The sequence below is a fragment of the Microtus pennsylvanicus genome, chromosome 4 (genome assembly GCF_037038515.1).
Source record: "Microtus pennsylvanicus isolate mMicPen1 chromosome 4, mMicPen1.hap1, whole genome shotgun sequence".
NCBI classification, from domain to species: domain Eukaryota; kingdom Metazoa; phylum Chordata; class Mammalia; order Rodentia; family Cricetidae; genus Microtus; species Microtus pennsylvanicus.
The window spans coordinates 26171502-26459859 of NC_134582.1; the positions used below are offsets into that span (position 1 = coordinate 26171502).

The 288358-nt window shown below is 38.9% G+C and overlaps 2 protein-coding genes across 2 annotated transcripts; both read right to left on the minus strand.

The window, feature by feature from the left end:
- Positions 1–21107: 21107 nt before the first annotated feature.
- Minar2 (membrane integral NOTCH2 associated receptor 2) lies at positions 21108–35609 on the minus strand. The gene is made up of 4 exons (XM_075968614.1): positions 35331–35609; positions 31751–31801; positions 24372–24596; positions 21108–21926 (listed from the first exon to the last, which is right to left on the minus strand). The coding sequence occupies exons 1-4, from the start codon at positions 35493–35495 to the stop codon at positions 21747–21749; spliced, it is 621 nt and encodes a 206-aa protein (XP_075824729.1). The 5' UTR covers positions 35496–35609; the 3' UTR covers positions 21108–21746.
- Positions 35610–40323: 4714 nt separating this feature from the next.
- On the minus strand, positions 40324–212721 carry Adamts19 (ADAM metallopeptidase with thrombospondin type 1 motif 19). Its single transcript, XM_075970835.1, has 23 exons — positions 212634–212721; positions 211481–212130; positions 171788–171953; positions 163395–163567; positions 162180–162263; positions 161319–161476; positions 150359–150402; positions 137677–137782; positions 128982–129122; positions 126699–126849; positions 119938–120039; positions 114422–114552; positions 113359–113531; positions 108265–108392; positions 97538–97658; positions 89981–90061; positions 83084–83241; positions 74114–74267; positions 66590–66725; positions 61738–61942; positions 60673–60825; positions 44413–44590; positions 40324–40475 (listed from the first exon to the last, which is right to left on the minus strand). Exons 1-23 carry the CDS (start codon positions 212719–212721, stop codon positions 40324–40326), a joined length of 3633 nt encoding a protein of 1210 aa, XP_075826950.1.
- Positions 212722–288358: the final 75637 nt, after the last annotated feature.

Consider the following 288358-nt stretch of genomic DNA (forward strand, 5'->3'; position numbering starts at 1 on the left):
CTCTTTACTAGACAGGCCCAAGGAAGTGTCTTTGCTAGCACATTCTGTAGATTGTTTCCAGAATTTTCTGCATTTGATTTCCTCAGCTTAAACATTCAGAATGTGCTTTAAATCTCTCAAATAAATCGCTTTCTGCTTGAAGTTGCTGGAGTGGATTATATTTCTTGTAAGTGAAAATTCTTCAAATCATGTGGCACCAACAATAGCTCAGCATAAAGCTATTTGTCAGACAATTTGAAGTACAAAGCTTCACACTGATCTTGCATAAATGGCTTCTTTTTAAATCCTTATAACCATTGAGCAGCATTATCGTCCATCAGAGGTGATAAGCTAAGTATCAAAAGGGTTATGGTTCTTCTCCATAGCCGGTCATGGGGATGTCGAGATGCAAACCCAAAGCTTTTCAGGCCAGGCCCTCCCTGTAGTCTATGGCTTAGTTTCATTAACTTTTCAGAATTAAATGTCCCATACATTGAACTCTCGTGAATTTTCTTCCAGTAAGTATTTCAATAGCTCAAAGAAGCCTTCAGAGCTTAATTTATTTCATTTTTTCATTTACTGAATTATCAGCCAGCTCCCTGGATTGCAAACAATGGAATCTACTCTGGCTAGTTTGTTCAGAGTATTGATGTGCCTAAATGTATCAGACGGCTAACAGCTTCACTTAGAATGCCAGGAAAGGGAATAGGAAAAAAAAATCCCCCAAACCAAGTCTTTAATAGCAGAACTCCAATGCTAATGTAGAATGGGGCTGTTGAGAAGCTTGGTGACATTCTGATTTGGATGCTAAATACCAGGAAGTCACAAACTGTCATTGCTGAGAGCACCGACCATACTGTATGAGAAACACACATGACTGGATTCTGGGACTCATTTCTACACAGAAGACCCAGCAGGAACTTCCTTATTGCCTGCGTTCAGTTTCCTTTCTGCTGTATCCTCTAGTGAAGATAGGGCTTCTGAGTGCCACTCTAGAGGTCATGGAGCACAATGACAACCCCTCCTCAACTAAATAGCCACATGAAGATAATGGGCAATAACAAATGCTGAGATGTTCACCATAAACAAGTTAAAGTGATTTCTGTGCTGTGTCCATCTCTACTTTGGAAGAATTAATACTTTACTTATCCTGAGTAGCTGTCATTAGTAAGCAGCTAGATACCATCACTAACAAGTTTATAGACCCATGCTTGGCTCTTCTCCATTTAAAATAAGTTGTTGGTTTGGAAGAAAAGATAGTTCTTAAAAGAAAGATTATGGTAATGAATATTCGCTTTGCTAACCATCCATCTCATAAATGTATAAACCAAATGATTATTAGAATGCTACTAATTTCTCAATTGCATATAATTGGCTTCATTTCGAGCCTACACAGGATCTTGTGTGTTTTGTGTTTGTAATGTGATTTTTCTTATTCACAGATGTTTGAGTAACCTCATGAGAATAACTGAAGAGTTAGGAATTGAATGCTTAAATTTTAATCAGCATACTTAGAAGTTAGACTCATCTCTTTTTCTTTCAGAACATAGGATTTTCTCCAATAATTTTACTTCATGAATGCTTCATAGATATTTAACAGCTCACGTACTTTAGTGTGCTCCTTATCTGTCAAAACCCAATTATTTCCTTGGAATTCTCACAGGTGGTGATTCCCCTCTGCTTTATGGGCATCCAGTACCTTGAAAATAAAATGGTTAGCTCATCAACCTCCCTTCCAGTGGGAAATGTAGAAAGCCTTCTTGTCGGACTATCTTTGGATCTCCAGCCCCCAAATAATGCCACAGAAAATTATTGTTAACTTTAAAAGCTTGGCCTTTAGCTTAAGCTTGTTTCTAATTAGCGCTTATAACTTAATTAACCTGTGTGTGTACATTGTGTGTGTGTGTTATATAGGTTAAGTAAGTTTATAAATATATATTTATATATACTTAATCTATATTCTGCCACATGGCTGTGTTACTTCTCCTCAGTACAACACATCTGAGTCTCTCCAAGTCTGCTGACAAAATTTACACGCCTAGATCCCTCCTCCTCTTCATGTCTCTCCCCAGAAATTCTGCCTATCCTCTCCTGCTTAACTATTGGCCGTTCAGTTCTTTATTAATCAATGAGAATATGCCTTGGCAAAGACATAGCCTCACAGTGTACGAAAAGAGTATTCCATACCTGGTAAACATCGAACATACACTCTTTTGTAGATTAAAAGTGACCAGCATTTTTGTAAAATTCCTGGGATGTTTTCTTGCCATGTGATTTAAATGTATCTTGACCTTATTTATTTATTTACCTATTTAGTTAGGTTTTCTGAGACAGGGTTTCTCTGTAACTTAGAGCCTGTCCTGAAACTAGCTCTTGTAGACGAGGCTGGCCTCGAACTCACAGAGATCTGCCTGCCTCTGCCTTCCGAGTGCTTAAAGGCATGTACCACCACCACCTAGCATGTCTTGATCTTATTTACATAAGCATCTAGCCGCTTACACCCATTTTGAGACTATAAACACTGTTTCAGATTAATAAACACTAAAACAAGTCATTGGTGAATTAATTATACACCAATATGTAAAGTGTTCCTGTGAGTTTTTATGTAACAACTGCTAAAAATATACATAGAAATCAACAATTCAACTGTGCATATTTGTAAGTTTACAAGAAAAACAAATCTGTGAGGACAATTCTTTGTGAGATCAATAGTAATAGTCTGCATTTGACAAGACCCTCTTATGCCCTGTGCCCACCTCCATCCCAGTTATCACATTGTCTCCTTTTCTATTTCTAAATAATATTTTAGAACTACATGAGAAAGCAGCTATCTCAGCCCTTTCATTTTCTACTGTATGCTGAACCAGTCTGTCTCTAGAGAGACCCTGGGGTCTCTTTAGATTAAACTGAGCCCTTTGTTGCAACATGAGATTTCCTAAACATTTGATGCCCTGTAGCAATGGCCTTGGAAAGCATTGCTTTCTTGGTTTCTGTGATACTTTGCTCTGCTCAAGCTCTCTGCCTTTGAATTTCTCATTTTTGCACTTTTTACATTTTCTTTTTTTAATACGAATCATTTCAAGCTGCAGCTCTTTGAGAGACAGCTTCTCCTACTCCTCTGAACCTACCTTGACCTTACTCCTGCTGCACACAAAAATTTCACTAAGCCCCACCTGAAGCATCCTTGAGCATCTGTACCCTAAGCTCCACAGTTCAATGACCCATACACGTGAAAACTTACGTCCAGGTTTAGACTCACCAGACCCACCATCCTCTCGAAACAGTCACAATTTGACTCCTATTACAGAATAGTAATCTGCATGGTTTTGGATCTCTGGACAGCTTTAGAGTCATTAATAATAATCAAGTTCATATAGGATTTTCTTACATATTAGTGTTTTTATTCCCCCACAAAGACTTTGAGAATTTTAAACCATTTATCCTTTCATTTAAAAATGATAAACATATTAAAATGCTTATTATAAATAATTATATGTGGAAAATAAAGACATCTGGTAAGAAGAATACCATCTTTCAATTTTTTAGCAATTTATGAATATATGGATGAGCATAAGTTAAGTTGTTTCTCATATTTGTTTCTCTATTCAATATTAGAAACTCTACTGTATGTTATCATAAATAAATGATATTCAGAAGCTAACTAACACTCAAGTATTTTTTTTTGGTCTCATTGACTCCCTGAATGGCATCCAAGATTTCCTTATCACATCTGAGAACAGCTGGTGTTGGTACAAGAAGCAAGAGGTACAATAGCTAGCAAGATACATATTAATTAGTTCAGTTGGGTAGTATGGAGGTGAAGGTCAAAATAAATTCAGAGAGCTGATAAAAAGGAAGGGTGCTGCAGATGACCTGCGTTTGGTCCCCAGCCCTGTCATGATGTCTTACAACTCTTGGAACTCTAGTCCCAGAGGATTCCGTGCCCCTCTTTGACCTCCACAGTCACTGCCCTTGTGCAATGCACATGAATGCAGAATACCTATATCCATGAAATTAATTAAAAGGTTAATTTGTTTAATGAAGTGGGGATGAATGAGGATGGGTCCCAAGTGGATGAATAAGGCAGTCAGCCAGTAGAAACTGTTGACGTGGTGATGCCTGGTGAACTACGGAGTTGAGGCGGGATGTGGAAAAAGGTGAAGCAGAAAGACTATCAAGTACTGTCTCTGCAGTGTTGAGAGGCGATAATGTCAAAGTCGGAAGAGGTGCTAAGGCACAAAAGTTGGAATTCGTTTGTGCCGAGGAGCCCAGGCACATGACGGGCAACAGCAGAAAGAAACGCAAACAAGGGATGAAGACACACAAAGGAAGAATGAAAGGATCTTTACTGTATCAGTGAGGGAGGATCATATTAAATATGATATCCTAGTTATTTTCCTATTGCTGTGAAGAGACACCATGACCAAGGCTACTTATCAAATAATTCATTTAATTGGGGGCTGGTTTATAATTTCAGAGGGTGAGTCCGTGACCATCATGGCAGAGAGCATAACAGTAGACAGGCAGGCTGGGCACTGGAGCAGTAGCTGAGAGTTTCCCTCTGATCCACAAGCATGAGGCAGACTCAGAGCTAGCAGAACAGTGTGGACTTTGAAACCTCAAAGTCCTTCCACATTAAATGCCTCCTTCAAAAAGAAAAGAAAAACTCACAGGTCCTAATTCTTCCAAAAACAGTTCACAAAGTAGGAATACCAATATGGTGTGCCTAATGTTGAAAATTAAAAGCCAGCTCAAGGTGTAGAACATAAGGATTAAAAAGTCTCTGTGGTAATGCAGTGTGTTTCATTTTACCATCGAGTGGTGAGGAAATGCTGGATAACTCTAGTCCAGATCTTTCCCCTTAAAGCTTCCAACCAGGTGACTCAAAGAAAGGGTTCACTTTGCTCAGGCTAGTCTAAATGACCTAAAGAGAAGAACCCTCGAGAAGGCCCATCAGACATCCCATAAACGCCTTGGCTGTGAAGCAAGGGGCAGCTAAAGCCCTGTCTCTACTCTTCTTTCTAGGTGGTATACTTGTAGGGCAGCTCCTTTAGACACTTCCCAGAGGGGTCCATTTGTCAACAGCGGGTGACTATAGCAAGTTGTGGCGCTACACAAGAGAAATGGTTTCAAGGTCGAAAATGTGTTGCTTCAGTGGGCAGTGATCTCCTGTGTAGGAAAAAAAAATCCTGTGCACAAAATGCCCATGACAGAAAAATCTAATGATTATACTGAAACAAACAACTAAAACACGCAGCCCAAGAGAAGGTGGTGGAAGATTAAAACACCTTCGGCAGCTGCTTGTGTTACAGCCCGCCATCTCTTCCTGGTGCACATACTTAAGAAATCACCAACCTAGAAATCCAACAGGGCTTGTAGTTTTTGATGAAATGATCAGTAATGTATTGAGCTGTAAAATAGCTATAGCACCTGGCCGACTAGCCTCCTTAAGACTGGCCTAACATTTCTGTTTACAAATTAGCTAGGTTGACTGAGCTCCGGTTTAAGAGGCGGAATGCATACACCCTGTACATTAAGGCACCTTAAGAGTTTCAGCTATAACTATTCTTGTTTGTCAACTTGATCACAATGGCAATGAACTAAAACCAAGGGAGCTAGGTACACCTGTGGGGTTTTATTTTAATTAATTCATTTGAAGTGTGAAGACCCACTTTTAATCCAGACCATTTAAAGCTGGATGATCCATCTTTAATCTGGGCTACACCTTCTGGTGGTAGCCTGTAAAAGGACATAGAAGATGGAAGCTCTCTTTTTTTGCTTGCTTGCCTTCACTCTTACTGGTACGTCCATTCCTTCACTGGCATTAGAGCCTCCTTCTTCAGGATTCCAGTGTATACTGAAAACCAGCTGAGATATCCAGGCTTGAGAACAACTACTGGACTTTTGGACTTTCCATGGTAGACAGCCATTGTAGGACTAGCTGGAATACAGCCTGTAATCCACTCTCTCTAATCCCTTTCTCATATCTATATACCAGTCCTTTCTGTCAGATTTATTCTTGTAGAGAACCCTAAGTAGCACATTTACTACTTAATTTAATTCTACTCCAATTTCATTTGCATAGCTGCTATGTAGATGAATAAGATTTCTTGCTCGTATCTATTTGTAGTGGGCAGTCATATGTAGGTTCATGTGGTAATGTATGTGATCTTCTCACCAACCCCTCATGGTGGGTGGAGTAGGCCTTGTTCTTTTCCTATTTTGTTTAATTTGGGGGGGGGAATTATGGGTGTGAGACTATACCTCACCAACACAGTGTTGGATTCATGACCCCCTTACCTAAGATCTGCTACTAAAGTTCCTGAAACTGTTCTGGCTTTTCTGTTCTTTAAGGCTTGATATTTCAATTTTTTTTTATCCTACTGGCTACATACTTTTCTACCAATAATTTATCTTCCCATTATGTTAAGCAACTTGGTTACTGTTTTTAACAGCGGAGTTATCTAAAAAAAAAAAAAATTAGTAACAAAAGTTGGGTTGTAGACTGAAGGCGTAAGTCACAAACAATGCCACACCAGTTTGGAATTATGATTAATAGGGTGGTATTTATTTAAAGGGGAAAAAACTTACAGATCACCATCCCAGACAACAGCCCTCTGTGCAACCAGGAAGGGAGTCTAGTTGCCTGCAGAGCAGGAAGTGAAGAGAGAGAGGAGAGGGAAGTGGCCGCTTTTTTAAAGGGAGAGAGACCATGCCCCAATGGGCTGGTATCTCAGCAGCTATAGGCTGGAGGAGCGGGAGGACCTCCCGCAACAGTAGACAAAAGGGTCTCGAGAAAATATTTGCTATCTGAATGTGGTTTGAAATGGGGCAGAGTAAACAGAGTGAGACTTCCATTATAAAGAAATGAAGGAGAAGCTCCTAGCAGTCAAGTCTGTCACCTAGAAGAATGGTCCTGGGGGATGAAGGATGTCAGACAGTAGGGTAAAATAGTTCATCTTGGTGTGTGTTGGTGCGTTTTTCATAGTATCACAAAGCACCCTAGGCGAACTATCTTTATAATGTAAAGAGGGCCATCTAACACACAGTTACAAAGATGTAGTGCAAGGCTCTAGCATTGGCTTGGCACTGGTAAGTATCGCATCAGATGGGGAGTATCATCAGAGCAGGGACCCAAGGGTTGAAGATTAGTTATGCCCTGGATCATCTGCACAGCTAATCTAATGACCTGTGACTAGGCCACGCCTGTTATGATCCTACTACTTCCCAATTCCACCATCCTTGGGACCGAGTCTGCAGCAGCAACCTTTCAGCGAGGCCCATTTAAACGACGCCCAAGCCACCACATGGTGGTAAATTAAAGTTTAAGAGACAAGTTCACTTTGAAAAAGGCTTAATCAGGACATGTAGCAAAGTTATCAGCTTTCCTCGGACAGTAATTAAAGAGAGAGTTACTGTTGGTAACAGTTGGCCAGAGAGCACTAAAGGTCAAGGTGGAATGAACACTGGTTTGCTTTTAGATGGTTAGTTTCTTTCTTTTTTCTCTAATTTTTGAGTCACTCAATTACATAAATCTTCAGCTGGATAAACCTTCCAAGCCCCTTTCATGAAAAAAAGCTCTGATGTAGTAACCGTAAGGTTTTGCTCCATGAACAAGGGACCATCACATGTCTGGGGACACTGTCGACCTGAACTGATTGATGGATTTGTATGATGTACTTTTTCCTGTCCCTGCCTTGGTGCAATAGCATGTGCTTCCTTGAGAAATAAAACTCCCATTGTTGCTCATTGCTTAAGTGAAGCCTTTAAAAACTCAGCTCCACTTAGGTAGTAAAATAAAAACCAAGGGAAAGTGTTTCACATAACTCCATGCATTTAAGGTGCCTAAGAATGTATATAGAAATGGATTTTTTTTTGTTTTGTTTTTTTTTTTTTTTTTGTTTTGTTTTTTGAGACAGGGTTTCTCTGTAGCTTTGGTGCCGGTCAAAATGGATTTTGTGAGGTCTTTAAAAAGGGATGGTAAACGTCATTTTGGATTAGCAGATTTTTTTTCCCATATGAGTAAGTGAGCTCAGTAGAGTCACTGTGCCCAACGTGACAACTCCATTTAGATCTAGATGTCTAGGTTCTTTAATACACACTCAATTAAACATAGACATTGGATAGGCAAAAAAATGCAAGAAAATTTTAATTACATCTAAAAAATTAAAGGGAAAGTAAAAGATTTTGTAAATCTAGGATGAGATAGTCCTTTCTTACTACCATCTCCAAGCTGTCACCATACTTACCATACTCATAGTGATAAGGATTACTGGTGTATATTTTTAATTGTCCAATGGGGTCTAAGTTCTAAGAAGAGATCAACCGATTTTTCTCTTCTGAGCTTAAGAAGAATATATCTCATTCACTTCAAAGCAAACCTTTTAGTTACCCATTTTGATATGTTCCACTTAAACAGCAAGCCTGACAGATTGGAGAGGTGGCTCAGAGGTTAAGAGCACTGACTGCTCTTCCAGAGGTCCTGAGTTCAATTCCCAGCAACCACATGATGGCTCACAACCATCTTTAATGTGATCTGATGCCCTCTACTGGCCTATAGGATATATGTAAGCAGAATATTGCATACATAATAAATAAATAAATCTTAAAAAAAAACAGCAAGCCTGAATTCACATTACAAACAAGGAAATTGTGAGGCCAGTTATACTTATTGCTGTGGCTTGAAACAATAAGAGGCTCTGAGTTGCTTTTCTACAATAATATGGAAGTGGACAGAGTCTAAAAGGCGGGAATTCATTAGTCCGGTAGAGAAGAAGTGAGCAGCAAGTTGACACTAAAACTTTAAGACAAAATTCCTAATGTAGTTCATTTATTTTAAAACATAGAGTTCCTTGTTCCTTACAGTGTGGGTGATAGGAATTTTGTCCTAGGCAGACTGATATTAAGTCTGTATAAAGAATACACAGTGCTTCAAAAAATTAAAAATAAAGCTTAAAATTCTGACTCAGCTGGTTTTGTCATCCATGGGGGAAAGAGATAATTCCCTTTTTTATTCCCAGTCATACATTTTTTATATTCTAATCTTGTTCCCAGAAGACAACTGGACATGAAGCCTAGAAATAATAGCAACCCATTCCTCTGCTAGCTGTGACAGAGTGTCTGACATAGGGGGAAGGGCTCATGACTGAGGGTCTGTAGTTCTTTATGATCAATGCAGGGCAGCTAGTGGCTGCATCTGTAGTGAGAGCTTGCAATAAATTTGCCATATCTTGGTAGATCAGGAGGGAGAGAGATCACCAGACTCAGGCTGGACTATAACCCTTAAACCCAAACACTCTGACCCTATGTCCCCAGCTAGGGCCAGAGTTCAAAAGGCTCCCCACCCTTTCTAAACAGTGCAACTATTTGGGGACCAAGTATGTAAATACATAAGCCTACTGGGGATTCTGTGTTAAAGAGTTTATGAGTTTTTCAACTACATTTAGGACTCTGCGCTGTTGAATAGGTTTCTCAGGTCACAGTGAAAGACTCCCTCATCTGTTTGAATGAGAGGCAAGAAGGGTAGCTTTGCTGGTCTACAACACACAAGGCAGCAAGAATATATTGGTCATACTTTATCCACCACTTTATGCATGCTTGGCAGTCTCATCATGGTAGTCCCTGAGAGGCCACATCTGCTATTTTCTCAGAGGACTTAGCAGCTTTTGGTACTGTTTCTCAGAACTCAGTCCTCTCTTAACTGACATCTAAGAATGCAAAATATTCTTTAAATGCTGGATGAAATTGTAACATTCTGCTCATTCTACTCAGAAGCTCTTATTCTTTTTGCCATATGCAACATGGGAGGGTAATAAAGATGAAAAGAAATCACATTCTAGAAGTAGTCCTTATTTACGTGGAGCCTACAGTGATGTTGTGGGACATGCTACACACTTTGTGTTCCACAAATTTAAATTATACGTTTAACATGAACAAAAAATGATGTATCTATCACAGTTTCCTGAATACTCTGAGTATGTATACATTGTAGTCATCATCAAAGAAGATCAATGCTGTATTTGATATGGTAATTAGAAGCTTGCATTTATAGACACCACAAGGGTAATAGAGTGTCATGAATAACAGTAGAGCCAAGCCTGAAAATGCTCGTATAAAATTATATAGGGAAGAAATCAACTTAGTTTCTATATCAGTAAGTTCTGAAGAGCTTGACATTATATGCAGCAATAGTCTTGCGACTTCCTTTCTCATGTAGACAGATAAGAAATTAGACAAGCATAGTCCATTTGACAGTAAAGGGCATATGAGGTGGCTCTTGGGAAACATCTGGACAGAATGATGCAATAGAATTTTCATGGGCGCTGTTAAGAAAATAATACTAGATAAATACATCTCTTCTCTCTTTATTCTTTTTTTTGCAGACCGGTGATTATTTTTATTGAACACATTACATATTGAATGTAGTTCTATACATTTAAAATTTTAGTTTATAACGTGTGAATGCAAGTTGCATGGCATCAGTTACCCATCATAAGCTGTTTGCAAAACATTAGTCTATCATAGCATCCTTCAAAAGCTGCTCAGGTTTATTCTTATATGTTCATTTTGTTACTTAATAAATTCTGACTTTTATTGATTACAATTTTATTTAATACAAAAACATTTCAGTAAATATCTTCATAACTGTTAGAAGGAATTTCACATTATTGGCTTTGGATAAATTCCTAGAAGGGAAAGCATTTGGTAATAAACATCAGCCAATGTATTTAAGACTTTTGATAGGTCTGAAAAAATATCTATGCAAACAGCTGTGTACCTTATTTATTCATATTATTTAGACATTTCATCTCAACTATAATTATTGTTTTTTAATTTATCTTAAGTCTGGGCCACAGCCTTCCCACATCCTCTCCTCCAAGTCCCTCTCTCTCATCCTCCCCAATTCCCTCCTTTTCTGTCTCTCTCTAGGAAAGGGCAGGTCTCCAATGACTATCAATAAAACATAGCGTATTAAGTTGCAGTAAGACTAAGCACCTCCCCATATAGTAAGGCTGGGGAAGATGACCCAGTGTGAGAAATATGGTCCCAAAAGCCAGTAAAAGAGTTGGAGACAGACTCTATTCTCACTGTTAGGAGTGCCCCCCATAGGAGAACCAAACTACACAACTGTCACATAAATGCAGAGAACGCTCTTCCTGGATCATCTGAATAACACTAGAGTAAAATTCTTCAAAGTACTCATTTGGCAAGTCATATGTGTAAATGATGCAGGAGCTGGCTCTCTGTAGGGAGTGAGACAAAGGGGCCCATGGTAAGAATTGCAAGTTGATCACATATGCTGTAGTGAAAATAGATGCTGGTGTTAAAAGGAAGCATGGGGTTAAAACAGGAAAACTAGAGATGCTGAAGATGAGAAACCAAAAGCTTGCACGTAGGCACCGGATAGCCAAGTAGGCCTGATCAGAGATGGAGAGGCTCTGAGAAGCAAGGCCAACAGTTAGCTTCCATGAGATCTGCTCACTGGGGAATGTATGTTAGATACTCTTTCTCTTTTACATATTCTTGTTTCTATTGCAGCTAACTGTAGCAGACAGAATTGTAAGCAATAATGGCAACTAATGCCACCTGTATCAGGAAAGACACCTTGTAGACCATCTTATAGATAATGGGTTACCTAAGAATGATTGTGGCTGTATCAGTAGTTGTGATGGGAGTTACAAGCTTACCACAGAGAGTGAGAATAAAGCCAGCATGGCCAAAGTAACTTCAAGTGAGACATCTGCAGGGTGTAGCAACAGCAACCAATCACTAAGGACTAAGAGTTGAGGTCAGTAACTAAGGAAGTTGGAAGTAGAGAGTAGTAGAGGGGACCTCACACCCTAACTGCCTGAGCTGCCTATGAATGGAGCATCATCATTTCCCTGGTTGGGTCAAGGGGACATTCAAGGAGTATGTGGCTCAACACACACACACACACACGCACGCACGCACGCATACACGCACGCACCCCCCCCCCCAATTTGACAAATTTCAGAGACATTACCTCAGCTTTAGTCCATTTTCTGCCCTAGTCCCATAAAATCCCCTAGACAATGAAGTTTAATGGCTTCTCCTCTCTTGAACCCCTCTACTCTGGGTTTCTCGAACTTTTCCTTTATTTATTGCCTTCTTATTTCTCACTTTCCCTTTCTTTCCCACTTCTCTGTTGAACTCCTCGGAAAAGCTCATCCCTCCCTTTGCTTACTCCCACAGATGTTCATACTGTTAATCTTCATTGGCAGGAGACAATGAACTCTGTGGCCACTCTGATGATCTTTCATGATGTTCAGTTTCTGGAACCCTAGATCCTTGTGAGTTCAAGCACAAGGGTGTGGAGAAAGGAACTGCTGCACTTAAAAAAAAAAAAACAGAAACACTAGCATGTTTACATTTACATATTATGTGTGCATGGAGTTATGCTGTTGAGTCCCAAAATAATACAAAACATCCTACATCTTTTGAAATCACCTTATTGTATGTTAATTGAACATTTTACATTTTATGCTTTCACCACATTTTCTGTGTTGATTTATCACTTTTAGGTCCTTTTCCTTTGCATCTCATTTCTTTTTGGTCCCTTCCCCCCCCTTTTTTTACAAATTGTCATATGTTTTACGGTATGTGTATATAACATTTATATGTACACATATATGTTTTATGGTGTGTATACATATGTGTGTGCGTAAAATTTTTCTGTACTTTAGATGTAGAAAGGAAATTTGTTAATAGTATATTCCTAAATTTTTCTCATTTATCTCAATGAAAGGCAATGAATTTTCTCTGTATAATTTAAGTAAGAGATCTTCTATTTCATTTTACTTTCTAAGACATTTACTGTGTTCATAATGCTGGCTTGATACTTTTTCCCTTCTGTTTGCACTGCTCTGAAGATGTCAGCATCTTGTATTCTAACACCTGAAATTCTTACCTGTGTGCAGTCTGTCTCTGTTCTCTAGCGGAATTTAGTTAGTGAAGGCCTATATCAAAGAAGTAGATGGCTCTGCTGGTCTGGGGTTCAGAGGGAAGGATAGGCATTGGAATGGTCATTGGAAATTGTCAGCAAATGGAACCACATTGCGTAAGATTACTATAAGAATTAGGGTAAATGATAATTTGTAAATACAGAGGAAGGAAACTTGCTCACATTTGGAGGCTAAGAAACTAAATGCCCAGCAAAAAAATGAATGAGGACCAGATAGTCGGATTCAAAAAGGAGATTAAAAAGTGTTTCTAGAAGAAGCATGCTAACAAATGAGCTTAACCAATTTAGTGATTGGACATCTCCCCACTGAGCAATATGGAGACCATGTAATTTTAAAAGATGAGCGTTGGTGTGCCTAAAAATTCACACTTGTTTTAAAGAACGCAAAGATATGTGCCCTATCTGGTATAGGGTTTAGAGCAACACGAAGTTGCTTTTGCTTTTTGCTATCATTCATGGTTGATTTGTTTCTGCTTTTATTTTGTTTTTAGGATAAAAGATGTTTTAATATGATTACTTGCTATGAAGAAGGATCCAGGCAGAAAAGAGATTTTTACCAAGGCAGGAATGAGGAAAGAGAGGGGTCTGGGTCAATTGCAAGTCCTTCTGTTTACAAATGGAGAGATTGAGGCTGGGTTATACTAGAGAGGGCGCAAATTAAAAATGGTGGGGAACAAAACACATAGGTGTCTAGGAGGGAGAAATTGAAGTAAACCCTCGAGAATTTTTAATGCATGCTTTTGTAGTCTTAGTGAAATAAAAATCGTGTCTTGCTTACAAACCATTTCCAGAATGTGAGACTTAATTATCTCTGTGCCATTAATTATTTTATTCCTAGATCGAAAATCCATTCTCCTAATCTTCTTGTTAAACACATCATTGGGCTTCAGTGTTCACCTGAGAACACACCCTCAGGAAGTATTCTGACCCCCAATCTAAAGGGTCCCTCAACTGGCTTACAGGCTGCCTGCCGAGATACCTGCCATGTGTATCTCATACACTGTACTTTGTCATGCTGTTCCTTGGTTTTATGTATTGGCGGGACACTCGCTATCTTCTTTGAAAGGCAAAAGTGTTCCTTTTCCAGTAATAATTAGCAGTTGAGTGGTGGCAGTGATAACTGCATCTGAATAGTTGTCATGGTGATCATTAGCAGATAAATAGTGATAAGGGATGTTGGCAAGAGGTAGCTGCTCTTGGAAGTAGTTACCCAGGAACAGCGAATAGTATTTTAAAAATGTCTTTGCCCTTGTATTTTGTTCTCAAATGAGCAATAAATAAAAAGCAGTCACATTGACCAATGTCCTATGGCTTTTGTACTAGTGTCTCTTTCAGGAAAACATTTTCCTATCATTTCTAGGAGCGCCTTTGTGCTCTAACTGTATCAGAGTTGGTTTAATCCCAAGATTCCTCTGTGCTTTATTTCCCAAGTTCCCTCTCTTTATTTCGTGCTTCACATAATTCACAGAAAAACCCTCAGTTCCCATTCCGCTCCCCTCCATCAGAAACCTTAACTTAGGTTAAGACTGTCTTTCCTATTTCTACTGCTATGTCTGTTCTCCTTATTTACATGGATTCTTTCCTTGTGGCTAGGCTCCAAGAGGAGATGATTTAGAAATAAAAGAGATTATAAAATAAAATTTTACAAGCACAAGACAGCAGGGAGGAGTAGGAAGGGATATTTCTTAATAATCTCTCCTCTAAAACATGTGTTGCTTTGTTCGATCTGACTCCATCAGTCTGCGTGGTAAGATACAGATATTTCTTTGGAGAACAGAAGACAGCAATCTAGAAGGCTTCATTCAGAGAAGCAGTTCTCAGAACAAAACAAGGCAGGTTCAAGGCAGCTTACAAGAGCTCTGCCAGGTTCTCCCTGCGTTTACAATTGAAGCTCCAGACAGAACACAGCAAGGTTAGGACACTGCCAGGATGTTTGAGAAGGAAGGAGCAATAGAGATTACTTTCTCCTCCCATAGGGAAATGAAGAATGTAAAAGCAGAAAGATATAATTGGGTCAACCCAAAAGGAGGCATTTTTAAAAAGAGTTTGAGACCAGACACTTCAGAAATGCCAACCCCATACCACAAGTTCCAGGGAGAAGAATAAAGATGATGAAACTGGATTAAAAGGGTTCTAGGATATCTTGAGATTTTCTGTGCCTGGGGAGAGGAGCCTTGGAGGGGTCTCTACAATTCTGCGGCCTCTAAAACAGACGTCAACATTAGCTTGGACACTAGGCTAGTGGCTGTACCAGAGGTTACCAGGCCAAACACAGATCAGACTAAAGTCTCTATGTTTCTATAATGCATACAGAGCTTTAGACATGAGGTGTTGACAGGAAGCTTGATATAATCAACAGGGCCGATGTCGCCCAGCACAGTGCCACAAAGTGGGCAGGCAGAGTCGCCTCCTTCACCATGGATGCCTGGTTCATTATGTTAATGGATTCCGTTCCTAGACTTAAATCCTCTTCAGGGGACATGGTAAAAGCAGAAGAGAGCAACTTGAGTTAGTGGATCTTTAGACACAGCATTTGAACTGAATTTACACAGAATGCTATATTTCTAGGGACAGGAAAATTGTTTTTCTTCCCATTGAAATTAGCAATTAGAATTTCAGCCTTTTGCACAAATTTGAAATCAAATAAATTGATTTGGTTTCAAAAAAAAAGCTTTAGAGGCAGACCCACATTAAGGACCTGCTGATGTACAAGGTGACTGTGGTCTCCATCATGGTGGCGGTGGCTCAGGAGTCCATCAACGGGAAACGTCTGAGATTCCGTTTTAAAATCAGCGCTAATTCCGGCTCAACTTTTTAGACACACAGCACCCAGAAAATAAAGGCCAGCTTGAAACATTGTCACAGTTTACGTGCTCATTAATTTTATATTGCCCCCGAGAGTGAAATGGGAAGGGAAAGAGCTTTAATGAGGAGGCGACTGATACCTCAATGTCCTCACGAACCATCATGGGCCTTCGGCTCTGGTTTTCAGCCAGGAAAGACAGGAGTGAAACGTTCCGTACCTTTTCTCGAGTTTGACAGAAAACAATCAGCGAAGGAGTTGGCTAAACATGAAAGTTCACTTCAGCTGTCTCGGAGTTGGCTTTTTTTAAGAAGCCATCACTTTAAGCCTGAGTGAAAAGTACTGTGGAGGACTGGGTTAATGAGAGAGCTGGTGCTCTCCTTGAACTTCCTGTCTCTGAAAGCTTCTCGGTATGGGACCCCAATTACTGTCACTTTCCGCGCTGATGCACACTGGACAACCCAGGACGGCCCCTGCCCCCACTCCAGAACTTAATCAGCGCGATTAATCGTTCGTCTTTTAGAATTTCTCCAGCCATTTGCCATGCTTTCAAACACGGTGGAAGTACGGTCCTTGAGAATGTGCAGGCAGTGGTGTGGCTTTTTGGCGTGCGGCTGCCCTCTGGCGGCAAGAAAAGAACTCCAAGATACTGCTTTCTTTTTCTTTGTGGTTAAGATAAAAACTTGAGTGTTTGACTAGTACAAACTAAGAAATGTGGGTTTTTTTAAGGCGGTGTACAAAGATGCGAATGTCCACGAGCAAATTCCGCAGAGATGTAACGCTTTGGAGCCTTACCTGACAGGAAGAACTCTCATCTTAACCAGGAAGCCTTCAATGTAGATGTGGACATGCAGAATATGGGAGCTCGGACTTTCTTTAGAGCTGATTTTCATGCCTGTTCACCTCTATCCAGGCTCCTGACAGAGTGCTAGAGGAGCAGGCATCTAGTTATCAAGTTATGACAAAGGAAAGTCAGAGAAATTAGATTGTGTGCTCTCCCACACTGGGAAAGTTACAGAAATTCTGTCAACGCCGCATGCTGAGAAACGGTAATCAGCCTTCTTAATGGTGGGGTCTGGCACTTGTTTTCTCTCTTTGCAAAGAGTCTGTATAAACAGAAGTAGCATAACTTGCTGGAATTTGGGGTTACTGTCATTCTGAGTGTGATTGTGTTCTTGCTTATATAACTCATTTATTTTCTCTATGAATTCCTCCAAGTTGGGGCAAAAGAAGAATTGGAAATTACATATAAGTAACTAAGGGGATGAGAGGATATAAATATCTCTTTTGTCACCAGCAGTTAATATATCTAAAGTCCTCATTACATCCACTAGAAAAGTCGAATTTAAATCGGAGAACTCGGGATACAGAAGGGACTGAGTGTCCCCAGTTTGTATTCTAGCAGGGCTTCCACCAGCTCCATAATTGAACTTCTTCCCTCGATAGCATGTTCTGTACGTGTCTCACAGCATTGCAACCGAGAAGAAATGAAGTTGGAGAGTGGAGGAGCTTTTGAGACAACCAAACGTAGAAGGTAGGAGCATGTCTGACTGTTGTAGCTCCTACAATTGCAGGGAACTTTATGTAAAGGTGGGTGCCGCGGTTCAGGTAAATGGACCTCAGACGTGGTCCCTGCTGTCCAGAGTAAATGTCTTCTAGGAGGGTTGGAGAAAGGTTTATCCGTGATCTTTGTTTCAAAACTGAACATTGTCGGGGTGGAGGAGATGACTCAATAGCAAGCATGAGAGAATCAGGTTTGGAAAATCAGGCATGGCTGTGCATGCCTGTAACTCCAACATTGGTGAACTACATTTAGGGGAGGAGAGAGTCAAGTTCTGGAAGTTCCCTAGATCATTCATATTCAATGAGAGACCCTGTGGAGAACTGTAAAAAGAAAAAAGACACCCAACATTTTAGAGTGGGCATCGGGGACAGGCTACACCCCAATGAGATACTCTCAGTGACCTTCCTCTTGCAGAGTGTAGGCCAGATGCCTTGAAAACAGTGCCACCTGCTGGAGAATTGTACTTAGTGCATGGTTCATTACAGGAATATTTTATATTCAAATAATACTATTGTCTTTACTTTTAAAATACACTTTTATTATCCTTTCTTTAAAAGTATACTTTGTTTTCTTTCACTTTTAAACAACAAATTCCTTTCATTCTTTCTTTTTCCTTCCTTCCTTCTTTTCTTTCTTTCTTTCTTCTTACTTTCTTTTCTTATTCTGGGGATTAAACCCAGAAGTTAAAGCACACTAGGAAAAATATTATGCCATGGAACTACATCTCCAGCCCTGTGTTTGGTTTCTACATGTGAATATATGCATTTTTATCAACTCAGGCATGTAATTATCTATGCACCCCTATATGTCTGTAGATTCTGTATCTTGTCAGTAAGATGAAGTAGAGAGAAAGGAGCAGGCACCGCGATGCCCACCTTTAATCTCAGTACTCAGGAAGGAGAGGCAGGAAGATCTCTGAGAGTTCGAATCCCACCTGGCCTGGTCTAAATAGTGAGTTCCAGAACAGCTAGGAATACATGAAGTATCACCCCCACCCCTACACACACACACACACACACACACACACACACAAATGAAAAGGTAAATCAAGCAGGTAGGGGACAGCATATTTAAGTCAGGAGTAAGAGCATAGTGAAGTCCGGAGCCAGGATGGTGCTGAGCACCTAATGCCCGCTAGAAAGTCTCACACAGGCACTGGAGAAGAGGGGGCAGCATTTCCACCCTGACTTTTTCCAGTCGTTTGCACAGAGAGAAATTTGATCAGGTACATGAGTCACCATGTCCATAAAATGGAAAAGAGATGCCACTCTGGCAGAAAATTGCTTCAGTCCCCAAAACCCTTCCCTCTTGCTTAACATTCCCACCTGAAGCCGGGCCAGAGTCTAGACTAAGTGTCTGTTTGGAAGGAAACAAAACCCCCGTCTTTAAAAATCCATGGCTGTAGATGTAAGAATTTAGAGGGTTTGAAATTTAATGGCCCTGTCTAAAGTTCTCAAAGAAATACCTCTTACCTATGACAAAACTATATTCATTGGTAATATGAGGGGAAAAGTTAAAAAACTCGTACTAAACTGTGGTTCAAGAAAATAAAAAGGAACTACAAAAATTATATTTAGACTGAGGAGATGGCTCAAAGGGTGAAGACGTTTTTTTCTGTGTAAGTGTGAGCAGCTCAAAGGGTGAAGACGTTTTCTGTGTAAGTGTGAGCAGCTGAGTCCAAACTACTGGAACCTCCACTCATCTTGCTGCAAACCCAGGGCTGTGGAGGCTGGAGACAGGCCAATCACTGGAGCTCGCTGCTGCCACTATAGCTCCGGGTCCACGGAAAGACGATGGCTTGTGGGATTGAGGTAGATGGCGATAGAGGTGGACGCCTGGCATATCGCTGTGAGCTATGCATGCATGCGCATGCGTGTGAGTACCCACAGCATGAATACCTGTGTACACCACGTACATGTACACCCCCACACACACACACATTTGCAGTGTAAATACCTATGTGGAGCAGGTATGTGCTAACTGAATATGTACACACACTATATAGTCACACACATATACACCATACAGTTCACACACACACACACACACACACACACACACACACATGCTAAAATGTAGACTCCCCAATATGGAGATCTACCAATATACAAATTCAGAAGACCACAGGAAATCCGAAACCAAGCAGCAAAGGTTTAACCCTTTTGAGGACAAGAGGAAAGAGTTGTCTGGTGTTCACAGACGATGTGCAGCGGAATCTAGAGTTTATTCTGAACGTCTAGCTCTGTTTTTGTCAACGTGACTCAGTCAGCCATATGTCTTTTCTAGAAAGATGGGACAGTGTCCAAATCAGCACAACAAACGCCAGACAGGTGCTCTCAGCCCTTTATCCCACCAGCACAGAGCTGCTTTCTTCCTGGGGTGCTTCTTCATGCTGTAAGTTCAGATGTAATAAATGTGACCTCCAGGAGGCAGGAGAGCACTCTAGTTAAAAGGAGGAGCCTGGGGCCTCACTTCCCCATAGGCCAATAATTAATTTCTCCACTAGGTGGCAGCAACTGGAATACAACGGGAAGAAACGTTACTTTCAAATCTTTCTGTTTATATTTGAGAACAACAGTTTACAACAGTGTAAACATTCTAATTTTATCCTGGAAAATGTGACCTTATTAGCTTATAGGATTTCAACACACTAACTTAATATAAAACACAAAACAACAAACGAATAAGAAAGCAAACTTTCATGGAGATGCCTTCTAAATAATAAGGGAACTTTTTTTATTTAAAAAAAATATTAAGAATTTAGGTGTTTGGGTTTTTTAATCCAATGTAGGGGCTAAGAAAGAGACTAAAATGGTGTTGGTGACAATGAGAAGACTTATTATTTGTTGACCAGTGCTGCCATGTACCAAAAGCTGTATTTAAAAAGCTTAAAAAAACAAAACAAAGCAACAGTGGACCCGGATCAGAAACAACCAAGCAAGGCCAGATTTGCGCAGGAGTCTGGACAGAGCCGTTACTGTTGTCCTTCCCATGACCTTACGCTTTTTTTTTCCCATGCCGGAGTTATTTTCACAAGGGAATGAGAAGTGCATGCAGGTTATAAATTTGCATGCAAACAAGGACACATTCCCATCATGACTTTCCCTTACCTAGAGACACATACCATTAAATCAGTCAGGGGCGATGTTGTAGCTTGAGTCCAGTTACACTGAAAGCTAGCCGTGGATATTCGTTCAAAAGCAAAGTAATAAATTCACTCATGCAGAAGAAGTAAGTGTCCAAAGGTATCGTAAATAAAAGGAGAAGAAGGCTAGGGAGTAGAGAAGTCCGAGGTGCTCCACTGGAAGGAGAAAGGGAAGCGGGAGCGGGGGCGGGGCAGGCTAGGCGCTCACATACACTGCCTTCCCATTTCTGTGGTTACCCATCCCATCTTTAGAAAGCCTCCTCTGGGCGCTGTCTTGAATGGACACAAATAACCCAGTTCAGCATAGACGAGTCGAGTACCATGCATGGTGACCCCTGAGCAGGACTCAAACCCCACAGAGGCACTTTGCAGGACTCAATCCCCACAGAGGCACTTTGCAGGACTCAAACCCCACAGAGGCACTTTGCAGGACTCGAACCCCACAGAGGCACTTTGCAGGCAGTGAAAACAGGCAGAGTACAAGGACATCCTAAGGCTGTGAGCCTGGCATCAGGAGGACCCCCCCCCCACCTTCATTTATTTCCCTACCATCCTTTCTACACTGGACCGGAACCCACAACAAAAAGAGGAATTATAAGTCAGACAGTACAAAGATCAGCAAGACCAATTTTGCTTTGTACACAATAATTTATTATCCAGTAAACCTTCATTTTTATATACTTTACTTCAAGTCTCTTTCAGAGCGATAAAGCGAGATAATAAGGCGTTATCCAAGGGCACTCTTGGGAAGAAGAAAAGCCTTGATTTACACACTAAATAGCGTTAGGAGTGGCAGTGGGGGCTTTAGGGAAGATGTTCTGGGAGTAGGAGGTGGTGCACTTGTTCCCAGGTATCCACACCCAAAAGACAACTGGAAATGACTTTGAGGGAAAAGCTACTTCCCTGTCCTGTGGAGTCCTTAAGCCAACTCCCTCCTCTGATAATCTATTCTGTTCTCACTGTCATTCAAATGAATCCTCAGAGTGGCAGCATTCCTGGAGTGTCACCAGTGCCTTGCCCACTGGTGACTTGTACCCAACTCTGGAATATCGGCTTCACAAAGGAGAAAACCCAGACTGGACTCACACACAGGCTTCACAGAACGAAGCAGGGAGGCCAGCAAAACACAAGCAATGCTCACCTTCTAAAGGACAACGGGGTGTTTAGTCACACAGCTAGCGACACAGACGCACACATTCACAATGCACAGACAGATTTTCCTGTAAAGGTCGAAAAGGCGTTTTAGAGCTTTAAAGAAGGATTTACAATTTCCTTAGATCAACAAAGTGCTGAGGGTCACTACGGTAACCAAGATGGAGACCACAAGGAGCACAATCATGCCCACGTGACATAATTTCGATCGCTTGTTGCGCTTCTTCTTCTTCTTCAGCAGAGTGTCAAAGCCTGGAGTGTACGTATCCCCCAACCAAAAGCGCAGGTCATTGGGGTTTTCCTAAAAGAAAACAGCACAGAGAAATTATCACTAACCAGTGACCAGTCAGCATTACAGTGGATACTTGGGAACAAGATGCTGCCAGGGGCCCTGAGTGTCTGTATTCATGTTCTTTGGGGTAAGGTGTTAGGTGTCAATGCTCAAACAGTAAACTCGACAACTCTAAGCATCTCAGAAACACTGCCACAACGGACTGACTGTGGGCACCTGTAGGAAAATTGTCTGTCTGTATAAGAATTTATTAGGTGGCCTGCACAACACCTGTGTTAAATTGCTGACCCTTCTAAGTCAGAAACACCATTTTCATCTCTTCGCCAATTGTGTTTTTCTAACATCTTACGAATAATGTCTATAAATCAGTTAAGTGAGTTGAAATACAATTAACATTCCTAGCTTTAGATGGACCTTGGAGGTTTTATCTCATTTTTGTGGCAGAGATAAGAATCTGGTTAAGTTTTGGGAAATCCCAGCTGACTTCCCTGAAGGAAGAATAAGCCTAGGTCTGAAGAGCTACTTCCATAGCAGAGCTACAGAACATCTTCTACAGAGAAACTCAGGAGACACAATGCATCTTTGCTCGTGTTAGCTCCAATCCATAGGGTGTCTCTGTCTCATTGGCTCCATCTTCTGTGGAGGGCCAGAGAATTCTCTTTAAGAATTCTACTCTCAAGTACCTGATAAGTTGCCTGTACACTTGACTAGTCCATATACTTTTTGAAAACAAACAACAACAGCAACAAAAGACCATTTTCTTGTAATCTCTAACTAGTTTAGTGCAATCAATCCTGTGTCTCATATATTAAGTTTACAAAGATAGCTGGGTTACCACTTGCACATAGCAACTGCAGGCCTTGGCTTTTCTTGCCTGGATATTTTGAAGGATTTGAAACAGGCTATCACCCTCAATAGTTTGAGTGGACATAAGTCAGCTACTGGTGTCACAAAACCAATGTCTGGTAGCTGGCAGCATGTAGGGTTTCTGAACTAGTTTCAGACGTGGGGCTGTAACGCTAGGAGGGACATGCACACATAAGGAGTTGGGATGGATTTGGCAATTGCAGTTCTCCTATAGAAACTTGTAGGTGGGTTTAAGTCACCCACTCAGAAAAAATTCTTCCTACTTGCCAATGATCTTCGATTTCCTTAGTGTGATATTAAAACTTAAAAATAAATAAAACATTTGAGAAAAAAATTAATTTTTTAATTGGCAGTCTTTGAATCAGGTAAACTATTTCTATTTACTCAGTTCGATGGATTTGCATGTGAGCAGGGATGTTCATCCACCACCCCCTTGTCACAACTGCACAAAGCAAAGGCAAGTGAACAGGCCTGAGCTTGTGCCCAACAACAAGCGTCTGTGTGTGACATAAATCAATGCGCTTTCCCCAGATTAGACTTAATGATACGAAGTCTTTGGTAAAAAATACGAAATTAAACCAAAACAAAAAAGAGGAAAAGAAATGCATTGTTGTTGTCATGGGAATGTGTGTTTTGGGAACTTCTTGGAAAGAAGCTAAAGGAGGTTACCCTCGAGCTAGGAGATGATTCTGGTGATTCTGGACCATTATGTATTTCAAGGAATGCACAGTCGAGGTTTTAAAACAAGTGTGCAGAACATAAAAGTCTACAGTACTGCCCCCTTTAAAAAGAAATGTGGTTCACGGCAGGTGGTGAAGGTGTGAGCTCACATCAGACACACATTTTTAAATGAAGGCTACTTGGCAATGTCAGGCCTTTCTTGCGTAAGGCAGGTTGAAGCAAGAAGAGGCTGATCAGGAATCCAATCCCTTCAGACAACAGAGGGTCCATGCTGGCTTTCAGGCATTTGGGCATTGTCTGTGTAGGTGATATCAGAAGAAGAAGGTAAAGGTAGGGAAAGAAAATCCTAAGCTGGGTGCGTGAGTTCGTTGTGTATTTTTCCTTGTGGAAATGTTTGTTTTGAGACACAAGAAAAACGACCAAAACATAAGCCTTCACTCTTAAATCATTTCATGGACTTGGAATATTAACCAAACGACTGTTGGGAAGGGCTTCCTTGTGCAGCACCTAAGTCTGATCACTTCATAGGTAGTTTTGAAAAATGCAGAGAAAGAAATGCGTTCCTAGGTGGCCATAAGCATAAACAGCTACAAGATTACAAGTGAGGGAAAACACGTATGACCTTACAAATTAATTTGAAAAACAACTTGCGTCTTCCCAGGAGACCTTTTTTCATTGCTACTTGCCTTTTCTCCTCTCTACACTACACAGGCGCCATTGGCTGTGCAAAATACAAAACAAACAGATAACCCCACATATGGGCTGGGAAAGAGAAATAATTCCAAGGACCAAAAGGACCGGTGGTCTTTGTGTTTAGTGGGGAACTTCTGCTACTGCTGCAGCATCTTCTGAGGTCCACTCGGCTGATGTGGTTGAGCAGCTGAGGATAATTCTTAGTAAACGCACCTTCAGATGTCCGGAGAGATTCGTGTGCGCAGAATGCTTGTCATATTCCTCGATGGTCCACGAAGGACTCTTCTTTCTTTCTTCCGTAGCTTCCTCTATGCTCATGTCACCATATAATGGGTTATTCTTCATGACTGAAGACATGGACGGTGGGGGACTGTCAGGCACGACGGCGTTCTCCCCACCAAATCCCTTAGCCCGTTGAGAAGAGATGCTCTTTTCTCTCTGTTAGGAGATAAGAAAATAGGATGGCCTTGCTGGTGGCAGAGAAGCCAAAATGGCAGAAATCTGGATCTGAAGATTTATTGATTCTGTTTCAAATTCAACAGATTGAGCAATTGACCTATAAAGTGACTCTGAGGTCTGCTTTAATTAGAATCCTACCATTAACTGAGTTCTCTCTTTATATGTTGTCCTGATCAGTTTAATATCCATTTCAAGGCATTCTCCGGCTACAAAGAAAGAATAGTGTTCTCCAATTCATCTAGTGGGATTCTGAAGAAACGCAGTTTTGCAGCTCATGTGCACTAGAGTTTAGTGGCATTTTATGTTTTTTAGTGTGTCCCAAGGTTCCTACACATAGGACTTAATATTGTTGTATGAATCCAGCAAAATTAGGATTAAAAGTGTTTTCTGGGACCACAAGATGGCTCAGCAGGTATTGGTGTTTGCTATTTACCTGCCAGCCTAGATTTGACCCCCAAAGCCTAACAGTCCAAGGAGAGAACAGAATCCTGAAACTGGTACTGCCTCTTCTCTGACCTCCACACTCACATGTCCCGGCAGGCACATGCAAGTGTATGAACACACACGTATGAACATATATGCATACAAGCACACACACACAAATAAATAAACAAATAAAGTTAAAAACCCTGTTAAATAATTTCTAAATGTCTTGGCTTTTTATAAACATGCCTTTGGATCCTATTTCAGAGACATTTGAGGAGGAGGTCTACATAGTTTCTTCTCCCAAGCTGAAATACTCCATGCTAGACAAAGAGGGGAGGTTCATTAAACCTGGAGAGCTGATCACACATTTTTCCAAACTCAGGAAACTAAAGACCCTTAAATTCTCAGGGAGGTCTAAGGAGCACAAGATTCACAAGGTGCCTTCCCAAGGCTATAAAAGCAACAAACACCTGCTAGGGCCTAGGAGACTTTTCAGTGGAGCTCCTGTATGCTGGCACAAGTAGGCTACTCCAGGCATGCAGGTTTTGAGTCCTCACCCACGCTGGATTGGCTGTTTCAGAGCTACAGTTGCCTTTGGGTCACCCATGAGCCTGTAAGTTACCATAACAGACTAATTGTTCCACTAAGGTAGACTTAGGTGGGATCATTTCTTCTGTCTGTTATTAGTACCCTCTCTGAGGTGGAAAGATTTGCTCCCATCTCCCTGGCTCCAGGAAAACTCATAGAGCAACTGAGTCAATTTAACATCATTCACCCCCAAAGTGCCTATTGTCCACTAGAGTAATTAATTCTTCACTTTCAGAAATTTAAAAAACTTGATTGATATTGAAACATAGAAAAGGACACACATGATGGATGCATGTGATTTTCCCACAAACATTCAAGTGTGTGTGTGTGTGTGTAAGATATTGGTGACTGGACATAAGAACTTTGGAGATACACCAATAGGAATCACATCCCTTTTGAGTCACCTGTATGAGAACCACTGGCCATATATCAATGGCCTAAGGGTCTTTTAGGACATAGATTGAATATGTATTTATATAAACTAAAATTATAGACTGGCATTGCATGAGGCATCCTTCTGAAATAACTTGTAAGTAAAGAGAAAAATAATCCAGATAAAACTATTTGTATTCTCTTGGACATTGGCTTTCCATTACTTTTAATCAAAAAGATTTATTTATTTTGTTTTTATTTTATGTATATTAGTGAGCGTCTGCATGTATGTAGGTGTATCAAATGTGAGCCTGACATGGTGGATGCTGGGAATCCAGCCTGGGTCCACTGGAAGAGCAGAAAGCAGGTTTAACCAGAGTCACCTCTCCAGCCCCTTCCTTGACGTTCTTAATAAAGGCATCTTTCATATTCTTAGAGATCAACTTGGAGACCCTTTTTTACTTAAATTTGGTTTTGGCCTGCCAAAAGTCAATTTATAGTCCATAATGGTAAGCTGTATAATAAAGCAATAAGCCTTCTTATCTTAGCATTTATCTCAAAGGTGAGTAGATGTGTTAGTGTGGTTCTAAACTAAATAAGAGCAATCTGACAGGAAATTAAGGTTATTTGAGCTTAACACAATTATAACTCTATTGTTTTCTTCAAGCCTGGACGGCTTTGATCATATCTGAAGCAGGATAACTCTTCTGACATACACGAACTTTCTTTGTTAGGTTCTTTTCCTGCTAGACTGCTCATTGCATGCAGTTAGGAAGGTTTGATAGATGAGGGAAATAAAATGTGTGGTTCAAGAAAGTCTATATACACTATAAAAATGGATGTGTTTAGAGGAACGAATATGTGAAGGTATCAAAAACAGTCAGAGCTTTATTCTAAAGCAGTCTTGTTTCTAGGCCATATCCTTGAAAATTTTTAAATATTTTCCTGAAATATGCTTTTTGTCTCTGATCTGCACAGCATTCTTATCTCTGATGGGAAGGGAAGCTTATTTATCATGCTTTGTTACTAATGTGAAGAAATCAGTTATATTTTATAATTTAAGAAATTGATAGGATTACTGGGAACATGATTCAGGCACTGAGCACATGCTTAGATTACTGGAGATCTTGGGTCTGGATCTATAGTTCAATGGCAGAATGCTTACCTAGCAAGAGTGAATCTCGAGGTTCAAACAGCAGTTTATATATTAAAAAAAAAGTTGTGATTTATTTGTATTTTACTATTTTTTTCCAAATAGATTTAATAAAGTAAAGAACATATACAAAGTCTAACTTTGCATGTTGCACCTTAGGCGAAATACTGAGAAGAAAATTCAGTAGCATTTCTGTGATTTTAACAAAGTGAGCTGGGACTGGAGAGATGGCTCAGTGGTTAAGAGCATTGCCTGCTCTTCCAAAGGTTCTTGAGTTCAATTCCCAGCAACCACATGGTGGCTCATAACCATCTGTAATGAGGCCTGGTGCCCTCTTCTGGCCTACAGGCAGACACACAGACAGACTATTTTATACATAATAAATAAATAAATATTAAAAAAATAAAAAACAAAGTGAACTATAAAATAATTCCATTTGAACTACTCATTTGAAGTAACAGTTCAAAGTTTAACTAGACTCTAGCTATTAAGCCAAACTTTGTCCACTTATTTTAATTCTAATACTTTAATGAGCAAGTAAAATACCACTTAATGAAAAAGGAACTAGAAGACATATTCAGGCAAACAAACGCTAAAGGTTAGCAGCAGACAGGCCGTTAGAACAAGAACCTCTAAAATCATACAGCAAGAGGGAGTGAAACTGGAGGTAGGCAGGGAGACTGAGACAAAGAGATTTTGCTAAATAAACAGAAATTGATGAGATGGAAATAAGATAATCTGAGTTTAAAGTAAACTAAAGAATTAGAAGGTAAAAAGTTTGGCACAGGTGTTTTTAATCAAGCAACAAAGAACCAATTGCAGGGAAAAGATGGAGATGTTGTTGAAATTAGAGAAATTTATCTATCTCCAAATTACCAGGGCAGTAAAAAACAATAAAGGCAAGTTGATCAAGCTCTAAGGGGATGAGGGTATAAAATGGAGGTTATCTCAAGGACACACAGAGTAAGTCAGAAGTAAGCATACTAAACAGAAGGAGGCTTAATTTTCTAGTTCAGAGACTGAGACAGGCAGATCAGACGTCAAAATGCAAATTAAACTATTCAGTATTTAATGCCTCAACTTTAAGAACTCGGGAAGTAGGAAAGATGAAAGAGCATAAGTTCCAGGAGGTGGATATGCACACAGAGACCCAGGCATGGGGACTGACTGGGTAAACCAGGCGGCTTTCCTTGGTTGAGCACACACAGGGTCCAGCTTCTTTCATCTGCTCTGAAATTAATTAGTTTGGAGGCAAGCTTTTTAAAACCAAGAAAGTGTAGCAGAAGTGATTTGAGATCGGATCCAAGCTGTTCCCAAACTCTTCCATATGATTTCTGTCATTGTTTTGTTTGTTGGTTTGACACTCTAGATCAGGATCTGAGATGTCTGAGATGGCAGAACCTACAACAAACAATTGGAAACCCTGGCCACTACTTGGAAAAGAGAAGCACCCCTCACCCCAGTCCATCCGCTGTTCCTAGGACTTCTTATGATTGGCAAACACTGTCATTTTGCCACTGGTCACAGTGGTGAGCAGTTACCTCCCTCTCCAATGCTGAAGAGTATCTGGAAAGCAGCTGTTGTAGCCCTCTGCTGCAGCACACCAGATCCGGGAAGAAATACTAAAAGCCTTATTCTTGTTTTGTATATGTGTAGTGTATGTACATGTTTCTTGGTGTACATGTACTTGTGAGTATACATGCAAGTTCACATATGTGAATGAGTGGACACCAGAGGTTGACATTGGGTATCTTCCTGAACCACCCTGCTCTGTATTTTTTTGAGATATTTATAATTTATTAGGTATATAGTGTTCTGCCTGCATGTATGCTTGCCCACCAGAAGAGGGCACCAGATCTCACTGCAGATGAGCTACCATGTGGTTGCTGGGAATTGAACTCAGGACCTCTGGAAGAGCAGCCAGTGCTCTAAACCTCTGAGTCATCTCTCCAGCCCTGAGACAAGAAAACAAGGTCCTTTAGTGAGCTTGAACTCACTGATCCAACTGAACTGGCTGCTTGTAAGATCGAGGGATCCATCAGTGCCAACACCACCTGATCCAAGCACTGGAATTGTGGGAACATGCCCCCTAAGCTCAGCTTTTCATGTGGATGCTAGTGATCTGAATCCAGAGCATCAAGTTTGCATAGTGGGCACTTCCCCATCCGGGCCATTTCCCCAGCCCCCCAATACTGGAAGCCTAAAGACAGTTCTCGGCAGCAGAAATCATTTGGTAGAAATGTTAGTCTGGTAACTTGAGAAATAATCATCACTAACTTGGGGCAAGTCTGAAACTGTACGGTCATACATCCTTGTCAGAACATTTGTTTTATAAGTGGAGTCAGGGAATTCAAGAAGATGGTTCAAAGTGTGCAAGGAGGGTCCTAAGGTGTGGCACTTCCCAGAAGAATAACGGCACACCCCAATTACTGAGATGTAAAACTACTTACCAAAAAAGAACAAAAGCAGAAAGGTGAGGAAAATGTCTCAGCTGTATGAAGTAACTGAAGACAAAGATTCTGTTGAAGGCCTAGTTTTATACGCCTCAGGGTTGGTGGTCAGTAAGCCAGAAATTGGAGAAGTAGAAACAGGAAAGCAAGATCCAAGGGCGAGTTTGAGCCCCATGCTTTAAAGGACCTATAGGGGCATTTTATGTCAGAAAGAACTGTCTGAGGCTAAACAAAGAGAATTATATTAACAAATTGCTCAATAAATTGCATAGGAAATAAACTGAAGACATTACAAGATGAAAACTAGAGTCTTTAAAATAAAATAAAATCACGTGGGTATTCTGGGCCAACTCTACCATCTGCATTTCCAGTCATTTAGACATAAAAACTGAGAATAACTACCAAAACAACAGATCCAAGCTTGGGAAAATAATAGTAAGTATATGTCTCTAAATTCCTATGAATAAGAGTGGAAGTAAGCCCTGGGACCATCCCAAGAGCCTGGAGCATAGGCCGTGCAGAGCAAGGGTAGAGGGTCCTCACAGAGAGATGGAGTGTTCCTGCCTCCCCTCCAGGGAAGGAGTCTGCACAAGCACTCCTGGAGAGATTACAGGAGTTTGGAATATGACTTCTCCACTGCTCAGAAAGGAAAAAATTAGCGTAGGATAATAATCCTATCTCTTTAAAGGGGAATTTGTAGGATTAGGATGGCTTGCAGGACCTGCTCCTAAGTGTGGAGATGAGACAGACTCTTCTATCTGATAGACGATCTCGGCTGTCAGTCGTGTGGGGTGTGCAAGTATATCTGTATGTATATATACACATATATATTAGATTATATATTTGATGTATGTAACTTAAACACAGTATCTATTTTAAAAGATGAAAATGAATTAGCACCTGGCTAAACACACGACAAATCCATTTCCTCTTTAACGACACACAACAATGGGGTTGAAACTCAAGCTTGGCTACTAACCTCCCCAACAGTACATGTGTCTTCCTTTCTGTCTTCTTGGTCTGCAGGCATAATGCAGATTCTGATATTGTAGAAAGAACCTCCAGAAAAAGAATGTGAATTCTCCTTTAAGGTAGGCTTCTCAGCATGTGCATAGCATCAACATCTCAAGGGTGCAGATGTGTTAATTCCTTATTGCATTACTAGATTTGAATATGTTTGTTTCTATGATACAACATAGCTAACCACTACAAAAAATAGTATATATATATATATATATATATATATATATATATATGTATATAATTACAATATATCAAACAAAATAGACTTAAGGCAAGAAGCTTTGATAGCTACAAAGATTTTGAATAAAAGTAACACCATCAGCAAAGTATAATAACTATAAAATTTATATATGCTACAAAATGATTGTAATAAAATTTAAAGTAATCATTAAAATTACATATATTCATACAAAATTTTCCCAAAGATAAGACAATTTGTACAATAAAATTAACAAATCCAATCAATTGGCATCCACAGTTAGAAACACTCTATTTTCTGAACATTTTCAAAACACTGATAGTGTAAATGATTCTAAAGGAAAGTACACATACAACTGAGTTAATAATCAAAAACACATCCCAAATACAAATTCTGTAATCATTTAGACTACGTTTTCAATAAAAACCATGGAAATATGTTAAATGGTGACACAGCAAGTGTTAAAATGTAGTGTTACAAAATGATAGGCTGAAGCACAAATGCATGCACACACACTTTACACACATACACAGAATACATGCACAAACATACACACATACACATTTATATACAGGCACAGATATACATACATAAACTCATAAACGCATGGACATACACCTACATACATGCAAGCATACACATATGTACAAATGCGCACACACACCTATATACATGCAAGCATACACATATGTACAAATGCACAGACACACACATACACACACACATACACAGAATAAAACCCACATACATACAAGCAGATATACCCATGCATGAACATAAATGAAGACAAAGAAAGGCACACATGGAATATTGATATTTAGCAAAAAACAGTGGTGTGGGACAGAAAAGCAGTGAAGAATGCAGATTAAGACATGAGACCAGTGAATGAGCTTGTCTAGGAATAAGGAGGCTCAGTCCTCACCACTGGCTTTTCACTCCAGCTCACAGATCTCCTCTGAGAAGCCCCAGGGTTCTGAAACCAACGTGAAAGGAGTCAGGAAGAAGTAAAGCTCACGTGAACAGACCAAGAACGTCAGCTGCTCACCAGAAAAAACAACTCCCAATACAATGCCTTTAAACATTTTATCCCTTAATTTAAAAAGGTGTGTGTGTGTGTGTGTGTGTGTGTGTGTGTGTGTGTGCAAGCGCGCTTGCTTGTGCATTGGTAGAATGTTTGTCTCATGTGCACAAACCTTGAATTTGATACACAGAACATCAATAACCAAGTGTTGTAGTACACACCTGCAATTTCAACCCTCAGGGCTTGAAGAAGGAGGATTCATCCCAGGTTTACCACATCGCCTTTGACCACAGACTGAACTTGAGGCCAGCCTAGGCTACATAAAAGCCTGCCTTAACACCAAACTGAACAACATTGGAAGGAACAATATCTTCTGTTATTTTTCAAAATTCAATACCATTTTTCCCTTTTTTAAATTAAAAAAAAACAAAAACAAACAGGCAAACATCACAACAACAAAAAACCAAAATGGAGACAAAAGTGCAGGTAGCCCGGGTTGGCCTCCAACTCTTTATATAACCGAACCCTAAATTCCTGATGCTCTTGATCCTGCCGACTGAGTTCTGGGATTCTAGGTGCACACCGTACATGTTTTCTGCTGTGCTCAGGATAAGAACCAGGGCTCCCATCATGTCAGGCAGGTACATTGTCTATCAACTGAATTACAGCCAGGTGTTTCTGTTTCCACCCTTTTTTTTTTTTTTGGTTTTTCGTAAACTGTTATAGGAACCAGATCCCACTGACTTTTCCTTATACATTATGTGTTCTCATTCTTTTTTTGTTGTTTGTTTATTTCGTTTTTGTTTTGTCTTTTGAGACAGGATTTCTCCATGTAAAACAGTCCTAAGCTGTCCTGGAACTAGCTCTTGTAGACCAGGCTGGCCTCAAACTCACAAAGATCTGCCTGTCTCTGCCTCCTGAGTGCTGGGATTAAAGGCATGCACTACTACCACCCAGCTTCTGTTCTCACTTCTTAAGAAATGAAAATGAGGGTTGTATTAATTTTTCAGGAGATCATCCTGGATACCTGTGGATCAAACCTAAATTTTTAATTACAAAAAAGTTTGAGAATTTCATACATGGCAACCACGTTTGCATAATCCATTTGCTTAAACCACCACCCAGTGAGGAACTTAATTAGGACATATTTGATAACTCCCTCTTCAGACATGCGTAACACCACATTCAACAGTCTTGGGATATTTCTGAAGATTCTTAAGTACCATTCTAAGAATTTCAAATTTTCATGCTCCCATTTCTTCATATTTATCTACTTTTTACTCCATAAGTACGTCAGTCTTGATTTTTAGGCCCGCTCGCACACTTTACAGACGACTGTGAAGACCAGGTGTCACTGCTCATTGTCCGAAGCACACCTACCTCATTTCCAGAACGCACTTGTCTAACGTTCCTTCCCATTGTCCATTACTTCGGTAGTAAATTACCCGTCCCTAAGTTACTTGTCATTTTATTTCAGGGACCTATAACCACACTGATGAATATCTTGCATATCACCATAGAACCTTCATCGGGCGATGGATGGAGATAGAGACCCATATTGGAGCACTGGAATAAGCTCCCAAGGTCCCAATGAGGAGAAGGAGGGAGAACATGAGCAAGGAAGTCAGGACCGTGAGGGGTGCACCCACCCACTGAGGCAGAGGGGCTGATCTATTGGGAGCTCACCAAGGCCAGCTGGACTGGAACTGAAAAAGCATGGGATAAAACCGGACTCTCTGAACAATCAGGGCTGATGAGAAGCCAAAGAAAATGGTACTGGGGTTTGATCCTACTTCATGTTCTGGCTTTGTGGGAGCCTAGCCAGTTTGGATGCTCACCTTCCTAGACCTAGATGGAGGGGGAGAACCTTGGACTTTCCACCTGACTGCTCTTCGGTCTGGAAAGGGAGGGGGAAAGGAGTGGGGGGAGGGGGAGTGGAGTGGGAGGAAGGGGAGGGAAATGGGAGGATGGAAGGAGGTGGGAAATTTTTTTCCCAAGAAAAAATAAAAAAATAAAAAAAAACTAATTTATATGAAATTTATCAAAGATACATCTGCAGGAAGCATACCTCTTTGTTCTTGGAATAATGATTTAGGCCAAAAGGGCCTGTATAAAAAGTGCTTGTTAGGAATTTGCATTTCCTCGGTTTTTGAGCTTTCCTTGTGAAATTCCAAATGGAGGCAGCAGAGCAACCAGAGCACCGAAAAAGATGCTGCAAAATTGCTGTGTCACAACCCAGGGGAAAAAAAAAACGATTGGCTATGTGTTCTTACAATGTACTACGCAGAGACAGAGGTGGAGGAGGAGGGGCAAGATTTTCTGAAATAATTTTAATCCTTTTGTTCTGTGACTTGTAAAAAATGAAATAAAGGCGGAAATTTATTTCATCAAGCAAAACACAAAACAGTGATAAGTGGGTGTGTATGGAAAGCCACAAGGCTTTGGGGGATTACAATTGGTAAGCAAAAATTAAAAGTAAACAACAACAATATTCAGTCGTTATATAACAGATTGACTTATAATGGAAATAAGATTTATAATGGAAATAAACGGAATCGTTTATAAAGTAGAGGCAATTGACGTAATCATCCGACTCTGAATGAACTCATGGCATATGCTCCTGCCCACACACACACACACACACACACACACACACACATCACCAAGTAGTCCTGGTACACCAGGACTCACGAGAAGCGACTGTTTTTTTTTTAAAAGCAAACACCTTTCCGTACAGGGAATTTGAACTCTCCAAAGGATTTAAGGACTTGTAGGTCAGACACATCGTTTCTGAAACAAAATACTTTTTCCTCTTTCTACCTGTAGTAACCTCCCCCCCCCCCAGTTTCTCCATCTTAAAACAAGATTATCCCTGTTTGATTAGCCTCAGCAGGGGCCTTTGTGTTGATCTCAGCAGATGGAACCCACCAGCTGCATTCTTTTGTGAAAGAACAAGAACCACGAGATCTGCATTAGCGTGCTTATTCCTCTGGCTGCTCCATGCGGACACCTGTGGAAGAAGCGCCTCTAAGCTGAGAGCCACTTCCTATCCAAGATGGAGTGTGGCTTTCCCTGAGGCAAGACTCAGGCTATCTCAGAGGCAGGTACACCCTTGTGCGGCAAGCATTTGATATTTTAGGCATAGATCACAGCGACAGACAGAGTTTAGCATTTCTTCCCCCGAATCTTATTTGAAAACAGTTAGTCTGAACTGTTCTGGAGGGAAGGAGTAAATGAGACCTACGCAAATCTGAAACGAAGACAAGCTGAGAAGCGGGGACTGGAGGGGAATGAACCGGTGGGAGAATTTGCACATCTTTAACGCAGAGCTTACAGGAAGGGGTGGGGAGGAAAAGCAGCTTCTATGTATCCCCCACCCCCCACCCCAAGCCCCCAAGCCTCCTTCACACGAATGAGAAAATTTCATATAGTGAGAAAAAAACAAGCTCCAAACCTGTATTCCTATGTCCTTAGATCTTACCTGGGAGTAGACAAGGTTTTGCCAGTGCTGTGGAGCAGGAAAATTTCCACCGGGAAATCTCGCGAGGCTAGCCTGCAGAAGGGTCGAGCTCCTCATTAAAGACTTCACGTCAAGCTGCAGGAATTTGTCAGGATGGTTGTTATTGGGCAAAACAGAAAGGTCCATGTCCCCTTTCGTCTGCGGTGGAAACAAAGCGAGCGAAGCTGGCCCTGTCAGAGGCCTCCATTATTAATGAGCCCGAAGATGCTCCGGCTGGCATTTGAAACCAGGTCTCTTGTCTGCACACAAAAGCCATCCTCTAAAGGCCACGTCAGTCCACAGGAACAAAACAAGAAAGCAGCAAAGGGCCCTCCTTCCAACCTTACAACACACACATGCACACACGCATATGATGCTTAAATTGCATTAAAAGGGTTCATCAATACAAATTAATAAATTGAGAAAATTAGATATGGGTTGCATTTATTATCGCCCCCCATTCAGGGTCCTCCGAGGCTATTTTGTATATTAAAGCTGCCACAGTCATAATCTTTGTATATTAAAGCCCATCATTTGCAGCCTAGCACAATCACCGGGAAGAGCTCCACTGAGTTTGTTTTCTGTATTGCTGCATTAAGGCAGCTGCTCTGGCCCTGGCCCTACTTCATCAGCCTCTCGGGTGATAAGCCCCATCTCATTCCTTCTCAGGTTTTGAATCCCAATCTCAAGCTCATGTAGACTTAACTGGTTTGAGTTTGGCAGCTTGTTCTAAGTGTGAAAATAGCAGGCATGTATCTTGTGGATTGTGGCAGTAAGTAAGGTCCTAACACACTGCCGTGACCCCTCCATATCCAGGGCCCTTTGATTCTACCCCTAGCTATATCAATACTTGTGAAATTCAGCCATCCCAGGGCACATTTGGAACCTGAGGGTAACCAGGCTTCTGACTTCATAGGATGGGCTGTGTTGTAAGTGAACCCATCTGTTGTTAAGATAGCCAAGGTCAGGCTGACTTTATGGCCTGCCTGGTTAGCCAACAACTGATGAATTTAATATAAGCATGCTCTCTATGCACAGGACACTCTAAATGACCTACTCCCCCACCTAGAAAGGATGGAGTTTTCATCTGGAGAGAGCAGCATTCCCTCTTGCAAGACTGGTTAAGGGTAGATGTATCAACAGCTTCTAACAAACTACAATTATTTGTTTTTTCACCAACTCTATGAACCCTTCTGATGTAGTAGGAAGGCTTCTCTTCCAGAGGCAGTGTAGTTACATGTGGAATGTTTCAGGAATAGACCAGAAGGGTCCCATATAGCTTACAAGAATAAGGATGTTCTTAAATCAAGCCAGACACTGGAGAGCACTTACCTTCTTTATGCAAAAGAAAAAAAATACGAGAGTATGTGATTTGACAAAAACCTGACCCACTTAGAGTCATAAACTCAATTAACAAGTTGACATTTTCTACATGAATACTTTGTACATGAAGTTTATAATGATTGATATAACTTACGCATAGTTATAGCATCTATCTTCTAGAGAAAGCAGTAGGCACTAACAACAAGAGTTAATAACAAAACAATCAAACCACTAATGTTTCAAGAACCAAGTTTATTATGTGCTTATCGTGTGCTTGATACAGCCTGGCTGCTGCCAAAACATATCTAATGAGCAAGTGTTTCTCAGACCGCTCTTCCCAGAGTATTCCTTGGGGGAAAATACACATCTTTGAGAAGAGCCTAACTTGCCTTTGGCTCTCTGTGTTGGCAAGCGGAGACACAGAACTTACATCCAAATAGATTTGATTAGACCCTTCCCTTAGCCAAAGTATGACATAGGTGAAGTGAGGATTTGGTTCTCCTTAGGCTTCTTCCGGGTTTCTCTGTCTTGCTCTATGCACGGGAGGTTTGTGTGCTGTCTCTTCGTTTGCTAATTTAGTCTTTCCACATATTCTGTCTTTACCCTGAAACCCACCACTTAGCATTTCTTACCACTATTCTCGAAGCCCATATGGTGTAAACAGGAAAACTATCCCCTCCCCACCTACTGATTCTTCACACCGTCACCCCAACCTGACACTCTGCTCGCATCCAAGAGTTCTCTTCTCTTTCCTACCTCTTGCGTGCCTATGGATCATCTGAGTCACAGGTGACACTGAACCTTCCAGAAAATCCTTACAGTCTCCTTAGCAAATATGACTTTCCCTCCTTTGAAACTTGATTTTCACCTTTGTCTGCTCGATAATGTGTTTCATAATTTTATTCTAAAAGTCTCTTGTGGTGGTTAATATTGATTGCTAATTTGACAGTCTTCAGAATCCCATAGGAGACAATCCCTTGGGGACGCCTATGAGATATGATCTAGATTCAATTACTAAAGGAAGATCCACTCTTGACTGTGGGTGAGGCATTCCAGGGTGACTGCAAAGAAGAAAATGAATTGAGCACCGTCATTTATCTCTCTCTGCTCCCTGACAATCAATTCAGTCTGACCAAATGCCTCGAACTCCCATCCACCATGAGAGTCTCTTCATAATGATCTGTACCCTCCAACTGTGATCCAAAATAAACCCTTTCTTCCTTGTTGTGGAGTCTGATATTTTATGACAGCAACAGAACAAGTAATTAACAGAAAATTGGTGGCAAATGTGAGGTTGTTGTTGCGATCAACCTGATCTCAGGCCTTCCGAATTGGTTTGCCTCGGAAGATGAAAGGCTTTGGAACTGTAAGCAGGGGAGAGCTTGGAACACAAGGTGGAGGCCCAGCTCATGAGGGTATAGAGGGGAATGGGAATTCTAAGAAACACTTGGACTAGATGATAGTCAGACAGTATCTGGCAAAGAATCTGGCTTCCCCAGTCCTGAGAACTCATGTAAGAGTTCCATTCTTATACCTGCAGGCACCCAGTTTTTCCAGTATCGTGTCTTGAAGATGCTATTTTCTAGTGTGTATTTGTGGCGTATTTTGTCAAATATGTGGTGGATGTAGTTACGTGTATTCATGTGTAGGTCTTCTACTTTGTTCTAGTCTACAAGCTTGTTTCTGTTCCAGTATCGTGCTGTTTTTTTTTATTAGTTTAGCTATGCCATACAGGTTGAAATCTGGGACAGCATTGCTTTTTTTGCTCAATGTTACTTTGGCTGTCTGGAGACTTTTGGTTCGTTCTATATGAATTTTATGGTTAATGTAAAGAATGCCTTAGGGATTTTGATTGAGATGTGAATGAATCTGTAGATTTCTATTGGTGGAATGGACATTTTCACAGTATTAATCCTGACACTCCAGAAGGGTGAGAGGTCTTTCTGTTTCTAGTGTCTCCTCCAATCTCTTTATTTAGACACTTTAAGTTTTCATTGTAGAGGATTTTTACCCACTCAGTTGGGTTTATTCCTACATACTTTTTGAGGCTATTATGAATGGAAGTGTTTGCATGATTTGCTACTCAGGCTACAGGCTTCTATAAGTTGATTTTGAATCTTGTCACTTTCTTTGTGAAACTAAAGACTTCATGAAACTGCTTCTGCATTGGATCATGGAATTTAAGGTAACTGAAATCTGTATTCCCAGGCCTTGACCATTCCTATGTGTATCTGGAATAAACTATCTTTTATCCCCTTTAAGATGAGAACTGTGTTGTTGGTTTTTGTTTGTTTTTGTTTGTATCAACAGTAATAGAGAGAGGGTCAACTGATTTCTGAACATGCAGTGGGCTGCACTGTAAAAGGGACCTCGGTTTTAGGGAACATGAACAATTAATGTCTCAAATACACACACGTTCCTCTTGCTCCAGAAAGAGACCCTCTGTCTCCCTGTGGCCCACTCTGCCTGCTTCCTGCAGTAGATTCTTCAGAACAGAGGCAAATAGCACCTCTTCCTGCCAAGTGTGGAGATGTGGACAGCCCTGTGAAGAACTTTCTCCCCAAAGGAAGTTTCACGTATTTTGCTAGAAAAACAAAAAACAAAAGAACCGTGCGAATCATGTACAATATTTTATTACAAGAAAAAATTAAGATGTCTTTTGAATGTTTCAGAGAGTTATAATTTTTATTTTTAAGGGAAAAATACAACGGAACTATCAAAATATTATTTGAATCTCATTGCCTTTTCCTTATTCCTAGGGAAAAGAAGAACAAATATTCACTACCTTCGTTCACATGATTGGTGAGCCTAAGTAGTCTGCTCATCAATACATCTTCTACGGGGTGTAAGGATGTAGGTGGACCAACGTTTTCTTTATTGGAAATGTTTTTAAAAAGCTACACTCTAATGGCATGTTAAAAGAAGACAGGCTTTTGTAGGATGCTGCCATTTCTGTCACAGTTTCTCTGCACCCACACCAACAGTGCAACGGTGATTCAGTGTACATCTTTACAGTGCTTCATGGTCACAATGCTTGTGTTCAAGTGCATGTTCGCGAGCATGATCCAAGTCTCTGTCTTGACTTCTCCACTATTAGCATAAAAGTATCATTACAGTAGACGGTCTCCTATACTTGCCTCTAAATCTGAATCAAGTTCAGAATACATTCTCTTAACATTGTTCAAGACTGTGAGGTTTGTTCTGTTTACACATCTCCTGCGGATTACAGAAAATGGGCAGGTTCTGCAGCAGGACACAAGAAAATAGGTCATTTTCTGCACATATAGCTAAGCTATCATGCCAAGGTAGTGTACACACTGGATAACTTAATGGCATTGGTGGAGAGAAAATAGCACCTTTCAGACAGCCCTAAATGAAAAAAAAAAACGATCATTTCTTTTTATTAGTGTACTAGACCCAACTTATTCAATTCAAATAAAATTATTTATGAAACCTTATAGTAAAAAAAAATCAAAATGTTTGAATAACCAAAAACAAACACCACATTAGATGTTTGGCAGGCAAATAAATTAATTTGATTAAATTATATGTAATCTGATAATATTTGGTCTGAAAAACATGCTAGTGTGTGTGTATTTATAAATAATGTAATAGCAAAAAGCTACGAGCCAGTTGGCCAGCTCGCCAGAGGTCAACTCTTCTGTTGCAGCTTCTGGGCATAGAAGTCCCTGCAGGTCTCACAGCAGCGCTGGTACCACCGCATGTCCTGGCACAGGTTCTTCTCCCGGATCACTCTGCAGTACACTGGCCACTGGTCTCCCAGGCACTTGAAGGTCAGGGCAGCTGGGAAACAGAACAAGGTGAATTCACCCTGGGAAGGCTCCTAGGTGCCGTCAGTAGGAACACTTTTTACTATTTTTTGTGGATTAATTTGTCTCATTTTTTTTAACGTGTGTATCTTGCCTGACAGAACATACAAGACAAAAAGTGCCCACCCTGCCAGCAGAATGAGTATATAATGCTCTCAGCTGGGAAAAGTTGAAGTTTACTGCAGACAGATTGCTCACCGCTGTGCAGCAGAGCTTTTGAGTTTCAGTTGCGTTTGTTGATCATCTGTGGTAGTTGCCTTTCCTGTTGCTGTGATAAAAAATATTCCAGTGGAAACAGTGTGGGTTCAAGGCCAAAAAGCAGATAGGGACAGACGCTTGTGCTCACCTGTCTGTCTCCTTTTCATATAGTCCAAGATTCCATCCTAGGGATTGGTGCTACTCACAGTGGGTGAATCTTTCTGCTTCAAATAACGTAGTCAAAATAATTTCCATCATGGATGCCATGAGGCTTGCTTCCCATGTGATTCTAGATCTCAAGCTGATGACTGAGATTAACCAGCATATCTATTGTAGATCTATGTATTATTTACATTTTAAAAACTTATTTATTTTGTGTTATATATATACAAGAATTTTGTCTGCAAATACCATGAGATAGTGCCTGACCTGATCAAAAGAGGGCATCAGATCCCCTGGGACTGTAGTTACAGATGGTTGTGAGCCACAGTGTGGATGCTGGGAATCAAACCTGGGGCCCCTGCAAGATCTGTAAGAACTCCTAACCACAGATCCATCTCTCCAGCCCCTGTATGTATTATTTAAATGAGGTCTTGGTATGTAAACTCTCTGGTTTCAGTCTGAGTGTTGAAATTATAATTGTCTACAACCATGTCATTTAAACTTTTATTCAAAGATTTTAGAAGTTAGGATTAAATTAAAAAAAAAGCATTTTCTCTTCCCTTCTGTATCTACATGTATATAAGTAATCTTTTGTTTCTTTGACGCAGTATCACTCTGTAGCTCATATTGTTCTATAGTTCGTATGTAACCAAAGATGGCCTTGAGTTGTCAAATATAAAATTATAAAACTTAAAGTTCCCAATCATGGTACTTGTGTTTTAAGGTATATCTTTCTTACAGTTTGAATGAGAAATATCCCCCATCAATTCATTGATTTCAACACTTTGATCTCTAATTGTTGGTGCTGCATGGGAAGGATCTAGAACATTTAAGCCATGGAGCCTTGGCGAAGGAAGTAAGACACCGGGAACAGGCTTTGAGATTCTACGGTTTGGCCTCACTTTCTCTCTCTGCTCCCTATGTGTCCATAAAGTGTGATTGACCGAACTTATGGTCAGCTGCCATACTTTCCTTCAGCCATGATGGATAGAGATATAAATGACCCCTTTCTTCCCCAACTTACTTTTGGTTAGATTATTTACTGCAGTAATAAAGAAAAACCAACATACCCTTCAAAGACTAACAAGTAAAAGATATGTAATTTTAATAAAACCCCTCCCTTTATTTTATGGTTTTCTCCTAAATTATACCTCACAGATTCCATGTGGTTGATAGAAAAGGTTGCATTTTATTGAAAGCATGCATTTGAGGTACCTGTCTTAGAACTGTTTAACTTTTGTCTTGATTAATGTTATTTTATTTTAACTAATTATTTCAAAGAAACATTAATTATTAGACTCAAAAAGAATTGTTGTGTTTCCATAAAAAAAACAAGTTTACCCATTTCTTTGAATTTTGTAGTCGTATGATAAATTGCCCCCTTTTATTTGTCTATTATTTAAATAGTGACATCATTTAAATGGTTTTCTCAGAAGTTATACACACAGGTGAAAAAACAATCCACTGGTTGCCAGGTTGAAGTGATTTTAAAGGTACTAATTGCCACAGATATAAAAGAAAATGCAGTCATTAAGATTTTCCATGCAAATATAGGTTACCTGCATATATTATAAATTGATTATAAATTAGATTATATTAAAGAACTCAGACTAGCTACAAAAATATTTCATGACATTAAAATATAAGTAACAAAAGATTGTCAGTAACAAATACTGTATGTTCTCTCTCCTATGTGGTTCCTAGGTTTTAATTGCTCTGTGTGTGTGTGTGTGTGTGTGTCTATTTCTGTGTTAGCGAAGTGTGCGGAGAGGCCAACAGGAACAAGAGAGGCTGTAAGGGAGCAGGATGGAAAGGGTAACAGAGCACATATGATATGAAAATGGAAAGAGCAATACTGGGGATGAATGGTACAGTGGGTACCAGAGGCTGTGAGGATGAAGGGTACAGTGGAACTGGTGGTCATGGGGATAAAGGGTATGGTGGGTGCCAGTGACCGTGGGAATGGAGGGTACAGTGGGTACCAGTGGCCATGGGGATGAAGAATGCAGTGGGTGCTGGCAGCAGAGAAATGTATAAGGAGGAGGTAGGTCAACCAGAACTAAGTATGAATGAAAATGTCAAGAAACCTGTCACTTTTTATGTTAATTTAAAAATAAATTTTAAAAAACACAAAAAGTATTATGTTAAATATGTTAAAATATTGCCAAGGCTTGTAAATTTATACTTCTATCCTCAAAGACAAGAAAAGCACCTCACATTTTGTTGTGTAGACTTAGATGCTTGTTTTGTTTTTTTTTTTTAACAGGAAACTGCTTTTATTCTGCCTCTCTTAAAGAAAAATTGCATCCAAGATAAAAAGGACGGCATTGGGCATGGAGAAATTTAAGGTTTATTCCAAACTTTCCCTTCCCACAGACATCATCATAGTTGATAGTGGGAGACTAGACTGAAGCTTAAATTCTGCTGCAACATAAAAAATTTGACCTTAGTAATACCACTTTTGGGCATATATCCAAAGGATGCTCAACCGTGCCACAAGGACATGTGCTCAACTATGTTCACAGCAGCTTTGTCTGTCATAGCCAGAACCTGGAAACAAGCTAAATGCCCTTCAACCAAAGAATGGATAAGGAAAATGTGGTACATTTATACAATGGAGTACTACACAGCAGAAAAAAAAATAACAACATCTTGAATTTTGCAGGAAAATGGATGGAGCTAGAAAACCTCATTCATTTTGAGTGAGGTAACCCAGATCCAGAAAGACAATTATCACATGTACTCACTCATAAGTGGTTTTTAAACATAAAGCAAAGAAAACCAGCATACAACTCACAACCCAGAGAACCTAGACAACAATGAGGACCCTAATAGAGACTCACATAGATCTAATCTACATGGGAAGTAGAAAAAGACAAGATCTCCTGAGTAAATTGGGAGCATAAGGACCTTGGAAAGGGTTGAAGGGGAGGGAAGAAGCAGAGAGGGGAACAGAGAAAAATGTAGAGCTCAATAAAAATCAATAAAAAAAATTGTAAAAAAAAAGTTGATGTCAGGTAGTGTGCCGTCAGTATTTCCTAGACTTAGCTTTGAGTTAAATACTTCATGGAAGGAAAGGAGTTTTTATGAAATGTTTAAAAACCCATCTCTGGATATCTAACTCAGATATGAGGCTCAGCAGCAGGTACCTTTACCTGCCGAGTCATATAGAGCCATATGCTCAGCCTTAATGCAGGGGCAAGGGATAGGTCCTGCCTCAACTTAATGTGCCAGCCTTTGGTAACTTCCCAAGGGAGGAGTGGATGAGGGGTGGGCTAAAGTGGGAGGTGAGGAGGGTGGGAGGAAGGGTGTGAGGGAGAACTGTGATTCGAATGTAAAATGAAATAAAAAAATAAGTGAATAAATAAACAAAGTGAAAACAGAAAACAAAACAAAAACCCATCTGTGATCATTTGGACTAAGTATATTAAAATAGACCCAACTTAGAACCAAGTTAAATAGCACAGTTTAATAACTGCTGAACTTTAAAGAAATAAAAGGCCTAAAGGATTTCCATGTTTCTGGCACCACCCACTCTGTGACGGGCTTACCCAGTCTTGGTGATGTTATTGTGTTTACATTTATCTTCTCATTGCAGGGCTGAAGGTGACACGGCCGGTACGCAGCAGGTTTCTCTGAGGAAAAGCATTCATTTCCATGTCTCCCTGTGATCTTATGCATGCACTGGATGACACGGGACTGCATCCCTTTGCCGCAGGTGATGGAGCACTGGGGAAGAAAGGGTGTAGGAGTTATCTTGATGTTTTCCCTGTCTGAATTTCAAGTCACTATCCATTGAGATGACTGAGAAAATATAGTTACCTTAAAATACGGAAAATTACGTGTAAGAGGAATATGATTGTGTTTATCCGAGGATTATCTCTTTAATATATTATTTTTCTATGTAAAGAGTTACTCATAACCCATGTATGTAGAGGTCATACATACATGCTCACTAGGCAGCACTAAGTGAATTCAGTGGGTTTAAAAAAGTAAACCATGAATTTAGGAGGTAACAGTGAGGTAGGATAGGGGAAGAATTGAAAGGGAGGGAATGGGGAGGTGGGCCTCAAATATATTAAAGAAAATGGAAGAAGTCAGATATAAGTAAAGAAATGAGTTTAAATAAAATTTAGGTTTTCATATTGTCCCAATTATCTGTGTTCAGTTTGTGTAATAATAATGATTTAAAGCATAGAGGCACATATGTAGAGTCACTAAAAATGGTGTACAGAGGTTTTTATAAAATATATGCATGTTTTTGATTATCTGTTCTTTATTTTCTTATGTGCATGTGTGTTTAAGCCAGAGGAAGACCTCAGATATCATCCTCCAAAACACCATCTACCTCCTTTGAGGGGAGATCTCTCATTGGCTGGAGTTTGTTGAGTAGGCTAGACTGGCTGGCTGGGGAGCCCCAGTGAGCCTTCTGTCTGTACTACCCAGCACTGGGATTATGGGTGGTGGGCACTAGAGCTCAAACCAAGTCCTCCTGCTTGTGACACAGGCCTGCCACAAACTCTGCTTCCTCTGCGACTTCCAGGAAAGATGCTGTTTAAAGAGGCAAAAAATAACTAAAGCATCTATAGGGTAAGAATACATGGAAAGGTATTCTGATCTATATTCCTAATATTTCTGTAGAGTTTCAGGGCAATTGGGATCTTTTAGAAAGTGAAAGGGTTAGAACACCTCTAGAGAGGAAAGGTTCCATTTGATGAGACAGAGGAGGACCTCAGCCGTCCTCAATCATTTCCCCAGAAAAGCCTGGAAATTTCACTGACCCGTCCTAATCCTTCCACCTCATAAGACTGCAAAAGATGTGAGTGAACGGAAGCAACACATCTTTTCTCCCCCAGAATTACTAACAAAACCAAAATAACTAAAGATGACAACAGAGAATTAGCTGATAATGGCTAATTTAAGTTTCAGGAATACTGGAATAAGAAAAAGAAAACTTTAGTTGCAGTTCATACAAAAATCAATTTTGTAATGATTGAGCATAACTTGAAAACCAATACAGTACCCAAGGAATAATGTAAATTCTGTAATTTGTTTAAGTAAGCAATATTAAGTCTGCTATTGAAACTAATAAAATAAACTTTATTAAATTAAGTATTTAATGCTTTTAGAATTTTATTCCCACTAGAAAATTTCAATAATGAAACAAAGTCTAGCAGTAATAATTATTTTCTTTCTAAAGTACAGTTTGGTAAAAATTTTATCGCTCATATAAGAAAAGAGTGAGCAAATATTTGAAGAGAGACAGCTGGGATCCCAGGGAGTCTTCTACACCTTTTCACTCCTTACAGAAGACAAAACTAAACAATTGGTATTTTCTCAAATGACATCACTGTGATTAAAAACAGACAGGCATTAAAAGAGAAAGCCAAAATAATTTTGGCACTGGAATTAAGAGACTTTGATTTCAGTATTGCCCCTGACAACTAATGTATCTGGGACTTATTATTTTCCCGTTGTGTTAAGCAAGGTATTGCCGTTGATCTCAGCAATAGTTTAAGTTCTAACCTATGATGGAAGTAAAACATCTACATAATCTATTATCATTGCTACTGCTATTCAGTAGTTTTCCGGAGTTGAAGCTGGATAAGAAAAGACTTGTATTATTAACTAATGATTCTCCAGGAACACTGAAACAGTCTGGCAAAAATTATGTTAAACCATCTTCAAAATTATTCTCTGCTTGAGTGTCTCTGAATGCCCCCATCAACTGAGGTTTTAAAAAACATTTATTGATTAACCATTATGTTCTGGATCCTATACTGAAAATAAAGCAAATGAGATATTTATACTGCTGACCTGGTATTGTATTTAATACCCTTTATTAACAAAACACAGTGACTAATGCATGGAATTAAAAATGGATTACTAAATGCAGGGGGAATCCGGTGGTTTCATCCACTTTATGCCAGTTGTTTAATATTTAAAATAATATTGTATGTTACAAAAACACGGTTTCCTTTGAAACAAAAAGAAAGTGGTATTACCCTTTCTGAAAGCCTTGTACCATGCAGTCCCAACACTAGCCAACACAGCACCAGGCTGTCTCCTGTGTCAAAGCACTGTCGTTTAAAGGTTGTATGTGGCGTTTCCCAACCAAGGAATGCATAAAGAAAAGGTTTACATTTACACAATGGAGTATTACTTAGCTGTTAAAAACAAGAGCAACAGGAAATTAGAAAGCAAATGGATGGAACTAAAAAAAAAATCATCTCAAGTGAGGCAATCCAGACCCAGACAAACATGGTGTATACTCACTCATTAGTGGATATTAGCTATAAAATAAATGATAATTATGCTACAATTCACAACACCCAAAGAGACTAGATAACAAAGAGGACTCGTGGGGGCACATGCAGATCTCCCTGGTAAGAGGAAATAGAAAAGATTTCATGAGTGGACTGAGAGTGGGTGGGGAATAGAAACATGAACGATCAGATTGAGGGGTGTGGGGCGGAGGGAGAGAGTACTGAATGAGAGTACTGGAAAAATTGGGGAACATTTCCAAGTCAGGTAGAAGCCTGGTGCAAGGAAATTTTCCAGGAATCTATGAGGATGAGCCCAGCTAAGACTCCTAGCAATATTGGATACGTATCCTGAAGAGAACATCTCCTGTGACCAGTTAAGACTTCAAGTGGAAGGAACGGGAAACTAACCCAGTCACATAACATTTGACCCACAGTCTGTCCTGCCTATGTTGCTCCATGGTCTCTGCTTCAGTTCCTGCCTCTGGATTTACCTTGAGTTCTTGCCGTGGCTTCCCCACAATAATGGACCATGATCAGGACTTCTAAACTAGATAAAACCTTTCCTTCCAGTTGCTTTTGTTCATAGTGTTTTATCACAAAAACAGAAAGCAAACTAGAACATCTTTCTATCTTACTATAAAACACAGAAATGATATTCTTGTTAAAATTCTTGTTATATAGCATGAGTCACATCTCTTTGCCTTAACGATCAATCATTGGCACAGTTTGCCTTTGGATACAGTGACCATACAATTTGTTGCCCATCAGGACTCCGTGGAAGAAGGCAATGCTTATAATTATTTTAAGACTATAAAAATACAGTTGGACAGTCTAGAGTAAATGAGAACATACAGTTACCCTATGTATAGGAAAGTTATGAACAAAATTACGTATTAAACAATAACACAAATGGGTTCATTAGTACCTGGTTGTCTAATACTGTTTAAATAGATGCATAATTGTTTCCTCAAAGCTCCAATAAATTTATAATCATAAAGCCTATTTCATTAATTCACTCAATAAATATAAACTCAAAGGTGACAATGTACCAAGTCCTCTTTTGGATACTCAGATGTAGGAGTACACAGGAGAGAAAAGGCTATTTCACGCTTAGGGGCTTGCATTTTTATGGCCAGTTAAGGTAAGTAAGAAACTAGTCAAATATATTATGTTTGCAGATGTAACCAGGCTCTGTGGAGAAAACAAAGACCCTGAAGGAGAATGGAGGAGTTTGGGGTAGTGGGTTTTGTTGCTCAACTGAGAAAATGGAGAAAGATTCCTGAAGAAAGCCTTCCTCTCCAGGCACAGGCCAGCCATGAACACAAGCCCGTGGATTCCAAATATTTGCTTCTTTCCACTGAATTCCTCCACTTATACCTGTCTGATTATTTTTGCCATATATTATGTATTTTCATACATTTATGAGTTACAATATGCCAAATTGTTCAGTAGAAGTATGGCAGCATAAGGTGGGGTGTTTCTTCATACTGTGAATCAATTTAAAAATTTATCTCTCTTATCTCCATTTTTCTTTCTAATTAACCTTAATCTTCACATATATCATGAAAAAAAATTAAATATACTTGAAACATGGCAACTCCTTTGACTTCTAACAAAGCAAAATTGTTAAAATAACAAATCCAATTCACTAAAAAAAAAAATAACAGAAAAATCCAAGCCATACCAGACCCCTTGCCACTGAGATTACATTGGCAAGGAAATAGTGCTAGATTATTGCTAACATAGAGTCTTGAATTGTGTATTGTGAAAATCCATTTCCCAAACTTTAATATTGCCCCGAAGGACCCTTGCAGCAAAACAGCTCATGATTCAATCCTTCATTCTCATCTGTACAGGAAACACAATCATGTTATCCTAGCTTTGCGGTGGTGATCTTTCAAGCAAATGTAAGAAGGTAAGTGTAAAGAGGAAAAAATTTCTAAAAATGCCTTTGGACATTTCCTTGTTGACAGAGCAAACAAGGCACATAGAAAGTCAATGTTAGGAATCCCTTCTCTCCATACAGAAGGAACTCCAATATCGTGATGCAAACTTTATTTTAACTAATATTCGTCATGACAGGTTACACAAGAAAAGAGTCTCCATGCTTTGACATAATTGAGCAATGTTTAGAAAATGTCACTTTAGATTTTTCTAAGAGAATCAGTATTTTCTTCTGTTGAGACACAGTGAAAATTTCTAATACTCAAGTCAATTACATTTACACCTCAGCTCCATATTAAAAATTAAACATAAGAGAAATTTGCTCAATACTTTAATTCCTATGAAGTATAAAAATGATTAGTTTGTTAAATAAGGGCCACGGAAAGAAATATCGGTCAATCAACCTGTTATCAACAATAATTGATAATCCTTTAAAATAAGATGTTTATCATGCCAGGCAGGTCTGTATGGTATTTTGCAAAGTCCACAGCTGAGTGTGACTGGTACCGTGTGTAGCACCTTCCAGCATTCTGAGAACTAGAAAGCAGGAATGAGGCTTTCAGGTCAGTACCAGCTTGATATCTTTATATTCTAGTAGATACATGTGTGGTGTCTCCAGCAATGGGGTCCTACCATAAAGTTCTTGAGGCTAGCAAGAACATCAGGAAGAGCTCATAATATCTGAGGGTCAATGGGAACTCATAGCCACCAACGATTCTGAGTAAACTCGTTCCTGACATCAATTTTTTTTATTTGTTATGCCTATTGGGACATTATTGTCTCATTATAGGGTAACTATTTAAAGTCTTTTCATGTATCTCTGTGCTTATATTTTGGGAAATTTCTGCAGTAGTAGTTTGTCATACCTACAGAAGGTCTATAGAGTTACTTACCACTCCCTGTATTCTCTTCTCTACCCTGCCCTATGCCAAACCCCATTTAACCCATTATTCCCATTCCCCTTTGTATTACTGTGTTCTAAGTTCTAATCTTTGGAAGTTCCCACTCTCTCTGGCTCCTTAATAATTTCCATGCCTACTGGTACAGTAGTAGCATACCTATCATGAGAATAGCCAACCATTTTCTGATTGATGTTTAGCTTCTCCCCACAGACAGAATCCATATCTAGTGCAGTTTTTTTTTCACTATTGTATGGTTGATGAGACAAAGTAATAAACAGATTCCAAATGACTTTCATTACATTCACAATCAGTGCATCTCTCAAAAGTCATCAGAGAAGTTTCTAGCAGCAGATGGGGAAGGGAAGGATGTAATCAAAATATAATACATGAAATTTCAAAAACTTATTAAAAAATTTAAAAGTGTACATTGTCAAACCTTATCACTTTTATCTTAAACCTTGGTGTGTTCAAAACGTGGGCCACCGGTGGCGGGGAAGAGACAGAAATCTTTAATAAATAAATAAATAAATTAAAAAAAATGTGGGCCACATGGTTCCTAGGATAGACATAAATGTGGCCTACGCTTTTGTAGATTGCTTCAGGATACTTACAATACAGCTGGATATTCCCATGGCTTACATCCTTTCTGACATTCTTATGACAGGTAATAAGAACTGACTGGGTCCTAGAAAGCTTACACTGTAAAAATTTCTAATGCTTCTAGGAGGGACAATAAAAGGAAGAAGGGGGGAAAGTGCTTGAATTAAAGAGTATCAGAGCAGCTGTTTGATTCTTGGCACAAAAGAGCTCAATATATATAATACACATATATACTGGTGTCAGAATGAAATATTTCTAGAACTGAAAATGTTATTTTACCTTAATTATGGCACTTTCAAAATATACACTGAAATAGTGACGAAATATACTATATCAGCCAACTATTGTTACAGAAACATTTCGCATTTGTTAATGCAGCTGCAACTTGAAGCAACATGTTATTTTTGACATGTTTTGGGGATAAAATAAGACTTTTATATCCTTCTGCATTGAGTATAGCTATAAAGGTGATATTTGGGGTCTAAGCTAGTTATCTCTCATTCAATCCTTAGATTACTTAGCTATTTGGAACAGATGGGGAATTTGAGTATATAGCAATGTATGGATTTAGATTATATGATCAATAATTTGTCATTGAACTTAAGAAGCATTAATCTGTATAAGTTACAAGCAGTTCTCAGGGGATAAGAAATTCTTCTAGCTGTGAACACTGTAGAACGTCACCGAAAGGTTTTATCAGAAAGGCACAAGACCAGATAATAAAATTATCTCTAATGAGTTTTTATTTAAAATTTGCTAGATTAAAAAACCTAACATAAGTTTAGTTTATTTTTAAATTTCTTGAAAATAAGAAAAACAATCATTCCATGCATTTAAGTGTTAAAAATAATATTTCTCAGAGTTGGCCCGCATAGAGATTACCCAAGATTCCTTACTTCTAGAGAGTGCCAAAGATATATATTTTGGACAGAATGTGTTTTCTCGAGGCCAAACACTAAGGAGAGCGCTGTAATATTTTACTCATTTCCAGCTGGCTGTTAGAAGAAATAGGAATTCCTAAATTAAGGGAAAATTGTCCCTGGCAGGGCTTGAAATTTTTTTTAACTACCAATATAATGGGGCAGTCTTTGAAAACATGATCTAATCTGTACTGGTAAGTGCCAATCTGTAACGAGGTTGGCAGCCCTGACTCGGGGAATTTGTCTCTGGGAGCAGATGAGATATTCAAAAGTGGATTAACAAGAGTGGAGGAGCAGGCCCAGGGGAGAGTGGACCTCAGGGGGACACTGAGCAGTGACTTCCCCTGGAAATGATTAGGGCAGCATTCCTCGTGGGCTATGCACATGCTTGGCCGTTCTCACTCAGCTCTCTAATGAAGTGAGTGTGAACCATGCACACGAAAGGACACAGGTTGGCCTTGTTCCCTAGGAAGAACTGATTTTGGTCGGGGATGTTGGTGTCTGTTTTAGAATAGTTTGCTTTATTTGACACACAGGTGTTTGGAATCAATTCATTCCCGGATGTCAGATACAGGATGGTGTTGTTTTCTTCTCTTTCTTCTTTCCCTCCCTTCCTTCTTTCTTCTGTCTAAGGGTGTAAGTATCCTGCCATGGCTAATGAAATGTTAACACATAGCCAGAGTAAGTCCAGAAAAGGTGTGTGGCTAGATCACACACGTGAAAGGGCTGTGAGCCCACAACTGGCATCAAGTGGGCACTGATCAACACAGCAATGGGAGGAATGAGAAAGTCGGGTTCCATAAAGAACCAGCCAACCAACAAACAAAAAGAAAAGTTTCAGCTACATTCATCAGTTTATTAGCTCTCAGACTGAGAGGGTCTGACAGATGCTAAAAGACACAGCCCTTGTATCCAGATGGTTCTCTCGTATCATCATCCCCCACACAGCACTTTTGCAGTCTCAGTGATCAAACTTTATTTTAAATGGAAATTCTTTCCAGGTCTCATTCAACAGGTCTGACAAATGCAGACCAGATTTATTTATATATTTTTTTCGTTTTGGCTGTGCAAGAGAGAGAAATGAATAATTTGAATTTTAAAATTAACTTTACATTGCCGGGCGTTGGTGGCGCATGCCTTTAATCCCAGCACTCGGGAGGCAGAGGCAGGTGGATCTCTGTGAGTTCGAGGCCAGCCTGGTCTACAAGAGCTAGTTCCAGGACAGGCACCAAAAAATAAAAACAAAACAAAACAAAAACAACAACAACAACAAAAAACTACAGAGAAATCCTGTCTTGAAAATCAAATAAATAAATAAATAAATAAAAAATAAAAAAATAACTTTACACTGTTTTAATAAGGAAATATTTGATTGCAAGCAGCACATAGCATATATGGTATTGGCATATAGCAGCTATCTTTAAATGACTCCACCTTGACAGAAACCACGTATTTTCTAGGTCTCAAAGGAAACTCTTAGGCAAGAATCACTTGGTTCACTGTTTCTCTTCTAGGTTAGATAGCTGCTGTTTAACCGAGTGGTGGGTATTCCAACCACATTGTGTCACAGGAATGCCGAAGAAGTCCATTGTCCCCTAAAACTTTAAGGGGGTTGGTGAGATTGTTCAGTAGATAAGAGCGCTTGCACTGAACACATAAAGACCTGAGTTGGGATGCCCAGCCCCCACATAAAAAGGCTGCTTGTTTATGACCCCAGTGTCAGAGAGAAGCAACAGGTGGATCCTAAAAGCATATACACATGCATTTATTACACACACACATGCTCAACATTAGAAATATTTATTGTCCCAAATACTAAGACAGTTAAATAAGGATGGATTTACTTTAAAACTACATTTTAAAGAAGTATGAACTAATATATAGGAAAAAATGAGGGAGCTGTTCAGCTACATAAATGAGATTATATTGGTTTAATTTTCTTAAAACGACTTTTAATAATTTTTTGTCCTTTCACTAATAAATAAGGAATATCTCCAAACGCAGGAGACTGAGGCAGAAATATCTCAAGTTCAAGGTGACTGAAGGCTGCATAGTGATTTCTAGTCTAGTCCAGGCAGTGTTGTGGGATCTTACAAAAAAAAACAAATGAATAAAACAAATCACATGCACAATGTGTGTGTATGTATGTATTATGTATATATGTATACATATCTATAAACATACACATAAAAATAAATATAGTTGTAGCAGTAAGGCCAGAAAGATGATATTCCGAAGAAATATAATTATCAAGTGTATTTGTTTACTTAAGGAGAAATGGGTTGATGTATATTCAGTCAATATTTCTTAACTACAAGTGCCTATTTGCTAAGATAGTTCTAAGAAGAGGCAAGGAGTTCAGATATTCTAAAGAAAGCAACAATAACTAATTAGCAGAACAAAATTGCAGTCAAGTGAGGAGGATTTTCGCAGCTTATTTTATTGCTGACACCCTTAAACTGGTCCTTGAAGACTTCAATAGTCAGGAGAATTATAAAGACTGTACACAGAAACTGAGGTTGCAAAAGAAAAAAAAACTGCTCAAGCCCAGAGTTGTAGAAATACTTTGGTTGATGAAAATGAGGATGAGCAGACAGTTCTGAATAGGTCAGAATATGGGAAGTGTTAAATGGCAGAGGATTTGGCAGTGGACAGTGGTCTGGGGACTGAGTTAGCAGATATGTTCTGTCTTTCTTCTCAGCACTATCTTCTGCTGCTATGGGAAAGCGCCAGGGGCAGCCAGTGATCCGCACATTTTGTCCATCCAGAAGGGGTCTTTGTCTGATTTTTTCAAACCCATAGCTCACCCCAACTTCCTGTTTATTAAATAGTGTCATCATCATCTATTGCCTGGCTGGAGCAGGCGTGGCCATGTCAGAGGAAGTGTGTCACTAGGGGAAAGCTTTGGCAATATGAAAAATAGTATAATAAAGTCCCGTATACATCAAGTGCTAGCCAACTGGATCAACACAGACCAGCATGATAGGGGATAAATATCCTATCTGTCTGTCTAGCTATAGCCACCTCTTCTCAGCACTGGGGAGTTAAAGTCCAACTCTTGTATGCGCTAATAAAGATCAACTACAAATTAACTATTTCATCCTCTAGTTGTTTTCCTAAGTATTTTATCACAGCAACAGAGAAACAAACTAATACAGAAATTGGTACCAAGAACATAGTGTATTTCTGTGATGAATCTGTCCATATTATTTTTTTTTGTGGGGGAGGTGGAGGTGAGGAAGGACCATGGAAAGAGTTTGGGCTAGAGATGGTGGCCACTTTAGTGCTCAGAGTTGAATGAGATGATTTAGAAGTTGGGAAAATAAAAACTTAGAGAGAGGTGCAGAAATGGAGGTTTACACTGTTAAGTTTTGGAGAGAAACAGAGATACTACCAAGGCCTTTTGTGTGATATTTTGGATTAAGAGTCTGTGTACATGGAAACTTTGCTTTTCTGAGGCAATCAATGCTGACTGGTTAGGGCTAAAGAGCAGCTGTGATGCAGAAGAGACCAGCATCATTGAGACCAAGTCTTCTGGATAGCATTTCCTTAGGGGCAGCACACAGAAACTGTGGTCCAGAAACGGCCAAAGCTGCACCTCAAGCTGTTAACCAAATTGTAGTATTAATGGGGTCACAGAGAGCTGCTGAGGGTTGGCACTGTGGGAGTGCAGGAGTTACCACCGGAGAAAGCAGAGCCTCAGTTCTAGCAGAAACTCTAGGAATGAATGGGTTTCGGGGAGTAGCTGAGGCTTTGCACCATGTGACAGGGTTGGAATTCCTGAAAAGAGGCCAATTTAGGCCACAGGTGAAGGGGCAGCCACAGACGTAGTAGAGACCTGACACAGCTGGAGGTGCCAAAACTGTGGTGACAACCAAGAATAGCAGCAGGTGAGGTCCAGAGCTGGCCTGGGCCTAGGAGACAAGCCGTGTGCACTCCGTCTGGCGGAGCAGAGCGGGTAGAGCTGCCAGTGCACTTTGGAGGTCAGAAGAGCGTGAACGAGTCTGGATGTTAGGCGCTGAACTACAAGACTTGGAGCTAATTGCTTCACTTTGGTTTTGCTTAACTGTGATTGAATTTATGTCCTGGTTCTTCCTTCTTGCAGTAAGAAACGATGTAACTTAGTTTGGATTTTATAGGAGATGACAGTTAAGAGTAGATATTTTAAAGACATTGAACTTTTAGTGTTGGAATTTTAGAAATAGTGGACTTTTAACGTCATGATATGCTTTTTATTGTGAAATTGACACATAATTGTGGCAATAAACAAGAAAGGAATGGTTATAATTCAATAGTCACGTACTTGCGTTAATTATGTTTTGTCAGCTTGACAGAAACGAGGGTCATCTGGGGGTGGACACCCACTTGAGTAGTTGCCTCCATAAAATTGGCCTGGGGGCATCTATGGGACATTTTCTTGATTAATGATTTATATAAGAGGGCCCGTTCCACTGTGAGCAGTGTCACCTTGGACAGGTGGTCATAAGTTATAGACGAGAAGAAGCGAAAGGAACAAGCCATGGAGGGGTCCTAAGTTGTGTTCCTCCATGGTCTGATTCAGTTCTCTCTTCCAGATTCCTGCCTGAAATTTCTTCCCTGGCTTTTCTCCCTAAAGTATTATGTACGGTAAAGTGAAATAAAGCCTTTCTTCCTCAAGTTGCATTTTTCTCAGTGTCTTACCACCGTGATAGAGAAGTAAACTAACGCATGACTGTTTCTTTGTTCTTATAATTAAGTCTGAGTTACCTTGATTTAGTATTTGCTTAACCCAATGACTCTTTACAGTTTTGCTGGGTGATTACGCAAAACACAATTACAGAAAGAGCTGCTCTATTTTACCTGATCAAATTGTATATTCTAATTTTGAGCTTTTTAAATTTGATCAATTACCCAACAAGTGTGAGATGAGCAAGGACTGTCAGAATACTGTTTCCAGAGAATGAACAAAAACTTCAAATAAAATTTTGAGATTTATAACTACTTAAAACTAGAAAATCATCGCAAGTAAAGATGACATCAAAATACGTACAAGAATCACTCTCCCCTCCCCTTGATGTTATTTTATAACCAGAAAGTGTTTCTCTACTTTTTACAGAGAATTACTTTGGTTTTTAGATTCTTTGCCTCTGCAATTTCCCTACTGTTTATTTGAAGATGATTCCTTGAGGGCAGTTTTTTTTTTCAGGGATAGGTTGAAAGGGCTCATTGTCCTTTGTGTTTTGTATTTACACAGATATTTTTAACGAGACATACAGTTAACCCATTCAAAATGATTGGCTGTATATCGGTTAGGATTATATGACCTCAAAAGACTCATAATAATATGTAGTTCCAATACTGATTTAAAATGTCATAATTTGATAAGCAGCCCAAACTATTGTTTTTTGGAGTTTGGTAATTTTTCATTACTAAATAATCTTGGATTTTAAAGCATGAAATAAATCTAACAATAGAACAAAAATAATTAATTTGGTTCAATGACATAAATCACTTGTTAATATTTCATGGAAGACCAAAATCCATTAAATCTTCAGAAAAGGACAAAATTCTCTGTAACAGGTAAATAAAATGCTTTCATTTGTTCTTCTGTTGGCCTCCAATAATGCAAACCAGAAGTTGTAGAAGTCCAAATGAAGGAAGAGAAGCCAAATTTCAGAAGAAATATGTCATCTTATTAAACTCAAAGAATGATGTAATTTTTCAATTCATCTTAAGTGAGTAAATGCAGATTCATGTTGCCACAAAAAATGTGGGTCTTGTTCCCCTCCCTTAAGTAAGATTTTCAGGCCACATCCTTATCAGCCCTAGTCAGAATGTGACACACAGTTGTGTCAACAGTTAACCTAAGCCACACCAGGGGGACAACACCGTGTGTCCTAGGTTAATAACACTGTGAAAGAAACATGGGCCACGTCCATGGCAGTGCATCTACCTAGAAATGAGATTTTCTGTCTTTCCACATGAAGGTCTATTTGTTTGTTTATTTCAATGGCATTAGGGTTTAAACCCGGGACCTTGAAGATGCTAGGCAAGCACTCTACTACTGAGGTACATCACTCTCCTTGGACCTGGTCGCCCTGTCCCTTACACTGCCCCTAATCCCATTGTCTGCACAAACCCATCCCAAATCTAAATGTTAGAAATCACAGAAACTAATACAAATGCAATGGAGTAGTTTAAGGCATTAGCCATATTCTGCATCTGCCTTTGATCGGTATCAGCTTCCTTAAGGATGCAGAGGCAGTGGGGGAGCCTGAGGACTCTCTCTTCTCACTGGTTCAGTGTATACTGTGTCTCAGCAGGAGAGGAGCCTTTGTCTCTTGGTAGACGTTATGGACAGCAAATTCAATATTCCTGATCAAAGCCACACCAAGTTTAATATTAAGTCCACTTAGGTGTATTGATAGTATAAAACCCTGGGTGGAAACTGAGTGAAGATGACAGATTAATTGCTCTCGGAGGAGCACAGACATCCAGCCACAACCACATACATCTTGTTGCTATTTATGCTGTAAAGACACAGCTGATAAGAATCAGAGGTCTGTGTTCTCTCCGTCCCTGAACACTTTCATCCCAGGAACACAATAACTGCAGTGCTGGCCCTCTCCTCGGTCATTGTTTGGGATGTTTTTCATTTTAACATGAAAGCCGTATCTTAGGAGAAAGGGGGTGAAGTCAGGAACACTCACAAGGAGCCGCTGGTTTTCATTTGTGTACATTGCTGTCTGAGTTTGTGATGCTGAGACCTCAAGAAGGAAAAAAAAATGTCTCTAAGGAAAAGGAGAAACATATTTTCATGTAAAGAGAGAGTGAGGGGGAGAGCAAGAGGGAGGAAGCACAGACAATGAGGTTGGGAATGAGAACAACTGAGTAAAGAGAGAGCAGGCAAACCAAGGCCTAGTCTGTGAATGAAGAACACTCACTAAACCACACTCTTCCTTGAGCACCACAAGCGCTGTGTGGTAGTTGTATAGCACCATAACGCAATGAGAAGTTATTCAATCAAACTATACCTGTGAATTTTATGCATAATGGTGGTAAAATTAAAAAACCACAGGTTTTCCTAATTTTCTGAGAAATCACCACATTGACATCCAAAGGGGCTGTACCAGCATGCACTCCCACCAGCAATGCAGGAGTGTTCCCTTTACCCCACAACCTCTCCAGCATAAGTTGTCATCAGTGTTTTTGATCTTATTCCATCTTACACTTGTAAATCTCAGAGTTGTTTTGATTTGTATTTCTCTAATAACTAAGGATGCTGAGCATTTATTTCCTTAAGTATCTTTCAGCCATTTTAGATTCCTCTGTTGAGAGTCCTCTGTTTAGGTCTGTACTCCATTTTTTTTAATTGGATTATTTGTTCTTTTGATGACCAATTTCTTGAGCTCTTTGTATATTTTAGAAATCAGACCTCTATCTGATGTAGGGTTGGTAAAGATCTTTTCCATTCTGTAGGCTGCTATTTTGTCTTGTTGACTGTGTCCCCAAGATCCAGCAATACCACTTTTGGGTATATAACTAAAGGATGCTCAATCGTACCACAAGCGCATGTGTTCAACTATGTTTATAGCAGCATTGTTTGTCATAGCCAGAAATTGGAAACAACCTAAATGCCCCTTGACCAAAGAATGGATAAGAAAATGTGGTACATTTACACAACGGAATACTACATAGCAGAAAAAAATAATGACATCTTGAAATTTGCAGGCAAATGGATGAAGCTAGAAAACATCATATTGAGTAAGGTAACACAGACCCAGAAAAATGATTATTATATGTACCCACTCATAAGTGGTTTTTAAACATAAAGCAAAGAAAAAAAAAACACTCTACAAATGACAATCCCAGAGAACCTAGACAACAATGTGGACTCTACAGCCAGGCCAACCATACCCACATATATACACACACAAAAATACACCTATGTTTCCCACCCCTGCAAACTACCCACACACACATACAAACACACATACCTATGTTTCCCACCCCTACAAACTAACCCACACACATACAAACACACACCTATGTTTCCCACCCCTATATCCACACCCAAACTACCCATACACACACACAGACACACAGACACACACACACAAACATACACCTATGTTCCCCACCCCTACATTTACACCCAAGCCACTACACACACAAGAAAAGAGATTGGTCTTTAAATGCCCATGATCTCGTGTGGGGAAACATTGGAAAGCTGGAATTCACATACTTCATATACTAAAAGTATGTCTTCCAGAATGATCTGTCTTATTTTTTGGAAAGCTACCATGCTTCCTAATGTTCCATAGCAGATCTTTCTTTCAATTTATGAAACCCAAGAGAGGAGGCTTGTATTTCTTCTATGCCACAGCATTGGCTGTTCCGTGTTGAACACAATGCCGCCTCTGAATGTGGAATTATTACATTTGGGGAAATAGCACATTAGGGCTGTGTTCACCCAGATTCGATGAGAATTTATCTTAAAATGTGGAGCTCAGTAATGTTCTATGAAGAGAACTTATTAGGTGAATTCCACGGCCTCATCATATATGAACCTCCGCATGGGCCACATATGTTCCGCATATGAAAAATTTATAGCAAATTTTACTGTTACCATGTAATAAGACTGCCCACTGGCCAAATGAATTCTATCCATTTGAGGTGATTTTAGCAGTGTTATTCTGGTCCCACTCTTGACGAGCCGGTATGCCCCCTCGTCCCACCTCTTCCTGGCATGTTTCTCTATCCCTCTGTTGTCGCCTGTGTTCCAAGTTTGTTCTACCAAAAACAGGAAATGAGTGATTTCCGTTTCTACTGTACACAACCCAAAACACTGACCGCAAAGAACTATATCTGTCCCTTTGCTTTTCTGCTGGAAACCCCTTTATTTGTAGTTTGAATTAACTCATTTATAGTACTGTATCTATCAGATATTATTAAACATATTCTGAGGGAGGACTATAACCAAAAATATAGCACAAAATAATGTTCATTATTTCTAGAGATTTATTTATGCCAACTATGATGTTACACACTTTCTGTGCTTTATCTCAATCATTAAACCATTCCCTCAAATCATCATCTCGGGGAAATAGACAGGAGTCAAAGCTGGGCATCGAACCCTCTACCCCTGATGTCCGCCTCTTCTCCCTATGCCTCCTGTGCCCAGCACAACTTATCCTCACCTTAGACCAGTCACCAACACGCCACACATAGCACTTGGAGTAGTCCTCACAGTCCTCCGCCTCCCTGGGTCGGGTGGAGAGGACACACTTCTTTCTCGGGTTCGTGCACCTCACGGTCCTGTGCCGCACGCCTTTGCCACACTTGACTGAGCACTGGGAGATAATATTACAGGTTTGGATAGAGTTGGTTCAGGCTATGGGTTAAGGCATGTCTATAACAGTTTCTATCATTTCTCTTACTTTTAAAAGGATAGCTAGTAATTTTAAACAAAGCTTGTCTATCGTTTTATACCATACAGCAAACTATGAAATTACGTACCTAGATAATTTTTCTGTGTGTCTACATGGGGGTGGACTTTGCACATGTGTCACGTGTGTGTGTTCGTAGGGCTCCATGCACTTACACACCTAAATTGCCGAAGAGAGGTCACTGAATGCATACATTAAGTGGTGCGTACAATTATGTTAATATATATGTAATGATAATGTGAGTTTGTCACTGTGGATTGGCATGGAACACACTTGGATGTGGCACACTGCAAGCTTACAAGACTGTGTGGTGCAGTGAGCTCACCCTGGTCTACACTGCAGCTTTATTACTTACATAGAGTTCTTGAGTGAATGAATTCCCCTAGGTTATACTGCCCATATATATAAAAAATTAGCAAATATTAAGTTTCTTACAGGTGTGCTTATATGTAAACAGTTGACCAAATAAGAAGTAAAATTTCATTGCTTGCACAAATAAAATGATTGCTAAATGTTGGTTCCCTTTTAATATTCAGAGACATGCAAGGAGTCAAATAGACATGTTAATGTGTGCCTCTTCAGCAGTGCTCATACGTGAGAAAAATCAAAAGTCTAAAATTCACATGAAATGGTCTATGGGTTATGTCAATATCTTTTTATATTCTCAAAAGTAGCTGTTTTTCTTTTTATCTGCAAAATTAGCAGTTTTACCTATCAGTTGTCATGCACAGTGATTTGGGACACGACACAAAAAGATTTTGTAGGAGCGAAGAGTCCGAGGAGGAAAAAGGGAAAGAAACGGGGTACTTCCGGTACCTCAGACCACACTCCTGCCTCCCACACCGTCATGCAGTCCTGGCCCTCACAGCGCTGGGCAGTCGCGGGCTTTGGCCCCAGGCAGTCCCTCTCCCAGGCTCTAATTAGCGTCCCATTGTTCAGTTGCTGGGTGCAGGCCACTTGTCTGCTCTGCACGCCTTTCCCGCACGTTCGTGAACACGTGGTCCATTCTGTCATCATCCATCTAAAAGCAAAGCCAAGGTCATTGGAGACAAATCAAAAGCTGTCAACTTACCATGTGCTCGACGCCTTTGGGGTTAGCAGCAAGTTACAGTAATTTACATTAACTTTCCTTAAATTTGAACATACTATACTTTGTGCACGTCCTTCAATGTTCCATAATGCTTATCTCTGCAATGTTCTTAACTCTCAAGATAGATATGCATTGCCATTCCTAGTGTTCTATGTGTTAACCTCTCTGCTCAACAAGTACTTACAGAACCATGGATATAAAATGTTTTTTTGGAATTATTCCTTTTCTTTGCATTACAAATAGTCACAAAACCCATATGCATCAGGAACCACAGCCATTCTGGCGGTTTACAGAAAGGCGAATTGAATAACACAGAGATTCAGTAAGTTAGGAGATATATGGTATATGATTTAGCTTTGCTACTGAAGAGCTCTCATGCAAATACAGATATATGAGTTTATTAACATGATCTCATTTTAGTGATCCTTGGGACTCTAATAATTTTTTTCAGTCCTGCTTATTCAATCACTCAGTAAGTACACACACACACCCCAATACCCCCCCCCACACACACATTTTAATAGATGAAGAGGTTTTAGTTACAATGATCAGGGTAGTAATATGTATCTGTTACTGTTACTTCTAATGACTTGAGGTGTATCACAGGGATTAACCATCTATTCTAATTTAACTTCAGGAAGAAACCAGGTCCTACGTTATGAATAGTCTCCTTTCACACTGTTCTGTATTTACTCATATTCTTGCAATGTGGAGGAGTCACAAGCCTATATGCTGAAGTGGAGTGAGGAGAATCCCAAGGCACTGAGACACAGCATAAAGCTACCTTGTAAAAGGTCACAAAAATATAAACACGGTGACATAGAGTCCATCTGATAACTGAAATAGCTTCATAGTGAGTATAAGGATACTGTGAATGGCATGACTATGTGGGCCCAAAGGATGGTTCACACTCCAGGAAATACGGAGAGGATAGAGTTGGACTTGACTACACTAATCAGAAGGCATGGAATTTAGAGTCACGTAGATTGTTTTGTATGGCTAGTTCAGTGTCAAAATGATCCAGCAAGTTAAAGTTCCTGAACCAAACCTAACAACCTGAGTTCAGTGGGGTCCCATGTGACAGAAGGAAATAATAATCCACCCTGCTCGTTTTCTTCTGAGCTCTGCACTAGTCCCTTGGCTCCTCTCTCCAAACAAACAAACAAGAAAGAATATCCCAGTCTGGAGAGAAGGTTCCGTGGTTAAGAGCACTGACTATATATATATATATATATATATATATATATATATATATATATCTCCCAAAGTAAGGTACAAATCCTAGAGGCAAAACGTAATTAAAGAGAAACAAGATAATTTAAGTTAGAAAAGATGGCTGGAAACAAGCCAAGCTAAGGACACATAAATAAGTAAATTTATTTGAGAGTTGAATGAAGGGCCCCCTAAGAGAGAAAGAAAGAAAGGAAGGAAGGAAGGAAGGAAGGAAGGAAGGAAGGAAGGAAGGAAGAAAGAAAGAAAGAAAGAAAGAAAGAAAGAAAGAAAAAAAGAAGTTACATGCATCTGCATGTGTATATACATACGTATGTCTAAATATACCAAGACAACTGGCTCACTATGTATAATGTTACTTGTATGTATTATATTTACTGTCTATTTTGTATTCTGTGGATATTTTTTGGAGATGTATGTGATGGGTTTTACTGATTGCCAGTGTAATAGGATCTAGAATCAGCCTGTAGAAAAATCTCTGGGGAAGCCTGTAAGGTATTGTTGAGAATAGGTTAACTGAGCTGGGAAAAACCACATTAAATGGGGGCAGCACCACTCCCTGAACAGAGATCTTGGGCTTTAGAAGAAGGAGAAAGTGAGCTGATACTACTTCTACAGATAAAATGTGATGAGTTCCTGTAGTCCCAACTTCCCCACCATGATGGACTGAACAACTTCAAACTGTGAGCCAGAAAGGCCTTTTGTTCTCTACCTAGCTTTCTGTTCTCTTCACATTTACTTATCTCTTTTGTATATGCAAGCTCATGTGTGTGAATAATTGTATAGATATGTGTTTCCTATGTCACACATGTGGAGGTTAGAGGACAAGTCATGGGAGTCAATTTTCTCTTTCCACTTTGTGGGACCCAGGAGTTGAACTCAGGTAGTCAGACTTGGTGGCAAGCATCTTCATTCCCCAAGAGCCATCTTGTGCTCCCTTAGGATGCTTTTGTGATGATATTTCATAATAGCAGCAAGAAAAGGGGCATAGAGTGTGGATGGCCCTAGAAATTATTCCCTGAAGAGACAAAAGAGAAGCAGGGGGAAAAAAGAAGGATGGGCTCTGTCGGCAGATCTTGGAAAGATTTCCTTTCATTATCCAATTATGTCATGTTCACTGCCTTCCTCACTGACATTGCTTCCTGTTAAAGACATTGTCTCCCTGTCCCCTGGAAGGAAGATAATAACGTATAACTTCTAGTCTGCTGCAAAATGTCTCACTTTTCTAAATTTTTGTCAAGGCATCTTCTCCGAGGTGACTTATGGCATCAGCTGGTAAGCAAATGCTGAGAACCACATGCTTTATTCTGCCACAGAGAGTTGGGAAGCAACCAGGACATTCTAGTCTTAAAATTATAAGCTCATTCGAGATCCCTGATGCAGCAGAAAAGGCTGGTGCTTTCAACCAACAGTATACATAAACTGTGGTTTTAAGTTAAGAGCATCACATAAAATAATTGAGACTTTAACACCTTTAATCCTTGCTCTCTGGAGGCAGAGGCAGGCAGATCTGTGAGTTTGAGGCCACCTTTGTCTACAAAGTGAGTTACAGGACAGCCAGGGCCACGTAGAAAAACCCTGTCTCACAAAAAGAATAAATAATAATAATAATCTATCATTAATACTATACATAATTATAGATTGATATTAATGTTATACATAGTAATAGTTTTTTAACATTTCAATATCAATATTGAAAAGGTAAAGAAGTCTTAGTACTCATGGAAATACAAAGAGTCCAGATTCTTTCCTGGCAGGACAGAGCACTAGTTCTACTGGTTTCTCTGTCCAGTGCTGACTGGAAAGGACTCAGGACCTGCCTCCTGCCAGAAAAGACTTCAATATCAGCCACCCAATTACACTACTTCATAAAAAGAGCATGGATAGTCCAGGTGCACAGTGGTGATAGAATGCACAGCAACGTACTTTCTTCTGCGAATTCTTGTCAAACCCTTCCTGTGTTCTGTTAGAAGTATACAACCTATGTTGGGGTTAGGACTGTCAGTGGAGAAGGAAAAATTAGGAACAACACCGAATCCACAGCAAAATAAGTCTTGAAACCTCAACACTATAAAGAAGAAAAAGATTCTCCAAACATTTTAAGCTTTCACAACATGGAATGAACTCACTCAGGAGGGCTGAATAATTTTGTTTGGTAATACAGAGGGAACAGGGAGACTTCAGCATATAAAAGGGATGGAAATGAAATCCAGAAGTGAACATTTACCTAGGCACTACTAATTTCCAAAGAGATAGGAACAAAAGCGAAATTAGCTTAACTGGCAGTTTTGTTCCTCCAACCACATAGCCCCTCCCATGTTTTCTTTTTGGAGTAGGACATTATAGGGAAGATTAGCTGTACAGGACTACAGCGCTGTACATTTTTTTTTTGCATGTCTAAGTTTAGGGTATGCAAATTCTCTACAATTCAATTGCAAAAGCAGTTAAGAAGGTGGATGAATTCTCTGATTTTCTGAGAACTTTCAACTCAGTCTAAAGCGCCAAGTCTCAACAATCCTGAGTGTCACATAAAGTAAGTATTCTTTCACTAAGCCAGAGTTATCGATGTCCCTCGTTCTCTTTTTATTGGACCATCCTAAGCGTGATAAGGCTTGTGTCACTGGGCTGTCTTAAACACACCTTTCATTTTTATGAGAAAGTATGTGAAATATTAGGCCCCACTATGGAAGCCATGACAAGTACCCATAGAGCAAAGTATACCCCAGTTCGTACATTCTTATCTGTTCCCACTTCCGCTACCACAGTCAAGGTCCTACTTCCTTTCACACTCACAACAGTCAGCATTGCTACTTGCTTCTTATACATGAGCCTTGACGGTCTTATTGCTCTGTCTTCACTGAGGAAACCATAGTCAAACCTTGAAATCTGGAGACTAGATATCGGGAATTGGGCAGTTCGTCTTGAGACCTTTTGAAGGAATGAGGATCTTAATAACAGAGCCAGAAGGATTCCATGCCCCCTGCTGTCTTCCTGGGGCTAGATCTGCCCAGACTTGCCCTCATCAATTTTTTCCCATCAAATTCTAGCATCTTGTCTCAGAGAATTCTGAGGCAAACAGCTAGATTCAACTAAACTCCAATAAGCTTGAAGAGATGACTCATAGTTTCTTCTTAAACTTAAGATGTAACCCCTCTTCCTTATTTATGGGATTATTTTACATTCTGTAGAAGTTACCCGTAAATCTTAACCCTGCTCTCTACTGTTGCCTAATTCAGTGCTCACGCTTGGGTACGGATTTCTTTGTAATACGCTGAAGAACAGTTACTTTAGTAATCACTGAGTTAGTTCTAAAGCGAAACCTTGCAGTGACCACGAGAACACAGTTACCTTGTTTGACAAGGTTGCTCATTGCACTTTCGAATTTGTGGCTCTGGCTTGGTTAAGTACTTGCATTTCTTGTTGTCCACAATGCTGATATTCTTGCTCATGATTTTTGTGCAGGACACTGTTGTCTTCCTCTCTCCTGCAAAGAGCAGATTGGATACATAATGCGATGTCATTACAGGCTTTTGTGAAGTGGAGATATTCATATAGTTTAAATAATGTATATTATCCCAATGAAAATGATATTATTTAAAAGTCACATAACAAAGTGTACCTCTGTAGGCTTAAGGGCTTTTTCTTCAAAGATAAATGGTACTTCCTATGCTACAGAATGATTGAGGTAGGACAAGTTAAGAAGATGCTGATTCAAGAGTTATTTTAGGGATCTGGCCATCTTCTAGCAATAAGTAGTCAAATGCCTTGTGTCTAGAACATTCTGAGACTATTCTCCATTATGAGAAGTCTCAAAAGCACACCCACAGGTACATGTATAGATTTCATTGCTAGTGTGTACATTACCAGCTCTGTAGTGAGCTTCACAGAGTATCACACACTTTGGAGTGCACCTTATAGCTTCATCCTTAGCGCTTCTGACAAAAGCCCTAGTAATTCTAGAAGTGACTGTCACTTTTCTTTGATAAAACTGTGAATTTATTATGTAAAAACTCTTATATAGTAAAAACTACTTGTATTTATTTTTCTTAAAGACACATACATATACCACTCTGTTGATATTAGCATCAACTTTAAAGTCTAGTAAATGTGTTCTAATTTCTTTTTTCACAACCTAAGTCTTATATATAGTATCCAATTAAGAGATTTAATAATGTATTTAATTTGTTGTTTAATGTTATCAGCAAAAAAATGTTAATGACAGAGGGTCATCTTGATTTTTGGGTTCACTGAATGATGAAAATGTCAATTGCAAACAAAAGTAACAAATTACTGGAACAGAAATTTGTGACAAATCTGGTTCATGAATAATCGTTGGTACTAAAAACCAAAGTTGCAAGCTTAAGATAATATAAAGATACCTCTGTTATACTAAGTAAAATAGAAAAAAATACATCTTACTACTAAAACAATACTGAAAATGGCAATTATATTTTAGTAAATTTTCTTTGGCTAATAAAATATATCTTGGAACCCATACACAATAGTAACTTCAAAACTGAAAATCAAGATAATATCCCTAAAACATAACTTTCTGTAAAACACATTCTTAAATATTGAAAAATCAAAGCATCTGAATTTCGAGAGCTCACCTCCAGTTTGGAGCTGAAGGCTGGTTCCCTCCTTACAACCTGGAGTCAGCTACAAAGAGCCACAGCTGTGCGCTGTGGGTGCTAAGATGGCAGGGGGCTGATGGGAGAACACTGGGTATTCTGCCTCTTACCCTCTTTCACCCCCTCCTCCTTGACTTATTATTTTCCTCATTTTAAATATTTTCAGGATACAAAAGCATATTGATAACACTTTTTTTATTTTTCAAAAAGTACCTCCTTATGTCTATTCAAAACTTTCTTCCTTCAACCTGCCCACTGTAGTACAGTGTGAGGGACCGTGGATACTGCTACCTATCAAATTCTAGCATCTCGTCTCAGAGAATTCTGAAGCAAACAGCTAGATTCAACTAAACGCCAATAAGCTTGAAGAGATGACTCATAGTTTCTTCTTAAACTTAAGATGTAACCCCTCTTCCTTATTTATGGGATCATTTTACACTCTGTAGAAGTTACCAGTAAATCTTAACCCTGCTCTCTCAACTGTTGCCTAATTCAGTGTTCACACCATTGGATGCTGCTGACTGCAGGGGGTGACTGAATCCCCAAGTGATACTAAAGACAATTTCCAAATGCACATTCTCATTTGGGGATATTTACTTCTATTGGTGCTCATAAATATTAAATAAATATATTAATATATATTCTGCTTGCATCCAAGAGATATATAAACATACATATGTTTATATAGATATAGATACAGATAGATAAATATATAATGCTTATATATCTATGTTTATCTATCTGTATATCTGTCTGTCTGTCTTGTCTGTCTATGTCTATTGGATGGAAACAGACTATCTTAATGGAGATGGCCCTGTGAATAAGAGATAAGCAGAGGAATGTAGACTTGCAAATTTTGGTGTGGTTGAGACTAGGAGAATGCAGGAGCTGAAGGCGTGGAGATGGTGGGGCCCAGCAAGAAAGAAAATATCCTTGTGGCAATGGTGACTGGTGAGAAGTTCCAATTCAAGTAGTGAGTTGAAATATGTGTGTTGGAGTTCATCTTGAGAGACAATTGTATTATGTAAAATCCCCCTTGGTGTCCTGTGTTGCTTTTGTTATGAAGGCCCCAGGGGGCAAGAGCATGGAGGGCCCATGTGGCCCTTGCTCTCTGTGCCTTCAGATGCTCCCTGAGCCTCTATGCCCCCTTAACACACTGTTTCATGCCCTGAACATTTTCTTGTTTATAAACAATACTTTTGTGTCTAGATGATATGGGCTTTGGCTTTGCAGTCCTCAACAAGACGCTCTTCACGTTTTACTTCTCGAATCCCTGCCTGTGATCAATATAGCCTTACTCTTTATATAGTCACATGACAGTATCTGGGTCACTCTCCTTCATTGCTTATCCCAGATTACTGTGTTGTATAGTCACATGACAGTATCTGGGTCACTCTCCTTCATTGCTTCTCCCAGATTACTGTGTTGTTTTTGACAGTGCTTCTAAAAAAAAAAAATCTAAAATCATAGTACCTTAGTGGTTTTCCCAGTACCATCTTCTCAGTTTTTAGTCCTATTTTCTTTCCAACAATCTTGATTTTTGTCCCATTTATGAAATAATAATTCCTTATATGAAATAAAAATTCCTATTATAATAATAATAACAACTTACTCCTGTCTGGATGTTCCATAACCTTTTCTCTATTTTTTTTATCATCTTTTATGTTCCCATCCTGTTAGTGCATAGAATCTGACAATTTCTAAAATCCAAACAGGTCCTATAACCCCTCAACCCTACCAGCTCTTCAAAGTCCTTCAATTCCATGCACCTTCAGTTCCCACTTCATACAACCGTTTGAACTCAACACATACAGTCTCAGGCCATCACTTATTCCTTTCTTGCTTTTGAAAATCCCCATTTTTGCTCTATAAGAATATTTGCAAACCATACACAGCCAGAAGGTACCACCCACTCACAGGGATTGAAGTCACGATAAATTCATGACCTGGAATTCAACTGGACCATTAGTGCTACTTCAGACCAAAATGCATGTTCCCATTAAGATGCAGATGAAAGGGCCAGCCTCTCCCTGGGGCACTGGCCAGATGTTAAGCATCACGAAAGCACTAATAAACTCGGTTAAAATCACTCAGTGTCAATGATAATTTAAATTCCTATTGTAAGTGGCCCCTTTGATGCTCATGTTTCTTATTCATGTAAATAAGCAAAGACACGGGTGGATAGGGCAATTTGAGTCCCTAAATGAAAGCTGATCACACTCCTTCCCATCTTTGAGCAAAAGTTCTAGCACTCAGTCATCCAGACTACCCTTATGCCAGCACTGATACTTTGAACATACCATAAAAACCTTAAAGAAACACAACGACCTTAACGGTTCCACTTTCCAATCAGGGCTGTTTTAAACACTTTATACTGACTTTTTGATATCTCCACGCTTAGTGAGCTCTAGGCCACCCTTAGCTATGTCTCTATGTTAGAAGGGCACACTTTCTCTACTGGCTTAGTGGAGGGACTCTTGTTACTGACAGAAGGACAGTTTCGTGATTGGAGCCAAAAGAAATCTGCCGTTGCAGCAGGGTCTGCTGTGACGGAGGAAAACAGCAACTATCTGCATAAAGAACTCAGTACCCCTTGTGAGCTGGCTGAGAAACGCCCTCGAAGGAGGTTCCCTGTGGCATTGCAAGATTAGTCCTAGTAGAAAGATTCTCTTGAATAGTCAGTTCTTGTTCACTTTTAATGGAAAAGGTCAAACAAGACCAAGCAATGACAGATAAGCGGCTAACAGTTCAAGCTGCAAAAGCAACAGACTGTCCAGATGTGGTGACAGCTGCAAGTGTCAGCCAATAGCAGCAGCAACAGCAGCAATAGGGGAGGACCTGGAGTCGGTGTCTCTTACATGGCAGCTAATGGCAGCAGCTCTAACGAGAAGCAGGTGAACGGTTTGAGAGAACAGCCACAGCAGGAACAAGAGAGACAACAGCAATCAAGGGGATGCAGAAAGGTGGCTGGATGGTAGAAGGCTGTAGGAGCCAGAGAAGAGAAACTGCAAGTCCTGGTCACTAGAAAAATTCCGGGGAACTGCTAACTCTTTAGGGCAAAATGTCTAACAGTCCTGACTAATATGCTCTATCACTGACCTCTGGCCATGATAGAGGGGAACTTACTAGTTGTATTGATTACTTTTCCATTTTGTAATAAGACATCATGACTAAGGTAACTTAAAGATGAGGTTCTTTTGGGCTTACGGTGTCAGAGGGCTAGAGTCCCTGATGGTGGGGTAGAGGTAGCAGGCTGTGGGTGGCTGGAGCAGCAACCGAGAGCTCACATCCTAGGGCAACCAGGATGCAGAAGGAACTAACTGGAAATGCATGTAGATTTAAGACCTCAAAGTTGTCCCCAGAGATATTTCCTCAGCATGAACAGGGGACCCTGTATTCAAACGCCTGGGCCTTATGGGTGACATCTCCTTCAAGCCACCACAGGAGAGGAGTAAAAAGTGCCACCATAGAGGCCTGCACGAGAGTACATATTGTTGCTGTCCCTACCTCCTGCAGCCACCAGCTGCTGATAGATGCTGAGAGCTATGAAAATGCCCAAGAGTAGCCCTTAAAGAACTCCTTGCTGGCATGTGGTTTGCAATTTGGCCTAAAGACTCCCACTCAGTCGATATGTAACAATTCCATTCTTCCTGTCTTTTAGTGGTCACTTCATATTTCTCCTTTCAAAGCTCCGCTATGTCCCTTGTCACCCTCACTCCCAGCTAAGTGGCCTTTGTGGACAGAATAGACACAACTGAAAATGGATTATTGTATGTTTCTCAAGCTGCTTGTTAGCCTGTGTCTAGGGATAGGCTGTCCATGGTTTTGTAAAGCCAACAAAATTACTCATTTCTTTCTTTCCCGTGCCATCCGGATATTGTTCCAGCAATTTCTCGCTCTCTCCTAGTCTGATGCTCTCCTGTTGAAGATGCACATAGACAAAGGATGATGTACACTGTGTCTTATTGGAATCAACAACAAAAGGGGAACCCTTTGACTTTCACTCCCTCCCTACAGTTACTGCCACGTTTGCTTCTCTCTTCTTCCAGCAACACGGACTGGGTTAGAGTTCCTGTCCTTAGTTTTCTTTTCCCCTTTGCATATGGTGGCTTTTGCATTTTTATACATGACTGTAATATATTTTGGTCATATTCACTATATTGTTTGCCCTCTCGCTCTCATCAATCCCCTCCCATCTCCTAACTTAGTCTCCCTTCTACTTTTATGACTTTTGTGTGTGCGACCCAGTGAGATTTATTAGGGTTACCCAGATGAGCATGGATAAGGCTTCCTTTACCATAGTGCACTTACCTTCCCCGTGGCTGTACCACTAAAGCCATGCTTCTCCTTCCCAAGTAACCATCAAGTGCCTATGGGTTCTAAGGTAAGGGTGGGGACCTCGGGGGCCCCTTCCCTTTCCATGACAGAACACTGATGGGGCCCTTTTGCTATTCTGCTATGAAATCATTCTGCTTGATCTTTTGAGATAAATATCGTATTAGAATTAATTTTACAGCACTAGCACTGACCTCTTTGTTTTACTTCTAATAAAAATGCATCTTTTTATTAGACGCTAATCAGTTCTGCATGTACTTGGCTACTTAGTAGATTTTGGCCTTTGGTTGTTCTGTCCTCCTTGTAGCATTTCTCTCGCTTGCCAGACAGACAGCACTGTGGCTCCCATATTCATTCCCTGCATTGCTTTTAATCAGCTTTGCCTTTTCTTCTCCTCTCCCCAAAAGCTCAATGGTAGAACACCCCAAATGTCAATCTTCCAACAGCTTTCTCTTTGTCTCCAGTCACTCTTTCAGTGACTCCATCTAGTCTCATCATATTTACTATGTTATTCACATGTTACATATGAATAACTTAATATTCCCTCTCCAACATCAGGCTTACATCCCCAACTGCACACTTGACATCACATTAGACCAGCATGTATCTCTTACTTCTGTTGAAGCCCTTGATCCTGACTAATCCTGACATTTCAGGCTTTCCTTTGTAAGTAATGATGACAGCATCCAGTCATTTGGAAGAACCATTCCGGTCACCGCGACTCTTCAGCTTCACATCTAGCTCAACAGCATGATTCATGAGTTCTCCTCCTCCCCTGCTGCCAACTGGCCTAATTTGCCTGTTTCCACAATTGCTGGAGTGCCGCATCTGCCTTTTTGCTCTGTTCCATTGGAGTAGCAGTGAAGAACACCTTCTTTGTACCTCCTATCACCCACAGAAGGGGGGTAGCAAGAAGCACCTAGCAATCGTCCGCACATCTGGTCTACCCTTGCTTCCCTTTACCCAGCGCTCTGCTCCATATTACAGCTTCAGCCTGTGCTCCCCCTAGAGTTTGACTCAGCATGGCTTCTGTGGAGGACTTTTCTGAAAATCTACTTTATGGTGCACTGCCTCCCTCTCACTTTCCCCTCCCCTGATTATTGTCCTCATTTCCTATTTTAGTATTCAGGATATATTCATGCAGTATTTTTTTTATTATTCAGGATACTTTTATCTATCCTGTTTTCTGTTTGCTTCATTAGGATTTGATGTGTGTGTGTGTGTGTGTTTATATAAAGATAAAAATTGTCTCTCAAGAGCTGTGATAAATTGTGTTGTAATTTTTATGGGGATTATATTGGCTTTGTATGTGGCTTTTGGTAATATGACTATATTTACTGTAATAATCTTATCAATCCATGAGCATAGGAAATTGTTCCATATTCTGATATCTTCTTCAATTTCTCCACAGTATTTTAAAGTTTTTTTTTTTATCATGCAAGTATTTTACTTGCTTGGTTAGAGTTACCCCATGATATTTTATATTTATTGAGTCTTCTGTGAAAGGTGTTGTTTCTCTGATTTCTTCAAGGCAGCTGGCTACTTTAGTTGAAAGTGTTTATCAGATGCTAATAGTAATAGAATGTATATCATGGCCTGAATGGTGTGTCTGGAACCTGGTATGCTGTAAACAAACACATTACTCTCTATGTCATAAATATAACAACCATCTCGGTGAGTGAAATGGAACAAGGGTGAGGAGCCTTTTCAGTTTAAGTAAGATTCTTTTTCCATGAAAGAGTTCAGATGTTCAGCTGGTACACACATTGTGATGAACGTAGTTTACAAACCTTTACGTATTCTTGAATTGTAAATTAGAGATTGTAGATCTATTGTAACTATCAATGGTTAATCAGAAAACAACTGTTGGATGTTTTGAAAAGAAAGAAGTTTTAAAATTCTTCACCTCCTCCACATGTGGCATTGCAATCCTCCCAGCCTGCATGCGTCCACATGAAGAGAGGTTCTGGCTCCTTGGAGCTCTGGTTGTCTGGAAGTGGGTCTGATGGAACTGTATATTCATAGTGAAGACCGTAATTCTGATCCTGAAACAGGAGTACCTGTGACACACAGAGTGATTAAGGAATATAATTTAAACCAGGGCAAATTCAACGACAGAACCTACAAATATATTGATACTTAAAAATATGAGTTACACAATGAACACAACAGACATTACTTTTAAAATGTCATATTTTTTTCAAAGATGGAGAGTCACCTGTGAGCTAAACATGTCACAATGAATGAGGCCGGAAATAACTGATCTTTTTTTTTTCTTTTAGATTTGGCAGACCATTTTCCAAAGCGTGATATATGTATATGATGATATTTTGGTGTGTATGTGTTCTAGGGGCAGAGACGTATGCTGCATCTGATGTCAAGATATAAAATAAACTGTGGATTTTCCATCCTTTGAAGAGATGGAAAGGAAGTCAATACGAGGTGTGTTGTCCGTTTTATGCCAACTTGACAAAGCTAGAGTTATTTGAAGAGAGAGCCCCTCAAATGAGAAAATATCTGCACCAAAATGGTCAGTAGGCAAGCCTATGCAGCTGAGGCACTTCTTAATTATAGATGTAGCAGCAACTTCCGGAGACACGGACTGCAACTGTGCAAAGCAGACCAAGCTGTGAGTGACCAGCCTCCCAGCTGGATAGGCCCTAGGCATTGGGGCAAAACCCCAGGCCCCTCCCCCACCCACTTCTGCTGGAAAGATTAGCTATCCTAATATCAAACAAAATAGACTTTAAACTAAAGTAATCAAAAGAAATGAAGAAGGTTATTTCATATTCATCACAGGAAAAGAATCCATCAAGATGAAGTTTCAATCCTGAAAATTTATGCCCCAAATATAAGGGCATCCGCATTTGTAAAAGAAACATTACTAAAGCTTAAATTACATATTAAACCCCACACACTAATAGTGGGAGATTTCTACACCCCACTCTTGCCAATGAACAGGTCTACCAGACAGAAAACTAACAGGGAAACAAGAGTACTATCAGATGTTATGACTCAAATGGGCTTAATAGATATCTATAGAACATTCCCCCCAAACACAAAGGATATAATTTCTTCTCAACACCTCATGGAACCTTCTCTAAAATTAATCATATACTTGGTCACAAAGCAAATCTAACAGATACAAAAAAAAATTGGAATAAACCCCTGTATCTTGTGAGATCACCATGGTTTAAGTTAGAATTCAACAACAATGCAAATTCCAGAAAGTTTACTAGCTCATGGAAACTGAATAATGCTCAACTGAATCACCCCTGGGTCAAGGAAGAAATAAAGAAGGAAATTAAAGACTTCCTAGAATTCAATGAAAATGAATGCATAACATACCCAAACCTATGGGACACAATGAAAGCAGTACTTAGAGGAAAGTTAATAGCACTAAATGCCTACATAAAGAAGTCAGAGAAATCCCACACTAGCAAATTAAGAGAACACCTGAAAACTCTAGAACAAAAATAAGCAAACTCGCCCAGGAGGAGTAGATGCCAGGAAATAATCAAATTGAGGGCTGAAATCAATAAAATAGAAACAAAGAGAAGAATGCACAGAATCAGTGAAACAAAGTGTTGGTTCTTCAACAAGATAGACAAATCCTTGTTCAAACTAACCAAAAGGCTGAGAGAGTATATCCAAATTAACAAAATCAAAAATGAAAAGGGTAGCCGGGTGGTGGTGGCGCACGCCTTTAATCCCAGCACTCAGGACGCAGAGGCAGGCGGATCTCTGGGAGTTCAAGGCTAGCCTGGTCTACAAGAGCTAGTTCCGGGTCCGGCACCAAAGCTACAGAGAAACCCTGTCTCGAAAACTCGAAAAACCAAAAAAAAAAAAAGAAAAAAAAAAGAAAAGGGTAGTATAACAACAGACACTGACAAAATCAAGCTAAACATCAGATCATACTCCAAAAACTATACTCCACAAAATTAGAAAATGTGAAAGAAATGGACAACTTTCTTGATAGGCTCCATATATTGAAATTAAACCAAGACCACATAAACATATTAAACAAACTTCTAACCCCTAAGGAAATAGAAGCAGTCATTAAAATTCACCAAAAAAAAAAAAAAAAGGCCAAGACCAGATGTCTTCAGCATAGAATTCTACCAGAATTTCAAAGAAGAGCTAATCCTAATACTCCTCAAATTGTTTCACACAATAGAAACAGAAGGAACATTGCCAAACTCCTTTTTATAAGGCTACAGTTACCTTGATACCCAAACCACACAAAGATGAAAGAAAGAAAGAAAGAAAGAAAGAACGAAAGAAAGAAAGAAAGAAAGAAAGAGAACTACAGATCATTTTCCCTCATGAACATTGATGCAAAAGTACTCAATAAAATACTGGCAAACTGAATCCAAGAACACATAAAAAAAAAAGAAAGAAAGGAAAGAAAGAAAGAAAGAAAGAAAGAAAGAAAGAAAGTCCACCGTGACCAAGTAAGCTTCATCCCAGAGAGGCAGGGTTGGTTTTATATACAGAAATCTGTCATTATAATCCCCCAAATAAATAAACTGAAAAAAAATATGATCATCTCATTAGATGTTGAACAAACCTTCATCAAAATCCAACAATCCTTCATGATAAAGGTTTTGGAGAGATCAAGGATACAAGGAACATATCTAAACATAATAAAAGCAATTTATAGCAACCTGACAGGTAACATCAAATAAAATGAAAAGAAACTCAAAGCGATTCCACGAACATCAGGTACAAGACAAGGCTGCTTGCTCTCTCTGTATCTATTCAATATTGTATGCAAAGTTATAGGTAGAGCAAGAAGACAACAAAAGTAGATCAAAGGATACAAATTGGAAAGTATTGCTATCGCAGATGATATGATTGCCTACATAAGTGATATAACTATCACTATTTGCAGACTATATGATTGTATACAATCCCCAAAACTCTACTTCATAAGCCTATACTGATAAATACCTTCAATCACGTGGTGGGATACAAGATTAACTCAAAAAAAATCAGATGCCCTCCTAAATACAAATGATAAATGAGATATATCTTGGGGTAACTCTATTCAAACAAGTGAAAGACCTGTATGACAAGAACTTTAAGTTTCTAAAGAAGTAAATTGAAGAAGATATCAGAAAAGGGAAAGATCTCCCATGCTCTTGGATAGGTAGGAACAACATAACAAAAATGGCAATCTTACCAAAAGCAACCTGCAGATTCACTGCAATCCCTATCAAAATACCAAAACAATCCTTCACAGACCCTGAAAGAACAATACTAAACTTCATATAGAGAAACAAACAAACAAACAAAAAAACAGAATACCTAAATTAATCCTGTACAAAAAAAAGGACCTTCAAGAGGCATCACCATTCCTGACTTCAACTCTTCTATAGAGCTATAGTAGGAAAACAGCTTGATATTGGCATTAAAAGCAGATAGGAGGACAAATAGAACCAGATTGAAGATCTTGACATTAATTCACACACTATGAACATGTGATTTTTGACAAAGAAGCCAAAATGGTACAATACAAAAAGAAAGAAAGAAAGAAAGAAAGAAAGAAAGAAAGAAAGAAAGAAAGAAAGCATCTTTAACAAATGGTGCTGGCATAACTGGACGTGGACATGTACAAGATTGCAAATAGATCCATATCTATCACCATGCGTAAAACTTAAGTCCAAATGGACCAAAGATCTCAACATGAATCCAGTTACACTGAACCTGATGGAAGAGTAAGTGGAAAGTACCCTTGAATGCATTGGCACAAGAGACCACTTCCCAAACAGAATGCCAATAACACAGACACTGTGAGCAACAATCAGTAAATGGGACTTCCTGAAACTGAAAAGTTATTGTAAGTCAATGGACAAGGCAAAAAAGAAAAAAAAAACTACAGCTTACTGAAGAGGAAAAGATCTTCACTAACCCTACATCTGAGAGGGTTGATCTCCAAAATAAATACAGAACTCAAGAAAGTATCCAATTGAAAAATGGGGTACAGAGCTAAACAGACTCTCATGGGAAGAATCTCAAATGCCCAAAAGATATTTAAGAAATTGCTCAACATACTTAATTATCAGAGAAATGCAAATAAAAATGTCTCTGAGATGCCATCCTATGCCTGTCAGAATGCCTAAGATAAAAAAATACTGAAGACAGCTTATGTTGGAGAGGATGTGGAGCCAGGGGAACACTCCTCCATTGTAGGTGATAGTGCAAACTTGTGTAGCCTCTTCGGAAATCAGTATGGTGGTTTCTTAAAAAAATCAGGAATCAATGTACCTCAAGACCCAGAGATACCACAACTCCTGGGCATATACCCAAAGGATGCATAATCATTCCACAAGGACACTTGCTTAACAATGTCCATAGCAGCATTATTCATAATGGCCAGAACCTGAAAACAACCTAGATGCCATTCAGCTGAAGAATATATAAAGAAAATGTGGTACATTTGCACAATGGAGTATTATTCAGCTGTAAAAAATACAGTGACATCATGAAATTTGCAAGCAAATGGATGGAACTAGAAGAAACCATCCTAAGTAGGTAACCCAGACTCAGAAAGTCAAACGTAGTATGTACTCACTCATGAGTGGATGTTAGATGTAAAGCAAAGGATAACTAGATTACAATCCACAGTTCTAGAGAAGCTAGGCGACAAGGAAGACCCTCTTCCATGGAAAGGGGAATTATATGAGATCTCCTGGGTAAACTGGGAGATAAAGGGAAGGGGATGGGAGATGGGACCATGAGGGAACATGATGGTCAAGGGTGAAGAGAGACCGAGTGGGAAAGCAATGAATAAGAGACCTTGATAGAGAGAGCCATTATGGGGTTAGAGAGAAACCTGGTGCTAGGGAAATTCTCAAGAATCTGATGTAAGGATGACCCCTGTTATGACTCTTAGCAATAGTGGAGAGGGGACCCGAACTGGCCTTTCCCTGTAATCAGGTTAGTGAATACGCCAACTGTCATCATAGAGCCTTCATCCAACAACTGATAGGTTCAGATTTAGAGATCCACAACCAAGCACCAGGCCGAGCTCAGAAAATCCAATCAAAGAGAGGAAGGAGGGAATATACGAGCAAGGGAGGTCAAGATCATGAAGGAGAAATCTACAGAGACAGCTGAACCAAGCTTGTGGAAACTCATGAACTCTAGACTGACAGTTAGGGAGCTTCCATGGGAGTAAACTAGGCCCCCCATATGTGGGCGACAGTGGTTATCTGAAAGGCTACCTGAGAGAGAGACCTGGCAATTAGACCAGGATTTATCCCTGGTGAATGAGCTAGCTTGTTGGAGCCCATTCCCTTTGGTGGGATGCCATACTCAACCTTAATGCAGGGAGGGGATGGGGTTGGTCCTGCCCCAACTTAATGTGCCAGACTTTGTTGACTCCCCATGGGAGCTTTTATCCATCTGGAGGAATGGATGGAAGGTGGGCTTGGGGGAGGGGGAGACAAGAGGAGACAGGAGGAAGGGTTGGGGGGGGAAGAACTGTGGTTGGAATGTAAAATAAAATTTAAAAAATAAAAAAATTTTAAAAATATTCTAAATTGTAAAAAAAATTATGGATGTGGGAGGGTCCAGCCTATAGGGAGTGGTAGCACCCTGGCAGGTGCTCCTTGGTTATATCCTTGGAAAGCAGGTTGAGAAAGGCAACATTCCTCCAGGGCCTCTACTTCATTTCCCATCTCCACGTTCCTCCCCCTTCAGTTCCTGGCCTGGCTCCCCTCAGGGACGGAGTGTGTCCTGAGCGTTGTAAGCTGAATTAAATGTTTCCCCATACATGTTAGTTTGGGTCATGATGTTTTATGGCAGCAGTGAAGCCCTACGGCAGCAGCAGAGCTCTTTCTAAGATACAGGGTAAAGATGGAAACTAGAGATCACTATTAACAGTGGCAATGAATCACTGGAAGGGTGATATTTTTGTTCTGTGGATATTTACAACTTTAGCAACATGTATATTTAAATGGATTTCAAATAAATATTAGAATAGTAACAACACAGATACACAAAGGAGTTTAGCAAACTGTAATGGGTCAATGGGAATAACTTTGAGTCTAGACTGTGCTGAGCCACACTTAGGGGTTATGCTATTTTGGTTTTCACTGGTATCCAATGTCAAGGTCAGAATGGGATCATCTTGAATTTTATACAGAAATAGTATATAAAATATATATATAATATACATATATTGTATAACACATATGTGTCTATGCATATATTTTAAACAAAGGAAAATAAATGGACCTCTATATTTTTCACAAAATTTAATAAAGTATGTTAAATGTTAACCATATAAAACGTGTCATGTCTGTGAACCTGACAATCTGTGCAAACAGTCGGTACATTAATTTCCACATATATTTTTAAGGTATGTGCTTGGGGAGGCATATTGGATATTTATCCATTTTCTAGAGTAGTTATAGTTATAGATAATTCAGAGTTAATACAACTTGCAAAGATACATAAGTGAGCCCATTTCAACTGAAGTTTTCTTACTTTCTCTCAGATTTTGTATAACATTTTGAAAGAAGTGTTACAACATATTTGATGTGTGGATTGTGCAGTTAGTATTTTGGCTTTATGAACATTATCTCAATGATACAATTAATAGCTTTTCTTAAGTTTTCAAATCTGAAACCAACTGGGTACCAAGTTTAGAGTATATCACAGTACTGATTATGGCTTAAATATTTCATCAGCTATTGCCAATTATAAATTACTTTCAACCTACTAAGGAGTGAACTTTGCATTTTTTATTGTCATGAGAATACTATTGTGTAATTTTAAATTTGGTGAAATGACCATACTAACAGCTACTTGCCATCCTACTTAATTACATGAAAACATTCCTGTTTCCCACATGAGCTACCTTTTCAGTGCTATCAAATATCTAATGTCATTTAAAACCAATAAATTGGCGACAGAACCACAGCTCTTTAGCAGAATCCTTTGCAAAAGGAAAGTGTCAGCATGTTATAATCATGGGTACTCATTGAGGCAATGGCCACACGAGACATTGCCTTTCAAGTCAAGGACCAGTTTTCAATCTGCAATAGTCATTAAGAGAACTATCTCAGAGATACAGTTCCCTTTAAATCACCAAATACATCCAGGTCCCACACATACCTTATTTTGGACCTGACTCACTGAGCTCACTATGTTCTGTGATTCCAGGAAAAGCTTTGGCAATTATTAGTCAGATTAAGGGCTCTGCTGCAAGAAAAGTCTCTGATTCTGGGGTCTGACATATGTTGTTTTCAGACTTTAAGCAAAGGCTCGTTACATGTCTCAGTCTTGTATTGTTCTTAAGTATGTCCAAACTCATCTATATGATTATAGAATGTAGATAAACATGGTATCAAATCATTAAAAATGTTTGCTATTGATGTCATTTCACACCAATCAGTTGGAGGAGATGCTAAGCATTTTCTCTGGACAGCAGAGGACAGACAGGATCTTCAAATTGAAATTGTGAAGTGGGATATAAAGGAACTGTGAGGAGATGCATAAAGGGACTGTTCAAAGACCATTTACAATTATGAGCCAAAACTTCCACAGAAGAACAGAACTGAACGCTAATTTTTTAGTGAAAATGAAATCATGTTGACAACATTTCACATGTTCTTTAACCTTCTTACATAGGGCAACTGTGTGCATTAAATGTTCTGAACAAATGCAAAGCCCCTGGTCAGCTTCCTATCCATAGTGTCCAAGGGATAGTATTATTTATACTGGTCAGAAAGCACACACTTCTCACTTTGCCCTTTTGTTACTGTTAAAGCAAAAGGACTGCATTTTATATAAAGCCTGGAAATTTGAACCCTAGTTTCTGGACCAGCAAAGATGATGTCAGGGAGGAGCTGTGAGAAATATGTGGACCTCACATTCTGACCTAAACCAAGTGCATCAGAATGTACACTTAAAAAGAGCCCCAGACAAGAGGTCCATCCAAATAAGATAATCAGTGAGTTACGGTGTGACTTGAATCTTTGGATCCTAGAAGGAGCAATAGAGATGTCTATAGCCAAGGAAAGACCAGTTCAACTGGAGTGAAGATGTTAAATAAGGTGACACATCCCACTACAAGCAAGCGAATCCATGTGTCAGATTGGTTTTCTGTGCTTGGGTGTACGGGAGGTGTTGAGTCTTTGGATTTTAGATTTCTTTCTGCCGATAGAATGAAAACTCTATCTGTACAGTCACTATTCTGAATAGTTAACCATCAGCCCGAAGTGCCTTGAAAAAAAGCCCATGAACATCCTAGCAACCCGGACACAACCCCACTGCTCAAGTCCTTTCCCTTCCAATTCTCTTAATGCACATTTAATCTTTTGCTACATGGTGAAGAACATTGCGGTTCCAATGCATGAAAATGTGCAGTGTTCGTAATTTAGAGTAATCCATTAACCTGGTGAGAAATACAGAATGGAGACTGAGTTTGCCAAATCCCTCCTCTCAAAACAATATGTTATCAAACATGCCTTCTACAGACACAGATAGACCCACTAAGTGGATATTACTTGCTTTGTCTTGATAAGTAACTGAATGCTTTTAGGGAGAAAAGAGTTCTGTATTCTTTGGTGGCAATAGATTTCAACTGTGAGTTTTTCAATTCCCTAGAACATCTTGCTCCTCTTTAAGTAATCACAAATTTTAGATACCATAATTTTAATGTTTCTGCAAATAGCTCTTAAACAATTTAAAATGCTGATCTGACAATTCTGATTTTAAGAACAAATAGGAGGGAAAGGGAGAGAGAAAGAGGGAGAAAGGACAGAGGGAAGGAGGGAGGGAAAAGGGGGAGAAAAGGGAGATCACCAATTTCTTTGCCATGAGAAGCTGATTTTGCAACACTACCCCAATTTCTTCCTCTTACCAGGAGATGTAAAGGTGTGGTTGTAGGGCCTTTGGCAGAGATCTTCTCCCACAGGCCTCGTCTTATGTAATGAACTGTAGTTCCAGCTAAGTTGAAGGCTCCAGAATGTTCTATCTTCCAGTCACTGTTTATCGACTGTTTGCCAGCATCTCGAAGAGCTTTAAGAAGATAAAACACACTATGAGCGTGGACAACGCTACTGATGAGCACCCTCTTACAAGCATTCCCTGTTGCTACTGAAGTCAAAAGAGTTTTCAGTCATCTGTTGTGTCTCCCCCAAAAGTTGTTCTGCTGCTTCTACCCTTATCAATCCCAGCAACAAGCTCATGAAAGTATTGAAATTTACTGCATCAATATTCTCTATAAAATAGTCTGGGTTTTTTCTTTTCTTCAAGACAGGGTTTCTCTGCAGCTTTGGAATCTGTCCTGGAACTAGCTCTTATAGACAAAGCTGGCCTCGAACTCACAGAGATCCGCCTGCCTCTGCCTCCCGAGTGCTGGGATTAAAGGCATGCGCCACCACCACCTGGCATATAATATAATATATAATATAATCCTTATTATAAAATACCTTAAGGGAAAGTTTAAAAAACATACATAATTTTATTTTATGAGATCAATGTTAAATTATTAATCCTTGAAAGTGAAATATATTGATAGGAACATCTCAGAACATTGCCAACATCCATTAAAACCAACAAATGGACATGCCTCAGAAAATGTTAAAGTTTTGGGGGGGAAATGGAAAATTACTAATGGATTTGTTTATAAGATTTAGCATTTGTTAATATTTTTGTAAATTATATTAAATATTTTGAGAAATATTTTTGTCTAATGTTGTACATGGATCGATATTTTCCCACTTCCATGCTTTTATTTCAGGTTACAGTGATCAGTTTATGGTTCCTGAAAATCTCTAATAAAAAAGTTTTAAATTGTCCATTGGGGTTTATGGACTATGATATTCAGACTCTATTCATGTCTTGGCTTTCAGCATTTCCTAGAAAATGGCATACACATGTACATGCGAATCCAGCCAACTTATTGGCTTAAGAGTCTCTTCATCCAGAACCAGGAGTTCATACAAATCATGTTTCTTGACTTTTTCTTTTTACTTCATTAACTTAAATATATTTTTGAAAATCTTGCTTCTGACAATCAGTGGAACTGCTCTGCTTCTCACTAGACAATGTATGGAGAAACAGTCTTCAAACTTCCAATGTCTGAGGGTGGAGAAGAAAGCTGGGATAATCTCTACAATTGCTTAGCAGTCTTGTTGAAGATATTTAACAGATCCCTCACTGGGAGGTTGACCTTCTGCAGGGCACAGACTGGGAAGGTTTCATGGAGGAGGGAGGCACAAAGAGTGGAGTTCACACTGGATAGGATAGCCAGCATCTGTTTTATGGAGCACTGGAGAAGAGTGAATTACAAGAGAAAAAAAAGCTCCTAAAGCATTCACAGGGGACCTTTGACCTTAGCGCTAAATATTCAGCTTCAAACAATAGGGTGTAACTATCCAAAGCTGGGGAAAGAACAACTGCCAAGAACCTAAGGACTTTTAAACTTTTCAGTTCAAATAGGTATGGAGAAACATGCAAATTCCAGGTAATTTCAAGGCGTGTTGCTTTTGAACATAGAGAACCTAAGAAAGCAGGTGGTCAAATAAATAAATAATTAAAAATAAAGATTTAACAGACTTCTTATTAAAGCAACCTGAGACAATTATAACAAAGCTTTACAACAGTCTCATTATATGCAGCTGGTCCAGAAGTAAATTAACTCTTTAGGAAAATGAAGTTTAGACTCGGTAATAAAGAAAACGTAACATAGCCACTCATCCATGCTATGTTAATTATGTTCACCACCCAGTTAAAAACTTGCTGGGGATGTGGACACCACAAAACTGACTTTGAATAATTAGGGAGGCATCAGAAATAAAACGAGATGAAAGAACCTTAGAGATAGTGGTACTAGTGAGTTAAGCCTTTAAATATGCACACACATGTATAAGAAGTTATGTAATAGTGGAGAGGAATGGGAGCTGGAAAATATTCAAATCAAATGTATTAGAATATGAAGACATGCCAAATACTGAGCTTAATAAACAGGCTTAAAAACATATTAGACCATGACACTTTCATAGGAGAGAACTAAAGCTCAGGAAACAGAGACCTGAGGAACACAAACAGCACGGTGCACATGTGGGGACCACTCCGTGGGTGATACCCCAGTGACTGGAATTTTTAAAAAGGGAACAAGGACATATAAAGTATTTGAAAGCACAGTGCTTAGAAGTATTTTAATTTTCTTAAAATAAAATCTCCAAATACATAGGTCTTAAAAAGTACAAGGAACTCATGGGAGAAAATACAGACACAGAGACACACATACACATGCACATACACATACACACACACACACACACACATACACATACACACAAAGCCACACAGGTAACATGGTAATTGGGAGAACATAGTTTAGAGTGGACTGGAAGGAAGGAAACTTGTGGCTTGTGAGCATTTTCAAAATTGCCAAAACGTGGCTCTCACTCCTCAACAATGAAGCTTCATTTTGCAGCAGATGGAAACAATCACGGGAATCCCAAGTGGTCAAAATACAGAGCCCTGACTGCTGGATACCCAACACCAGCTGATGCATCTACAATCTAACACCTAAACACCAAGTTCAGGGAACATCACAGAGGAAGGGGAGGGAAGATAGTAAAACCCAGAGGAACGGGATGTCTGTCTCTGTGAGACTGTTCTCTACATAGGACAAGACAGCTTGAACTCTCATCCGCATGGTAGTGTAAATAAAACCTGCACAGTGACTGCACTGGTTGAAATCTTGCAGGAGTTCACCTCTAGATGGAGAGCTACATGCAAGTAATGTCTGCTCAGAGTCTCCAGGGACAAACCCCTATTGCTTATCCAGCCTTACATACAAATACATACACGACTCAGCAGACTGTACACACACACACACACACACACACACACACACACACACACACACAGACATCTTCTGGCCTCTACATGCATGTGCCCAATTGAATGCAACTGCACATACATGTGCATGTACTACAAATTCACATACACACACATGCACACACACTAAACTCTTAAATGATAAATAAAATTTATTAAGGTTATATGACAATCTGAAATATATAATAAAACATCAAAATGCATAAGCTAACCACTGATTTGAGAGAAAAATTTCAAACATTTTGATATCCCTTTATTCCTCTGTCTCTAGTTGATTAGGATATCTGTAAGCTTGCAGAGAAGTTGAATTATACTGATCATAAAGACTATAGCTGGAAATTCCAGAATAACTCCTTGAGGTCAAAGGTGATAAACCGAGTCTCAATTTACACCTGACTGGATATATTTTTTTATCCTAAGACTTAACACTGGAAATGCTTAACAGAAAACTTACATAAATAGCTCAAAGTAGCTGTACATTAAGTCTATTCAAACATAACTCCTAGATCTCAGCAGAAACCACAAAGATGCTATGGTAACAACTTAACCTGAGGGTGCACTGTAGATCACAGGTAAAGCTTTTGTAGCTCTCCAGTGTTACAGGAGGAAAGAAGGGAGCTAAAGCTGCTCTTCCCTTTGTATCTGTGGTAGGAAAGCAATTAAAATTCAAAACCAATGGAAGAAAACCACAGAGGAGTGAATGGAGCAGAAACAAATTAACAGTGGAAGCAATCAGTGACACAAAGTGTTGGTTATTTGGAAACTAAATAACTGAAAACAAACTGCTCAAGAAAACCAGACACAAGGTGACAGTGGTAGAAATACGAGCCCGAACACTGTCCTGGGAGAGGGTGCAATAAGAAAATATCAAAAACAGCTCTAAGCTTTAAAGAAAACCAGACCACTAATCACAATCCCAGAGAACCTAGACAACAATGAGGACCCTAAGAGAGACATACATAGGAATCTACATGGGAAGTAGAAAAGACAAGATCTCTTGGGTAAATTGGGAGCATGGGGACCTTGAGAGAGGGTTGAAGGGGACGGGGGGAGGCAAAGAGGGGAGCAGAGAAAAATGTAGAGCTCAATAACAGTCAATAAAAAGAAAGAAAGAAAAGAAACAGCTCTAAGCCAACTATTTTGAGAAAGCAAATGAAACAGATTATTCCCTGCAGAAAACAATTACCAAACCAGTTCCAAGAATCAAAGAATATATGAAATTATGAATTCTCATTTGTAATATCTATGTGGGGAGTTCAAAATAAAACATGGCATATATGAAAGAATAATAGAGATTAAAGGCCTTTCAAAAATAAGACATCAATTTGTTTAATCATCAAAATAAAATTGTTACTAATTTTAGACAAAATAGCTTAGGCAAAAGAGGGAATACAGGGTTCTTCAAATACACTAAAATGTGTTACTGTTTTATACTAATCAATAATACTTATTTGACTTTATAAATACTCAAAAATTACGTTTTTATATATTCTGAGAATAAGGGCCTTTTGAAGCCAAGTGAAATTATTTTCTCTCAGATCATTGCTTTTCTCTTTACTTTTTAAATTGTTCCCTAAAATGATAAATAAAGCTACTATTTATGAAATTCTGTTTATACATTCTGTGTGTGACACACTTGTATACTGACTCTGTACACTCTTACTCAAGGTGGTGTTTGGTTCACGGTGTCTGTTTTCTTTTTGGTTCCTAGGTTATTTTTAATATTCTATTTGTGAGCCACTCAAGTCTTCTGAGGGCTGGTTGGAAGGGGGATTGTTTCTAGAAAGTGCTTCCTGTAGCACATGTCAGTGATATTGATACTACATTAAGAAAACTAGTCCTGAGTCTTGTGGCTTCACAGTTGGATGAAGTGGGTGCAACATACTTGCGGCTTTGCTTTGCAAATTCTCAGGAAAGTTGATTTTCCATGTCTACCTTAGACTAATATTAATATAGACACTTCCTCCTTCCTTTCTCTGCTTATGTATAGCTACATTCCTGCCCCTCCATCACAGAAAACGTGGAATCCTTTGAAGTCCCACTTTGAGTGGAAGCCTCCTGTGCGGGTTATTCTGCAGCATCCTTTGCTTTGTTTTCTGTCAACAGCAGCGCCCTGGCTCTGAGTCTGACTTCAGTTACTGGATGAAGGTTTCAGGTGACACTTCAGGGGACTCAGCATTCGGCTTTCTGTCTTCACTGTAGTTTTGTCCTTTTAGGACCTCTTATTGCTGTTTTGGCCTTTAGGACCTCTTCATTTCCCTCCTGCTCAGACATGGTGCAGGCAAATGAATGTCCCTTCCAAGTTCCCATGTTGAAACCTGACTCCACAGTGTGATGGGATTAGGAAGTGGGGTCACTGGGAGGTAATTAGAATTGGCTGAGGTCATTAGGGCACAGTCCTTATAAATGAGATTAGTGTCCTTGTAAGAGCCATAAGAGACCTTGCTTCCTCTTTCTCAGCCACGTAAGGACACAGAACCCCGTAATTTCCAACTCATAAAAGGGCCTCATCAGAACCCAACTATACTGGTCTCCTGAGCTCATATTTCCAACCTTAAGAGCAATGAGAGGAAAGTTGTATTGTTTAAAACTCACTCAGGCTGTGGCTCTTTGTTATAGCACCTTAAAGTAATCAAACTAAGAGGTAAATAATAAAAGGGAGGGTTTCTTTGTCTTTTACTCATTTCAAATTATTTTAAAACTATGTTTGCCATAGTGCCCTGTGTGTGGAATTGTACAGAGTAAGTTGAATTCGGTGTCTTTTGTTGAGATTTTTTCTGGAAGTCATAAGCTACAATGATTTTATAAATAAAAGCATAAGGTTTATTCATTTTAGGCTAACTGGTCAATCATTAACAAAAGAACATTATTAGCTGCAGAGACGCCATTAGTAGGTGAGCATAATTTAAAGAAAGAAAAAAATATATTGGGAATTTATTGTTCAGTTGAGAATAATAAGGACATCACGTGTCTCAAACAAAAAGTTCCAAAGTATTTTTAAAGATAATTTAAATCTGTTTGGCCCCCTGTCTGACATTACTTTATTCTATTTGACTCCACTATCTCTGATGCTTTCTCTGTTCTATTAAAAAGTTATCAGTTGACATAATTAAAACATGGATAATGCAAACTGGACTTATTTTTTTGTTCTCTTTTGTAGTGTGTGTGAAAATTAGACTTGTTTTTTTTATCCTCTTTGTGTGTATGTGTGGGTGGGAGGTTACAAGGGAGAGGGGGTGGCCCTGGGAGAATGGGCGTGACTGGGGTGCATGCTCCAAAATTTTCAAGTAATCAATAAAAATATGTAATAAGAATATATAAAAATAGCCAACCTAGCCTTTCCTATAAGCAACGCTCAGATTTTTAAAGGCAGTTTTTCTACAGGAGAGCTTTCCTGGTGTGAAGCAAGACAGAAAAAAACTCAGTAAACTGTACATGGCTTATTTTGAGTGACAAGATTTTCCATTTCTAAAATAATCATTACACAAAAACACCTGTGCAGTCATATATAAAATAATATGCATTTGCACAGACACACATGTATACACATGAAATAAATGTGTTAATTGGTTGTATCATATATACACATATTTGGAATAAAACAAGGCAAAGTCATTTAATGCGTCTTTGTTTTAGGTTTTTGCTTTGTTTTTATTTTGTTGTTTGTTTGTTTGTTTGTTTGTTTGTTTAATCATGAGTTACATTTGGAAGTACTTTACACTCTCAACAGAAAGCCAAATTGCTTTTGCTCCTGAACTGCCTTGGAGAAAGGGAAACACTTGCTTAATATGAGAAAAGACACTTTCTGGGAAGCTCAAGTGTGAACTAAAACAGACCAACAGTGTCGCGAACTGAGGAGCGGGGGTCCTACTAAGCTCCTGTGTGAGACTGTAGCACCTGTTACCTAAGTAGCTATGTGCCGGCTTTTCCTCCACAACTTTGATTCTTCTTGCTCCAGCAGGGATCACCAGCACTTCCACATAACCTGTAAGAGTCAGTAAAACATGCAGTGAATCTAGGCTCTTACAAAAACCCTTCAGATTGACTCGCCCCCGCCCACCTCTGCGTTACTGCTACCATGGTCCAAAGGCTGTGGAGGGAAAATGCTTCATTATAAAGTTGCCGTGATTTCCGGAGAAGATTCTTGGAAAGACTGAGCATAGCGCTCGACTGAGAAGGCAAGAAGGTGATTGTTCTACATGAAGCCCCATGAGGAAAGGAAGAAACCAGTGGCATCACCTCTCTAGAGATACAGCAGGACAAATCAAATCACCCCAGTGAATTTTGCCCTAGGAATTCTTCAAGCTAGAAAAAGCAGAGAAAGTAAAACACTGGAGATGATACAGTTGGCCTGGACCATTCCCTGCAGCGACTGAGCACAGCAAGAGAGAACAAGAGTTCCTGGAAGATGAACAAAAGATTAGACAGTGGAGCTGGGGAGAAGTAAGTGAGGTGTAGGGCCACAGCAAATGGGCTGCTGTCACCTCTGCAGGTGTCACAAAGATCAACAAAAGGCACAATTGAGTGCTCTCAGAAAATATTTCAGCCATGGTCATGGATGTGGTCGTTGAAAGAAAGTAAGCCAAGATTGGGTAAACTGAGAGACTGTGCAGGAAAAGAAGGAATTGAGCTCCACTTTGTGAAGAAGAGGGATAAAGAAGCCTCGTTTTGGCTTAATAGTTTTTCTAAAACTAACATTCTTTTTAAACATCCTGTGCAAATTCATGTATCTAACTAAAATCTGGCTTGAACCTTTAAAAGAAAAAAATAATTTCGAAGTTTTCTCCTGTATAAAAATTATTATAATTCTTAAAAAAATAATTAATCAGCATTAATATAAAGTAATATGTAGTTCATTTGGTGGCAAGGATAAAATAAAGGCATGTGTGGTGTGTGTGTGTGTGTGTGTGTGTGTGTACATGCTCCTACATGCATAGGTCAGAGGTTGACCTCATGTATCTTCCTCAGTCACTCTTTACCTTATTGTTTTGAGATGAGTTCATTCATTTAATCTGGAGCTCACTGGTCCAGGAAGACTGAATGGTTTGCTTTCAAGCCCCAGGGATGCCCTGTCTCTATTTCTCCTGCACTTGTGATTACAAATACTCAATGTCCTGCTTGGATTTTTTTCTTTCTCGTTTTCTTTTTCTTACAGATTAAGGGTTTGAACTCCGGTGCTCATGCTGAACAGTTTACCAACTAAGACATCTCCCCAGTTCCTGGGCATGTGATGGAGGAAGGTCATTGGCTAATAAAGGAACTGCCTTGGCCCATTTTATTGGTTAGGACATAGGTAGGTGGAATAAACAGAACAGAATGCCGGGAGGAAGAGGAAGTGAGGTCAGATTCCACAGCTCTCCTCTCCAAAGCAGACGCCTCAGAGAGACGCCATGCCCCAGCTCCGACCCAGGATGGACTTAGGCTAGAATCTTCCCGGTAAGACCGGTGCTCACAGATTATTAGAGATGGGTTGATCTGGACGTGAGAATTAGCCTGTAAGGGCTAGAGCTAAAGGGCCAGGCAGTGTTTAAATGAATACAGTTTGTGTGTTGTTATTTCGGGCATAAGCTAGCCGAGCAGGCGGCTGGGGTGTTGGGGACGCAGCCCCGTCGCTGCCCATATTACTACAGGCATGTGACTTTTTACAATCAAGACTTTGATCTAAGACACTACAAGACACTGTTTATCTAATTACTCATTGAATTGCCCATTTTCAGTAGCATCCAATTACTTACTGCAGTTCCAACTGGAAAGCACTGACATTACATCACACAGACAAAATAGCAATGACAACAGACTCAAGGTTGGTGGGTATTTTGCCATATAAATAAGGTATGATGTACAGTTAAGGTAGGAGTTAAATAAATTATAAAAATAGGTTAAAATATAAATAGAACATTCTGGCTAACTCTCTGTTCATTAATATAAACTATAGTTTTAAAGTCACTCCCCGTTTCTGAACACAAATTGCTTAGCAATTCACTGCTATTCTTTAGAAGTATGTGTATGTGACTCACATTTGAAAACTCTGGCATCATCCACACAAGTCAAGGGAACGTTCTACAAAAAGATAAGTGTTCAAAGTTGTCTTAGGGGAATGTGTATAGGAAGGAAAGGGATTTGTTTTCTGTTTATACAGAAGAGTGTGAGGTAAGTGATAGTATTAGTAGCTCTTGGATAACTTAAATCTGATGGAAAGAGAAGATGGAGATGGCTCAATCTATTATGGAAAGTTTCAATAAGTATTTAAGGGAATAAACAATCACTTTGGATCTGCTAAACTCAGTGAGAGACTTCATAGAATATAATTGGAAACATTTCAGCAGAAGCAACATGCATGATTAACTGAGATGCATTCATGAAGATAGAGATGATGTATAAACATCAGGAATGATCAAGGCTGAGAAAGAAAATGCAGAAGATGTTATAATGGAAAAAAATTCTGAAGTTGAAGATTGACTGAAAGTAATCTTTTTTTTCTCAATCAATTGAAAATAATTGATCGGAAACAATGGACACATGGGATAATGCAATCACCTTTTCTGCAAAGAAATCAAGAGAGAAGGATCTAGTTTGGTGAGAATTTTCTCAGTTCAGCAATTTATATTTCACAAATGTTATACTACTGCAGTATAAACACCCACTATGAGGTCTAAAGCAGCCAGAACTTCAGTAAAGGTCAGGTTATTATTGATGCGCCTTTGGAGATGCATCTGCACATAAAGCAATAAGTCAAATTGCTCCTAGAGAAAATCAAAGAGGAAAAGGAGTCAAGTTCATTTGAACTTGGTGATGGAGGCTTTAAGAACACAGGCCTGAAAAGAACTGTTCTCAAGAAGGGAATGACTCGGTCGACAGTGGTGTCTCTCCATGTGGCCAAAGTTAGAGCTCTAATATAAAAGGAGACCTCAGACAGCCCACCAGCCACCCCATTCAGATCATTGTAAATCCCACAGCAAATAAATTTAGTGAAGTATGAAGAAGATATTAAATTTTAGAATTTAGAATTTTTAAAAAATTAGCACATAATGGAAGTAGTATATCTCAATTCCTGCTTGAATTTTACAATGATCTGGGATTCCTCTGTTTATGCTATGAATATGTTTTATTGCCATTGGTTAATAAAGAAACTATTTTCGGCCAATGGCTTAACAGAATATATCCAGGCTGGAAAAGATATATAGAGAGAGTAGGCAGAGTCAGAGAGTAACCATGTAGCCACCGCAGGAGACAGACACTGGACACCGGATGGAACTTTACTGGTAGGCCACAACCATGTGCTGATACACAGATTAATAGAAATGGGTTTATTTAAGATGTAAGAGCTAGCTAGAAATATGCATAAGCTAATAGGCCAAGCAGTCTTTTAATTAATAGAGTTTCTGTGTGGTTATTTCAGGAACAGGCAGTTTCTGCCTACATAGCCAAGAATATAATTACACGGCAAATCAGAGAAAAAGTAGTCTCTAAAATCAGGGCTGTGCATGGAAAAATCTTCAACTGGATTGGTTAATTATACTGATTTCCATGGATGGGGGAGAAATGTATTGAAAAATAATGACATATGAAGGTAGAAAGCCATGGGCGGGGTATTTTCAGTACATAAAGCATTTGGGCACAATTGAGAATATATGTGTTTTAAAGGGAATGCAATAATGGCTAAGACATAGCTTAGAATTTGTACATGAAGTCACTAAATCTAAAGCTAGAAACTTGATTCTTTAAACAGGGGGTTCACACATAGAAGCCCTTATATTGTACCACCAGGACTGCAATCTTATCAACATCCTAAGATGCCAGTAGTAATCAGAATTCTTCATGGCAATGGTAGCAGAGTCACAGGTAATATATTTTTAAGAGGTTCTATATGCTAGTCACCATTATTATTGCTTTAGATAGACTGTAGTATTTAACCATGATATTTCGATAAGGTTAACTATTCTTATTTTGAATTTCAGATTTTTGAGTTTAAGATTTAAATTTCGAAGTTTAGAGTTTAAGCCAACTGGTAATTTATATACAAACATTCACTACAATAAACAACCCTGAAATTTAGAACTCTTTAAGTCTGCAAAACTTTAGATAAGAACTACTCAGCCTCCACTGTACTCTCACGATGTCTTAGCTCATTCCACATTTCCTGCTAGGATGCACAGTTCCTAACTATAAAATAAAGTAGATAAGACCATGACTCCCCAACCCTTGTAGGAATCAACCAAACAATTAAAAACTCTAAGAACACACTTTCATAATTCAAACCAGTATGTTCATTTTTGTCGAGGAATATTACTTTAAGATGTGTTACATTTGTTTATGTTGTGGAACATTTGTTTAATGATGCAAAGATGGGTAGCTTTCTTTTATGTTGCATTTGTTTAACTCCGTGAAACCTGGTGACTTTGCCTGTGTAACACTTCTGATCGGTCTAATAAAGAACTGAATAGCTTATAGTGAGGCAGAAGAAAGGATAGGTGGGGCTGGTATGCAGACAGAATAAATAGAAGGAGAAATCTGGGAAGGAGAATCAAGGATCATGAGAAAGAGGAGTACTCCAGAGGCCAGTTATCCAGCAACAAATCCAACCACAGACTAAGAAGGAAAGAAAAGATATATGGAAATAAAGAAAGGTCAAAGCGCAGAGGCTAAAGGTAGAAGGGATAATTTAAGAAAAACTGACTAGAAATAAGTCAAGTTAAGGCTAAGCATTATTTATTTGGGAGCTGGGGGGGGGGTTCCCAAAGAGCCAAAACAGTGGGGAAAAAAGCAGCAAGAACACATTTTCTCATACAAAGAAGAATCACACATTTGACATCCATCTTCTTCCTATTGTTTACCAGGACATCACGTCTCAACAGGACAAATACACAAGCTACCATACATTCCTTTAAGAAGCTATTCTAGGCTAGGCTTACCACGAAAAGTATAGTCACCACGAAAGATACAATAAACACACTAAAGGGAAAATAATAGCTCTCAAGTTTACTTTCTATCTCCAAAGGAAATGATTTATCAAACACTATAGAGAGCAAGGGGACTAGACACACCCATGTGCATCAGCACGCTTGCTACTGACACAGTATCTACAGCGTGCATGGCCAACTGGGTGAAAAGCCTGAAAATCCCTTAAGAAATTCTAGAAAGTCCATTAACTGTAGGGATAAAGGAGTTGTAGTAATATGGAGCGGCGGGGCTGCGTCCCCAAACACCCCAGCCGCCTGCCCTGCCCGGCTAGCTTATGCCCCAAATAATTACATGGACACTGTATTCTTTTAAACACTGCTCTGGCCCATTTCTAATAATCTATGTAGCGCCCCTAGGTGCGCTTACCGGGAAGATTCTAGCCTAAGTCCATCCTGGGTCGGAGCTGGGGCATGGTGTGCGTCTTCCCTGGAGCAGGTAGCATGGCGTCTCTCCTGCGTCTGCTCCGGAGAGCGGAGCTGTGGAGTCTGACCTCACTTCCTCTTCCTCCCGGCATTCTGTTCTGTCTACTCCACCCACCTAAGGGTGGGCCTATCCAATGGGCCTAGCAGTTTCTTTATTGCTTACAATGAAATCAACAGATTGATATATGACACTCCCCCATCAAGGAGTCTCTAGAGAAATAAAGAAAGCATTCAGAATGAAAAGTGACACAGAACTTTCAGTGGTATTTCGGTATTTCTGGGGGAAACTGAAGCATTATTGCCACCAAATAAAGAGCTCCAAACCCCGTGTGCATTTGTATTTCCCAGAGCACAGATCACGTGTGTACCAACTGTGTCAATGTTCTTTAAGAACAGCCTGTGTGATATGTCCTTGGCGTTTCAGATCATGGCTGTACTTCTGTATTATAAAGACTTCTCTTGTCACAACTGTGGGAAGGGTTGGCAGGTTATTACATTAACATTTTTTAACTGAAGGATAGAGACTCTGTTTCAGCTAAGTGGATCTTGTCTCTCCTAAATCCGCACTAGAAGATTCCATTGCTTATCTTATCCTGTTAGGGCAAAGCAAAACAAACAACCACATTTAACCTCACCAAGGTTCATCTGATTTGCCTTCCAAAATGACTCACTCACTTGGGAAGACTCCAGTTTTCCTTGATTGTCCAACATAAGATGATTGTTCTTCACAATATAACTAATTTACATTTTGTCATCAGAATTTATTTTTAACTAGAGAACTTAAGCTAAAGGTTAAGGCAAGCACGTAAATGATGGTGGTGAAAATAATCACGAATAGAGGCTGGAGGTATGATTCAGAACTTAAAAGCACTTGCTTGCTGTTTCAAAGGATCCAAGCCTGGATCCCAGCACCCTTTCCAGACCTCCCAACTGCCTATAACTCTCCAGCTCCAGGCAGTCAAACACCCTCTTCTAGCCTCTATTGACATCCTCGCACACATGACATATGTAGAAAGTTACACTGAGATTCATACATACACCTAAATAAATAATAAAATGCATCTTTTAAAATGAAAATTGTCATTAATGATGGCCCAATTGATAACATGTCCAGGAGAGGAGTTGATGAAGCCCAGAAAATATATGCTTTACCCAGAAAGCTTGAGAAGTTGATATGTAGTGATGTATGTGTGTTTATTCATACGTGTATGGATATAAGTGTGTATCTATGTGTTTATACATATAGATGTGTGTTTATATACATATATATGAATCGTGTGTGTGTGTGTGTGTGTGTACAATATTTGGGGGCTATTACAATTCAGTGGAGATACTGTCACTTTCTGTGGTGAGGAACTTTAACTCACTCTCCCACTCTCCATAGAACCTTTATATCTATTCCACCCTCCCATCTCCCATTTACAGATGAGAAAAGAAGACAGTCCAGAGGGTTGGGAGTGGGTAGAGAGATAGGAGGAGAGGGAGTGGAAACTGAGATTGGTATGTAAAATAAAAAAGAAAGTTTGTTTCCTTTTTTTAAAAAAATAAAATAAATTATAAAAAAGAAGACAGTAGGGGCTCTTACTATAATGTATTTGTTATTTCCCCATGTCTGTATACCCTATTCTGAATTCCACCACTACTGTTTCAAATTTCAGCTTTAAAACTATTCCCCTTAAAATTTAGTAACAACATTATCAACAAGGGAAAGGAAAGCTGAAAGCCTGCATACTAATATTCTCAATGTTTGCTTCAAGCTGTTGCAGATCTCAATTTTTGTTAGGCATGCTTTTCATTGTTTAATAAGCATTCTAGAAGCCTGGTAACATAAGCTGATGCAAATTAGATTACTCTCTTCCTGCTCTGACTTCCAGAATTCACAACACATGACTTCATGTTTTCATTATTGAGAAAAAAGCGCATTCAAGTTTCTGGCTCATACCATAGATAATTGTATGTCATCACCAAAATCACTGAAAATGTCTTCAGTAGAATGAAAACTGCGATCTCTAAATCAAATTTAATCTATTTTTTTCCACAAAACACTACAGTTTATTAATATTAAAAAAAACAGTTACCTGCCCCTCTGGTGTGATTAAAGTCACCTTTAATGACTTTGCATGATTTTCCATTGCCGTTGCATACGCCACAATGATCTTCCCTGGCAAGAGACCCCAGTAAACCATCACAACCAGCTTTCTGCAAGAAAAGAAGGGCATATATCAAGAGTTGAAGTATTCTCCTGGGCCTGCAGCCCTGTCTATAAAGGACCACACGCAGTTCTGTGCACTGCCCCCAGGTAGCAGCCTCCACAACACTGCCTGAGGCCCTGGGGTCCTATGGACCTCCCTCAGATAATGACCCTCCACCCTGCCACTTTTCCAGCACCGGGGGACCAGTCATGAGTTCCATACTGCTTCTGCAGGTAACTCCCCACCCCCTGACACAGACACACACACATACACACACACACACACACACACACACACACACACACACACACACACACACATCTAGCCCCTGCTACCTGTGGACCACCAGTTGAAACCTGTGACTGTGAGCCTTCTGCACATTTCTGGGAATCCTCAGTGAGCTCCTGATGATTCCATGTAAGGTTGGCTCCTGCACTCATAAGTTACACCAACTATAGCTAGCTTAGAACCACATCTGATACTCAGATGCACACCAACACTGAGTGAACCAAAGACTGAAAATTAAGTATCAACCAGGCAGTCTAAACTCTGACAAATCTGAATAACAGCAAACTGAGATTTAAATGTCCACTCTACCAATGTTGGAACAGATATCCATAACAAAATATGTTATCAATGATGTAACTTCAGGTACCTTGGTACCATAACAAAATCACAAAAACAAACACCCAAGAAAGTATATTCCCTCCAAAACTTAGTATTCTAATATTAATATTTTCTGAGAAAAGGAACTGACATGGTGCAGAAGACATTATTTTAAAATAGCAGTTGGGGATATATTCAGAGATGCAAAGAGGATATGAATAAATGTCAGAATGAAGACCATAAAAATAAAAATAGTGAATGAAAGAAAGAAAACAATTCAATATGTGAAATGCATTTTAATATATGGATAGGGATTATGAATTAAACCCAAGTCAAATATAACTTTAAATGAAAATTTCAGTAAGCCAAATAAAAACTCAGAAGAAAACTTTACCAATAGAATGGATCATATGGAAAAGGGAATATTGGGGTTTGAAGACAAGGTAAAGGAATTGGATCACTCAATCAAAGAAAAATGTTAAATCGAAAAACATTCAGGAACATAGCATGTACTAACTATGGGACACTAAAGAAATCTATCTATCTATCTATCTATCTATCTATCTATCTATCTATCTATCTATCTATAGAGAGGAGAGATAAAACCCTGGTCAAAGGTCCAAAGACTTTTTCCAACAAAATCATAGGAGAAAATTTCCCAGTCTAAGGAAAGAGATGCTTATCAAATGCAAGAAGCACACAGAACACCAAAGAGACAGGACCAGAAAAGAATCCACATGTCATAATAATCAAAGCACTGAAAGTACAGACCAAAGAAAGGTCAAGTCACAGATCAAGGCTGACTCAACAGAGTCAAAACATAGTTTTCATTGAAGATTTTAAGAAACTGAAGGGACTTGGACCATTATTTTTCAAGTTCTTAAAGAGTCCAGATTCCAACACAGACTACTGTGGCCATACTATCCAACATAAACAAAGAATTAAGAAAAGCATTCTATGGTAAAGGCAGGTTGAAATAATGTTAAAATATGGGAAATAAATCCCATACTACCCTAAAACTGGAAGGAAATCTTTGGACAGAAGAAAGAAATAAAGATGTCCAAGAGATGATAGTGAAAAGATAACATTAGCTAAATGATAATGTCTAAAGAAAATAAACACTGTAATATCAGCAAAATGGAAGGAACCAATATATAATTTTCAATAAAAACTTTGAATAACAATGGTATTATCAGTATTCATTTCAAAATATACAGGTTATCAAAAAGAAACTAGATATCAACAAAACAAATAATTCAATCCAAAACTGGGGTGCAGATAAAAACAAAATTCTCAATATAAGAAACTCAAATGGCTGAGAAACAAATAAATGTTCAACCTTTAATCCCAGCCTTCGGGAGGCAGAGGCAGGTGAATCCCTGTGAGTTCGAGGTCAGTCTGGTCTACAAGAGCTAGTTCCAGGACAGCTAGGACTGTTAAACAGGGAAACCCTGTCTTGAAAAACCAAAAGAAAAAAGGAAAGAAAGAAAAAGTAATGTTCAACATTCTTAGCCATTGTATAAATGCAAATCGAAAGTAATTAGAGATTCCATATTACACCTGTAAGAATGGCTAAGTTTAATAACCCAAGTGAAGGCTCATGCTGGTGAGGATGTGGAAAAAGGGGAACACCCCTCTATTGCTGGTGGAAGTGCACACTTGTACAGCCACTTTGGAAATCAATATGGTAGTTCCCTCCAGAAATGGGACTGACTTTGTCTACCTTAAACCCAGTTATATCACTCTTAAGCACATACCCAAAATATACTCTGTCCTACCGTGAAGACACTTACTCAACTATGATCACTGCAGCGTTAGTCATAATACTCGGGAACTGGAAACAACCTAGATGCCCCTCAACTAAAGAATGAGTACATAAAATGTGGCACATTTGTAAATGGAGTATTATTCATCTGCTTAAAAAGTGACATCATGAAATTTTCAGCCAAATGAACACAACTAGAAAAAAATTTCATCCCGAGTGAGGTAACCCAGACCCAGAAAGATGAATATAGTATGCATTCACTTATAACTGTATATAACCATTAAGTAAATGATAATCGAGCTATAACCTGTAGACTCAAGCAGGTAAGGTAAAGAGGAGAGGTCTAGGAGGATCTATGAATCTCCCTGAGAGGGACAAATAGAATAGATTTCATGGGTGGACTGCGGGTGAGTGAGGATAGGAATGGGAGGATTTGGTGAGGAGGGGAAGAGGAAATAGGGTAGAGAGAGAGAATGTGGGGTGAGACAGCTAGAATTGAGAGGCGTTTGAGGGATGATGTGGAAACCGAGAGCAGTGGAAACTTCCTAAAGTATTTGAAGGTGATCCTTATAATAGGAACACCGAGTCTCAATTGGCCATTTCTTTTCACCAAATGAGGCAGATGGACTGGGTTACGTTCAATTGAGTTGCTGGCCAAAGGATTTCATGGAAATCACAGACAACCCAGACTGTTGCAAAGATAAAAGGTTGCGGAGCTGGAGAGATGGCTCAGTGGTTAAGAGTACTGCCTGCTTATCTAAAGGTCCTGAGTTCAATTCCCAGCAACCACATGGTGGCTCACAACCATCTGTAATGCAAGCATGAATGTAGGCAGAATACTGTATATACAATAAATAAATAAATCTTTAAAAAAAAAGATAAAAGGTTGCTCTCCACAAACTGGCAGTGGGGCTCTGTTGCCAAAGACAACAACCATACAACCCACTGTATAAATAGAGAAGTAGAACTGGGGCCTATATGGAGCCTTTTCCCCTATATACTAGTGTCTTTGTTATGGGACGGTACTCCGGAGGTACTTTCAAGGGAGAAATTTAAGTGCCAACACAGCCACAAAACTTCTGACCTACAATCTGTCCTACATACAAAAGATGCTAGAGCAATGGTGGCACAGAACTTGCCGGAGTAGCAGACCAATGTGTGATTTAACTTAAGGTCTATACTATATACTATGAGAAGGATAAGCAAGTTATACTTTGTTTGGGTAACTAAGAACCAGAGACCAAATTGCGCAGAGATCTATGGTAAAAGCCAACACTATTGGTGTAAAAACAAGTATCAATAGAGAGAGAGAGAGAGAGAAAGAGAGAGAGAGAGAGAGAGAGAGAGTAGGTGGAGTCAAAGAGATGCCATGTAGCTGCAGAAGGAGATAGATGCTGGACAGAACCTTACAGGTCAACCACAAGCCTTGTGGTAAAATACAAAATAATAGGAATGGGTAATTTAAAATGTAAGAGTTAGTTCAAAAGAAGCCTGAGCTAGTAGGTCAAGCAGTGTTATAATTAATGTAGTTTCTGTGTGATTATTTTGGGTCTGGGAAGCCGGTAAGGAACAAGCGGTCTCTGCCTACAAGCTGGGGTGGGGAGGTGCGCGAAAAAGCAGTAGAGGTGAGTGACATTTCAGATCAAATGGATCTAACAGACAAAACATTCTGTGCAAACACTAGAGAATAATGTTTATCTCAGTAGCTCATGGAACCTTCAACAAAACGGAGCATAGAGTGGAACATAAAAATAAACCATCTCTCAACAAATATAGGGAACAAATAATTATTTATATCTCATTTAATCTCAATAAAGTAAAAGTAGATATAGTAAATGTAATAAAAATCACGGAAAATATAAAGTCAAGGAAATTTAACAACACTGTTGAATTAATCAAAAAATAAAAAGAGAAAGTTAAAACTAAACTAGAGTAGAATAAAATATGAAAATGCAACATATTTAAATCAACAGGGTATAAGGAAGGCAGTCCTAAGAGGAAAGTGCTTACATCAAAATTGAAATAAACAACTAAGCCATGTCCTCTACAGCCTTGGAAAAACAAAATCAAAATACCCCAAATAGTAAGCAGGGAGAAATGATCAAGATCAAAGCAGAAATTAATGAAATACGATTGAAAAAAAAACAATTAAAGGAAGATCTGGTTCTTTGAATGGATAAACAAGTCTGATAAAACGTTAGCAAGACTAGCAAAAAGAAAGAAGGCCCAAGTTTATAAAATTAGAGGTTAGAAAGGAGATATTACAATAGACACCACTGAAATCCAGAGGTTGAGAAGAACACACTTACAAAACTGCAATTCCACAAAACTGGAAAGTCTAAAGAAATGGAGGAGGAGTTTCCTAATGCTTCTGACATGCAGAAGTAATCCAGGAAGACATAAATATTTAAATAAATCCATCATGAATAGCAAGGTTGAGTCTGCAATAAAAATCCTTCAAACCCAAACCAGCCCAGGCGTAGGTGGATTTATTGCAGAGTTCTAACAGACCTTTGAGGAAGAACTGAAGCTGATGTTTCTCAGACTGTTCCATAAAATAGAAGAGTAAAGGCTGCTTCCAAATTCTTTTTACAAAGCCAGCATTACACTAACTCCTAAAACTCCTACAGTTGATAAACATGCTCAGAAAAAGCAGCAGGATGAAAAATTATACACAAAACAGGCAGCCTTCTACATACCTCAAACAATATCTTGCATTAAATCTAACCGTGGAAGTGAAAGACCTATAAAATGAACAGTTTGGGACTATAAGGAAAGAAATTGAGGCGTATACCAGAAAAATACATCATGAATTGGTAGGATCAATAATGTGACAATGGTCATCCTACCAAAGACAATCTATAGATTCAGTAATTCCCCATTAAAATTCTAATGCAATTCTTCACAGATAATAAAAACACAACCTTAAAATGTATATGAAAACACAAAAGACCCAGAATAGACAAAGAAACCAAAGGAACAAAAATGCTGCTGAGGTATTACAATCCCCAATTTAAAGACATACTACAGAACTGTAGCAATCAAAAGATCGTGGGGTTAGCATCAAAACAGATGCATTGTACAATGAAATAAAACTGATTACCTAGATATAATTTACACTTCTACAGACACTCGTACAAAGAGGCCAAGAATTCACATTGGAGGGAAGACAGTGCCTTCAACGAATGGCTCTGATTCACCTAGATAACTACATGTAGAATGACATATGTAAATCCTCATCTTTCACTCCACCTAACTCAGCTGCAAGAGGGGAGAAATTGGAGAATACACTTCAATTGATAGATACAGGAAAGAACTTTCTGAAGAGGAGCCTGGAAACATAAGTATTAAGACTAACAGTTAGTAAATGTGTCCTCATTAAATAAAGACTTTCTACACAGTAAAAAACAAAATCAGTCAAATGAAGAGGCAGCCAGAAAATTAGGAAATAACCAATTTTGAGTATGTCAGTCATATATTCAAAAGTGAATTAGAGTCTAGAATACATGAAGTACTTAAAACAAAAAGTTAAATACTAAGAAAAACTAAGCAATAGTTCTCTAATGACTGAGTTGCAACATCAGGGAAATTCAAGTTAAAACTACTTTAAGATTTCATTTTGCTCCAGTTAGAATGGCCAAGATCATAAAAACAAATGACCAAAAACACTAGCTTGGATGTGTAGAAAAGGAACACTTACTCACTGTTAGAAGAACTGCAAACATGTACTATGGAAATCAGTGTGGAAATTCCTCAAACGTCTAGAATAACTCTATCATATAATTCAACTATACAACTTTTGTGCATAATCCAAAGGACTCTTGCCATCCTCACAAGGTGCCACAATCAAGAAAGAAGAGAAGGCGTGGAGAACCAGAAGGGATAGTTCCAGGAAAAGAGGTGTTTTCAGGACATGGCAGGGGAGTTTCATAAACTAATTCATAGCAGGTATGAGTTTATAAAGTCAAGCAAGACAAAAATCCCAGCAGGTGGCAGAGATGCTTATGAAGTGCCATCCCTAGATGAAGAGCTATGGATACTTGGGAAGGGAGATGTACTTTTCATTAGAAATACAGTCCATTTGCCAGTACATGACCCTACACCCATGTACACCCTGGCATCACTAAGTGAATGCTGTGAGTTTAAAACAAAATATATGAAATTGGAAGGAAAAAATGGGAGGTGGGATAAAGGAGGAACTGGGAGGAGGGGAAGGTGGCAGGAATTTTGATCACAATACATTATATGCCAGCATGCAATTCACAAACTAACAAAATGAAAACTGAAATACTTTTGTTAAAAATTGAGTTGTTGCCTTCCTCCCTTTATTAAACCATTGACTTAAGGTGAGCTTCATCTCTAAAGATCAGGTTCCTGAGAGGCAAATGATCAAACTGTTACATTCTACACTGCAGATAATGCCCAAAACTCACTTCAAATAAAAAACAAACAAAAAAAAAACCTGGCAAATTGGCCAAATTGTAAATAGTGGTGAGTGAATTCTTCTTATAGTAAATTTTGAATGATATCCCAAAGAGTTTGGAAAATGAAACAATTATTGAAGAAAATGAAAGTATTGAGGAAAATGGAAGGACTTATGTTCTGGTCCCATATGTTCATGTTACTGAGCGACTGAATTTCAATGCATGGGTGGCCTAACTTCCGAAGTAAAGTGAGTGCAGGACCTCGCAAACCCGAATGACACAAGGAAGTGTGAGTTGCTGAAAAACTCATCTTTACCTGTTCCTAGAACTATTTTGTCTGTAGAAAACTAAGACCGAATACATTTGCTATTTTCTATTGAATAACTATTGCCTGCCACTGATACGAGGAGATATGATTCTATTTTCCCAAGTTGAGTATACATACACCAAGGAAAATTTCGTCTATCAATACTTCAAGAAAGCCAGAGAGGGCTGGAGAGATGGCTCCCTGGTTAAGAGTACTGCCTGCTCTTCCAAAGGTCCTGAGTTCAATTCCCAGCAACCACATGGTGGCTCACAACCACCTGTAATGAGATCTGGTGCCATCTTCTGGCCGGCAGACAGACACACAGACAGAATATTGCATACGTAACAAATAAATAAATAAATAAATAAATAAAACAAAGTAACAGAGAGACCCTCCTCCATAGAAAAGATTCAAAAGAGAGACTGATAATTAATAAGACAAGTGACCCCTATATATGGGAAAATTTTACATACAAAAAAATAGAAACAAAATCAAGGATCTGTTTGTGACTGATATCAAAACTGTTAGGATCTGGGAAGCACACGGATTATTAAAAACAGCTAGCGATGGATGTTCACAGAAAGCAAAAGACATTGAATGCTGCTTATGGAGGCATGCTTTCCTCAGAGGGCCCAGCAGCGTCAAGGCATAGAGCAGCGCTTAGCAGAAGGTTTTGGTCAGCCAGGCAAGCTTATTTCAGAAGCGGCCACCATAGGATGTGCTTAAAATACAACATATTAGAGGTCACAGAGCAGGAGTCGGGAACACCTGAGTGTTGGCTAAGAAAGCAATCTGTCCTTTGTGTTTAAGTGGAAACATGTAGGATAGGACGAAAGCCTATCTGGATAGCAAATAAGATAATCAAATACATAAGATAATCAAATACTTAAGCAGTGAAAATAGAAGTCTTTGTGTTTTGCAACTGGTAGGCTCAGTATACACGCATGAACCTGGAAGCAGAAGATGAATGGCTCAGGAAGGCAATACCCATTCACCTGGGGCAGGTATGTTAAACACCCCTGGTGTGTTGATTGTGAGCAAATGGCTGGATGACCAGGCCAACCCTTCCTTATCTTTGCAGCAACAGAAACTATATTGGGCTAAACAGGTTTCTCCATGAAACCCCTTTAGGATCTCTGTATTCATCATATTCAGGTTTCCAAACTGAGGTTGTGACTTTACCGTTGAGATTATAAACAAAGCAAGCTAATCAAATTCCCAGTTTTCAGAGCACTTTCAGAAAATTCTGCATGTTTTTCATCATACTTTGACCAAATGATGCATTTTAATTTTAAAAAATTAATCTTGATATATCTTGATGCAGACAGAAGTCACATGTCATTTCAGAGAATTCTACTGAAATTATAGTAATCAGATTTATGGGAGAATTTGCGCAGAATTTTGGTTGGCATAATTTTACTGTCTAGCACAAGGTTCGATAAAATGTCATGGATATATAACACTGTGATGTGACGATTAGAGCTGTTCGGACTGTTATATCCAATACATACAATTACCAGTATTAATATTTACAAATAAATCCATTTACAAATACGCTAACCAGACAGATTCCTATGTCACAATGAAATAAAACTACAAGTTTAATTATATAATGTATAAATCTGAGAGCAAAATATGTATAGTCAGTCATCAGTAGAGATGTTTCAAGTCACAGACATGTTCTGTTGATGTGTGTGACAGTACCACACAGCCCAATTTTACAGTTTACAACATCGTAGCAGAGTGCAAAATGTTGAAACTGGAACACTCAACTTGTATGAGGTTCCAGTTTCTAACTCTAAGTCTATAGCATGTTTTGGGTCACGGATCGATCCATGCAGAGCTTGTGTGTGTTCAGCTGTGTATTTTGTCTGTGGTATGGTTTGGGAAATCTTTATGCAATTTTCAGAGAACTATATGGAACAAATTTACTGGCCATTGCTCTAACAAGTAAATTTGCAAACCACTTAATGCATGTGCATATAGCATGTATGATTTGCTGGAGAACATGATTTCCCAAGAGATGCTGCTGCAGCTGCAGTACAGTTACACTCAGCTAATTTTCTCACGTCTCTCCCATTTCTAGAAAACACATTAGAAATTGCTTAGAAAAAAATAGCAACAAACTAACTCACAAACAAACTAATCCCTATTGTCCTTAAGATCACATTTACTTCCAGGGTCTGCCTTAGTACACAGACCACACACACACACACACACACACACACACACACACACACACACACACACACGTACGTCTAAAGACAGAAAGGTCTCTTTTCTCAGTTCCCAAAGTGACATCTCTGAAAAAACAGCCCCTAAGAAGTCCTTATGGGGTCAATATTTCCCCTGTGCCCAGTCCTCTCCCCATGTTCACAGAGATGCTCGATTCCTACATATTAATCTTCCAGCTGAAGAAAAACTGTGATAGTGTCAGAGTTGTGAGGTTTACATTATAACTTTAGATCTTTCCACTGTGCTATTCATGCTCATTTGACTGATGAAAAACTGGTGTGGGAAGTCCTGCATATGTGTTGCTTTTATTGGTTAATGAGTAAGGAATACGCGTGGGCCTATGTCAGGACAGAATAGAAGAAGGCAGGAATTCCAAGCAGATAGAGGAGAAAAGAAGGCAGGGTCAAGAAGTCACCTCGTAGCTGCCTAAGGAGAAAGATGCCCACTGGAGCCCACCGGAACCTTGTCAATAAACCACAAGCCTTGTGGTAAAATATAAAATAATAGGAATGGGTTAATTTAAGACATAAGAGTTAGCTAGAAATAGGTATAAGCTATTGGTCAAGCAGTATTTTAATTAATACAGTTGTGTGATTATTTTGGGTCTGGACAGCTGGGAAACAAACAAGCAGCCTCTGACTACAAAAAAACCACACACAAGTTCCTATCAATGAACATTTTAAGAGCAAACTAAATATAATAACTGCTATCAAAAATAGAGGATGCATTTGAAAGTTGATTGATTCTATTATGTTGATAAATATTGAATATGATAAGCATGACTGCTTTTTTTATGTCTCAGGATAGGAGAAAACTGGAAAACTGGAGTGTCTGATTTTTTTTCCCAGAATGTAAGTGTTCCAATTTTAGGAATGAGATTGAAGTTGGAGGGTGTGCTGGGGGGAGTAGGGGATGGGGAGTGGGAGAAGTGGGGGAAAAAAAACTGTGGTTGAAATGTAAGATGAAATTAAAATAAAAAAGCACAAAAGATCATTCCATAAATAAAAAAAATGAGATCTATGCCTGTATCTTAAAATCACAGATCTGTTCAGCTGGCAATGGGATTTGTGGGCCACCTAGTTCTCACTCATCTTTATACAGTTGGAGACATGGCATTTCAAGTTAAATTTCTCTTACTCACAACCCCAGGCAAGTATGAACCATCCAGTTCTCCTGACTCTCAACCCAAAGCATTTCTCCATGTTATGAGGCTTCCCCGTGGACCCAGGGTATGGATCACTTCAGCATGTAGAGCCTCGTTTCAGGAATATCTTACCTGGCACCTGCCATTAGCGCAGATATCTAATCCCTGAGATCCACAGGAAGTTCCATCCATCACCTTTTCTGATAGAAGAACAGACTGTTCCTTTCCAACAGGAGAGCAAAACAAGGCGCATGGTTTTTCTATATACAAAGTCAATAAAAGAAGAAAACTGTCTCATCAATCAATTTACTTTTAACACACATTCTCAAGTAGAAAATTACTAGAGCAGAAAAAGCAATTGTCATCAGATTCTCTGTATTCTGCGTTTTCAGAAGCAGTAAGTGTTTGTATAGGAGGCACAATGGCTGATGTTACCGGGACTCAACCCCTTCACTGCTTACTCAGAAACCATGTCGGCATACCTCACATCCAGGGTGCGAACCCCTGAACCAGGGTGAGGAATTCTTGAGTGGCTAACATTCTTCCTCAGTGCCTGACTGAGCATGAAGTAGGAGGGATGGATTTTGAATACTTGCCTCTTAGACTCAAAAGTGGCATCATTTTTTTAAAAGTGTTTCTATTTTGAAGTCTTTTATAGAGGATCTGTAGTGCTTGCTGGCACCAACAGTGCAGATAATCAAATCTGAAACCTCAGAATATCCTCCATGCTACATTACTACTCCCCTGGCTCGGCACCAGTCGGCCCTTTCCTGCTTATTAAACTTGTATAAATAAGATGGAAAATAGTTTACTGCCCTCGCCACGGCTCTTGTGTCTTCAGTAAAGTTCCACGTGTGCTGATGGTATTCTATAAACACCAAATAACAGCCAGAGGCATGGAACAGGGCATCGCTTTGCAAAGAGAAGACAGACAGCTAAATGATCCTTCAAAACCGAGCTCTTCAAACACTTTTCACATGTGGCTTCTGAATGCCGCTCTGAACAATTCGGGGGACTTGGACTACGGCCTTGAATGTGCATGGTTTTGAAATTTTCCTTTGAGACGCCATTAGAAGCCGCAATAAAGCAGTCCAGTGTGCTCTCACACCTCACAGTGAAGTGTGCTTACTCGCTGACCGCTCACTGTGTCAGATCTGTGGACTTAAAAGCCGCTATGCTGACTGCAACACTTTTAGACGTGGTATATAGAGTTCTCTCTCTAGACTTTTCATTGAAGACAGAAGCACACCAGATACACGAGCTGAAAGGAGTTAGCCCTCGTGACAATCCCACTCACGTTCCCCACAAAAAACCTGATGAAAATAAAAACTCTATATTTCTCTTTTGTAACATATTGTCAATACCATCTCAATAATTTAACTTTATGGCTGTCATAAATCTTTCTTTCTTTCTTCCTAGAGAATACACTAGAGACTGTGATACCAAGATGATCTGAAACAAGCCAGTACTTGGCAGGCAGGTGCTATGACTTGATTTAAAGAAACAGTCCTTTCCAAGGTGTGCATTATACTTAGATATCAGCAGAGCTTCAGCATTAATAGAGGATATAGGTACAGGAACACTGAAGACATGCACTGCTTTTCTTTATAACAAGGAATATTTGTTACCTCAGTAAGATCCTATACCCAGATAGCCTTCTATGGCTATGTATCACAAAAGAATCCAGATATAACCACTATATTATAAGATAACATGTATTATCAAGAGTTTGGAATTATGAAAGCATATATTTAATTTTCTTCCATGGGGTGATATGTTAGCTAGTTATTGCCTACTGCACATACTGGCTTTGTGAGAGCCTAGGCTGTTTGGATGCTCATCTTACTAGACTGTAAAGATGTGGGAGGTCCTTGGACTCCCCACAGGGCAGGGAACCCTGACTGCTCTTCAGGCTGTTGAGGGAGGAGTAGTTGATTGGGGGAGGGAGAGGGAAATGGGAGGTGGTGGCAGGGAGGAGGCAGGAATCGTTAACTAATAAATAAATAAATAAATAATAATCAAACAGATTGATGAACTCAATTGATGCCCGCTGCAAAGTGGCTATATATATATATATATATATATATATATATATATATATACAGTTCAAAATCACAATGAAATACCCCCTTACTCTAGTAAGAAGGACCATTATCAAAAGTCTAAAGTTGGTGCATATGGAGTTGAATGTAGAAAAAAGGGAATTTTACACTAGTATGGAGGCTGTGGTAAGGATGCTTAGTGAAAGGTTGAATGAATTTCCACATGATCTAGCATGTCCACTCGAAAGCATGTAGCCAAAGGAAACTAAGTCAGTGTGGAAAAGGGAGATTCAAAATCATTGCAGGAGTATTTAAAAAGACCAAGAAATGCAAATAAACTGTGTATTAATGTCCGAGTAGATAAGGACAATATGATGTTATAAGCCAGGCTTTCTTTCACTCATTTTAACTTACTTTTTTTTTATTGCAACACTGTTTGGCCAATGGCTCAGGTATATTTCTAGCTAGCTCTTACATCTTAAATGAACCCATTTCTATTAGTCTATGTATTGCCATGTGACTGTGGCATTGAGTCATTTTCTATGTCTTGTCTCCTCAGCAGCTGGCTGGCATCTGCTTGACTCTGTCTACTCTCTTTCAGTATCTCTGTTCAGATTTCCTGCCTGGCTTTACTCTGCTTACCCATTGGCCAAAACAGCTTTATTCATCAACCAATAAAAGCAACATATATAAAGAAGAACATTCTATATCATCAAGATCATTATGACTTACTTTAAATATTTTTCTTTACTCGTGTGTGTGTGTGTGTGTGTGTGTGTGTGTGTGTGTGTGTGTGTGTGGAAGGTGAAGAACAGGTTTCAGAGTCTGTCTCTCCTTCAAACATGTGTTGTAGAGACCAAACTCAGGTCATCAGGCTTTTGCCTGATAAGTCACCCGCACTGTGAACTCCTTAAAAATTAGTGATGCCTATTTTCACTAATTTTGCTTTAATCTGAAGGAAACCTGTTCTGCTCATTTATTCCACACGAGTAAATATGTTTCAAATGAATGTACCTTCTATTACCTCTCCAGCCAATTAGAAGTGATAATGGGAATATCCCTCAAATAATGAGATAAGGTGACTGGTTATCGACTTTACTTTTATAACTAGAAGATATTAAAAATATTTTATGCAATAAAATTCATTAAAAGTTTGATATATACCTATTGCTACACTCAGAATATACATTAGAGGGAATAGAGGTGAACTAAACTATGGTATTACATGATGCTTGCCAGATGCTTGGAAGGATATATAGTCAATATGGGTGATCAGGGGAATTCTTGTTTCCTAGAGAATTAGCACAAACTGAATTTTCCATCCCAAACCATGAGATTTCAAGGTAAATAAAGAGTGAGTGAGATTAAAGCTTGATAATAGGAAGGTATAATGCTAAGAAACTCGCTTGTCTAAGGGATTGAAAACACCTAAGTATTATGTGCTTGAGAATGATACAAAGTTTGTTCTTGCTTCTACTGAGGACTGCAGAAAGGAATGATAGGTGTAAGGTAGAAAGAAGTTTAAAGAGGCTACAAAAAATTCTTAAAAATGGTGCGGCTAAGTTTTTGTACCCGGAACAGTGTTGTGTTCATGAGATAGAGCTCATAGAAGGAACCAGTGTGAATGGACAGGAAGAGTTAAGAAGTAGAGACACCAAGCAATATACTGTAGGCATAAATGTAAAGCTCAAAGGAAGAATTTGACCAAAGACATAAACTGATGAGCGACTTGCATATTTTAACTCCTGGTAATGACAGTCAAACCAGGAAGAAGATGTCATGAAAGTAGAGAGCATCTCTAATACGTCAGAAGGAAACAACACTAGGGACACAGTAGGGAAGTCAGATTTCTGCTGGGACATGGAATTCAAGACACAGTGTTTAGACAGGCAAGGATGGGTTACTTGTTTGGTGTTTTAAGTAAAAATAGGAGAGAAAAACTCACATAAATCTTAATTTTCATGAGATTCTTCAAGGACATTATCAATATTTATGTTATGGAAGTGCATATTAAAGGTAAGGAAGCACGGATCTGTAAAGTCAGAAAGTGGGCCCACATCTCAAGGAGGCTGTGCATTAGAGAGAAATTTCTGTGTGGGGTGTGTGTGTATGTGTGTGTGTGTGTGTGTGTGTGTGTGTGTGTGTGAGAGAGAGAGAGAGAGAGAGAGAGAGAGAGAGAGAGAGAGAGAGAGAGAGAGAGAGATCTACATATCTTAATGAACTTATCAGAACACCCAACACAGAGGGATTTAAATATATAAACAAAAGTCAAGCTGTTTAGTAAGATAAAGAAAGGGAGAAACGGGTGGCTTCAGGGATGCAGCTGGAGAGACTAGCCTTGAAAAGAAGAACTGAAATCCTGCTACTTAGTAGAAAACAGATGGAATGATTGTCTGTGGATAGGGCTAAGCGTAAGTGTGTGGCAGTGAGAAGCTAGAGGTAGTCTGATGGCTAATCTTTTTGTTATGTTGTGTGATAACCTGTACCTCTTCATTGTGTTTCGGTTTTGACTTTCTTTTTTTCTTTTTATGCTCATGTGCTTAAGCAGAGAGAACTGAGCTTAAGGAAACCCTGAGCCATCGGAGTGTGGGCGATCACACAGACTTAGGGAAAGCGAGAGTCCATCTTGGGAATGAGAAGGAAAGGTAACCCTGGCAGCACGATGGATCCAGAGAAGCTACAGCACGTTTGTCCACGGCCACTCAAGCACACATCCGGTACATTTGGTCATCAGGAGACCCACTTCTCAGCTAGAGTCCTCCAAGGCTGACCCTTGGTCGTTATAGTAAAACAGAGAGGAAAACGCAAGCATTCCACTGTTAACTGGGTGTGCTACTCTGCGCCATTTTATCAAATGCATGAGTGCTGTTCCCCTGCCACAGCAGGACACTGAGTTACTCCATCAGCTCATGGATGTGCCTATTGCCATATTTCTCACCACCACTATCCCTAGGCCCTGATAGGAAACATTGCTTTCCCTTTCTGTAATTTGTTTTTTATTTTATTTATTCCAATAGATATAGCGTCATTGTTCAGAATAGTTAAAAATATATATACATGTTAAATATTGTGGTTGTTATATACCAGAGAAGTCAGAAAAAAAGCAAGTCTACGAATGACTACTAGATCATTTGTGGAACAATACAAGTTTGTTAAAGAATTTGCATCCAGCTGGGGGTCATACCTTCATCGAGGACAGCCTGCCACTGAAGTGCATGCTTTGGGTACGAAGCTCTAACACTATAGGCCTGACATTGCCAGTCTCTGAATCCAGGCAAACCTGCAGGACAAGGTGGATTCTCACATATTCTGTATTGTTTTCTGGGGCCATTACAATCCCTTGCTTCAGAACCTAGCCTAGAAAAAGAGTACAGATAATAAATTTCACCTTTCCTCCATAAGTACCAACTTTTAAATGTGAAAACCATCATATTTATAAAAATATAATCCTTTCTAATAAAATGTTTCTTTAAAAGCATGGACATACTAAATGACTGAGGAAAGCAGGATATTCATCGGCCTACTATATATTTTTTTAAATGGAACTCTTTCAATGCTCAAATTATCTTTTAAAATCTATGAAGGATAAAACTGACTTTAGATAACACCAAAAGCATAATTCAACGGCAAAGCTCAGAGCAATGAGTAAAGGCTAACTTTCCCATGTGCCATGGGTTCTGAGGATAATAAAGCTCATATTTTCTTTAGCAAATTCTGAAGCTTTGCAGCTGTGTATAACTGAACAGTGTCCCTGAGGACCACAAACCCAAACTGAGCAGAACTACCTCACCCCTGTGCTCTGTCCAGGTGCAGGGGGATTGAGCAAGAGGGTCTGTTAGTGACCCTCAACTGGATGTGGACACAGCATGCTTTTGTTGTTGTTTTAGCTTTTACCATCACTAACTTTGCTCTCATACTTTGCCTTTCTGAAGTTCAATCATCCTCTTGCCTTTTCACTAGTTCCTTCAACTGTTTACTTGGCTCTTCGGCTGTACTTCCTGTTCACTTAAGTATATATCATTACATTTACTCAGGAACTGTCTCCTTTTGTAGATTTCATTATTCATTTTTAGAAAGGCTGATCAAGGTTTCCTTACTAAAGGTGAGCTTTGGTCAATAATTTGAGGCAGCAGTACAGTTTTAATGGTTTCTTTTGTTTCCCATTATGATTTACAGGCGGTAAAAGCCTGGCTACTTCGAAACTGATGACGAAATGCCCGCCCCCAAACCAGGAGCTGTGACTTTACCCAGGACACTTGCGCTCTCGACTGCTGACCCCAGAACTGCAGCTTCGGCTACAGGAACTCCACGTGCTCCACTCTCCAGCCAAGGGCTCAGGTGCAGGGGTCCTGCGGGTGCATTCTCCAGCCTTACACCACTATTCCAAAAGTCATGTCTTAGGTGAACAAATCAGGGCACAACTGAAAATCATTCACTGGTCTATATAGTCTCTGGAATTAATGCAAGTCAGTTAGGTCTATGGCATCCCCAGTGCCAAATACGAAGACTGCAAAAGACAAAAGTTAGCTGGCACTTGCAATATCAAGGCCCCCTTGCTTGGTTCTGGGGTCATTAACAGTCACGGCATGAAAACAGGGCTCAGAGACTAACTACTCAGCTGCAGAAAATCCTGGGTTGTGAGGGAGAGAGAAGAGAAGTAGTGGAGAGGAGATCTGCTGCTCCAACTGCAAAAGAAAAAAGCTGACATATTCTGTGAAACTGGTGAAAAGGGGAAAGCAAATAAATACCTCTCTACACACAAAAGAAAAACAAAATTGAAACAATCACATATAAGCATGGACAAACAGCAATACCTGTCCTTCTGAAATGAGGGCGAAGCAAACATTTCAGGAAATCTGAGTTCCACTAACATCATCACAAGCTTTTGCTTGAGAGCCAAGTTTGTTTGAAAGACCCAAGCAATTGACTGTGAAATGTTGCATTACAATCTCAAATTCTGGAGCTAATTTCATATTTTAACCAAGAACCACATGTGGTTTTCTTTATTTTTTTTAAATTCCTGTGTCTTTTTCATGAAGTTAAACCATCAGCCACGAGAGAGGTTATTTCTACGACTTCTAAGAAATGATAGACTAGGTAGACAGGAGCAGCTATTTCTATGGTTATTAAGGAATGATCGAATACATGGACCAGAGTGTTCCAGTTGCTCCTGAAAAATCTACCACATAGATGGCGGACACAGGAAACAGGTATAAGGCCACAACATCAAACCTGGGATAACATGTTATAATATTAGGGCCATTTAGATTATTAGTTATAAAATAGCAAGGCTGGGAACGTTGATCCCGTTGGCCAAAGGGGACTTCCTGCACCCAAGGGCGTCAAGATTTGAAAAGGACTTTGAGAGAAATGCAGAAATGCTGTGAGTCTCATCCTGTTCATGTCCAAGGTGCGAGAGAGTCTGACTCAGCATCCATCTGTTTGACAGAGGTTGAGTGTGGCATGGAACACAATGCAGGAGGAGTTTGTGGTTAGCATAATCACCATAAAAGCTTTTTAGGGGTATAATTACAGTAATACTGCGAATGGGTTTTCATAAACCAAAGTTCCATTTACTCCGAGGATTTTAGTTAATGCCTTGATTTAAAATTATTTTGAGGATATTTTTATTTACTATTTTTGGAAGAATAAATAAAAAATAACACTATATCATTTAGCTTACATCCAATTGGCATTTTTATGAGCAAAATTAATTACTTCCTGTATATATTTTTGTTATGTCAAAACTTTAATCCATCCTCTTTTGGATGTAGTGTGCTTTAAGCTCCATCTTCAAAAGCGAAGTGGGATGGGTCCGTTATAGGTTTGCTAATAACTAAGCTGTCGTTTCATGTGATAGTTTAATCTGAATCATGAAAAAGAATGCAGGAAAAGGTGGTCAGCGTAGAAACTTATATATTACATAGTAGCTGTAAGCAGTCAATAATGCTATGGGAGCCATGGAAAAATCCCAGTATAAAACCTGTCAGACTTGACTCAATCACCTTGTTTGGCCTGTGTGGAGGGTGTTTACTTTTTCCCGAGTGCATATCACAGCCCTTGTCCGTTTAGCAGCAAGCTGGCAGGGACTGACTGGGCGAGGGTTCACAGAAGACTGGAAGTCTCTGAAAGGCACTGGGACTTTGCCTGCACATAATTTAAACGAGATCACATCTGGCACACGAAGAAAAAAATGGAAACAGACAGGCAAGCCAGCAGGCACACAAAAAAGCCGGTGATATTTAAAGAAACTGTAACATGAGAGCTAAGGTTTGTCCCCTTGCGGACAACTTGGTTTCTGCACCAAAGGGACCTGCTTCTCCATCTTGTAGGTAGTGAGTGTTGTTTCTGTGTTACAGAAAGTGTTAATTTTGCTAAAAATGTTATACAATAAATTACTATATAAAACACTTCTAGGCAAACATTCCATGTATTTGGTAGCACCATATTTTGTACCATGTGTCTGTTTTTTTTTAACCTCAAAAAATAATGCTAAATAAATAATAAAATATTCTATAATGCACAAAATCATTTTTATTTACAAAACATTAATACTACACAGTATCAATCGTTTCTGTAGCAGGACAAGCCCTAAAATGTCTAGCTGTGATTCTGGGCTGCCATAAGCTTATGCCAACCTGAATAAGAGGTTTATGAAAGCAGAACTGGCGCAGAGGTAAGATGTCAAAGCAGCAGGAGCATGCTCCCAACACACCCTGCACACACACTGTGAGAACAGAGAGACGGCCAAGGCCAACAGGGGCCTACTGCATAAACACCTAGGAGTTGCTAGGATGTGGTGGTCTTCATTACTTCCAGTAGTGAATGACCATAGCATTCTAAAGAGTCTTAACTCGGGAAAATAAATGACTAGGCAGTAATGAATCCTTCATGGTACCTAACTCAATGTTGCTGCTTAAGCCTTGTTCCTCTTTTTCCATTCTGAACAAATGCTGTGAATAACTAGTTGCTGGTTTGTAATAACTTATCAACTCACTGTTCTATGTTATTAATCAAAAATGATAGCTATGGTACCATGGTGATAGTGTGGAAAGAAAAAAGGTCTCTCCTTTTACCTTGTAAAATGCTATCTAAATCAGTATATAAATATCCATCTTCAGAATCATTTGACGAACAGAATTGTATAAGGGACTTTCAGACTCAAAAGCAAAACCCTTAGTGGGAGCACACTTACACCACTTAGTTCTCATCATGATGGCACAACAAAACTTAAAAATTCCCAGCTTTGTTTCTTTCATTCAGTGTGAACCTAAGGCATTTAAATATTAACTTCAATGCAGCAAGTGTGGAAGGTTTCTGAATGACAGCTCCTACAGTATCTAAAACACATAGGTATTGGAAGAAGATCACATGACCCAAGAAACTGAGAAACTAATTATGCATTTATAAATGCAAAGCGTGCCAGGCGGTAGTGGAACATGCCTCTAATCCCAGCACTTGAGAGGCAGAGACAGGTGGATCTCTGTGAGCTCGAGGCCATTCTGGTCTATCCAGTGAGTTCCAGGACAGGCTCTGAAGCTACAGAGAAGCCTTTTCTGGAAAAAAAGAAAGAAAGAAAGAAAGAAAGAAAGAAAGAAAGAAAGAAAGAAAGAAAGAAAGAAAGAAAGAAAGAAAGAAGAAAAGTAAGCAAACAAAAACAAAAGCAAATGCAAAGCGTAAAGAACCTCTAGAAGAATATCATGAGCATGGTCACAGGGAAAGAAAACATTTTACCTTTGATGAGTAATTAGAGTTTTGGCTGAAAGAATAAATTGACACTCTCAAGAATGTAAATTATTGTTAACTATACCTGAAGAAAACTGTTATAGTGCAAATATTTAGAATTCAGATTATAAAAACGAGGCACTAAATAAGTCGAGTGACTTGTGGGATGCTGGAGAACTCTGGGCGGATGTTCAGCATCCGTCTGTGATTCTGCATCAGTGTTTCCAGGATGACGAAAATGATTGCCCTTCCAGAGTGTTTTAGGATTCAAGCAATAAATTATTTAGGTTAATGTCAGGAGATGCTCTTGATGAACACACATTGTTCTACCTCTGTGTATAATTTGAGAAAAAATAAAACAGACCTCAATCCTCATTCTCCATTTAATCTCATAGAAAAATATTTGGCACAGTCTATAAACAACTGGTTGATATTTCACAGAAGTGTACCCCAGGAGGCCATTCTCATATTGAAAGTGACAAAAACACTTCAACTCTTCAAAAGAAGTTCCAATTTAAACAATGTGTCATTTTTTCTCATTTAATTAAAGAAATTATTGAAGTACACATTTATATCATTTCATCATTGCTCCCTAAAACCATCCAGCAGCTCTTCTTCCTTACAGTTAACTCTTTATGAAAATGAAATATGCTCATACTTACCTCCTATTTCCTTCTTCTAGCTCCTCCCATGTCTTTCTAAACATGTCCTCCTCTCAACTTCCTGTGCACTGGTTTCTTTTTACTCTCTCTCTTTCTTTCTTTCTTTCTTTCTTTCTTTCTTTCTTTCTTTCTTTCTTTCTTTCTCTCCCTCTTCTTCTTCTTTCCTTCCTTACTTTTTATAACACTAAGTCTAATTAGTGCTTCCCATATGTACAGGGGTGTGACCATCCATCCTAAACATCTGAGTGGCCACATCATCACAAAAGGATGACTCTTCCTCTGCTACCAAACATCCACTGTCAATAACATCTCACCAAGGGTTGGGGCATGAATAAAACAGGTACCTCTTTATAACATTTTCAAATTAATTTCTACTAGTGTAAAAAATATATGTACTATGAGCCTATATAACACAGGAAGACTGTACTTTTTTTGAACCTCTGAAGGTATTAAGGGCTATTTGTTTTTTTGACACAAAAATTCTAAGGCTTTAGGGGTGACATTAAGTTATTAATGATCTCTCTCCAGGTTTCTGATGTTAGAAGTTGTGCTATCAGTTTTCTACATTAAGAAATAACTTAAGAAGTATTGTTTAAAATCTGAAATAAGATCTCTAAAAGAAATGGATGCATTTCTAGATACATAATTGACCTACCAACATGAAATCAAGATAAAGTGAATAATTTTAAAAATCTCCCTCCAAACCCAACCCAACCAACCAAAAAAAAAAACAACAAACAAACAAACAAAAATCATAAATAAATAAAGCAAAAACACAGGTCCAAATGGTTACAGTGTAGAATTCTAACTGATCTTCAAAAAAGAACAAACATTAAAATCATCAAACTTGTGGTAGACATGGAAGAATCACTTTCTAATTCTTCTTATGAAGCCAGTATAACCCTGGTACCAAAGCCAGGCACACACAACAACCACAAATGGAGAATTAGTGGTCAGTTTCTGTGACAGCTGAATCCCTGAGGAAAATAAAATTATAATTAAAAGAATTTTTTTTGATGTTCTGGAAAATTTTATAATTGATGCTCTTACTTGTGATTATTTTATTTCTGTGCATTTAATTAATAAACGAACATGAGTTCACTTTTCGGGGAAAGCACATTTATATCTGACTATGAACATTATAATAACCAATATCAAGAAAAAATAGCGCACTTTAATAATTAACAAAACAAATGTACCTATGAAAAATGAAAAACTTGCAATTAAACATAGATGAAACATTAACATTTTTAACATCCTGAAATGACCTGACTGATACAAAGACAGATATGTGTGTGTGTAGCTGTAGGGTGAAAATACAAGTTTCCAATCTTTTGCAATATTCTGACCTATTCTAGGCTGCCTTAGTGACTCACCTTGCCAGGGTCACAGTCAGTTCCATCCATGGGTGGGTCAAGCTTGGTCCTGCACTCTGCTTCCCCCTCTACTTTGCACCACAGACCAGCGCAGATAACATGCTGAAGAAAGGGCACAGTATCAGATGAGGAATGGTCCATAGCTTTAAGTTCAGGTCAGTAATTTCAGTTATTATGAGGCCAACAAAAATGTAGTTGAGTGAAAATATGCTCTATGCATTTTTAATATTAAATATAAGTGAAACAATACATGGGGTTGTCTATAGGGATAAAAATCTTTATACATAACTGTAGAAAATAGTAAGTTTAATAAACTTTAAGTCTTTAAAAAGATCTTTTGATCAATCAAAAAGGGATATATAAAACAGATGCAGCTAATAAGAGAAAAATTTTAGCTAAAAATCCGACATTTATGCCTGGATAGAAACCAGGCTGAAAGAATTTTAAAAAACTGATTTTGCTTTTCCGTTTTCATAGTGTGACTGACCCATGAACTTAAGCATACAAGTTAGGAAACTTACTGTTGTGCCCTATCCCTATCCCTTCCATGTTTCTATTTGTGTTACATTCGCCATGCTTTTCCCAGCACCTCCTCATGCACAGGCCTTCTCTGACGCTTCCACAGCATGGTTAGGACACACAGCTTTGGCCCATACATAACTCTATGGACATATTTGTCTGTCATTATCAGTTACTTTCACTCATGCATGAATAAATTTTTTGGACATTTGGAATGCAACAAACTTTTCTATTGAAAAGATAGATGGCCTGGGTCTGGAAAAGCCTGGGATAAAACCGGACTCTCTGAACATAGCGGACAATGAGGACTACTGACAACTCAAGAACAATGGCAATGGGTTTCTGATCCTACTGCACGCACTGGCTTTATGGGAGCCTAGGCAGTTTGGATGCTCAACTTACTAGACCTGGATGGAGGTGGGGGTTCCTTGGACTTCCCACAGGACAGGGAACCCTGATTGCTTTTCGGGCTGGGGGGGGACTTAATTGGGGGAGGGGGAGGGAAATGGGAGGCGGTGGCGGGGAAGAGACAGAAATCTTTAATAAATAAATAAATTTTAAAAAAAAGAAAAGATAGAATTTTAAAAACATTGCTATTACGTGACTAGACATGGTATGAACAAAATAATTTCTACGCAATTGAAGAAAAAAGAAAGTTTGTCAGGGGAAGTTAATGAAAACTTTCAACGACTGCAGTAGTAGAAGAAGAAAGATTACCTCTTATCTTCCCACGACCAAACTTTTGAGACTAGCCTTATCCATGGACATTCATCTCATCTATATTCTTCTAAGCAGCAGGATTTCAATACCTCTCCCTGAGGTCAGTCCTTTTAGCTGCAGCCCCGATGCCAATCTCTTCTCCCCATTATCCTACTGTTCAGTTTGATTTTGTTTTACATATTTAAGCCCTTCTGTGTTGAGGGGCTAATGTTCAGTTCATGAAAAGTACATTGGCTGTTCTCCCCAGTAACACACAGACCTTCCCTTTGATGCTGTGAACTTGAACTGTGAACTCACTTTCTCCCCTTGCCGTCTTCTACATTCCTATTACCAATATGAATGTCTCTAGTACTAATGCCAATAACATGGAAATACCTCTCTGGTGTGAGAGGCCCTTCTGTCTCTGTGTTGTTTTCGTTGTTTAATGAATAAAGAAACTGGCTTGGCCTATAGCATGGGAGGAGGAAGGCCAAGTTAGAGAGAAGCCATGGAGCCGCCGCCAGAGTCAGACATGCCAAAACTTTGCCGGTAAGCCACTGCCACGTGGAAATACACAGATTAATAGAAATGGGTTAAATTAATATGTAAGAGTTAGCCAATAAGAAGCTAAAGCTAATAGACTAAGCTGTGATTTAATTAATACAGTTTCTGTGTGATTATTTCAAATGAATGCTAGCCAGGCGGCCGGGAAACAAGAAGCATCCTCCCACTACGCCTCTCTTTGTTCACAAATTGGTAACATTAACACCGTGAAAATGACTATCTTAACAAGCAAGCCACAAATTCAAAGCAATTTCAATCTATATGCCAATCCAATTCTTTACAAACTTAGAAAAAGTCTTCACAATTCAATTTGAAGCATATGAATGGAAAGGACTGGTGAGAAACAAGAGGGAAGAAACAGATGAGGTAGGTAATTGGTACTGTATGCTGCCTGTGTGCAAGTAACGCCCAAGAGTATCTTTTTTTTTCCTAGAGGAGATGGGGAAGAACCAAGGGTACCATGTAAGTAAACAAAAGGACTCCACTAGCCAACAACTAAAAAGCTGATAAGTAAAAAGTTCTTGCCAGGGTCTCTCTAAAGGTTGTGAATAAAACAGATGTCACAAGATTACGGTTAACATAGAATTGGAACCACTAATCACACTGGCAGACATATTTAAGCTAATCTTTCAAATAAATTTTTTATGATTCTAATGCATATTATCCAGAACTCCTATAATATTATTTTGTTATGTTTAAAACTCAGACTTATAAACTCTTTGTAATTTCCTAAATATCTAGTCCACTAAAAGAGAGATATAATTTATTCATTTTTTCTTGTGTAAAAAAATTCTCACTTCAAAATATTTTGTGTGTGTATATCATACTTTATTTTGTACAGGGATAAAGTTCTCACAAATTCATCTAGGAATTACTTTAAAGACTGAATAATCATGCTGCTTTGTAATGTTTAGGTTCTTGAAAACTCCAAAACGCTTTCTGTAAATCATGTATACATAAGTGAAAATATCTCAGGCTTTATAATTTTAGTTCCTAAATATTTTACCTTTCTCATTTTATTTCTTAAGACACTTTCTGTAACTAGAGTCAAATGCTGAACCACCAACGACAGCTTAACTGCTACTCAATAAAGTTCATTTATGTTTTGAAGAAATTGCTTAGGTTAACCAGTCAGCGAAAGAACAAATCTTCTACACTATCGTTTCAGAGCTGAGCACTGTTGGTGGTCTGACTGTTGGCCTTCGACTGTGAGCAGTTAGCTCTTCCGAGCAGCAGGTGCTCCAATCCGTTCCCACAGGAGACACTGTGAAGATAAACAGCACACTTGGCAGCTTTTCAAGATAAGCACAACCAGGTGAAATAAGTCATGAAGAGGGGATCTCCTCGATACATGGCATTCTGCAGGTCTAGAGGTCTGTGTTGAGTAGCCTGTAGTCTCAGCCTTCTGAAGAATGCCAGTTCACTTCAAGGCGACTGCTCCAAAGCCAGTGAAGAAACGGTATTGAATATTCTATCCCTTAAAGGTGGAATGTGTCGGAGGTGTGAGGCTAGTGCCGTGTCTTACCTAGCCTTTTTTACGGAGTATGGTAGGGCACAAGATTAGAACAAAGTATTCTCTAGGTTCCACAGTAACAAGTCATATTTTTAACTGGGTTGGGGATCTCTGTTTTCAGTTAGAAGAAATTTAATACCTCCAACAGATTTCATAGAACATCTAAACACAAATATGCTGATGTGGGATTCCCTTTTGTATGCTGTGAATACTGTTGGTGAATAAAGGACTGCTTTGAGCCCATAGCAGAGCAAGGCAGAAAGAGCGGGGGGGGGGGGGGGGGGGGCACTGAATGCTGGGAGAAAGAAGGGCAGAGTCAGAGAGACACCATGTAGCCCCGCCGGAGACAGAAGTCAGAACTTTTAGCTGTGTATCAGGTGGCAATACACAGATTAATAGAAATGAGTTAAATTAATATGTAAGACTTAACCAATAAGAAGCTAGAGCTAATGGGCCAAACGGTGATTTAATTAATACAATTTCTGTGTTTTTGTTTCAGGGCTGGGCAGCTGGGAACCAACAAGTGGCCCCTTTTTGCAATAATACACAATTCAGCAATATTAATTGTTTATTCTTTGAAGTGAAAAAATTTCATTTCAAACACAAAATATGACTTTGGGTATTCATTTGAAATAAACTTTTGATAGGCATACACAGACACATTGTGTTATATATTAAGGGGTAAGAGAAGCTGACTGACCATGTATAACTATCATAATTTTTTCCTTATCACAAATGGTTTGATTAAAATGTTCTCAGATTTTTGTCAAAATAATTGATATGAAGTCATATATATCTAAGTAATAATCCACCCTTTGTCATGTAACTCCATGTTTTTAAATGGATTTCCCCTAAAACATAATCTTAGTAGCTCAACATATTTTTGTAAATATAGCCCATGTGTGGAATAGTGTTTAGATAAAAACTCTTCAGTCATACAGTATGTTAGTATACTAAGACCAAAAAAGTTAAAATTTATTGCCTTCTTATGAAGAACAGATCTCACACCCAAGCATATCATTTTAAGAGCTTGGACTCTCAGCTCATACAAACTCTATAGAAAAGGACGAGAGGTCACACTTCTAAATGCTTCATTTGGTGGATGCCAACACTAAACTGGAATTTTAAAAACAAGTAATATTAGCAGTTGTTATATTTAAGTTTATATTTAAGTGCAGGCTGAATAGAGCAATCAGTCAAAATTCTACTGCACAAAGATCAAGGTTTTTTTCTGTACTAAAATTAGAGAATTGAATAACGCAGTCAGGCCCAGAAATTGCTTAAATGTCTGTGTTTTATTCACATAAAACATGAATATTAACATTCTTTTTACAATTTATTTTCATCTATTTAAAACATTCATTTTTTTGTATGGAGTGGGGCACCTGAATGCATGTGGGAGTTGGTTCTCTCCTTCCATGAGTGGGTGCTGGGGATTGAGCTCAGTGTGCAGTTTTCACACTTTAAACTAGAATTATAATATACTCAGTGAGGTAAAAGAAATGCATATGACAGGCTATAGGTGCAGACAAAAGTGGACTCAATGAAAACCCACTTTCAATTGAAAAAAATGGGAAGTAAATAAGAATGTGATAGGGTTAAGCACAAAACAGATTATATGGAGAATATTCAGAAAACCTGAAAATAAGTGAAGTGGGATTGTTGAATGTGAATGAATGAATCATTGAGAATATTAAAAAGCATAAAAATGCTTAGGATACATGTGAGGCCATCCTACTTGGCCTCACAAGTCTAATGGGTCATCAGGAGGGGACAAGACAGAAGTGGAGGGACAGAGATGTTTTCAGTAGAATGATGAATAAACACCTCTTACCAAATTTCACGAAATACTTGAATATGCAGGAAGCACAGGCACAAAAGACAAGGAAACACCACAGAAAAGGTGAGAGAGCGAATGCCAGCCGAGTGTTATTTATGGTGAAACATAATTCGGTGTAAAAAGGCATTTTCACATGAAGGAAAATATACCATGAGCAAAATCCAAATAAAAGAAATCTACCTGAGAAGGGAAACCAAAGGGTAGAGATTCTCTTTATACGTAATGCAGAACAGCAAGTAGGGCAAAGAGTACAGTTTAATCATCGTTTAAACGGCACACAGATGTGTAAGGAGAATTGACAACACTGTTTTGTGGTTTACAATACGCACAGATTAGCATATGTGATGACGACGGCACAAATCAGAATGCACACAAGGGACTGCATACTGCATGTTTCTATAACCCAAGAAGAAACGTGCCACATTTAATCTAGGTAGATTAAGTGCTTATATTTTCAACCCTAGCGCTGAGTTTGGCAAACCACTGGGTACCGGCCAACTCTCTTTGACAATAAAGCTGCACTGTGCTGCTCCCAGGGTCATTCACATAGATGCTGTCTGTGGTTGGCTTCAAGAAGCACAGAATACTGAAGATGATGCCAGCGCTCTGGTTCCTTATTAAAATCATGTGATCTGAAGCCTAGACCCGGGTCAGATCAGACCTTTCAACAAGAAGAGGTCTCACTGTGAAGGCTAAAAATGTAATAGGTTAAGTAGTTTTTCTTCTTTTTTTCTTTTTCTTTTTTTTGTATGTATACACAATTTGAAAAGGAAAAGAGGAACATTTCTGGATACTTAAAAATTCACACAATTTATTTGAGCAATGTTTAATTTAGAATAGGTCGCTATTATAATACTAAGAAAAAATTCATTTTTAAAAAAAATCTCTTGAGTAATTAAATATTCAAAGATAAAATAACACCTGTACCAATCCACGTGAGTTTGTGATGAATAGCAATAGCAATGTAAACAAAGCAAACAGAAGGTGCAGAAGTAGAAGAAGGTTTTACTGGGGACAGTGACGGTTCAGTTTAAAGACTCCCTCCCAAAATGATGTTTCCTAAGAAATAACGTTTAACCCTTTATGTTTAAGGACAGACGACTCTTCTACCACAACTACATATCCATACATTGTTTTGCTGCATTTTACCCAGTTGACAATTACAAAAGCTTAAAATTTAAAACAGAAGCATTATTCTGGCAGAACATAATTAGTTGCATGATTTCGGTATACTTTTTGATGTAGTGAGTGCTTAGTCTTTCTTTCCTCTCTGACTTAGCCCCTCTTCTTTATCAACTCTTATTAACTGCCCATGCCTGAGTGCTTTTACTTCCAAAGTGCAAAGAACACAGGAGTTTCAGTGTGAGTAGGACAAGGCCATAGTCTCTACTTGAAATGGGATGGGTCAGAAACAGGGCAGGAAGGCAGGCAAGGGTCCTGTAGTCTTCAGCTAAGTGCAGACTTGGTTGGGATTACCCAAATGCACTATTTTTTTCCTCAGGGATTTCTTTTGAGGAGTGCCATGATTTGAAGCAACATATATTTAATGAAGGTCATCCCCTCCACCTGTGCGTGTTTCTAAACAATGCATGTTAGCGATGGAAGATAATCGCCCATGCCTCTTACCTGCATCTCTTGACAAAATGAAGCCAGAGGACCGAAGAGGATTTGACACTGTTCGTCTGCAGTGTACGCCATTCCTGGCAGGTTTGAGGGAACCAGCACAGAGCTGAGGCTCTGTGGACTTGTCTGCAGCAAGCAGCTACTGGCCTTTGACCTGTCAATATGCAGATACATTAAATATTTCATTTTAATGAAAAAAGGCATTATGATTATCTAGTCAGAAGAAACAGCTTCATAATAAAATTAAATGTCTACTTAGTATTCCTGCCATTGAATGGTGTGGGAAGAATTCTGCATTTGAGATTGCTTTATTTATAACAAGTTATGGCAATCCTAATAGTAACAATGTTACTCAAGTTAAGAGAGTATTTCGATTATAAAGACTGTCCATAGGAGTCAGTTCCTCTGGTTTAAATCTGATGGGATGTCACATGATTTTATACATTTATAAGATATATAAGCTCATACTCTGAGAGCAACTTGTCCAAAACATCATATGGTGTCGATCCTATTTGGGGATTTAAAGAAATCACTTTCTAATGAATATTAATAGTCAGGAGATGCCTATAATTGACATTGTCATACAGCTTTGATATGACATTTAATTTTATTATAGTCCTGACATATGAAGACAGTCATACATATCTTGCATGTTCTAAAACAAGCTAAGTAGGGTATACTGATAAAATTGTTGATGCTGTTTTAAAGGTATTAATACTCTGAATGTCATCCTGAGTTGACAAAGAGAAGGCACAGAATCTACTCCACAAATTTTAGAATAGAGAGACAGGTATGCAATATATAATATGTATTTCAAATAAGAATTTTACTCTTTGAAAGTTTTAGACTTGCACACAATGTGTATTGCTCATATTCATCCCCCAACTACCTTTTCCCAAATGCTCCTATTTCCCCCAGAGTAGCTGAAACAAAGTCCAAGTACTAGATTTAAGTAATTCTGTGTACTTGGTTGTGGATGGGTGTGTTCCACCTTATTGACCTTACATGATCCAAGCTTTGGGCAGCTTCATGGAAAAGGAGGGAAGAGTAAGTAATTGGTGAGAGCTGTGAAGGGTTGAGTTCTGGTCATGATATGGCTGTTGCATTCATCAAATCGCAGCTACAGGGTTTCCTGCATAAGACCCACATGAGATCATAATTCCATGGACAGGGGAGAAGCAGACATACCAGCAGTGGAACTATAGACAACGGATGTTATTGAGGGAGAAAAAGTTACTTTCCTTTGGGGACTTAGCCACTGGTAGGTTACTCATGACCCAGAGGATGACCACACACCCCTGCACATATGAGCAAATCCAAATAAACCTTATATTTTACCATCCCCTAGTAGCTAATAGGTAAAGCAAAATCATCTATCTAAAGAATATGGACAAACGAATAGATTTCATATTTGTGATGATTTGACAAGATAGGTATTTATGGATTCCTCTTTTAGATTTCTGAAAAGCTTAAACATCTGTTACTGTTTCAATACAACCTCTTCTTTTTACCTGATCCTTTGTCAAAGGCATAGACAAAGTACAAGCACTCTCAGACAAAAACAAGTACAGCAGCAATATTTTTCATTTCTGTTTCTGGCTAGACAGAAGCTAACTGTTACTTTTGACAGAGCTGTAAAAGACTTAAGGTGTCCTATGGACCACAAAGGCTAGAAATGGTTCTTATTGGAAAAAAAGTGTTTACAACCTAGAAGTACCATAAATGAAAAGGGGAAGTTCATTTAAGGCAGTGGTTCTCAACCTAGAAGTTACATATCAAATATCTTGAATATCAGATCTTTACATTATGATTCATAACAGTAGCAAAATTACAGTTGTGAAGTAGCAATGAAATAATTTTAGGGTCAGGGGTCATCATAACCTAAGGAATTGTATTAAAGGGTCACAGCATTAGGAAGTTTGAGAACCATGCATGTAAGGAATTCCATGTGTTAACGGTGTGTTGCATGATGCTCAATGAGCCTGTTACTTCTAACATTGAAGAGGCCTCTACATTCAGTGACAGATTTCCATGATTACAGCAATTTTCTCCCTTTCAAGTCATCTTGCTCATCATTTAATCTGAGAAATATGAGAATGAAAAACAGATAAGTTAAGCAATGTGTTTTAGTTCATACCATGAGTCAAGAAAAGAGCCAGGCAGAATCAAATGCTCTCTTTCTCCTGTGCCGTTGACTTTCCGCTTTGTCATAATGCCTTTACTGGTTGGCAGTCAGCAGGAACAAATAAATAATCACAATGAAAAAGTAATCCGTGACACTAGTACCTGAGAAATCTTTCCAAATCTTCCTTGCTACACCTGGACCATGAAACATCACCAAGATTTTGTCCTTTGATCCATTCACCAGACATGATATGAAGACCATCAGCGCATGACGGGTGGTCATTGTCATGATTGATGCCCATGCTGATTTAGAATATAATTGAAAGAGAAAAGATTCGAATTAAACAAATGATATATTTAGCTTTTATTACAACAGTGGTATTCCAATTAAAATATCACATGGGAAAATTTGTTTAGAAGAAATTAGTTTAAAAACAAGATTGGATTTATTTAAATTCTATCATCCAGGTTTAAAATAAATAATGTAATTTGATTAAGACCATTTCCCAAACATATATTCAAGGTGCATGCTGAAGTACATATAAGAAACTAATCTGTACATATATTTTGAATTATTTATATGAATAAAAAAACAGAAAAATTTCATTCAACCTCATTGGATTCTTGCCTTTGCCTGAAGTACTTTGTTCTTTTAAAACATGAATTACTTCTTAGCCAAACAAAATCAAACTAAACTACTAACTTCGTGGAATGTTTTCTTCATCTGCTTCACGACTTCATTTTCTTCCACACACCTCAAATAACAAAAATATCTCTTGGAAAACTGCTGGGTCATCATTATCTTTTCTTTTTTTTAAAAAAATATTTATTTATTTATTTTGTATACAATATTCTGTCTGTGTGTATGCCTGCAGGCCAGAAGAGGGCACCAGACCCCATTACAGATGGTTGTGAGCCACCATGTGGTTGCTGGGAATTGAACTCAGGACCTTTGGAAGAGCAGACAATGCTCTTAACCTCTGAGCCATCTCTCCAGCCCCTTTTCTATTGGATCATAAATCTGTTGATTTAGGTAGAGATCTTACTATGAAAATTTGACTTAACTGCAAATAAATACTTGAGGACCATCGTCAATTAAACTCAACTGAAGTTTTCCTCTTTAAAACGTAGAGCACTAAACGACGTTTACTAGCCTCTATCACATCTGTTTGCATATTGCCTCATCTTGCCACAGGATTTTGTGAAGACTAATGTTCAATATCCTCTAAGTTGTATTATATATTTTTTAATTGCAGTTATTTTCAAAAGTGTTGAGCACAAGGACTTTTCAGGATCCCTAAATGTCTGACATCTAAATTTCACACTCTAACTCAAGTAGAATCTCTTCTTTGTAAGAACAAAATTCTTATAATATCTGACAAATTCTCAAACTCGGAATTTTAATATAACAACTCATGAATAAGGGCTAATATTGAAAAGGTGAAAAGAGAAAGGTTTGTTTAATATATGCCACGTTTCCAACAATGACATGATGGTGTGGTATGCTATTTCATCTCTCTTTGTTCTAAATACAAAATAAAATATTTTAAATGAAAATTTCCAAGAACAGTTACATTGTAGTTTAAAATACTAAGTTAGAAATATTATCAAAGTGGTTCCATGTGATTACAATTAGACTTGTTCTAAAACCAAGTTAAAAAATATAAATTATATAAATTAAATATTTAAATAAAATTTATTATGACAATAACTTTTGAAAGGAGCATCTGACTTGGAAGTAATAAATGCCATCTGTGTTCTGCAAGAATAAAAAGCACACTAACTTAGATAAGGTAACTTTGTTTAAAAATGTACTATCAAATGTAAATTTTTACTTTAAGAACAAAAAAATCACTCACTAGTGAATAATGTTTCCATTTTTCATAAAAGTCTTTGAATTGGGTCTGTATCAATACATATTAATGGCATGATTGGCAAAATATGGGAAGAGAAAATGTTTTCAAAGTTTGATGACCATAAGAAAAATTAAGACGCTGTATATAAAACAGCTCTTTTGACAGAGAAAGATGGAGAAGATACGTGGGTTAGAAAGAGTTTTCTCTATCTTACCCCATTGATAAGAAAAGAGCAAACTGGAAACTAGTAACAAAATAACTGTGAACATTAAAGACACTTTCCTGCCCCTTGTTGTGAAGATCACATGGGGCTGTTGACAGTGGTTTGTAAAGAGACCCCATAGAGGCCACTTTACACTGAGGGAGTGAATCAGAGAAATTTTACTGCTTAGTCTCCTTGACAAAAGATACAGAGATCCAGGTGCTGTGTCGTGTTTGCTTTATTTGCTCAAAGTGTGGGCTTAAGACTCACCAAGAAAAATCACCAGAGCAAGAATTACTTTGCTTAGCTATTGACTTTAAACAAGATGGGTATGTAGGGAGGTGGAGAATATCTGAGAGATGTGTGGGGGGGGGGGGCGGAACTAGGATCAAAACCTATTTATGAAAACCTTTTTAAATAAAAAAATAAAACAAGCACCTCTAAACTCGGCACAACCTCACATAATACTCAGGATGCCTGACAGCACCTCTAATGGCTCGCTTCTGATGCAGTTCCTGGAACTATCACTGTCTCCTCTCTCTGGCGAATTCTGTTCATAGCATGCTCACTGGACACTCACTTAGTTAACAGCCCCTGACCGACCGTGTGGAATACGATCAATCCTTCCAGCCTGCTGAAGCCCTCTTTCGACTCACGCTCAAATGTTGGCATTTTACAAACGCAACAATAAAACTTCTTAAGTAATGCAACCATTTGGGACACTTAACTTCCAAGACTTAACAATTTGTCCATTTCCAAAGGAGTGACGTGATTTTCCCAGTGAAGAAGAGGGCAGCTTCTAATTCTGATGACCATTTGTCCTCCAGGGAGCCTGACTATCACATGAGAACTCAGCTTTAGCCATAGAAAGAGCTGACGATGGAAATATTGTTTATTGATCATTAACGTTTTCTGTATGATTCACATCAGAACAGATTCCCAAAAAAACTTGGGAGAAGGCTATTTTGTAGCACATCTGGGGTCATCAGCTAAGGGCTGATTCTTCAGTTATGCAATGAAACAATTGCTAATCTTTATCTGTGCCGGTCAACTTATTAGTCATTTGCAATGATATCATTTAATCTTCATATTAGCCCCATAACGTTTCCATTAGAATGTCTTCTATTTTGCGTATGAGGACAGTCTGAGGTCAAGGCAGGACATATAACTTAGATGCATATCCTCTTCGTCCAATGCTCAACCCAGCCGACTTCGGAACCCCCACAAACTGGGGCTTCTCTCTCTGGATCAAATTCCATTGTAGCAGATGATTTGTGTTCTGTTTTGGTTTTGTTATGCCTCCCCTGATTTTAATAGACTCGCATCTCTCTATATACACAGTTCTACAACCATGTTGTGTACACCGCTTGGAAAACAGTAAGGCATTACTACTGACGCCTCTCCGCGGGCTGTGCCACTGAAGTACATTTTAATAATCTCGTTTTTAAATTCATTTTGACAAAAAGCCTTGGGCAAATAAACTCTCCGCTAACATTGTACATGGTTGTCAAGTCAACTGAAAAAATATTTTTATCTTATAAAACTTCTCAACTTGTTTAAAAGTCCCTGCCAGGAAGTTTTTGTGATATCCTGCGGGAAGCTGGAGACTGGCTTGGATCTTGAAGATGGTCCCTTCTGATGTTGGAAGAGCTGGGGAACACATGCACTCACTCCCATTTTAGGAGAAATTTGGAAAGGATTCGGTTTGTAAACAGTAATATTTTAAAAGAGAAGAGTTTTTTTCTCTAACTCATGAGGCAGAGGGAGGAGGGAGAGACAAATAGTAGTAAAGAACTTTTTAAACGCAATGAGGGAAATATATTATCTTTTAATTTTTAATCTTCCTTAAATTACTAGTGTGTGTGTGTGTGTGTGTGTGTGTGTGTAAATGAAGTTAAGCCACATAGTGTAATAATTCTTTCCCACAAAACCACAGATTACAGCAAGCACAGTGAAAGGCATGGGAACTTCCCTTCCAGTTGTTAGTCAGGAGAGTCGAGGAGACTCCAAAACAATATAGTCTTTCAGGTCAGTTTCCACTCCGCAATTGTACTTGGTTGTCTCTCTTGCAGACAGACCCTCTTGCAGAAGACACCATATGCTTGAAGGAATCGGGCAGAAACTGACCTGGAAGACTCTTTCACAATAAGTTGCTCTGTTTCAGAAGGTGTTATTACAAGTTGTCAAGAGAGAAAAGCAACCAAGAATCTTACTCAGCTGTAAGGACTGACAACCACAATGTGACCAGCGTGGGAAGATATCCCCAAGAGTACGGCAGTGGCACTTACACCTTAGGGGCAACAAACAGTTGTGCGATTGTACTTAAGGCACACTAAATGGGAGGAAACTCATGCCTGGCACTGGAAACTTAACCAACTACATCTATCAGGAGAGGTCACAAAACCTAGAGAAGCCCCAGCTACTACCATTTTTTTCCCTAAAGCAGTAAAATTCCTAACTGTATTATCTGCACTTAAACACATATATAAATGGAGCTTGAATCTCTTGTCTTAAAAGCACTTGCAGCTGATGGAGGATACCTCAGGCCAACACAATATCAAAATGCAGAGAAGTGACTCCACTGTGCTTAAGACTCAACTGGTGTATCTACAATGTAACCCTAAGGCTCAGGGAACAGCATGGAAGAGGGGTGGGAAGAATGGTAAAAGCCAAGGACCAGGAGACATTCTGTGAGATAGTGTCTTCAGACTTGACAAGGTAGCTGCACCCATGAAATCTCGACAGTATCTTTGTCTGAACACGATCTTCATAAGAGCATCAGTTGAAATGGCCATTTAGATGGGGAAAATAAGGCAAGGACCACCCCTAGGTGAAAAGCTACAGAAAATCAGTGACTACTGAGAGGACAGTTAAGTTCCTTCAAGGACGAACCACCAGACCATCCAATTCCAAGGCACTGGCTTAACACATACACATGTAATAAACACCAAATGGACTCAGCATAAGAATAATTTAAGGACAGGTCATGATCTTGAGAAGAGACCATAGGAAGAATCACAGAGAGAAAGGCGGAAATAATGCAATTAACAATTTTCATGTATGAAAACGTTCAATTTACAAGGGGATCTTCTGGTGACTGTTAATATTTTTCATGATGTAGTATTTTCTCTCGAAGCTGTATATTATGGCAAAAAATAATAAAAGAAGAAGTAAGTGATGACCATGCCTAACTGGAAGTAAACTGGTTTCCATAAAATAGCATTTGATTTTATTCAAAATGCATGAATATATTTGACTTGATGTAATTACACTGCTGTGCCCTCATGGAAAATCCTTATGAGGAACTAAAAGATAGCTTTCAATCGTTCATTTATTTTATTTTTTTAATCATTTAATTCACGTGAATTTGCAAAAATACCCATGAAACAAGTATTTCCAGTCCAAAAGCAAAAAAAAAAAACAAAAAAAAAACAGGGGATTAGGAAGAAAGAAAGAAAAAATTCCCCACACTTCTGCGAGCCTTCCTACCAAGGTTGCACACACTTGATAGGCTCAAACTATGCACGGGTCATGTAGGAGATGGCAGCAAAGATATCATGGAAGCCAAGTTCTACCATCACTAAGTTTACTCTGCACTAGGGCTAGAGAACTCCGGCTTACTTAGGACATGTCCTGAGAGGTTTTTCTCTTAAACGTCTCCTTCCTGCCTCCCCCCATTGTTGCCACTCCTGCCATCAGTGATGACAAGGGCTGATCCTAGCCACCTCTGCACCAGTAAGTCCCCAGCCCCCAGTGTAAAAATCTTTTCATTTTTCTCTCAACAAGGAGAGGTCCTGAAAATGTGGCGAGCAGACGACTTGCATCAGAGTGTCAGGGCTTGTTGATTGACATGAGGTTGGCTAGTACCTGGACTAACACCAGCTGAAAGACAACATTGACGGAAAGGGGCTAAGAAGCTTCACTTTAGTACATTTTCTGGATGATCTTTATTTACTCAAAGTTCTGAGAACTAATGACACACTAGCTAAAACCTCCTCTTACACCATTATTCAAACCATCTGTCAACGGACTTCAATTTAATCTTTGCCCGGAACAGTTAATTCTAGCCTCGCATGGGTCATTACTCTCTGGTAAAATGTTTTCCTATGCAAATCTTTATTTATGTTTCAGTTCAAATTTTAACCTTTCATTTTCTACAAAGGACTGTCCAATAAATAAAGGATCTTCTGGCCCATGTTTCTAGTGACCTTTTAACATCTGTGTCCTTAAAATATAGAGTATGCTACACATAATTAGGACTACCTTTGATTTCTGGTGAACATTGAGAAATATCGGTACACTATTGCTGCCTAGAATTTGTTTAAAACTGCCATTTAAAAATACCATTGAACATTTTTTCTTTGAAATATTCAATTTCTTACCAAGTGAATAACTACTGTTTTATCAGCAGATACAGAATTATAGTAGTAAACATGCAACGATGGTAAGAAAAGCAAAGATACAAAGTTTCTTCTAACCCTCAAACTGTGAGAGAAGGCTTGCATGCCTCTAAACATCCGCCTCAAACTCACTCAATGAGGAACGTGCACCACTGGCCAAAGCATACATGTGACACATTTGCCGTAGAGGATTCTGCGTAATACAACACAGTGACGGGAGACTGACCTGCGTTCACTACTAATTTCAGTAGAATAAGGGATACGAAGTATAAAAAGGTTAATGTTTAATTTGAGAACCAATAGATTTCTAGGGGTTGAAATTTTATCTACCACAACCATTAGTTATTATTACAAATAAAGGTTTTGCTCTAACAATCTTAAGAAATGATAGGTTTCAGTTTTAATTTATACTTCAATTTTATAATTTTATAAATTTTATAATTTCAAAATTTTCAGCATTTATTCATTGTACATAGTAATTGATTTTAAAGACTGTTTCTTTCCAGTATATCATGTGACCTGACAATATCCATAATATCCATCCCCAAACTCCCTTACCCTCTACCCTTTCCTTCCTGCCAATCTCCTACCCCTGTTCTCTTATAAATTCATGTCATAAAACATGCAGTACATTATTTTAAATCACAAATGAAAGAAAAATGTAATAATCATCTTTTCTGAATGGGGCTTGTGTCATTTAATCTAATAATCTCCAGTTTTACCCATCAAACAACATCTTTTCATTGCTTTATGGCCTGTCTGGTTATATTACAACTCATCTGGTTATACCATAGTTTTTAATTCATTAATTTACAAAAAGGTTAATAGATAATAACCGTAAACATGGGATACTGTAGTGAAGATAAAAGTCTTGATGAACAAGGTTTTCTTAAAGATTATGTGTTTTGGCAAGACTCGACTACGTTTCTACTGCTGATGTGACTGGCAAACTGTAAAACTTACATTCATAATTCGGTCTGTTCCCACGCTACACCTTATCTACTACAATAGACTTCCTGAAAACACACAAAGAGCTTTTATGTAACTTTCATCTTAAAGTGAACCAATATCAACCACAAAAGTATTATGACTGATTGACTGAAGGAAACCGTAGGGCCAGGACAATAGCTAATTTAACGTAGAAATCCAGAAGAGTATGACTCGCATTCAATGGCTTGGGATCAAATCCCTACTCCAATAAACACCTCTTTTATAACTTTGAGGGGGCAAATAAAATTTCTGATGACTTTTTGTAAAATACAGGAGTACAACAGCTTTCAGTCACAAGATTCCTCCTCTGAGTACTCAGAAGTGTGTAAGTACTATTTACTGATTATGATCTCGATCAATGGCACTGGTACAATTACAAGTGCAGACCCTATGCCTGGCAGTCAATGGTCAACACAAAACAAACATAATGGCATTTTTGTTGGTTCTTTGTTTCTTGATGTTTTATCAAGGTTTTTTTTTTTTTAAGTGTAACTTATAGTTTTAATTTGTGCATATATTATGGTTTCTGGTGTTGTGTTTTCATGGGATTCTTGCGTGTATGAACATGAGTCTCTCTGTGTCTATATGTGCTTCACTTTTTCTTCGACTCTTTTTCTTCTGTTTTTGTTTGTTTTCTACCATTTTGTTTGTTTTTATTTGATCTATCTTTCTTATTATTTCTAAATTTTATTACTATTTAGATGCATGTTTGCTTTTTAAAGAGAGAGAAAGAAAGGGTGTGAATTTGGATGGGGGGAGATGTAGAGGATTCAATAGGAGTTAAGGGAAGGGAAACCATAATCAGTATATGTTGCATGGGGAAAATTATTTTCAATAAAATAGAAAAGAAAAAAGAACTATGGTTGTACTCATTCTACTGTGTGAATGATCTACTCCGTGAAAGGTGCTTGTATTTGACAAACCATGCCCAGGATCGAGTTAGTGCTAACTATATGCTAATAATGTGTCTCATTTCATTGCTTGCGTAAGCTGTGCAGATTAATACATTTAGTCTGTGCTGATAGTCACGGAGATTCTGCTATTCTGAAGTATTTTCCCCGTGCCTGGTGTGATTTTCTTGAGTACTTGTTGAAAACACACATTACTTCATAGTTTTATGGTTATCGCAATATTTATTTGGAAATATGCTGAGATCAGCCATGCATTGTCCTGACGCGCTGTCTTGATGAGGACGGCAGCAGTCTAATGGGCTGTGTTCAAAGTGTCAGGAATGGTGACAGGTTGCACAATGTGCTCTGAATTATTCCCTCCACTTCTTACACTGAGTTCTTCAACGTTTTCAAGAACGTGGACTCCGAAGGAAATAATCAAAAACATACATGATTGCCAATACCTCACATTATTCATCTATGGGCTAAATGTTCAAGGTGGTGATGACTCATACTTACTTGTGACCCATTTCATGAGCAATTGTAAACGCAAGGTTCAGGCCATTGTCTTCAGCAATAATACACTTTCTCTTTTCACTACACATTCCATTCAAGTAAGCTATACCTAAAAGACATCAACATTATTAATCATATGTCAAATTTAAACTCATATCATCATATGCATCAGAACAGAGAAAATCTGGACACTTTAATGATTTTCATATTTCAAGTCGTGTATTCTTAGAATAGTACATTTTCCTCAAATATTAAGATGGTTACTGTTTATATTTCTTATTTTTCTGTCTGTGTGCAGCATGTATGTACACATGCGTGTGCTTGTGAACCTGAATATGAACGCCAGAGGACTGAGGTCAGAAGTCTTTTTCAATTGTTTCCCGCCTTCACTTTTGAATTAGGATCTCTCACCATGCTTGGGTGCATTGGTTCAGCTAAGCAGTATGGCTAAAGAGCTCCAGGGATCTATCTATTGCCACATCCCTAGAGTTATAGACACGCACTGCATCTCCGAGATTTGTACACGGGAGCATGGTATCTGAACTCAGATCGTCATGCATTCACAGACAGAACTTAACTGAGCCTTCTTCCCATGCCCCTCTTTAATATTTTGTAATTTTCTAACCTTAACGGAACTATCCAAGATTTCAAATGTCATACTGAGATTTATAAGTGGAATAACTCTAGGTTCCCAGTTGTGTGATTATTGCTGGAGGGTTCCCCCTCCCCTTAGTAGACGCAGCTAATTATGTCAAGGGACATAATAATTTCAAGCTTTCTGAAATTCTTGCACACTGAAGGCAAAGAAGACACTACTGTCTGGTGCGGGCGTCCTGGATGAAAGAGAGGCAATGCCTCTGAAGGGGAAGAAAAGGCTGGAAAAAAAATCCATTGAAGAAAATTTGCAAGTGAGTTAATTAAGTACTAAGGGCTACTTAATATAAATGAGCGAAGAACAAAAATGGGTTCGGCGGACGTGGGAGAGCATATCCTGGAGTAGCACTGATACGGATAATACTAATACTGATAATGGAGCAGCCAGGGGCCAGGCAACCTAGTGACTGAAACCCAGAGGCTTTGCTTGTGCTCGCGTTCTGCTGATCAGGTGTGGAGAAAGAATAGAGCATATTTATCAGCTGTACACTGCATGTAGAAGAAGGGAAAGATGTGCAGGAATCTCTGTGTGAACAAAGAAACAAGAGAGAGGAACCTGAAAATAATATGAAGAACAGGATAGAGTAAGAGGGAAAATGTAGTCATCCATAAAGAAAGGCGGGACTGCAGAGATTGCTCAATAGTTAAGAGCATTGGCTGCTCTTAGCAGTAGCTCCTGCTCATGGAGAAGATACCCTCTCTGGACTCTGCAGATACTTGCTCGTCTATTCATTGCCTGCACCACCAACAGCAGGTACACACATACAAAAGTAGACAATGCCAAGCGAAGAGGTATGTGCCTTTTAAATCCAGTACTTGGGAAGCAGGGGCAGGTGGTGCTCTATGAATTGCAGGCCAGTCTGGTCTAAGTATCCATTCCAGACCAGCCAATGATACATTTTAAAATCCTGTACAGGGGCTGTGCGTGTAATTAAAATAAAATATTATTACTGTTACCAGAGAGTGGAATTGAGGGATTTAAATTGTCAGAGCTTTTTTAAATGTTAATGGTTCTATGCACACACACAGAAAGCCAGGGTATTAAAATGTCTCTGACATTTTAAGTCAAATAACTCCGCAGCGTTTGTTGAATAAGAAATTTGATGTTAGCAACAAGACAAAAGGACAGCCTACAGATTGGGAAAAGATCTTCACCAACCCCACATGAGACAGAAGTCTGATCTCCAAAATATACAAAGAATTCAAGAAATTGGTCATCAAACGAAGAAATAATCCAATAAAAAAAATGGAGTACAGACCTAAACAGAGAATTCTCAAAAGAGAAATCTAAAATGGCTGAAAGACACTTAAGGAAATGCTCAACATCCTTAGTCATCAGAGAAATGCAAATTAAAACAACTCTGAGATTCCATCTTACACCTGTAATAATGGCCAAGATCAAAAACACTGATGACGATTTATGCTGGAGAGGTTGTGGGGTAAAGGGAAGACTTCTGCATTGCTGGTGGGAATGCAAGCTGGCACAACCCCTTTGGATGTCAGTGTGGCAATTTCTCAGAAAATTAGGAAACAACCTTCCTCAAGACCCAGCAATAACACTTTTATGTATATATGCAAAGGATGCTCAATCGTGCCACAAGGACATGTGCTCAACTATGTTCATAGCAGCTTTTATGGTCATAGCCAGAACCTGGAAACAACCTAAATGCCCCTCGACTGAAGAATGGATAAGGAAAATGTGGTACATTTACACAATGGAGTACTACACAACAGAAAAAAAAAACGATATCTTGAAATTTGCCAACAAATGGATGGAGCTAGAAAACATCATTTTAAATGGGGTAAACCAGGCCCAGAAAGACAATTATTACATGTACTCACCCATAAGTGGTTTTTAAACACAAAGCAAAGAAAACCAGCCTACAAATCACAATCCCAGAAAACCTAGACAACAATAAGGACCCTAAGAGAGACACACGTGGATTTAATCTACTTGGGAAGTCGAAAAAGACAAGATCTCTTGAGTAAATTGGGACCTTGGGACAGGGTTGAAGGGGAGGGGAAAGGCAGAGAGGGAAGCAGAGAAAAATGTAGAGCTCAATTTAAAAAAAAAAAAAAAGGAAAGAAATTTGATGTCAGAATGAACTTAGGAACGTTTGAAGGACAATCAACCTCCATAGAAAATGTGGGGAGAATCAAGGCGAAACAAACCGTGCTGTGGTAAGGCACACATGCTTCATCTATGAATGAAGAGTTGATAAACACAGTGGGAAAAACTGTGGTTGAAAGTCAAAGAGTGAGCGGAGCGAAATAGCCGGCACTGTCATATTCCTCTGCACCAGCATGTAACACAGCAGAGCAGAAAATGATTGCTTTGAGAGTCCTGGAGCACAGAAGTCTACAATCACAAGGGTATAGCAAATCATTGACTCACAGTGTGCTTACAAAAATATGCTGATTAATATTATTATATATGCTATGAAGACATTTATAATATAAAATATATGTGCATAGGAAATGATAGAAAATATTCAAGGGATGACTATATATTTACAAAGAGGTAAGATTGTGGGCATATTTTGAATCCATTACTTCCACATATTACAGGAAGAAGAAAATAACTAAATAGGTGGTAATTCAGTAATAGCAGCTATACAAAGTGCTAAGACTATGGGCGAATTTTCTCCCTGTTTCCAATTTCCCAAATTCATATGTTTATAGTGAGAACTTTAAAACTTTTAAGCACATCTTTATAAATTTGATTATAAAGATTGCAACTTCTCATAGACCCAGTTATGGTTTAACAATTGAAAATGACCTTCTGCTCCTATTCTACTGATGTGTAAAGTCTGACAGACCAACTAGTGCGTGGTAAATTTGAAATTCATTGACCCTAATTTGGCAGATCAAGGGCATGCCTTCTCCTTACATGTTATGGAGAGCACTTGTTACCACTTAAACAAATTGTATTACTTTGTTTCAAAGGCCACACTTTTGCCTTCTCTTCAAGAGCCCATGTGTTTCCTATTATAATGAGGTCTGCGGGTTGGGAGGGGAAGGATTTATCACAGCTGTTATTAAAGAGAGATGCAATACAGACCTATTTTACAGCACTGTAAATGGAAAGAATCCTTGAAATGTAAAGCAAACAAAAACAGCTTTCTAGTTTCCCATCTGAACAAAGTTACGTACCAGGATGCAAGAGAATCTTTCTTCTGAACAAAGATAACTGTGCTAAGATATACCTAAAGAGGACCACAGGAAACTCTTGAAGTGATGTAGGATTCATTTACAAAAGACTCGGAATGAAATCAGAGCTTGTATCTGACCAGAAAGATAAACACAAACAGAACTAAGTGTTCCTCCTCCAGAACTGCTGCTTTTATGACTGGCTGGACCACCTGAATTTGACATCCTGGCTTTCCTAACACAGGAATTTGGGAGAAATTTGGGTAACTTATTTACCCCACAGCTTGTATTCTAATATTTCTAGAGATTTATTGCAGTCAAAACCGTGATATGTAACGAACAAGAGAGTCCATTTAAATATGTTCAACATACTTTTAGGAATGTGAGCCACAAAAACACCCATTTTAAAATGGGACACTAAGATTGTGCAAGTATGGAAGATATTAGTCTAGGGAGAAAAAGATACGTTAAAGAGGGAAAACCAGAAAGGCATTATGAGAAGGAAACCAGCTGCTGGCATCACCCAGTAGGTGAGGAGGAGAAAACAATAGAAAAGGGTAGATATCACCAAATATGGCCTCAAGATAGAGAATTAAAACCAAGCAAAGAAATTGTCCACTGGGCCAGAAACATAAAACCCAGAATAAAAAATAAGATAAAACAAAAGACATTTGAACATATGATAAAAAGCACATGACCTCTCAGCCACATCCTGTGGCCATGTTGGGAGTGAAGGGCTGTGCTGTGACTGGGACTCTGGTGCTGTCTGGCCCAGGGCTGATGCCAAGTACCATGTCTGGATCAGCAGTCCTACAGAAACTGAGGTCTGTGCTGTGTCTGTTGTTCCTGATACCATCAGTGTCTATTGGTGTCATTCTTGCCCAGTTCATGTTCTGGAAGTCAGGCTGGTGAGAATTTATGTGTATAGCTTCTGACATTCCTGGAGACACAAACTCACATCAAGCTCCCTCAGCATAGGGCTCCTGCAATCTTTCTCCCTTCTTTTCCACAATGTTACCTGAGCCTTAAATGTGGGGGAGATCAACTTAAGATGCACTCACCAAGAGAAAAACCAAGCCGGATACTGGAAATCCAGTCAACTACTCAATGCTACTGAAGTTAGCCATCTTGGACGAGAACCTGCAACCATTACGTTACTAAACCAGCATAATCCCTAACAAGAATCGAAACATTTGTCCTTAAACCCACAGATTAGTATAGTTCTCTTCTCTCATTAAGGAAACTTCTCTTTAGAACAGACATAAAAAATTCCAGAACACCAGAACTAAACTATTTTAAAAGATGAAAAACTTGCAGCTTGCATAAAAAGAAACAAAACCTTAAATACGAGCATAGAAATACATGCAACCTTCATACAAGTCGAAAGTAAAAGAAAGAGCAGAGATAATCCACGAGGAGAAAAGGTAATTATGCAATCATGTAAGTGCAAGAGGTGCACCAAGGGGTGGCTGGGCACGATCCTCGGGAAGTCATTTCCCCATGGACACACCACACTTAAAGTCCAATCATGCATTGAACTACCTTTACCAAAGCTAAGGAAAACATGGGAAAGAATACAGGGCCTGTTTCTAGAATAACAAAACGAAAAGACACCCCAAGAAGCCTCCCCATTTTATTTATCTTTCAATTCCAAGCAGGCTAGATGACAACCTTTCCTGTGTCAGAGATGCAGAGAAGATCAAGTCTTTATGTTAGACAGAACCTCCCTGATCTGTCCTGCAACCGGAACTGGAGGAGGCCAGGCAGTTGCCGCCTCCACCAGCCATCTTCCAGCATTGGTCTTTCTGGAGTTTTTGAGGACAGACGATTCTGTTGCTGTTAACTGAACATGTCAAAAACGTATCTGGGAACGAGTTGGACTTGGATCGCCTTGTTGTGCTTACACAGTGACAAGATTGCAGTGGAGACTCCTGGCAACTATGAATGTGGCACTAGCCAGTGTTTAAATAGAGCAAATGTTTAGAGAGTTGGAGAAAAAGAAAGATATGATTTGAATTTCAGGAAAGATGCAGGCAAGCAAAAGAAGAGAAGGAAGAATGAATTCACAACCTACCCCTTCAGTATTCAGATGAGGCCACAGAGCAATATGAGTCAAGACCATTTAGGAAACTCTGGCCTCATCTAAGAGTCAATGTGACAGAAACCGACAGGATAAAATGAAAATGAAGGAATGCTCAAAGAATTAGAAAGAACTGTTTGAACCTTGCAACAGGACACACACAGGTAGCGAAATGTGACTAAACGGCAGAGATAGAAGTAGTATCCAGAACACGGAGGGCTTCTCTGACAAGAGCGATAAAGCCACCTACTTATCCCTGTTGCCAAAGGGTGATACATAAAACCTGAAATTTCCTAGAATGATTCATTCTTTCTATCCAGCTACAGTGGCTAATGTCGGTTATTTCTCAAATGTGGCAAGCATGTTTTCCTCCTTAGCCCCTCTTCTCGCCTAGGCATTCTCATGTCTGCAATATTATCTTCCAAGGTAAGTCTTTACAGAGCATCAAACCTTTTTTTTCTTCCAAGTATCAGTGGCTATTTCAGTGAGGGCATGTGTAATCATATCTAAAATCATAAATTCCTTACTCCCATGAAGCTTCCACGTTTTTGTTCTCTCTCACCCCAGTGCTCACCCTTCTTGCTCATCCTGCGGCAGAAGACAGCTCTGACCAGCAACCTCTTCATCCACCTTGCTTAACCCACCCAGTTCTCTGGGGCCAGGGGTAGCAGTTAGTTAGCCTCAGAACGGCCATTCCAGTTTTCTATTCTGAGTAGTCAGTTATTATTCTTCATAGCTCTCATTGAACCATTCTGAACACCCCAAGTTTTGGAGTGCTGAATGTGTACACTAGGCTTTACGGCTCACACACCTGTTTCTGCTTCTGACAAAATCGTACTGCTACGCAGAAAGAAGGAAGTGAAGAATGGTTCAAGTAAGCACGTAGGAATAGCCTGAACTTGGGAAATAAGGGAAGGAGGTCACAGCAGAGAATGCAGTCCCAGCCAGCTCTTTCTGTGATCTTGAGGAGAATCCTCCTCCTCTTCAGTAAGGCAATGAGAAAGGCGATTTTGTACTCATCCGTTACCTTCTACATCTTTCTCTTTCATGTGAGCTTCTAACTCCTCCTGAGACTATCAGAGCAGTGCACGTGACTTTTGGAAGATTAAACTTTCAGATGCTGCAAGTTCAAATTGAATCAGATTATACTGTCTATGCTTGCTGACTTGATTTAACGCTTGTAACCCATGCACAAAATAGAAAATCTGAAATTCTTAATCCATCTCCTGTTGAACCAGAAAGTGCAGTGTTGTGGCCCACTGGGAAAGCCACGTGTGGTGAACTACACAAGCAATTCCGTCTCAGAAACTTACTGTTGAGTCTCCACAAAGCTGGCTGGAAATCTGCATTTCCTACTGGGTAACTAGTCAGAGTTATCATGCGCCCTCCATGAGCTGACTTGCAAGCAAAAGAAATGAACTGATTTTAAAGATTTCATTTGCCTTCGAGATGAACAGCCTGACTTTCAGAAAGGTTAAGATTAGTCAGAATTAATCTGTGTGAAGTAATGCTAAGCATACAGATGGAAAACATTTGTGTTCTGATTGCATATAAATCAGGAATTTTGGCTAATACATGTTTATAACGTTATAACATAAGCATATCCCAAAGGTATTGAACAGGGACAAACACCATGCTACCAAAACCGTAGAAACTGCTTTCTTAGTCAAAACACTGATAGAAGGCTTTTATAAGTATGGAAACACTCAAGTTTCAAATGGGCTGCTTATTATTCTCCCATCGCAGTGCCTATTTTTAATAAATCTTACTTCAGAAGTTGCTTTGTTCTCAGTATAATCAACATCTATTTAAGTAAAGAAATCTGAATACTATTACAATTTTAAAACAATTACAATTATAAACATGTATTATTAAATCTCTGATTATAAATATACTTATTTATTATATAAAGAGATTAGAGATTACAGTATTATAAATATAAGCCTAATACAATGATTTGTTTTTTGGGTTTTTTTTTATTTATTTTTTTGTTTTGTTTTGTTTTGTTTTTCACTGCGTAGTTCTAGTTGTTCTGGAACTCCCTCTGTAGATCAGGCTGGTCTCAGTTTCATGGAGTTCTGGGAATAAAGGTGTGAATCACCACTGCCTGAATTAATATAATGTTTTGCTATAATTTGTAAAGTAAAATATGTCCTTGCTGGATAAGTGATTCCAAATGTAAATTCAGGTACAATTTTAGTTTTATGAGGTCCCCCAAAAGTGTTCAATATTTTAAAATTCCAAATGGACTAGTTCATTCACAACCTATGTTCTGAAGTATAAAGTAGGCAAAGTAATGAAAATTAAGATTTTACAAACTGACATTTCTAAACTGATCAAATTATATGCTTTAAATAGAGGCAGATTTTGGATACCGATTATACCCCAATAAAGCCAGTTTTATAACTTGTCTAAAATTGATGATTTGTGCTCCTGTGTCAAATAAAATCCAACTGGCTCCCAATTTCAAGCTAGGCTCTGATTTGGGTAAGTTTTGCTCTCTCTAAAACAGTCTTCACACTGATAATACTTGCCCAGTGGAGATGGAACTCTAATTGATTAGATGCTGAATTCCAAGCACATGGGACCCTGCCAGAAACATGGCAACTTTAAATATTACATCCATTTGCCTTTATTTGTAAAAATAATTAACTATATTTTACCATAGTGAATTCTTAAAAAGTTCAGAGAGACGATGCTGTCTTCTAAGAGACACTTAGTAAATGTCACTTCTATGGATGACTTTGGGTAACCTATGCTGTGCACAAAGCTGCCAATCCTCAACGTTCCAAAGAATAACTGTAATAACTACATGGAAAATATAGATTTTCCAATTAATATGATTTTGTTTTGAGGAGAAAGATGTTTAATTATGTTTCAGTATTCGGTGTTTAAGCTGCATTTAAACAGTTTCCAGTAGAAATGAAAATTAATATCAATTTTGAGCTGTAAGGTCTTGAGAAGTAAATAAAGGACAGCAAGCTTTACTCTTCTTCTTTAGAATCATGTGTCCAAGTCTTATCTCCACAGCACGTCTTGCCAAAATAGACAAAAAAAAATGTGTGACTTATGTCTGGACAGCACCTAAGAAAATACCCAACATCGGCCAAGAATTAAAGAAGACAAAGTCAGCTTGCTCCTCCAGTGAAACCCAGAATCTGATCTGTCGTATGTGCTACCATGTTTGCCCTCAAAACATCATCCCAGACATGTAGTCGTGACCTCTGTCACTTTTAAGAGTCTTTGTTTCATTCAGCTCACTTTTAGGTCCTCGCAAACACTTATGTAGACCAACAGCTCCTTCTTTACCATTGCTAGATGACTTTTTTTTATAATGCTCTTTTCCACAGATTGCTTACCCATTTGCTTTCTAAAGAGTATTTCAGTTGCTTCCAGGATTTGGCAGTTATGAAAAAGCAACTTTAAACTTTCGTGAATATGATTTGGATGAAGACAAGTTGTTTGTTTATTTCTATCTTACTTACTCATCGATAATCCACCACTAGTGTCATTTATAAAAGGAAATATTAAAGGCTAATATCATTTAAGAAATTGGTCTCATGATATTTCTCCACTATCTCTTTAAGTCTTATATTAATAGGTAAAGCACTGTGGTAGTATTTAATGTTTTAGCTCATCATTTAAGCTAACATTGTAGATATATCACTAGCACCGCTATAAAGAAGCCAAACATGGTGGCACCATCAATCCTGGCATGTTGAGACAAGAGAATCCCATGCTAGAAGGTGCCATTCATGAGACAGAAAGAGAAAAGGCCATGAAAAACATTTCATCAAATATACTGGTGTCTTGACCTTGGACTTTCCAGAACACTGAGAAATAGACTTTTATTGCTTTTAAACCACAGTGTTTATGGAATTTTATTGCGACACCATAAAAACTCTAAGACAAAGACTGTCTAGTACTACTCTGTCAATACTCTATCAGAAATGTCTAACATGGGAATGGTTTAAAGAAATGTAATACAATTCTATTTCAATTCAAAACATACTAAAAGTATAAATAAGAATATGAGATTAATGGTAGTTTATTTCTTCTGCTGGAGTAAAAATCATTATTTTTGGGGGGAGTGGTCACTAGGGGTTACTTATTCTCCAGTGGATGGTCCTGAATCCATGAACACATGGCATGACCCATCATTTTACTGTCTGTAAGAAATATACCTCATGCCCAATGACAGATAGCACCTTAACAGTAAGCATTGGAAAAAAGTAGTCTAAGAAAATGAAACCAAGAAACAAATTATTCTAACATCCAACTAAATTGACTTTAAAAATAATACTAACTAGAAGAGCTAAGGGCAGATAATTTATTCTTATTAAAGAAAAATTCAAAACAAGAATATTACTAAAATGGTAAATAGGTATGTACCAAATGTAGAAATAATCAAATTCATAAAACAAACAAGCAAACAAACAAAATACTATTAGATTTAAAATCATTAATTGACCCCCAGCACAGTGATAATGAGCAATTTCAGTAACCCATTTGGAGAATTGAATAACAATGTCTCCTATAGTCTTCTGTATTGAGCCCTTGGTTCTAAGCTGTTGGCACTGTTTGGGGAGATTTAGAGGGTTCAGAATATTGGAGGAAGTATAGCACTGGAGGCTAGCTTTGACAGCTTAAATACTCATGCCATTTGTCTTAGTTACTTTTTTATTCTTGCAATAAACAGCATGATCAAGAAAAATTATAAAATAAAGCACTCAGTTGGGCTTATAGTTTCAGAGGATTGGAGCCTCTGATGATAAAACCAGGGCATGGTGTCAGGAACAGCTAAGAGCTTCCATCTTGATCCACAAACAGCAAGCCAAGAAAGGGAATGCCAGAAAGCTGCAAGTCTTTTGACACACCTTCCCAACAAGGTCACATCTCTTCATCCTTCCCAAACAATTCCAGAAGCTGGGGGCCAAATATTCAAACAGATGAAAGTATGAACCATTCTCACTAGAACCACCAAATACTTCTTGTTTTCTCTGTTTCATGCTTTTGGTTCAAGATGAGTGCTGTAACTTTTACTCCTGCCTCCATGCCTGTCTCTTATTGCTATATTTTGTCACCGTGATGGACACTAATCCTCCTGGAACCACAAGCCAAAACAAGCTTTATTATATAAGTAGCCTTGATTGGGGTGTTTATCACATCAAAAAGTCTCTATACAGAAGCTCTTACCAGAGTGTATCACTGTTGTGAACCCCCTGACAGTGTTGTTTTTTGGGGGAGTACAGAAGACTTGGGATTTAGGACTAGAAAAGTAGTTGAATGCTTTAGGCAAAGCTTCATCGGTTGCTCTAGTAAGAGGCTGGAAAACTGAAATTCTGAGAGGAATGAGGACTCTGGAGGCCCACATCAAGTGGTTTCAAAGGAGAAATATATTAGCCATTGGGTTAGAGGAGAGTCCTGTGATGTGAAATTTTGGCAAAGAATTTAGTTGCTTTTTGCTTTTGTTCTAAGAACTTTCCTCAGGCTAAATTGAGAAGGAATACCTGAGAGAATTCTCTGTCTAGGATCTCACACATCTAAAATCAGGATGTTGACCATAGTAGATTTTTATCTGATGTATGGGGATGTTGGTATAATTAAGCTCCTTACTTGGTTAAAGAGCTGCTTAGGTAGATTTCCATACCTTAAGGTAAAGTGAAAGAGTATAATTGAATTTGCAAAAGCTCTCACTGTAGTATCTATTAGTGTTCGAATGAACAGCCAGGGGTGGAATACCTCTGTGTTTCAGAACCTATTCCATTTGCATTTCTGTGACCATCTTCATGGAATGCCCACTAGCACTTCATAATGGCTAAACTCATACAAGTATGCTGAATGCTTGTTGTAGACTTTAAACTACTTTATTCATAATTATCTATTCAAGTTGAATGGAGGTTTCTAATATCTACTATCATCTCTTCCACTACAGTGAGTAGCCAGGAATCCCAGTATAAATATTACTCAATTTGTTATTAGATTTAGATGTGTTAATTTAGGATAAATGTATTTTATCTTCTTTGAATAGTTAATTTTGCCACTAATTTACAGAGAACCCAAACATTTACATAGAAAAAGGTTATACTTACTATTTGCCAAAAGCAAGAAATTTAAAATTTTAAATAGTCAATAATAAACTAAAGCATTTTTCAATGAATATAATACACCTCTAGCCACAGACTTTAAAGTATAAAAGAAATAAGCATGAATCAGCACACATATATATGTATATATACACATATATCCTATATGTATAACTATCCTATATGTATAACTCACAGTTAAAAGGATAGAACAGTAAATTACTGTGGGATAATACTCTTGTACACTGTAAAGATTTGTCATTCATATTGGTTTAATAAAATGCTGATTGTTCAGTAGCCAGGGAGGAAGTATAGGTGGGGTGACTAGACTAGGAGAACTCTGGGAAGAGGAAAGGCAGATGAAGTCACCAGCCAGACGCAGAGGAAGCAAGATGAGAATCATTCACTCATAAATAAAATGTTGTTGAATATGTTTATGTATCTTTTGGAAAAGGCAAAAAAGAAATGAAAATGGTCTTAAAATATATGTAAAGTATCTCTAGTGTATAGTTTATGTATGACTTTAAATTGTTTCAATTGTAACTGAAGTGTTAACATGATTTGACATATAGAAGCAATATATATGTGTACATACATGACAATGCAAAAATATCTTTTCAAAGTCAACACTCTCAAATAATTTATCATATGTAAGCAACACAAGCATTTAAGTACTCCAATGTTCCTCAGATAAACGGTTATCACAAATACTTACCTACAGTATCACATGGCTCATCCTTATGGACACAGAAATCTTTCCTAAAAAGGAGAGTAAAAATCCAAAGTAAAGATAGATTCTTTCAGACAGCTGCCAATCATCATGACTCATCGTCACAGTGACATTAGCCACACTGTCTATTCCCTCGAATTTAACATAAGTCAGATTAACATTAAGGAATAGATCTGAAAAAATGATCAATGCAAGTTTAATAGTGATTAAGTCATGAGATATATTCCTATTTAATAGACACTAGTTCAGAGATAAAAAGCTTGCTTTGTTTGGCATTTTTCTGAAAAAATTTCATTGTGTTGTTACACAAAATAGTTTATGATGTTGGGAAATGCTTTACCATAGAAAAACATTATAACACTCTTTCATATGACAATGGAATTTCCAGGTTGAGAGTTTATAGATAAGGAATATAATTTAAAGTCATCCACCGTTTTCGTTCCAAGATTGTCAAAAACTCATTTTTGACACTGAAAAGCATTTTTAAAAGGGCATGAGAAAATTTAGCATTTTACATAAATGGGCTCTGTGGATTGCAGTACTGTATGTTCGAGAGCATTCCTTAACTACTTAACATTACCGAACAGTCTTGCATTCATCTAAAGCACAGAGGCACAGCCCTATATATTTATTGTGCAGAATAAATAATATAGCAATGTACAATCATTTAAAATATAGGTTTATCATGCAATTAAAGGAGTTTTACACATAAGGTATTAAAACAATATCAGACATATAGTAATTATTGAGATTTTTGATGTATCTTTATTGCCATATTTCTTGTACCTAATATATAAGTAATATCCCATTTCTTAGCATTTAAGTTCTTATAACTATTACTCTCAAGATTACTGACCTAGTTAAGTCCCCATTTCTCTCTCTCTCTCTCTCTCTCTCTCTCTCTCTCTCTCTCTCTCTCTCTCTGTGTGTGTGTGTGTGTGTGAGAGAGAGAGAGAGAGAGAGAGAGAGAGAGACAGACAGACAGACAGACAGACAGAGGGTATGGTAGAGATATATTGGAAATTAGCTTTTTTTTTAAAGTCACTGTCAAAAAGATGCATAAAAGACTGGTGAAACTTCATCAATAATATTGATATTAACAGTAGTTATCTATTTACACATTGTTTGAGTCAGCAGAATTCTGTACAGTTTAATAACTATCTACGACCTCAAAAATTTCACTGTATATTTAAATACATTATTTTCTCAAAAAGACTTCTTTACATGTTCACTAGATTACCCTATTACATATCATGAAATAGAATTGCTTAATGAAATAAACAACTTAGAATTGATTTTGAATTTATTAGTAAGGAAGAAATGTTAAAATTCCATTAAAGTTATAAGGTTTTGATGTTACCATGGGAGTGTCTATTAATTTTTGCTTTGTTCACTTCAAAGCTAACTTATTGACTAATTAAACTCTCAGTTTTATGGATTTTATCTATTTTGAATTATTGGTTTTATTTCTGGATAATATCACATTTATCTCTTGTTCTAGTTTGCTTTTCTGTTGCTATGATTAAACACTGCTCAAAAGCATCTTGGGGGAGGAAAGGCTTGATTTGGCTTACACTTCTCAAGTACAGTCCATCACTAAAGAAAGCCAGGGCAGAAACTCAGGGAGGAGCATAGACTAGAATCATTAAGGAATGCTGCTTACTGGATTGCCTCCAGTTCATCCTCAGCTCTTTTCTTTTTCTTCCAAGGACCAGCTGTTCAATAGCAGCACCACCCACAGCGGGCTGATCCCTCAACACACTCATACATGTTTACAAGCCTATAGCCCAATAGGATGCAAGTATTTCCTTGACTGAAGTGGTCTCCTCACAGGAGACTCTTCTGTACATTAAGTTGAAAAAACTAGGCCATTCCCTAATATTCGCATCATTAATGTGTCTGTTAGGACATTTTTTCTTGGTATTAGATTCAACTTGCATTTTTCTGAGTCTCTTGCAAATAGAACACGGTTAAACATGTAAAACTAGCTATATAATATTCTTGTATAGCATTCAACTTATTGATTATTTGTATATTTGGACTTACTATTGTACCAGGCTCTTTCTTTTGGGCCACCAGCCAGATTCCAAGTCATAACATACAGAATTATTATTTGTTTTAAATGCTTGACCCGGCTAGCTCTTTTACCTAAATTAACATATTTATATTATTTTCATTTTGCGTCGGGGTTTTCTACCTTCCTTCTTTCTGTTTATCTTCTTTTCCTGATGTCTCTATGTCTGGTTGGTATCTGCCTGGTTTCTTGCCACAGGTGTCTCCCTTGTTCTCCTTTCCTTCTTCTCTCATTCTCCCCTTCAAGCCTAGATTTCTCCTCCTATTCATTCTCTCCCTGCCGGCCCTACCTATCCTCCTGCCTAGCAATTGGCCATTCATCTTTTTATTAAAACAATTATTATTAAAAAGGATATGCTGATTTTCTAACACTGCTATAATAGTTGCATGATTTAGAAGCTGAAAGCAGTAAATAGTTTTGTGCTTACAATCTAGAGACGAAAATTCTGAAATTCGAGTTCCAGGCCACAGTCATCCTGCCACAGTGTAATGTCTTCGCCAAAAGTTTCTATCTATCTTTTATGCCCTGTGAATAAATAGGGCCCCACAGACAACTCAGGATAGTCTCTGCTCTCAACATCCTTAACGTAGTCACATCTACAAAGTCTTTTAAGGCATATATGGTAGTATATTCAATGTCTGGAGATGGGAGCCTGTGCATTTAAGGGTGACATTATTTTGCCCAGACAAGACTTAATTGCATTTCCTCCTTAAGCCACATTCTCCTTGGCAGACCTTTTTGTTTATGGCTAATCTGTGCACATAAGAGATACTTCTTATATCTTAAATTCAATTTATGAGTATCCTAAAATGGGGCACTTTTTTACTATTTATCCAACTGTATGATCACAAAATTAAACAGAATGCACTCATCTGTAATTTGCCAGTTAGAAATTAAGTATCAAAAATGAACAACAAATGAAGAACAAATATCAATGTGCAAAAAATTCATATGTGGATTATTTTATTGTATTTAATAACATGCAAAAACTTTTATTAAACCCTTTAAAGGTCCACACTAATGTCTCAATAATAAGTTCTCATTGACTCAGATCAAATCAAACACTTCCTTTTGTTTTTGTGACAAAGTATCATGTAATCCAGCCTGGCTCAAATGTCTGACCAGTCAAGATGATTCTCCTGCCTCTACATCCTGAAAAGTAGGATTGCAGGTATGCATCACAGCATGAAGAAATACTTAACTTTTAACACCTGTTCAAAGTTATCTTTATTCAATTGAAGACTATAAATTATTACAAAATTAGTGTTGAAGCAAATTATTTTTCTTTTAAAAGTTTAGAGGAAAACAAAATGGATAGTGGCTGATTAAAATGAGATAGGGATGAATTATTTTAATATAAACAATCATAAGATGATTTGTCTTTTCTCCTGGCAAATTTCTAACAAAAAAATTCTATGAAGCAGACATATAATAAACTTTAATTCAAGAGTAATGTGAAAGAATTTAACTGACATGAGAAAGTTCAAACTCTAAACATCTTTATAATACTAGGCACAAGGGGACTTAGTATGGAATTAATTTATGCAATTATACCTAAAGTTTAGGAATACACTAGTTATTTTGTTGTTACAAGTTAATACAAACATACAACTCATCATATAAATTTCTCCATAATAAATCAAGAATTTCTCTTCTTGAATTCCTTTGGTGAATTAATGAGATTCCTCTTTCCAATAACTCACTTGAGTTCAACTAAGGTAGACTGAGGTCCTCTTGAACATTAAACTTTTCCCTAGTTTTGGTGTGATTTAACATCACATCTTCATCTACTTTTGCTAAGGATACCTGTGCAGAAAAAAGATTGTCTTATGTGACTGTCATGGATTTGACCCATCTGCAAAATGCAACAGACATACATAGAGGTAAGATATGCTGTTGCCCAATTACTATGTATTTCTGTACTACTAATATTGCAATGTTGTATCTGATTTAGAGAAATTTTAAGGTTTTGTTTCATATGCTGTCATTTTCCAAGCTTTTAGAATAGTAACAGGATGTTAGTTTTTTCTGGATACTTAAGGCTGGCTCTTAGGAATATGCCTTAAAGTCTATTATACCAACTGAATTAATGTCACAAAGTAAAATTCATTTTTAGTTGTTAAAAAGAAATAGCAAAGAACAGAAAGCAAACATCGATGAACTAAATAATCTGATTACATATTTGCTCTGAGAGTTCCCATGCCTATGATTTTCATCAAGAAAAAGATCATCGGACATCACACTACAAAGTCAGAAGTCAGTGAAGACACAAAATGATATCTTGTGCAAGTTACAACTGCAGCTAAACTTCCCCAAGGTCAAGCTCTAACAGCCCCTTTAACAGACAATGAAAGAAGACAAACACAAACAAAAACAAAAGAACTGAAAAACTTGTCCTCTAGGCAAAACAAGATTGCTTTCATCTAAAACATGTATTTCTAGGGCTATAATTAGAGGATTACATAAAACTGAATGTTTCCTTGACAGCCTTAAGTTAAATCTTAAAGCCCCGCATTAGCATTGTTCTCCAGGGAACGTCTTTTGTTTCCTCACATATTTTGCTCATAACATTCTAAGCTTCTAAACAAGAGCTGTCCCTCATGTGTTGGGTTGTCAACTGCTGTTGGAACTGATCTGGTTTTTTTTAGGCATCCACGTTATTGGAACATCAGGTGTGCAGTTTATCATCTCTAGAAGGTACAATCTCACAACAGACACCCTGGTCCCTTGGCTCGTACAATCTTTCCATCTCCTTTTCCTGATGTTGACTGAACCATGGGTGGAGGAGATGTAGTATAGCTACATCATCAGCCCTAGAAACCTATGTGTGAAGGCAACGCAGGACAGGCTTAGCAAGTTTAATTTGTGTGTGTGTGTGTGTGTGTGTATATATATATATATATATATATATATGTATATCATAAAATATAAATTAGTATATGAATGTCAATAGTTAACGAAGAGGAGACCTTGTAAATTAGGGGGTTAAAAAGGGCTACATGGGAGGGAAAGAAGGGAGCAGGATGAGTAAATGACACAATGAGATACGGTGGTACTTAAATAAACAAAAGGAAAAAACTAGAAACAAAACATGGTTTCCAGGATGAATCTAGCCTTTTCAGAGTGTGTAAAGGTAAGACTAGACTAACAGGTGGCTAATGACTTTTAATGATCTACATCAGAGGATGAAATTCCCATCATGCCCCCTTCAGTGTCTTTCCTCACGCCTGATTCTTTGGTGATTATGGACACTGTGAACGTCTCTTAGCCACTTCAGACCTGCTTCGTGTGGTGCTCAACCCAGACAAATTCAATATCTACATTTTGAACCAATTCCAAATGATAAGGGCAAAAAAAAAAGTATGTCCAAGTAATTAAATGGATCCAGGGTATGAACAAAACTGTAGATCAATGGTCTTAGGAAAGGGTGGCTGCCATATACACAGTAAATAAATCAACGAGAAAAAATAAAAAGCATGCAACATAGATAGCTACAGAAATCGGTTTTTCACGGAGACATAATACCAAATTGTACACGCTGAGTATTGGTTAAAATTGAGGTGTATTTACATATGTTGTAATGGAATACTTTCCTATGCTTCTGCAGAGAGAAAAACCAGTAGGCTCCAATGAAATATCACGCTCACGTGTTCTTTATCTGAATCTATGAAATGCCATGGTGGTAAATGAAACGGGCTCCTCTAGAGTCTAGGAAGCATGATGCACCTCTGTAATGCTGAGAATCGATAAGCAAGAAGCCTAAGGTGGTTTTGTATGAATTAAATAACAGACAGTTCTATTTTTTAAAAAAATTCTATTGCCATCAAACAAGCAGAAAATAAAACACACCAAACAAATAAAACCAAATATTATGTTATTATGGCAAATTTAAGAGCCACATAAAATACAGTCAACCCCAGGACCCAAGTCATGGAGCGCAAAGTATCCTTAGATGGAGGAGGAACAGGTTTATGTGCTTTTTTCCCCTAAATATATAGTGTATCGTATCAAGGCACATAAGGCTGCAATAGAGCTATCTGATTTACATAATGTGAATCAAAGGTCTTCATCTTTAAGTAAACAATATTATAGAACTAGGATAAATGCACTGTTTGTTTTGAAGGGCGCCAAGAGACTTTGAACAGCCAATTTCTGTTCACTTAGTAAAACAAAGAAATAATAAAGCGTACTTTTATATAGAATCTAAAATGTGCTTCTACCAAAACCGCTGGAAGCATCACCATTACAGTTGAAGACTAAGCTGTCAACAGCATTTGACCTCACATGACTCTGGGGTTCTTAATCTTCATTGGTCAGACATGTTTTTGCAGATGACCAAAGTAATATATTACTAATTTCAAGATGTTTCAAGATTTGTGTGTGTGTGTGTGTTGTGGAGAAGAGAATTTCTTTGCAGTCTAGACCTGTGTTCCAGCGGTCTCAAATTCACATTTTGGCTCATGTTGACTTGGTGTTTGTGAAATCGGCCTCAGAGAATTTCATTATGTGAGTTTGTGGAAATGATACGCTTAGTCTAAACTGAGAAGACCAATAAATTCTGTTTAAGTTCTGATTTATATTGAAAAAAATAGTCTTTAATTTCCAGGAATGAAGATGCATCGGAGAATAAATCTCATTGTAAAGTTTTACAGTGCCCTGGGATATACCTATAAATGATTCATTCAGAAATGATTCTGTGATTTTTATTAAATCAAGATACTTTTGCCATCTCTGTTTTATTAAATTTTCTATCTTTCTTGCCAATGGCACTCATTTGAAATTAATTTTGAGAAGGATTGCAGATAAACCGGAATCATTTAAATAAACGTGAAAGGCAAAAATTATTATGAAAATTAAATTTTAAACAAGGCTGTTTTCCAGAGCCAGAGATTTAAGCTCTCTCTATAAATCAGAGAGAAATGTGACAATTATGCTGAGAAATTCTAGCGATGACGCATGGGAGAAGCTTTCTCGCGTTCCTGTTGCCATGAGGCCACAGCACTAGGTCAGCTGTAAATTATTTACTTCATTTTATCACACAGAACAACTTAACAAACATATTACCTCAGATAGGTTCAAACTTATAAGAGCACTATGCCTTGGAGCTGAGACCAAGATTAATCCCTGAGCTACAATTTCTTCCTGGTGACGTGTCCACATAGCCCACAACATTTAGCAATTGTCTAAGAGAAACATTCAATAGAAACTCGGTTTTAAATGGAGCTGACAAATATGAGTAAGAATAAGGGATCCCTGATGCTCAACTTTTCTTCTTTTTTTCATAGCTTTCTTACAAATTAAAGGTCTGATCAGCATTATTTTACACTATTTAAGCAATGAAACATTCCTTCAGATCACACAAACACTCATTTAGTTATTTCTGACCGGATAGTTGGAGGTCATTTAGGACTAAATCTTTCTCATTAGTGCTCTGGTTTTCAGCAGTGTAGAACAAGCAGCAGAGATACGGATCCTCCGTACAAGCCTTGCCTCACAGCTGGGTGAGAGAAAACAGCCCGAAAGCCCCCAGGAAGAGCGTAAGTGTGTATACCATCGACAGAACAAGTACTTTAGTAATGTAAAAGTATTGACACATGCTCAGTGTCATAGATAAGGATATTTGTAGGAAACTTCTCAAAGAGTACCACATTAACAATTTCTATAAAGAATAAATCAAATAAATTGGAACACTTTTAGGATCCTCCCTCTGAATGAACAGAAAAAGAGTGGCATGCTTTCCTCTGGCTGTTAGAATGAATGCCACACTGGTAGAGGTTTCAAACAAAATAAATTTCAAACAGATTTACATGGACACTAAATACAAGTGACCTGGAGGCTGGAGCTATACTATGTGGCTGCCTTTCCAGCTGACACGGAAAGTGTCCTCTAACACCTGTAAGAATGGCCAAGATCAAAAACACTGATGACAACTTATGCTGGACAGGATGTGGGGTAAAGGGAACACTCCTGTATTACTGGTGGGAGTGGAAACTGGTACAGCTGCTTTGGAAATCAGTATGGTGATTTCTCAGAAAATTAGGAAACAACCTTCCTCAAGACCCAGCAATACCACTTTTGGGTATATACCCAAAGGATGCTCAATCATACCACAAAGACATGTGCTCAACTATGTTCATAGCAGCATTGTTTGTCATAGCCAGAACCTGGAAACAATTTAAATGCACCCCGACTGAAGAATGAGTAAGAAAGATGTGGATACATTTACACAATGGAGTACTCAGAGAAGAAAAAAAAATATGACACCTTTAAATTTGAAGGCAAATCAGTGGGTCTAGAAAACATCATTTTGAGTGAGGTAACCCAAACCCAGAAAGACAAATATCATATGTATTCCCGCATAAATGGCTTTTAGACATAAAGCAAAGAAAAACCAGCCTGCAATTCGCAACCCAGAGAACCTAGACAACAAACAGGACCCTAAGAGAAACATATATGGATCTAATCTACATGGAAAGTAGGAAAAAACAACAACAAGATCTCCTGAATAAATTGAGAGCATGGAAACCATGGGAGAGGGCTGAAGGGTAGGGGAAAGAAAGGAAAGGGAGTGGAGAAAAATATATAACTCAATAAAAACAATTATAAAAAAGTCCAAAGTGGGTGGTTTTGTGTTTCTTAGTATAGTATATCTTTTTCAATTTGTATTAGTTCTTTGAGAGTTTTGTACGACATTCACACAAACAAATATTTGTACAACACAAAAGGCAGGAGTGTGTTTTGATCATATTCGGTCCCAGAACTCTTTCCAGGTCACCTCACTACCCTACCAGGTGCACCATGCATTTTGTGACAGCAAGAGAAAGGAGAAAATCAATGCGAGTAGTTTGCGGTTTGTTCCTATTCTTGTTTTTAGAAAGTCATTGTCCTCCACTGCTCACAAAGATTTTCTTCTGCTTTACACTCAAGCACCTCCCTTGTACCTTTCATGCCCAAGTCTAGGGTCTTACGCTAATTAACATTACGTAAGTAGTTGAGGAATGTTGTCATTCTTTTTTTTTCTTTTTTTTTTTTTTTGTAGAGTGGATCTAAGCATCACTTAGGGAATAGATTATCTTTTCACTGTTGAATGACATTGCAGAGTTTCTTAAGAATTTGTCACTCACAGTTATGTCAATCTGTTTCCAGACAGCTGATTTTCAAAGAGCAAATTTGGGTTTTTAATTGCTTTCAAGATTTACTCTGTATTTTATTTAAAGACATGTGCATGTCTTAGCCTCTGTTCTAGTGCTGTGAAGAGACACCACAGGCAAGACAAATCATATAAAAGAAAGTATGGAGGGGTTGTTTTCTTTTTGTGTTTGTTTTTCTTATCCTCCCACCCCTAATGGAGAATCTATCAAAAGCCTGAGAAGAAACTCAAGGTCCTGTAAATCAGTCTCTACTAACCAGCAAAGACTGAGCTGGGTCAGAACAGATCCCCTTAGACTGTCATGCTGATAACACAGCCTTTCTGAGTATCTTAGATAAATACCAAGAGTGCTGAAAAGGATCAAAACGGCCTCACACTTGTAGACTGACTCGTCCAACTATCAGCGCTGTTTTAAATATCTGAAATCAAGAACAATAGCAATGGGTTTCTGATCCTACTGCACGTACTGGCTTTGTGGGAGCCTAGGCAGTTTGGATGCTCAACTTACTAGACCTGGATGGAGGTGGGGGTTCCTTGGACTTCCCACAGAGCAGGGAACCCTGATTACTCTTCGGGCTGATGGGGGGGCAAATTGGGGGAGGAGGAGGGAAATGGGAGGCGGTGAGGGGGAAGAGACAGAAATCTTTAATAAATAAATTAATTAAAAAAATAAAATAAAATAAATAAATATCTGAAATCCAGAGCAAAGGGTTCTGTCTTTGGTATTTTCAGGAGTACCCTGGGGATCAACTGAGATCCTGACCTATCAGCTGAGAAACTGTCCTCCAACACAGAGCAGGGTTAACTGTGGGTCCCTAGTACATTTTCCTTCTTTTAAAGATTATATTCCAAAGGCTTCAAACTGTTGCCACCTAAATTTTCACGTTTCGTGCCAATTTGGCATACAAGTTCAGTATCAGTTACACGCACTCAGCTGCAAGTGGAAGTCCACTCATGTTCTTGAATACAGTTTTTATTTTACAAAGGTTTATTGCTAGAATTGTTGAGTATAGTTAATAAGAAAATATCACTAGTTCCACAGGTTTTTTTCAGACAAGTCATGTTATATTGTTGTCACTGATATGTTATGAAATTTTGATAGGTTTGATGACCTTAGATTAAATTGCTGGCACGTAATGAATGTTTTGTTAGTTTTTGCTTGGCAGCAAAGCAATATTACCGACAATTGTTAATACAGAGAACAGACACAGGACATATTGTTGTGCACAATGCCATGTTTTTAAAGCTATAAGTATCCTTACTCCTGCATCACAAATATTTATTCTAAATACATTCACTACACAGTGCAGTTAATTAGATACATCAGAAAAATCTCTTCTCAGATGGACCTAGAAAAACTATAAATTACTGAAATCTACTTAAGAAGTTACCTTAGTATGGTGATGGCTGACCAACATATAGTATCTCCTCATAGTATTTAGTTTCTACCAAAATCCTCTAGGTTTAAAGATACTCTCATCGGTGTTGTATCTTTGATACCAGCAATTGTGAGTACGATTTTTAAGATAACTGAAGGATATTCTGTCAACAGAGTATCGATGTAACATTAAACTTCTGAGAAATCAGTGATCAATGAAGGGAGAATACTAAAATCATTATGCCCAGAAATCCTGGAACAAGAGCTGTACTGAGGAATGGACGTGATTAGCAGCAGAGATGCTGAATTAAGAACACAACTGAAGTGGCTTTGGAAATGTTACCTTGTTATAAGGATTGCTGCATCCACCGAAGCACCGTCTTCTCCCCAGCTTGTCGACATCTCTAAATGTATATCGTTCTTCCGGCCAAATTCTTCATGCTGCCACTTACAAAAACTCTCCAGCATTTTCTCCCCGTGGTGCCCAATATACAGATCTGCCTGCAACAGAGGCCGCTTTCATTTTTCAGACATATTGTTCTCAGATAAACCTAATTAATCAATTCATTGATCCTAAGGAAACTTCCCAGACTGCAGACTCTGACATTAGTTAGAACATGGAAGGCAATTAGTCTTAATTTATCCTGATATCACACAAAACACAGCATTAAACACACAAAAAAGTTGAAATTTGTGAAGGTGTAATAATTACATAATCTTTCTAAAGTTACCATGGAAACCAAGAGGCATTATGGAACACTTAAACATCTGATATTTCCGACTTGGGAAATAGACTAAATTCTGTAATTTATGAAAACAGTTTTTCTTTAATTATTTTTTAATTAGTCAGAACAATGCCACAGACTGTTCTCCATTTCAGTTGCAAAACAGATAAGAAAACACCTTCAACACATATGTTTAAATAATAGAAGAAAGCTGTCTTTTAAAATAACTTAAAATTACATTTTGGAAAGTTAAGGTTTGCTGTTGGGATCCTTGGAAACTAAGAACATTCCATTTTTCAAATAAAATCGAGGGATTAACCCAAACCAAAGGCCAGTTTTTATGTATACTTTAAGTGATTCAGTGGATATTTTTGGATTTTGAGTCAATAAAAGAATATCCTTAAAATTCTCTCCACTTAAAAGTTCCTGAGCACAATTTCACGCCCACTTAATTGAATAAAAACTCAAAACTCTCTTACTGGTGTTTCATGGAGCAGAATAAGCTTTATCACACGAAGGCTGACTTGCACGCCCAGACTCTTGTGTTGGAAAAGGTTAAAAACCTAAAAGCAAATAAAAATTGCTATTAAAAAACTCTTAAAATGAAAGAAAAACATGACAACTTTTGTTCAAGGCCAAACATGGAAAAAATTTCAACTTAATACAAAAACTTTATGTTAAAAACTAGTAGGCAACACAAATTTTTGATGTTAAATATCATTCTTATTTTTATGTTTTTTCTCTTAAAATTTATTTAGTATGTATTACAAAACATATGGCTGACAAAGCAAAGTTGTGTTTCTTTAGCTCTTACTACAGGAATGAGACTACATTCTGGCTGTCAGACTGGCAGAGAACAAGGCTAGTAGAGTCTCAGAATATAGATGAGGAACGGTAGATGGATCTAAAGTAAGACAAACAGTCCACTAGGGGACAACGGCCAATGGACACTAAAATATACTCAGTCCATAGTTCTGTTTTCTCTTCTGAAAAAAAAACACTCTTCACTAGTATTTCTGATTTTTTTTCTTGGAAAAAGTTTGCCCCCCAAAATATGTCAACACAACACAGTAGACACAAACTTTCTTCTGCACCACAGAAGATGGCAATCATACTTAGCTTCCTGGAAGTCAGCCTACTTGGATTTTGCCTACAACATATTAGGTTCTGCTCACCAACTGGAATCATACTTGCTATTTAAAATTGCATACATTCTTGAGTTAAGCGGGTTGACAAAATTCATTTTTATTTCACCCTGTAATTATTTTACAACATCTGTGTTAGAACCATGCACATAAACCAAGACTACAACATGGCTCTACTATCAGTGATGTCTTTCAAAGATAGAAAATAAAGGCAGAAGCAGAGAAAGGAAAAAAATGAAAGAAAAATAAAATGAAGAGTTTTGCTATCTCAAAATTAACAGCAAAGGTTTTAAAACAAAGCAAAGTTTGGAGAGCTGCTTGCTGTTGCCCTGGAGACAAATCAATCTGACGTGCTTAAGACAACAAACCATAATTAGTGAATTAGTAAATTTCTACTCATAATTAGTGAAAGAAAGGGAAGAGTCAAATTTTAAAGAATTTGAAACTTTGGTGTCAAAACACAGTGCCACAAAACAAATGACTTCTTTAGATTGGAATCTACTTAGAACTCTCTTGAAAACCTTTTAATTCACGTTGAGGTTCACCTACCATATTTAAGATGGTTAGGATGAATCTCCTGGCTGCATCTGCTCCATGGTAGGAAACCATTGCCGGATCTGCAACCACTACAGTCTCGATGTTGTATTCTTGGGGCAATTTGTATGAATACCGTTTTTCTCTTCTGTTCTCTCCTGGTTTTTTAGACCTTTGTCTTCCTTTATCTGGAATAGAGAAATTAATTTCTCAGAGAATATAATATAGTGATCGTTCATGATAGAAAGTAACATAGGTGAAGCCCTCCAAGATGGAATCTCACAGTACTCGGGAGATGTCAATTCTGCTATATTAAAGTACTTTCGTCTCCCAGGCCTCCTCGGTTTCCCCACCTTAAAGTGAATTTTAATGTAATTTCTACCTAGAGTTATTGATGGATTATGCATCTAAAAATCACACCAGCAAAATTTCTAACAAAGAGTTGATATGCAATATAATAAACAAAAAGTGACTTTTTCTTTACCCTGATTACAAAAGAAAGGTCTGCTTGTAAAAAGTACCTAAAACTATTGTTGTGCATATCACGGACAGTTGTTCTGATTACTAAATCATCATGAATGAGATGCAAGGCTTTGACTCCACCTCCCATCATGTGTATAAAAGTTAGACCTTCAAGTGATGACAATTCCTCAAATGTTCCTCAATTAAAGTGACAAATGAAAACATGGTCATTTTATAAGTTTAACCATGAAATATTAGTCACTCATGCTTATGAAATAATACCAGACACAGTGAAAAAAATGACCCAATGTGTAAAAAGACATTAACTATTTATTTTCAGATTATGCAAATGAAGAATAATTCTAATTTAATATACCAAACAAAAACACAGACAACAGATGTGAACTGTTGTTGGTCACAAAAACAAAAGCAAAAAAACAACAACAAAACCCTCTAAATCTCTAATTTATGTATAAGATAAGCATCAACCAAGTTTGGCAACATGAAAACCCAAAAGCAAATGGAAATGAATCAAAGTCCCTACAGTGATTAAAATTAAAGGACCTATAACATTGACTGTTGATAGGAATGCAGGATAACTGAACATCCACATGTATGCGGTGGATATTTAAAGCAGTCACATATGCAACAGCCAGGAAAAATGGCTGATTGAATTTGGGTGTTTTCCTTCATACACCCAAAGATTGTATTGACATCACAATCAACAATACAAAAGATACTCGTGTTCAACTTGGAATGAGCACACTGAAAAGCTGATTAGCTTGGTCTCCAAACATGAAATTGTGCATATGCAATGGTCATTTCTCAAATACTTTCATCAGAATTGTACATAAAGTATGTGCTTATTCAGAACAGCGCTGTTCTGAATAGATCACATAGGCCATCAACAGTATAATAGATCTAATTTTGGTGGATTTATTTAATGAGAATCAATAGAACACTAAGTAAAATGGAAAAATATTGCTAAAATATGTATCTATGGATGGATCTCAAAACTCATGCTATGCTGTAAAAAGAAACCAATTTTTTTTTTAAAAAAAAGAAAGGTAGTTTGAGGCCATTTGGCAGACTGGAAAGTCCTGGAGTTAGACAGCACACAACTGGGATGTACGTGTGGTACAGATGTTTCCTGTATTCATTTCTGTGGTTGTTCATGTGCAACACTGTGTAACCACATGTGTTCATATGCTACTACAGTGATGTTTATATTTAGCAGCTGCACTGAGGTATATTGACATGACATAGATATGTAGATGTTTACATGTATCATTTAATAAATTTTAATAAATCCCAGTGGCTATATAATCATCTCTGTAGCCTTGACTAAATCAGTTATTGCTTCTCTCACAATAATCTAAACTGATGTTCTTTCCTTCATAGAATGCCTTTTCCATGTTGATCAACTTTTTTTCCAAATTTCTTTTCCACAAATTGTGGACACTCTAGAAATGGGAAGAAAAAGGTTTGGTTGAATGGAAGGCATTTATTGGATGTCTAACTTTGTGTGGGTTCAAGAGAGTTGTTCTCACCTTTTCTATTTATCTAGCTGATTTATAGTAAAAGTTCTTACTCATAGTAGGTGCCATGGTTTCAGCTTGCCTCTATGACTCTATCTTCCTAACCATCTATTATCTCTAACATTTGCACAGTTTCAGGATTCGTTTATATCTTGAATTATTTGACCTCCTAAATTCCCTCTATTATTACTTTCTAGACACTCAAGTAAGCCCTGAGATCTAAACTGTAATAGATGCCAAGACAATAGCTGGCAACAGCTCTGGTTTTAGCTGTCTGCATTATGACTGGTTTTCTTCTTTCTTGTAATAATAGAAATTTAAATATTTACTTAATAAAACAAGCTCCACCTGAATATCATATAAAGTCACTTGACTAAATAAATGAATATATTACAAAAATAAAAGTAAATGCCCTCTATGTACTGAAAGTGAGCATGGCAACATCTAAGAAGGCAATGCAAAGTGGCAAGAACAAAAGTGGGCACGTGGAAGAGAATTTGTTGGTAAGATTAGAATTTATGCACTCAAAAGAGTGTTAGAAATGAATGACAAAGCCCCAACGGACGGACAAGAATAGAAGTTATGTTCAATATTGTTTTCTTGTATAAGACACTTAAAAATTAACTGTGTGGTTTTTCCAACTGTGGTGTAAATTCTACCTGTAGTTATAGACTCAAATCCACCTTACAGCAGGTCTTAACTGCGAGAAATTTCTTCAAGTTTATTTCCGAAGACTTATCTTTCCAGAGTCAATAGCTAATAACTGGGTTACGAAAAGTTGCATGTGTTCTCATATTTTTATCATCACTAGAGGAAATGAGGAACATCGTGTGCTGTGAGGCATTCATTCACTACAGCGACAGGTGTGCGTGGAAATATCTAATAACTAAAACAAGGAGCATCGTTCACTGTGGACGTCTCTCTACATTTTCTCTTTCTGCGGTTGTGACCCTTTCATTGATTTTCGGGATGTTGCTGTAGCAAAGATAATTGACTGCCTGTAGGCATCCACTCTCTTCCCAGCAATCCACAAGCATTGTTCCGCCTAATGTGCAACTGTGTGACTATCCAGCTAACTGTTCAATGGCAGAACATGAGGACAAATGGTGTATGTGATTCCTAGATTATCTTTAAAACAAGATTACTGGTCCTTCTTTCTCTCAGTTCTACCCCAGTAGGCTAGAATTGACAGGGAATAACACAGCAGTAGGGCATAGGAAGAGGTAAGGGGCCGCCGCATGATGTCACAGATTATATTTACTCTCTTGCCCTCACTCTCTGAAAACTTCTGAACTGTAAGATGTTGGGGGATACAAACTGCTATCTAATTTGAACCCTTAGTATTTATTATAGAAGCTTAGAGCCTCCCTGGAACCATTACAGGGGTTTCTCACTGTCCTTTAGACGGTGCCTCTTGTGAAGTACTCATTATGAACATCCTTATCTATGATGTATCTGTGATGTGGGATTCCCCTTCTGTATGTTGTGAATATCATTTGTTAATAAAGAAACTGTCTTTGAGTCTGTGATAAGGTAGAGCAGGGCTAGGTGGGGAAAACTAAACTCAGTGCTGGGAGGAGGAAGGTGAAGTGAGAGAGAAGCCATGGAGCTGTCAACAGAGACAGAAACTTTGCTGGTAGGCCACGACCTCGTGGTGATGCATAGATTAATGGAGATGGGTTAAATTAAGAAGTAAGAGTTAGCCAATAAGAAGCTAGAGCTAATGGGCCAAGCGGTGATTTAATTAATATGGTTTCTGTGTGATTTTTTCCGGAAGTCTGGGCAGCTGAAAAAAGAACAAGCTGGCTCCTCCATCTCATCTGCTCTCTTGGTTGTCTGTATCCATCACCAAGAGAACAAGAGGATAAAGTGCTTCCCTCACATAAAACCTGCCAAAATTTAAGGATTCCCAGTGTATGCAAAGATGTGCTTTCATGGCCTATAGGTAGCCCTGTAAGGAAATTTAGGGGTTTGGAACATTGAAGATGAACGTGAAGAGATGATTACTCAAATCCTTTTTTAACAAATTGTCTCTGAGTTAAACCAAGCATTCTAGCTTTTCCTGGGACAACAAACTTTTATGTAATCCTTTAAAGCTTTTTCAGTTCAAATAAACCCAGAAAAGTAAGACCATTCCTCTCCTCTCCACAGTGGGATGCTTTTCTTTCACCACTGGCTCTTCGCTGATAGCAAACTGTGTGCTAACAAGCTGTGTGCTAACAAGCTGTGTGCTATGGCTCTGGTTTTGACTCTCTTTTCAAAAGAGACATCATTATTTCTGACTATGAAGGGAAGCCACTCAGCTTTGATTGGTGCTATCTGTTTTGCTCAATTTCTCTCCTGGGCTCCTAATCATAAAATGCATCAAAACAGCATTTTTCACAACCTTGCATTAAAAATATTAATAATTACCATAAAGGATATTTAATTAAAGGCTTTGAAAAACTTTCTAGAATTCATAATAAATCAATTTCAATTACAGCAAAAAAACCCACATAATTAGTGTTAAGATTAAAATTTTAGTACAAGGAAAGAAAATGGTATTAAACTATTATAATTTATTAAGACTCTTTACACCATTTTAAATAAAAATGAGTAGGAGCTGGTATATATCTGGAGGTCAGGACAGAAGCTGAAGTAGAGACAGAATTTGTAACTAATTCATCTGAAGTTGAACTCACAATTTGACTTCTACCAACCCCATAAAGTAAGCGAAATTAAGATAAAATGCAAACATGGCCTTCCTGGAAAATGTCTCTATACCAGTAGATAAATATAGAAGACACTCAGCAGAGACAGAGCTGCAAGAGACTCAGAGACTGAAACAAGAAGTGGAGACTGAGCATGGGCCAAGAGGGCTTCTTCCCTGTGTGGATTGGGAGACCATTTGCTTTCCCAGACAGTGAGAATCCCATATAATTTGTCAGCTTCCTCTGTTTCTTTTTGCATGTTGCACTTAAATAAACTATGTGGAACACTCTATGCTTCTTAATAATTCAACTCCATGGTAGAGTCCCTCTTACAACCTAGCAATTGTGTGTGGAAGCCATTCACATTGCAGCAACCTTTTTTTTTTATATTTGTTCTTTTGAAGATGTTACTCTCTACAACTTTGTTTAGATCATTACTCATTTCCAAAATCTTCAGATGCTTTTCTGGACTTATGCACATTGCCATATGCACAGCTGCTCTTGTTACACACTTCCCATTACAGAAGGAACTTGATAATATGCAGAAAAGTACAAAACGTGTGCCTTCTTATCACCTGCCAACCCTGACAGTGCTGGAGGAAGTATATTCACGGTTTCAACAGTGGCCTGGTTAAATAAGCTCTAAGAGTAGAAATGATCTCTTTATCCAGCTCAGACTTTGATTTTCAATCCCGTAAATGTCCAGTTTTTCTTACAGAGTCTAGGCACGACAATAAATTTACTCTCCAATGTTAATCAATGATAAATTGACGATGTCAAGCTGTGGAGATGGCTCAGTAGTTAAGAACGCTGACTGCTCTTCCAAAGGACCTAGGTTCAATTCCCAGCACTCACATGGCAGTTCAGAACTGTCTGTAACTCCAGTCCCACGGGATCCGGCAACCTCACACAGACATACAATGCAGCCCAAAACACCAATGCACATAAAAATAAATAAATCTTTAAAGATAAATAAATAGATAAATTGACGGTGTCACTTGAAGAGCACGTGGGTGCCATCATGATCCAGTGCACAACTACTTCTCCAGGACTGGAGAGCATCAGATACAGACATTTGGCGTCAGTCCCCTTGGCCGATTCTTTCTTAAGCCTTTACACGTTCCTGTATTTTGTCTCTTATGCCCAAAATGTTCTTGCCCCATTAATATCTCAAAAAAAACTATGCATAAGTTTTTCATTTTCCCATGTAGTCACATTTAATTCTGAGAAGAACGATACGGTTCAGGTATCCTGTCCCAATTTGCATGCTGCAAATGAACCTTTAGAGAGATATGTTCCCCAGGTTCACACACTTAAAACGTGTAACCTGGTGGTGTGAAAACAGGCAGCCTGACCCCTGACCTCACAGTTCATTGTCTTAGCTTGTGCACAGCATTTCTTTCATCCAGTTCTACACTTTGAGGAATGGTATGAACTGAGATTCTCATCATACTTACCATTGTACAATATAATTTTTGATTGGCTCATTTTTAAAACAATATACTATTCACCTTTTAGAAATAGGAATTTTGTCAGTTAGCTCTACAACATTGTGAGCTATCTGGTTGTTTTTAATTTATTTTTTAAATTTTTTAATTTCACTAAGCAGAAAAGGCCATGAAGTTGAGGAGGGATAGGGGAAGAGTTGGAAGGGAGAAAATATGGAGAAATTATGTAAATATAGAGCTCATATATGAAGTTCTCAAAAAACTTTAAAAAGCACACAAAATGTCATACTAAGAGTCGAAAAGTGTCTGTGAAAAAATAATTCATATACTCAATGCAAAGACATATACGCCACCTATGACATCTGCATGATGCAAAGGAGAACTACAGAGACCAAGCGGGAAGAAATTTTAAAATTCTATCTTGTAAGACTATTGAAACCTTATGCAAACCTAAGTCATACTATTGTGCTAATGTGTAGGCTCAAAGGGCAAAGAAAACAGCAACGGTAGATTCATGAGTGAAATAAAATAAATACATCTCATATGTGGCTAATTTTGAAATAGCCAACATGGAACTCCTCGATATAGGTGAGCTCAACAAATCCTCTGATTGCTGACAGCTTCCTGTCCTTACAGGCAAGTCTTTTATCCAAATAAGATAATGCATTATGCATATTATATGTACTATGTAATGTATATCAGAAACATTGGGAATAATGTTTGCCAAATATGAATCATGCATTTACACTTTATTAACCTACTAACACAAGGACTCTCTAGTGTGTTTGTCACAGTTAAAAATGTCCCACAAAGCCTTAGTTAACATGGGGAGTTATAGGTGGGAGCTCATCAGGATGTAGAAGCTATACAGTTCAGATTTTCAGGATAACTCAAGAGCCATCGTCTTAAACAGACAACCTCTGAGTTAATGCTATCATTTTTAGTTTCAGACACTAAGCAGGTTCTTCCTTCCTCCATAATGTTCTTTGGTTTGGCTCTTCACCTTTTTTTTTTAATTTAAAATTCCTAAAATAGGAAAGAGGCCTTGTCTTCCACAACATGGTCTTCTCTGGTTCACTGAATCAGATGTCAACATAGTCTCAGCAAACCATTGAAGATCTTTTCATGTATAGGATGAGCTTTCCCAGAAAAAAAGTAGAATTTATGATTGATATTAAAGAAATACATCCTACACAAGGCACATCCTATTTTTTCTCTAAACTGAACACCCCTGAGAGCTGTGGGCTCTGCAAATACTACTTGCTGTCACACTTCCGTAAAGCTAGCCTCAAATACTGCAGTCAATGTTAGAATTCATATCCTGTCCGTCAGCTACATTATCACTTAAATGCAAGCCTGTAAGTCTAATTTGAAACCCGTCACATTGAAAATCCTTCTGAAATTCATACCTTCTCGCATTTTAATCAAAATATTTCTCTAGTAAGTGACTACTCACTGAGACGGCTGCATTACATGTCTAAAAGACCTGTCTTAGGGGAAGACTGTATTCTAATGTTGACGATGGCACCCCTTCGCCCCTCTTCCTGTTCTTGAAAATATCACAGATTTCTGTGTAAAGCTCATAGGAAAGCAAGCAAAAGAGCCACGTTACTATTCCAGGGAACTTGCAGAATGAACATGATGGGAATGCGATGGCTGGAATGTTTGTGAGCTTCTAAAAAGAGCCTGTATTCTGATGCAGAGAATGAATTAAATGAAAATGGTTTTACTTCCCTTCTAGTTCTGATACTGATCTTCCAAGACGGCATTTAGATGAGTTTCAAGGAACACAGAGGATGCTTCTAATCACAGAGAAGCAAAATCCATGCAGTTCTCCTGGAGGTGGACTACGTAAGGCTCTGAGCACACGCTATTCATTCAGAAGTCTGGGACTCTGTCAGTTATTCATACTCCAGTGCGGTATAAAGCAGTCTGTAAGACAGACTTCCCAGAGTGACTGCGCATGGCAGAGCATGGCAGAGCAGAGGTCATATGCTGATCTTTGAAGAGTGGTTGAATTTCCATCTTTTGCTATTCAAGTACATTACCTCACAAACAATAAACATAAACACAAATAATACACCTACCATGGACATATCCAATTGCCATTATGCAAATGAGATTCCATTTTAATAACAAATAAATCAAGAGATCGAGGGTATGGAGGATGAGTGCACACTGGGAGAAGGGGAAGTAGAGAGGTGGAGACAGAATGCTTCAAAACTCCTTTTCTAGGACACATTGGCGTAAATCTTTTCAGGATGCGTTACCTGAAATGACACCGCAGGGATGGTTGTGAAGAGCTGGCTTCTCCCTGACTTTTCCCTCTGTGGACCTTTTTTGCCTGTATAAACGGTGTGGGTGACCTAGGATGGCCATTGTATCATTGAATGGCTCAATGAATATGAAGTCCTCGTTGAGTTGTATAAAGCCCATCTGGAACACATAACATGAAAAGATATGTAAGAAATACCATCTAGAAATTATGTTTCAGATTCCACGCCCGTGTGCTGTTTTCTCTAACAAATGTGCACACAAACTCGCTGCAAAGCCAGCTTTGCGACCTTCTCATAGTATGACTTCATCTTGATGCACTTACTGCACTAGCAGAAACTCCATTTCGTTAGGCTGAGCCTGTGTGGGTGGGAGGCAAGACGCCAGCAACAGATGCACAGTAAAAATTCTGGAATGTTAAAGGCTGACTTTTGGGAGACCCATGGGGTCACTAACATGAACAACATGTCCAGCAATAGCGAAGCAGTTTTTAATTGCAGGCACCACACAGTCCAACTTCTTGACGACCTCTATTTAGTGAAATAATTCATATAAAATATCATTGCACATGATGAGGTAGAATACTGAAATGAAAATAGAAAATGGCTTAAACTTTCCACTAAACATGTTAGAAACTTTTTATTATTTTATCACTCCAGGTCATAGAATTTTAACAGATAATTTTAAACTTATCTAATTGGGCATGTAAATTCAGAAACTGCAAACCAAGGCTAGGGCCAATAAAAATAACCAGTTTGCATTTTTGTTATGTGTTGAGGGTAAGCCTAGGCACTTGCGTCTTTCCTTTCTGAACTATATATAAACTGCATCATAACTAGGAAAATACTCCACAAAGAACCATCAGAAGTCGTTCTTCTTAGCGTTTATAATTTAAGTATATAACCCAATCTATAAATAATATATAATTTACCATGTTAACACCTTAGCAGGCATTTTTATAGAAATACTTTCCTGAAGTATGAACTATTCAGCAACAGTTCAATTTATATAATGTTGCTAATTTGGCTTCAAATTAACCACATGAAATGTATGGCTTATTTTAATTCAGTGTTCATATATAAGTAGCCTAATAATTCTTTCAGAAAGTGTAAACTTACAAAACTAAAGATTAAGAACTGAAATTATTCTGAAAAAATGCATTTTCCTTGGATGAACGTAGGAGTTTAAAAAAAAAATACCACATGCATTGTTTTAAAAGAGACATGGTTTTATTTCTTCATTCCTAGTAGATAGAAAGATACAAAATAATACACAAATAGGTATTGCCTAATTCAGTAACCAAAAATATATAACTATGTTTTCTATTTATGCAGCTAATAACTTCAAATGTAAATTTTACCTCATTATTAGAGGGCATTAAATGTCCTGCCAAGAAACATGAAGGGATAAGTACATGCTACTTCATTTTATTCTTTATCAAATTCCCACTGTGAGATGCTCTAGAGCAAATAGAAATATCTTAAGCAATTTAATTTTTTGAGTTATTCATACCTTTAATAAGATTCTGAAGAATTATGGCCCAATCCAACACCCCTTCTGCATCCTATTTTCTCGGCTGTTCTTCCAATTTTGCAACCCCAATTACATCAGGAATAAAAATTTAACCTAAAGAACCTTTAGAATAATATGTGAATAATATAGATGAATGTATGTCTATGATTCTCTTGAATTTTAAAGTAGTTACAATGACTCTTAAATATTTTGCCTTAGCTGTAGTTTGATGATAAATAGAATGATAAATTAAAATATACAAAGTAATAGGTACTAAAGACATAGGTCATCGATACATAAAGAGACTGGGTGGTGTTGAATTAGAAACTGATCCATACTATGGATCCTCGTGTCATAGCTTAGTAGATCATCCTTATTAACTCATCCCTTACAACCAGTCATGACTGGTGAAAGAATCATGACGTGACATCTCATGCAACACGCCACGCTAACTCAAATTCTGAATTCATAATCTGAGGCACACTCAACAGGTTCTAAACTGCTGAATTCATGTAAGTGTTCCTGAATATATTATGCAGTGTCATATCCTGTAAAGTTTGTTGCTCCCTAGAACAGATCTGGAATTTGATTTTGGAGTAGTGTAACTTCTTATTAGCAGTGGGGCTGTAAGAACATTATTGTGAATCCACAGGAAAATGACAGCGGGGTGTTTGATAACATACTTACTATTCTTATCCCGGGACCTGCTATTAGACACTCTATACCTGCTCCCTGATACATTTACTCCAATAATTATGACAAATGTGTTGAATATACACAAACATTGCATTTCATGTTCCTCTATTAATACACTAAGTATAACTTGAAATGTCTATTTTGCTGTTACAAGTTCTTTGACTAAGAATTAGAAACCATAATATAGGTGATCTGGTGTAACTAGAATTTTATCTACAGGAATTTTTTTTAAGAAACCAAGATTGCCAGTTTTAAAAGGAAAACATGTTAGAATAATTATAAAGGGTGACTCATTCGTGCAATGCTTAGCTACAGTCTGACGCCGTGTGCCAGCCCTAGCTCCCTCTGAGGCACATTTAGCACCAAGTATCAATCTGTAGACTTTCCATCAGAGACCGGGAACCTCTACCATGACACCGTGGCACACAAGGGTTGCAGCCTTGGTCTGTAACATTGAAGATACTATCATGGATGATTCTGTGTTTTCACAGAAAAGTCGCTTTTTTTCCTATTAGCAAAATAGATTGTTTTATCTCCACTGCGGTTTTACAAGCTGTGAAAAACTATAACCCCCTTTTAACCTCTCTGCACAAACAGCCCAGTGTTCAACAGAATTGCTTTAGCGTCAACTTAGAAGGAAACCAAAGCTCATGGGAAATCACAGTACAGTGTGGCACTGCATGGCCATCACTTCTCCACTTTCCAGAGTTATTCTGAAATTTCGCATGATAGCATCAGAGAATAAACTTAAGTTTTACAGTCGTTTCTTGTAATGGGCATTTGTCATTAATTATTTTATTTCACAATTTAATAAAAATTTCAGGGGACAGAGGCCATTACTCAGCAAAGGACTTGCTTCACAAGCACAAGTAACTGGGTTTGAACCCCAGGACCCCTGTATAAACTGCAGACTAATGATGTTTATTTGAGGACACAAAGATAAGCAGATCCTTGGGGCTCACTGGCTAGCCAGTCCTGCCTAAATGGCCAGTTGCAGACCATTGAGAAACCCTATCTCAAAAAAAAAATGTTTTTTTTAGATGGGACTAGGCAGATGACTTGGGGATAAAATTTTTGGTCTTCAAGCACAGAGAACCTGAGGTTGAATTACCCAGCATCTATCTAAAAGGTCAGGGTTTTAGTACTTTCCTGGAGAACGCTAGCTAAGAATTTAGCGTTAGGAAGGAGGTGACAGGTGTATCCTTGGAGTTGGCTTGCCAGTTAGTTCTGTGGCATATAAGAGTCCCACGGTAAGACCTATGTCAGAAAATAAGGGAGAGAGCAATCGATGAAGGTATCTGATGCTGAATTCTGGCCTATACACACCTTCTTTCCGACACACACACTCTCTCTCTCACACACACATACATGCATGCATGCATATGCACACTCATGCACATACTTTCACCTACACCCATATGTACACAAAGTGGATGGCTTTGAGTTTATCTTCTGGCCTCTACACACTTGTACACATATATACACAACACCTCTACAAGTAGGCACCATTAATAAGGATTTTCACAAAGAATTTCCATATTTTTCTATTTAGCATTGCTTATGTGAAAAATAGGCTGATACTTCTTGTTTGCTGGCTCTGCTGCATCTTCCTCTAAGTTCAGGTGCTTTGTAAGTGACCACAAATGTTGCTCTCCTTTTAGGTACACTAATACTGCCACGGAGCTGTTCTAATTACATCCAGAACACTGATTTGGTTCATTGATGTTTTAACATGGCTGCTTCAGTGAATCAAGATTAATTGTTTCATTTATTCAAATTGATTTGAGGCTACTTAAGAGATGAATGGATGTTAAACAGCTTAGGTAGGCATAACTGACAACTTACAGGGCTCAGAAGTAGTAGGACACTCCTGCTTGTTCTTCCTGGGGTGATTTTCATTTCAGGTATTATTGTACTCTTAACCTAGAAAAACATTACTTTCGGGCTGGAGAGATGGCCCAGAGGTTAAGAGCACTGCCTGCTCTTCCAAAGGTCCTGAGTTCAATTCCCAGCAACCACATGGTGGCTCACAACCATCTGTAATGAGATCTAGTGCCTTCTTCTGGCCTGCAGGCATACATGCAGACAAAATACTGAGAACACTGTATACATAATCAATTGAAAAAGAGAAAGAAAGAAAGAAAGAAAGAAAGAAAGAAAGAAAGAAAGAAAGAAAGAAAGAAAGAAAGAAGGAAGGAAGGAAGGAAGGAAGGAAGGAAGGAAGGAAGGAAGGAAAGAAAGAAAGAAAGAAAGAAAGAAAGAAAGAAAGAAAGAAAGAAAGAAGGAAAGAAAGACGTTATTCTCATTTCATCAAGCCATCGCCCATTCTTCCGTGGTTCCTTCTCAGGTTTTCCTTGATTTTTATGTAAAGTTTCAGTGAGTTTGTTGAACTTGTGTCTCGATGGAGAATATGGTTTGACTGTTCATTAAGTACTAAATATTATGGCTATGTGACAGTGCAGTATTAAAATATGATCTAGCCATTCCACTCATGAACATCAGGGAAACGAAATGAGTTAGAGCAGTGGTTCTCGACCTTCCTAATGCCGTGACCCTTTAATGCAGTTCCTCACGTTGCAGTGACCCCAAACCATAAAATTATCATTGCTACCTCATTAAAAAAACAACTCTGCTACTGTTGCAAACCATAATATGAATATCTGATATGCAGACTACCTCATATACAAGCCCTATTGAAGGGCTGTTTGACCTCTCCAAAAGGGTTGTCACCCATAGATTGAGAATGACTAATTTAGAGACATATTTGCACTCCCGTGTAGCACGGTTTACACTTGTGGCAAGACGACAAAAGAAAAACTGATGTGTACAGAGCAGAAGACCAGTCAACCTAAGGAAGAAGAAAATTCAATTTGAGACAAAATAGATGAACCAGGCGGGGAGGAGCAGGAAGCTGTGTTAAGTGAAAGACTAGGATGGAATATAAATATTAAAAAACATTAAACGAATTAGCTTGAGTTAACCCTACTTCATTTATGCACACACATAAACAGGAAACTAAGAACATAAATACATAGTTATTATCAACAAGAATCATTTTAAATTTTAGCATTTAAAAGGATTTGGATGATAAGATAAAGTCATAAAGATTTCAGGATATAAAATGTCTTGAGTGGAGGATTTGGATAATATGAAATGAGCTGTTGCTCTTGAGGTGAAGCATAGGAGTGGTGGTGAAAAAGATAGATTCCAGGCAACAATCTAAAAAAGATGCCTGAATGAGACAGAAATGGAAAAATGTATACAAACAATAATATGAACCTATTAAATTGGGGGTGGTGGAATACAAGAACAATATTTTAGGGAGCAAAACAGTGCCTACTGTTTTGTGTGTCTTGGACAAACCAGTCTACTGATCGAAGATAATGCATACTATAAAAAAAGAGAGATACTAAACACAAGTGTAAAGGATTTGGCATCGGTATGTGGTTGTAAAAATGTCTTAGACAAATAGCTGATGTCATCTGAATTTGTATTGTTTGACTTTATTTTCTATAGCATTTTTGCTGCTGATGTAGCATATTATCTCCTGTGAGTAAAGCAATGTATCTTAAAACGCGAGCATAAAACAGGGCTAAAGGATTACAGTTTCAAATTTGCTTTGTGTTTTCATCAAATAACATAGTATTTTGCTATAATCAAAATCGGAAAAGACCTCTCATGCAATTGTATCTTCCTTGTAAATATACAAATTTGTACAGAAATTCATTTATGACACATACATAGCTGTGTTTTTTCTTATCATAAGAAAATGACCTTTCTGACTTGATCATTTCAGTGTCTCCCTTATATACTCAGAAAATAAACACAAGGGTGCTGATGTAGATGCACATGGTAAGGCTATGGGAAGCTTTTGCCTATGAGAAACTATTGCCTGTCTCTCTCGTTTCATTTTCCCTACTGAAATCTAATGTGAACATAATGAACAAATGTTCTGTGTGAACAAACATTATATTGAAATATTTTAGGATAACAATTAATGCATTGTTACATCTTAATGTATCACAGATGTCAGGTTCTTCCAGGAATACCCCTGCCTTTGTGTAGAGCATTTACTTTCTCAAAATCAAAAAGACCTTAACATCTCGAGTATTGATTGCCTTCCTTGGTGTTTCAACACCTCCTATTTTTCTAGTACTCTTCTTTCCAATGTAGCTATTGTCTCATTTCAGTCTAGATACACTGAGAACTTCCGAGGCAAAGGGCTTTGGGATAGGTGTAGCCTCGTGCCTTCAATTAGGAAGCCTGTTCAATCATCTCTCCTCAAGAGACATCTGCTCTTAACCCAATGCATTGCTCTCTTCTGGAATAAAAGAGAACATATCAATTCTCTGTTCTGAAGAGCATGTATTCACTGTGCCTATGACTTCATCCAGGGAAAATCCAAATTTCATTTCTTCCACGAGGCTTTTCCAGTGTTGCCTTCCTTATATGTCCAAGTAATATCTTGAGGAAACTTTTGAAGCAACCAGCCTATAAACGTCATTCTATTTTCCTTCACAGCCAAAAGAATTTCAAAGAGAATCGTAAAAGGATAATAATAGAAAGACACTTAGAAATCAGTTGGGAATACCAAAGCTTTAAAATCAAGAAAACGGGATGCTGGAAATGTTGCATGGCTTGCTTAAAATTCATACACTGAGGAACAACATCAAAAGTTCCAAATTTCCAAGATTTTTTTTGTTTTTAAAACATCATTCTAGATTTGCTCTCTGAGAAATGCTTATGGTACTGGCCATTCCATCTTCACTCGAACTCTCAATGGCAACGCCACCTCCATAAGTTGTTGGCCCAAGGATCGTTACAGAGATTTCCAGATTTTTCCAATATTCCTAACTGTTCACTGCCACACTTCTTGTTGTCTCAGCACGTTTTAATTTTTGTACATACTTCATACATGAATACCCTATGTCATTCACTCCCCTCACCCCCTCCCAATTCCTTACATTGCTCCACGCTTCCCTACACAACTCCTGATCTCCTCTTTAGTTATTACTGTTACATGTCCATCTATATCTATATAAATAGTGTATATACAACCTCCTGAATTTGTTCAGCAATACACAAATGTACCTGTGTCCAGGACAGATCACGTGGGCTCAGATAACCTACACAGCCCTGAAGGAAAGTGATTGACCCTTTTCCACAGCCATTGGCTCTTTGTCTAGGAATGGCAAGCTTCTCTTTGCAACAGATGGAGCTAAGGACAGAGATAACTGGTCAAAATTCAAAGGTATTCATGTGCCCAAGCCCCCAAATGACACATCTGCAAAACAACCCCCACACCTAAGGCTCAGGCAAATTAACAGAAGGGAGAAGAGATGTTAAGAGCCAAAGACTTAGGATGCATGCTGCTAGACAGTGTCTTCTAAGCAATGAAGAGAAAATACACACATTAAACTTCAACCATATGGATGCCTGAACAAAATCAGCACAATGATAACAATGCCAGTCGATGAACCAAGTATGTCCTAAACAAGTCTTCCTCGTTCCAATCGTCCTAATATTACCAGTACATGTTTTCTGCCTTTATAACTCTCTGCTTAGATAACCCCTTGTAGAGAGACCATTTCAGAACTCCACCCAAATAATCTTGTCTCCTTTGAAATCGACTTTCTTTGTCTTTCATTTCTATGATCTCACTTTGGGAATCATCATTCTCTCTGAACTGAACCCTTCTCCTAGTGCACATTTCTTCTCGAGGTCCCATCTACTTTCTACTCATCCTAATCACTTCCTGTTGCTGCGATAAAATACTGACCACAACCATGCAAGGGGAGAAAGGGATTTGTTTGGCTTACATGTCTGGACCACAGCGCCACAGTCCAACACCGAGGGAAAGAACTCAACCAGGGCAGGAATCTGGAGACAAGAACTGAAGTGGAGACCATGGAGGAACACTGCTTGGCGCATTGCTCAGCCAGCTTTCTTCTACAGCCTATGACCAATTGCCAAAGGTAGTACCACCCACAGTGGACTGGGCCGCCCCACAACAATCCTTAATAAAGAAAATACCCCACAAACATAGCCTAAAGCCAATGAGATGGAGATAATTTCTCAATTAACCCGTCCTCTTCTCAAATGACCTAGTTTGTGTCCTTGACAAAAATATCTAAACATCACCTGCATGCTCAAGCTACATATAATTACTTATATTTTTTAAAAACCTATTTTTAAACATTTGCATGCAAACAAAAAATAGAATTCTTATGTGGCAAGTACTTTATATGTATTACTTCACCTAATCTGCACACTGATCTTGGAACACACTCGCTAATTCACTAGTTTTATAGTTGCAAAAAGTGGGTTTCCAAAAGATTTATTGCGTCCTAAGATTACAAACCAGCACGTGGTGATGACAGGATTCAAACCAAAGAAGGCTGGCTCCAAATGCACATTGCCTTTGGGAAACTGCAGAAAGCCAAGCTTGCCATGTGATTGCTATTTCAAATAATCCTCATCTTTAAAAAATTCTGCACTAAGGAACTGGATGTCAAGCACAGCACCTCACAGATGGTAGACATCCAAACTTTGATATCAACAGCAAGGCCAGGCCTTATCCCTCACAATGAGAGGAGAAAACCATTGCACAGAGGGTTCTGACCTTTATCTTGAGTGGTTTTGTGTGGCTGGACTCCTTAGCTGCCAAAGACACAGTTGACTGTCCAAGTCAACTGAGGACTTCATCCACGAGCTCTGACAGTTGTAGGTGCCCCATAATTTTCCCATGGAAGATTTTGAGAATGCTTTAAGCTTTTAGTTTGTCTTTGAGACTTTCTTCTATGTTTTTTAAGTCTTCTGAACATAACAATAAAAATTGTTAAGAACTGAACATTGTATACAGTTAAAGAAAGAAGAAAATCATCATCCCCAAATCCAAAATAAAGATATTATAAATGAATAGAAGTACAGATTTATTTCTAGTCAATTAACATACATATGCACACACACATACATACTTTTAGATGTATATGCAAATGTATCATGGAATATTATATATGTGTAGACAAACTCACACATGTTTGGATCTTTTATTCTATATTCATTTTCACATTTAATAATTTATTTCTTAATAGCAATAAACAATCATTATGTGTGTTTTTAAAATGAAATATAATTATTTGTCTTCCCGATGTGTGTTAATTTTATTAGCCACTCTATTCACTCAAATACCCCTTGTTTACTGAGAAGTAAAAACTTCTTAGTATCAGCTTTTGCAAGCAGAGGTCAGGCTTCAGTCCACTGTGAAGAAGGTTTCAAGGGCTCAATACCAGAAACCTTTTTTCATTGTCAGGAAAGAAGATGCCTTTTATCTGAAGCAAAAGTATACCTTGCTTAATAATTGTCTAATTTCTGTACTATTGCCTATTCCTTGATTTCTGTCTATGTTTTACTCCATGAGTAGAAAACAAACTGGAATATAGCCTAAGAGTTTCCTGGACAGACACCTAATTGCCAAAGCTGGAGAAAAAAAAGAGAGATGATTGCATAGGATGAAGCCCCGCTTAGTACAAGCCTTGGGAAATAAGCAGTTTCTGTGAAGGAGGCTTTTCCATACCCACAATTGGCCTGTGAAAGAGTGTCTGCTTTAATCACCAGGTAAACAATACCCACAATACTGTTAGTCAACAAAGAATGTTTTCTTCGTTATGAACATCCTTCCAGCTCCCATAGTTGACGAATCAGAGGAAGCCCAGGGCCAGGTAGAAACATCTAAGCTTGGAAATGTCAAGGATTCTGACTTAGCTCCAGTTTACATGGGTGCTGTTCAGTCTAAGAAAGGCTTATTGTGGAGAGCACACAACAGGCAAATTCTCGTTGACATGAGTGGGAAGTTGTGATGATTGGGGAATGAATATTTTAATTATCAAATGAATGTTTTGGATTAAATTGACAGGAGAGCTTCCTACACCAAAAACACATACCAGAACAAGGAAAGCAGGAAGGGGTTTGTGTGTTGCTAACATGTCTGAGTCCAAACAGAACAATGTGAAGTTATATATGTCTAACAACAATGCAGGTAGTTCTAAGGTCTATCAGGGGTTAAAACATGCCGCGGAGATAGTCCCGTGGGTGAGGTAACTTCTGAGAAGGGACAGCTGTGCCCAGGTTTGTGGGCAGGGGCAGGAGGCTTTCATGGTCCAAACATGGACACAGATGAGAAGTGGCAACTGTGAGGACATACAACGTCAGTCCAGCTGAAAGAGTGACACAAAGGGGAAGACGTCAGAATGAAGCCAGGAGGGGGACATCCAGGGGCTGACTCGCTTATGTGGTTTGCATTTAGAAACAAGCCTCTTTGGTTTCTGTCTTTTCTATCTTTTCTTAGCCAGAGTTCCCGATTTCACTGCAGGGCACCTCATGCTGGCTTCTTGCGTTGTGCTCTTTCAACACCGTCGTATTTTATTTACATGATACTTACACAAGAACAGATTCCTCATCTAGCGGCGAAACACATGCTCTTTGTCCATTTTCTTGTAAACCGTTATGCTCTCCCGATGTTCCCCCCAACACGCAACAGAGATAGGAATTTCAGAACTGACTGAAACTCTTTTCTTGGGGCCATGGAGAAGGCTCAGCAAAGTGCTTGCACGAGCCCAGTCTCTACATCCAACGTGAAAAAGTAAGCATGGTGCAGGCACGTACTTAGGATCCCCATGCTGGGGCGGAGGATGGGATGAAGAGGGACAGGTAAATCCTTGGGGATACCTAGTTGGAAAAACTAAACTATCTGTTGACATCTAGTACAAGTAAGAGACACTGTTGCAAAAATAAACTGGATGGATAATACCTGGAAAATGACATCCAAGGCTGTACTCTGGCCTCCATATGCATAAACACACATATGTACAACCATCCATGTACACACACACACATACACATACACACACACAGGCACACAAATACACACAGTCACACAAACACACAGATAGATGCATGAGTCTCATGACAAAATGTATTGAAGAAACAAATGGATGTGACAGGGTCTGTGCTTATGGGAGAAGATGAACTACTTGTCCTAAAGTGCTGTCCCAAATGTCATATGGCTTCATGACTGGGATTAGCTATCCCATTTACTATTTGTTTATATTAGGTGACAAGACTGATCATCATATACTTGTGTTCATTCATTCTATTGTAATCTCATTGCTTATAGTTATATTAGTAAATCATCTGGGTTGTCTTTGGAATCTTTAATTTAGAGACACTGCATATTAATAGTGATGAATTCTTCTGGTTATATAAACTTGAATTTATAGTTATAGTTAGTTTGTAACCAGTCAACCAAAACGCTCTCTGTTCCATTTTGTCCCCCTGTCATCTTCCTGACAACTGTGTAGCCCTCCTCATGAGTGTTCTTATTGGAGAGCTGGCATTCAACAAGCTGTGTATGTGGCATAAGGGTCTGAAGGAAAATAGATCTCCAAAGAAGTGGCACTAATGGGAGGTGTTGAGTAGATGTGGTCTTGTTGGCAGAAATGTGTCACTGTGGAGGTGGGCTTTAAGGTCTCATATATGCTTCCTGTTGCCTAGAAGATGTAGGCCTCTTGGCTACTTCTCCAGCACCATGTCTGCCTGCACACCAGCGTGTCCCATCATGATAATAACGGGTTGAACCTCTGAACTGCAAGCAAGCCACTACAATTACATGTTTTCCTTTGTAAGAGTTGCTGTGGAAGGTGGAGGGAGTGGGAACTGGGATTGGTATGTAAAATAAGAAACGTTTATTTAAAAAGAAGGAGGAGGAGGAGGAGGAGGAGGAGGAGAGAGAGAGAGAGAGAGAGAGAGAGAGAGAGAGAGAGAGAGAGAGAGGGTTGTCGTGATCTCTTCACAGCAAAAGAAACCCCAACTAAGACAGGATTCAATGATGAAAACACATCGATTCCTATCTTCATGAATCTAGGATACTAATATAATGGCATAGACCCCAACCCACCCCTCCCAAAAATCATGGATTTGGATGAATACACTTCAAAAATTACAAATTGTAGAAAGACTCATTATGGAAACAAGCAAGGTAATGACGGCCTAGAGAGGGTGACCCAATAAAGCCTTCCTAAGGAAACAGCATTTCAGATAAGACCTATGGTGAGAATATATGAAGAAGGGAGTACAAGTGGAGGAAAAGACAGTTCCTTAGCAGACGCTTGTGGGTCATACAGAAAGGCCATGTAGGATGCTAGATGACACAAAAGGAAGTCAGTGCACACATTTCACACTCGCAAAAGCAAACACTTTCAATTTATAGCAGTATGTTTGCACCTGTTGTCTACAAGTCAGGTAAGAACATGTTTGAACTTGAGGAACAATAAGTAATCTGTGTGTATTAAATAAATGATGCATGCTCTAACTTTATGGACGTGAGTATTAGAAGAATGGAAATTGCTCCTAGAAGATAAAAATCAAGGATGCAGCAGAAGACAATATTTTTTTTCATGGCATTTAATGGATTTGTTGGCCAAATGGGTCCCATGAGAATCCCCAAACAACCCAGACTGCTGCCAAAATTATAAGATGCGCTCCACAAAGTGACAGCAAGGTCCATTACTGAAGACAAAACTTAAACAACTCGTTGAACATGGAGATGCTGAACTGGTGCCTATGTTCCAGCATCTTTAGTACGAAGAAATATAAACACTAACACAGCCAAAAACCCTTGGATCTACAATGGTGTTCTGCCTGTGCTATATGTTAGGGCAACGGTAGTACAAAGTTTATTGGAGTAACCAAGCAATATGTGATCTGACCTAAGGCCCACTTCATGAGATGGAACTGGTCTTAGTCTTATTGCTGTGAAGAGATAGCATCACCACGGTAACTCTTATAAAGGAAAACATTTAATTGGAACTGGCTTACAGTTTCAGAGGTTTAATCCATTATCATCATGGCAGCATGCAGGCAGACATTGTGCTGGAGAGGTAGCTGAAGGGTTCTCCATCCCGATCTGCAGGCAGCAGGGAGAGAGGGACACTGGGCCTGACATGAGCATTTGAAACCCCAAAGCCCATCCCCCAGTGAGACACTTCCTCCAACAAGGCCACACCTACTCTAACATGCCCACACCTCCTAATCCCTGTCAAGTAGCCCCACTCCCTAATGTCCAAGCATTCAAATATGTGAGTTCATGGGGACCATTCTTATTCAAACGTCCACATTCCACTTCTTGGCCCACATAAGCTTGAAGTCATATCATAATGCAGAAATGCATTCAGCCCAAGTTCAAAAGTTCCTATATGCTACCACAGTCACAACACTGTTTAAAAGCCCAAAGTTCAAAGTCTGATACACATGGTAATCTCTTAAGTGTAGCCCTGTGTAAAATAAAAATTGAAAAGCAGATCACATGTTTCTAACATACAGTTATATATAATTACCATCCCAAAAGGGAGGGAAGGAGCATAGTAGGCGAAAACTGGACCACAGCAAGACCTAAACCAGCAGGGCAAACTCTAAACTCTGCATCTCCATGTCTCATGCCAAAGGGCTCTTCAATCTCCAACTCCTTTCAGTTTTGTTGACAGCAATACAATTTTCTCTCTTGGGAAGATCGTTCCACAACCAGTCTGCAATTTTCTTCAGCAGGTTATCCCACAGCTCTAGCATCTGAAATATCTTGGAGTCTCCATGGCAACCCAGGCTTCACCTCCACAGCTTCACACAATGGCTTTTCTGTGCCTCCATGTAGGAACAACGCCTGAACTCAATTGCTTCCTTTAGCTACGGAGGGAGATTTCCTTAACTCCTTTCTTGTATCCTTGACTCTAAAACCACAACCATGTGGCCAAAGTTGTCAAGTTCTGCTGTTTGCTGGGGCTGGAAGATGCCCCCTTCTTCAATTATGTCTGCCTCAACTTTCTGTGTTTTAATTTTCTTCACTAAGCTTGGCTGTCCTGGAACTCGATCTTTAGAACAGGCTGGACTCGAACTCAGAGAACTCTTACTGCCTCTGCCTCTCCAATGCTGGGATTAAAGTTGTGTGCCACCATACCCAGCCCTAAAGTCATCCTTTAATTCTTTTTCACAAATTGGAAGTTTAGTTGGGTGGGATCTTACCCTGAGGTTACCACTCCCTTTATTCCATGTAACTTTAGGCTTTTCTTTAAACATGTTATTTCCCTGAGCCCCGACTTGGCTCCATTATACTTCCTTGTGCTCCTATTCAGTGGCACACTTTCTCCAACATGACCACACCACTCCAACAATACCCTGCTTCCTAATGCCTACCAAGCAGCACCAGGCATTCAAATATATGAGCCTATGGGGGGGTCACTGTTACTCAAACCACCACAGACCCACATCCAACACTGTTGGGGTGACTAATACCTGAGACTGGATAACCCAGGGACCGAAGGTAAAACCAAACACTACTGTTCTACTAGGAGAGCTCAGCAATAAAATGAGTCCTAATGACATTCTGCTTTACTCATAGATCAGTGCCTTGCTCAGCCATCACCAGAGAAGCTTTTTCCTGCAGCAGACGGGAACAAATACACACCCACAGCCAGACGTTGTGCAGAGAGTGAGAGAACTTGGGACATTTAGCCCTATTTGGGATGTCTCCATTAAATCCCTCCTGTCCAGGAAACCCTGGGAATGAGGGGGAAGAAAGAGTATAAGAGCGAGCGGGGTTGGGGTTCACCAAGGAAACAAGGGCCTCTAAATCAGCATGAACAAAGCTCATATGAGACTGTGGAAGCATGCACAGGGCCTGCATAGGTATACACTAGGTCCTTCATGCATGTAGTATGCCTTCAATTTAGAGTTTTTTATGGATTTCATGTGTGCTAATGAGTGGATCTCTGCTTCTTGTGCCTTATACTCTTTTCCTTCTGCCTTTTTGGTGGTTTGTTTTTTTTTGTTTTGTTTTTGTCCAATTCTGATGCATCGGTTTTCATTTTATCTTATTTTATTTTATTATTATCCTTTTTATTCCTATTTATAGTCTAATGAAAAAGAAAAAAAAGGAATATATCAAGATGTAAATGGGGAGAAAGTTAAGGAGTAGAGAAAAGGGAAACTATAATCAGGATATATGCAAGGTAAACCAATCTATTTTCAATAAAAGTGGGATGAAAGGGGAGTAGGAGAGTGTTAGGCTGCCCGTAGGTATCGGAAATACTGCTTTAGTAATCCATTGCTCATTCCTTCAAAATACCTGTGGTAAGTTATCTTTTATCTAGCATTTCTGTCCCTAGGTCTGTACCCACGTTAAATGAAAATTGCCTCCACATAAAACCTTGTGATCTTATATTGATGCTAGCACTATCTTTAAAAAAAAAAATAACACAAAGACTGAAGCAACACAAATGTCTTCCAACTGATGAGCGAGTACACAAGTGTATGTTCACAGAATGCAATGGTTCTTAGCCTTCCTGATGCTGCAATCCGTTAATACAGCACATCATGTTGCAGTAAACCCCAACTATAAAATCATTTTCAATGACCCTTCATAGCTGGAATTCTGCTACTGCTTTGAATCAAATTGTAACTATCTGATATGAATGATATCTGTTAAGTGACCCCTGTGAAAGGGCCATTCAACCTCCCCACCCCCCAGAGGGGTCATGAATCATAGGTTAATAACTGCGGAAATAATGTAGTACTATTCATCAGTGTTGAAGTATAGTAAGTATAGCTTCAACATGAGTAAGTCTTGAAAACATTCAAAATGAAAGAAAGCCATCACAGAAAGGCATCTCAGGCATGACTCTGTTTTGTTGAATTCTTCTAGATAAAGAGATCTTTAGAGATGCAAAGTGGATTGTCTTTACCAGGGACTGGGCAAAAAAGTGGGACTGGAAGTAACTTTTAATGGAAGCAAACTTCCTTTTCTAGTCAGAAAAATTCCAAAAATTACGTAATGGTAATAGTTTTCTGATTCTGTAACGTGCTTTAGAAAAAAAACCATTAAGCTATATTTTTGACTTAAAAAGGCTTAGAGTAGGGATTGGCTTTTAAGATTATGTATATACACAGATAATTTGTCTAAGTTGTATATGGGTGTGTCTGTTGTGGGGGCACACATTGTATGCAGGTCCAGGCGCACTTTAAAAGATGGAGACAAGAAGATGCAGAGGCAGGAAAACACTGCAATGTTGGCCTGAGGGTGAAGTCGATCAGTGAGGAAAACCTAAACACAAGCCAGGATTGCGCTTAGAAACTCGTATCTAGTGTGACAGTCACACATTGACAGGATCACAGAATGGCAGGAGAAACCAAATATACAGACAACATGGCTGATCACCAAGCAGGTACCCCTGAGGACTGCGGGGCATTTCGGTTTTACTTGGAGGGCAATTGGAAGCCTAGAGTGAGCAGCATGATCTGATGTCAACCCCAAAGAAAACTATTCCTGTTCTTTTGTTTTGTTTTTTGGAAAAGGTCCTTAACGGAGATGGAGATGAAAGCGGAATGAAGCAGACCAACTTGAAATCGGTCCCAATAGGCCAGGTGCAAGATCATCAGGGCTAGACTAAAGACGTGGAGAGAATTCAACACATTTCGGGTTTATTTTGGACTTCCACCCAAAACCAGAGGGCAATCACCCAAATTTGTCAGAGATTCAATACTGAACAAGAAGGGAGGCAGGCCACAGAATGATTCAGGGTGACCCGGGAGTGTCTGGCTTAAGTACGAAAGACAGGGGGAAATGCGAGTCTGTAACGAGGACATCAAAGCCAGACCTTAGCGATGAACTGGACGGTGGGTGGAGAGAATGACGGTTTTCTGGGGAGGACTTACTAGGTTTGGCATGTCTGTGAGACTTCCACATGCAGAATTCAAGTAGACACATAAAGCTCTAGGGGGTTTCTTAAACCGGAAAATTTGTGGGAGATAAAATTTCAACATAGAAATGAATGATGCTCTCTAGAAAGGATGTAAAATTGAACCCAGGATCTTACAATTGCAAAGTAGAAAGGAAGCCAGAAACAGATAGAATGAAAGAAAAGCTAAGGCTGATAGGGGAGAAAAAAAGAGTAGCTTTTATACTTTAAAAAAATTAATTCCCTTACTATAAGAGTCTTTGAAGAAAATCTAGAAATAAGCTCTGCTTCCATTAGTCAGAGGAAGCTGTTGTCCCTATCTAACCTGCATGGGTAAGGTTAAGAAATCAGAAGTGTTATGCAGGAGGATCAAACACATGGGCTGGGGCTGTTGTTTAAATCAACAGCAAAACTAAGGAACATTCCTGGGCCTTCCTCATCAGGGTTGCGGAAAGTCACTAACAATATGGATCTTTTTTGTTTCAAATGAGAAAAATGTACGTGCTCCATACTGGGTGGTCAGAAGGAGAGTCTGGGTGTCTGGAATGGCTTGAATTGACCTTTAACATTCAACAAAGAAAGGGTGACTCTCAAGTCCTCCCCCCCCCGCCATGCTAGCATTTAATGAGCTGGTGTGTTCGGTGATGCCCCTCGTTGGTAAGTGTTAGTCACTGGACAGTTTGGGGAGCTGCTCACCATGGTGATGAACTCTTGTGATACTTATCTCATGCCATTCCAGCCCAGTTCTGGGTTTTCAGCGCAGCTGAATGAGACCACGGAGCAAGCTGCACAGCTGCAGTTGGAGAAGCGCACATCACTGCCAGGTCTTACTGGTGACCTCACAATTGACAGAGATGCTGCCAACCTCCTACATACCCCAAGAGAGAAGATGCAGATTCGTTTTACCATGGAAACAAGATTAGTGAAGCAAACTATTTAGGACCATAGCATCGGCACTCAGAGAATGGAAAAGTGCTGCAACGTATTTTCAGGAGTCAATTAAAGGTCAAATGAATACAGTCAATTCATTTATTTATTAGGATTCATCAAGTGTAGACTACGCATTGCCTAGTAGGCTAGAAGTCAGAAATTCAGCAAGACATACAGCAAGGAATTCTTTGCAATTTTTTTCTACTTTTAAAGAAAACAATCTGAAGTATCTTTAAACAATAAAAATTTACTTTTGTGGATATTAAGTCCCTTTCTCATTTGCAATATAACAGCAAAATGAGGTGAGTGGTGGTTTTTTCCATTTCAAATTCTTGAATAATTCTCTCCCATCTCCATTCTGACTCGCATTAACAGGTCACAAAGGCTTGTTTATTGTGTGAGAGAGACAAACCTTGTGCTCACAGACTCTTTCCCACATGAGTGGTTTCTTAAGCAAGCACAAACGAATAGATTTTTGCCTCCTAATATTTCTCTGTTCACTAATTTTATATACACTTCATCAACGATTGCAGAGGCTAAAAATGTTAATGCAATATGCTGATTTTTATATGCAGCCTTGGGAAATCATAGACCTAAATAACCGATATAATACAGTATACGTTCTGAAATCCAAGATGTCTTCCATGCTGATCTAGCCATAGAGGACATTCCCCAGACATCAAGCTTTCAGTGAAATTCGTAAACACAGAAGTGTCAAGACAAGACATCAGGGGTTGGTTTGGGCTCCAAATTCCAGGTAGAAAAGGTATCTTTCATCAAAATCATTGATAAATATTTAAGGTCGTGTTTGTTCTTCTTAATCACCCATAAAGCAGTCACCATGCTGAGGCAAATTAGGCCTCTACTGGACAATAGCAATTCTCAGAGTAAGTATTATTAAAGGGCCAGGAACTTCCAGTCATTAATTTTCAGAGTAAATTTCATTTCTGTATCCTAGATGTTTTCAGGCCTCAGACATATGATAAATGTGCTCACAGCCCAGTGATGGTGACCATTTCTGCCTGAAACTGGTTTCCTCTCTTGTCATTCCCATCATTTTAGTAGGATGTTCTCCTTGGGACTTGGTTGTTTGAATCCTAAAACATGGCAACGAACACTGAAAACATTACTCCTGTGCGTAGGGTGATTTGAAATAGGAAAGGATAGGGATACTAACAGAGAACCACTCTTGTGAGGATCACCATGAGACTGAGACTAGCCTGGGCTTTAGAGTAAGACTTTGATTCTTAAAAACAAAACAAAATAACAACAAAAGAAAACAAAGAAACCCACAAAACTCTTTTGTTTGTACAAAAGCTAGTGTGGGGAAAAAAGGAGGCTCTCATAGCTACCCCCAATATTTAATAAACACAAGCCCTTACTTGATAGATGTTCAAACACAGAACAATGTGTTGGTTCAACTGAAATGAATCTTCCAGCCATTCCTAAAATGAATTTCTTTACCTTCTGGTTCAAAGTAACCTTTAAAATGAAGCAGATGTTTGTATGCCTTGTTTGAGTCTGCACTGTAGAAAAAAAGCATAATGTATTGGTGCTTGGATTATAGCATGTAAAAAAAAAAGAAAAGAAACATAAAAATGACAATATGATTGTCAAATGGATCTAGATAGCGGAACAGTAACACTATGAAGAAAGGAGAAGGGAACCAATTAGCACAGACTATAAGTGTGATAAACACATTATCTTTCATGTTGAATTCAGTTATGTGCCTAGATATACGAGAGCTCTTAGTTCTTGAACAAGAGTTCAAGAGTGTCTGAATTAGCATTTCGTAGTTCAGAATCCTGGGCATGCAGTCGCCATTATGGAACACAAAACAAATCCCATACAATAACTATCCCACAATATGGGCAATTACTTGTTTATAGTTCAAATCAAAAGATTACCTACACCCACTACTTAGTCCCGTATTTCCTTAATGCCAAAGGGAATTTCAGTCTGAATGAAAGAAAATACCCAACATAAAAATTCATCACTCACACGTACAGATTTTGTAACTTCAATAGTAGTGGATATATTTTTATGGTGTGAAAAGGAAATGAATTACTTAAAAGTAATCCACTAAAAAGAAACCGAAAAAAAAAGAGATTTACATGTGATGTTTGTAAAATAGGCAAAATCTGTACCTGTAGCCTCTATCTTATATACAATGGAGAAGAACAGTTGAGGCAATTTATTTCTACCCAAGATTTTATTTAAAATAACCGTAGACTCTTTATTTTTGTAAGTTCTCCATTGTTAGAAAACTTTTGGATATTGATTCTATTATTCATGAATAAAATAACCTATAAATTATTTTTCACATTTCTAATCAGAATGAGAATAATGTTAAGGCTAAGAGTATGGCTCGGTGGCAGAGTGTTGCATACCACATGTGTGGTTTTTGGCTCCAACCTCAGCAGCGAAAATGAACAAATGAATCCAAAAGAATCCTTAATCTTTATCTAGCATTAATTAAAAGTAATAAACGGACAGTATCAAGATGATTCTATAACTATTCCTCCTGACTGATAATAAGTCTTCATTTGAATAGTTAGATTCGGGGCTGCAGGGAGGGATGTAGGGGAGATAGCTCCATTGGTAAAGTGCTTGGACGAGTACAAGTCAAGTGTTTTTGCAAGTACAAGAACCTGAGTTCGATTCCCCTTGATAGAATGGAGAACCTATCTGTAAAATGTATAATGACTACATTAAGACTAAATGGTCCTGTTATCATGGTAACAGAGTAGGATATTTTCCAGTCTCAAGATAGGACATTCGTACAGAAGGAACCATATGGTTGATGAACTAGGAAAATCATCAACCTGCCTAATAAGCAAAGAAATAATCAAATGCCACCTCACACTCATTTCCTCAGAAATAAAAGGGTGACACAGTGGGGAATTAATTATGACTTTCTGAGTAATGTGCTCTGGAGTAAGGTCACTACCAGAGGAATTGCTATAAATATGTAGAAGGTCACTGCAGGATTAAATCTAAATTAAGTGTATACATACTCCGGGGTACAGAAGCTCTACTGAAAACCAACTCACAAATGTATAATAGAAAGCCATTATGGGCACAAAAATTATTTCTCAAGATTAAAAATAACTCGAAAATATCGTGAGTGACCTATACATGTAGCCATTTAATGGAGGATGTTTCTGGAATATGCATTTACTTAAGAGCAGATCAGTGTTTATTCTCTAGAAGATGGAACATCTATAGGAAACATTGATTTCTCGGAGAGCCGGAAATTACCTGATCTCCCTACATCTCAGTGCCATTTATTCTCCATTTCTTCCATAGTTCATGGACTTGATGTTCGTTAAATCAACAATGCATGATGTGTGTCTGAAATGATTCTTAGAAACACCAAGGGGATTAGTTTCATTTCTAAAGACCTGACCACTTTAACACTGAAAACATGATAGGTAGGAATTGGAAAGATGGCTGGTAGGCAAGGGTTTGGAAGGCATCACAGTTTGGTTAAGAATTTAGAGCTTGGGATGGTTGTGTGAAACTTCATTCAGCTGTTCAAGCCATCAACAGACATTTCCAGGAATTCAGGAGGTAACTAGCCTTGAATGCTTACTCTCAGATCTACTCAAACAAACAAAATATATAGTATATGGGAACATTATTAGTTGCGTTACCCTAAATTAGTTCTCTCTGGACTCATTAACTCCAAAGCTGTTTAACAACTGATTTAACAAGTGTCATCTGAGAGAAAGTTTAAAGAGGTTGCTTAACTGAGATAACCTTTGTCTTTTTACCACGATTTCATTTCACAAACATAAACTCACAAGAGATGGAGGGGGAAAACACCTACTCAGCTTCTACTTAAAATTTTCAAGTGAAGAAAATGAGTCCCTGAGAGATTATGCTACTAACTAAAGACTGGGGACTTACACAGATGCTCTCATTGTGGAGAACTCTTCTGTAAGAAGTTGAGAACAACCCAAAGTAAGCTTGTCTTCCCTGACATAACATTTTGAAATATAAGTGGCTACATCTATTTTTCTTCTCACAGTACCTTAAAAACTTGCCTTTAGTTCCACAATGGATTGCTTCATGAAAGCCAGAAGAAGGTGTTGATGCCCTAGTGCTGCTGGAGTTACAGGCTGAGGTGGTTAAATGAAAAATGTCCCCCACAGGCTCTGGAATAGGAATACTTAGTCCCCAGTTGGTGGTGCTGTGTTTCAACCAAGAATGTGAGTTGAGCTTTGACAGGTGAGATGGCCTGAGTGTCTTAGCCCAGAGGCAGCACTAACACAGAAGCTAATGCAACCTTTTCTACCTCACATTTATCATGCCGTCCATTGAAAGTCACGGCGTTTATTAAAAGCACACTAAGCAAGTATAAATTCCTGCAGGAAACAAACCACCCCTGTACTGATCTCTTAAAAATGCTCCCCAAGTACTTTATAAATAGTTAGGCTTGCCGGGCGATGGTGGCGCACGCCTTTAATCCCAGCACTCGGGAGGCAGAGGCAGGCGGATCTCTGTGAGTTCGAGACCAGCCTGGTCTACAGAGCTAGTTTCAGGACAGGCTCCAAAGCCACAGAGAAACCCTGTCTTGAAAAACCAAAAAAAAAAAAAAAAAGTTAGGCTTTTCTCTCTAACCTAAAGCCTAGTGAATTTCCCTTATTGTAAAGTTCAGTAAAGGAAATAAAACTACAGAGGACTGCCTCATGCCTTCTTTCAGTCTAGTAACTTTTCTGGAACTTATATTTTTTCAGTGTAACCCACATACAGAATTCACCCCATATGTGTATAACTCCATTCTGGCTTAGCTCAATAATTAGTAGAACAATGCATACAAATCACAGATCCCACTACTAAATTCTGCTGCAGAATGAATTCTTTTAGAATTCAAGTCATGTTTTACTGAATTATATTCTAAATTAATAATATCCTGGACCTCTGCAACAAACAAAATAAGCCTGTTTCAACAGCAAAGTACACACATAAAATTCTATGCTATTTGTAGTTGAGCATGAGATTCCAAGGAAGTATAGATATGAATTCACTATTTCACAGGTATAAACACACCCCTATAAATCCAGTTCTATTAATGGCCATACATATCAATATACATCATCATGTATATTTTGTAATGTATATATGAATGTATATACATTTATGTTTATGAATGTTTGTTTGATATGTATAGTGATTCATGATGAGAAAAACTGACCAGTAACAAGTGGGCTAAAATACTGCATGAGATATGATAAATACAAAAAGTAAAATCTGTCAAATTATTATTGATGACATCTTTACTATAAAGCATACTTTTGAAACACTTAGATATGGAATTCAAAGACCACAAAATCTATACAAATATTTCCATTGAATTGGTACCGTGAATTTTTAAATTATTTGTGCTACAAAAATTTAAAATGGTATCCCTTTTAATCTTATTGTTGAAATGACAACATCATATATTAAACGTTGGCCAGCTTTGACTTTAAGCCCTTATTCAAACATTCTCTACATCTTAGTAGTTCCCAACACTCTTTTAGAAGAGACAAAGAATCTTTAAATTCCTTAGGAATTCAAAAGAAATGGCTATGCATTACGTTTCCCTATGAAATAAATTATTCTGTTTGGACTACCTCTAAATTTGCTGCTTGATTTGTGTTGTTTTATCCTAAAAAATATATTCAGTCAAATTTTCCATGTACTAAGATGAAATGATGCATGGACCTGGTGAGCAACTGAATAGAGGAAACGAGAAGCATCGGGATAAACTTTGCTCAATACAAGGCCATTTGCTGTTGCTTTGTATACATTGGTGTATGCTATGCCTTTAAAAAGGAAAGTTCTAGAAAACATCTACAGTATGATTCTAGTTAGTCATCTTTTAAAAAACAAAACAATATTATGCTTTTATGGATGCACATACTTAACAAAATTATGAAACTGTGAATGAAAATACGTTTACAATGTTGGGAATAGTGGTTACATCTGGAGACTTGGGGAAGAAATTGGCTGCCAGGGGTACCACATGATGCACACATTTGAAAATAAAGGTCTTAAGCAAAACGGGTGAAATTTCACATTCACAAAATCTGTGTTGCTGAATTAACCTATGTATATTCATATAGTTATGAAGTTTTACAGTTACAGAACTATATATTTATTGAATGACAAAAAGACTAATGAGGAAATGCACAAAATTTATGAACATGTAATGCAGAAAAGACATGAAAACTGTGGCAAAGAAACAATAAGATTCATCAAGAATATTGCCCATAAAGAGTGTTAATATCCACAATAGCAAATGTCTTGTAAGAAGAAGAGGTATAGTGCAACTGATGAGGATGTAAGATGGGCTAGCATATTTTAATTGACAGAATGTGCCATTTCAATAATACCATCCCACATTCCCTTTTTCTCTTAAAGATACCATTTCTAAAAGCATATCTTAAAGAGGTGTGCAAACTCTAGCTGAAGTTGTGGGTTACAAGCTATTGTGCTTTGCAATTGTGTAAAATGGGGCTGAACTAAAGCCTAACAACACTAATCTTCCTTCACAGCTATGAACAAGTACAGTCAGAGTTATCAGTGTCATCCATACAGAGGATCTGAGAGAATGATTTTTCTGTGCATGTGTGCAGCCTCATCTAGCATGCGTGATACCACGCTCCATGCCTTTCTCCAGAACAGTGATTCTCAAGTTTGCGAAACTGCACAAGCACACACACAGAGAGAGAGAGAGAGAGAGCGAGAGAGAGAGAGAGAGAGAGAGAGAGAAAGAGAGAGAGAGAGAAAGAGAGACAGACAGACAGACAGACAGAGACAGAGAGAGACAGAGAGAGACAGAGACAGAGAGAGACAGAGAGAGAAATGGGATGAGCTGGCAACAATTGAATATATTTTGACTGTCCTAAATGTGCATCTATGTGTACAGACCAGATGCCTTCAAATATCAACAGTCACAAGACAACACTCACCCTATCCACGCTCCTTTGTAGTGACATCAACAAACCTGACTTGAACCAGTCTGTTTGAGTTTATATTTCTCTGCTATCATCTATAGCTAAATAATGAGAAAACACTTCTCTTGGTTTAAATACAAATTTAAAAACTCAGAAAGACTGAATGAATATCCTGTTGAAAATTATAAAGGTAATGAGAAGCTAAGCTCTTGTTTTAAGTCAAACACTGACACTGGTGATTTAAATAAATTGTGTTTTCACGTTATGCATTATGATGTAGCTTTTTAAATTTTGTTTTTGTTTGAGATAGGGTTTCACTGTAGTTTTAGAACCTGTCCTGGAACTAGGTTTTGAAGACCAGGCCGGCCTCAAATTCACAGAGATCTGCCTGCCTCTGCCTCCAGAGTGCCGGGATAAAAGGCATGCACCACCACCTGGCAATGTAGCTATTTTTAAATGTGGATGTGAGCAAAGGGCTTAAAATGATGTCTTGACCAGAGAGCAATACACACAGATAGTCAAATATTAGGGCCAAGCCCTACACATCAATAAACAAGTTACAGAAGAAACACAATAGTAATGCCATTTACACTACCTAGTCAAAGTTAGGATTACACAAGAACAATAAATGTTACTTATCTATGCCTCTATGTATTAAAACATCTGTCTGTGCACCGTATGCAGGCCTGGTACTCAGAGGCCGCCAGAAGAGGGCATCAGTTCTCCTGAATCTGGATTACAGATGGTTGTGAGTTGTCATGTGGGCACTGGGGGTCAAACTAAAATTGTGTGGATAATGTTTTACAACTTTATAGTTTCATGGGGCAACAGTTTTGAAATTGGCCAGCTCTGCATCTGAGTCCATTGATGGTCTTAGACCAATTACTCAATATCCTAAACAGCAAATCAAGTAGAAGCAGAGCATCTTCCTCACAGGGTACTTTGGGATCAAATGCAATTACTTAAAAATAGATTGTCCAAAACTCAGCAGCTGAGTCACACAGGACCACTGGTGTTTACAGTTGTCAAGGCTGTCTATCATAAGGCAGAAAGAGTATTCTGCAGACTGTGAAAACTAAACCAATACTGATTCTATCATGTCAGGGTTTTCCAGCCAATGAAGTTTGGAAAGGCGCAGCCAGAAGTTGACAATACTAAGTTCTCTGCTTTTAGAAGTGCAAACCACAGAGTCAATGAGAAGGCTCAATGGGTAACAGCACTTGCTACTCTAGGATACAAGCTTAAGATCAGGATCACCTGAGTGTGATCTTCAGAACTCAGGTAAAAACGGAAGGAGAGAACTGACAACACAAGGTGTCCTCCAACACACACACACACACACACACACACACACACACACACACACACACACACTGTGCCACAACCACAAACCCATCTTGGACTTACACACAACAATGATGAATGAATTTCTTTGTAAAAATAAGTGCTACTGGTATTTGAAAATGTCTGGTGTATCTTCAAACAGATCTCTCTGTTGCATGAAAATTTCTTGTTTTAAAATATTAAACACACTAACACAAGAGAACCATAAAGAGGGAGAAAGATAGATATGTTCCAGCATATTATCCTCTATTTCTACTACTCTATCTAGTTCTTATCAATTTCTCCATAAACATTGGATAAAATAATATGAACTATATCCCTTACATAACATTTCATGGTCAAAGTATAATTGAGTTACAAAGAGTAAATTTAGCACATGAGCATATCTTTGAGTCCTGTGTTTTCTACTCTAATAAAGTCTCTATAATTGTTGTGTTTATAGTCATACATCACAAAAATAAAGTACACATGAACAGTTTCGAACTTCACCCCAGATATTACCATACCCTTGACTTTGGGAAATTATTTACCCCTGTAGACCCCAAATTCTTATTAATAAAAATAAGCATGTGTCTTAGTGAGTGTGAAAACTGGCCATGCTCTATGACAACAGAAAATGAGAATGACTACATTATCTGTGAACTCCTAATTTGGCTTTCTTTGAAAAGTGACGCAAATACAAACACTATCCTCTCCATTCATCCATTTTCCATCACAGGGCTTAGAAAGTGAACGACTGAGGCATCCCACACTCTGCCTGGCGGTTTGAATGAGAACGCCCCCATACGTCCATATATTTGCATGCTTAGCTTCCAATTGATGAACTGCTTGGAGAAGGATTAGGACATGCAGTGTGTCTCAATGTCTCTGCAGGTAGGCTTTGGGTACCTCCTACTCCCCACCCCCACCTGCTTCCTGCAGATTAGGATGTAAAGCTCTCAGTCCCTGTTCCAGTGACATGCATGCTTACTTCCTGTCATGATGATAATGAACTAACCCTCTGAACATCTAAGCAAGCCGCCAATTAAATGCTTTCTCTTGGGTCGTTTGGGCCATGGTATCTTTACACCAAAACATTTTAGGTGGAAGAACCTTGTAAATTCCCTGCTCCCTGCAGAATTATTTGTGCAATCTGTTACCTGCTACTGTCCTGACTCACAAAGATTTATGTCTAATATATTTAAACGTTCAAATATTCATTTCAAAATTTATAATTTGAGGAGAATCCTAAATTTTTAAGAGGCAAGTTGGCATATCCAAACCTTACTTTCACTGAGAAAGTAAATCTAAAGTATTTATTTTAAAAAAGAAAATGGTTTCCTTTACATAGAAACGTATCAGAGTCCTTAAAATATAACAGTTTCCAAAAAGTAGACCTAGCACATAAACATATCTTTGAGGTCATATGTTTTCTATAAAGCATGTATTATACCACAGACAAAATTTTTGTGTAAACTCTAATATACTTTTCAAAAATATTGTTATTATGGTTCTAACCACATTTTATCATGAGGATTCTTTTGTTTGTTCTTTTACTTGTATTTTCAAAATTCCAAGGATGGTAGGCGAAGGAGGCTTATGCACACCTGCTATGTTTCTTCTGCTAGTTAATGGGAAGACACGAGAGGAAAATCAGGCAGTTAATCATGTAGTTTCAATACAGAGTCTTGTGTGTTCTGTTACAAGCCTTTGGTGAGCTATTAATAGATTCAGAACATGAACACGTAAGACTGTGTCATCGAGAAACCAAATTTTAAGTTATGGAGATTCTACAGCCAAAGGCAGGAACAGCCAAGTTCTTAGACAACTTCCTAAAATACCACTGGTGAGATAACCAGGCAACCACATTAATGGGCAGAGGTAGGCAGGAACATGCTATTCCAAAACAATCCAGTGGAACCTAGGGAACAAGTGTTTCCAAAGTGTTACATTTAAAAGGCACCCTGAGTATATGTCATCAGACTCAAAATCCTCTTTTATCTTTCTGCTTCCTCGCTCCTTTGCATAATTCTACCCCCCTCATCCGAACATTTCTTTTCAGTTCACATGGATTATGCAAACTGTTGGGACTTAACAAGGACAAGGATCTATAGAACTGAAAATGAAAAGCAAGCAATCATGGGAATTAAGTAAGAGACCAACTATCTACTGCTCCTTTGTCCCTCCTTCTCTTTTAATGCTTTGTTTTAATTTGAAACTCATGTAGCCCAGGCTGGTTTCAGTGGTACATTACAGTGTGTGTGAGTATGTGTGAGTGTGTGTGTGTGTGTGTGTATGTATGTATGTATGTGTGTGAGTGTGTGTACCAGAAAAACACTGCCAGCTAAGCTACATCTCCATTCTTTCTATTTCTTTAATTTCCCTTTTACCAGCTGACATAATTTACACTGCGTTTATGTCTTGTCAACCTTCCTCTGACTACCACGAAGCTCCCCTAACAATAAAAATTTTCCTATTGTCTTATCCCTTAGAAATATGTGTGGAACATAAAACGCATAGGATAAAAACTATGACTTAATTCTGACCCCAAAATTTTAAAGATAACGTTATTTTTTTATAAAACGTGAAGTGACTTTAAAGCATCATTTATCATATGACCCAGTCATTCCATTTCAATATATTTACTCTAAGAGATTGAAAAATATGCATCTTCACAAAGTCTTATGCACAGATATTTATAGTAGCAGTAACCATAACAGCTCAAACATGGAAGTAAACTAAATGCGCTTGACTTGGTGAAATGATAATCATAAATGATCCACTCAGGGATTGTAACGGGGAGAGGCTAGAAGATGGGCAGGCTAGGGTGTTGAGGAAAGTGATACAATTCTATTTCAACTAAACACATTAAGACATAATGAAATAAAAAATATATTACTCATCAAAATATTGATAACATGAGGATTAATCCCGTCATAGAAATAGAGACTTTCAATTTTTTCCGATGAAAAGGAAACAGGGAATGTACAACCTGACCACAAACATGATGATAACTGAACGAAGCTGGACACACACTAGCCCTGTATGATGTAAACTTGGTTATTGCCTGGAGATAAGGAGTGACTGCAGTGGAGTATGACAGACACGTGGAACTGATGGAGATGCTCTGAAACTCAACCACAATGATGGCTCTACAGTTCCGTAAATGTTCTAAAAACAACCGGATTGGACACTTAGTATAGCTGAACTTCATGGTATAGAATTCATAACTCCAATAAATGATGGCAGGAAGAAAACATGCATAACATCCTTTTCAATTCGTTATTTTACACAATGACTTGCTCTAGACAGAACCAACCTGGTATCTATGGCTGCATCTTACTAATGAGAAATAATTAGGCTATATTTGGAAAGTGGTCTATGGAGGGCACTGGATCTTAAGAGTACCAATTTAATAACTTTAAAAATGCTACTACACAAATCAGTTATTTTGACCTCAAGAAACTACAACTGAAAAGCTATTGGGATTCGGAATTATCTGTAAGTATACAGATTGGGCACTTACTAATTTAATTTTTAAAAATCGGTTATTTCTACCAACAAATTGCTCAAACTTTATGCTGTGCTGATCCTGTTTATACATGATTCTTTCCACAGAAGAGAACTCAGGCTTGCTATTTGGGGTGACACAATTTTGAAATTCTGCATCCTTTATTCTGTTGCGACTTAACTTGGTAGTGGGTAAATCCCTGTCAATTTGAAGGTATGCTCCATAGTTTATTTCTGATGAATCTTATTTTATAATGACTGGAGCAAAACTAGAATAAGCTGTCTGCTTTATTTTTGCCAGCTAAAATTTTACTGTGGTTTGAAATAACAGTTTTGTTTACCTCATTTCTAAAATATTCTCTCAAACACAAAGTATATTTCAACTTGTGTTCAATGAATTTGTCTGAAAAATAGAAAAACATTCACAGTGGCAGTAATAGTCCATTGCGTCTCCTCTCCACTAATTCAAACTTATAATTTAGAGACACACGAGGGGTTCCCAGAAGAATGTTAGAAGGCATGGACAGAAGCCATCTATGCTTATTATAATTGTGCTAAAAGAAAATGATAAAAAGAACAAACTTGATATTTTCAGAACCTTATTCAAAGTTTGGAAGATGTAAAATTTTCTTTAAAGATTTTGAATTCTGTGGGTTTTTTTTCCAGAGCCACTAGAATGGCTGCCCTCAAATTTAAGCTTGTGCAAATATTACAACTTTTTATTAACATTACAATGATGAGTTACCCTCTAGAATTTGAAGGTGAGGCCCTATCCTGAAGATAACACACGTTTTAATCATAAAACATGGAGAAATCAAACTAGTACTGACATGGAAGCTTCATCCTTACTGGATAGCTTTCATAGTGCTGGAAGGTTCTGTCCACAAACAAGAGGAGAAAAGTAGTCATGAATCACAATTAGTGGTGCACTCTGAGAGCTACAGAAATGACGGCCCTGACAGGTGCAATAGTGCCCTGAAGAATGTGGAAGTAGCAGGCAACTTTCTGATGGGACTTACGGCCCCCTCCCCAATAGGAAACCCATTTCTGCCACCATTATCAGGACTATGACCTTGTGCCTAAGCATGTAATGGGCCCTAGTGGAGAACCTATGACTATTATTCTGCTAAATGGACATAATATTAAACCAACTCCTAATGGCTTATCATCATGCCCATGGATGAATGCATCTCTCAACCTTCATCAGTAAAGCTTCTATTTGCAGTTGTGGTGATTAGCAGAAAACCCACAAGAGTTAAAAATGAAATAATTAAACATTGTGGGATGCTCAGCCCTAATGGGACAACTATATCATGTCCTTTCCTCCCAAGGCTTAGGGACAATTATAGAAGGGGAAAAAGAAATATGTCAAAAGCTGGAGGTAGTGGATGATTGTAAGGAAAGAATGGTGTTTGGCCTCAGCAGGGCAGTTGTACAAATGAACTCTTTGGACTGGAGAGGAAGGGGGAGGGGGAAGGGGGAGGGGGAGAGAATTGGGAGGAGAGGAGGTGAAAATTTGTAATAATAATACTAATAAATAAAAATAAATAAATAAAATTAAATTAATTCAGAAAAAAATTCTTAAAGGACTAATCAAAATAGGAAAGAAAAAGGAATTACTTTTTAGTTTTCAAATACAGTCTTTCTGCTTAAGGTTAAAACTAAACCTATGAGTTTTATCTTATCTGTTACGGAATATTCCTTTACACCACCTGAAGATGTGTCACTGTGATTGATTTAATAAAGAGGTGAATGGCCAACAGCTAAACAGGAAGAATTTTAGGTGACACTTCTAGGGACAGAGAGGTCTTGGGAAGAGGAAAGGCACAAAAGTCAACCTGGTGCAAAAAAAGCAGGATGGGGAATATAGAGGAAAGGTAACCAAGCCATGTAAAAGAACATCGATTAAAAGATATCACTTAATTTAATTTATAAGAAATAGTTAACAACAAGACTAAAAAACTAAGGCTAGGCCTTCATAGTTAATGTCTCCACTAATAAGTGGTTATTTGGGAGCTAGCAGATAGGACAGAAAAAGACTGGTTATACTCACCAACCCCTAACTTCCCTTATCTCCAAGATTCTAAAACTGGTATCTACACAGTTCAAGTTAATATATAAGGCACTAGGAAATCTAGTTAAAGGCATGATGAGGAGGCTTGCCATGTAAGTGGTCACTCCTTTAGTTATGCCAGATTGAAGCAATGAAGCTAAAAAAAGAATCTGGAGCAATATGACCTCATGTTGGCCCTCTTAATATGCCTTTGATTTTGATGATTTCCCCCCACCCCGCTCTCTGCCTCTCTGTCTTTTTCTCTTTCTCAACCCCACACCCAGAGAATGACAATACTGGTCTAAGCTCAGCACCATCTTTTCACAACATATGAGTTAAAGTATAAAGTGTTAATTTAGTGCAGATATGTGCACACTAATTATGAGATGAAACCAAGTGCCTCTTACTGGACAAGTGAGTACTGCCCTATCCAATCCCTGGGGTCTTTCCAACACTACCACATAATCACTCTATAAAAGCATCTGGGTAGCTTTGCATGGCTGAGCTCCCATTTTCTCACTTCCCTCAGTCTGGCATCAGAATAAAGATGAGAGGGACACAGTGATGTGCTCACTGGAGCTGCGCACTGAAAGCCCTCGGCATTAAATCATGGTCTCCATTTGTCTAGGGGAACCTGTAAGCCTCTTTTCAGGAATCTTCTCCCCAAACCAAAAGCCTGAAGGGATTGCTATTCACCTCATCATTTGTAGACATTGTCAATATATATGGATTAATTCCCTTATTTAACCCATTTCCTAGAAGGAGCACTCCTTTGTCTATTATTCATTCAATTAAATTCATCAAACTACCTAAAGTGCTGTAATTACTATTAAATTAAACATCCCTGTGCTAATGAGCTTTGATTTAGATATCCTGTTTTGTCTTGCTTTAGAAGTATTTTAAGACTTCTCTATAGATTTTAAAAAACATGTTTGTATGGCTGGAGAGATGGTTCAGCATGTTATTCTTGCAGAGGTCCTGAGTTCATTTCCCAGCACCCACACATTGGCCATAGCTCCAGTTCCAGGGGTTCAAATGACCTGTTCTGACATCATAGGGCACCAGACATGCATGTGGTGCAAAGTCATACATAAAAGTAGACACTCATAGATAAAAATAAAATAAATACATCTAATCTTTAAATGTGCTTTTTATGATTCAGTTAGTAAAATTCAAAAAAGTAAATACTGGTAAGTAAATACAAAAATTTCTTCTTCAAATTTGGTACATGATAGGATTATCTCAAGCCTAAGATACAAATCAATACATGAGCAAGGAACTCAATATGATTGATACATAGAGCAAGAAATTATTATTGTACTTTCTGTTTTCCAAGCCTTCTGAATTGAAAGATGTTAAGGACCACTGATGAAGATTTACAGAGTACTGCACAATAGGCTTACTTATAAAGACTTTGCATGTAGGCAGGTAGCTATGTAGAAAATGAATGTGCTCCTAAAGCTAATTCCTACCAATTACCTGAACTGAATAAGAACACAAATATGGAACAATTGAATACAAAACGCAATGTGTGAGATCAAGAATTCCATCTGATCCTCTAAATCTGTAAAATTTAGTGCAGTCTTATGACCCCAAAAGGATATTTAACAAAGTACACCTAGATATAGATAGATAGATAGATAGATAGATAGATAGATAGATAGATAGATAGATGATAGATAGAGGTAGAGACTTTTATTTAACCCCGGCACTTCGGAGGTAGAGGCAAGCAGATCTCTGTGAGTTCAAAGCCAACCTGGTCTACAGAGTGAGTTCCAGGACAGCTAGGGCTATACCGAGAATCCCTGTTTCAAAACACATAGAAAGAAAGCATACCTTTCCTAGTCTCCCAGTAACTTTAACCTTTTCATAAAACCATTAAAAGTTAAGTGTCTCTCTGGATGGAAGACTACAGATGATATATTTAATTTTATTTATTTTTGAAATTGTTTTTAGAACATATTTGTTATAATTAAAATTTGTCTTTCAAAATATTGATATTAAGGAACTCTATAATTAGAAATAAAGAAGAGCAAAAATCACATAGAAAAATAGGTAAAATATATAAAGAGAAATTCTATAAGATAATGAGAACCAGGAGAAAGAAATTTTTATAATAATACTAGTAACTCTACAGGGAAAGGTGAGCTTGCACACCTTTGTTGGCCTATGTATAAAACACCACCACCTCACAATCCATTACCAATACACACACCTTCCTTTTGACATGCAAAATGTTACCTAACCACCACGATGTCTTTACTCTTCTGTGTATGTCACAGTTCATGACAGGAGAGTATTGGAGTGAAACATTCAAAGGTTCATCAAGCCAAACTGAGCCAGATAGTGGAAAAGCTTTGAGAGCCAATTAAACAGAACTCCTCAAAAGGAAATCTCACACATGCAGGTGCGGATATCACAAAAATCGCAAAGTTACGTGTGCATATTCTTGTGCATTCGTAACCTCCAGATCATGTGCCACAAAAAGCACGTTTTATACTTGGGAAAAACAATAAGTAACAAGGAGGGAACAGATAGAAGAGGAGTTTTCATTATATCATTGTTGGGGGTTCTACATGGTAAGATTTGAATCCTTCTTATTTCAAGAATAATTTATTTTGGCCTTAGATTGTAATGGGAGAAGAGCCACGTATACTCACCAAGATTCAAAATCATTTTGCTGAACTCTGAATAATCCATGCTCTAACATCAAATATTATAGATTTAATCATCTCAGATCAACTGATGTCCGTTCCTCCATTGGTGGTCTCTCCTTCATAAATGTTAGATTTTTTTCTCTCTTTCTCTTTGATTTTCTACAATTCTGTCACAGTATGTCAAAATTTGGGTATCTCTTTTTTGATGATCAGAATGGGAAGATGACGAAGGATATTTATAGAGAGATAAAGCAACAAGATGCTCTTAGCAAGTAGTTCTCAACCCTTGTATGTCTATGACCCTTTAATACAGTTCCTCATGTTGTGGTGACCCCAACCCATAAAATTACTCTAATTGCTACTTCATAACTGTAATTTTGCTGCTGTTATGAATTGTAATGTCAATATCTGTGTTTTCCGATGGTCTTAGGAGACCCCTTCGGCCCCCACCAGGGGTGGCAACACACAGATTGAGAACCATTGCTTTCAGCAGAGTTAAAATTTTCTGTCTTGCAGGGAAGCATGCTAAGCTGAAGAAGTAAATAACTCAATGGCTTCAGAAAGTCTGTGAAACTGAACATAATCATTAGGCCTCTCCCTCCCTGAGCATATAAACAGAAAGAACTGCTAAGAGACACTCTCGGATCTGCCTTGAAGCGGGGATCAGGCCAGGCTCAGACTAACTGGGCTACTTGGAAAGAACATTCTCCAACCCAGTGAGCTGCTTACAGGCTGGGAAGTATGTTCCAGGTTCCCAGTTTTTGCTGGTGGGGACTTTGGTAATGCAGCTGTCTGAGTCATTTCTGCTCCTGTAATAGACTCCTTCCCCATGTTCTTGTAAACAATCCCCATGAAACGCATTGGTTCCCAAAGCTGGACTTTAATGGTAGCCTTACTGTGGTCTGTTACCAGCTTACTATCTGGGGTACGTTGACCGGGTCACGTCTCCCCAGGAAGACTACCACATGGTGTTCAGACATGTAGCCCACTTGCTCTACATGTCAAACAGTCTCCTTCCTTCCTCTCTGCCCTGACTTCTGCTCTCATACATTAACTTATCCAAAGTACAGGTCCCAAAATATTAACTTGTTCAAAATTCATCACAGATTAGAATTTTTGAGTACAGGAAAAGTACACATGAAAAAAGAAAAAAAAAGTATTTTTCTGTATCAAACAGTAAACAAAATGACCACTAATATTAAAAACTCTTGTTTGATCTTGGGAAGGGTTTCATTATGTCACCCAAGCTAGTCTTGAACTCGCAATTCTCCTGCCTTAGCCTCTGAGTTAAAACTCTCAGTGTAAGTAAAGAATCAGTTACGGTTTAGTCACCGCTGTTCACCATTCTGAGAAAATTATCTACATATTTAGCAATAAGCAAAAAGACACTGGCCGACTTTTCTTTGGCTCAGTACGTGGATTTGACTGTTTTACAGGGTCACGTTGCTGGAAATGCAGGACAGCTGTACAGTGCTTGACTATACATGAAGACTGAGCATAGCTGAAACAAGGTCATGGTGTCCATTTCAGGCTAACATCACTGCTGTGCTGTTTTGCGGAACTGGTTATTTTCATATACTTTACATTTTAAAGACAATGATGGGAAGCCCTTTATTCGTTATTTTTATTATTATTATTTATTCAGTGGTATGGTTTTCTTGTTGTTTGTGTAGTTTTGCCCATCAACAACTAGTCATCTCATAAGGATTTGGGAATGAAAGCAAGACACCCATTTCCCAGCACTCAATCTACTACACTTCCTGTTTATCTAGTGATTGACAGGTTAGGGTGAGCGCTCCTTGAAAAGCATCAACACTGCCTCATCTGCTTCTGTTTCTGTTATCTACAGAGTGTTTAGGCACAAGAGTCGTTGGCAGATATCTGACTGATCAATGCTTCTGTGTTGGAGGTCCAGTCAATCTAATAAATAGCTAAGCAAAGGTTATCATTCAGTACTAGCCTAACTAGGGGGAGAAGACACAATAAGACTTCGTATGTAAAACAGTTGCTAGATACACAATTGTTATATGTCCATTTTATAAGGGGAAAATGGAGATTCAGAAATACCGAGTGCTTTGATGAGGCAGAACTTGTTCCTCTATCCAAAATATCCATTCCATCACTAGTACTTTCAAATTACAAGCTGGATGAATATCTGGGAAATAGATGTCTAATCTGTTAAGTACTTAGCTCTTTTCAAAACTGGGTAGCTGATAACCTTTTTCCTTTTATTAAAAATGTGAACCTTTTTAAATATGTCATAATCAAGAAGGTAATTCATCTCTATGGTTCAGTAGTAGCTAGCAATTAAAACTCATTATGGAAAGAACGAATAACTGGACGCATGGTGATTTACCCTTGTCGAACCACCAGTAAGAAAGCCTTTGCTGATGGAGAAGAATGACGCTGTTACCCACAAAAGGCTGTAACATTTGGAAGTAATCCACGTGTCTCCCACAAGGGTTACAGGATGAGCAGCAATGTGGTCTAGGCTCATCACACTAGCTAAACGAGGCCCACACTCGAGAAGATGCCGCTCTGGAGGTCTAATCCAAATGGACATTTTAAGGTCTTCTGTTTCTTCTGGTCTAGACACCGAGTTTGTTTTGTTCCTTTATGGGCTCTGCCAACACCTCCCACGGTCTCTTTGCTCTACCTGAAGCACTCCATCATGTGGCTGGAGACTATCTCCCCATTCCTAGAAACCCAGTTAAACTTCTGAGTGTTGGAAAGCTGGCCTCAACTTCCCTACCTAGGGTTTTACCTTGGGCAAGGATTTTTAAATTCAGGTGAGACATTTGACTCCTGACAATTGCATGCCATTGCCGTGTGACTTCTTGTCCTATCCATTTATTTATATGGGCAACTTCATTGTGTGCCTCTGAAGACAGGTTATTCTAGCCCTTAATACAAGATCCAATTAATAGCCAAAAAGTTGACTATTTAAATTTTTAATTCAATCATTTAGTTATCTCATGCCACAGATGAGAGGGGTAAAGAACTTTTCACCAGGGAAGAAGCCAAAACTGGAGTCAAGATCACGAATTATCCTCTCTTCCCTAGTCCAGGAGCTCCTAAGGGAGGGGTTAGCATGGCAGTTAGAGTAGCAGACTTACCCTCTTGGCTATCTGCCTACACTTTTACTCCAATTCTGACTGCTATACTGTATTACTGGCAACGTCAGTTCTCTTCCACAACAAAGACTTCCCAGTTCAGAGTATATCCTTGTGTGGCTGGTAGGAAAAGTGAGCAAAAACTCCAGCATGATAAACAGGGAGGAATGTCAAACTCTCATTCCGGCCATGAAAACCCCAGTCATAATTCTAACTTTGCTCCCTTAAGTATGGTGAGAGGACATAGCTCATTTGGAAAATCTGACCCACAGCCCAAGACTCAATACAGTGAAATGCTTTGTCCCCCTACTGCTCTTACCACACCAGGAACGTTCTATATGTAATTATTTAATCCCCAGCCGAAAGCTAGCAGACAATGAAACTCCCACAAAATGTTTACCCTGCTGAGGCGTTCCAGTATCAGTTCCACCGAAAACATTTTCAAAGCTTTCCACGTCATTTTTCCAAGCCACCTTCCCAGTCATGCCTAAAATGCCTATATTTGAATATTCACCATCTAGTAAAACATAGCCCTGTCCAACAATTCCCAGCATTCAAGCATAAGAACTTTGGTGGCATAGGTAAAGTTTCCAAGTCTTGTTTTGTTTGGGTTTTTAATCATTTTTTTTTCTCTTTAGCATTCCTTGCCTTTGGGTGGTTTTTGACTGTCATGTATTGCTGTTGGATTTTCCTCCACGGCATCAAATTGCTTTTTTGTAAATTCTTATAAATAAGAATTATATTAATGGTCCCCTCTGAGGAGCAATAGCAACTCACAGGGGGATTTCCCATGAGTTCTGCTTATACCAATAGTTAAGGTTTTAGGGGATATGGCAGGAAAATAAGGCAAATACGGGTACTGCCACTGAGCTGAACATATAAGGTTCTTTAGAGTGGTCAATTTTGTCATTTATATATTTTTTTAAATCTTTTTTTTATTGAGAAAATGAGAAAAAAAAAAACAAGTTTCCACCTCCTCCCAGCCTCCCATTTCCCTCCCCCTCCTCCCACCCTTCTCCCCCTCCTCCCACCCTTCTCCCCTTCCCCCCACTCCTTTCCCCCTCCCTCTCCAGTCCAAAGAGCAGTCAGGGTTCCCTGCCCTGTGGTAAGTCCTAGGTCCTCCCCCCTCCGTCCATATCTAGGAAGGTGAACATCCAAACTGGCTAGGCTCCCACAAAGCCAGCACATTACGTAGGATCAAAACCCCTTGCCATTGTCCTTGGCGTCTCATCAGCTCTCATTGTTCGCCATGTTCAGAGAGTCCAGTTTTATTACAAAGTAAAGGTCATCTTATGGAAGCTAATGAAGTCAAGACAAGAAGAAAGTCAAGTAATGAACATGGATAAAGTGACTTTTTCAACAGAAAAGCAATTCCACCTTCAAACTTTCCAACATGGATTCTAGAGAGGAAAGGAGGCTGTTGTAAAAATCCCAGCACTCGGGAGGCAGAGGCAGGCGAATCTCTGTGAGTTCGAGACCAGCCTGGTCTACAAGAGCTAGTTCCAGGACAGGCTCCAAAACCACAGAGAAACCCTGTCTCGAAAAACCACAAAAAAAATAAAAATAAAAATAAAATAAAAAACCCTAGCCCCCTGCTGGTGGGATTCCAGGAGTGCCCTATGGCAAACCTCTGCTTTAGATTGAGTACCTTTGCAATGGGCTTTTCGAGAATGAATGTTGTGAGGACGGATTCTAAACACTTGTCAGAATGTAACTACCAGAGAACTGTTCTAAGCTGCTTTGTAGTGGGACACTCAAACCAACAAACACCGTAAAACCACAGACAACGGACGAACTGAGGGTGGGGGCAAATACAAACAGGATTCAGTATTCAGGTGCATATTTCAAACTGCTCAAAGACACCAACCACATGGTGGACGTGCTTCAGAAATTCGAAAAACATTAGTTGAACCACTTGCAAGAATAAGAAGGCAGACTCCCAAAGAAATTGGCAGTTCCCTCGAAAGCTCCCTGTCTGCAGTAAGACCTTTGGTTCACTGCACCGCTCTGGTAGTGTTTCCTTTAGAAACGCTTAGTGTAGACACCTGGGTGGTAAGGTGTCCAAGTAAGCTCAGAGAATGGAGGAGGAGATGTATGCAAAACAGCTGGCGTATTTAAAAAAAAAAGGATGTAATGGAGAGAGCTGGGGAAGGGAGGGCGCTTACCAGGCCACCTCCACAGGTGCTGAAAGAGGCCAGAGAGCCAGGATGGTGCAGCACCGTCCCAGTGTAAAAGCAGGCGGAGTCTGGCGGCGTGGGAGGTCGAGGGTCAGCCTCTGCCCGGGTGGGATCGGGAACTGGATTTGGCCACTGCTCTACCGCGAAGCGCTGCGCCAGGAAGCGGCCATCTCTCCGGAGCAGCAGGTACAGGTCTCTGGAGAGGGCCGGAATTCTCAGTAGCACCTCCTCAGTGCTGGGTTCCGCTTGCTGGTCCGGGGGTGGGGACGAGGGGGATTGCGGGGGCGACGGCGACTGCCACGAGGCCGGGGCTCCCGAGGACAGGGATTGATCTCCACTGGATCCCCGAGGCAGCTCCTGAGATTCGAGTTCCTCCTCGTCCTCATCACCTGGCTGCGGGGTAGACTCGAACCAGGACTCTGACTGGCCATCTGGGGCTTCTTCCAGCGGCGCCCGGGCCACCGAGCGCACTTCGCGCGAGCTGCCCGCAGCCTGCGTCCGGCCGCCGCCCCCAGCGCCGCGCCCCCAGCCCGGATCTGCGCTGCCCCCGCTGCCGCCCGCCGCGTCCAGAGACTCCCGGCGCCAGAGTGCAGGAAACACGACTTCCCACTCTTCAACGTCGGGTGTGAGCTGTAGTCCTGTGAATGAGGGAGACGGGCGCAGGGCTTAAAGTTTACGCAAGCATTCAGGCATACGGTCCCCACAGATAACATGCGCTTGCACGAATGCGAGAAGACTCCTGCAGGACCTGAAGTCTTACAGACCTTGACACTTTCATACTAAAAGTGTGGCGATATTATTTAAGCATATACTAACTGAAACCGGTGCAAACTCCAGTAAGCTCGCAAAAGAAATAAATGGCAAGCCACCCGGTTTCCTCCGGGTACGGTAAACACAGCTTTGAACCATGACTTGGGGTGGGATTAGGGAAGCTGATCATTTTACAGATGTTAAAATCAGGCCAAGGAAAGGGCCCTTCGCTTGTGACCCTGACCTGCTCATATGCCCAGCAAGCTGTTTCCCTGCTGCCCACAGAGCTCTGCTCAACATGCACGGGGTGCACCAGTTCTGCCTCCCCTTGTGCCCTGGGTCCTCACTGGCCAAGTGGGAGAGGAAGCTGGAAAGTCACTCTAGAACGTACCTGAGATTGTCCCATGCGACAGGAAGCCCAGCTGGTAGAGGAGGCAGCAGCAGCAGCAGATGCGAGTCAGGCGCATCTCGGGGCCCATCTCCACAGTGCGCGCCTCCCGCGCGATCCACAGCGCACGCAGCAGCCTCCCCGGAGCGCCGGCGGCCAGGCGGCGACTGTGCCCGGGCCCTTTGTCTGCCGGGGGGGGGGGGGGTGGAGGGGGGGCAAGCTGTGTGACTCCCGGAGCCCGGGCGGGGCTGGGGTGGGGAGGAGCGGCGAGCAGCACTCGGGCTCTCTGCGCTCCAGCTCCCCGGCGAATTAGGTGATGAGTCGACTTTCTGTGCTGTGGACCGTGCAGGAGTTTCCAGGCCCCGCGGGCCAGAGCCTGAGCCCCGCGGGACAGTCCCGCAGTCCGCCGAGAGCCGGGAGACGCGCGGAGGACCGGCCGGTCTCGGATCGGGCGGAGTAGTGCGATCACAGCCGATGCTCGCCGCCGGCACCCGCACAGAGCGAGGCCGGTGCCCGGGTTTGGACAGCTTGCCTTAGCAGAGCTCTGCACACTCCCCGGGACGCCGAGGAGAAGAGAGGGCTGGATGGGGGAGGGGGCGGGAGAGCGCGCTCTTCTCAAAGAGTTGTGGAGGTTGGGGTCGCGGGTGGAGAGAATCAGGCGGGTCAGACCAGAATCAGAGACCCAGGAGTGCCCGCCAAGCGTGAAGTTGCTGGACAAAGGTCCCAGAACACCTCACACGTGCTCTCAGGCTGGGAAAGAGTGGTGTTGGGACCCAAATTCTCTCACCTGACTCCTGATTGGCCATTCAGAAAGACCTAATTTGCATCCCCCACCTTCTGCCCTCCGGGGTGACGAGGGGGTGCTGTGGCTTAGGTAAAGGCAGGTAGGGGGCCCTCCCCTTCCTATCCCACTCTCACTCTCGGGCGCCTCCTCTGTTCAGTTTTGCCACTACCTGCCCAACACACGCAGCAAAACTCAGTACATACTTGAGGACAGATCAGAAGCTTGTGCATCAGAGATTTTCTGATTTGTCTGCTTGATGTCTCAGAATCCATTCCAACCCTGGAGGGAATAAAATTTCTCAAGGATCATACCAGAATAGTAACAACAGACACCACTGAGTTTTCAGTTCTATACCACCTTTTCTTAGCTTCTCCTCTCCCCCTTTTCCCCTTCCTGGAGTAAAATTCAGGAGATCAATGTGAACAATTGTTCTGTAAAGCGCTCATACCAGGTGAAACTATCTTGCCTCTTTTGTGTTGTGCATAAGTGATGGTTTTTCTCCTCTCAAACATTCCTCTTTCTTTTTTTGCAGCCCCCACCTCTCTGGCAGTCACATTGAACTTACAAGGGTGATGAATCCAGCCCGCTATTTCAGTCCTCTACACAAGGCCTGGCACCAAGAGTTCATGCCAATACACTTTAAAATAAAATGGACCATCCACTGAGAGTGGCTTCCCACATCCCTTGTTGTTTTACCTTAGGTTCCCAGTTTCAAAGGCTGTGACTTTGCCTTTAATGGAGGAAGAAGATCTTATTTCAAAGACAACCTATTTCAATTGTTTGGATAAGCTTGGTCCTCGAGTGCTCTGGGTAGCACAGTCTAAAAACACACATGAAACACGCTAAATGAGTTGGCCACCACAATCTGTAAACTCTCTAAAACTGGAGCGACTAGGTTGTGAGTTCTCAGAGACACACCTGTTGCTTGTTTTCACAAAACTCCGTTACACAGGATTCAACCGAGCAAAGAACGGAGCTGGGAAGGTGGATGCTACAGGACAATATGGAGAGAGAGGCGGGTTCTGCTAGCACACGGGGCTTAAGATATTTCTCACATGTTTTTACAATAACATATTATAGGATAAGAGAATAAGATCTTTCTCTCGTGTTTTACCCAAAGTAAAATTGCAAGAGAAATGCATATTAAATTATGTATACTTATTGGAATACAGTTGGGATTTCTTAAAACTCGATGAACCATATTTTTAAGTTAAATGTGTTAAAGGTCAAGGGCTGTCAAGGTCAAGTTGACTGTAGAGATTTCCTGAGTTCTTCATGACAGAGGTAAATGAATTATTGCAGGAATAATTACCTACATTCCAGTCAGCTTTGCTTCCTTCTATTTGAATACTAATAACATTTATTTTGTACAGAGTCAAATGCTTTTATAAATAGTTTTCATTGAGTTGGTTTCCACATTTAGTCCTCCTACCGGACTATAAAGTTTTGAAAGGTAACCATGATTTTGTTTGCCTATCTTTCTGCAGCATACTGATTCATTTAATGAGCCACACTGAATAATGGTTCTAATCCTCACGAAATTTCCAAGATGCTATTTATTCCAATTTCAACTCCATGATCCAGAATTAACACTAGTTTTAGCTGCTGATCTGCCACGATCAACTTGATGTGTTTGGCTAAGAAACAAAACAAACCTCAGAGAGGAATGGTGTGTGGGGGAATGTCTGTGCTCTAACTAGAAAAGAGTTTTATGAGTATCAGGGAAAGTGGATTTGATCTGTGTGCTGTGGTGTGTGTGTGTGTGTGTGTGTGTGTGTGTGTGTGTGTGTGTGTGTGAAAGAAAGAAAGAACTAGTCTGATTTAGGACTCAAGGAAGCAAGTGTGCTGAAACAGAGAAGAACGGGGGAGGACTATGGCATGTGTGTTTACATCAGCAACCTCTGAGGAAAGAAAAAGAAACATACCACCTATGGCAGGTTGCTCTGTATTTCACCAGACGATAACTAGAATCAACCATTCACTGCTCTTGTGTTCTCAGAACAAGGACACAGGTAGATGGCTCAGACTGGAAGTAGGAAGAGACAACTGGGCTTGCGCACAGTGTTCACATGTTGCGTTTTACAACCTGGATGATCCTTATGCAGAGCTGGCTTCCCCATCTCCAAATGCTCTTACGCTCATCATCATTGATTGGCACTGGGCTTCTCACAGCAAAAAACTAACCTTAAATACTCCCCTCTCCAAGGCAGAATAAGGACTTAAAATATTGAGAAAATACAGAAAACAAAACCAAAAACAAACCCCTTTACTGGATTTCATAAGGGTATTAAATCTTTGCATTGAAACTGAGAGCGCAGTTTTAAGTGCTTCTGGCCATGCTAGAAAAAAAATATGGACCATATTTTTACTCAGAACTCGGACTTTGAGGAATTAGCAAGCAGACAAGATGGGGACCAGAGAGATGGATCAGCAGAGAAAAGCACCTGCCACCAAGCCAGAGGACCTGAGTTCAAGCCTTTGGATCCTCATGATAAGAAAGGATCAACTTCTGCAGCTGTCCTCTGACACGTGTGTGCACACACAAGCAGATGTGTGTGCATGCACACACACACACACATTTTTATTCAAAAGAAGGTTTTAAAATGATAAGCAAAATTAGCAGGAAAGACATGTTGAACAATAGTTGTTGGGCACTAAACCACATGAAGTCTAGGGTTATGACTCAAGAGAGAAAGGAACAATTGAAATAAACACTATAATTTCCTTAGCCCACCAACTGGAAGCGAATATTCAGAATACAAAGGAATCAAACAAAGTCCTGAGGGCTAGAACACAAAATAATGTAACTAGAATTTACAAAGTTCCATACCAGAGAAGAGGGGGCTTCAGGGAGTGCACTGATTATGTTGTCAAATAACAGTCTTAAAAGTTTAAAATCATTAAACATTTACAGTTTCAAAATTTCTAAGGAATCTAGGAGCGGCTGTGCTGGGTCTTTCTGGCTAGAGGTCTCTGCAAAGATTGTAGTCAAACTCTTGGCCAGGGGTATAGTTTCAGAACATTTAACGGGAAATAGAATTTCCAGGCTTGCAGCTTGCTACATGAATTTCCCCATAGGATTGTTGGGCACATGTATTACAGTCTGAGAGAAAGGGGCCCCCCCAAAGAAGGAGCCATAGTATTTCATAACTTCAAGAGAGGTGAACCATTACTAATACTGTAGTCTGAGTATCAAAAAAAAAATCACAATGTTCAACTCATACTCAAAGGAAAATGTAGTAAAGAGTTTTTGAATGAAGATTTTAAATTGTTTTTTAATTTATTATGTCATACATGTACATAATAAAATGCGATCATGTATTACAACCATGTGGTTCTTTCCTACCTACGCTTTAGTCCTCTTTGATTATAAATGCTACAACTGCCGCCTCCACTGTTAGCTTGTTTGGTACATGGGAGTTGAATAATTTGCTCCTCAAGTTTCTCCGGTGGACACAGAGGAGAGGACATGAAGTCAATGATTCAGGAGGACTGTCACGCACACCTGGAAGTGAGGTACATGGTGGCATTCTAATCTAGTCAGAATTGGTGAGCTCGGGAGCAGTAGTTCCCTGGCCTTAATAAATGAAATAAAGAGCCATCAGGAGCGATAACCAGTATCAAGTTTGGGCCTCTCTACACAAACATGTCTCAATGGATCAAAGCATTTGGTGTGCAAGCATGAGGATGGAATTTGTATTGCAGTCAGCACCCATGTAAAAAAGCCAGGCATAGCTATACATACCTGTATCGCAAGCATTGTGAGTCCTTGAAGCTCACTGGCCAGGCAGTCTAGTAAACTGGTGAGTTTCTTACTGCCTCAAAGCAGTAAAGCAGGCAGAAATAGACGAAGATATCGTGTATCTTCTGGGTTTTGTTTTTAGGTATGTTCATGAGTACATGCACAAACACAGTGCATAACACACACACACACACACATGCACACACAAACAATGCTTGCAACACATTCAAAAAATGAACAAAAATCCTGGACAAAGGACATAGAAGATATCAGTATTACACTATCAAATTGCTAATTGTAAATACTTTAAAGCGAATAAAACTTAAAGGTTCATTTGTGACACTTTAGCCTCTCGCTGATACTCTTTGCATTCTCAGAATTTAAGTTTCTTTTACGGCAGTGCTCACTGGTAGTGTATCAGAACTTCTAAAGCAACTCATTGTCTACTGCTATGTAAAAAATTAAGTCAGAACCCCATATATTTTTAAAAAGCAAGGCAAAATTAAAAACTTTAAAAAGGCAATTTAACATTTTTTTTAAAGGAAAAGAACTATTTGGATATTTCTGATTCAGATTTTCTGATAAGAAGGAATTGAACGACAGGTCAGAGACACTGGCCATAGTCACTGAAGAAGACTCGAACAGAAGACCTTTGTTCTTCACAGAGGTATTATTCAAGATAAAACAATGGTATACTCAAGATAGGAGCCTAGCACTTAGATAATATAATAATAGAATTGACCATCATTTTTCCCATAGCCTGTCAGGCATGATTTATTAAGTCAAGCACATTAGATAAAAGAATTGAGTTGCATCCTGTATGAGCAGAATACCATGAAACCTGTGAGCAGATCCTAGAAATGTCAGAGCTTGAAATTCTAGGAGCTCTGTGTGCTCTGATTTGTACCCACTGAAGCAACTACCCACTGGCTAGAGCCAGGAAATAAGGAAGCCTCAGAACTTACTTCTGAGACAGTGCAAGGGCCTCAGCTAGAGTTGAGGGGCTGCAAAATGCACAGGGAATTAGAAAGTTTTCGTAGAAAAGCATCTGCTTAGCAGTGAGACGAAGTTAGCCTTGTCATTAAGGTTGACATGCGGCCATCTTAGCAATGCTTTAAAGTCTCAATGTGATCCATCTGTTTCCAAGTAACTTCACTGCCTATTAGAACAAGTGCCGAATTTAAAATAATAATGATTTATTTTTTAAAATAGCAACAATGCAAGAATTTCATTCTCTGGCATCTGGGAAAAAAATTGTATGCAAGCCTAAAATTGAATGCTATGGCCCAATAACAAAAAAAAGAAAAAAAAGAAAAAATGAAAAGAAAGTCGATTAGTAAAAAACAGATGCAAATACAATAGAAGTAACACGGGCCAAGAAAAGCATTAAAGGGTATAATAGATATGCTTTAAGTGTATAAGAAGGAAGAAACCATAAGCCCAAGGCAGAGTGAGGATAAGATGACCAAATACGAAACTGTCAATATAAAATCTGCAATATTTTAAATACAGTACTAATGGCAATTTCTGGTTTATTAATCTGTCTTTATAGTTTGTCTTTTTGATTTTCAATTTCCAATATTGTCATTTTCTCTTATATTTCTTTTAGAACAGCTAAAGCTTTATCAGATTAGATACCTCATCCCTCACTCTGACTCAATTCTTTTTTTTTCTTGTGTTGTCTTTATTGATATAAAGCTGACCCCATTACATGAGTTGAGAAACACTTTTTTCCTGACTATTTTCTCAATAAAACTGGGGGAAATGTGTTTTTTTAATTTTTTTATTGGGAAAAAGAAAAAAAAAAGTTTCCGCCTCCTCCCAGCCTCCCATTTCCCTTCCCTTCCCCTCCTCCCACCCTTCTCCCCCTCCCCCCACACCTCTTCCCCTCCCTCTTCAGTCCAAAGAGCAGTCAGGGTTCCCTGCCCTGTAGAAAGTCCAAAGTCCTCCCCCTTCCGTCCATGTCTAGGAAGGTGAACATCCAAACTGGCTAGACTCCCACAAAGCCAGAACATGAAGTAGGATCAAAACCCTGTGCCATTGTCCTTGACTTCTCATCAGCCCTCATTGTTCACCATGTTCAGAGAGTCCGGTTTTATCCCATGCTTTTTCAGTGGAATATATACACATTAGAGTACTATGCTGCGGTAAAAAACAATGACTTCTCGAATTTTGCATGCAAATGGATGGAAATAGGAAACACTATCCTGAGTGAGGTAAATCCAGACCCAAAAAGATGAACATGGGATGTACTCACTCATAATTGGTTTCTAGCCATAAATAAAGGTCAAGGCCAGCTGACTCAATTCTTATAACAGGGTCAAAGTAGTATCATGGTTCCTGTGTATGTGTGTGTGTGTATATATATATATATATATATATATATATATATACACACCCACCTATGGATATTTTCCATTACTAGTGTGAATAATTTCATGCTCAATATTATTTTAAAACCAGGGAAGCAATAGTTTTTCTATAACCATTAGAACTGATGAACTTTTAAAAATTTCTACAATACCAAGTGTTTGTTTGGATATGGAAAAAAAAAAACCTATATCCCCACACATGGCATGTGAAAGCAATATGATAGAGTCACTTAGGAAACATTATTTAATGGACTTTTAAAAATATTTGTTAAGTATGTATTACTGTACAACTCAACAACTAAATCCCTAGAAACTTATCTGAGAAAAATTAGTATACATATAAAAAAATGATGTATCTTTGAGTATTCATGTCACTTTTGTTCATGTAGACAAAACCAGAAGTGTCACTGTGCATCAGCTGATAAAGTAGACAAGGAGCTTTCTTACATACCTTTAGTGGAAAATTATTCAGCGGGAAAGAATGTAGCTACTGTTCATTCAGTAACATAGATGTTTCTCAAGAGCAGGATTCTAAGTGAAGGAAGCTTTTAGTTATATGAAAATCCACAAAAGGGATAAATCTCAAATATGACTTGATGAGGGAACCAATGGGCATAGATGGTGAAGCGGGACAAGGGATTGGATAATGTAAGTGCTTTGAGTTATGGTTATGACAGAGGTTAAATGATTATGGATATTACTCAGGACTTACTAAAATCATATGCTTAACATGAAGGGAATTTATTGTACTTAAATTATATCTAATTAAATCTTTTTTTAATTTTTTTTTTAAATGTTGGCTAAGTTTCCAGTAGCAGGCATGATTTCTCTCCTGTTGACCGGGCCTTTTTAGAAAGCTATGGTTGTGACCAAGATACGAGTACCACTATTACACTTTTAAAGATGTCTTTTCATGCTGATCATTTTTTTGTGGTTCATAGGCATCCCAGTTGGGAGAGACAATTGATGTCTTCTCTCCGCTGACAACTTTTATAGCATCTTCTGGTACTATGAAAGCTAAGCCTCAGAGATGAGGCTTTCAGGTTTGTATAGAGCTCCAATCTGTCAAGTCCTGTGTCTGAAGAGTGTGATGACTTCAGCCACGGGGACTTGCCTTCAACCTTAAGAACATAACCAAAAATAGCAGCAATAGTGTTTTGGCACATATATGTATTATACCTGGGTCTAGTGAGATTGTGGATCTTAGAGAAGAAACTAATACTGCCACTTTCTAAAGTCAGCATAATTCTTAACTGCGTTCTAAAACATATGTCTTATACATACAGATAAGTGTAGCTATCATTCTTCATCAGAAATGCTTCTCTCCCAGGACACAGGGAGAGTTACAGAACCACAACTGGTCAACATGCAGAGAACACCCAGTCACGTGGTATCAAGCCCCATGGATACATCCACAACACAAATGCTGCACCTATGCCTCAGAAAACATCACAGAAGAGCAGAAGAAAGATTGCAAGCATCAGAGGACCAGGAAATCTGTAGTGAGATGGTGTCTCCTAGAAATGACAGGGAAGCTACACACTCATGGAAACTTAACAAACAACTGCCTAGACAAGGCCCGAACAATGTCGGTAGATATGCCAACATGGAAAGCTGGAACCCACAGAGCCCAATATCTAGACAAGGAACGACAGAGGACGTTAGACTACTGAAAGAGGGAGAACCAATCTTGCCCACAGATGAGTACCCTAACTGATTATCCATTTCCAATGGGCAGTCATAAAGATATACACCCACAAGCAATACTAACCAGACTCTGCAGATTGTGTTTGTACATTTATGCATTCATACGTTTATGCCACACTAATAAAGAAAATGAAGCTATGAATTTCAGAGGGAGTTGAGGAGAATGGGAAGCGTTGGAGAGAGAAAGTTAAGAGAAAGATGTGATATGATCATATTTTAATTATTTTTAATAAAAATTAAATAAAACATGCTAAATGTGTGATGGTTCAAATATTTAAATTCTGGCAGCTAGAGGATGTAGTTTTCAGGAGTTGAGACCTTTTCTCCACATTCCACATTCAGTATGGTCATCATCAGCCATCCAGATGCCCGGAACATGAAGGCCACTCTTGTCTCGTTTACATTTTGTGTCACTCCTGTCTGTCTGATCATCAAACCATTGACTTGTTTGCCTCACTTCCTAGCTTCAGGCTTTCATTGCTGTGCTCTTAGTGTAAAAGCTGCATCTCCTCAATAGCCTGTCCCCTGCTGTCCTGTTGTCTCTATACAATCCGATTTTTATTCTGTAGACAGAGCTATTATTTAACATGAAAACAAAACCCTGCAAATGGCTTTTTGTGCTCTTAGGACCAACTTTAAACTCCTTAACAAACCTAAAGACCTGTGTGGTCCACACGCTTCCATTTCTTCAGACAAATCACATTATATTCCTCCCTTGGGACGTCTTTAATTTTTAACTTATACCATGATCTTTCCTGCTTCAGGACTACATACACTGTTTCCTTCGCCTGGAACATGTCACCTCACACCTCTACAAGCTTAAATAACTCCGACATTCCTCTCATGCTTGTCTCTTTGCTTCACAGAGTGTCATAAATACCTATTGATCGATGCCATCGGAGCACCTGTGTCTTCCAGGGTTCTAGTGTTTAAATTATCTTGTGCTGCTACATTTAATTTGTCCTAACTCCTTCCACTGTCTCAAAATTCCACTCCCTAGGAATAATCACAACTAGGTTTTTTGGGGGAGCCTTTTATGCAATTTGTAAAACTAAACATATTGACAAACATCACGATATTGTTTAATAGAACTGTAAGATTTAAATATGCAAATAGACACCAAGACCTCCTCCCTCCTTTCTTTTAAGGGTAATTCTAAATAGCCTTACTCAGTACATGGTATAAGTGTTTATTTAATAGAATGGAAGATGGCCTTTTAAATTCTTATTATACTATTTGTAAAAGAAAATATCATGCCTAGGAAGGAAGAAGGAAAGAGAAAGAAAATAGTCTACATATGTAGGTTCTTTAGTTCTACTTAATTATTTGAGTGAAAAAAAAAGCTCTTTAAGGAGTGGCTTCTATGTTGTAGTGACTGGACTTTGAAAATATTGATGAATGAAAGTTTTATGATATGATTTCAACATTTCAACCAGAAAAAAAATGTATTTTCTTTTTTGCGGAGAAGGAGGGAATCATGTGGAAATTCTGTTTTATCTCTTAGTGTGGCATAAGTCATTAGGACATGAGCTGTCTCAGTTGTTTGGATTAGATATAAAACTTGTTACAGGGTCCAGTTCCATCTATGTATGTACGTATGTATGTATGTATGTATGTAACATCCTCTCAGTAGTAAGAGAGGCCAAAAGTAAACTAAAAATGACTCTCCAACCTTCTGAATGGTGAAGTAACCGCCATGTTCTTCACTTTTATGAACAGCACATTGGGTCTTTTCACATGCCACTTGTATCTTATACGTAGGAGTGTCTTCTTATTTACTTTATTTATTAATATTTACTTATTATTATTATACCAGTTCCAAAAAATATCAACTAAGATACAAGAAATCTCTGTACAGACTTTTCATTACATTCCTTCAGCAAATTATATCAAGTACAACAGACTATCACTAGCAATATGACTTGAAAACCAACACATCAGTTTTGAAAAAATTTTTTAAGCTTTTTGCATTCTCTAATTTAGTACCATTTCTGCCTGATAGGAGGATGCTTAATTTTAACACTATTTGCAGTGACACGTCTCGGATTCCCTGGATTGCTAAATACTCAAAAACATTTATTATGTAGTTGATCAAATGAAACCGCAGATGATATCATCCATATCTATGTTACACGGCCTGCCATAGGTGGGAGAATGATGCTGACTCCTGGAGCCTTTCAGGTTCATAGTTCTATGGCTATTATTAGCATAAAAAATTATTCTGAGATAGGGTAGAGACTGTTCTGGTTTCCCACAGCATCCCAACAGTCCCAGTTTCCAGCCTCTGTGTGTCCTCGGCATAGCAAATAGAGTATTCACATGGCAAATGTATAACACAATACTCAGACCAACAATTGCCCGGTAGACCTTCTGCCTGAAGGAGTCCAGGGCCATGAGTGGCAAAGGCATCAGTGGTTTGTTGAGTTTCCCAAGTCAGTTGCACTGGCATTCACACCAGCTGCTCCCAGCAAACAGTTTCTTGCTGTCTCTGCCTGTGTTCGGGAACTTAGTATTCCAGCCTTTTCACTGATTTCTAGGCCATACAATGACATCACTGCAACATTTTTTGTTTCTGTTAAGTAAAGCCAGAATTCATTTCTGCAGATACCGACAAGAACCCTAACTTAAACTTGTCTGAGGTCAAAAGGACCTCAAGAAACACAAAGTGCTTGCGGTCTATAGCCTAAGTGGAGGGGGTGAACATTCTGTCCTTTCTCCATCAGTAGGAGTCTGCCAGCCTGTGACACATAGCAGCAGAATGACTTTAAATTATTGCCTATGGTCTCCTAGAATGACAGAGGCACTGAAAACAGATCTTCATTTTCCATATATTTGTTGTATGGGAGTTAAGATTTGTGGGATGACATGCTTGTTCCTAAGGATCCTACACAAAAACAATCAGAGAGCCAAATTCAAAATCCATTCAAGCCAAGTATGGTTGAAATCTAGGAGGCTCTTATAAGCGGACCAAAGAAAGTATTTAACGGTCAGATGATGTGGAGGAAGGACTTGAAAAGCTGTCTTCTGGGTATGACATGGCCATTCTACTTACAAATTCACAGCTATTACAATTGTCTTCACAAGAACTGCACAGAACTGGACCTATCAAAGTTTAGTCATTGTTGGAAAAGGGACTTATGAGGCCTGGTTACTTTCAGGAGAACTGTAGCAGTTAATGGTTGCTGCTAAGAAAGAGTCATTGTGTTTAGTGGTGTAATGGCTTGCTCATGCTTCAACCGCTAACTTTCGACCCATGCTCTGTAGCACAAATTCTAATTGTGCTTAATAATAAAATCCAGGAGTCAGACACGGGAGTGAAAACTGAGAGCTCAGAGAAGCAGACCTTTTACCCCTATGGAATCCTCAGATTGAAGTGGCAATCCTGTCTCTACTAATCCTCAGACTGCATGCTCAGACTGCATCCTCAAACCGTATCTGAGCTCCTGTCTCCTCCCACCTTATATTTCTCTCTCTGACCAGCCATATCGCTCCTATCTCCACCTCCCTAGTGCTGGGACTAAAGTATGTGTTTCCCAAGTACTGGGACTAAAGGTGTGAGCTGTCACCACTTAGCTCTGTTTCTCTTTGAGACTGGAGCAACCTAGTGTAGCCCAGGGTGGCCTTGAGCTCACAGAGATCTGTCTGCCTCTGCTTCCGGAGTGCTGGGATTAAAGATGCATGCCATTACTGACTGGCCTCTATGGATAACTAGTGGTTTAGCTCTGTACTCTGATCTTCAGACAAGTTTATTTGTTAAATTACAAACAAAATATCACTATAGTGCACAAAACAACCTTGTTAAACTCAATGGTCCACAAAAAATATATAAACAAATAGATAATAAATAAATAAATAAAAGACAAGATAGCAGGAGGGAAATAGCAGGTTGTGATGAGGACTCATAGAGGTGAAAAGGTTTTAAGTAGAAGGTGGGGAAGGGTGAGCATGGATGAGCATGACCAGAATATATTGTATAGATATATGAAATTATCAAATAATGAATGGATTAAAAAATATGGAAATTTTACTGAGAAAGGAGCACAGAGACCAATACCAAGTGTGAAAGAGGTAGAAAAGATAAACAGTATCAATAAGTATTTGAAAAAGCCATAAAGAAACATATTTTATACTTACTTTAAAAATACATAGTGCATGTGTATGTTTGTTTGTGTGTGTGACAGAGAGAGAGAGAGAGAGAGAAAGAGAGAGAGAGTGAGAGAGAGAGAGAGAGAAAGAGAGAGAGAGAGAGAGAGAGAGAGAGAGAGAGAGAGAGAGAGAGAGAAGAGTTGTTGGTCAAAGGAATCAAAGAGACTTGGAAGAAAACGATGCAGGCTATTGGCTGCCCTTGTCTACCATTATTTCACAGAACTTGAATGTAAGACCCTATTGCTGAAGTCACTATGCACGTCAAACCCAGGACTTGGGGTAACTGAGCAGGAACTAACCTGGAAGCTTTCCCCCTTGAGGTCTAATTATCACAGTATCAGAAGGTAATAAGCAAGCTGCCAAGCTATGCAACAGGAAAAAAACCAACAGTCCTACCCAGCTCTGAGGCTTATGAACCACAAAAAGGACCAGCATGGTAAGATATCACCAAGGGTGCAGTTGTGACATTGATGCCCTGGATAAGGTAACTAACAACTATATAACTGGACAAAAGGCCCAGTAAGTAAGAGATAATTCATGTCTGGTCCTGTAGCACTAACTGGTTATGACTGGTGAGGTCATGGAGCATAGAGGAGAAACTGCTACTACCACTTTCCTATAATCTCACCTTTATATTCACAAATAAGTATAGAACTCACCCCTCATCAAAAAAAATCCATTTTTGCAGCAAATAGAAACAATTGTAGAGATCCACAACTGGTCAAAATGCATGCATGCAAAGAACAACCAACTGCAGAGTTCCCAGCCTTAGCTGATAAATCTACAATACAACTGGTCAAAATGCATGCATGCAAAGAACAACCAACTGCAGAGTTCCCAGCCTTAGCTGATAAATCTACAATACAACTCCTACACCTGAGGCTCAGGGAAACTCCTGTTTTAACCTGAGACAGATCAAGATAAATCCCTGCTCCCCACTCATGGTTATTGTCCAAGGCATTTCATGATTCAGTTCACAGAGACATTACAAATACCAGGTAAACTAATGCTTTCTCATTCAGCTGATAACGGTGCTGACAGACTGCAAAGACCTTGGGAAAGAGTAAAAGATTCAGAGCCTAGAACTTCAGTGAAGTTATTAGGATCTGGTGATTTAGGGCATGTACTAGTTTGAATGAAAATGGCCCCTAGGTTCATAGAGAGTGGCACTATTAAGAGATGTGGCCTTGTTGGAATAGCTGTGGCTTTGCTGGAGGAAATATGTCACTAGGGGGTGGGGTTTGGAGGTCTCAGATGCTCAAGCCACACCCAGTGTGGCAGTCACTTCCTGCTGCCTGCAGATCCAGATGTAGAACTTTGAGCTGCCTGTCCAACTCCATGTCTGTCCACACGGTGACATGCTTCCCTCCATCATGATAATGGACTAAACCTTTGAAACTGTAAGCCAGCCCTAATTAAATGTTTTCTTTTAGAAGAGTTGTGGTGGTCATGGTGTCTCTTCACAGCAATAAAATCCTAACTACTCCCCCTTTCAAATTTTCCCCAACAAAAATAACAAAATATTTTTATGAGTCTTAAGGTTTTGGGAGAAAACATGTTTTTCATTGGAGTGAATGTTTTCTAAGTCTTTACCAGAAGATGCAAGAACTGACACTTTCTGAGAATTCCTCAGAGCAATAGCAGCTTTTGAACTGGTCTTACAGGAGGTCATATTACTGTCTCTCCACCATGTAGGCCATGGAAACTAAGGGAGGCACCAGGCAACCTGCATAACCTCACCCTTGAAGGGACCAGTGGGGTCTGAGGAAGACAACTGAAATTTTAACACTCAGGTTTCCGGAACATTGGCATGCTATTCCCTGAAACTGAACACCAGAGCATGGAGCAGCAGGCCTCCAATTGTGGTGGTTCTCAACCTGTGGGTGGTGACTCCTTTGGAAAAGCTCTGCCTCCAAAAAGTTTACATTACAACTCATCACCATAGCAAAATTACAGTTATGAAATAGAACAAAAATAATGTTATGGTTGGGGTTACCATGGCATGAGTATTGCAAGGTTGTGGTGTTGAGAAAGTTGAAGCCACTGTACTAGCACAGCGTGATGGTCCCGAAGGAACAACTGTCTGCATCGCTCCCCATCATCCCTCAGCGGCTGACAATAGTGTAGCTGCTACTATGTGTTGGCTCATATTTCAGGGCAAGTAAGCAAGCTGTGGATGAAAAGAAGAATGCTAGGAATGAGTGGGGAGAACAGAAGAGAAAGAAGGAGAAGGATATGCAGATAAGTATGTCTCGAAACTCCCATGAAATAAAATAGTGCCTATGTAGGATGGCATCTCAGGGAGTCGTGGAGCTTCTGTCTTTTGTTAACTGTTCTCTCTCAAAACACAGTCATGCCCACTCTTGACCCACTGGCATTTCTCCCTCACACTTTATCAACTGTTTCGTTAGAAATTCTCTAAGACCAGTTGAGGGACTGACTTCATCCCAGCTAGTAGCTTTCCGTGCAGTTCCCTGGAACAGGTGGGCGATTGCAATGGCACAGTGCTCAGAAAACAATTGGCTAATGGGAAGCATGCATCTTTATCTATCTGGCTGGAAAAAAAGGAAAGGCATAAAGTAAGATTAATGGTTTGTCACACTTGTGAGAAGTTGGGAAGGAACCTGATTAAAGGACTGGTGAGAAGAAAAGAAATCTGTATATGAATTATGTATACAAACTTCTTGAAGTGGATCCAGAAAGGAAGACATTTGTGCCCCCCCACCCCCGCCCCGACCCTGAAGTGCTCATTCCTCGGGAATACAAACTATCCCCTTCTGACTGTTTCAGCCAGCCTCCTTCTCTATAAACTTGCCCTTGATCAAGGTAGGCCTGACCAAATGAACTGTGGCATAGATGGATGAGATTCATAAACTTTGGGACATCTGCTTCTCTCAAGAAAGTTCATGGAGCCCTTACCACGGCTGATTTCCTAATATGACGGTGCCAATCCGAGGGTTATGTTAGGAAGGACTATGTGATGTTTAGTTGAAAAAGTTTTTGGACACAACATCGAAAAGACAGTTGTCGTAAAAGAACAAAGTATGTATATATAGTGGCAGGATGTGGTGATGTTGACCTTTAATCCTTGTAAAGAAGGTAGAAGCTAGTGGGTCTCTGTGAGTTTGAGGCTGGTGTAATCCATATAGGGAGTTCCTGTATGATGGCTGGTTTTTGTCAACTTCACATATGAGATTGGCCTGTGGGAAGATCTATGGATATTTTCCTAATTGCTAGTTGATGTATGAAGGCTTAGCCCACTATGGGTGCTACTGCCCGTAACAGGTAGGTAATTGAGAAAATAGCTGAACAAGTCGGGGGAAGCAAGCCAATAAGCAGCATCTCTCTATGGCCAGTGCTTTCTCCATCCAGCTTTCTATCTTCATTTGGTTCTAGCCCTGATTTTCTTTAATGATGGACTGGGTCCCGTAAGGTTTAAAATAAACCCTTTCCTCACCAGGTTGCTTTTGGTCAGAATGTTTTATCACAGCAACAGAAAATAAACTACAATGCTCAGTTTCAAAACAAACAAACAGACAACAAAAGTCACCTAACACTTTAGTAGAGCTACACAATCTTAAGAAGACATGCAGAAAGAGTATCTTCCAGACTCTGCACGGCAGAACTGCGGCGCACTTGAACTCATAGAGACAGTGGCAGTGCACATAAGAACTGCTCAGGTTTAAGGCAGATGGGGCCCCAGCACTGAGAGTGGGAAGTGGGCAAGGGGTCCCACCCTTGTCAAGAAGCTGTCTTGGAAGTGAAACTCTCTACCAAAGGGAAAATCCGTTTTCTCAGACGGCATGTCACTGGGTATATCAACTGCACTCCGGAGCAGACCCCACGCCCAGGAGAAACTGACCAACACAAAAAAGACTGAATGGTATTTTTGTGGACTTTTTGTTTCATTTTGCTTTGTTTGGGCAGGTTTTACTAATGATCTTTTGTCAGTTTGTTTTGATTTTCATTCTTGTGGTTTTAATGGGGCTTTTTTTTTTGTTTGCTTCTTGCTTTTTTTTTTTGCCCCTTTTTTCAAAAAAGTAGAGGTGGAGAGAAAATGATATAAAATTCATTGGGCAGGAAGGTTGGGATGACTTGGGGAAGAGGTAAACATGACCAAAATATATTGTATGAATAAAAGATTTTTATTATTACTATAAAAGGGAAGACAAAAATGCTCATAGAATAAGAAATATTTGGAAAGTAAAAAAAAAATCCATGTAGGGAAAAATGTCAGTGTTACTAATTCAAACTGTTCTTATATTAAGTAGACTAGTGTCTGAAGGAAAACTCAAAGGCATGTTAAAGTAATCTAGGGGACAGGAAGTATAAATGAAATGCAATCATCTGTGAGTATGAAAAGACATACAACTGGGAGGATAATTCACATTATTGCAAACAGATCCCGTGTTCATGTTTCACCCACCACAGTTCAAAGAGAGACGCTGTGGGAGCAGCGGTGTAAGATATAGGAACAGCCACATTCTGCTTTTGAGAGCTTGTGCTATATCTGCTTTGCAAATAGCCTTGGGTATTTGTTTTTAACACAGTTTTAAAATGAGCACTCTTGTTGACTCTGCAGTTACACCTGAAGAAGCCATCTGAGACTGGAGAGAGGAACACCATGTTTATCACTCCACTGTTCACGTAGTGTTAAAGAGGAAAAAGCACTAGGTGACTGAGAAGATACGCTGCGGCTCTCCTTCCTACGGGACGTACTCTCTGTGACGTTCAACTCACACGGATATTTTTCTGCTGCTGTGCAGAGAGGTGTCTCTGGTGCTATTAATATTTGAAGAAGTCATACTGCAGCATGCCTCTCCTCTCGCCGTACATCTGTGTGTGGATTTTTATGAGTGTGCAGAAAAGAATGATATAATAACCAGCCAAGTCTTGGACGACTTCAAAGGAATGTCACTGTTTACTAGATAAAACAGAAGAGCTAGGATTTTTTTTCTCTTCTGTCATTTAATCTAGTCAAATAGCTCAATGCTCCTTTGTTTTGCTTAGTTTTACTTTTACATAATTGACTCGTCAGTGTTTATTGAGTAAAAGTGCAAAAAGAAAATTGGTCATCCTAGAATAATTCTCTTCAAAAGAGAAGATTTTAAATATTCCACAAAGTGTTCAGGAAAATCTCTTAGCTTTCTTATTGTGATTTGGGCTGTTAATTGTTTGAGCATGTGTTTTAAAGTTATGACTGATGATGCCCTTAAGGGTTTTTATTTTAATTATTTTTTTGCTTGGAGAGACATTTGTTTTAAATTTTTGCAATTTAACAAAAATACCCTTGATCCATAGAAGAACCTGCCCTGGCTGGCACAGCTCTTATTGCACTAAGGTCACATGTCATATGACTATTTAAATTAGAAACAGAAACTTTTGCTTTTCTGTTTTTGGAAAGCTTTGCAAATGTTATATTGGGATAAATAAACTCATAAAAATGGAAGGTAGATGATAAATCATTTTTTTTTGCTTTGTTTGGTTTGTTTTTCCTTAGAAGGGTGCTTATATTAACTAAGTCTTAATTTTGTTTAGAATGCTTTTGAAACAGTGTTCCCTTCTAAAGAGACAATAATATATTTCTGCTGATGGAAGGAAACATTAATATTTCATTAAACTCATTGTTTCCAAATGTTCAATGTATAATTCTATGCTATATTTATATGTTTAAATGCAAGATTCATTTAAAATAGAAACATAAATATAAGTGTACTGAAGATTAATTTTTAAAGTAATTTTAAGACAGTCATGAGTAAATTTGCTTCATAACAGTATCTATTTATAAATTCTTAGATGCAATGCAATGACTTTTTTGGTAAATTAAAAATATCAAACTCTTGCAAATAAACAGTGTGTAACTAACAGATACATTTTCTTTCTTTACTTCTTTTTGTTATGCAGCTAAATTGGTCCTCTCGAGGAAAAATGTAACCCAGTAAATTAGCAACAAAAGACTTTACTATTGTTCAAATATTTATCAAATTTCAAATTCTCTCTGTGAAAAGCCACTGGGGACTTTGGGTGACATCTCTAAATTTTGTTAAAAGCTTTCAGCAAGCTCTTTAAGTGAACACTAGTTATGGTATCTCTGAAAAAAAAGTCACATAACGTTCTTCCATTGGACATGGCGTCCTAAAAGAATAAAGAGGAGGAAATGAAAAGAAAAAGAGGAAAAAAGTATAGCTCAAAACAAGCCCCAAAGCCTCACACTAACTGGTGTAGTTAATTCATCTTTCATTGACTGTCTAGGTTCTATAAAAGCCCCGAGCACAGGGGCTGTTCCTGTTCAACACTCAACAGATAACAAGATATTAACAGCAAAAACTATGTGTAGAATTTGCATGACTTTTTAATAGTACCATGAAACAGAACACTAACTGGATTGTCATTTCAGGTTTTTTTTTTCTGGATCTTGTCTTGTGTGTATTATGCTGAGGGGAAACACTTAGACTGATCATTTTCACTTCTGAAAACACAACTCAATGAGCAAACAATTTGGTAAATTGCTGGGCGCTGTTTCATGCCACAGAGACTGTTGTGGTGTCATTGAACTGCTGAGTTAATAGCACTCCTTGGGACGTCACATGACACCGACATAGAAAATCACTGCAGCTTAAAAGGTTGAGCACTTGTGTGACATACAGGGTAAGTGGCGTTCTCAGTTTCAAGAAGCAAGCTTTTTCTTGTCCTTTTACATCCCGACTCAACTTCAGAAATTTGCAGAAATTCATCTGTTATGTGGATCAATGTGATGGTTTTGTTAACATGTTTCCCAGTTATGAGCATTTACACTCACAGGCACGTGTGCAAAATGAGTGCCCATTGATCTACTTCTTCCCCTTTTGCTCCTTGAATGATTAGAAGAGGGTTATTTTATAACATTTGATAGAGGTGGCCAGCCTGTTTGTGTGAGTGGAACTATAAAAAGCGGCTTTGCTACATTGTTTCTTCAGTTGCCATGCCTTGAGGATTATGCTGTATTCCAGGCAGTTTGGACATCATTTTGACTGAATTAAGAGATATTTGCTCTCTGTAACTCAGTGGGAATAGAAGGCACCTTTCTTGTTCTGTAATTTGTATAATTTCACTTTAGGTTTGAATAATTGGGCTGCCTCTGGGGTGCTTGTTAAGTATTTGCAGAAATGACTGGCAGATAAATTAGGGAACTCACTTTCAAAGTCGCTCCCTTGAAGCAAAGGAGGACCATCCAGCCATATGGGAGACCAGGTGGAGCAAAACAAGCAGAAAGAGAAGTCTCATCCTGACACATCCTGCCTGGCTGCCCTTTCCCATCCTTCTGATTCACAATGACTCCAGATTTTCTTTACCTCTAGGGTCCAGAGCTAAAAACAGTGCCTAAGTGCCTCCATCTAGGCTTCTGAGCCTAGAACTAAGAATCGCATCGCAACTCCCTCGGCTCTGAAGCCCTCTGAGACTTGTGCTGACCCGGGTCGCTGGTTTTGATGTTCTCCAACTCTCAGATGGCCTATCACAGTGCTTCTCCATAAAGAAATGAGCCAACTCTCATAATAAACCATCCCGTGCCTCTGCACATCTTCCCAAATCTGTCTCTCCGGACAGCATGGACTGAAACAAAGTTATGTTCCTTGCTGTTGTTTGAGTGATCCCAGAGATATCACTTTCAAGTTACGATGAATTTTTGCCGTGTCTACTCGATTTATACTGTATCACATCAGACAGGATTCAGCTCCTGATGAGTAGTTTTGTCCACAGACTTATTCTTTCACAATCAGGTGTTCCATTTCCATCAAAGCCAACTAACATGAGTGTGGTTATTTCCCAAAAGATATTAAAATCTTATTACAGAGGGGATGGATCTCCTTCAGAACCTCATGAGTCTTTGTTGGAGTCCTCACAGGGAATTTTGCCGTAAATCCTACATGGACTATTCTTTTTCACTAATTTCTGCAGCCCACTGGGGTTGACAGATCATATGACCTAAGTTTAGGCTTCCTAAGGAGTCCTTTTCATCCCATGAGCCTACTCCTGATACTTCCTGCAAATATGAGCTGTTTCTATCCTAATTTAAATAAGGGTACAAATCAAAAGACACAAACTGTGTGTTCCACAAGCAATGTTATCTGATTGAATAGAGATACTGCATCTGCTATGGCAGTGACTGCTAATCAGAAGAATGCTTGGATTCACATTCCAGGATCTATTTACCATTTTCCAGAACCAAATTGACGGATTAAATAGGGATGTGATGGTGATCATTCTATCTGTATCCTGCAGGGATGGGAGCAGAGAAAAATGTAGAGCTCAATAAAAATCAATAAAAAACATTTTAAATCTAAAATATATAAATAAATAAAGGCAGAACTAACTTACACCATAAACTTATGACATTTTTCTTTACAGTACAATGTGTTAATATGATCCTTCCTTTGCATTCTCTGGTGCAATGCCTCTTGCTTGCACAAAAGAAGATCCGTTCGAGTATTAGTATTGTGAAGTATACTAATAACAATAATGCATTGGGTATCACAGAAACAATGACTAGACACATCTTTGCATTTAGTGAGCCTACTATAATTCACTCTTGAGCTACCCTTTTCCTGGGCGCTGTGCTACCTTCAAACAGGGAAACCATATCTTAAGTCTTTTTGATGATAGCAGCGTCAACTCAGATTGTTTCCACGATGGTTTCCAAATGTCTGAGGATTCCCTTCATCCTCCCCACACTACATAGTTGTATGAGTAGAGACAGAAGTGCCCTCAGAAAAGGGCTGAGGACTCATTACTGCGCATAGTTGCTGTAGTCTAAACAAGGTCGTCCCTCTCAGAGACTAAATCACCTCTTAATGACGACGGAATGTGCAAAGTGGATCATGTCTGGAAACTGAAATTGTGACTTCTACTGAAACTGCTCTAAGTTTTCCGTCTCTGGTTTCTTGTGCTTGAACATACCCACATCTTCGTGTGTCTGTTTTGCTGTAGGGAATCTGTGTTCTATTATCTACCTCTATAATTCTGAACTGGACCCCATGGGGTACCACATCCACCCTGGTGATCACTACTATAACCCCCACTCTTGTGGCCGTGCTCCACGAACTGGCCTTTTTTTCATGGTGTTAGTTCCAGGGCTGTCAGTGACTCGAGCTACTACAAGGTTCTTCCTGCTGGCTCTTGTCTACAAAGGACAGCTACTATTGAACTTGCCCAATGGGGTTGTTACCATGTGTTTTCATGATTTTTCCAACATTTCCCAATCTCTTTTGTGTTACTATCATAGACTACACAAGATTTGCTCATCTATTTATAGAACAGATTTTTTTCTTATATTTCTGGAAAACTTCATTTCTCCGCCTCTTCTTCAAGATTCCCCAAACTCTACCTAATGTTTGACTGTGGGTTTGCATCTGTTTCCATCATTTGCTGGATGAAGATTCTGATGAAAAATAGACTAGGTACCAATCTAGCTGCAGGAGATGGCCAGTTCAGGCTACTATCTGCTATTGCTAGGAGTTTTAACTGGGGTCACCCTTGTAGATTCCTGGGAGAATCCCTTGTGCTATGTTGCAGTTCACAATAAATCTCAACATAATTCTTTATAGACCTTGAAAAAACAATATTCAATTTCACATGGAAAAACAAAAACAATAACAAAAAACCCAGGATACGTAAAACAATCCTATACAATAAAAGAACTTTCAGAGGTATTACCATTCCTGATTTCAAGTTCAAATACAGAGCTATGATAATAAAAAAACACATGGCATTGGCATAAAAAGAGACAGGTGGATCATGGAATCTAATTGAAGACCCAGAAGAAAATCCACACACCTGTAGACGCCTGTTTTTGTTAAAACAGGTGGGAAAATTATACAAAATTATACAGTGGAAAAAAAGAAAGCATCTTCAACGAATGGTGCTGGTCTAACTGGATGTTGGCATTGTAGAAGAATGAAAATAGATCCATATCTATTATCCTACACAAAACTAAAGTATATACTTTTTAATTGACAAGGGTACTACTCCAACTTTTCTGTCATCTCCCAAACTTAGCATGACTCTACAAAGCAATAATTGCCTTACCTTCCCAGATTTTTTCATAGGTTCTCCAGGTGCTTCAATTATTAACTTTTGATGATTTCAGCCTGTTAATTGTTGTGCGTATTTTCCACTGGCATGGACGTCTAACCAAGATGTTTTTTTTGCATCTACAGAAGTTCTACTGGTATTTTCACAGAGTATATGTTCGCAATACAGGCTTCACAGGACTAATTGATGGGAAGTTATTGGTTTAGTTGAAGTTTCATTTTTAAAAAGGAGTTGGTAGAATTTATTAAATTTCTCAAGCATGAGGAAACAAAAGGAAAACAAGTCGAACATGCCTCACCTGCTGACACATTCTGGCTTAGTATATTCTTCCTCCATCTATAGCTCTGGATTTTCCCATGAATTTAAAAATCTACCTACTATATCTGTTGATTCTTGGGATAGTTTCTCACTGGACCGTGAAAAAAAATGCTAGAGATCCAAGGTGTAGGGTCTGTTTAAGACTCCAAGTTTTGAACAGATCCTTGCATTTGATTAAACTGGGGATCAAGCATTATCAAGATGTTAAACAAATCTGTCAGTACTACAAATGTGGTCAGATGTCCATGTCTCTATTTTGCTCCCATTCATTTTATTTCCAGGTAGAAAAGACGGTGTTTAAAAGCCTTTCCATGTCCCTTTCTCAATGACGTCAGTATTTTTAAACCTAGCTACACAAATAACTTTCAGGCTCTGAAACATCTCATTCCAGTTCAGGTCGTGTTTTTATCTGGTTCACCATAGAAAGATGGGCTCATATCAAGACTTAACAGTCTTCCAACCTTTCCTATACTTCTGAGAAGAGGCACTATTATTTTATTTTGTCATTTCCCTTCTTTTTTTTGCTTCTTCACTTTCTGATCTTATCTCCCAAGCCCAAAGCTAAAGTATATATGACTTAGTGACTATATTTCTATGTAAGCCAGCTTTACCTGTGAATTGAAAGCACAAGACAAACGAAACCAGCAGGAACCCAACTACTGAACTGTTTCTTATTTATGTGCATTATTGAATTATTCAGTGTGCTGTTACGTTTCCCATTTTCACTCATAGTGTATTTGGGAAACGTAACAGCATAACTGAACAATTCAATTTTTTAGTATCAGCTCTGTTAGAAATGATTTTATGAAAATGGACTTGAAGCTGGAGAAATGGCTCAGTGAGCAACAGTATTTGTTGCTTTTGTAGAGGATCCTGGTTCATACTCAGCAGCAACGTCAAATGGCTCACAACTATTTGTACCTCCAGCTACAGGGGTTCTGATGAATTCTTCTGGCCTCCATAGGTACTTGCAGCCCCATGTGCACATACATACACTCAAGCACACACACACACACACACACACACACACACACACACACACGTAAAATAAGGTAAATAAATCTTTTTTGAAAAATAAACAAATTAAAGATTTTTTTTTTAACTTACCAGTTCATTTCCTATGTCACGGAGCTCATGACTTTGGGATGGGATTTGGAAAATAAAATTAGTTAAAAGCAAAATTTATTTTATATTTCCAGTGATTCAAATCATAGAGATCCTCTAACTTTACCAGAATGCCCCTTTACAAAAAACAAACCCATCAAAAGTTTGAGTTAACCAAAAGTTACTGACAAAATGCAAAGCGGTCTGGAAAAGTTAGGTCGTGTTCAATCCTCTGTTTTTATCACATTACCTGGAGCATCAGAGCCTAATTTGCAAAAGAATTTTTCTTTGTCCAGGAAGTTCAAGATTTGCTCTTCAAGCTACTAACTACTAAGGACGAAAATGGCAGCATGGAGTCATTTGATTGTCAGCAATCCTCTTGATGCCTCTTTATCTCATCACACTGTGGTAAGTATCATAAGCATTGTTGTTTCCCATAGTCCACAGCCCTTGTAGTTATTCATCCATATACATATGCCTGTGTTTTCTCTCTTTTCCAACTAAAACATGGGTTCATTCTGTAGAAGGACTCTGTTCCTTTCATTCATTGAGTACCTAGTCCAAAGTCAGTATTTGCTTGCTGAATGAACGGGACATCATACCATTAGAAGAATGAATAGACATGAGGAACTGCATTTGCACGCATGAACAGTGACAGCAAGCATTTCAGTGCACACTCAGGTAAGTGACACTCTGTCCTTGAAGTTTCTATTGCTGAATTGTGACTGACTTTATTAATATGAACTTGTTAATGTTCAAGGCATGAAACATTAAACATTAATGCTATATAAGATTAATAATATACATCTTAGGCTCATGGATGCTTACATTTCTATTTCACTCTGCCATTCCAACCTCTTATGAACCTCTGGTTTTACTTTTATATATTGGTAACCATACTAAAGGTTCTCTAACGATGAGATACAATGTAAAATATTGAGAATGTTGATAATTTTTTCCATTTGCCCTACAGCCATTGAATTCATTGGTGTCACAAAGTAAATAATAACCAGTATTGAACAGAGAAGGTGTTCAATGACTATATGCATTTTATTGCCGAGCTCTCATACCTTCAGTAATCCATTCCAGAAGAAGAAAAGTGGCTCTGCTAAGCCAGCTGTCTGTGATCCTATGCTTCCAGTGTGGGCAGATGTGGATCTTCATCTTACTCTTTAAGAAAGCACATTTGTTTAGTGGAGACATTATGGCCCCAACCTTGTTGGCTGCTCTGGTCCTTTGTTAGTTTCCTGTCACATTTAGCAGAATATGTTTGACTGTCCTGACACTGTGAGGATCTGAAATTGTCTTGTTTTAGACCTCTGTTATCAGCCCCACTGGCTTTTGTGTTTTTCCGTAACAACATCTGGGAGGGGTGTAATAAGTTCCATAGCACACAGGGCAAGCTCAAGGATAAACTGTATGATTCATTGCCAGAGGAAGCTGGAGAGAACTTCTTTTTTGTTGTTGTTTGTTTGTTTGTTTTGTTTTTGTTTGTTTCTCAAGACAAGGTATTTTTGTTTCTCAAAACAGGGTTTCTCTGTGTAGCCTTGACTATCCTGAAACTGGCTTTATAGACCAGGTTGGTCTTGAACTCAGACATCCACCTGCCTCTGTTTCCTGAGTGCTGGAACAAAAGGCGTACACCATGACACCCAGCAAGAAGTTATTTCTTTATTGACATGATTTGAAATCAAATGTCTGGAAGTTCACAAATGCTCTGCATTTGTTTTCCTTTGATTTTTCCTGTTTTTACACAAATGGTGATAATATTACACACTGAGCATTAAGAACTGAAGGTGTTTAGGTCATGCTGAGCAGAAGCACACAATCCCTTTTTGCACTGTGGGGCTCATATCACTGAGGTTTGCAGGGATTTTATAATTGCTGGTTTCTCCTGTTATTTTAAAATTTCTCGCAGAGTTTGTAATGAAATATCTTGCCAGAGACTCTAGAAGAGAGACTTTGAAGTCCTTTTGATCTTACAGAAACTCGCTGGTCCTTAACTAAGGAGAGCCGCTGACAGATCTCTCTGCTGTTCTTCAATGATATCCTTAGCCACGATGAAAGGGTCTCTGTTGGCTTCCTTCCCTGTTAGATGATGCCAGCGAAAGTCAGTTTTTCCAGGATGGTGAAGAGCCCTGCATTCGGGTGGCACTATTCAATTTCTGGTCCTCTACCACCCTCAACAATCATTTTGTCATAAATTCATGTCTACATTCAAAAACATTGAATAGCTATCATGAGTCAGCTGTTTGTTATAAACCCTAAGCAACCAAGAAAACTGACAGTGTCAATACTTCTGATAGGAGCAGGAGGATGAACTAGTAAGGATGGGGTTTTCAGGGGGAACCCATGCATCTATGTGGGTGAAGGAAAGTTTTATAGAGGTTTGATTTATAATGTATAAAATTATCAGGTTCTCCACATGAAAGCAAAGACCAACAGCTTAGTGACCACAGAGGTTTAGGTTCCTCCAGCCCCTGAATGTCCTAGGCATACTTGGTTGAGTGTAAAAGCCATTTGATAAAAGACAGTTGATTGTTCCAACTCCAGGTATTGTGTGGGCTGACTGGCTGATAAAAAGAAGCCCAGTTCAATATCATATGATGTAAACTTACAGCTGAATAAGCTATGTTAAAGGCAAGGGAATCACTCAAAACCCCAAACACCTAATGATTTCAGTGCATTCACCTTTACCTCCGGGTACTGTTCCAGTTAACCGTTGTTGACTTGAGGAGACAAATGAGAGGAGCTCGGAAAAGGAAACTTCAATTGCTTTTGTCAGATTGCTCTGCGGGCTGCTCTGTGGGGCATAGTCATAGTCAATGATCATTGTGGGAGGGCCCAGCTTACTGTGGACAGCGCCACCCATAGAAAACTGCTTCTGAGTTGAGTATCAGAAGGCTGAGGATGCCATGAGCAACAAAACAGTGAGCAATGTTTCTTGGGTGGCCTCTGCGTCAGTTCGTGCCTCAGCCTTCTTCAGTGATTGACTGTGGCCTGGAGTTGTAAGATGAAATAAACTCATTCTTCCCTAGGTTGCCTTTGGTTATGGTGTTTATCACAGCAAGAGAAAATCAAACTAATACAGAAAACAAATATTGAACTTTTTGAGTGAACGAAGAAAGAAAGAAAGAAAGAAAGAAAGAAAGAAAGAAAGAAAGAAAGAAAGAAAGAAAGAAAGAAAGAAAGGGGTATTCCTGTGGCTTGCTGAGTGTATGGGGGTGAGGTTTATAACAATTTCAAAAAAGATCAGGTGAAGTTACCACAAAGGAGGGTTAACAGAAGGGTCATCCTCAGATAGATGAGCTACGGGGAAAGTAAAGGTGATTCAAAATCAATGCAGAAATTTGTTACTGAAAAGTCAAGCTTTAGCTTAATGTTCAGTTTGAAACATTTCAATCTTTAATTTTTCCAGAACATATTTGGAGTTGTAAAGAACATACTGGGAATGGCCTGAATTAGAAATTTTAGAGGCATGAATATGTGGGCAAAGAAGAACATTGTGCAAATGGTTGCAGAAAAGATAACTGTACCATAAAAATGAAAGCAACTCTGTGAACTGTGCTTGCATCCTCATGAGATAAGAATTTGACACTGGAAACGTAAAGAAAGAAAGGACATTATTGGGAACCAGAAGGATAGCAGCTTGGAAAGGGTTTGAAAGACATTCTAAGGGGGTATTAAGTCCAGCAGAAGAGTTTTAATAGCCGGGCGGTGGTGGCACACGCCTTTAATCCCAGCACTTGGGAGGCAGAGGCAGGAGGATCTCTGTGAGTTCGAGACCAGCCTGGTCTACAAGAGCTAGTTCCAGGACAGGCTCCATAACTACAGAGAAACCCTGTCTCGAAAAACAAAACAAAAAAAAAGAGTTTTAATAAAAAGCAAATTCACTGAAGGTGTGGGAGTGAAATTAGATCATGCGCTGTGTGACCTGGAGTGGGAATCAGTCTCAGTTACCAACTGCCACATAGAAACTCTCCCAGAAATTAGCAGTCCTTTAGCAACCATCGTTCCTTCCTGTGGTTCCAGGGTGGTTAGATTTTGCTATGAAGTTGCTTAGCTGGATGTGAGATCTTCTGGTAAGTTGAAGATAGCCTCTTTCAAATGTCCATGGCATCATTTGAGCAGGCTGACATGGTTGGGTCATCTGGCCCTGCTCTGCCCTTTAAAGCCTTCTGTTTTCCTGGGACAGTCAGAATTCAAGAGGTACGTGAGTTTTGAGAGCAAAGTGGTAATCCCGTAATATCCATCTGCCGTGTTATTGATCAAAATCAATGGTAAGATCGGCCTAGATTCAAAGGATGGGGACCATCGGATGCCACTTTTCTTTACAATCAGAGAAGGGAGATCTTGGTCTTTTCCCTCCTGTTGACTATTTCTCCTATATCTTCTGTTTTGTCTCTTATTTTATTCCAGTCAGTTCTGAGATGAACATGATTCTCTACAGTGTCATTTACAAAGAGCAAAATCAGCTCATGTAAATGCTGGTCTCAGAGGTTGAGGAAAGATACCACTGTCTCTAGCTCCAGGATCCGGCTTAGGATTTGGAAAAGAGATATTGGAACAATGGGCACAGGACAGATCAAAATCTGTAAGAACCTGTCTTTTTCCCACCCACCAGTCTCGGTATAGACTTCCTTTACATACCTCTTCCTATTTCTTTGTCTCAGCACCCAGACATCTGGATCACTTGTAGCTTTGAGGTGTCAAATAACACGGAGCGAGGAAACTCGTTTTGGTCCTATTAACACTGGGCTCTTTGTCTCCTGTGGCGTGTGCTGGAGTCAGATTTTAGAATGCAGAGAATTACTATAAACAGGAAAAAAATTTGGAAGACAACCTTTCAAGAAATATGTATTGGCCATGTTACATCCCTGAGGTTTGTCACATGTCCTTGTTTGAGTAGGTGAGTCTTATTGCTGGCATGAACACAAATGCACACACACACAAATGGTTTTTGCTTATTGTTTTCATTATACCTTTATTCTGACTAGTTGAGCTTTCTTTTGGAGAGAAATTTTTAATCTTTAAAAATTCTTTGACAGTTTCACACCACACACTCATAGACATAGAAACTGTCAAATAATTATGTAGCCTGCATTTGTATGTACATATATATTGAATTTTCATCCCCTTACCTGCACTGCTGAAACCCTTCTTGTTCCCAACAAACCCCTCCTATTTTATGTCTTTATTTTATTTACTTACTAATTTACTCTTTTGGCCCACTGAGTTTAGTTGTGGTGGCTTACATGAGGAGGGAATCCATCTACTGGAATATGGACTACTTGTTAGTGACTGACCACTGAAAAAACTGAGTCCTCATCCCCAGCACCCACTAATGGAGCATAATCCCTCAGGGAGGGGTAAGGCTTCATGAGTTTTTCACCCATGCATTTGAAACACTGATGTTCCAATCTTGCACAAATTTTGTGTGCAATGCACAGCTGCAGTGGAGTCCCTGTCATTACAGAAGACACTCTTTCACGCTACTCCTACCCAACCTCTGGCTCTTATAATCTTTCTGTTCTGACTTCTGCTGTATTTTCTGCACCATGGAGGAAATAATACAAAAGTATCTTTTGAATTCAAATATTTCATTGTCATACATTCTCTGTGGGTAGGTCAATCATGAGTCTCTGTATTAACTCACTCACAGCAAAGAGGTGCTTCTCTGATGGAGGCTGAGAACATCACAAATCCGTTGATGTAAACAGAAGAATTTGGAAGGAAATTTGGTATCATGACCATTTACCAAAACAAAAATAGTACGTTCTCCCTTAAGGCCTATGATGTATTCAGCCATAGGCTCTATCCAGGTTTATAGTATTGGGTGCAAGTATCCTTTATGGTGCGAGCCTCAAATCCAATAATTAGTATGGTTACCCCACAATAGTCAACTCCACTATTGCATCAGTGGGCATAGCTTGCCAGTCAGGCCATTACTGGAGCTCATGAGATCCACAGCTGGGTAAGAGCACTGATGACTTTTCTCCCAAAGTAGCTTTCACAGCACCTCCCAACACTGTGAAAGCTGGTCAGCAGGAAAGAAACTTCTAGATTAGGTCCAAATTGATTCCAGAGTGACAGACAGACAGACCTTTGCATTGTTTTTCATGGGTTAATAATTCAAGAGAATGATTAACTCATTTTTGTTTGCTTAAAGTGAAAGCACATGGACCAATTTTAATATTTTAAAATTGTCCATTAGAATGAGCTAATTTTATTTGCATTATAAAAAAAGAAGTCCGCAATATAAAACATTGCTCTGTGTACTTACTATATAATATACAAACTCAAAAAACTGAAGACTTTTGTAATATCTGTGGCCCAAAATTATAGTGCTTTATCTCTTCTAGAAGAATTGTAAAGGTATTCATTATAATGTATTGCTATATTGTTAACTGTGGAAATCTTGAACTTACGATTTTAATTTTTTTCCTAGAACAATTGAATAAGTATATAAACAATCATTGTTTATACGTTGCATGAATAAGTCACCATTTCTTGTTCAGATACATGAGTTTTGGAGAAAATGGTGTGACTCTACCTTCAGGATGTCTATTGCAGTAGAGTGGTAACTACTTTGAAAGGTATTTTTATAATTTTAAATTGTTATGGGAAGAACACTATTATTTCAGCAGTCCACATCCACCTGAAATTGTACCAGACAATGAGCTGCAAAACTCTAACAAAAGCCACAGCAGCACCGCAGAACAACTGACTCTTTCTGTAGCTTAAAAAGCAAAATTCTTCTCCAGGTCTCCAGAATGTGAAAATGTCAACATTTTAAAAGATTAGCATTTAATCTCCAAATGTATCATTTTTCCATCCAATGAATACCCCACTTTGACTCCATGGCATCTCACTTTCTCCCCTACGTGTGCTAAGTGGCAATGCCCCTAATCATTTAATTAAAGGTGAGATGAAATGATCTCCAGGTAAGCACTTTAAGTTGACATGCTTAGCCTACTTCAAAGTTCAGGCTTGTGTAAATTTACAATTAGAAGCTACTTTCTCAGCTTACCTTGGTTTTCATTTGTTAGACAAAGTTGACTATGCCCTGCCTGGTGTGATGGAGGACAGTTAACTTCGTAAATGCTTTTTATGGAACAAAAAACAAAAGACACAAAAAGTAACAACAGGCTGGCTGAAGAGAGCAGAGTCATGGGATGGGGAGGCCTTCTGGTGAATAGCTTCTAAATCTTTTCGTTCAAGGTTTTATTTACATGTATTAGTTATACAAAGCATGGAGACGGGTAGTGTTGATGGACTGTGAAGGAATTATGCTGACCTAAGTTTGATTCCTAGAAATAGCTTTTTTTTTTTAATGTATGGGCCTTGACAGACTTTTTAGCTAACATTTTTTTTTCATTTCAGCAGCCTAGTACTGAGCTTGACACATAATTCATGCCCAGATGTTCTATTATTATTGTCCACTATCATCATAACTATTGAAGCTATACTGCAAGTGATCTGTTATTAAGAGTTAAGAGAAATACCAGGTCAATAGCATGCTATTATATACAAAAACAATAATAACTTTTACTATCTTAGTATGATGGTAGTGCTAATTTAATATTTGCAGCAATATTCATACAGTAATATTAATATGGTGGTGACATTAATATGCCAATGTGATAATACCCACTAACCTGGTATTTGGTCATTTCTAATAGAAAACACTGCTCTCTGCGTGTTTGCATGTGGAACAGAGATAAAGCAAAGATAGCCTTAACTTCCTAGGAATTTATATGGTGAACCATTACATATATTTAGGGCACACACCAGTGTCTGAGATTTCATTTATAGGGAAGCAAGAGAGTGCTTGTGAGTGAGGTGGCTCTTAGCAGCACTGCCTGGGTGAGAAGAACAGCTGCTGCCTCTTTCATCAGTGAGGAAAACACTTTCGGGAGACTTAGAGGACACTTTTATACATGTCTTTAATTTTTACAGTTGCTAATGCAGTTCATAATTACTGAATTACTGTAGTGTAGAGAAACACATAAGCAAATGTTACCGAGAATTCACTGTGCAGACATCTCTGCTCTTGATATCTTACTGGCTTCTATTTCCAGATTTTGTTTTTTACACATAGAACTTTTATTCATTTGGAACACACACATGCACAAACTTCTCAATATTTAGTGGTGCTTAGTTATGCGTACTCCCACAGATACTTTATGTGTATTTTTATTATAATTAGGAAAAACGTATTAAATGGAGTTGACAGGACAAAGAGTCGATCCTGCTTAAAATGTGATACTCTATTAGCAGCACTACACCAGCGTTCCTTTGAATTATTGAAAGAGCCGCCTTGAGATGGATTGGTTACTGGGATCCAGTCCTAGATGGCTTCAGCTGATGGTCTCTTATTCTTTGTCTGAAGGTGGAACCAGTTGTCACATGCCTGTTAAAAAGCACATGAGATTCTGCCTTTTCCCACACTGACCTCACGCAACACGCTCACTATGTTTCCAATCGTAGAATCATAGATGCCATGTCTCTTATCACTGAGATAAAGTAGAATGCTTCTCTACTGATTGCATTTTACTGACACTGAGCGAAACTCCCTGAACACTCCATTTTTAGCTTGAGCCTCCTGTTTAACAAGTAGTAATTCTCTTTGGGATGGGAAAATGACATTCATTTTTAGAGATGACATTTATGATACCAAGTATTGAAAATGACAACACAAAGAGAAATCAGTCTAGGACCTAGGATTTCTGGCCCACAGGTTTTGAAGTGCAGACCTACCAAAAGCTAGATGTGGACAAAAGCACCATCAGCAGGGCCAGTGAGGGTCATCAGAGTTCGAGGACAGTATTAGCAGAGCTCTGTGCCACGTGGGACGGCGCTGAGAGTCCGGCTGATATAGTCAAACTGGACTGAGGAAGTAGAGACCTCTGACAGCGGTGGTTTCTGTTTGACAAGATGTGCTGGAGGCAGAAGTCAATTTGGAGTGAACTGTAGTGCAGATGAGGGTTGGAGGAAGATGCTGGACATAAGAAGTCAGCTCCCATCAAATTTGGCTACAAAGAGAGCAGAAAAATGGAATGCTGAAGTTAGGGGATGGGGACCAAGGTCCCCTCAAACAAGACCTATGTTTTTCTAAGGTGCACATTGTTGGTTAATTGGTCTACAGATGAGTAGGGAGTGAGAGGTGGAGAACAGTAGGTCCTAGAGACACCTAGGAGCAGGGCAGTAGCCAAGTTGTGCTTTGACGTACCTGCACAGCATTACCATGGAACAAAGACATGAAGTACAGCTTTTTCAACTGCAGACGTCAGTGGGCATTCCTAGCTTGTCCGGAAATCCCTAGTGTAGAGAATAGATGTTTGTTCCCCTGGGTACAGTTGAGGTGGCATGCACAGACCACGGCTGTGTGACGGGAAAGCATGCGAGATCCAGCGAAAGAGCACTGATAAAGCTCAAAGTGGAAACAGTGCTGTTGATAACGTTATCATTTCATTACCTTAGAGACACCACAGAAGTTTCTAGAATAGTGTGCAGCAATACTAAACAGACTGCAGGGCTCCAGGCTGTGGGTGCGTAAAACAAACACCCACTATATTGTGATAACGTTCAGTTCAGCGACCAGCTGATGTAAAAACAGACTTGCTCTGCTTCCAAAAGCATGGCAACTGTATCTATTCAGGCGGTGGGACCAAAATCTCTCTGAGAACAGCGTCTGTGTCGTCCATCAATTCACATCCCGTGCCATGTATATCAAAACTTGGTGGCTTCAAACATCACAATACATTCATTTAAAAAAAAACTATGAACAGTTTTATGTTCTTTTTTTAACCACTTAAAAATTAATTGATATAACATGTGTGAAAGTGTGTAACTCAGTGCCTGGTTCATAATAAATCCATACTGATATGAGATTCGAATCTAAACATTTACCCTAAGGGGAGTAAGGGATGGAAAAAGTGTACATTTGAGTATGGTTTGTGTGATGGGAACCTAGTGAGAAATCTCTTTTTATATGAGCTTGGTTATAAGGAGACTGTATGCAAGTATCTTATAGCATCAAGATGAGACCATGGTTAAACGGCAGTAGGAATTCAACCTTGAGCCCATTGTCTTTAGCATAGCAAATGAAGTTCACTGTGCCTAATTCACAGATTTAGCTCTACAAGAACGTTTGGATTATTTTAGGCTGTGCATTTTGATCTGGCCTATAAAAATATCTGTTTAAAAGAGAAACACTAACCCTTATAACTACTAATATCATTTGAAAACATTTGACAAATTGGACTTATCACAAATGGGAGTTCTAGAGCTGCGGAAATGGAATGCTCTTGAGAGAAGCCTTGACTTTCACTAAATTTTTATGACTGAATTTGTAGCATACTGAAGTTATATATGATACGCGTTTTAACAGCTAGATTGTGTCAACGGACTTCAGAGAAAGAGCAAAGTGCAACCCTTACACTACTTGTAACTTTCTTCTGATCTCATTTTGGTAGGATGTTTGTCTTGAATTATATATAGACTTTGTAAATAGATTATTTTGTTTTAAATATTGTCTTTTGTGACTAAGCAGTAAATAGTGTTATGTGGTTGGCCTTGGATTAGTTTTTCACTAAATTAGTGAAATATACCTATAATTGTTTTTGATACAGGTTCATGTTTTAGACAAGTAACAAAAAACATATGCATTGTGAACGATAGGTTTATCTGCTAGCTTGGATACACAGTGCAGTCTGGGATTCATGTTCATCGGGACGAATGGCACAGAGGAGCAAGCAGGTCAAAGAAGGGGAGTCCTTGGGAAAAGAGTTTCCCATTCATTCCAGTTCAGAAGTCTTTAGTGGGTCTAACTAAAGCTGATGATCAAATAGCTTTCTCAATGACTTTGTAATGATGACTGATATATGTAACTTCATTAAAAAAAAACTTCAAAGGCAAAGTGACAAGTCTTGAAATTTCAAGCTTCAAAATGTCAAGAAGATCCTATGAACAAATCACATTATGAAATATGCCAGCATTTCTTAGACATCTGTAAGATCTCCCTGTTGGCGATGGTATCTAGAGATAGACAACATGAGTGAGAAATTGCTGAATTACTCTCTCCCAAAATCATGGACGAAAGGAATTACTGAGGGCATAGCTCTGGTTTTCCTTATCCTTCAGCTCATCGCCCGCTTCGAGAAAACAGTGACATCCCTGAAACTGTCACTTTGTCTGTATTTAGTTCATGGGAGGCTCTTCTGGTGGGCCCTAGGTTCTTGCTTAAGATCATACTGAGAGGTAAGGCAACTGATCATAAATGAAGGGCCTCTTTTCGTGTGGCAACATGTCAACATCTGTGAAAGTGCGGATGGCAGAGTCCCCCGAGGCCAAACTCCAGCACACCTCTTCACACTCCAGCTAGAGGCCAGATCTCTTCTTAAGGAAAATTAAATGATCATAGATTTGGGTCCTTTGAAAGAACTTAAGATGTTTTCTAGTAACTATTGGGAGTTCAAGTTTTTCTTATACTTGTTGGGAAGTATAAAAATATACATATTTCAACTTAAACTTCCTCTGCTGTTAAGAAGTAAGATTTTGCAGCATTTAGCAGATTCAGAAATTGTATACCTGGGAAGTTCAATTTGGCATCAACTGAATTAAACTTCCAGACAAAGTCCAAATCTCTATGGCTTTTTCATACTGTAAAGATAATATCCCTTGAAGAAACAAAATGCTCCTGTTTGAATATCTACTGAGGCGGCCTGTTAAAGCATACTGTACAATTCACTATCATCAGGCATTCCCATTGCCATATTTAGTGATGCCTTCCTCTTTAAGCCATTCAGAAAGCAGAAAATTCCACTCGTGCAGCCCCACTGTAGATATTTGGACGGACTAACAAGCCATTGAAGTCGTGTCATTTGCTCTGGTAGCTCATCTTTGATCACGTCCTTTGACAGCTACGCTTCCACTGTGTTTCAACACTCAGACCCCTGCTGTTATCCAACCTTGCAGCCTCTCTTTCATCATCCAGCATGCCTATGGCTGCTACCCAGAACAGAAACTGGCTTGTTGTATGTCTCAGTTCATCTCCCCTTGCCCTTTGGCAACCTTTATTCTCAACAATTTTTACAGAGTTCACTAGGTAAGGACAGCATTACTCTGCTTTTAATGCTCTTTAAACCCTGTGCTTTTCTCCCAGTGTTTATTGCGTCTTACTCTATGTTGGCAAACTCAGCTATCAAGTTATTCCCCCCCACACACACACGCACATTACTTCTATAGTTACACATGGGTTCTATGATACAGAAAATGGGTTGGTAATTGGGGATTAGCATTTACAAGTTGTCCACTGCCTCAGACTTCAGAGGAGTGTCTTTGTTGCCTTTCTTTAGGCTCTTTGTTTGTTTGCTTGTTTTGAATGACATTTATAAATCTCCTATATATGGATATGAAGTGAGGAGTGTGTGGTAAAGCCAGGGGTAGGAACTGCAATGATGTCCAACATATCATACTGTTGCTACGGCATTCTCCACTCCACCTTTTTCAAACACAGTTTCTTTCTGGATATTCTCACAAAATGGATGTTTGCTCACTTCCTCGGTAAGTCTTAAATAACAAGCAGGACACTTGGTTTGAAATGCACATTTAGTTGCCGAATTTATTTTTTCCTTTTTGGGGCATCGGTGAAAACAGAGGTGGATAATTATTTTAAAAAGCTTTTTTTTTTTCTTCAGAGAAAAAGTTTGAGTACAACAACAAAAAAAACCGTAAGTCTTTCTGATACGTGAAGTAGAATTTGAGGACAGATAAACAATGCTTTATTCTCAAAGTATGTAGAAACTAGTTTACTTTCCCAGTGTCTTGGCAGGGGTAGCATGCTACAGGGAGGGAGGCTGGAGAGCCATGGGGAGGAATGACATCACAGTGGGTCACCTAAGTCCTGCAGGCCAGGTCAATGTGGTTGAAAGTCAACTTTGAGCCATAACTAATCAGTTTAATGAAATCATGGGGATTACACAGTTTTTTTCAGGGGGGATGAGTTTAGAAAGGGCAGAACGTCTAGGTTGAAGACCCGTTCGGGACACAGACTGGAAACTGGTTTTACATAATAAGTCAGCCTACATTTGTTTCTTGCGCTGTGTGTTGGGCAGCTATGTGATTTAAGAAAAATTTTCAAAATGAGAAAATTACATTTACTTGTAAAACTTTTTCATGATTTAGTACACATTTCAAATCCAGAAACGTGACCAAAGATTATGCTAAGCCATTTTACATAATCCTTAAAGACCCTCTTAGGCCAGGTCTAAAAACTGAGTTTACAGTATCAGCCACAAATCCCCTCATTGAATGGGCCTTAGTTCAATTAAACAGCTTCTGGTCACCCTCAAGACAGTAGTGCACCTATTGCACTATTGCCTATTTCTTACCAGGGCTGCCATTGTAGCAATTAATATGTTTTATGGCTATGAGTGACTATTGATTGTTTTTCCCCCCAGCATCTTGCATAGGAGGACCTTTTGATACCATGAGGTCTAACCCTCAGGGAAGAGACTTTCAGGTTTACCCAACTTTTTATTTAAATTGCAATTTTAAATTGTCTCTTAAATTGACATATCAAATGTATACAGATTATGTATAAAACAATAACTACCCTTGTAATGTTGTCATGTCCACCATTCAACTTTAGACTTGTTTTCAATTTTACTCTTTGTTTTTTTTTATCATCTCAAATATCTGATAGTCCACCAGAAATCCCATTTGTCTCTTCTGAAGATGTGTTTTTCTTCCTAACAGCAGTCTTTCCTGGTGATAATTCTTTTATAATTTGTCTGAAATCCATATTACTTGTATTTTCTGAGAGCATTTTTGCTGTTTGGGGTGGATCGTGGCTCTTTCCTCTCATTGGTTTTATAACGCTGTGTTCTTATTTTTAAGAGACAGATGGGAGTTACACAGGCCCATGTTAACAGACAAATTGGGAGAGAGACCATGGCTAGGCACAAAGCTGGTGAATTCCCTACAAAGCTATCTTCACCCTCAACCTCCTGACGTGAAACAAAAACCGGCAGCTTTGATCTTCTATCAGTTGACCTCCTACTGATGAACTCAACAATTTCAAGGGTGGATCAGGACATGGCCAACAAGAATTGTGGACCAATCAACCATCCTATCTTCAAACTGAGCAACCCTAAGGTAGGGAAGGGAATCTCTACAGAGGCTTTAAACCCCCACCCCTCAAGAAGAGACTGGATTTCTGGCACTGAGTGTTGTTTTCAGTGTGTCTCCTGCATGTGTGCTGTCTTCACCCTCGATGGATGCTGTTGTTCAGCTGCCCATTCTCTCTGCTGGGCGTGAGATTTCTCTACTGATTTCTCTACTGCTACCTGTTGCTCTTCAGATATTTTCCTGCCTTTAAATTCCTCAACTGGGAGGAAAAAAGAACTGATCCAGACCCTTACACTGAATCAATTTCTGTCATAGCCATAGAGAAAAATTATATTTCAACTTGTCACAAATTAAAAAGTCTTTTTTTTTTTTTGCTGTAGCTTTGGAGCTTGTTCTGAAACAGGCTCTTGTCAACCAGGATGGCCTCGAACTCACAAAGATCTGCCTGCCTCTGCCTCCCGAGTGCTGGGGTTAAAGGCGTGTGCCACTACCACCTGGCTGACTTTTTAACACTCCTGTCACTTTAAACTTTTCTCTCCTCTATTTTCCTTGGGAGGTGCTATCATCTTTTGAGAAAATACTGCATATTTCCCACCAGTGTTGCCCAGATTGTATCTAGCATCTCCTCAAAATGTGTTTTTTCTTCACTTTGGTCAGCTGTCCTTTAACATCACCACTGTGCTCACCAAGCACTCCCATGGAGCTCTCCACGCCTCCTCTTACATCTAGGTTTCTTATATTTTGAATTTGCTATTATTAAGTTTTGTCTTTTTATATATAACATTTAATACATCTTCCCTTAGCTTGCAGTAAAAAAAGCCTCAATTTGCTATGTGAAGTCTACTTTCCAAAGACTGCCCATTAGCTATCATCCCACTCCCGTATTATTTTACTTTTAGTTTTCAAATTTCCTCCAAACATCTCACCCTGGTTATCTTGCCAGGCACAGTTAGTACAGCCCCATCGGACCTTGATGGAAACACCTGGAGCCTCTGGCGGGCCACCCCAGCTGCACTGTTGCTGGTGGCTCTCAATCCTGTTGTCTTACCGGCCCACATGTCTGGTCATGTCTGAGCTGTTTGTGTATCTAGATCCAAAAGTTCTTTGGAGAGATTTGCAACCAGACAGGCTCTCTTGTGCTGAGGATTTTGCCTTCTCCAGCTGCTTGAGGCACTGGAATTGAAGGATTGCTGCAGTCTGTTCGTGTGGCATCTACAGTCTCTGGTCGTGTGGCATCTACAGTCTCTCTCTGATTGGGGGTTGCGTGGCATCTACAGTCTCTGGTCGTGTGGCATCTACAGTCTCTGGTCGTGTGGCATCTACAGTCTCTCTCTGATTGGGGGTTGCGTGGCATCTACAGTCTCTGGTCGTGTGGCATCTATAGTCTCTGGTTGGGGCTTGTGTGGCATCTTCAGTCTCTGAAAGAACCCTGTAGAGTCACTCTGACCCTGGCATGGGTTCCTTGGCATCTGAAATTAAGCGGGGAAGACATCTCCATTTCCTCTGTTTTCTGAGGAGTTGGACTAACTTTCCCTGTCCTCTCCATGCTGCGCTGTAGGAGACCCACTACACAGCTGAGCTTTCCACTGTCACTCTGTTGGGAAACGGCAAACTCCACAAGGGGGAATAACCACGAGTCTAGGACTTACACCTGTGGGGCTAAACCATTTCCAATGTTCTTGACTGGAGGACCTTAACTAGCTTGGGCTGGAGAGATAAAGAGCAGGGAAGTGAATGAGTGCCCTTGCAGAGGACCTGAGTTCAATTCTAAGACCCCACTTCGAGGGAGCACACAGCTGTCTATAACTGCAGCTCCTGGTGGTGCAGAACCCAGTTTTGGTTTCTAGGGCATTGCACTAGCCTGACTCACACACAGGTATCACATGCAACTAGAAATCTTAAACCAAATGAACTTTTTCCCCAGTCTCGATTGTTTTCAGCCACATTTTCTCTTCCTTGGGTTCTGTGGTTATTGTCACCAGAGTTTTAAAACTGCTAAAACCATGAAGAGTCTGCGAGGGAAAGAGCCTCTAGTATTTTAAATTGTTACTACCTTGTTCAAATATTATCCTTTTTTTTGCTTTGAATTTCTAAATTTCAAAACACTGAAATCTGTTGTGTTATAAAAAGAAGGCCTTAAAATAAAGGAGCGAGGAAAGAGAATGTGGAACATAAGGGATATGAGAGTGGATGGAAGAATATTGGGGAAGGAAGGGACCAGCTGTGCAACAGGAAGATGTAGAGAAGGATGGAGTCAGGGAGAATCAACCAAAACTAAATGTGTATGGAAATCTACAGAGAAACCTGTTACTGTGCATGCTAACTTCAATTTGAAAAGCAAGTAACAAACTCAAGATATTATCTTACAGAAGAATAAATTAACATTTTTTTCTTTCACAAGACTGAGCAAAGAGCAGGCAGATGTTTTGTGAAAATTGACTGCATTATATAGTTGAGTACCTAGCATCTAACAAGTAGAGATGTTCATAAGAGAAGACTGAAGATGATGTCCATGAACTTTAAATTTTTCTGCTCTTTAGAAGTGCAGCTTTGGACACACATTTGCAGAGTCACTTCACTTACTGGGCAGATAATTCGCTCGCATTGCTTCTCTTTTAATGAGTTACTATCAGGATCTAAATGTTGGCTTTGCCCCAAAGTGAATAGTCAATAAATTAAAACTACTTCCTTTCTTTTTCTGAGAATTAAAAAGTCATTTTTGTAGGCAGAGTTTCTCTGTGTCCCTGCAGCCACTACCATATAACCACACTAAGACTTATTATTAATTATAAATACTTGGCCAATAGCTCAGGTTTGTTACTACTAGCTAGCTCTCACATTTAAATTAACCCTATTTCTTATCTATGCTCTGCCCCCATGCCTTGGTACTTTTTCTCAGTAAGACAACTTCATCTCTTTCTCTCTGCATCTCCTCCTGGTCCTGAGAATCCTCTTCTTTCTTGTGCTCTCTCTCTCTTCTGTGTTTGTATGTTTCACCTAACCTCTGTCTGTTCAATTATTAGCTAGTCAGCTTCTTTATTAACCCAATCACAGTGACATATATCCATACAGTACAGAGGAATATTCCACATGATTCTTTTACATTTCTGTAAATTTTCCGTGTTTTTGAAATGGGAATTGACACAAACATTTATTTGAAAAATCACCTGAAATACATGCTTAACTCGCCAATATTAATAAACCTCTAGAGAGAGGAAATTAAAACAATATAAATGAACATTTTTATGTAATTCTCTCTCACAAATCTTAGATCTTAGAAAATGTTAACCAGTGATATACAATATGCTGTTTTTAAAAAATCAACTTGATATAAGCAGGAATCATATGAGAAGACAAGCCTCAGCTGAGGAATTACCTCTATCAACCTGGCCTGTGGGCAAACTGTGGGGCATTTTCTTACTGATGACTGATAAGGAAGGGCCAATCCTACTGGGAGTAGTTCCACCCTGGGCAGGGGATCCTGCATTGTTTGAAAAAGTAAGCTGAACAAGCCATGGAGCGGTAAGTCAGTAAGCATCATTCCTCCATAGCCTCTGGCTCACTTCCTATCTCCAGCTCCTGCCTTGACTTCCTGCCCTGATTTCCCTTAAGGATGGACTATGTCCTTTCCTGATATCCCTTGATGATGAATGAACAGCAAACCCTTTCTTCCCCAAGGGGCTTTTGATCATGGCCTTTGTTACAGCCGCTGAAGCAAACCAATACTACCTGTGTTTTGCCTTGCCAGGTTGTGCACAGCCTTTAACTGCTAGAGTGCTGAGACAGACACTCATTTGTCTGCTTTTTCACTACAACAGACAAACTACTTTTATGAAGGTCAGTCCTGTAATGTTTTCAAGGTCTTCATAGTACCTGAAAACCATTGAATTTTCACACAAGTATCTAAACAAATTTGACAAATAATTAGAAGACAGTCAAAAAAAACAATCATTTCTATAATTTCATATTTAATTATTTTAAATAATCTTATAACTAATTTGGAAAACTATTAGAATTCATAGAAATTCTTGACATTCCTCATTACTAATGCTAAACAGTTAAAAACCAAAATAAACAATTATGGTCCTTTTTGAATACTGATCATACAACAATATTTTTAGTTTTTTAACTTTTGTGGCTTATTTTTATAACTATAATTTAAATTTTTTTATATTTTGAGTTTTTTTATATAATTACAGAATTTCCCAGTTCTCTTTTTTCCCTCCAAAACCCTAACATCTACACCCTTGCTTTTTTTAAAAATAAAATTCATGGACTCTTTTAAAAAATTGTTGCTATATCTATATAGCTCTCTGTCTCTCAATATAGAGAGACATGCATGTGTGTATATATTCCTGAACATATAAATACAACCTACTCATTCCATATAGAGTTACTTGTCCACGTGTGTTCTCAGGGCTGGCCATATTTTAACTATTTGGCCCTCACAACACTTGATCACAGACTATGCCATATGATACCCAGTACAAATATTAGCTATCTCAACTGCCAGCAGCCCAGACAGGCAGGCAAATGAATAAATGCAGTCAGCTGGAGAACCTGCTCTTTATCCTTTAATGATCTCCAGTCTCTCCTGTAGTTTTACTTTTGCTCAGGTCAGTCACGCGCCACCTAGTGAAATGATAAAGAACTACAACTTATTGCATGTTACTGTGGCGCATTTCCTAGCTAGTTGCTTTGTGACAGTCGGCATGTCACCCAGCCACACACACCCTTCACGGTTGGAAGTCATTTAATTACATGGTGGGAACAGAGGACTTCACCACTTATCTTGCTTGTTCCAAACAATAACTTCAAAAATTCGTGCTACTAAATGACAGATAAGAATCTTAACTTTGATAGTCATGAAAATAAAGATAGCGTGAAATTCAGAGAAAAGAAAATATAATGTAAATGTATCATTTATATTAGAATAATAAAAATAATACTTTCACTTTATTATATTTTAATATTCCATTATTTGTAGTTTATAGATCTACAGAAGCTTAATCATTGAATTTTAAATTGTCCAAAAATTCTCACAAAGGGACAGAAAAAACTATTTCTTTTTTATTTTAATTTTTTTATCCAATTTACATACCAAACACAGTTCCCCCTCCCTAACTCCTTCCTCCAGCTCCAACTTCTACTTCATTCCCCCCCACTCCTCAGAAGGGGTAAGGCCTCCCATGGGGACTGAACAATACCTGGCCCTCAAGTTAAAGCTGGACCAAACAACTCCCCCTGCATCAAGGCTGGGCAAGGGTTCCACCACAGGGAATGGGATCCAGTGTCATTTGATCCCAATGTTTCAGAAGATAGCTGCTTTATCTTTCCATCTCATTTCATATTTTAAAACTTCATTTCAATTATAAGTAGCAAGTCAAATGGTAAACGCAATGTGTAATTTTCTATATACTTTATAGACTTTACTTAAAATAATTGAACCTGCATTGGCAGAGGTGACTCATCAATTCAAATGAAAAAGGACGGGCTGTGCTGGAGTGTGTGCAAGGATTGAAAGAACCTGTGATAGGCTTAGGTTGCAGGAGGACCTTGAGTCACTTCCTGCTCCATGCAGGTGCTCTGAGTGCTACTCACAAGATGTTGTTTGTGGAAGTGACTTCTCCACTTAAAATCCTCTCCAGTTGCTAGATGGAAATTTAGACTTTTTTCACTTAGCAGTTAACTTTTGTATGATTGAAGTAAACAGAGTGAAGCATTTAAAAAGCTCAAGAAGTAGAAATGGGTGATGAATTTACAGAGGCATGTTCCTTGAGTCCAATCAGTGGCATGCCACCTAGAGAGATTATATTTAAAAAAAACCTACAAAACACACACACACACACACACACCCCTGTATCACATCCTACAGTCTGGAACGGCATGGAGAAAGGAACACAAGAAAAATGAGGAAAGTACCAAGGAAACACATTTGCTTGGCATCCGCCCCCTCTCAGAAACTCCAGCAACACAGCTTTATCTCTCACTTTCAGGCAAGACTGGATGGAGGCAGGGCAGTAGTTAAAAGCCAGCGTTCCTTCAAAACTGAGCGAGTGTTGGGAGTTGCTAACTACATGGGAAGGCTCTTGGGAAGTCAGGTGTGGGGCACTGGTAATGAAAAGGGACTGTGCTATCAGGTATGCAAAGCTATTAGCCGCAGACTCTGGCTTTAAATGAAGCTGTCCTCAGAGTAGGAATACCCGCAACCCTTCAAGGAAGTGACGTCCATAGAGGAGACGGGGAGAGATAACCAGATCCAAATGTGGCCACGGCCAAGTAAGTAATGGCTCCTACACCATGAGAACGGGCAGGTAGTCTAACACAAAGCCTCTTGCCATACTATCTACATTTTTGTAAATGGTTTATGTTTATTCTATGAGCATAAGTTTAGGCAGAAATGTAGATAAGTTGTAGTATTTATGAGCTTTCAAACATGTTTAGTCTCCAAATGGCTACACGCCATGTGCATTCCTAATAAAGCAGGTATGCCAATTAAATCACGAAAAAGGAATCAATGAATCTGTGAGTGTTTGTAGAATAACTTAGATGATGAAAGCGATACTTCAGCAAAGCCGAAACTTCCTCCAGTCACCGCCTCCCTTGCGAGGCGCGCACACACAAGTGGCATACCCATGCGCATGCGCTTCCTCTTTCATCTACAATTCTCTTCTAAATAAGCAGACTTCCCAGGCTCAATTTTAGGGCCAGGAGGAACCTCTTTCATTTGCTGATTGAGATCTGGCGCAGCAGCTAATGTTTCCTGCTGGGTCCTTACAGAGGAAGCATTCATATTTTATTCTAATTTATTCATTATCAAACATCAAACCTTTAGAAAATAAAACAAAGAGCAAGCCGCATAATTCAGGGAGAGTTGTTAACGATTTTTCATCTTCACTCGCAGATGAAAGAACTATGTGGGAACACTGTGACCTCCCCTCATGCTACATCCAGGTAACTGGGTGTAGGTTGGGGGGCCGCAGTGGCGAGCTAAGCCAAATGAACCTTCTGCATCCACCGAAGGACCCAAACAACATCAAGAGTATCTAATGAGAATTTGAAAATCTGTAGTATTAGAGTAGTTGACCTAATCTTATAATTAAGTATCAAAACTTCCCAAGCTTTTGTGTGTGTGTGTGTGTGTGTGTGTGTGTGTGTGTGGTGTCAACATAGCAAGATCCTGTATACGCAAGCCAAAAAGCTTTAGTCATGCCTTCTAGAAGGAAAGCTTTAATGAAGTTCTGAACAAGGGGCAGAATATCAAAGAGCCCAGCTTCTGTGTTCACTTTACTACTTCCAGATTACATATCCATTAATAAGCCACAGGCTTATTAGTAAGTGAAGTGCATTTCCTCCTTCCAGCGTGCTTGAGAAAGCAGCCAAATATTATATGAAAGTTGTTTTATTAGTGTTTATATGCTGTATTAGTCAGCATCCTCTTAATAACCATGAACTGAATATATTAAGTCAGCATTAAAATAGTAACTACAGCTAAATCACACCAGAGAACGAACCTGCGAATCTGGTAATCACTCGGCCTTGAGGCTGGGCGCTTAAAAAGTTGGAGCAGTCCCACAGCTGTCTCTCACTGGGAGGAGGGGAGTGACAACCGGTAGTTATGGTAGTTACTTAGTTCCCAAGGCAGAGCACTTCCACAGTTTGGATCAGATACCAGAAGCCCAGAAGATTGAGAGCCACTGATCAGTAGATCCACAATGACAACTTGGGGACACCGGTTCTGCTAGCAGCAAAGGGAGTCAGTTCTCAGCAGCAGCAACAGGGTAAATCAAATCAACTCTGGGGGAAGAGAGGACAAGCAAGCAAAAGACAAGATAGTCTTCCATCTATCATACCTTTTCTGATCCGGGCTGCGACTAAAAGATGCCGCCCGTAAATCAGGACGGGACTTCCCATAGCAATCAGGGCAACCAAGCCACTTTTTCAGGTTAGGTTCCCTACTCAGAGGATTCTAATTCAAGGCAAGGTGACATTAAAACCAACCATTATAGTGTCTTCCAGGTGTAGCATGCCGTTACCACGGGGCAAACACTAACACTGTTCTTACCCTCAGTAGCCGAGGGAGAAGATGGCAATTTCCTTCATGAGACTTGGTGTCCTGCAAAACTGGTCTCGGTCTTATTATGAATTGATAATAACACAGTAGCCCAAATATGCAGTCTTCTCTACCATCCGTAAAATTCCAACATCGTAAGGTTTAGTTATTTAGTTTCAGTCAAATGATGGCAAAGATATCATGACACACGGAGAAAAGATGAATAGATGAAACTCATTCCCCATGGGGACTCCAAGGGTATAATGGTGGAGCATGTGGCCCTAATGTGTCAATTGATTGTGATATATGTCAACAGGCAGCCAATGCAGAGATGGACAATTCCACCAGGAAGGGGAATTCAAAGTCCCTGTGGGCAAAACAGAGAGGTCTTCAGACTCTCACTGAACCTGTTACCCATGATGCCTTACCACCATTGTCAGTGATGATGATGTGGTATTCCTAACCATTGGCCAAATGCAACACACTACAGAGGTCCTTGATTCTCTTGTTATGTTTTTAGATTTCTTAGTCACTTGCAATATGCAAAGAATGGTGTTTGATCACAAAGATAGATCAGCAGTGGCTGGCCAGTCCAGCGCCAGATTCCTGCTGCTCCCTCTCCAATACCACTAACATCAGCGGCTGATATTCCTAATAGGAAGGAACGACCTCCTACCTGTTTTTACACCTTCAAAATAGCTTATTACTTCATGCAGGTGTCCCCTGAAAGGGACCAGCTCCCTGAGTCTATTTGTTTGGTAAAGAAGAGAGAGAGAGAGAGAGAGAGAGAGAGAGAGAGAGAGAGAGAAACAGAGAGAGAGAAACAGAGAGAGAGAAACAGAGAGAGAGAAACAGAGAGAGAGAAACAGAGAGAGAGAAACAGAGAGAGAGAAACAGAGAGAGAGAAACAGAGAGAGAGAAACAGAGACAGACGGAGAGACACACACAGAGAGAGAAGCAGAGAGAGAAGTGTTATATTCATTTCCTTAGAAAATTCAGGATTCTGACCTGTTCATTTACTACCATGCTATCTTTTCCCTTTAACAGCAACATGATGCCATCTTTGTTGGCATAGTTTCTGGATATGAATCACAAATGCGATTCTGGTTTGGTCATTTAAGCCCTCCTGATAGACTGAGAAAAATCACCAATTTTCCAGACAAAAAAATGTGCTGAGTTCTCACTTAGTGATTGTGAAAAACTGGAATACTATGGGTCCTGTGTATTATTTAAGGGCCTGCCCCCTGCACTTGGTCCTTCTGGGACAAGGTCTGTGTGTTAATAAATAGTTTTTTTGTGAAAATAGATATTCATCTGGATAACCTGGTTGTGGGAGAGTAGAAGAAAAGCAGTCTCGGGCCCAATGGAGAAATTATCTCTACTTCAGGCGTGTCTGGAAAGGCAAAGATTCTTTATAACGGTGGTGCAAAAGTGTTTATGAGAATTTCTCTAGTCAGGTTATGATTGGGAAATCTTTAAAAGCTATTTTCTATGAGTTGACTCAACACTGTGCAGTGCCTTGAATATTGAAAAATGGGGTGTCCCACTAACAATGGGTTGTAGCAATGGGCTGGGGGCACTACCGAGGGCTACCATGACTTTCCATATGGGACATGCACTCTGAATACTTTAATAAGTCAATTCAAACAGAGAAAAATATATTGGAAGGTATTGCCTGTAACACATACAGTTCTTTGTTCTTTCATTAGATTTTTCTCAGTCTCCTGGGATTCATTTAAATTGAAGAAAAACAACTGTAATAGAAAATGAATTTAATGTTTAGAAATAGACTTAACTTGATTTTTTTTTCTCTTTTAATGAGAAACAAAGGAAAGTGATAAAACTTTGGCTTTTGGAAAGAGGAAAACATTTTGGGTAGTTGAAGAAGAATTTATTAAATTAACCGCTTAAAAAGTCATGAAATTCCATCTCTTTCTTTTCACAAGTAGTTAGGAAAATTTGGAGCAGTGTCCACTGAGGTTCACATAAACCTGAATTAGTGTACAGTGTCTGCTCAGGTCCACATACACCTGAATCAGCGCACAGTGTCTACTCACGTCCAATTATACCTGAATTAATGCTCAATGTCCACTTATGTCCATATACACCTGAATCAGTACACAGTGTCAGCTCACATCCACATACACCTGAATTAATGCCCAGTGTCCACTTATGTCCATATACACCTGAATCAGTACACAGTGTCAGCTCACATCCACATACACCTGAATTAATGCAGTGTCTACTTATGTCCACAACACGTGAATTAATGCAGTGTCTACTTATGTCCATATACACATGAATTAATGCAGTGTCAGCCCACATCAGATACATCTGAATTAATGCCCAGTGCCCACTCACGTCCACATACACCTGGATGAATGCACATCTACATATACACCTCACATGCTTTAAATGAGTTGATCTAGATTAGCGTAAACAGAAAACATTTAGAAGAAAAGTGCATCAATAGTGGGAAGCTCTTGCTTTACTCCCATGTACGTAATTAATTGGGATTTGGATGTCATATATTTAAAGTGTCATATTGAAAAAAATCAGGGCTACATGTTTATGGAAAAGATGCTTAAAATGTACAAAAGATAATAGGCTCAAAATCAGTTCTGTGCTAAAAAAAATAATTTGAAAACAAGTGTCTAAGAGAATAGTATGCAGGGTGTTCACTATTCTTTCGGTCTTTATTATAGTTTATAGAATATCAAGAGTATAATTTTTATCCAAAAGCTTCCTCTGTATTCAAGGTATTATGGCAATGTTCCTCTTTCACTTTCTTCTCCCTGTCTTTTCTGGTAGTACTGAGAAACATGTTTTGTTTTGTTTTTAATAAAATCACATTTTTCTTTAAATAACTGCAGAGCTACTGAATGTCAGTGTCATCACTAAAAAGGCCAACATGTAAGATCACACTTATGTATTGGTAGAGGAAATAATTTGAGAATTATATAGGCTCTTTAATGTGGGATGATAGGTTGATTCTGAATATTTACTTGTGAATAATAATTAAATTTTAACCTGCCCATTTTCACTTCTGCAATTTTGATAATTATAAGCTGAAAGCTTGATGTTTAGCTATAAATAGAATTGGGGTACATAAAGTATAAGCAAACAACATAGATGTGAAAAAGAAAATTGGCAAACACAATTTACTCACACCAAGGGCAAATATAGAGTTGGAAGCGACTTTAAAATTCTCTCTCCAGAATCTAATTACTTGAAAGCTATGTTATTCTCTAAAACCTTAGTTTATGGAGAGTGTGCTTTCAGGTCAAGTGGTTCCCCTATGGAGCCATACCCTTTTGAGTGATCTTCCTTATGGAGTGTTTCCCCTGTGGAGTGGTCTCCCCTTTGGAGTGGTTTGCCTACACTTCTAAAGGAAGTTTTGTGCAGTCATGAATACACTAGGTCTTTCTTAACTCCTGTCACAAATCTTCTACCTATCAAGGTTAAGTGTTTTAACATGTGACTCATACTATGTCACCACTGCTATATTGAGAAGACAAGCTTTGGTTTTAGCATACGTATCTACAGTGTCTGCATCTTTGCAATAGGAAGGCCATGCTGTCCCTGGTATCTGATGAACAGCTTCAACAGGGTTTTAAGTTACCACCCAATTTTCAGCTACTCATTCGGGTCACGTTCCAATTACTTTCTGTTACGGTGGAAATTGATGAATGATTCTATGTAAAGGAAGCCTTTCTGAGGAGCCCTAGAGGTTTTCAAGACTCCCTGTTTTCTCTCTTTGTTAGAGCATCTTCTCCTGAAAGCTAATGAAGCTTTAAGAGAAAAGATTGAATTCCTTAGATTTAAAAACCTACATTTGTCAACCCAGAATATAGTTCTTGAAAATATTACTGACAAAGATGCTGCGTTTTACCTTGAATTACATCAAGACGTCTGCTAAACAAAATATTAATAACGAATGGAAAGAACAAATGGAATCAAAATGCAAGTCTCATTTCACTTTCTCTTAGAGGAATGAAAAGGAAGGGGGAATAATGAGGGCAGAGGTTTAAGGGAGAAGGATCGGGTCAAGAAGAGGAGGTGGAAAGACTGTAACTAGAGCTGTTGGAAACCCGTATGGGAACCCACTATTTCATATATTCATATAGAAGTGGGTTTTTTGTTTGTTTTTCGAGACAGGGTTTTTCTGTAGCTTTGGTGCCCGTCCCGGAACTAGCTCTTGTAGACCAGGCTGGCCTCGAACTCCCAGAGATCCGCCTGCCTCTGCCTCCCGAGTGCTGGGATTAAAGGCGTGCGCTACCACCGCCTGGCTCATATAAAAGTTTAATTGAAGCTACTAATCGTGGATTAAAACTGTTCCCAGAAGCCACCAAAAACAAAACAAACAAAGAACTAAGAAAAAGAAAACAAAAACAGCTCAGTGTTAGGTGGAAGATACTTTCCCCTGAATTCGTGGTCAGGGATGTCTGGAAGTCTCACAAACAACACAGGCTAGTGCCGTTACGCTTCAATGGATATTGCCTACTGGTACTTGATAGTAAGACTCTTTTGCTACATGCAGAAATAAAATTAGTTCTGACTCAGAAGCTTCTTCCCTGCTGGCTAGCTTTTATGACTGGAAGATTATCTGAAGGCAATTGGAGAAGAAAAAAAAAATCATCAACAGTTTCGTCATCTGTAAACCTTTTGAGCTAAAATAATGATGATCACATGGTAAGATATGCCTATCGGAAAAATCAGTGGTATGGGTGTTGTGGGGGTAACCAACTGCTTTATGACCGAAGACCATTCCACAGGAGAAAGCTCACACCTGATACCATGACTCTGGCTAAGAAACCATGACTTGATAACTTCTAAGCTCCAGGGGTAAACTTAGTACCACTTTGCTAATAGACATATCATCAAACCACTCTTTTAATTCATGTCTCTATATCAATAGTGGATTGTAATTTTCAGACCTCATCAGAGAAGTTTCTTGATGCAGTAGATAGTGATTAATGTAGAAGCTCACAACTGCCCAAATGTAAAAAACACATTTTTGTGGGGTATTTATGGCCATAATGAGATATCAATGTCATACCTCCTTTCCTTAAGGCTCGGGGACCATTGAAGACAGCCAGAGAAAGATCGTAAGAGTAGTGATGGGGAAAACCTGAATAAACAGTGTCATCTGGACATGATAGCCGTACTACATTCACAAACTAACCAAAGCTAATGTTGTTGTCTATAGAAGATCAGTACAACACTTTCTAGCATGCTCGCCTCATCACTACACACACAGTCAAGGAACTTCTGGTAGTTGATGGCTTCTCAGGGAAGGGGAGTCAGTTTTCTTTAAGGGGTGGCCCGTGGTAGAATGCCCATGATCCACTGGGTGGTCCCAAACCCATAAATATACAGGCATCACAGATTGGCCTCAGTCGGGTATTTAAAAACAACAACAGAAAGAGGACATGAAGTTCAGATAGGCTGGGAAGATTTGGAAGGAGTTAGGGGAAACAGTGCGGGCAAACATGATCAAAATACAATGCAGACATGTATAGGATTCTCAAATAATTAAAAAAAAATTAAAGAATGAAATTTTGATGACAAAAACAAAATTCCATGACCAAGGAATTGAGATTCCTTATTCTAGAGTCAGGGGCAGCTAAGAGAGTTTTATTAATTTTGATGGCAGGATATAAGTTTATATATATATATAGCTTATATATATATATATAATTTATCTACATATCCTTCTCCATTTGAACAAATTGTGCAGTGAAATAGTTTAAATAAGTGTGAAAATAGCACAATGCAGCAAAGCTACTTGGTCAAAATTGAAACATTCTTTCCTAGATTGTAAGGGAGGTGTATAAGCCTTCAGAAGTTTTCAAAATTTATGATGTACAAGATATTCCTGAAACCTATAAGACTTACAAGGCCTTGGCAATAAATTTGCCAGGGGAAAGAGACTCTATGATGGTTGAGCTGCCTGCAAGTTGTATATAGGGCTTCAGAAATGCAGTTTTCATGAGTCCTCACTCCTGAAGGCTTTTTGATGATGCTCCTATAAATAATCCATCTTCTTTATATTTATGGTTGTGAGCCTAGCCTTTAATGGCTGAGCCATCTCTCCAGCCCTAGGTCACCCCATTAAGCTCACTGAGCCACTATAATAGACTTGAATGGATTCATATTGAATTTGTTGTTAGTTCTCTATATGGTCTGATGAGAAATTTATTCATATATCCCTAGGCTAAAAAATCACAGAACACATATTAAGAAACTTACATAAGACAGTATTTCTGATATGTAGAAAATGTTTTTATAGAACATATCAAAATGAAACAAAAGCAAAATAAAGTAGTTTATTATATCCTTCATTTGACAATGCTATGGCTTGAATGCGAAGTTGTTAAACAACAGCAATAAACCGGAACTCTGACTCAGAACAGAGATGGCAGGAGCCCTGGGGCCCATGGCCTTGCTGTTTTAAGTGGACTGCCTGTAGCAGGAGAGGCCAGTTCATCTGGGAGTGGATTAAAAGGTCACCTCCCCAGCCTGTCCTGAACTACTAAATCCAAATGTTCAGTCTAACAAGGTCCTTAAGGATTTCATCAGGGCATTAAATTTGAGACTCATTGGTCCATGGTCTGGAAGAAGAAGGAGATATTGTTAAATTAGACTTCAAAGTAAGTGATGCTTGTAGAAATTACTAATGGAACTGGTAAAATAATTAATAGGGATCTCTTTGGTAATTTCACAAAGAGAAGAAGAATAATTAAAAGGGCAAAAACAGGGATTGAAGCAAGAAGAGAATTTGAATGCAACAGGGAGTTTGCAGTCAAATCCAGTTATGCACTGTGTGTTTTAAGCATTCCATTGCTCCCTCACTAGCATAGGCAGGGTTGTGTTTGTGATATAATTCCGTGCTTTACTTTTTATTATATTTCTGAGAATATGGTTACATGTCTCCCTTTCCTTTCTTCCCTCTCCCTTGTACCTCTCCTTGATCTCTTTCAAATTCATGTCTTCTTGTTTTATTATTACGTGTCCTTGTGCACATGTGTGTAGATGTCTTTTCTGTCCCTACCAGGGTCAGAGGACAGACAACCAGCAGTACTTTGTGGTTTCCTACTGAACTCTCATATTTCACTCAGGGCTCAAACCGACTGTTGTTTCTCTTGCTGTAATACCCTCATATTTCTTTCTTATCACCCCAGGGTGTAAATGAAAAGTTGTTTTCAGTCAATATCCATGCACTTGTGTGTTGGCCACCTCCATCACTACAGTTGGTCCTCTATTGCACCCTGACAAAGCAGCCAATATCCGTGCCCATGTGTGCCGAATCTCTACTGCACCACGACAAAGCAGCCCCGAGTTTAGAAGCTAAGACAGCACGTATTTACTATAGTTTCTGAGAAGCTAGGCTTGGAGTACAGTCAGGCTGTTTGGTTTCTGGTCAGGCTCTTTATTTGACTACGGCCAAGGCTGAAATCATCTGAAGATTTGTCTGTGGCTAAGGATTTCACATCTGAACTCATCGCTCTGGTTATTGCTAGGCCTCAGTTCCTCACATTCAGCTGGACCGAAGCTCCAGTTCCTTGTCAGGTATGTCTTCTCTTAGGATAGTTTACAATATGGCAGGTTGTCCGGTAGTGAATGAGGAAGAGGAGGGGACAGTGGAAAACACTTTCCTTTTAACCAAATTATTCCTAAACCCAGCATTTTCTATGTGTTAAAAAAGAGGTCACTAAGTTACAGCCCATGCTGAAGTACAGAGAACTAAGTAGCATCATTTGAAAGGAATGTAGAAAAGTTTGTGGATATAGTTTTAATGTCCCCTGGTACCTATGAAGGACTTAATATTATAATAATTGTTTTCATACCGAGGATAAAAATAACAGAATGTAGTTATTACAATCAGAATTATGAACCCCAAAGCACCAAGCACACCATTTTAATCACCATATTTTCTTCCACAATTTGATTTTCTCATTTAAAAGATGTACATGTTCATTAGCCTGCAAAATGAAAATGCATGTATGCTTGTAACATACATAACATACTGGTGGAAACCAAAGGATAACATGTGGGAATCAGTTGTCTCCTACTAAGTGGGTCTCTGGGATTGAACTCTGGTCTTTCGGCTTGGCAGCAAGTTTAACCATTGAACCATCCAGGCTTCTCCTTCTTGTGAGTCCAATACACATTTGTGAAGGTAAAAGGGTGGTTAAGTAAAATGATGCAGGACCCTTCTGATGATTTTAGGTATTGCCTGAGTTCATTGTGGGTGAAGAAAAAGATAAGCACTGGAAATTAAACTGAAGCAAGATGCTGTAGCAGGATCAGAGTGCATCGGTAGTTCAGGACAAGTCCTGACGCTCATCTAGACCCCTTTCTCTTACCAAAGTCAGAATGCAAAACAGCAACAAATCCAACACCAAATGGCAATCCCTAAAGCAAACACACTAGTAACATTATACAGACTGAGCAGGTTATGTTTAGGAACACATGTGTATACGCTTACACATATATGCATACAATAGCAATTACCAAATAGAAGAGGGCATGAGTTTGAAAGAGACCAAGGAGGGGTATATGAGAGGGTTTGGAGGGAGGGAAGAAATGTTGTAATCTCACAAAAAGCACAGCATTATGTGCATAACTAGTGATATCCATGGGTCTACCTCTGCAGTTTGACTATATTTTGGAAATATTCACGGGAGTTGATAATACTTGTTATAAAGTAGCTTTCTTTAGAAGTTTTCAATGAATTCACCTTACATGCAAAGCGAGCCCTTTCGTGAAGACTGATGCTGGGATGTGTCAAAACAATGGGGGAAGAGCAACAGAGGAGCTCTGAGGTGCTGCTGGCCCAGATGTTCCAGAACATTAACACTGTCAGGAGCTCGGTTATGATGGATGCCGATGGGCGTTCTCTTTAGCGTTTTCCTCTAGTTTCCTTTTTATGACAGGTCTGCTTTAATTAAACTCAATTTGGAAAGAAAATATGAAAATCTGCCACTTTAACTTAGTTTTTAAAAGTGAATTCAGAAAAAAATCACTATTCAACTCATAGTCATGACCCTTTAAAAATCCAGACTGTGGCTCTGGGCAGGAATGACATGACTTACAAAGACCCTGGGGACTTGCAGGTCATGTGAAGCAGAACCTGTCATTCCCCTCAAGGACTTAGAAGGTTTTAATGTGAAAATACACAAAATATAAACTTTAGGGAAGGGGGTTGAGACTAGAGATATAGAGTGGCAAGGGAGGCTTGGCAGCGCATGGTTGCTGGAAAAGAAACCGAAATCAAGTGTAGTCATTTGTTTTCTCGGAGCAGGTGCTGATGTCATTTTCATATACGTGCGAGTGAATAAAAAAACAAACTAACAGAAAGAGGAAACAAAGGAGAGGGCTGAAAGGCTGCTCGGGGTACAGTCTCTTGTTTGATTCCAAGTAGCCTCCTCCCAAACCATCCCATGCCAAATCTAAGAGCTTTTAAAGGATTATCATTAGTCCTTTCTCAAACAAGGCAGCCAGAAAAATGTAATATTGGAGGATAGGCAAATAATGCGAGTTCACCTTTTTCAACTTTTGCTTTTGTTGTTGATGGTGTTTGAAGTCCCCGTTTAGATGACGATGACCTCAGATTCATGGGAGTCTTCCTGCCTCAGTGTTGCAATGAAAGGCGTGTGCGATCATGACGTCATGTCTAGTTTCATTCTTCGTTTTGGCCGAGCAATGTGATATGATGCGGTGTGCATGTGTGTATGTGTGTGTGTGCTGTGAGCATGCAGAAACGTCATTTGTTCATATGTTTCGGTTTCTTTACCACTTTGTTGATAGTCCTCTAGCCAGGTTTTATGCCTTAGTTGTAAGTGGAGCAGCAATAAACATGGGCGTGCAGGCATCCCTCAGGTGGACTTGGTTGTTTTTTACTCTTTTGGCTCTTTTGCTCTCTGGGGTCTGCCACCCTGCTCCAAACTAAATCACACACGGAGGCTTTTTCTTTCTTACAAATATCTGACCTTACCTTGGCTTATTTCTTGCCAGCTTTTCTTAATTGAAATTATCCCATCTATCTTTTCCCTCTGGGTTTTTATCTTTCTCTATTTTTGTTTACCTTTCTTTACTTCTTTCTCCATGGTTTGCTGTATAGCTGGGTAGATGGCCCCTGGACTCTTCCTCTCCTCCATCTCCTCCTCTTTCTCATCCCATGATCCTCTCTTTTTCTCCTTCTATTTATTCTCTGCCTGCCAGCCCTGTCAACTCTTTTTACTGCCTTGCGATTGGCTGTTCAGCTCTTTATTAGATCAATTAGGTGTTTGAGAGAGGCAAAGTAACCCAGCTTCACAGAGTTATGCAAATGCAACATAAAAGCAAATCATTAAACTTCATTAAAAACATGATGTGCATCATTAAAACAAATGGTACACAGTGTAAACAAATATAACACATCTTAAAACAGCATTCCACAGCACTCAGGTGTGCTGGTTTCATTTCTTTTGATTACATGTCCAGAACTGAGATAGCTCAATATTATGACAGATACAATTTTAGCTTTCAAAGAACCTTCATACTTTGACATATGATAGCTTTATAATTTACACTCCCACCAGAAGTATACAAGCTCCTTTTAATCTATGCCCTTGCCGAACATCATTTGTAATTTTAACTTTTTTGATAATAAAGAACTTCCTAGCTTTTCTTTGAACTTCCTTTACTGGTGGATAAAGACTCTAGGCATGTTCATGTACTTTTTACCCTCTGTGTTTCTACTTTTAACCAGTGTCTACTTAGAGCATAATATCATTCCAATTGGAGTGTTTCTGCTGTTTTTATAGTTCTCTATGTATCCTGAGAGGGATGTCACTCCCCTCTCAGATGGGTATCTTATAAATACTCTTCCTATCATACTGGCTGTTTCTTCCCTCTATTGGTGGGCAGTTTGGTGGAATCTCGTTTGTTAATTTTCTTCTCCTTTTCCTCTGTGATTTGGGGCAGCCCACAATTGGTGCTAAGTGTCTTCATGTGTTTCTCCTATGTTTTCTCTGAGTACTTTGAGATTTTTGTTCGACCCTGAGTTGATTTTGGCACAGCGTAAGAGGTCAGAGTCAAGTGTGAGTTTGCTGCCTGGAGATATCTGGTTTTCAACACAGAGCTATTCATTCAGTAAGTTATCATTTTCTAAAAATAACTGTTGAAATGAGAACCTGAGCTTTATAATCCATTTATATTCCTTTGTAAACAATTTCAGCATTCTCATTTTTATGTATGCATGCTGTTTCCTCAGCACATGTGTGTGTGTGTGTGTGCGTGTGCACATGTGTGTGTGTGCTAAGTGAATGGGCTTTACCTCTTTTCTGTTCTTCCCTGTTGCTTTTCAGTTGTAAACTTCACTAATTTTGTTATTTTCATTGAAGAAATCTTCATTCTATACAAGTATATAATAAGGATGTGTATAAACATGAATGGATTAAATTTAGATAATTAACATACTCACATTACCTCATTTGGCTGCTCTGTTGGAATTTGCCATTGGTGAAACACGTGCCACGTCAATCCCGAGCACAGTCACCCTGTGTAGGGCTGCTTTTGCCTGTTGACTGGCAACTTTCCACCCTATGATGAGCAAGCCACTCATCCCTGCCACCCTTCCCACCCCTGCTCTCAGGTAGCAACTGTCTTCTAAGTCCCTGATGGCATACGAAAGTTTAAATATTTTGGATTCCACTGATGAGTGAAATCATATGACCTTTATCATTATAGGCCTGAGTTGCTTGGGTTTTAACCTTTGTTTTATTATTTTTGGAGGATTTTGCTTGAATATTGTATTTACATCATTTCTACCACACACTCTATTCCAATGCTGTTAGCATCTTACCACGCCACCATCTTAACTTCATAACCTCTTCTTTAATTATAGGTATAAATACAACCCATTGCTCCACTTAGTGTTGCTCAAGTGTATGTATTTAGGGCTGACCACTTAGCATTAGATAACCTATCAGGGGGCACATCCCTGAGGAAAACTTCCGCTCTCACCAGTTTAATTCCCTGTAGCTGTTTATCTAATGGTGACGTCTTGTGAGATTTCCTCCATTTGTGTTGCCATATCAACTGGTGTTGTCACTGTGCAAGTCTGGTGTAGGCAACCATCTTGTTAAAATTTCATGGCTCCAACACTCTGTCATATATAGAAGACACAGTCTTGCCACAGATGTCCTTTCTGCATTCTTGTTCACAATGTTCCTGAAGCCGTGGGCGTAGGGATTGTGCTTGGGTGTAGGGACTGTGCTATCGGGTGAGGATTAACACTCCACCGTCAGTTGTTCACATTTGACCAGTTGTTGGTTTCTGTGATGGTCTCTATACACTGCACAAAGAAGGCTCTCGGATGAGGTGAGAGCGTCACACTTTCCTGTGGGTATAGGGGTATTTATTTATTTATTTAGAATGCAGTTTGGAATTAAACCAGTTTGAGAAAGTGACAGTAGCATGTTCTTCATTAGGGTCCATGACCTCACCAGCCACAGGTCGTTGGCTAGGTTTACAGTGCCAGGCTTGAATTCCTCTCCTTCTATTGAGTGACCTTTAAGGGCAATTAGACAGCTGTTGATGACTCCCAAGCTATAAGTGACGCTTGGGTCCTGCTTATGTTGTACAACACAGTGTCCTCCAGGTTCACTCATGGTGTTTCAAATAAAAGGACCTTTATAAATTCCTCCTCCACTTCATCAATTCTGAGCTACATTCAATTGTGTATATATACATTGCTCTTACCTCTTATTTCATTTAGCGTTGGGCGCTAAATGAAGTTAACTCCACATCTTGCTTATGATGACTAATGCAGCCATACAACTAGGAGGTCGATTGGCCAAACATTATTTCATTTTTGTTAAATATATTCCATGAAGTAGAATTGCTGGTCATACGATCACGCACTCTGCTTTTGTTTCCTGAGGAACTTCCATGCTGTTTTCCACAATGGCTGTGATAATTTACACATCCCCAAAGACAGTCCAGTCCCTTCTTCTCAGAATTCCTTCCATCCTGCTAACACTAGGTTTTCATATTGTTTTGTAGACACTTAGTTTCTCCCTTTCTTACTGCCTTCTTTTGTCATTTATTTTAGAGATTTGTGTGACTAATTTTATCTTGTACAACTTCTACAGGGCTTTGCTCACAGTCACCATGAGGCTCACATGAGATAGAGAAAATGACTCTACCAGGCATCTGTAGTTGTGGGAAGTCACGCTCTGGGCTCTGAGGTTAGATGACATCTTGGGTTTATCTCTTCAGTCACACAGGACCGGCAGGGATGTAAGCTATGTCTAGCAGACAAAGTGGTGAGTTGGCTCTGTTCTCCATGCAGGGGGAGCCTTTAGCAGAGCCCTGAGGTGCAGCAGAGTCACTGCTCAGCAGCTGCAGTTGGGTAGGACCAGATGTTCCTCCTCTGTTAGGAAATTGGTGACCTGAGTTGCCTCCTGCCCTGGAGAAGATTCAGACTTCAGAGTGGGGAAGCTAGCTGGGGACTCAGACCTTACAGATGTAAGGACTGCGTGTCCAGTACTGAAGGATCGTGTGCTGAAAGCTGTGCCTCCATGAACCAGAATGAAAGCCCACAAGCACCACCTGCCCTCTGTCACTGGGAGTTCCATTTCCACTCATTTGTAATTGAATCCCAGATTGTTCAGCCCCGCTGCTTCTTCTGATATTTCCTGTGTGAAGTTTCAGGACTTTGACTCCTACGAGTCACCCAAAAATGGTGGAGAACATGGATGTCTACTTCACTTTTCCCACTGTAGAAGTTGAGATTCCAGGATAGCACTGTGTGTGTGTGTGTGTATGTGTATGTGTGTGTGTGTAGATGTGCCAGGTTGGGAGAGATACGGTGTGGCACCTGGCTTTGCTCATATGTTTCCAGCTTTACATATACATACCCAAAAACTCATACAGCTCTTCTGGCCTGTGGATATTCCCTAGTTGAATTTATGTTGCTGGGTGTAGATCTAGAGACATCTTATTCTGTCATTTAATTTGAATGTTTGCTTTTGATAGATATGTTTTCTTGTTTAGGGGTTTAGTGCATTCTTTGTTTTTCCTTTCTTAAAAATAAAATTCTTACTTTGTCGAAATCAAAGCTGTGTAGCTGCCGGCTTTGTCCTGATCTCACACTCTTAAATACATCGTCAACCTGGGAAAACCCGCTTAGCTGTTCTCATCCCAACCATTGCCTCAATCTGACGTTGCACAGCTGGGCGTTAAAAAGGAGCCAGGGTGGCTTCCCTTAAATATCCTTGGAACCAAGGTGTCATCGATGATTGGGCCCTTAGATTCTGGGACAGATTTTGAAGGTGTTACAGATGTTACTGATCTGTGTCTGCTCTGGGAGTTGTGTCATCATTAACCACAATTTCCATTAGTTTTCTATCCTCACTCCAAGAACTGTGGCTTCTATTTATGTTTTTTTAAGTTCAATAGAAGTAATAATATATATTATATATTGAATGACTGCATAATGCCAAATACTGTTTGTCTATATGCAGTTGAGACAACCTCACGTAATGAAAAAAATTACATGAAAAAAATTAGGGCACAAAAAAATGAAAAAAAATTGCCCCTATGGAACCTCAAATCAGTGGAGCTGATTTTTGGTTTTCCTAAAGAAGCAGAATGGAAGTGGGTAAAGAATCTATGTAAAGAAGTCTGCATCCAACAAGTGCTACCAGATAGCTAGCTGACCACAGGGATCTGAAGATGGGGTCACCTATCAATTTATATAAAGTTCTCATATCCTAGAGAAGAGCCTTTTGTAAATTGTATGTTCTTGGAAACTTCCCAAAACAAGCTGGGTATGTAAAGAGTGATCAACTTGTAGATTATCGTTTCGTAAAATTCTCATTGTGTGATAGAAAAATAATTAGGGTAGCTTTTAAAATTGGGTTTATCTGACTCTAAAGTAGCAATGTATTAATGAATTTGGAATCCTACCTAAGTCATGAATCAGTCCTTGTAAAATGTAAACTTTTAAATGAGCGTGAGCCTGTGTTGATGCTCCTGCCTGTGACTCTGTCTAATGCTCTCCTGCAGTCTCATCCTTTCTGTGCTTCAGAGAGAGGAGGACTGGAGCCATACTGCATTGGCCTTCTTTCCATTCCAGTTGTCTTTGCTTGGGCGCCTTTTGGTGCTAGGGAGGAATTAGGAATTTAGCTCTTTGTTCCTGTGTGGAAAGTTAATCCTTCTTGAATAAGTTCCCCTGATCAACCTGCTTCTGATTAGAATTGGACCCTTTCCCTTCTCCATTGGAATCTAAGAATCTGTTGACTATCACACAAAGCACAATCACCCTCCGCTGATGCGGTTGGCCTTCAAAGACAGCTTCCTAATTAGTATAAGATTTTCTTTGATTTTAAAAGATTCTTTCCATGGGGCATTTTAAAAACAAATCACAGAGAGCATCGCTGCATTTTGTTAGCACTGTGTTTTTTCCTTACGTGTGATGAAGCCCATAAGTAAGCGTTCTCAGTCAGCACAATGGGGAATTGTTGACTGTGGATTTGATAGATGTAACCAAAGCTCAAGTAGATGGGTTTTAATTGTAATGAGAAAAATATTGTTTATATAAACACACACACACACATATACACACTTTCTACTACTTCCCATATGCCCAGCCCCAGTCCATGAAAGGGAAAAGGGGTTCTGAGCCCCCCAATCAATCTTGGGGTGGTAGATTAGATGAGACTGCTAAGGCTATGTAGACCCTCACCTTTTAAAGTGAACAGTTTCATCCCACTGAGTCTCTGGGCTGAAACAGTGTTGTTTGGAGTAAGTAAACTTTCTCATGTTCTATTGAATTCAGTTTCCCAGTAATCTGTGGAGGGACTTTACATCCAAATTCATGAAGGATGCTGTCTTGTAGACTTTTTTGTTGTTGCTATCGATTTTCTGAATTAGTATCAGGTTAATGCTGGCCTCATGGGATGCGGCTGGGAGAATTCCCACTGCTTTGCTCCTTTTGCAATAATTTAAGACCAAATGTTTAGCTGAAGTTAGCAGGGAAGCCATTTGTCCTTGGGCTTTTTTTTTTCCAAGATTTTTTTTTTGATTAGTGACTCAAGCTTCTTATTAGTCTAGTAAGATTTTATAGTTTCTTATTTTTTTATGATTCAGTGTTGGTGTGGCTATGTGTGTTTGAATTTGTCCACTCATAGGCTCTCAAATTTGTTGGCATATAATTTCTTTTATAACAAAAAATGTTTAGTACCCCTTTGCATCTTGAGTGTGTTGGATTACATCACATCATTATTATTTTAGAGTCTACTTGAATTCATTGAAAAGGTTTATGCTGGGCTTTTTCAGCAGGGCCCTCAGGCAGCTCCTGTTCTCCTTGTCTCTCTTGCTACATTTGATCGACATTTTGTCATGGTATTCCCTAAGTAGGCAAAATATTAGTAATGCAGTTTGTCAAAGAACAAATGGACTGACTGACAGGGAAAGGAAAGTTAAAGGGATGAGGGTTTACAATGGGCTGCTTTGCTCAAGTATGCACAGGTCAGCAGGGATACGACTTTGAAGAACAAAGCAAAACAAATAGTTAAATGTTCTGCCTCACTGCAGGCAACAGGACAAACAAAAATTCAAGGAAGGCCTATGTCAGATAGGGAGAACCTTCTAACAACTTACATGTAAGACAGAGTAGAGGAGCAGGGCCCCTCTTATCACCATAGTGATCCTACTCAAAGCAAAAAATTTGATCAAGATATCGATGACAGACATGGATGCAATTATAATGGTAGTTGCTAGTTCTGAATGCTTTAAGCACTTGCAGTCATTAATTCCATCATCTAAAACAGGAGTGGTTTGTCTATGAAGTACTGTAGTTGAAGGCGGGTGAAAAATATTAGGAAATTCTCCATAGATTGATTGAAAATTTTCTCTAGAAACCAAGTTCCCACAGGATGCTGAGATGAATGTTTATCTGTAACTGTTGTGGAAAATGTAAGCCATATCTTTTAACCCACCAATCTTTGGTGCTAATTAAAATTCCTCCACCAGTTGTTTTCCGGGATGATACATCTATTAATTAAAGAGTTTCCCTGCCATTACAGAATCTGGACCCATCTATTCCATTATGTCCCATCATGTTTATTTTATGAAATTGGGCACCTCAATGTTGAATGCGCATATATAATTGTTACATCTTTTTGACTGATTGTTTCTGTTATAAGTATACAGTGACCTTTATCTCTTCTAATTTGGCATGAAATGCACTTTATATCAGATGGAAGTACAGCTACTACTGTCATTTCCAGGCTTTTGTTTATATTTTATATTGATTTCCGTTCTTTTATTCTCTGCGTGTCTGCATTGAGATGTGTAGACAACATATGGATCTCGTGTTTTAAGGTGTGAAACTTAACCTTAAAGCCTACTATTCTTTTCTGAAAGTCATGATGATAGGTGTAAAACCTCAGCTTTGGCGAAGTGAAGGCTGTTGCACTACCTGAACTAAGTCGGACAAACATATATTTCCCCTAGAATGGACATCCAAAAAGGGGACCGGGATGGATAAGAGTGACCTCTGAAGTTCGGAAGTATGTACAGAAGAGTACGCTGGGAAATTGGATTTAGTTGCACGAGGGAATACATGCTGATCCGCATTCATATACACATTAGTGCATAGGATTATAAGTTATATGTGGGAATACATGCTGTGCCCCATTCAAAATAACAAAATATTATAAAATTATGTTTAAAGAACATATTTCTATATAAACTACTTATGAATTTGCCCTTCATTCTAAAGATTCTGTAACTATTATTTAATAGCAAATAAAGACTGCTTTAACAGTTTTCTTATTTGACTCCTACATTGCCAAAGCTAAGAATAAGTGACTTCATTCTCATTATTATTATTATCATTATTAAACAATAATATTACAACATAAGGATTTTAATTGAGTAATAAATTCTCCAAACATTATTATGTTTCCAACCTACCCACTACTTGATTTTCACTGACTTTAAGAGGCTCTCTCTAGTAAAAGCAATCTGTAGTGATAAAAGCACCTAATTAAGTTAAAACAACAGGTGTGGATGTTTAAACATCAGTTCATCAGTATAAATACCTCCAGCATCTACTATTTCGCTGACATTTAACACAAAATCTCTCTGAGATGGGCTACATTTGAAACTTCAATAACAAGGAAAAGGAGACTGGAAGAGACTGGTTTCAGCAAGTCAATCTGACATGATTACCTTTCTCTCAACTATAAATCACATTCTTAGTGGAAGAAGCACTGAGATTTAAGTCTCATTCTTAGAGCATCCATTGTCTGGTGCCTGTCTTCAATTAAATCCACTTGGATAAAAATCATACGAATTTCTGTGTGTCTTGAAAATAATTGCTGAACTATTTTCCTAAGGGCCCACTAAGTAGACAGTTGTAATCAGCCTTCAAATAGTCCGTTCCCGCACTGAGTATAATTGTTACCAAACTTAAGTACAAACTATTTGAGATTTACAGATTCATATATTATATTTTAAAACCTCAAATGACCATCTCATTGTTCAGTTACTAGTGCAGGCGTCATGGAGTCCAGCTGATTTAACTGAATACTCCTCCCACCTTTGATTGTGAACTGTGTACTTAGATTAAAGAAGAAAAAGAACAACAACAGTATTAGTATTTGCTTCCCACATGATAAAGCTCAGATGACACGGAGAGAGTAAAATGAATTGCATTTGTTTTATCTCCTAAGTGCACTTCTCACTGGGACTTCCCGTCTCTTCTCTTCTTTCTCTAAAGGAAGAGAATATAGGTTGTCCCCCAAGCTACCGGTCAAGTGACCTAGTTTCTGTTCCTTTCTCCGTGTTAGGCCAATGCTGATTTTTCCCAGCTGACTGTCTTCTCTTTTATTCACGTACAGAAATTCCTGGAACTTTAACAGTGAAGTGTGGAGTTTCTCCAACTTCTGTGTCAGAACACAGACTCTCTGAAGTAGCCTCCTGCTCTGTCTGCTGCAGTTCTTAGTAGTGTGACCAACAATCTTTCTAAACAGAACTTTTGGAAGATTATTAAAATCTTAAAAATTTTATTCCATCATTCATTTTCCAAGGACAATATTTATTCTCAATTTTCATACTCTGAAAATAATTTTTCTTTGTCTTTAGAGGCCTGGGCTGTTGCTTATGATATTAAAAATAATTATTACTGTGATTTATTGTCATTTTTCTTTCTTTAGAAAGATGTACTTATTTTATGTATATTTGTGTGTGTTGTGTGCATACCAAAGAAAGGAAACATATAACATGGAACTACAGTTATAGACAGTTGTGAGCTGCATGTGGGTGCTGGGAACTGAACTCAGAATCTCTGGAAGAGCAGCCAGTGTTTGTGACTACTTAGCCATCTTCCACGTCCCTCGTGTTTTTTTGTTTCAAACCTAACTTCCCTGTGTTATTTACAGGGGATAAAATCCCTAAGAAATATATACATCATCTTAAGTTTGGGTAGATTCGAAAGTACTATGCAGATGTGAATTGTTTTGTTTCAATAAAAAGGAGAACTGGAAAAGGATAAAGGAGTTTTGCTTTTTTTTTCTTTTTTTTTTGAGCCAGGGTTTCATTATGTAGCCCTGGCCATCCTGAGCTCACCACAGCCTCTGCCTTTCCCAAGTGCTGGGATTAAAGGTATGTGCCACCATCCCCAGTCCTGTGAGCTTTCTAAATAATCAGTGAACAAAAATACCAATATGCTAAATACTGTATATGTGCATAGAAATATATATCAACAAATTCTGTCAGGCTCCATTTCATTTAATAAAACTATATATTTTATTTAAAAGTGTTGCATAATATAGATCCCATTTTCTGTGTATGCTTATTTTATTATTTTTTCATATAGTATAGTTTGATCATATGCTTTCTCTTCTCAAATTTTCTTAAAATAATAGCCTGATAGAGAATTAAAATAAACCAAGGAAAGTAATGTTAATAAAAGGTGGGAGTAAATGAGAAAAGCCAGGTGGATGTTATAACTGTGGACCCTACTCCAGTGAGAGTAGGAAGAACTCCGTCAAGGGTCCTTTGGTATGAAAGATGAGAGAATCAAGCTACCATAACTTATAAATTATTTCTTATATCTCATCCTGGCAAAGTTATATCAAAAGCATTTCTTTTTAAGATTCAAGGCAGAAAATCAATGCCCAGTCTGATCATTTCTTTCCAACATAATTCATCCAATAATTCAAGTAAATATATAGGAAAACAGAAGCCACTAAATAATGAAAGCAACTTCCAACCTAAAGATGGAGGTACTATACTACCTGACATTAAACATAGTATGAATGCATAGTAAGCAATAAGTCATCATGGAGTTAACATGCATGCAGACATGTACACAGAGGAAGAATGGACAACTTAGAAAAGCATATTTATAGCCCATTGACTTTTGATAAAATAGTAAGAACACACAAATGGAAAAGGATGGTCTCTTCAATAAATCACATGTGAAAACTACATGTCCATAATAGAAGAATGACTGTAGATTTGAGTTGAAGAGATATGTTAAAAAAGAAAACACTTATAATGGATTAAGGATTTGAGACTCATGTAATGAATCACTAAGAAACTGATCCACAACACTCTCTGGGTAAAGATAATTTTTAATATGACCATAAAAACATAAACAAAAGCAAAAATCGAAAAAATAGAATATGTATTTTCCTAAAATAAATGAAATTACAAAGTGAAAAGATTTTTCTACAAGAGAGGAAAGACTATGAACTATACACATAATAAAGGGTGAGCATCCAAGATATATAAAAAAATTCTATTAAAAATGAATATAATTCCTAAAAAGATACTTCAAAAGATAAATTCTAAATAGGTATAGATGGAAAAAGAAAAGAAAACTTGAACCCGTAAGATCATTGGAAAATTAAAAAACTACAACCACAATGTCAACTCATACTGTTAAAGGGCTAATATTTTTTAAATGAAAAATTTAGTCAGAATATGGAGAATTGAGAACTTTTCTATAATAGTGGAGAGAAAGCTTGATAGAAGAGCCATCATAGAGAAACACTCCATGGAAAGTTCTCAAAACACATTAGTGTGGTCCAGCAATCCAACTCCTGACTGTTCAAATAAAATAACTCAGTCTTGGAGGAGCTCGGCATCCTGTTTATCATCCTGGTTTTCACAGTAGGTAAGACACAGAAGCAAACTTCATCACCCTGGGTAATGGATGGATAGAGAAAATGTGGTATTTATATACAAAAAAATGATACTCATAAACAAAATGGCATATGTCTGGTCATGTCTCATGACCAGGTGCTCTTGCTTAGCATGGTAAGGGTCTGCATTCATTTCCCTCCATCAAAAGATGGGGAGGGAAAGAAATCCTTCTATTCCTGAGGATATGAATGAACACGGATGATGTTCTATTAAGTGAAATTAGTCAGATGTAGACCAAGTACCACACATCTTCCTCATGTATGGTATCTGAACAAAGTCAAGCTCAAGAAGGGGGCATCTAAGTAGAGTGGGTGTTACTAAGGTATGTGGGGCATTGCATGGATGCCTGTCAAAGTTGCACCCTTTTATTTGGGAATAATTTTAAGAGAGTCATTGTAACACATGACAACCTTAGTTAGTGTAGGATATTCACGACAAGTCTGAAGTCTTTGATATGTTTGGGTCACACATATGTCAATTTCCCTGGGTAAGGCACAAACACATTTCAAAATATCACGCGGTATATAGATTCAAATTTGTGTATCAACTTAAAGTCAAATTTGTAACTATGAAGGACAAAAATGTTCACATATTATCACCTAGGGTTAAAAACATTAAAACTCATCAGAATTCTTCACAAAAATCTAAGTCAGGCATAAACAGAAAGCTGAAAAGTCAAACGAGTTCTTTCAATTTCTAGTCATGTATAATTTGTTAAAGAAAATGTCAAAAGCAGTTTTTAAATGATTTTGTATCTTAGAGATATTTGATGTTGTTTATATTAGAGTCTCTCCCCATGTATAGAGATTTAATGTTCAAATTTCTAATCATTTCAGTGAATGCTTCTTTTCTGACTTTGATGTAAATTTTACAGAATTAGAACAATAAGGCAGCTCCACATAGTACTGAAAACTTTCAACTTAACATTTCTGTCTAACTCTGACTCCTTCAACCCTTCAGAGCTTTCTAGTGTGTTCCCTAAGAATTCATAAGTGTTAACTTCAAATGAAGACAATCTTTATGGTGAGTGTTTTGTTTCATGTTACTGACTATAAATCTGAAATTTTGTGTATATATATATTTATAATCAGTAGAAACACATAAATATATATATTAGATAGATAGATAGATAGATAGATAGATAGATAGATAGATAGATAGATAGATAGATAGACAAATCCAAGAGATCCCTTTAAAGGGGTAACAGCTACCCCACTCTTTTAAGAGCTCACATCCACAGACAAGAAGCACCACCTCTATTGGACCAGACAGCTCAACAGCTCAAGGTCATGGATGGAGTGAATACTTACTACATGTATAACAATATGCAGACATATGCATATGTTTGTTATAATGATTTCTAATGCCTATTGTTCTGTTTTCTCTATTTTGTAATTTGGTTTTTACAATTATTACTCTTCCCTTTAAAATACAAAGATATATATCTGTTCTGATTTTTTTAATATATTTTATTGAGTGTAAGCTCACTTCCAACTGTTTATTATCTCTCTTGGTGCTTTATCCACCAGTGAATACATTTAAAAACATTTCCATTTATTCCTGAAAGTTAGGAACACCTGACCAAATGTTCTGACACCATTTACGCAATTGATAAACTCCAAAAAGTACTCAATTCTTATCTTTATTGTTTGAGTGTACAGCCTTTTCAAGAATAAATAAAGCAAGCCTTGTAGCATTTCCACATCATGAACTATTAGAAGAAGACATACACATCTCAGCACTGGAGCCAGATGCACAGTCATGCCCATATGGTCCCCTCTGCCTGCTGCAGCATCTCATTCACATCCCTGTGACAGTCAAGATTATTTTCTTTTTCACAAAGCAGAAAAGGGTATCTTGTACTGCCTGGGTTGTGAAATCCCCCCCCCTGATTTGGCAGGAGTAGACACAGGGAGAAGCACTTTGGAGTCCTGGCCAACTGTCTGGGGAACAGCTTGACAGTGTCCATGACAAGACCAGATGGAGCAATGCTGATGACATGCTGGGGTCTCCAAAAACAGTCGGTCACAGTACTCCACCAACATGGGTGTGAAGCCATAAAGTAAGGCTAAAGCCAAATAAGCCAGATTTAGGAAAAGAAATTAAATCTCTCATATTCAGAATCAACACATAAAAAAATGGTAAGAAATGGAATGTGAACTCTTTATGGCAGGTGAGGAGATAAAAAGGAAAGGTTAACAGAGGGGGGGTGAATATGATCAATGTTTATTATATATGTGTTTGAAAATGCCATAATAAACCTAGCATATGTTCATAAAAGCCAGTTGAGATTATCTCGAGTTTCCCTAAAATTTTGCTTTTTACCTGTTCTCTGCTGCCAAGAAGCAAACACTTCAGTTTCGCTTACAAATCATTCTGTTAAAGTATTTGAAAACATGTGCAAAACACTCATGTGTCCCATGGTTACTGTTCAGTTTGTTGTGTGATGCAATCCAAAGGCGACATGAGCAACTCTACTGTAAATGATAATACAAGAAGAAACATCCCACCCACCATTTTCAGGTTACCTCTCAGATAATCCTGATACCGACGTCTCCCTCATGCTCTTATGATCCAAGATGTCTCTGCCTATTTCAAAAGAACACCTCAACTTTGAGTTGTCACTTTGATGGAAGAGAAAACATCATTGTTGTCTGGGAGACTTGAGGAACCATCTTTAGCTCAGTCTAATTTAGGGACTTGACTTCTCTCTTGACTCAGCAGGAAGTGAATATTCACTGGTCTTAGGATTCACACTGGGTTTGTGATCCTACTGCACGTACTGGCTTTGGGGGAGCCTAGGCAGTTTGGATGCTCACCTTACTAGACCTGGATGGAAGTGGGTGGTCTTTGGACTTCCCACAGGTCAGGGAACCCTGATTACTCTTCGAGCTGATGAGGGAGGGGGACTTGATCGGGGGAGGGGGAGGGAAATGGGAGGCTGTAGCGGGGAGGAGGCAGAAATCTTTAATAAATAAATAAAGGAAAAAAATTTAAAAAAAAAAGGATTCACATACATTTCAGATCTGAGCCTAGTGCCCCTGCTTGGGGAATGATTTTCCACCCTTCACGGGTCTCTCTCCCTGGTTCACATAGTGTGACTTTAAAGGACCTTTTCCTCCTGCTGCTTTTCTGTTTGGTATGTGACTTTCCTCTGCTCTTGTACCAGTCTGTGGTGATTAAGTTTAACAAGCACTTCCTTAAAAGTTTCCCATTTCACACTAGGAGTTTTCAAGTTGATGTTCTGAATCCATACATCTCGTGCCATTTTCGGACACACAAAGTCCATGTTATCACTTTTAAATTTCAAACTACCAAAGGAGGTAGTTAGTGTTATAATACCTGTTGGAGACATGAATAAAACAAACAAATAATAGACCCAAATGCTTAAATTATGATTGGTTGTCATGTCTGTTACATTCCAACAAAGGTAGGCTCTCTTCATGTGGGTGACAGTATTGTAGTCTTGCCTGTTTGTGGGGACCCTGGCAATAGGATCTATCCCTGGTACATGTGCTGGCTTTTTGAAGCCCAAACCATAATGTGGGATGCCTTGCTCAGCCTTGATGCCGAGGGAGGGGGCTGCTCTTGCCTCAACTGAATGGACCCTGCCTTATTGACTCCCCATGGGAGGCCTTACACAGTGGAGTGAATGGGGGTGGTTGAGGGGAGGGGGAGGGGGAGCAGAGAAAGGGAAGGGAGGGGAACTGTGGTTGGTATGTAAAATGGATTTAAAAAAATAAATTCTGTCTGAATTCTTTAAATGATGAAAAGACAAAAGTCTGGAAAGAGGGAAGGAAGAGGAGATAATGGGGCAAGGAAAGCAGGCGAATATTTGCTAGGTCTTGACATCAAATGATGCCAGTGGTTACCACATTTAATTCAGTCTTCCCATAAAGCAGCTTCTGCTTGAATTGAAACACAAAGCAAAGCAAACCAAAAAACTTCTCCCAGTCAGGTGTGATTTCCTTCTCAACAGCTGCAGAGATTTACATTTTATTGTTACACATCTGGCCACAGCTAATGAATCTTTCCCCCAATGTCACTAACCCTGTCATCTTCGTGGCTCCACTTTCATGATCCTTACGTTACCATCTGTTCACTGTGCTAAAAGGTTACATAGACAGCTCTGTAAGTCCTCCACACTTCCTCCACCTTCCAATTGACAAGTCAGTCTTGGCCATTAAAATGTTTGAGCAACACCTTGCTAAAAATAAAACCTCTAAGGGCGCTCATCAGAGTTACTGCTTGGTTCCTTTCTTTACCAACATTATCTGTTGCCTCCACTTCTTCCATCTCCTTTTCCATCTCCTTATTGGGGACTCACATTCAGGGAAAGCAGACACTTCTTATGATGCATAGCCTTATCTAAGCCAATCAGCAAATCATACATCGCTGGTTACTAAGTGTTTAACCTAAACCAATCCGAGCAGAAAGATGCCAGCTTAACTGGTATGCCCAGAGCTGCCGTTGACCTTTCTGATGGTAAACACATCAAATACCACACCTAGCTGCTGAAAGCCCTCCAGTCCCCAGACAGAGCTCTAGATATCTGAGCTGTGGATATTGAGGCTCCAAGGTGGGGAAAGAGGCCAGCTGTCAGCTACCAAAGTAGCACCTGAGGATTGTTCCCTTCAGAAATCCGCAATGTGACTGCCCATTTTATCCCCACGGGCTAGCTTGAAAGGCTCTTTATTCTGTTAAGTGGTGGGATCTGATTTCTGTTGTGTAGTAACAGAAGTATCTGCCATTGCACCCCTTTTCTCTTGTGACGGGGATCACAGGCCACTCAGCTTTAGCTTCCCATGCGCCATGTTGAACCCGACTCTCAGAATGCCTCGGAGGCTCAGCTCTGACACAACTGCTCCCAGACAGTTTGTTTTCAAACTCTAGACCAAAAATTAGAAAAAAGTTAGTTATAACATTTAGTAGTTCATTTAGCTTTAAAATTTTATTGTATTTGTTTAATGTTTTATCTTATTATTTATTAGGAGATAAATGTTCTTTTCATGGGGCACCACCAGCAGCCTTCCTGCTATGTCCATTTCCACAGTGGTTTTGATTTTAACATTTCTGAAGCACTGTCCATACAAGACAGGAGCTTCAGAGAAAACCCCAAGGAGAGCTGTGCCTCTGGGCACATCCAGATACACATGTTGTCATTACATTCCCTGGTGGAATCACAGGACACCAAAGACTTATTTTTGATAAAGATTCTGACTCTCCATAGTCAGGTGTACACACAAGCACATTTAAAGGGACAGTTGCCCCATTTCCAGTCCTTCCGTCTTGGCTTTGATCAGGTCTGAGGTAACCCCATGCCAAGCAGCAGAGCTGAGACTTGACTCAGAATTAATCAGAATTTGATGATACTGGGGGCGGGGAAAGGCAAAACACCAATATAAATGAGTGGGAATTTATTTGAGCGTGGATATTTTGTGATTAACTTACATAAACAAAAAAGCATTCTTGTTCCATAAAAAGAAAATAGATCCCCTGAAATTACTTGCCCCCCTCCCCTTTATAATCCTTCTCTCTTTTGCACTCTTTCCCTCCCTGTAAAACTCCAAGCAGTCTGCAATCTCCCCCCCAGCTCTAGGTGCCAATGATAAATGCGCTAACAACTTGAGTTCCTTCCAGCTCTCTTGGCTGCAGATCACAGAAAGCTCCTTTAGATGGGGAGAAAATGGACTTTCAAAGATTAGAATTACCACTTAACAGACACACAGGAGCCAAACCCACAGGCCACTGAGATAGGATGAAAAACACTGAGTCCAGCGAAATCTTCTTCCTTCCAGGAGTCGCTCCCTCTCTGGAAGTTACTGGGGCAGCAGCTATGGTTAAGGGGCAAATTTTGGAGTCTTCTGTTTCAGGGGTGCTTTCACTTTAATCTGAGTTCAACATTGCCGCTGTTAATTAAAATACCATCAGGGAGCTCTCATATTTGAATTCTAAGTTGAACAGGTCACTAGGGTGTACTGTGCAATTAAGTCAATAAAACAAAGCATATAGATATAGATATATATGTACATTAATATATATTTACATTAATGGTTTAAATCTACAGGGAGATGCTAAGAATCTACATGCCCTGAATGTATGATTAGGTTCTATGAGTGATTATCAGCTGCTTTCTCAGACAGGGCTTGAAAGAGAAGAAAAAGCCCTGCAGTGACGTTCCTAAGTCTCATGACAAGGAAATCTGAAAACAACTAAGTCAACTGATGATAGTATTTCTCTATTTGCTTAGCAGAATTTTTCCAAGGATACATTATATATAACTATATATTATATTCCCACATGTCATATTCCCATGTGCATGGACAGCATATGTGTATACTGGATATATATAAAGTGTGTGTGGACAATATACTTATATATGTGCACATGTGTGTTTATGTCTCTGTGTATACTGTGTGTATATGTACATTCATGTTTATGTATATGAATATTATGTACATATATAAGGGTGTATAAACAGTGTACCTATATGCACATACACTTGTGTGTATGTGGATGGGTTAGTTTGAAATCTGAGCTTTGAGCTTCAGTTCCACTGCTTTAACATCCACAAAGCATTGGACTCCTGTGATGGACCTGAGTCTATTTACAAGAGGATAAAAGGTTTTACTTGTTAGCTTTCATCTTTGTGTTATTGCTCTTTCTGTAAACATTTAATATAATTAATTCTGGACCAGATTTTATGATAGCTACTGGATCTCAGCCAAAGGTACTTTCCTATTAGTGATGCATGTATGTCTTGAGTTACCTATTTAAAGTTAATAAGCTAACTTTCAAATGTGTGTTATAAATACACACAATATTCTGAATCAGCAAATAAAACCTGTACAATCAAGACTACATTGCTGGATGGTAGACATAGGATTTGGTGCGGAGAGCCACCATAAAACCAGCCATCAAATAAAGTCTATGTAAAACTGAGAATCGGTTCGGAAGATGACTCTACCCCGAGTATTGCCCTGGTTGTCTCGGCACGGAGAAGTGCACGGAGTCCGTTATTCATTCTCCTTGATGCTGGAGCATGCTGGAAGGACCCTAGGTTCACAGGAAGGAGTGGGAATCTGAAGGGTAAAAGGAAAAACATGGGTAGGCAGGAGCTGCGCATGAAGTGGAGGTGTGCAATGGGGCTCAGAAGAAACATTTCTATGGCGTTGAGAGTAGTGAGACAGAACCTGGAGCCTCGTGGGGGTGATGGGTTACGGTTGGGTGTTAATAGTAGGAGGTGGTGACACAAAATATTAGCAAGATACGGCAGTACTACAGTGAGAGACGTGAGACCTCCTGCAGCTCTCACCAGACAAACACATGCAAGACAGGTGCTGCCCAGCCAGCCCTGCCCACGTGAAACCTCCATGTGGTTTGCCTGCTGAGGGCCCTGATTCGCACAGAGTTTTCAGGTGTCTGTTTCTAGACATTAGTGTCATGATGCTTGTTCAGCACTGTTTTCTCAAATTCAATACTTTATGGTGCTTGCTTGTCACTTCTCTCAACCATTTTGGCAGTTCCAGGCATCCCTAAGGCAAGAGCACAGTGGGTCATTTTATATAACAGGAGAGTTCCTGAAGAACAAGAAGGTTTGATTCAATTACTCAAAAATATGTATAGTATAGTAAGAACTATTACCTATTACATATTATATTATATGTAATATATTATAGTATAGTAAGGACTATACTGTACTTCTTACTAGGAAGCCACACCCAATTTTCATATGATATATCATGCCTCAAATAAAATCTCAAGAATAATAAATGATAATTACCATTGCTACAAAGCTGTGGAAAGTTTTGAGCTACTGCATTTTGGGGAACAATTTTAACACAGCAAGCTTTCTTCCTTCAAAGTAAAGAACATGGACATAAATGTAGATTTTTCTCTTTATATTTGCTGTTCTGTGCCTTATGATTTATTTTCTCTTGACATACACAGTGTATAAAAGAATCAATAGTAATGTAAGAACTCCATACATGGCTTACTGGCTCCCTAGCTTGTCCAGTTACATTCTCAACTCACTATTTTGTATCCCCGCCTCAGAGAGGTTCAGTAGCATTCCAACTTTGTTTTCCA

Bases quoted from the DNA above. Each gene is read 5' to 3' on its own strand.
- Minar2 (XM_075968614.1), bottom strand. From the start codon at position 35,495: ATGGACCTTTCTGTTTTGCCCAATAACAACCATCCTGACAAATTCCTG. The intron at 31,802-35,330 runs GTAAGATCTAAG...CGTTGGTTTCAG, and splicing joins AAAACCTTGTCTACTCCCAG to AACCCTGGGGCTTCTCAGAG. The intron at 24,597-31,750 runs GTGAGGACTGAG...ATCTCCTAACAG, and splicing joins GCTGGAGTGAAAAGCCAGTG to AGAGAAAAGAGCATCTCTTC.
- Adamts19 (XM_075970835.1), bottom strand. From the start codon at position 212,721: ATGGGCCCCGAGATGCGCCTGACTCGCATCTGCTGCTGCTGCTGCCTC. The intron at 212,131-212,633 runs GTACGTTCTAGA...CCTCATTCACAG, and splicing joins GTCGCATGGGACAATCTCAG to GACTACAGCTCACACCCGAC. The intron at 129,123-137,676 runs GTAAGTATGAGT...ATTCTAAATCAG, and splicing joins GCTCATGAAATGGGTCACAA to CATGGGCATCAATCATGACA.